Raw genomic sequence first — 288,358 nt, forward strand, 5'->3', positions numbered from 1 at the left:
GGTGGAGTGAGAAAAGGACTGAGTTGACGATCATTGGGTGTGACCCTTAGACCAGGCCAGCTTAATGATTTCTCTGAGCCTGCCGTTGCATTAAGTGGTTGTCAGGCTGGGTTTTGTGGGCTTTCTTCACCTTGAAGAGGGATGTGAACTGGCTAAGTTCTTCACTCTGCCCCCCAAAAGAACTCCATGGGAATATTGTTATTAATATATATATATATATATATATATATATATATATATATATATTTGCCTGGGGGGAATCCCAGTTTGCCTCTATTGTCCCCTAAGTGTTCTAGTTTGGATCTACATTATATAAACACCTTAATTAGTGATGACCTAGAACAGAGGGTCTGGAGGACAGATCTGCCCTCCATGCATTTCCTTGGTTGGCTTAGGGTTGTAAACAAATGTGAATGTTAGGAAGCACATGTATACTGTGTTTTTTTCATGGTTCTCATGATTCTTTAATCATGATTCCTATTACATGTATATTACATGACAGCCTTCATTGTCTTTGAAATATGCAGCCCTTGGACCATAAGGGTAAGCTGGGCTCCTCTTCTCTTAACCTTGTCTAATTGGCATACCTATCTCTCGAGCTGGCTGAATGCAAATGTGGAAAGTTTGTGGGTGACCCCCCAAATGGCAGGCATGACTGGAGTAGGTAGGAGTAGGGTAAGAGGATTGGAGCAGCATCTGACCCTTTTGTAAAGGATCAGAATCCTCCAGGGAATGATCATATTTCCTAATAGTCTTTCTCTGTCTATTCAAGACCCACCCCCAAATTTGGACAGTCTTGTTTAGTGAAGGGTTAAGCATATTCTTGAATTTCTGATGTGTCAGTAATACTTTCAGTTGCCAGTGACAGAACATCTGCAGAATGATCATATTTCCTAATAGTCTTTCTCTGTCTATTCAAGACCCACCCCCAAATTTGGACAGTCTTGTTTAGTGAAGGGTTAAGCATATTCTTGAATTTCTGATGTGTCAGTAATACTTTCAGTTGCCAGTGACAGAACATCTGCAGATCTGGTGGTTCCAGTGGTGAACATGTGGAATCATCTCGTGTAGGAAGAACCATCAAGGCTGACTGAGTGCAGCAGTGATGGCAGCATGCTGGGCTAGCCTCTCTGTGATGCTCTTGTTCTTTTTCTCATGGTCACAAGATGGCTGCAGTGGCACCAGTCCTTTGTCCTTAGACTGGCATCCCAAGTAAGAAGGAAGGGATAGAAGCAAAAGTTTTTTTCTCCGAAAGCTTTGTCTTCTTAGTCTTCATGGGAAGTCCTTCCCAGAAACACATATTCCAAACTTCCCAGGACCTATTGTTCAGAAGTGTGTTTCATGAACCTACTCACCCCCTACTCCTTATTGGAGGGGAAGCTGGGAAAAGAGAGAGATTACCATGACTGTTATGTCCCCAGGCCTGGCAGAGGCAGTGCCTTTCCTGAGAGGAGGGCCTATTCCCCACAACCTGAACAAAACCAGGTATGTGACCATAGGGAAAGAGGATAGAGATGGCAGTTTGGTGGGCCATGAACAATGGGACCCACATTTGTTCTGGGGAGAGAAATTTTCTTTAAATGTCTACCTTACCTTCACTAAGGTCCTATCACTAAAATCCATTTTGCATAAACCTGTTGGCTAGCACCCCAAAGAAATCACCATTTTGATAATTTTTATTAAATCCTCCTGACTTATAAATACATTTGCCAGGACACCTTTACAAAATATAGGTGATAAAGGAGATTCCCTTTCTCTCAGTGTGTTCCCCTGGGCTTTATAGAATAGGTAAGGCTTAACCAGGGTAAAAAGTTAGAGAAAGTTGGAATTTGATGAGGATGGACATAGGGACACGTATTGAAGCACTGAAGCTACTAGGATCCTGATTGGTAAGCAGAATGTGGGAGTTCTGGATTAGGGGTTGATGTGGGTGTCTGATAAGTCCCTTCTAGTTGAAGGACTAGAAAACAAACCAAAGTACATTAAGGAAAACAAAAAAGGGAGATATATGTTTGTGTGGTACATGACAACTTTTGTGTTTCCACAGGCACAATTTGAAGGATGCACTTAAAATCTGTTCTTCCCCTCGACTCCCTCTGTGAAGGCTCCATTCCAAGGTGCCTTGTTGTGTTCCCAGCAGCTTGAGCCTAGCATGTTCACAGCATCCAATCCAAGGGAATGGAGTCTGTGCTTCTCCCAGTCTCCAAGTTCTAGAATGGAGGCTCATGGGTCCTAATTGGCTTGACTTGAACCAGTCACTGTGGCCAAATGGTATGAAATGTGCTAACTAGCTTAGTCTAGGTCTGGGGTTGGCAAACGATGCCATTTTTGCAAATAGGGTGTTTTTGGACACAGCTGCACTTCTTTGTTTATGTGTAGTCTATGTCTGTTTTGAGCTATAATGGCAGATTTAAATAGTTACATCAGAGACTTTATGGCCTGCAAAGCCTAAAATATTTACTATCTGGCCTTTTATAGAAAAAGTTTGCCAAATGGCTTTGGTCTAAGTCATGTATTTTACCCTTGGAGAATAGAGTTGGAGTCAACTTCCCCGAGAGCACGCGGTCTGAAAGTGGTAAATGTTCCCCTAAAATGTCCTCTAAGTACACCAACTTGCCATAGGAGGGGGGTGAGGATACTGGGTATTTGTTTGACAAGTGTTAACTATGGTATGTATGTATTAGTGGTGGTGGTTTAGGAGTAGGGATCCTGTATATTGTCCTTGGCTAGGAGTTTGTTGGATTTTCTTATTTCTCAAGGAGCCGGCACAATTTAAGCTCACTGAGAAGATTTGCTTTCTGGATTGTGAGGAAGATTTTACTGTGCTGTCAGAAGGCTAACGGAATGTTATTTTGAATTTTAGGAACTGATTTTGCGGAAGTCTATTGGTGACCTAAAGGGAAAGAGGATAGGGCTAGCCTATCCTTGCATTCTGGTTGAAAAAAACCTTTTCCTACATCAAGGTCATGAAGACAAGTCAAGAAGTAAACACAGTTGGATGATAAACAGTAACTGATAGATTGTCTGAACTGCTTACTTGAGGACATTCCTGAGTAACCTGACATAGGGACAATATAAGCTCTGGTCCTCTTCAATATATATATTTTTATTTATATATATATTTTATTTTTATTTTAATTTTTAAAGTAATCTCTACACCCAACTTTGGGCTTGAACTCATGACCCCAAGATCAAGAGTTGCATACTCCACCATCTGAACCAGGCAGGCACCGCTGGCCTCTTCAGTATTTTAAGTATTTTGGATAAGAGAGAGAAAAAAAAGGCATACTTCTTAAACTCATTGGAAATAGTAAGTATATTAAATGGTGACAAGAAATTTTATAAATTTCCTGATCAGTGGAAATAATAGGTTGAAAAAGATAGGAGGAGATTTATCAGGAATAAATATCAAATTCCCTGTTTAGGTGAAAGCAAACAAACACAAATATAAAACACTTGTGCAATATACGCAGGATGGGAGAGACCCGATAATGCAGTCCATATGAAAAGCACCTGTACTCTTTGCTTGACCACAAATTCAACATGAATCAGCAGTATGAAAATTAAAAAATAATGGTGGGGAAAAGGTGGTCTTTCACAATATGGTGCTGGGTCAATTGGGTAGCCATATGGAAAAGAAAAGTATCTTGACCCCTAACTCACACCATACACAAAATCAGTTCCAGATGGATTACAGATTTAAATGTGAAAGGTAAAACAATAAAGCTTTTAGGGAAAAAGCATCTCAAGAGAGCACCTTCATGACCTTGATGTAGGAAAAGGTTTTTTTCAACCAGAATCCAAAAAGTGCTTGCCTTAAAGGAAAAAGAAATAGATGAAACTATTTTTAAAAAAATTAGGGACTTAACCAAAAAAAGATCATAAAAATGATGAAAAAGCCACCCACAGAGTGAGAAGAATTTTTCTCGCCCCCACTGCTTTTTCTCTCTCTCCTCTCTCATTTTTTGTCACCCAACAAAGGACTTCAGTCAGAAAAATAAAAAGAAGTTCTATGAATCATTAAGAAAAGATAAGAAAGTCCAAGAGAAAAATAGACAAAAGTCTTGGCCAGATAATTCATTAAAGAAAATATCCAAATGGCCACTAATTATAGAAAAGGTGCTCATCTTCATTAATCAAAAGGGAAATGCAAATTAAAACCATCATGTGTTACTATTACACCACACCCTCCAGTGTTGGTAAAATTAAAAGGCCTGACACTATCAAGTGTTGGTAGAATGTAGAGCAACCTTCCGGTTGGCGTGTAACTTGCTACAACTGCCTCGTAAAATGTTTCACAGTACTGACTAAAGCTAATCCAATGTGCACTCGATGACCCAGCAGTTTGATTCAAAGGAATATACCCAAAAGGAATGCACACATAGGTTCACCAAAAAACCTTCTTATATCAGGCAAAGGCTTTGGGACTTCTGTGAGTATATGAAGGGCCAATTGGTGGCAGTTGAGTAAGGAAATGAGATCTAGTTTTCTGTTCCTCACACTTTATTCTTTCTTTTCCTTTTCCTGTCTCTACCTTAGGCCTGCAAGGAATTATTTTGCCTCATTGAGGGTTTTTAGGGCCGAAAGAGTTTGCTGACACCTAGGAGTCCTCTAAGAGTGGCCAGTGACAACTCAGGGGTCCATCCATCTGAATGGATCTAAATCATTTGTAAAATAATAATAGAAAGAAGGTGGCAGAGCATAACAAATAGCATGGAGGACAAGGGGTGTTAGAGAGGAGAAGGGAGTTGGGGTAAATTGGAAGGGGAGGTGAACCACGAGAAACTATGGACTCTGAAAAACAATCTGAGGGGTTGGAAGTGGTGGGGGGGTGTGGGAGGTTGGGGTACCAGGTGGTGGGTATTATAGAGGGCATGGATTGCATGGAGCACTGGGTGTGGTGAAAAAATAATGAATACTGTTTTTCTGAAAATAAATAAATTGAAAAAAAAAAAAAAAAAAGAAGGTGGCGGAAGAGGGATACTAGGAAAAGAGTGTCCTGTACATAGAATTTTCTATGTACCCAGCTTCAGGAGTAGAGACTCCTCCTGGAGCCTTATATTCTGTGGCCTGTCAATTCTGGTCTATAGCACTTTGAGTTTCCTGTCTTTCGCCTCCTTTGGAAGGTATTTTAATGGAAAACTGGAAACAATTTTAACCTGGGAAGCAGGAGTTTGCTTCTCAAGAAATCTGTCCCCTCAGTGTTGGTGAATTAGCCCAGGAGAAGAAGACCACAGTTTGGGAGTAAAGATCACTGTGGGGGCCATGGGTTAACCTTAACAGTAATGGGATACCTGTAGCCCTAGTTAAGGGAATGAAACTGTAGCTAGCTTAACAAACAGCACATTACCATGCATATTTTGACTGGGGCATTGACAGAGAACAATGAGAAAGATGACCTCCCCATTAGGGCAGAGTGTGCTGGGCTAGTGCCGCTGAGTGTGGGATGATTGTCTCCCTGTGTGAAGCAATCCCTACGTAGGCTGAAGGAAATGAGAAGATGTCCAGAGTTAATGAATCCGCTGAATTTTACCAAATCGTGGAATGATAGCTTGGGCAGGGCACCCCACTGAGAGTGTTGAGGGCTCCCCACTGACCACAGATGATTTTAGACAGACAATCCATCTTTAAATAATAGGCTCAAACCAAGGACAAATGTGGTGATCAACTAATAGTTGGTTGTTTTGTCATGGTGCTCATCTCCTTTGAATTTTTGTTTTCATCTTTCTGATAAGTATTTATGGACTGTTAGTGATTTGACCCACATGAGGCTAGTCCATGTAAACAGATAATTAAAATAATCATGGACAAGCCTGATAATGGAGTTCTGAACAGAATTCCTTGAAAACACGTACCACTTCCATTTATTGCTTATTTGTACTTAGTTTCTTACGAATGTGTATACAAAAGGTAATCTTTTCATAAACCACGAAATCTGTTTTCTTTCATTTTATGCATCTGTTTCAGATAAAGTGGAAGGGTTTAGCCTGCTTAGTGAAAGTCACCTAAACATCCAACACCTGCTGGCATCTGGGGTAATGAGGCAGGGGAATACGAAAAGATTTTTGGCTAGAAGTATGCCAAAAATGTTATTTACTGTTATTTTTTAGAGAGAGAGAGAGTGAAAGGGGAGGGACAGAGGGAGGAGAGAGAGAATCTTAAGTAGGCTTCACACTCAGCTCAGAGCCTGACATGGGGATCCATCTCATGACCCTAAGATCATGACTTTGAGATCATGACCTGAGTCAAAATCAAGAGTTGGACGCTTACCCAACTGAGCCACCCAGGTGCCCCCAAAGAGTACAGTTTTATGTAGGTACAACTTCAATCCTGACAGTGACACAAATGACATTGGCCATCACGCTTGGTGGTGATAAGATGGACCATCACAACCGGTCATCAGAGATGACTTCTCCGGATTTCAGTGAAGGTAATGGGTTGTGGAAAAAGTCACACACTTGCTGGCTTTCTTAAGAGCTTCTTGGTTCATTTTGACTGTTGCTTGTGTCCCTTGTGATCTGGTGCTCTTTCTTTTTCTTTATTCCCCTAACCCAAATTGTTAGTAATGCATCGCCTGTAAAATGTAGTTCAGAAGCTAAGTGATGTCAAAGGATATTGATATCAACCATAATTCCAGGCAAATATTTTGGGGAATAATCTAAGTGGCAATATGCATTAAAAGTAATACATGAACACCTTCACTTTCTAAAAGATCTAAACAAGATCTAAACATTCAAACAAAATAGCAAATCCACATTCTGTGAAGCTAATATAGTATAGGTCATGTCTCCTACCTTGTTCTCCTTCATTAACATTGTTCTTGGCTATTTTTGCACATTTTCTCTTCCTCATGAACTTTAGAATTAGCTACAGTCCATAAAGTTTTGCAGTGATTTAGATAAAATTTATTTGAGTTTGTATATTAATTGGGGCAGAACTTAAATCTTCACAATATAAAATTGTCTTGTGCAATGAATGATGTATCCTTCTATTTATTTAGTTCTTTTATGTTCTTTGGTGCTACTTTACACTTTTATGTATACAGGTCTTATGTATTAACTTTTAGGGGTCTTAGGTTTCCTATAGTTATGGTTGAGGAAATGTTTTTTGCCTTAACTGTTTTCTAGCAAGTTAATATATTAAAAAAATTATTGTCTGTTGATACCATATCCATCTGCTCTGCAGAATATTTTTATTTGTCTAATAGCTTTTGGGCTTCACCCCTCTCCTGCTTTTTTAGAGTGGGATGTAGGGAGGGGCAGAGGCAGAGGGGGAGAGAGAGACTCTCAAGCAGGCCCCAAGCTCAGCCTAGAGCCCAATGCAGGGCTCGATCTCACAACACAGAGATCACAACCTGATCCAAAATCAAGAGTTGGACACTCAATTGCCCCGATCTAAGAGGTTTTGTCAGATTCCCCTAAATTTGTAAAATAGATAATATTACCATCTGAACATACTGAGAGTGTTTTTGCCCCCTCTCTTCCTCAATATTAATATTTCTATTTCTCCTCTTTATGCATGGATATGACTGTACACTGAGTTCAGTCTCAGAGTGGTGGTGGAAACTGATGTTCTAATTTTAATCTGACCTTTATGGAAACTTCATTAGATTTTTTTTTTGTGTGTGTGGTTTTCTGATGGTTACCCTTTATTAGATTAGGGTGCATTCTTCTGCTACTGGTTCATTCAGGACTTTTTTCTTTTTTCCTTTGTTTCTTTTCTTTTTCTTTCTTTTTTTTTTTTTAAGGTTTTATTTATTTATTTGACAGAGATCAGAAGTAGGCAGAGAGGCAGGGAGAGAGAGAAGGAGAGGGAAGCAGGCTGCCTGATGAGCTGAGAGCCTGATGTGGGACTCAATCCCAGGGCCCTGAGATCATGACCTGAGCCAAAGGCAGTGGCTTAACCCACTGAACCACCCAGGTACCCCCGTTTTTCTTTTTCTTTTTTTAAAAACAGCTTTATTGGGATCTAACTTGTATATCATACGCTATTGAAAACAATCAATTCAATGGCTTTTAGAGCTGTGTGACCACAATCAATTTCAGAACCTTTTCCACCACCCCAGGAAAAAATCTCATATCCTTTAGCTATTAATCTCCTATGTTGTTGGAAGGGGTACTGGTTGCTTGTCTTCAGGGTGTAGGGCTTCCTTGGCTCTTCTGAGGCTACTGCAATTTGGGTTTTTTTGTTTTTGTTTCTCTGTCCCTGATACCCTTATCACGGCTGCTTTCTGATCACCACAGGAGAGGAACAAAGAATAAGTTGCTCCAGATGTCACCATGACAGCAAGCACCCTAATTGTGCAGGTTCTCCTGCTTCTTGTGACCATTGGCTCTAGCTTCAGTCCTTCAGAACTGCTTTTCCCCCAAAGAAGGCTCCTTTTGCATATTTTCTGAGCTGTGATTTCCAACTTTGCTTGTTGTTTTTTTTTTTTTTTTTTTATATATATATGTTCTGAGTCTAACTGCTTTGTATATTTTAGGAATTCCTAAACGTTTCTGGTCCACAGATCCACTGGTGGCACCCTATCTTCTCCAACACTGTTAAAAGTGTCTTCTTTGTCCTCCTTCCTCATCTCCTTTTCCACTTACTACTCCTTTATCTTCTTCTCCACCTTCTCTGTTTCCACCTCCTCCTTCATCTCCTTCTCCTTAAGTAGGACTTGGGCTAGGGCTTGGATTATATTGGATGCTCTGCCACCATCTGATTACCAGTTGGTTGGCTTTCTGCAAGATTGAGTTTTTAATCACAGCCTTCTGGAAAATCTTCATATCAGTTGACTTTTCTGCATGGTTCAAAAGCAATTGCTTCTCTTTATGTATCTCTCCACCAACTTGACTTGATGTTTGAGTTGGTATTTGATGTTTGCTAAGGTGTATAATCGAGAACCATCTCTCGTGATTTCCATCTCTCATGAAAGGGTCTTTTTGTAAGGAGGACTCTAAACCACATGCAACATTGATGATGAACCCATACATGCCGAGAACAATTGTCAGCCCACTATTCCGGGCTTCTGTGTACAGCTACTTGAAGGATCCCAGTGATGAGAGGGATATTCTCAGAAGTATTTGGGAACTGATGCCAGAGGAGAAAAATCCTGCCTGACAGCCAAGTGGTATTTCCTGAGTCAAGACATCAATCCACATAATGTGGTGACGGGGCCAGATGCTGTGGAATTTCTTGATCTTAAGTTTATTAAATGCTCTTTCCACTTTGCGGAATAATTAAAGTGCTAGCTCTCAAGCACTTGCCAAGGAAGTACTACAGGGAGTTTAATGATTCCTTCCAACTTGTTTTCTAGTAATCCCACATGCTCTTAAATTATTCTCTCCCTTAACCATGATCGCTTTCTGGTCTGTTACCATTTGTTAAAAAGCAGACATGTCAGAATGAACTTCTGCTCTGACGAGTGAAGGGTTGCTGTTTCAGCACTGGGAAGACTCTCGTGTAAATGAGAGGATGAGCTTAAGCCTCACTGTCCCTGCATTCTCTCATTTTCTGGCTTTGTTTTTCCTTTAATATCTCAATACCCCTCCATTGTGCCCCTCTGGACAGACAGCAAAAGTTCAAGGGAACCAGTCTGGGGATTTCCTGAGGAAAGTAGCCATCTCACAAATCCATCCTGACTGGCTCTCTCACTTCTCACCTCCACCATGTGCTCCCCCACTGCACTCTTGTTATCTCACTGCTAGTCTTTGGCTGCTTTGCTCATTCCCAACTGGATGTTTCCACTCCCCTCATTCTTCAAGGCACAGCTGAAACCCTCGGCCACATTCAGTAAAACTCTGCCAGATGTTGTGTGCCCGGGACTGCTTGTTTTACCCACTCTCCATTCTTTCTTTTTCACTGGAAGAGCAAAATCAGAAGTTTTAACTGGATACATGGTTGGGAGTTCATCTCTTTTTTCCAGCCTTGTTTTCAAATTCATTCTGGCCAGGGGAATCTAAACAAAAGTGATGAAAGTAGTATATCTAGCTGCTTTTAAGTCTGTATCTTTGAAAGAAAAGTGATCTCTCTTCCTTCCTAATCCATTGGCTGGCATGTGGGTACATTGGCTGGTGCTGGAACAACCATCTTGGATAACAAGATGGAAGCCATCTGTGAAGGAAAGAAGAACAAAAGGACAGAAGGATCTGTTGCCTCCAAAATTCTGGATTCTCCAACCCTATCAGCCTTAGACTGCTTAAACTTGAATGGGATGAGAGAGAAACAAACCTCAGCTGGGTTTCAGCTACTGGTCTTCTGGTCTTTGTTGCAAAACATAAGCCATATACATTGGGATAATGAAAGGAAATAATAGAAGGAAATTTAAAGTTGTTTATAAGGTCTTTCCTAAGACAGAAAAGTAAGGAAATGTGGAACTCTAATAATCTTAAAAGCAAAGACTATCAGAGTTAAGTGTTGGGAATTCTGAGTTGCTTAGTTCTTTGTGATGAACCCCAAAAGGAAGGGTTTCTGATATCCTGCCATATGTTTGCTCTCATTAGGGTCACATACGAACTGTAGTAGAAGATTAATAAAACAGCTTTTTAGGTAAACATTGCAAAATTTAAACATTCAAGTTGCTACAATATAGGCATTATTAAAAGGAGAGTTTTTTGGAATTGCCTTAAGACCATATGTATAAGCCATACAATAAAATCCAGCTTACTAATTAAAAGTCACACTTCATTTTGACATATATTGGTATCACTCAACTTGCTTCCTTTCCTAAATCATCAGATTTAGCTCTGAATGACCCTTGGTCATTTCTGAGTATCAGATCTATTGTCCAAGGATACAGTTTTAAGTGTATTTGAATGATTGAGCCACAATTCTGAAAATAAAGTCCAGGAGAATTTCAGAAGTTGTACAACTGCAACCCCACTAAGTGAAGTACTGCTCTTCCCAAGACGAGACAAAAGAGGTCTTTGGGGGCCTTAACATGATCACAAACCTGGTAAGTTTTACTGTGCTTGCCAACAACAACTTATATTGACAGACCAGCTAGATTTCATTATAAATTCTACTTGGGTTACCATCCTGGTATCAGCGCTAAAACTCACAGTGATACAAAAGAGCTTAGTTCTGGTTGTGTTTGGAATGTAGGTTTCAGCAGGTGGTCAACGGGCAGAGACATTTCACACCAAACCTGAATAGGTCTGTAACTCTGCCTTAGAAAGCAGCTTGCCTATAAATATTTCACTCTGAGGCAGACAAAAGCTGGATGGATGTGAGGCCACTTCAGACAAAAAGCAGATAAATTCCTGCTTAACATGTACCTGATGCTTTATGATTTCTGCCCAGGTTCAGATTTCCTGGATCAAATGTTCCCAAGGCCCGTGAGGTCATGTGGTTTTGGAGACATAAGCTAAGCTTGGTGTACATTACAGAGAAGCCATCCCATCCGGGTGTGACCACGTTGAAGGTAAGTGTTAATCCCAATCTGATTTCATGTGTGCACAACAGCTGTTGGGAACATTAGGTCTGCCATCTGTGTCCAATGGAGCGATTTCCTACCACTCAGCCTCATATGGCCCCAAAGTTAATTTAGTGCATATTGGGAAATTCCTGAAACAACATGAGACTTAACACCATTTTCCATCAAATCCTTGGAGTTTTTGTTGATGTTTGGAGAGTCCACGGAGGTGTGAAACTGCAGGCCTGAGGAATGGAAGGGTTTACTCATAAAATCTGGAACTATTATTGGGGGTTCTTTCTCTAAGTTTAATTCATGTGTTTTTCCAGGAATAAACTCAGGGCCATCCTTGGAGTAAAACTGTTCTTGAACACGAACATCCAAATCTTGTGTCCCCCATTGATGCTTATTCTCCGTAACAACTTGAAAATGCAGAAGTACCGCTCAGAATGAAACTGTGCATTTCCATATGAAAATCTCAATGACTTAGATTTGTAGTCAATGGTTTTCGTCATAAAAAGTAAATCTAAAAAAATTCATGGAAATCTTGAATTAGATTTAGTGTCGTCTGACCTCTCCTGGGTCACAACCCATCTCCCCTACATTACTTTCTTTGTGTCCCTCCATTCTTCATCCCATTCCTTCAGCATGAAGAAAATATCTGCTTAAGTTGATTTCTATCCAAGTGAGTACAGGGGAGTTGGTCTAAGCTACAAACCACATTGGATCTGCAGATTTGCGTTTTAAGTGATGTTTGGTACCTAATCTGAATGGAGCTAAATGACTTGATTCTGTCTTTTAAGGAGCTGTCAAAATGCCTATTGTCTGAGGGTTTTTTTTTTTTTTTTTTGGTTTCATAGTGGACTTTACTGGGAAAAGTTAGTTTAAAAAACATTTAAATTCATAAAATTTAAATAAGACAGCAAAATTATACCTTTTAGCTATAGTAATCGCTATAGTAATCACAAATAAGGTAAAGTCTAAATTATTGCCTAAGCAAACACTATTTTTTGTCAGGTTTCTGTTGCAAAGCCCAAGGCAGGAAACACTGCAATTATTAGAAGTGAGCCCAATGATGACTTTGCATTTGAAGCTGAGGAAAGGGAAAAAAGCATGTTCTGATTAGGGCATCACAACATTCTCATCTGAAAAAAGCAACTGACCAAGATTAAACGGGCATCTCAGAAGAAGCACATGAACCCTGTGCAGGTCCTAAGCGAGTTCAAAGACATGGAGAGCATCTAGGGCCACCTTGCCAGCTGCCCCCACCCCTTGGGGCTTCTAAAGATCAGTCACTGCTCTTCACTCAAATATATCTGCTAAATAGAACACTGATATTAGATTCCACAGGGAAATAGGCAGATTTTAAACCTATCCAGGTAGTGAATTTGGCAAGGACATACTTGTGTTTAAATTGGTCAGAAATAATTTTGGAATTCAGGGCACATTTCTAGCTATATTTCTTATAAGTTTAAATAAAAATAATTCCATAACCAAAGAGAAACCCACATTAACTTGTTAGTGTCTGAGGTTTTTTTTGAGAATGATTAGGACAGAATAGGGCTGGTAACTCCCCACATGGCAGCTTCCCTTCCCAATCCATCCAGTTACCCGCAGTCATACCTGTTTGAAATAGAACCGCTATTTGAGATGTAACTTTTTATAGCCACAGCTTGTAATATCGTCCATGCAGGGAGCCTTGAGTCCATTTGCAGCCTTTTAAAGGCATGTAGTAGTCCAAATGATTATTTGCTCCCCTACTCCACACCAGTCAGGTCTCTGCCTCTGCCCGTCTGATAGCACTACATAATAGTAGATACCTATTAAAGGATTTGGGGTGATGGAGAACACCTGGCCCTCACTCAGCATCTTTCAGATTGTCCTCACTTCTCATTTCCACGAGGACCACTCTACCAGACCCTCAGCTTCTCATGGATATACACTCACTGAAGCCTCCCAATTGAATTTCTGACATCCTGATCGAATAGTTCTGAGTCAGGTTCACTTTGCTGGCATGTTCCCCAAAAGATATTCCCCAAAGGTATGGTTTCTATATGGATCAACTTGAATCTTTTCAAACAGAGGCAACAGCAGCAGGCCCAAGAGGTAAGGATCATGTCTTGCTCACTTCTGTGTTCTTGGAGTCCAGCATCGTGCCTGGTGCACACAGCCAGCAAGACTTCCACATGAACAGATACATATACTTCTCACTTTGACTGTTTCCTAAACTTTTACTTAATGCTTCGGCCCTCTTATAATTCAGTGATACCATCCCTGGTTTCATGGCCAATTTAACATGATGCTAAAAAGGATAAAAATCCAAGTGCTTAAAAAAATTAAAATGGATTTGTTTCTTCCTGACTTCAATATTCATCAGCAAAGGGCACTCACAGATAGAAAAACTCACCAGTAGGGGCTTCTAAAGTTGGCACATTGACACAGCCATTGGGATGGAAGGTGCTACTTGATTATTTTCCAAATCAGAAAGCTTTTCCCTACTTGACAACCATGATCAAGACCAGAGCAGGACCAGATACAGGAGATCAGAAGGAAGATATCTTTACTTCCTTTCCTAAGCACGTTGTATCTCTGGACACAGCATAGGGAGGGGAAGCAAGGGAAAGGAGCTGCCTCCCTTTTGTGCCCAGCCTATGCGTACAAAGTGGAAGATCAAATATCCCAATCCTTACTCTAATGAAACCGCCCTCTCGGGTCCTCAATTCTGCAACATTACTTGAAAGACAAAGCCTCTTGCTGCAAAGCATCTGTGAGAGTAAGACCTACATTCGTTTGCTCATTTATTCAACTTACATTTGCCAAATGACCACTATGGAACAGGCAGGGCACATCTTTAGAATCTTTAATTTGAGCCACAGATGCATGGCTTTTCCTGGAAGTTTGGCTGAAGATACATCCTGTTGATGTCTCATATAGCCATTGACATTTATTTAATAAACCCTGAGAGGCAGTACAGCTTAGCATTCAGTGCACAGACTCAGGGACAAGAGTCTGGCTCTAGCACTTTGTAAATATGTCACCTTGAGGGTGTCTGGTTGGCACAGTCTGTTAAGCATCTGCCTTTGGCTCCTGTTGTGATCTCAGGGTCCTGGAATTGAGCCCTGCGTCAGACTCACTGCTCAGCAGGGAGTCTGCTTCTCCCTCTGTGCTCTCCTTTCTCTCAAATAATAAAGAAATAATCTTTAAAAAAAGTTTTATAAATAGGTCACCTTGGGCAAGTTACATGGACTGACTTCAAGTCTCCTTAGCTACTCACTAGAATATTAGCAGTCACTCCATAGGGTTAGTGTGAAAGTGAGTTTTGTGTTGACAGGTAATGTGCATTGGAGTGTTGAAGACCATAAGGAGTCATCAACGTGGGCCACCGTTACAACAGAATTTAACCTTAAAACAGTCTTGGCATTATGAACTTGAATAATTTGCTTAAAGTCTCCAAGCTTCGATTTGCACATCTATACAATGAAGATAGTAACACCTGCCTACATACTTCACAGAAATGTTGTGGTTCAAATGAGACGATCTACATAGAAGTGTTTTCTCTATAGTAATGTCTTAGGAACCTCAACGTTACTTGTATTGCTTTAAACTCTTAAAAGATCACTATAGTGAAATATCTTTGGTTGCCCATGTTATACCTTCTGAGTGGAAACATAAAAAAGAAAAGCAGGCTCAAATGTTTGGCAGAGGAGAGAGAAATTCATAATTACTCAAATGGTGTCTAGGGGAGGAAGAAATTATCCAGGAAGAGACGGGTGATGATATTAGGAAGAGATGATACTGGACCACCAACACACAATAGATCTTCACGATGAGGGGTGAGGGCAGACATGTGATCCCAGCTAGGTCAATTGGATGTTCCTTCCATGGCATTTAATTCTTGAGTAGAGGAGTAAGAAGACTGAAAACAGTGGGCATTCCCTTCCACTAGGCAGCAACCTCCTAACTACCCTGTTCCCATGCATGTCATGCTTTCTGAACCCTGGCTTTTAGGGCTGTCTTCTTCTCCACATCCTGCCTGGTCTTCTGGCATCTTGTCAATTCTGGGAGCTCCTGTCCCTTTTGTACAAATTGCTTATAGCCTAAGATAGATTTAATTTCCTTTGCTTACAACGAAGGCATGCTAAAGAATGCCTGCCCTAACCTGTCTAATAAGGGAAGCCACTGAAATCATCTTTTTCTAGCCCCTTCCACGCACCATGCAACTCCTTTATCAGATCAGTGCTTTTGAAAGTCACCTATTCATTTGTTCACTGGGCAAATATTTACTGAATATCTGGGCATCCCAGTAGGTGCTGGGCATGTATCAATAAAATTGACACAATCCTGTGCCCTCATGAGTTTTATTTTCTTTTTTTGAAAGATTTTATTTATTTATTTGAAAAAGAGGGAGAGCATGAGCAAGGGGAGGGGCAGAAGCAGAGGGAGAACCCTCTGGGCGCAGAGAGCTCAATGTGGGGCTCAATCCCAGGACCTGAAATGATGACCTGAGCTGAGGCACCCAGGCACCCCTACCCTCATCAATTTTCATTCTAATGTGGGAAGAGAGACAATACATAAAGTAAAAGTATACACAAGATGCTTGATGATGAAATGTCTCTGGAAAACAATGAACCTGAGAAAGAAGATAGAAAGAGCCAAAGGTGGGGGCTGTTGCCATTTTAAATGGAGTTCTCAATGCAAGCTGGTGCAACCACTCTGGAAAACAGCATGGAAGTTCCTCAAAAAGTTGAAAATAGAGCTACCCTATGACCCAGCAATTTTACTACTACCTAAATACTTTAGGTATTTACCCTAAAGATACAAATGGAGTGATCTGAAGGCGCATGTGCACCCGAATGGTTATAGCAGCAATGTCCACAATAGCCAAACTATGGAAAGAACCTAGATGTCCATCAACAGATGAAGATGTGGTATGTGTGTGTGTGTGTGTGTGTTTACACACATAATGGAATACTATGCAACCATCAAAAGAAATGAAATCTTGTCATTTGTGAGGACGTGGATGGAACTAGAGGGTATTATGCTTAGTGAAATAAGTCAATAGGAGTAAGACAACTATCATATGATCTCCCTGATATGAGGAAGTGGAGATGCAATGTAGGGGGTTTGGGGGGTAGGAAAAGAATAAATGAAAGAAGGTGGGAGTGGGAGGGAGACAAACCATAAGAGACTCTTAATCTCACAAAACAAACTGAGGATTGCCAGGGGAAGGGGGGTTGGGAGAGGGGGGTGGGGTTATGGACATTGGGGAGGGTATGTGCTATGGTGAGTGCTGTGAAGTGTGTAAACCTGGCGATTCACAGACCTATACCCATGAGGCTAAAAATACATTATATGTTTATAAAAAAATGAAAAAAAAATGAAAAAAATAAATAAATGGAGTTCCCAGGGAAGGGTCACCAGTGGGGACATTTAAGGGGACAGAGTGGTGAGACCAAGAACCAGGTGGATACCAGTGGGAAGAATATTTCTGGCAGAGGGAAGAGAAAATGCAAAAGTGCCCCCGTAGGAAGTTGCCCCCAGGGTGGCAGGAATAAGAGAGCTGGTGTAGCTGGAAGGGAGTGAACAAAGGAGAAAAGAGTAACTGTTGGCACCCAGGAAGTCACGGGAGCTGGGGACAAACAAGGGCCAACGTTAGGACTTAGCACTTCTACTGCGAGAGAGTTAAGAAGACGTTGGTTAACCTATACGTTTGTTTCTCTTTGGTGCTCGGCATCTGCTGGCTTTTTCTTCACTGCTCTGCTCTCCCTCCCTCAGACCAGTCTCTCTGGTCAAACCGGAACACCCATTTTCATGCCTCGATCCACTCTCTATTCCAGCAGCAGCGTTTGCCAAGGGCCATTTCCGTTCCCTTCTTATCCTGAAGTTTTCCTCCATTTGGCCATACTGCAACGGTCTCGCCCTCTTCTGAATCTCTCCTGGACTGACATCCACACGCTCCAGCCAAGATGAAGCACATTCCCTCTTGGGTTTTATTGACTTTTTTACGTGTATGCCTGCCTTGTCTACCAAAAACTATAGATTGTAAACTTTGGGAACAAAAGCACCAGGACTTGCCCCTCTTGGAGCCCCTTGAGTACATGATGAAAAGCAGTTACTTGTTACTTGAAACAATCTCCAAGGCACTCAGCACGTCTGGGTTCTGTTTCAAAGGTTTACAATGGCCCCTTCTTTCCTGGGGGTCTTGGAAAGTTACAAACGAATGTGTAACTACATGGTTTGCTCAAGTCACAGAACAGAGTTACAGTGTAAGACCAATCATCACAGTCCATTAAGTTGGGGCTGTTCAGGGAAAGTGAAGCCCCAAGCCTTGGTCGAGCAGTCAAGGGACCGGAGGCCATGCAAGCCAGGGCCTTGCCCTAGCCCTGAGAACAAGCCTCGACTGTCCTCTCTGCCCCACCGTGGCATTGGAAGTTGCTGGCATAGAAATGCACTCCAGCTCTGCAGTGGAACGGCACACACAGCCCTGTGATCCCAGATCCTTTGGAAGGTTAACTAGCCTTCTATAAACATTAACACCCATGGGAATGGCGTGCTGTAATTGTGGAGGAATATACTCTGACCCCTATGTACTTGTCAGTTTACAGAACTCAGTCTATGGACTGGAGTGTAAATGTAATTTGCGTGGAAATGTTTATAGCAGTCACCGCTCTGCAAACAGACAGGCTGCTTGGGCTGGGGGCGCTGGGTTTGCATTTTAATGGGAATGCACCTGCAAAACCAGGGTGCAGAAACTTCCCTAGACGGTTGCCTAGTCTCGGGACCCCTCCAGATCCTTCGTTAACTGCCTTTGATTGCTGGCATGAACGCCAAAGGTGCAAAAAGACATGTGCTAGTTTGGGTAAGAAACAAAACAAAACAAAACACGACCATGTTGCCCATGTCTGACTTCGAGGGATTGTCTTGGAAGTGAAAGGCAGAATATATGCCTTTTTCTCAAACTCATCTTAGTAGTGCCAGAGCCAGGAGACCTGGGATTAGTTGTATCCATGCCATTGCTTCATTGTGATTATTGGGCATGTGACACTGAGTTTTTTTTTGATCGGAAACTTTGAAATCATGAAGTCAGGTATGGGCTGCATGATCTCCAATGTCCCTTTCCAGTTTCACATTGTGTGACTGTGTGTTTCTTTGAACCCAAGGGATGTACCTGTTTTAAAAATGGGAAAAAAAAAAAAGGAGATTGTGACCATAGTCTCTGGAGCAGAGAAAAAGCTTTAAGGCTAATCTACTCATTTTTCCTAATTGTAAATGGAAGACACCCATAACCTCGAGTCCCAAAGTCCCACAGCTGTTTATAGGGCTAAGTTTCAAGCCCTAGACCTCTGGCTCCCGATTCAGAGTCTTCCCATGATCCCCAGGGCTTCTTAAAAATGACTTTTCTCAAAGATTTAAATAGACACTTCACAAATTATATGAATGGCCAATAAGAGCATAGAAAGAGGGCCGTCTGGGTGGCTTAGTCAGTTGGACATCTGCCTTCAGCTCAGGTCCCGATCCTGGGTCCTGGGATCAAGCCCTGCATCGGCTCCCTGCTCAGAGGGGAGCCTGCTTCTTCCTCTCCCTCTGCCCCTCCCCTCTGCTTGTACGCTCTCTCTCTCTCTGTGTGTGTGTGTCAAATTAATAAACAAAATCTTAAAAAAAAAAAAAAAGATGCTCAACAGCATTGAGCACCAGGGAAACACAACATAAACCCACAGAGACACTAGCTGAAAGGAAATGGAAAGACTGACCATACCAACTGTTGACGATTGTATGGAGCAAATGAACACTCACATATCACTGGTGGGACGGCCAACTTTGCTAAACTATCAATTCTTATAAAGTTAAATGTAGACTTAGCATATAAGCGAACAATTCCATTAAATATTTACCCAGGGATTGTAAACATGCATCCACTAAAGCTTTTCCATAAATGTTCATAGCAGCTTTATTCCATAAGAGCTCCAAACTAGAAACGACACAGAGGGCCACTAGCAGGTAAATATTTGGGTATATATCCATATCCTGAAAAATGACTTAGGATTTAAAAAAAGAACCATCTAGGGCCACCTGGGTAGCTCAGTGGGTGAAAGCCTCTGCCTTCGGCTCAGGTCATGATCCCAGGGTCCTGGGATCGAGCCCCGCATTGGGTTCTCTGCTCATCGGGGAGCCTGCTTCCTCCTCTCTGCCTGCTTCTCTGCCTGCTTGTGATTTCTGTCTGTCAAATAAATAAATAAGTCTTAAAAAAAAAAAAAAAGAACCATGTACCATTATAAGCAAGAATACGGATGAATAAGAATGGGTCAAAGAAGTTAGACATACAAGACTGCACATGGTAGGATGTCATTTGTAGGAAGCTCTGGAAAAGGCAGACACAGTGAATGCTCAGGGATGGAGCTCAGGTAGGGATGGGTTGCAAAGGGATACGAGGAGCCCCTGAAGGTCATGGATGCGTTCTCTATCTTGATCATGGTGGTAGGAACACAGGCATACATTTGTCAAGACTCACAGCGCTGTATACTTAACATCGGCATATATTATTGTTTGCAAATTATACCTTAATAGAGGTGGTACAATAAAGTAGTAAGATGCCCCAAATGACGCGGGCAGTGTGCAATCACAAAGAACACAGGACTTCAAAGTTTCCAATCAGAAAGCGCCTCAGAGGTTGCAGCCCTAGGGCGGGGGAGGGGAGGCTGGGTTGCAGGGCCTCTGGAGCCTGCTCCCTTGGGTGGGGAGGCCTATCTCTTTGGACCCAGATCCAGCCAGACCTTTCCATGCCCATGGGAGCAGAGCTGGCCCCAAGCCAGGACAGATGTGGAAAAACCACATTGCCATTTTTATCTCTGATGGAAAGCCTTTGTTCAGCTTGGCTGAGATGTGTTTATAAATAATCTGTGTTCTGGTATGGTTTAGATTTGCAACCAGGAAGGGGACACGGCTCCTTCGAAAAGAAGCAGAATCTTCAGGGAACAGACATCCCCAGAGGAGGAGGCTGAGTGGAGGAAGAGAGCCGGCAGGTAAGCATGAAGCCGGGATTTGAGGCATGAGTGACGGGAAGAGAAAACGCCAACTGGAGATTTTGACACTGCAAATACAGCCTTGACCTTGAAGCTCCTGTGGTTTCCAACTATGGCAGAAAGAGGCCTGTTAATAAAATGTAACTGATAGGCACTGAGGATCCAAGGTTGTGACTCAATGTGCCAGATGCTTGGGGATGTGTGATGAATAAAAAAGACTTCTTTGAAGAAGTGGTTGGTCTGGTCCCAAGAAGAGTCGGTATGGAAATCATGATTCAGCCCACCCCAGCTCTTCTCCATGAAGCTGGATCCCTCTGAGGCTTCATAAAGTCAACCACTAGCCATGGACACCCAGCCCTACACCTGCTCACCAAGAATGACTTTGTACTTTGGTTAGCATCGTTTCAGGATTCCTTAAACTCATCCTCCCCCATGCTCTGGAGCCTCAGTCCTGCCTCAGCCTCCTGGCTTGGATGCCCCCTGCTCCCACTTCCTCCGGGCACTGGCCTGAACTTGCCCCAGCCTAAAGGGTCCCTTACTGGAGGAGCAGCCCACAACCTTGCCCTTCCCCTTGCCAGGAAGAGAACTGATGGATGCTAGGCGTGTACTCAATTCTTCTACTTACCACGTTAGAATTCTAGAATACGATGTATAGTGAACAGGATCTGTTTTCAGAGGTAGTCCCAGATCCATAAATAATCAGGGCACAGAAACATAACCAAGTGATGGAAACTGGCTCAAGCAAACCGAAGTCATTCCTGAAACTGACATAGGTACCATACCGGTCATATCTTTATGACAAATAGAAGGTACATGATGGGCAACAATGGGCTATGAATTTAGCCGTATTTCTAAAATACTCTCTTGATTGCCCTTCTCAAGAGGCTTCAGTAGCTCCCCATTGCCTGTGGGTACTAAAAGGAATCTCTTCTCAGTCCCAGAGCAGTGTACATCGGGACTGTGTGCAGCAAGACACAAGACTGCCTGAGCCTTCCACAGTTCACCCTGGACTGTATGTAATAGATGCCCCAGAGACGTCAAACTGTAGGAACTATCGGTCCCAAGGGAGACTTTTCAATTTTCAGTCATCAGCCAGAAAGGACTTTGCAGAATCCTCCTTTGTTTATATCTGCCCCATCCCACGCACATTTGGGGAGATCTGCTGAACCTGCTCCGGATTGTTTCCACAAGGCAGCTCTCCTTGCTTGGCAAGTTAATCAATTCAGACCCAATCCCAGCATTGTCCAACATGTGCCTTTCCTTTCAGGCTGATGATAGTTGATGCTTCAGAAGTGCCTAGAGGATTGTTGACTGGCTTTTAGTTTACAGAACATCATGGGAATATTGTTATTTTCCCGAGATTCCCTAACAGCTGTGCACCAATATTCATCACCGCTTCAATGAGTCAAGAACTCTCCTTGTTGTGTGTAAATGTCTTCTCCAACACGTGATGGGAGCTGCCCAGGTTTCTGGAAGTCTGGTCTACAAGTGCATGGACCACATTTTGGGGGTGTTTATGGTGAAACCATTGTTGGCACTGCTTGCTCCCCCCGCCACCCCATCATCAGCCTTTTTGCTGGCAAGGCAATTGCAGTAAAAATCCATTGTGGTGATAAAAGTCTATACCTTTACTCTAAATCTTGGTTTGGGCTTCACATTTCCTGGAACTATCTTGTTAGCAAAACATGCAATGTGTCCTGGGATGTCCCTGCATGTCACTGGGGGGCAGTCTCTATTCTCAGGAAAGGGAGACGCATGAGGACAGGTGTAACATTCATAAATTTCATTTGCAGTGGGACGTTGCTGGGGCATCCATTACACGGGGCTGGTCACACAGGTCCAGGGTGAACTGTGTAAGTCTTAGGGTCATGTTGCTCTCAGGATGCAGGTGGATTAGACTAGGAGGGCAGAATGAGGTACAGGTTGCTCTTTGAGAAACTGCAATATGGTTATTGCCGTTTATTTAGAAGATTATGCTTTATTTATGTTTTATTTAGAAGATTATGCTTCTAGAGAATGCAAATATGCAGAGAGTACTTCTAACATTCAGTGCTTTATATGTATTAATCAGTACTATCAATAATTCAATTATGTTAGAAGTCTGCCCCTGATTTAAGTAAAAGGTAAACCAGAAACCCAAAAAGCCACCTTGGAGTGATCTGACCCTTCCCTTGCAGCAGTTGTCATGTTGTTCTTCCTGTCTTCTTAGACAGGTCTGGGCTCCAAGAGGACCAGGCTCTGTCTTTCCATTTCTGTGTCTGCAGAGACCTTGACTTGATGGCTAGACCAAAGCAACTCCCCAGCCCGTTGTTGGGAGGAAGGGCCAACATGGTTCTTCTTGTTCCTTCTGGGCATTACACCAGCAAAGGGGAACATTTTGTTAAATCAAGTTTGTCCCTCTACCTAACCAGGTCAGACCCAGGCATCACACAAGGGTTAACCTGAAGATGCCAAAACAGAAATAATTTCCCACCTACATATATTTAGCTCCTTCTACTCTTTGTCTGCTAAAGGCATGGAAAACAGTTCAGAAGACTATGTACAGATTTATGCAAGAGTGTGTTCACTACAATGTTATTTATAGCACCAAAAAAATTTAGAAAGGATCTTAAAAAAAAAAAGGATCCAAAACCCAAAAATAATAAGTAAACTATAGACCATCCATATGGTAGACAAGAGTAAACGCTATGGTGTTGAAGAACTTCCAGGAATGATGAAATGCTAATATGTCAATAAATGGCGAAGACAAGCAATAAAAACATGTTTGCTAGAATTTCAGTTTTGGAGACACATGTACAAATAATAATAGTGACTGTTACCAGCAGTTGGCATTGTACACGACTTAGATTTTTTTCCCTATACTTCTTAGTGTTTTTAGTTTGCTTTCTGTTTTATGTGAAGTTATTAATGCTATACCAATTTCTTACTCTTTTGCTCCTTCTGTCTTATTGTAATTGTTGGTGGGGTTTTTCTGTTGCTGTTGACCTGTTTGCTTTATTTCCTTTCTCTTCCATGGTATAACCTTCTGGTCTTTTGCTTTAGAACTGCAAGGATGGTGTTCTAGTCGTGGTGTGATGTCTCATATAACTAGCACAATACTTTTTTCTCTGTATCAAATTTCAGATTCTTGAAAGTGTGAGTTAGACCTACTCACATTTATGTGGGTGACTTATATTTGTATTTTGTCTTTGTTTAGTTTGTGTTTGTTTGCTCTTTGCCTTCAGTTGAATTCATAAAGCCTTTCAGAGTTCCCTCTTTTTTTTTTTGGTATTGATTTTGAAATCATCTCTTTTATTCATATGCTTTTAGCTATCACCTTAGGTCTTCTACCACATATACTGAACTTAGGTTTTGTTAACAAATTCTAAAGGTAATATATCGGTCCTTCCCCTGAACACATTAAGAAATAAGCCAGTTGTTATTTTTTTTTCTGATTTCCACTCTCCTTTCTTTCAGGTGATTTTTAGCTACTATTTTACTCATGTTTCATTTCACAGCAAATAATTAATGGTAGTAATCACTTTTTTTTACTGTCCATAGTCATTTAAATTTTCCAACATGATCAGTAACATTTCAGCAAGGATCTTTATGTTCTAAAATCTCCATATTTGCAGACTTGAAAATATTATTATCTGGATATAATTATTCTAATTATTATTTCAGATTGCCATTTCTTTTGCTCTCATTCTTTTAAAAGTATCTTTGAATTATTAAATATGTTAAAGATGCAGAAAAGCACAACCAGTAACATAACTGAGTTTGAGTTAACGTTTTGCCATTTTTGCTTCTTATATTTTGGAAGTCTGTTTAAATACATCCAAAATCTCACTTCCCATTCTTCCTCTCCCTCTCCCTGCTTCCCTGCCCTGCCTATTCCTCCTGACAAAACCACTGTCTTGAAGTAGATGTGTATTATTCTCATGCACATTGTTATATATTTACTACATATGCCCTGTCTCTGTGAATAATGTAGAGTATTGTTTCGTGTCCTAATGTATCTAGCCTACATGCATTTTTTTCTACTCACGTGTCTTTGAAATTATCTCCATTGACCCACGCAGGTCTAGTGCATTTATTTTACTTGCTGCTATAAGAGTCTCACGATAGAATTTAACTGTTGATTTCCCTCACCCAAAGGCAGTTTGCCCGTTTGCACATTCACAAATCTGCACAATATGCCAATCAATTCTGTTATATATGTGACCTTGGATGCATAAATGAAGATTTCTCTAGGGTAGAAACTAGAGACAAATTTGTTGTGTTGTAGGGTGAGCATCTTTAGTTGGGCTAATTAATGTCAAAATTAATTGTTCCAAATCATACTTCTCCGTCCCTGCAATGCATAAAAAGTTGCCATTTTCCCACACTTGATGTTATCAGATTATTTAATTATTTCCAATCTGATGGGAAAGATATGCTATCTAATTACTGTTTTCAATTGAGTTTCCTGGTTACTAATGGGCCTGAGCATCTTCCCATATGTTAACCAACCCTTTGGGTCTTTTTTTATTACATTGTCTCTTACTAGCTTTCCCCCATTTTTCTCTTTGCTAGTTTAATTCTTATTAATTTTTTAAAGGAGTTTGTGATGCATTGTAAATACTGGAAACTTACTGAAGACGTCCCTTTTAATATTGTCTGCTCAATTCAGAATTTTTTTTTTTTTTTGGAATCCCTATTAAGTGGTTGTTGAAATACTGCTTTTCCTCGTGCAGGTTTCTTAAATTTCCTTCTGTCCATCCTTCCATCCTTCTGTCTTTCTGTCCTTCCATCATTCAGTTCCTTCCATCCTTCGTTTTCATGTCTTACCTCTTCGCAAGTATTGTGCGATATTATTTTAATTCTATCTTCCAATTTACTAATCTTCGCCAATTCTACTGTTTAGCCTACCGATTTATTTATTCACTATATTTTAAAGTATTTATCGATTACATATGTATCTATGTATATATGCAAATGCTATCTCAAGTGCTAAGGCTTAAACACTAGACAAGGCAGACAAAACGAATTCTGTCTTCACATACATTATATTCCATTAGGCAAAATTCTGAGCTTTATGTTATATTAGTTATCTTTTTATTGTTTGCGGGCTTGCAAGTTTGGGTTTTTCAGAAACTTTTTCAAATGATCTTTTTTAAATTATTGCTTATGAAATTCACTTATTTCTACTTCCTTCAACAATTTTAACAAGTTTAATTAATATTCTGTTTGGATTGTTTCTCGTTCCTTGGGTTTATTGTTTGGTTTCTCATCTGCTCACTCTCCTTAAGGACTGTTTTCTTGTGTGTCTTGTAATTTTTGTTCATGAGCTCAGATCTGAGACTAAGCCATAAACTGAAAGTAGCCTCCAAAGAAAGCATTTTCAAGTACTGGGAGGAGCTGGTGCTTCTAGTTCAGCTGAAGGACAGGGATTCAGGTGGTGGAGCAGGAAGTAAGCAGAGTGGGAGTGAAACGCCAGGGGAGGGGTAGGTTAAGCCCTGTGACTTAGCTGTTTACCCATAAATCTCTTGTAATAAATTATACTTCAACTCTAAATCACTGCTGACTTAGCAGAGACACAAATTAGCAAAGGAGGGCATGGCCCGAGCTATGCTTTCATACTCATGCACTAATAAGGGAGAAGCCTACATTTTGGAAGGTGCTGCTTGCAGTGGAATTGACCAGTAATAAAGGAACGATCACCTTCTACAGGAAGACATCCTTGCTCATTTCATTAGCTTACATTCTAGCTAATCGCTATTTTTTACTGTGGATAAAAATAAGGAAATCAGAGCTCCACCATTGAGATGCGATGTTCGGTTAGTGATGAACTTGAGTCTACAGCTCAACGGTTGGTCTTTCCCTCTAATGTTCCAAGGAAAGCATAGAACCTAGAGTTGGCCGTGGCCAGAGAAAAGACACACTCATTCAACCCATGTGCAAAATAATGTTTTCTAGATTCAGAACCTAAATACTGCAACTATGTACCCAGCTTTGTCTCTCCATGTTGCCCAAACTATTTAGGCAATTGACACTAGACCATTTTGACTCAATAAGTCCACTGATGTTGGTTTCATGAGTTAGGGTACTTTTAGTAGAAACAGAAGATGCCACACAAATTGGCCTAAATCCTAAGCAATTTATGGCCATGTAACTGGAAGTCTAACAATAGGGAGCAGAATCTAGGGTTGGTGAACCCAGCAGTTTGACATTGTCACCAAGGACATGGGTTCTCATGGTTCCTTTCTTTGGCCATGCAAAGGCCATCTTTGGCTTCTGTTAGGGTAGCTCCCCTCACAGTTGTAGGATCTAATCATAGAGGAAAAAAAAGAGCCTCTCTTCCAGGCAAGAAATAAAATTCCTTCCTTCCATGTGATTGTTATGTGCACACTCTGGACCGATACCTGCTGCTAGGGGAATGCCATACACTGATAGATTTCCTCCAGGTTCCTCAAACCATCTGATGAAATCATTTGGCTTTGATTAATCAATACTCCTCTCATTCCTGAAGCTGCAATTCTTTCCTGAAGTGCCATGGATGTTACAAAATAGAGGAGTGGAATCAAACACCATGTCTACCATACTGTTTAAAATTGTTTAGTCAAAGGTAGAGGAGGGAGAGAAGAAAGAAAAAGGCAGAGCAAGCTTGATTGAGTAACTTTCTGGCACCATGAATCATAGACTCAATGATGCAATAGAGAATATCCACCCTGATATTTAATTGATTAGGACATACCACCTTTTGTTTGATTCTTGGCTGAACACCAACAAGAATGAAGTACAAGAGTAGAATAATTTCAGCTAAGTTTTTCTTTCCCTCCTCCTACCCCTCCTCCTCAGCCTTCTCTTTCTCCCCCTTTCTTCTCTTCCTTCTTCTCCTTCTGTTTGGGACTTCTGCTTGGTTCTTCTTCTTCTTCTTTTTTTTAAAGATTTTTTATTTTAAATTTATTTGTCAGAGAGAGAAAGTGAGAGAGAGACAGAGAGCAAGCACAGGCAGGGGGAGGATCAGGCAGAGGGAGAACCAAGCTTCCTGCATGGCAAGGAGGTTGATGCGGGGCTCGAACCCAGAGCCCTGGGATCACCACCTAAGTGGAAAGCTGCTGCTTAACTGACTGAGCCACCCAGGTGCCCCTTCTTGCTTCCTTCTTAAAGAGAGCACTACTCCTTCCCTCGTCCCATTACTCCTAAGACAGCTTTTTGGTCACTCAAAGAGCCAAAAGTTAAAATAAGAAGAAAAAAATAAAAACAAACTTTCTCAGCCAGATCATGTGTTTGGAACGACATCAAAATGCTGTTTAGTCACTACCATGGGCCTCCTACTCTGCTATAAAGAATACATTCTTGCTAGACCCTAAGAGCTTAGGAAAGTGAGCAAGTTAAGTCCAAACACATACCAGAATAAATTAAATAACAGAGTTAAGGAATTTAAATAAATATGGCATGATTTTGCAGAAGCTGTAAATTATGTTTTAAGGAGGAAGTCTTTGGTGCTATGCTATTTGGGAAATGACCTTGAAAAGCAGACCCAGCTAAAGGAAAGCTTTTAAAGGCAGGACAAAGGATGAATTTGGTACTTAGCAAATGGGTCTTTTTTTAACCTGGAATGTTATACAGGGTGTGCTGCATAATTTAGTTTACAATGATGTTCGGATAAGAGTTATTTAAATTTCCCCTAGGAAATTTACTCTGGGAAATTCTGATGAAATATTTTGATAAGAGACAAAGACAGTGATCTGAAAAGATAGCTACTAGTGAAACTTCCAGAAAGATACATTCTCACATCATTTGAGTAAAAGAATAAAATAGTTTGGTTGTGGCTTCTGATTTTAAGATTTTGATTTTGGTGTATCTGCAGAGTCTTCTGCAGACTCTGGCAAGTTTGATATTCTCAGGAGACAAGTTTTCTCTTGGGCAGCGTTTGCAGTATGTTCGGGAAAGTGTCCATAAACACCTCTGAGGGTGATTTTGGTTGGTGTCTCTAGCACCTGAAGGGTGTGGTATGGCCCCTGCACTATGCCCAGTCCAGAGTCTCCTGCCAGGACACCTGCAAATGGTGGAGTTATTTGAAGGCACATTTAGGGAGCAAAAAGCCTGTAGCTGCTCGACCATGTGCCCAGCTAGTAAAGCCCTTGGGACGCTCAATGCCTCCCCTCCCCACACCCCCACCGCAATAGATAGATGTCTTGAGAACCCAAACTATAGGGTCAATCCCATCAGTTTATGGAGGAGCTGAGGACACAGAGAACCCAGCGGTAATAGCCTGCTCTCCATCACCAGGTCACACTCCTTTTTCTGTGTCCTAATCTAGGTTCAGACAAAAAGTTTCTCTTTCTATGAACAGCAGAAGGTTGAATGCAGTTTCCGATCTCCATTCTTGCATGAAGGTAGCTGGGGCTTTATGGAAGGCTCATATGACACAGTTGACTTGCTCCTTTTTTCATTGTTCCATTTTCCTTCTGATTTGGCTCTTTGTTTACTACATCCATAATTCACAAATACCTTCTTGTTACAAGAATTTTTGAACAGGGGCACCTGGGTGGCTCAGTTGGTTAAGCATCTGACTCTCGATTTGGGCTCAAATCACAATCTCAGGGTAGTCAGATTGAGTCCCACAGGGGGCTCTGGAGTCTGCTTGAGATTCCTTCTCTCCCTCTGCCCCTACTCCCTAAAAAGAAAAAAAAGAAAATGGAATTTTTAAATGAAGAGATTTCAAAACTTTCTCATTCCCACTCATTTTTAGTCTAGTGAGGAACGTTTATCACTTTTTCTATTTATTTGCATTCACATAAAAATATAGTTAGAAATACATTGTTTTGCCTCATTACTTTTATATAATTAGAATGATTATAAATTATTCTACATGCTGTTTCTCAGCAATCTTTCTGCATGCATGCAAAAATGTGGACCTACTTTATTTTTTGTGAGGCCAGTAAAATATTTAATAGTGTGTAAAATATTCACCTTCAGATAAATATATTTTCTCCATTTTTAAAATAATGAACAATATTGAGATAAAAATCTGCACACTTACCTCTCCATGCCTCTGATGTTTTCTTAGATTAATACTTATAATTAAGTTTCAGTTACTTCTTCCAACCCTCAAAAGGTGTGTATTATTTCGATGTCTACCAATGATATTAAAAAAATCACTAAAACATATAACCAACCTGAGATTTTATTAATGTACTTATATTTTAGCAAGATGATTAGTAAAATTTTTTTTAACAGTTTTATGTTCCTATTTTCATTTCTTAATTACATGTTTATTGGCTTTGTTCCCCCTTGGCTACTTTTTTGTTCTTATTCTTTGCCCATTTTTTCCATTGGGCATATTGTTTTCATTCTCTCTCTCTTTTCAGAGCTTCTTTATATAGATATTAATCTTTTATATGTTTTAAATGTCACAAGCATTTCCATGTATTTTGTATCTTTTAACTTTTGTATCTTGTGGTAGATGTTTTAAATTTTAATGGGAATAGACTTTTTGATCTTTTTTTCTACATGCTTTATTTTTAGAAAAATTTTTCTCTTTCAATATTATAAACATATTCTTTTATCCTTTCTCTTTATGTATGCTATGGAATAAGACTCTGTATTGATTTTTCTCTTAATCAGGATATGTTTGTCCCAACTCCATTACCAATCAGCCTGCCTATGTCTTGATTTGACTTCCAAATCAACTACAAACTAAATTTTTCTATTTGCATGGTTTGATTTCAGTTTGTTCCATTGATCTATTTGTCTAAACTTCCACTGAAATCACAGGGCTTAAATTGCTTTATGTCATGCTCAGGTATCTGGTGGGGCAGGTTCAATGGTGTTGGGAGCCACTGTATCAACTTTCAAGAGCCAATGATACACATCTTTTCTCAACTCGGTGATCAGTGACACCACGCCAATAGCATGAGGGCCATCAACAATCCTACAAATCAGGTAGCAGTACCAAATCTCCCCATCTACGTCCATGGTAGATTCCTCTATATATTCAGGTCTTACTTCATGTCTTTCACCAAAATTTATAATTGTTTTCATATAGATTATTCACATTTTTTCTTAAGTTAGTCCCAAGTACACAATAGTTTTGGGGTGTGTGTGTGTGTGTTTAGAGGGTCTTATAACTGTGATATTCTTATTTTTAAAAAATATTTTAATTATTTGAGAGAAGGCACAAGTGGAGGGAGAGGGGCAAATGGAGAAGGAGAATCAGACTCCCCACTGTGGGGCTTGATCCCAGAACCTTGAGATCATGACCTGAACTGAAGGCAGACACTTAACCAACTGGGCCACCCAGGCATCCCTGTCCATCATCTTTTTCTAATGGTATTTGCTAGTATATAGAAAAGCCACAAATATTTGTTTGTTGATTTTATATCGAGTGATTTTATTGATGTGTTAGCCAAGACAGACCAACTGCTGTCATAGACAACTCTAAAATCTCAGCGGTTTCTTAAAATAAAGTTTCGTTTTGCACTCTTGTCCAGATCACCACAAGTCGGTCTATGGGGGCAGGGGTGGGATCTCTGCTGCATGGAGTCATCCAGGGATCTAGGCCCCTCTCTCTTATATCCCTGTCATGCCCTAGTTCCTTGGAGTCCTCTACTGGCGCCTTTGCATCTGGCTACAGATGGACAAAGTGAGAGAGAAGGTGGAATGTTGAAAGGATAAGTTTATTGGCAAAGCTTAGAAGATGCTTATATGCCTTTCCTCCCACACCATTGCCTCAGACATAGACCCACTTAACAAATGTTTTCCAGCTTTGTGAACAGGGAAGGGACGTCTACCTGGTCCTTGCCACCATTGATCTCTCATAATCTGCTTTTTAGCTGTGTCTCTTTGATGTTTAAGTCGGCTTGTCTGGTAAGCATCCCTAATTACACATATTTAAAACCTAATTTCACTGTTAGTACCTACAGTAGAATGGGGAATTCTATTAAGGATAGTTATAGTCTATGGTTAATGTAGGTTTCTGACAAGTTCCCCTTTAAAGTTCTATTAAGTATGTTTGGCATCTTTTGAAATTACTGTATTGATTCTATTCCTCAATCTGTTCATATGCATTGTAAATAACATTTTTCTATTATAACACATTGTTGCATATCTGGAACAAACTCAAATTATTTATGATGTGTTATATTTTATTTTTTAAAAAAAATTTATTTATTTACTTTTGCATGTGTTCATGAAAGAGAGAGAGAGAGAAAGAGAGCGAGCAGGGGGAGAGGGAGGGGCAGAGGGAGAAGCAGACTCCCTGCTGAGCAAGGACCCCAGTGCAGGACTAGATCCTAGGATCCTGGGATCATGACCTGAGCTGAAGGCAGCCACTTAACCAAGTGAGCCACTCAGCTGCCCATGATGCATTATATTTTAAATACTTCACTGGATTTATTAGGTTTATTAGGATAATTTAATTATGTATTTTGTCTCTCTGTTTAAAAATGACATGCGCTCATTACTCTCTTGTTTTCCTATGATCTTTCTGGGATTTTTGTAAAGGTTAGGTTCACAACATTGAATGAGTTGGAAATCTTTTGAACTCTTCCTCCTGACTTTCTACAAAATTTATATAACTAGGAAATTTTCTATTTTTTGAATGTTTGTAAAGACTATTGGGTCTGGTCCCCATACTATACTTCTTCTTATTTTTTATTTTTTTAATTTTTTTAAAAAAGATTCTATTTATTTATTTCACAGAGAGAGAGAACACAAGTAGGCAGAGAGGCAGGCAGAGAGAGAGACAGAGGAGGAAGCAGGCTCCTTGCTGAGCAGAGAGCCTGATGTGGGGCTCGATCCCAGGACCCTGAGTTCATGACCTGAACCAAAGGCAGAGACTTAACCCACAGAGCCACCCAGTGCCCCACTACACTTCTTTTTAAATTTTACTTTTGGAAGTTACACGAATTTGACATTTTTTCATATGCAATTTGGTACAATCAAGGTACAGAACAATGTCGTCCCCAAATACTCTCTTGGGCTATCCCTTTGTAGTGATAGTTCCCTCCCTCTAAAAAACTGATTCCTTCACGTGAATGGAATCCCACAGGATGTGATCTTTAAGATTGGTTTCTTTGACTCAGCTTGATTCCTTTGAGAGTCATCTAAACTGTTGAGTTTATCAATAGTCTGTTCCTCTTTATTGATGAATAGTATTCTACAGGTGGACGTACTACGGTTTTTGCCTATTCATTGATTGAAGAACAATTTGGTTGTTTCCAGTAATTCTTTAGTAATTATGAACCGAGAGCCTAAGAACATCCATACAGGTTTTTATGTGAACCTAAGTTTTCATTTCTCTGGGTTTATAATAAATACCTAAGAGTAAAGCTGTTGGGTCATTGGAAATTATATGGTTAACCTCCCAAGAAGCTGCCAAACTACTTTTCTAGATTGGCTGTTCCATTTTGCATTGCCACTAGCAGTGTATGAGAATTCTACTTGTTCCCTGTCCTCACCAGCCCTTGGTGTTGTCAACGTTTTAGTTTTAGTGAATCAGGTAAGTATGAGGAGGCATCCGTTGTAGATTTAATTTGCATTTCTATGATGACTAATTGTGTTGAACATCTTTTCATCTGCTTAATTGCTTCTGTATATCCTTTCTGATGAAATATCTTTTGTCTATTTTTTAATTAAGCGGTTTGTTTTCTTATTAGTAAGTCTCAAGCGTTCCTTATGTGTTTTGGGTGTAAGTCCTTTGTTTATTCTGCACTTTGCCAATATTTCTCCCACTCTATAATTCGTCCTTTAATACTTTTAACAACACATGTTCCAGGACAAAAGTTGTAGCTTTTGATGATATTCAGTGTTTCATTTTTTCTTTTATGGATTATGTGTTCAGTGTCATATTGAAAGACTCTTTGCCCCCTCCAGGTCAGAAAGTTTTTTTCTCTCATACTTTCACTCTTCAAGTTTTATAGTTTGCATTTTACATTCAGAGCTATGATCCATTCAGAATTAATTTCTATGTAAGGTGAGGCTTAGATGGCTGTTCTTTGTTCCCCCATATATATCCAATTGTTCTAACATCAAGTGCTGAAAAAAAGACTATCGTTTCTCCATTGGATGGCCTTTTCATCATTGGCAAAAATGAACTGACAGCATTTGTGTGGGTCTATTTGTGAGATTTCTCTTCTGTCCCATTGATCTATGTGTCTGATTCTTTATCAATATGACTTAAATCTTAAAATCAAGTATTGTCACTCAGCCAACTTTGTTGTTCTTTTTCAAGTTTGTTTTGGCTATCTATTTCCTTTGTCTTCCCATATAAATTTTTATCATCAGCTTCTTTATACCTACAAATAATCCTGCTGAGATTTGGAGGGGGCTATCTTAAATCTCTTGATCAATTTGGGGAGAATGCATGCCATTACTTTGCTGAATCTTTCAATCCATGAACATGGTATGATTCTCCATATAGTTGGTTAGTTCTTTTGTCTTTTTCAGTATTCAATATATGGATCTTGCACATGTTTTGTTAAATTTACACCCAAGTCTTTGTCATTTTTGGAGAAGCTATTGTACATGTATTATTTTAAATTTCATTTTCCAATTGTTCAATGCTAGTCAACAGTAATTTGATTGATTTTTGTGTATTTACCTTCTATTCTTTAAAATCAATAAACTCATTAGTTTAAAGAGACTTTTTTTCTATTATAGATTCCTTGGATTTTCTACATCAATAATCATGTTGTCTGCAAATAAATACAACATAATTCTTTTTTCCCCCAATTTGTATGCATTTATTTCTTTTTCTTGCTTTGTTTTGTTGACCAGGGCTTTTAGTTGGCAGTTGAATAGTGAGTGGTGAACATGTACATCGTTGCCTTATCCCCAATTTTATGGGGAAACATTTACTCTTTCACTGCTAAGTATGATGTTAGCTGTAAGCTTTTGTAGATACCCTTTATCAGGTTGAGGAAGTTCTCTTCTATTTCTAGTTTGCTAAGAGATTTTATCATGAATGAAAAGTTACTTTATATTGTTGGGAAAGTGACTTTGAAGATGAGATCTGAAGAAGATGAGAGGCAGCCATACATTCACATGGGAGAACAGCATTCCAGGAAGATGGGAGATCATGTGTAAGGGCCCTCAGGAAAGTCTCAGGCTGGCATTTCAGCGAATAGCTAGGATTAAAAAAAAAAAAAAAATGGAGTGGAGTAAATAAAGACCTCAAAGTAGTAGAAGGTGAGGTCAAAGGATAGCCTAAAGCAAAATCAGATAAGCCTCTGGATAGTGCTGTAAAAACTTTGGCTAAAACCTTTGAGAAATAAAGAATGATTTGAAATGAGGATTGACATTATCTGACTTACTTTTCAAAAGGTTCATTTTGACTGCTACATGGAAAATAGAATACAGGAGACTAAGTGATGATCAGATAGGAAGTTACTGATTATTAATTACATAATCCATAATCTAGCTGACAGATAACCTGCAGTAGGGTAATAGTAGCGGAGGGGTGAGAAATTGTATGCTGGATAACTTTTAGAATTTTTTAGTCACCAGGAGACTGGAAGAAAGGAGGTGCTAATTACCAAGGAAAGAAACAATTTGGGCACTCACTATATTTTAGACACTGCTTTAAGAGCTTTACATGGACTAACTCATTTGGTTCTTGCTACGGTTCTAAGAAGTAGGTAATATAAATATCTGCCCTTTTCTCATAAAAACAAATGGGCAAAGAGAGGTTAAGTGACTTTTAGCCATATACAGCAAAAAAACAGAGCCAGCATGTGAACTTAAGCATTTGGACTCCAGAGTCTGTGTCCTTCACTATCAATCAGAACTATCATTTAAAATTTCTCCAAAGTCCATCTGTTTTCAGATATATCTCCTTCTTTATTATCAATAGTCTATTCTTCTTTTATCCTTGATTCAACTTCCTAAAGGTTTATCTGTTTTGTTGCTCTTTTCAAAGAACCAGACTTTGGTTTTATTGAGTAGCTGTTCTGCTTTTGTTTTCTTTTTTATTAATTTCTCCTTTTATCTTTATTAAATCCTTTCCTCCTCTTTCTTTGGCATTATTTTGTTGCTCTTTTTCTGTCAACAGTGTATGCTATGGAACAGTGATAAATGAGACATAAAAGGATTATGGAAAGTATGGGCACAATTTTAGTCTAGGTGAGAGGGTTACAAATTTAAGCTTCTCCAAGAATTTCTTAGAAAATGAAGTTCCTAAAATTTAAATGATGTACAATTTAAATGCATGGTATATTGAACTTGATATAAAATGACTGTTGAGAAGCTGATTGCTGAAAACGGGTAGTAAAAATATTTTAGAACAAGACTAAATTAGAATTTAGTAAAATCAGCTATAACAAACATCAATATGAATTCACCTTTTAGAAGAGGATTAATTTTTTTTTTCTCAATCATAAAGGAAATCTAGGAGGAGTGTCTATCCCCAGTCTTCATGTGGGATAATCATAGACACACAGAAGGACCTGGTGTTGAGCATTAATGCTGATACTCAGCATGTAGTAGCCAGGGTTCCCTAGGAAGTAATTGATTCCATACTTTAGCATGGAGAAAATCCGTGTAGGCCCAGATATCAAGGATATATGGTACAGACCTGAAATGACAAAGGGGCCAGCTTACACACTCCCTTTATCCCCACCCCTTATCCAAGATCACAGGGTGGACAATAATTGTGGTTAACTGATACAAATTAGGTCTGTGGGAACCATGACAGTTTAAGATGTTTAAGAGAACAGATTATATGAGGTGTGTGATGCATTATTTTCCAATAAAGTTTACAGAAAATAATGTGTTTCAAACAATAAAAATATAATTACTGCACTTAAAATGTGTTTCATAGCTCATGTAAAAATTTAATGCAATCTAGGTTTTACCACAGGATATAGTATAATGGTTACTGTGATGGTTAATTTTATCTGTTAACTTGAGTGGGCTCAAGTTGAGTAAGGGATACCCAGATAGGTGGTAGAGCATTATTTCTGGATATGCCTGTGAAGGTGTTTCTGGGGGAGAGATTAACATTGGAGTAAAGAAGATTAATCCCCACCACTGTGCTTGGGTGGCATCGTCCAATCCTGAAGATCCCAAAGAGAGGGAAAAAAGGGATGAGTTCCCTCTCCTGAGCTGGGATGTCCATTTTTTCCTTACCTTGGACATCAGACATTTGGACCCCAGGAAACAAAACAGCAGTCCTCTGGTTGTCAAGCCTTTAGACTCTGACTGAATTACATATACCACCAACTTTCTCGGTTCTCCAGTTTACAGACAGCATACTTCTCAGTTTCCATAACTGTATGAACTAAATTCTATGATAAATCTCCTCTTATGTATATCTCTATACATATCCTATTGGTCCCACGTCTCTGGAGAACCTTAACTCATCCAGTTACACCGTGGGTGAGACCTCCGGGCTGAAATATTTTCACCTTGGGACTTCTAAAACTGGAAGACTCGGAAAATTTCAAAGGTTGGAAAACATGGATCATCTCAAACATCCCCAAAATGGAAATAAGAAGACTTGAATGCCCAGGAAAGACAATTAAAATTCAAAGGTCTAAGAAGTGCCTTCTAATTTCTGGAAGTGATCATTTCAGAAAAATAGACAATGACTTTGGAAACAAGGAAATGTAAGTGACTGGAGAAGTCCCAGAAGAGTCATGATCATTACAAGCCCTCTTGGACGTAGCAGGCATCTCTTTCTACTTAAAAATGAGGTCCAGAGGTGCCTGGGTGGCCTAGTGGGTTAAGTCTCTGCCTTCAGCTTAGGCCATGATCTCAGGGTCCTGGGATCGAGCCCCACATCGGGCTCTCTGCTCAGCAGGGAGCCGCTTCCCCCTCTCTCTCTGCCTGCCTCTCTGCCTACTTGTGATCTCTGTCAAATGAATAAATAAAGTCCTTTTAAAAAAAGTGGTCCAGGTTAACACATGAAGCTCAAATTTTATAAAATAGTTCAGGATTGGGCATACCCCCACATCTTTAAGCCATAACCCATATCCATAACTTCAGCTTGTGATATAAGTCTGTTCTTTCCATTTAATTAAATGAATGGGAATAATTAAGTAGGAATGATTAGATGTCATCTGAGATTAAATTCAAGAACATCTTCCACATGCTGAATTTGATCACTCTCCTATGGACCCAGGTGTTTCTTCAAGCAGAAAGCAGGGTAGGTGACCCCTCTCAATCTGGGAAGGTTCTAGGAGGTGTACCACCTATCTTAAGGAAGGTAGAAACTCAAGCCCCAACTCCTCATTTTTCTCTCCCCAACTCCATGCAACATCACTGACATTCAAACACAGTACTTTCTTTCTGTTGACAGGTGCTGGCAATAAGACAAGCTGCTTCTTCCAAATGAGTCCTCAAATTATACCTCCATCTGTCTGTCTATGCACAATTTTGAAATATTCTAAAAATCCAAGCAAAAAGGCTAACATAACAGACACATGTATTTCCATTATTCCACCCCCTTTTTTATATTCAAGGAGAATTTATTCATTGATTCATTCATTGATTCATTCATTCATAGTTCTAGTTTTTATTTAAATTCTCATTAGTTAACATATATGGTAAAATTGATTTCAGGTATTGAATTTAGTGGTTCATCACTTGCATACAACACTGAGTGCTCATCGGAAGTGCCCTCTTCAATACCTATCACCCATTTAGCCCTTCCTCTGCACCTCTACCTCCATCCACCTGCAATTCATTCTCTATAGTTAAGAATCTCTTATGGGGTTGTTTCCCTCCCTCCCCCGCCCTCTTTCTTTCCCTTCCCCTATGTTCCTGTTGTTTCTTAAATTCCGCATGTGAGTGAAATCATGGTATTTATCTTTCTCTGATTTATTTTACTTAGCATAAAACCTGTATTTTCCAATTAGCCATTGTTGATATGTGGTAAAATTATTAAATTTTATATGTTACTTTTACCAGTGCCCATCTTATTGAATTATTTTTAGTTTCAATTAATGTTAGTGTATTCTCCTTGATTTTCTGAGCGTTTACAATCCACAAATAAGATTATATTTCTTATAACTATTTTTTGGTGTGTTTATTGCATTGACTGGTGCTTTAGAATTCTGTCAAATGATGTTACTATAACCCATATTTCACAAAAGAAAAAAGAATGTTCTGACTGGTGATTTATGATGGATTTTTTTTTTTTTTAAATAAGAAGTGGACTTTAAATTTAGTGATATTTCTTATGGGCACTTTCACAATCAATGAACATTTTGGATTGTTAGACTTACTACCAAGAAATTTTATAGGGTTTCTAACAAAAGAAATCCGTTGTATCTCTGAAGCAAATTTTACTTGTTCAAGAACCATCTTTTAACATTTTTGAAAATGAGTTGTCTCTATAAAATATGAAAACATTGCAACAAATCATTGTCCCCCTTTTTTTTTTGCAAGTATTTCTTGAGCTTCTAGATAATATGACCTATTTCCTGTCACCTCCATGTTTAAAAATTGGATGGTCACAATTTAAGATTGTAAGCAGGTGCTTCAACCTGGAGAGAGAAGGACAGAGGTGCCTGGGGAGGGACATGTCGGAGAGGTGTGTGTTTTGGGTCCCATTCTATTCTTAAGTTGGGTGGTGAGTACATGTGGGTTTACTTCACTTTTTTCCTTTTTTAAAAAATCTTTTATCTTTTTTCCTGGGTCTTTAAATCTATAAGAAACAAGTTTGTTTTTCCTATCACAGCTCTTCCATTTTTTGATGATCAGATGGCTCACATGGTCAGTGCAACACTCTCATATTCCACTGAAAATATAAAAATAATTAAAAAAAAAATTTTTATGGCATTAATCAGTGTCACAGAAGAAGTGGGGTTTGTACTGAACCCTTGAATTTCCCTCTTTATTTTGAGTCATCAAATGTCTTCTGAGGTGTGATGATTTTTCTGTGTGTTCATCTTTACTTGAGAAGGGATGCGAGTGGTGACATCTAGACTGTAGGCGTGCAGATTCTAATGTTCAGGTGGAAAAAGCAGAGTCTGCATGCTGTGAAATGTGGTCTCTAGTCATTGGTGAGGTGTTGGCAGAAAGCTTCTACCAGCTAAGGAAGAGGTACAACCAGGAACGTCGCAGTTGTGGTGAATGGTTCCTTTCATGTGTTTGTGGTGACGGATGAGGGTAAACTTTTCTCCAACTGGCATGTCCTCCTCAGTAGCCCCGTGGAGATGCAGCATTTTTGATTCAAAATCCATCCATTCCAAATGAGGGTGGGGGACCGATGAGCCAAGGATAGCCTTGCTGTGGGCCCCCATTAGTTCTCTCTTCACATCCTTCCCAAGATGGAGGTTTGCTTGCCATCCGAAGGTCCAGTCAGACCCTCACCTGCAGATAGGAAGCACACACCGGCAGGTTTTCGAATTTCTTGGGCTGCCAAGAAGTGAGGAGGGCAACACTCAGGGAGAGTTGTGCTGGTAGTGACAAATGCTTCCTTTCTGGGTGTAGTGTGGCTGCCTTGAGTTACTGAGTCACTCACGGCCCCTTCTTCTGACCAACACAGCCTACCCCTTCTTATAGATCCCTCTGGCATCATGTCTGTGTATTGTCTCCACCGAGTGCAGATTGAGAGGAGGCATCTTGGCTGGATCGCTATATCCATCCAGAGATGTTGTTTTTATTAATTAATTGATTTGAGAGAGAGTGTGTTCAAGCACAAACAGGGGGAGGAACAAGAGAGGGAGAAGCAGACTCCCCTCTGAACAGGGAGCCTGAAACAGGGCTTGATCCCAGGACCCTGAGATCATGACCTGAGCTGAAGGCAGACGCTTAACTGGCTGACCAGGCGCCACTGGTCCATAGTTGATTTTTCTTCTATTTTTCTTTTTTTAATGCATTATACATAACATAAACGGTACCACTTAAACCATTTTGAGTGTATAATTCAGTAGTGTTACTTATATTCACACAGTTGTGTGACCATCATTGCCATTCATCCCCAGAACACTGCAAACAACCCAAACCAAACCTTTGTGCCCATTTAACTCTCCATTTGCCCATACCCTGGTAAGGCTACCCCCTACCTACTTTCTATCTCTATGAATTTGACTAGTCTGAGTTACTTCCTTCTGTGTCTGGCTTATTTCACTCAAGATTCACCCATGTTATCACATGCATCACTATCACCTTCCTTTTAAAGGCTGATTTATAGCCAGTTGTATGTACAGACCACATTTTGTTTATCCGTTCGTCTATCAATGGACCTTAGTCTGTGGTCTTCTGAAGTGGATAAAATTTGTCTTCACCTTCATTGCTGCTGCACTGAGCTTGAAGACACGTGGGGGATCATTCTAGACTATTAATTCTCAAACTTGAATGTGTTTCTGCGTCCCCTGCAGGGCTTTGAAAAAAGTTGTTGGGCTCATCCCAGAGCTCTTGATTCACTTATGTCTGGGACAGAGTCTGGGGATTTGTCTTTGTAATGAGTTTCCAGTTGGTGTGGGCATCACTGGTCTAGGGACCACACTTTAAGAACCACTGTTGAAGGGATTCAGTTCATTGATTATCCAAGTGTTACTTACCATATCTTGTAGGGTGGCTACCGGCCCATTTATTCTTCTGGGGGATCTAACCATACGCAGCCTTTGTTTTCCTAAATGACCAGGTGCTGACCTAAAGGGGCATCCATCTGTACATTGGCTGCTGACCTTTGACTTGTATGACCTCACTCCAAAAGTGAGGCCGACCAATCCACCAGGGATTTGCATGAGGTGACATGGAGGGAAGCTGGATTGTTGGCCAGCAGAGACGGGGCTGGTGTGTTCATCATGGGCTTTGGTTGGGCAAAAGCCACTGATCAAGGAAACAGTGGACATTCACCAGGAAGGGGAGATCTGACTCTCCCACCTTTTGTTAAGATTTCCCCATCCTTGCTGCTTCCTCCCTGCCCCCTGAGCCCATCCCCACTGCCAGAAAGAATTGGCCCCTGGGCTTGAATTTCAGTGAAGCCATGAAGAGAAAATGCACCATGAAATTATATGGCTCCTGCAAAAGGGGTTGCCATCTGCTTTTTCTTTAGGCCTTTTTCCTCTACACAGTGTATTAAACCATTAAGGTCTGGTGCTGTCTCTCCTTCCTGGTAATGTTGTGCACATTAAGGGAAAAAAAAAAAAAAGGAAAGCCTTCATTTAAACAAAACAGAACACAGGATTTTAGGCGCTAGTAAATTCCCCAAGGCATTTGTGGAGTCCCTACCATTGTCTAAACATTAGTATTAATAATCTGCTAACTCAATTGTTTCTAATTTCCCCTGTCCCCAATTTTGGAATGGAGAGGCGCTGCCTTTTGCTACATATCCGTAAGTTTCTAGGGGTGTGTAAAGATTTCTATTCAATAATTTGTTTCATATAATATATGATTTTAAGGTAGCTTTTTCTCAAATTATCTTCCTCTCCCAGATTTCTGAGCTTAGGGAAACATGTGATTTGCTCTTTTCTTGGCTCTTTTCTTTTTTTGTCAAACAAACAAAAACCTCATCAATTAATAACAGGTGAGATAACAGGCAAAAAACAAGTTTTCAGACTCAAATCTCTTTGAAATCTAATAGATTTCATATTAGATTCTAAGGAAGCCCAGCAGTGAGTAAGTACAGAAGAAATCAAAAAACATAAAACAAACAAGCAAACAAAAAACAAAAAAGGGGAAACATTTTGGTTCTGTGTTTGAAGATGGATTTTTAAGATGGACTTTGGAAAGTACCATGTCATGTTTAAACAAAAGGAAGCTGCCATTACAGGCACATTTTCTTTCTTTCTTTCTTTCTTTCTTCCTTTTTAAAAATATTTTATTTATTTATTTGAAAGAGAGAGAGAGAGTGCAAAAGCAGGAACAGGGAGAAGTTTCAGTGGAAGAGGGAGAAACATGCTTCCCGTGGAGCAAGGAGCCCAACATGGGACTCAGTCCCAGGACCCTGAGATCATGACCTGAGCCAAAGTCAAACGCTCAACCAATGGAGCCACCCAGGTGCCCCTTATCCTGTTCTTTTTTATTTTTTCCAGACACTAGCATTGTCCCTGCATTCCCCACCCCTCGAGAAAGCAAGTCCCATTTTTTCCCCAAGGGAGGCTGGAATTTCTTGGATAAACCAAAATGTGAGACTGTCTAAGAGTGGACACCTGAAATTTATCAAATGATCAGCTTTTATTATTAACCTGGCAGGGGTCTCCCTGTGTGTTATGCACGATCATCACCTTATTCCCCTATTCTAAGAATCCTAGAAATTTGTGGCGATTTTTCTCTTGTTTCTAGAGGTTGGTCTGTTTTATGGGGGAGCATATGCTCTCACGCCTCAGCTTGCTTGCACTTCCTTCCAAGCACTGATTTTTGTTTTTTTCATTCTGCCAGCAATCTGTGGCTTGGGAGCAGGGTGTGGGTAACTCTGTGTCTCCACTTTGAGCAGTGGAGATGGATTTTATCAGTGTTAGGGTCCCAGTTCAAAACTGCTGTGCTCAGAGGAACAGAGAGGGCTGGAAGCTGGCTTGCTGCAGGCATCTTCTGCGGGGTTGTGGCTAGAGATGCAGCCAGCCCTCCGAACCCCTCTTTTCTCAACAGCCCACAGCATACCCGTTTTGTTTTTCTCTCCTTCCATGCTGAGTGTGTGCCTCAAAATCCAGCCCTAGGAAGACCCAGGTGCAGAAAGCATTCCCAGAAGAAGCTCCCAGACCAACACTTCTTTCCTCTCTTTTGGCTTCAAGGTCCTCCTTGGGGTTGTGGTTCTGAGCATCAGCTGGCTGCCCCAGAGGGTTTTTTTTTTCCTCCATAGAAGGCAAATTGGGGATTTGTAAGCCCTCTTGCAATCTGGTCTCCACTGCCCTATTTCTTGGAGAATTTCCTTAAAGTTTCAAACCGATGGATACCCTCTTCTGCCGTTCTGAGCTGATTCAGCTTTTCCTTTGGTCATTTCTGTGGGTGTTTGGAAAAGCTCCTGGCAGAGAGGCCCGGGAGGCTCTCCCAAATGGGATGCTTCCAATTTGAGAATGTTTCTCATCCTTCATGCTTAATCCACCCAAGACTTAACTTCTAGAAACAAACTTTTGAAAAATGATCATCCGCTTCTCTCTCCATCTATTTCACATTTGTTTCTTGAAATGGAAAGAAACACAATCCTGTTTACACTGTATTTCAAAGACGTGATTCCTTTTTGGATCTCCGACTTGATGTTCGCTTCCTGTCTGAGAGATGAGACCCCTTGTATTTCAGCTGTACTGACTGACAATGGCTGAGCTCAGGCTATGCCCAAAGCCTCTTAACTCTGATAACCAACTCCATCCCATCCCCTAGGCTCCCTCTGCGTCTTAAGATCTGGGTGCCACAGAAAACAGATTTTCCAGAATTCAATGCAATTTACACCTCATAGGAGAAACTGACTCAACAGATACTCCTTCATCTGAATACTTACTGCCCGCCTGCTGTGCCCTTGATACTATTCTAGGTCACAAGTTCTCAGATGTGGAATCTTTGGGTGTATTAGTGAGCGTTCTCCTGAGGTACAGATCCAACAAGATGTACAGATACACAGAGAGAGATTTTTTTTTTTTGAGATTTTATTTATTTATTTGAGAGTGAGAGCAAGCATGAGGGGAGGGACAAGCAGGTTCCCCACTGAGCAGGGAGCCGATGGGGCGCTCGATCCCAAGACCCTGAGGTCATGACCAAAGGCAGACATCTAACTGACTGAGCCAGCCAGGTGCCCCCAGAGAGATTTATTTTAAGGAACTGGCTCATGTGATGATGGGAGTCTAACATTTGGAGGGCAGGCTGGGGATCCAGGGAAGAGCTGACATCATAATTGTGAGCACCAAGACAGGCAGTCTGGAAGCAAAATTCCCTTCTTGAGGAAGAATGTTGGAGGATCTCAGTCCTTTCTCTTGAGGCTTCAATTGATTGGATGAGGTCCACACACAAGACTTCACTTTACTCAAAATCTATCAAAAATACCTTGATAGCATCATCTACACTGGTGTTTGACCAAACAAGGGGGCATCCTAGCCCCGGCCAAGTGACAATACAATTAACCATCACCCTGGGGAAGCTTCAAAAATCACTCATGCCTGGGTTCTGTCCTTAGACGTTCTGGTTTAATCAACCTGGAGTGTGGCCAGGGTATGTGGGGTTTTCAAAGCCTTCCAGGTGATTCTAAGGCAGTTGAATTGCTTTCCTAGGAGATAGCAACAAATAAAAAAGAAACATGTCTACATTTCTGAAGTTCACGTTTAGTGGTGAGAGATAGAGAATACACATAAACAAACATTTATCCTTGAGGGGGTGCTCTCTGGGGCGGAGGGAACAGAGCAGGTAAGGAGATGAATGAGGACAGATGATTTTCTGCATTAGGTGGTGAAGGAAGTCCCCTCTGAGACAGGCCTACAAGGGAACGGAGGGAGACAGGACCCTGGTACTCCTAGAGTGAGAGCATTTACTTGTGTTGTAGAAAGTATTAAGGAATCCATGTCTCTGCAATATGTGGGGTTCAAATAGGAAGGAAAACTTGCTATCTGAGGACATTCAAAAATCTCTTTTCTGCTGATACACACAGAGCACATTTTGAAGGAAACACAGCTGAGGGATGACACCAGGTTGCCAGGGGGAGGTGGGGAAGGGCGAGGAAGGGGAGAGGAAAGGCAGGGACACATTACTTCTTGGCACATTTTTGGATTTACAGAAAAATTGCAAGGATGTATAGAGCATTCCATACACACCATTTCCAGGTTCCCCTGTCTTAGTATTAGCATAGTACATTTGCCCCCAAGAATTAATGAATCAATCAAACAATAATTAATGGTATTATTAGCTAAACTCGATATTTTATTCAGATATCCTAGGTTTTTACCTGGTGTTCTTTTTTCCTGTTCCAGGATCCACATCACTTTACAATACATTACATTTCACCGTCTTGTCTCCCTGGGCTCAGGTTATATTTTTGTTGTATAAATATGCCTATTTGATACAAATTCATTATACGATTAACACACTGTGTGTAGGTCTCATGGCAGAATGTGGTCATAAAACCCCTAAAAAGATCCCTTCATTGCTTCCCTCCACGAAGACCTGAGGTTAGTGGAGGGTTCTTGGACAAGGTGGCCCTCAGCTCGATTGGCCTCCTTGAGACTGGGTTTTGTGAGTCGTGTCACAAGGTCAGAGCCTTAAATCGGAGTGTGGGATGCGGGTCGGAAGAAGGGTTCTCCGGTGTCCGTTCCCGATTCCACTTGACGCATGCACAGTGACTGGAGCGCAGTGACAGGGGATGAAGTGCACATCCCATGGGGATGTTCTCTGATGAATGGCAGAGGAGAACACGGCTGCGGATTCCCGTTAAAGGGAAAGACCTCCTGTTGTCACTGCCTGACCTGAGGGAGCAAGGCTTTTTTTCTGGTGTCATAGTGATGGCCAGTCTTAACAGCCTTAAAGACGCCAGGCTAAGGACCAAGATTTGAACCCAGGACTGTCAGGTTCATTTCCCTGTGTGACCTTAACCACTTACCAAGTGTCTCTGAGCCCGTTTTAGCCATTTCTCATAAGAACTTTTTTTTTCCCCCAGGATGTCATGAGGATTTAAGAAACAAAAACCAAAGAAACCCCCAAAACACCAAAAATTGTAAGTGCGTCCTCGTCTAAGGAGAAGGCTAAGGAGACTTTGGCTTTTTGTGGTCACAAGCTTGACTTTGATGTCTTCTGTCTCAGAAGTGGCAGAGAGGAGAACAGAGAAATTTCTCTAAGTGTTGGGGTGGGCTGTTTCCATATGCATTCAACATGTGTGAATTAAGCGCTTACTGTATGCCAGTCATAGATGCTATACAAAGTGAAGAAGATGCACTTCCTCCCTTCATAGAGCTCAGAGTAACAGGGATCCCTCAAGCTCTGATGATGTGTGGAGGGAGGATTTGAATCTGAACATCTTTGAAGATAGATGTTGCCACACCATTGCTATATTGATTTGAGGAGAATTTAGATTTGGTTTGCCCCGCATATTTTGTGCTAAGATGGGCATTGTTCTAAAAAGCCTGTCAAAATGGTTAACTGAAAAATCCTGTAACAATCTGAAGGGACAATAATTTTGGTTGGCATAAATGTTTACCAGATCCCTGAGAATTTAGTTTTTGTTGACTTGCTTCTCCTGGTATAAACCACTTCAGAATAAATAAGAATATTTTTAAAAATTAATTTCTTTCTTTCTTTTCAGTGTAACAGAATTCATTGTTTTTGCACCACACCCAGTGCTCCATGTAATACCCACCTCCATAATACCCTCCATAACACCCACCACCTGGCTCCCTCAACCTCCCACCCCCCGCCCCTTCAAACCCCTCAGATTGTTTTCAGAGTCCATAGTCTCTCGTGGTTCATCTCCCCTTTCAATTTTGCTCAACTCCCTTCTCCTCTCCAAAATCAAAATATTTTGAATGGCCACTTTGTCTTTGACTAACATCTCTTTGGTCTTCAGTAAGCAGAGATCATTTGGTTCCCTTTCTGCCAAACCAGGAAATCAAGAGGACTAGAATAAGAGCCTTGTTGTCAGGTGTCAGGGCCTTTGATTGACCCTGGGCAAATTACTTAGAGTCCCCAGGCTTGCATTTCTTCATTTTCAAAATGGGTATAACAGTTGCCTTCATCCCATATGTCAGCCATTGAGTAAGATAAATTAACTGATGCCTATAAATATCTTGACCTATTTCTTGGCACATAGTAGGTGCTCAAAAAATGAGTTCTCTTATGAGCTCCAGCTTCCTCTTTTGCTAAAATGGCAATACTGTCACATATTTTATAGGTGTTTGAGCAAGAAAATAGCATAAAATAGAGCTTCTGCTGGCTGAATCCTGGGCTCTGCCCAAGGGTGGCATTTGGAGAGGATGGTGGGTCTCCGAAGAAGGGGGCTGGACATATCGTCATATATCCAGTTGAAGGACATGCATTTACCTGCACCAAGGAATCTATAGGGTATTTGGGGTTGTGTCCAATGAATCCACAAAGAACACCAAGAGACAAAGAGGCTGTTTCATACACTTGCAGTGGCCAGAAGAAAGTAACAGCAGATTAACAGGTGCCAGTCAAGAAAGAGTCATTATCTTTTCTTCCACCTCTGCTTTGAGCTTGGAGAAGTAGACAGCCTGGTGGGACGAGGGAATTCGGGGAATGAAGAAAAGGCCTAGCACACCCCCTCCTTCTGTCCTTAAAGCCTGTAATGAGTTCCGTCAGGCTAGAGAATGGGGAGAAGATTTATCTTTAAATAGAGTTCAGAACTTTAGTCATTACAACAAACTGGAGATTTTTGTTACCAAAATGAGGACTCTTCTTTTACGATCCCAAATAATCTTTTCCGTATTCTAAAAGTGACCAGGCAAATCATGGGACCTTCCCATGTTTCCTCCATGGAATGAAGAGGAACTAGTCTCATAGCATGAGTTGAGTAGGGGGAGACTCTTTTTCGAAATTGATTGTGTGTTTCTGGAGACTAAAAGCCTGCTTGTTTAGCTTACCAAATGGAGGTTGAGGGACACAAGGGTGAAGTGGGCATGGGAAGAGACTTAAATTTAGAACCTCAACTTGTCCACCACTGACATTCAGGGTATGAAGTCATGTTCAGTATGTTTGCAGGGCGTGAGAGTGGGAGGCAGTAGACAGCAAGTTGTGGGATCCATAGCGAGTCCCAAGAGAATTCTCCATCAGGGAACAAGGCACCCACACAGGGGATGAGACTCCTGATAGGCAGCCCTGTTGCTGAAGGCAGTGGTGGTGCATTGTGGTCCTAAGGGTGTGCTAGAGTTGGCTCACACCTGCTCCAACAAGTCTATTGTGCACAATAGAGCCCAACCCTGTGTTCAGAGATATCAGATTGGTAGCTTGAAATGGGCCATGGTAGAAATTTACACTACAGAAACTGGCAAACACTACAAATCAGGGCTTTACTTTATTTTATTTTTTTAAAAATTTTGACAACTGGTTTACCAGCACACCATGGTTGAAAACTATCCCTAGGCAGGTACTTTGGTGGCATGTCCTCATCCCATGGAGACTAGGCACTGTGTATACGAAACGAGAGACATTAAATATTATGTGGGACAAGCATCTCTACTATGGGTTCCCTGTCTAGGTATAGGGTAGAAGCAGTCTCCTTGGTTTCTAGAGTCCTGTAACTCAGTCCTACCTGTGAGTATTGGAGTACTGGAGAATGATGGAAATGTCTGGTAGCAGGTCTAAAAGCCCCTTGCAGGGATGGGGGTGGTGGGCTGGGTAGACTGGTAGAGACCAGTCTTATGGGGACAGTTAGGATAGCAGGAACCACCCAAGGGTAGAGAGGAGATTGCAGCTATAGGAGACAGTGTAATATTAACTAGGCCTGGGCCATGGGGCCAGGGAACTTTGCCATAGGAAGCTCTCAGAAATTTTTGAGTTAGAGGAGTATTTGTAAAGGACTAGAATTCTCATCAGCAGGAATATCCCAGGACCAGGGACATGAGGTGTTAATATTAATGCCATCCCACTTATCTTTAGACCCATAACCCTTGGAAATAGAGGACAATAGGGATGACACAGGTAAAGCCTCCAGCCCAAGGTCTGACACACCATAAGGATGGGATAAAACCAAGTTTCCAATGTACCATTTGCTTTCCTTCATTCCATTAGCTCTAGATTCCATTATACCAACTTTTGAGGCTAACATTAAAAAGAAGGAAAAGAAACAATTTTCCTGTTTGACCCCACTGATAGGAATTTCACCTGTTAGTAGATATTTTGGGTGGGAGAAGGTTAGGTTTAGTGGTAGCTTTCAATGATCATCTCTTGTATCCCTACTTCCTTGCCATGGTGCTGGTCCATAGTGGGTATTCAAGAAATATTGTTGAATGTTATTGATAGAGGTTCTAGAGGAGAATCAAAAGCTAAAACCTACATGAAAGTTGAGTCCTAACTGGGGAATGGTAGAACCTCAGGGAAAGTCTCATGGGACTCCCCATCCAGTTCTGTATTCTGTTGCCTGAATCCCCCCAGCCCATCCCCAAGCATCCACCCTGCCTCTGCCTGGATACCTCTGGTAATAACTCCCCAAGCAGAACAGGGTCTATCCTACTGTTGGATAGCATTTCCATGTACTTCAACACCATATTAGAAGAGCTTATCCTCTTATCTTTTCATCCAAAGACAGAGACATAATTGGTCTGAATTCTGCTTGCTCCTTATGAAATATATTTAGGGAAACTGTGGTGATTTATTTCAGGAGAATCTGACATAGAGATTTGACTAAGTGTCCAATAAGCTGAACTATAATTATGAATTAATTAAGGATGCCCATTAATTTAAAAAATGTAAGTGCAGTTAAAATGGATTCTGGAGTTGATTTGGGTAGAATGGCAAGGAGTTTTATGTCTTAAGAAAATGCCCCAGGTCTTTTCCTGCATGCCTGCCGTGCCCTATGCAGACAGGCAAGGGCTGAGACCAGGCTGGTCCGAGAGCTTCCGATTCTACTGTGTAGACGGCCAGAGGAAGTCCAGCAGGTCAAGGGGTGGGTGACCATCTAGAGGAAGAGTGAACATTTCATCAGCTTTGGTGACTGAAGCAGCAGAGGGCAGCCATGAAGATTCCCAAGAAGGAGGGTGCCGAGATCCTTTTAGATTCGAGCCGAGGACTGGTAGCGTGGTGTCAGTACCATAAGTGGGTCATGATCCACAGGCTAGGAAGAAGAAGGCTGGACACATGGTTTGGGAGAGGCAGAAATGCAAGCACAGGTTCAGCAAATAAAGGCATAGATGGGATATGGGATGGGCAGTGGATCTCGGAGAATGAAGTAGAAGTCCAGTGATCAGGTGTGGGATGTAGAGGTTTGCTTAGGGGTCCAGAGAACATGCAGCTGAGACCCAGGGCAGCAGACAAGAAGTGCTTAAAGTCCTCCCTCCCAAAGCCTGTACAACCATACAGACCAAGGCATATTTTCCTAGCTTAGACATACAGCTGTTAATCAGGTGGCCCCTGATGTGAGGACAGGAGGGTCAGGAACTTGGGCAGCTGGGCAGCGATTTCCCCCTCTTCAGCCCTCACTTACCCCAACCTTCAGCCTGTATTCCTGAAGAGAAAAAACTCAGGATGGAGCATTTTCAGGTTTCAGGTTTGTTATGGTGGATGGGATAGTTTCAAGGGGGCTTAAGGGATCGCCTGAGCTCGCCTTTGTTATTTAAAGAAAGTAAGGAGGGATGCCTGGGTGGCTCAGTCATTATCGGCTCTGGTCAAGGTCCCAGGGTCCCAGGATTGTCTGCTTCTCCCTCGGCCTCTGCCTCTGCCTGCCGCCCCCCGCAGCTTGTGTTTCCTCTCTCTGCTGTCTCTCTCTGTCAAATAAATAAAATCTTAAAAGAAAAAAAGAAAAGAAGGAAGATAAACTTTTAAAATCGTATGTTTGTTTTCTCTTTCAAGAAATATTTATTTCAGAAATTTAGGAAAATGAAGAACTCCTAACAGAAAAAAAATCCTTTTTGATTTTGAAAAGCATACATATACATAACACACTGGACTTTTTATTTTGTACCCATTTTATGTATGTGTGTTCTCTTTATTCAATTACATTACTTAGTTACTAGTATAGCCATATAAAAATGGAATATATACTGGCTGCATAATATTCTAATGTAGGGAGGTACCCTAGATACTTAGTTATTCCCCTTCTTGAGAATTTAGATTTTTTTTTTTTTCCTGTGTACCAGTGTCATGTTACTGTGACTGGCTTCTTTGATTACTTTCTGGATTGGAATCACTAGGTCAAAGGGCGTATTTTATTTCTTTATCTTTTTAAAAGATTATTTATTTAGTTAGTTTAGAAGAATTTTTAAAAATTTATTTATTTTTTAAATTGCTTTAAAGATTTATTTATTTGACAGACAGAGATCACAAGTAGGCAGAGAGGCAGGTAGAGAGAGGGGAAGAGAAGCAGGCTCCCTGCTGAGCAGAGAGCCCGATGTGGGACTTGATCCCAGGACCCTGGGATCATGACCCAAGCCAACCGAAGGCAGAGGCTTTAATCCACTGAGCCACCCAGGCGCCCCTATTTATTTATTTGACAGAGAGAGAGACATAGGGAGAGGGGGGAACAGAAGCAGGAGGAGTGGGAGGGGCAGTAGCAGGCTTCCCACGGAGCAGGGAGTCAGATGCAGCACTCAATCCCAGGACCCTGGGATCGCGACCCAAGCCAAAGGCAGATGCTTAACGACTGAGTCTTCAGGTGGCCTGAAAAGGCATATTTTTAAAACTCTTGCTATGTATTGCCAAAGGATACCACTTAAAAAAAAAAAAAAAAGGTAGTCTACTTAGTAACTGAAACGTGCTGTATTATTATTTTGCATCTCTTTGTCATTAAGAAGGATGAATCCTTTCCTTATTCGCGGTTCCATCGATATTAGCAGAAAGAAAACAGACGAATATGTTTGGGTCCCGTGGTACCATAGATCCCTGCAGGATGTGAGCTTAGGGCCATCAGTTACAAGAAACAATGGTGCATACTTGGGCGTTACACCACCTCCTCCATACGGACCGAAGTGTCTGGAAGGACACTGCAGATAAGAGGCTGGTTTTCTAAGCCTGGTGCCCTCTCCCACTCTTCCTGGATGTTGGCAAAAGCCCGGCGATCCAGCTGGAGCCTGGCGGGACTCCGCATCCTCCCATCTTGCCCACTTCCCACTTCCTGCCCACCCCCACCCCAGATTTAGATCTTAATCTATTCAATCTTACAGATGCTGAGATTGCTCTCATTCCGCCCACACATCTGGTTAGATGAGTGTTTCCATGGCTGGCTTGCGCATTACCAGCATCTGTCAGCCCTATTTAGTCTTTAATTGCTGTTGGGGCATTCGCAGGAAAAGCCTGCCTTGGGATCTATATGCTCCTATGAAAACAGTGCAAACTTCTCACAGGCTGGAGTGCATTTGGAAAGAAGTGGTTAAGGTTGGTTTTTTTTTTTTGTTTTTTTTTTTTTAAATTTATTGCTGAGCTGTTGAGTCATCATAAAATAAGCATCCAGCTGACGGCTCTCTTTGGTCTCGTTCGGCCAGCTGTCCCCCTGGGTGGAGATGAAGCATTTGAAAAAAAAAAAAATCAGGGAAAAAAATGGTAGTGGGGAGTCCACCAAGTCCCCTGAGGCCTTTGATTTGTTTTATGAGGCAAACACCTGTCCTGTTTCATATTGGCTGCCCTGGGACTGTTGCACAAAAGCAGCATTTGTAACACCTCCAGGTGCAAAGGCATCGAAGGGATCTGAATACAGCACCAGAGCAGGAACAGCTATAAGTCACCAAAGATTGGCTTTGATGCCCAGCGGCTGTTAAAACAGGGATTCTCCCCAGAGACTGGTGTGGACACTGGTCTTGTTTAACTTTTCTTCTTCCCCCCAAATTAATAATCCAGACAAACAGGCACCATGAAATCTTTAAACTGGCCAATGGCATAAAGTTCTCCAGAAAGCACCATGCCATGCTGCTGGGATATGGCGCAGGAAGACCTCGAGAGGCTATGCTAATGGGCAGGAACGTGGTAGATGAGTTTTAGTGAGACACAGTATTTGGTCATGAACTTAAGTGAAAGGAATCCACTGCGGGCAGACAGAATGAGCTCTGGGGTATTGGTCGTAGCCTGAGAAAGAGGTCTGGCAGTGTGGCGCCAGAGTTTTAGAGAGAATCTGCTATGCACTGCCAGGACCTTTCTTAAAGGGTTGCGCAACACCAATAAAAGTCTCGGTGGCAAGATGGAGAAACTTATTCTACCCTTTTCCTAAGGTCTGTAATGTTAGGAGCAGTTTTCTTTGCCCGCTTTCCACAATAAGTGAATTATCAGGAGCTCTGGTGATCTTAATACTTCTTCCCTTGAATCAATGAAAAGCAAGATTACATATACACTTCTGATCATTTCTGGAGGCCAATGGATGCAAACTTCCTCAACCCACAAGAGTGTAAGAAAGGGCTTCTGCTGGGGCGGTTCTCTTCCTAAGACTGGCTGGTTGCTGTGCTAGGCAGAGCCTCTAGGCTAGAGGGGCTTCTGGTCCTACCTCTTTCCTGCCCCTGTGCCTCTAGGGGAGACAGTGGAGCAGGACACCGGACCACAGTCAGGTGATATCATAGTAGATCTTTGTTGGTGGCCTTCCCAGATACATTGCTTCTCCTCTCTTTCCTATTGGGACCTCAGATTTTAAAGCCATATGACTCCAGGTAAGTTTGATCTCCCCCTCCACTCTTGGGTGGATCCAATTAGTCCATATTTTTTTTTTAAGATTTTATTTATTTATTTGTCAGAGAGAGAGAGAGAGAGCCAGCGAGCACAGGCAGAGTGGTAGGCAGAGTCAGAGGGAGAGACAGGCTCCCTGCGGAGCAAGGAGCCCGATGTGGGACTTGATCCCAGCACGCTGGGATCATGACCTGAGCTGAACGCAGCTGCTTAACCAACTGAGCCACCCAGGCACCCAATTAGTCCATATTAATTTTCCTTCAATCCTGTATTTTCTACACTGATGCTTCAAAATCAGCATTGCATTCTAGGGCTTTCTGCATCAAGGACAAATTCCTTTTTCCAGTAAGTTTCTCTAATTTTATTTTCCAGTGCTCCCAAATAGATACCTCTGTCTATCTATCTCCGTTTTTCTCTCCCTCTTGATTTTCCTTCTTATATATATAGTACTTAAAACAATCTCGGGGCATCTTATGTTTAACCAGACTTTAACCACATCCTTCTCTCCCGTGAATTCCTATCACTCTCGAAATCTTTGCCATCCAATTCCTAATTACTGCAATGTTAATTGCTTCACACCCATAAACTCTGCCTATGAGGGTTGTATGGACCATTTATTATCTGTGTTTTATAAACTTTCTAACCAGCACAGTGCAGTGCACATAGCAGCAACGTGAATGCACGTTGTGAGTGCACAAAGCAGAGGCATGAATGTTGAATGACTGCATTTTTCAGAATTAAACGTTTAGGCCATTTAACTTAGTGTTGGGTAAAAATGACATACCAGGAAGCCAACAGATGAGGGCTCTTCTCCAAACTGATGTTCTGAACTTTTGACTTCTGCATAATTTCCTAGCAAAGTGTCATCCAGCAAGACCATTTATTCAACATCCATTTATTTATTCAACATTTATTTTATTTATTTATTTAATAAATTTATTCAACATCCATTCTCATTCTAACACACTCTCCATGTTCAGGCAAATTTCTGGTTCAGGCCAGATGTGAGAAGGAAACACTAGATACAAATGTAGCTTAGAGACACCTGGGTGGCTCGGTTGGTTGAATATCCAGCTGTTGCTTTCAGCTCAGGTCATGATCTCAGGGTTGGAGACTGAGCCCTGTGTCAGGCTCCACACCCACCGTGGAGTCTGCTTGGGATTCTCTCTCTCCCTCTTCCTCTGCCCCTCCCCCTGCTTGCTCGCTCTGCATTCTCAAAAAAAAAAAAAAATCTTCAAATGTAGCTTAGGAACCATTGGCCAATTTGTTGTCTTCAGGCTCCAGGTTCTTGTGTGGTGAAGAGAGCTGAACTCAAGCCTTTTTGCACTTTGGCTTCTGTTTCATTGCAGACCCAGTGCAACTCCTCAGTTGAGAGGCAACTTCCTTTGTGTCTCACAAGGCATCTTGGACACTGAACAGACTTACAAACCATCTAACGAGCTAAGTGAAAATGGACTCAGAAACCCTAAACCCATGTTTTTCTTAAAATAAACACGCATAAAATATTGAGACGTACAAGTTCTCAGGGGCAAACCACAGTTGGATTTTAGCAGATCCGAAAACACTTGAAAGATCGTTGAAGATTTTTCACCAACCCCAAAACATTTGCAAAATGGTTCAATGTTTTTGTGGCCTCCTGGTTCTTCAGGACCCCCACGTATACACCTGCCTTTTTGCAGTCAAATCTCCAACCATTTAATGCAAGTAAACCCATTGAGGATACATTGAGATGGACATTGGATATCACAGGTGGTTGCTGGGGGCCACTCGTCATTCATCCTAAGTGTCCTTATTTACCCTTTCCCACCTTCAGGAATGATTCCCAGCAGATATTTTTCCGTTTTACACTTCAAGCTCTCAAAAGAAAGAAATGCTAATACATTCCTCAAAAGCCTACCCTAGGGTTGCCTGGATGGCTCAGTTGGTTAAGTGTCTGTCTTCAGTTCAGGTCATGATCCTGAGGTCCTGGGGTTGAGCCCTGTATTGGGCTCCCTGCTCAGCAGGGAGTCTGCCTCTCCCTCTGCCTCTGCCCCACCCCACTGCTCCTGCTCTCTCTCTCTCTCTTAAATACCTACCCTACCATTCTGCAAACCTTAATTAAGCTGCCAGGAGATTTTCTTCTATCTTAAACTCTTTCAAAATCCCATTTACTCTTATTTTTCATCACGTATCTTTGAATATTTGGAAAAAGTGACATTCAGATGAGCCTTCTTTTTTGGGGGGTCAAGTCATCATAATCATTTTTCTCCCAATTCAGATTTTCCAACACTTTTTTTTTTTTTAAATTCCCTCTGTTTTGCTTTCCCCTAGATATTTCCTACAGGACAGAAAGTGAGCAAAGCCCTTAGACACAGACCCCTAGTTTCCTCTAAGCTTCAGCTGCAGGGAGATTTTGGAGTGATAATTATCCAGGTAACACTTTGAGCTCTGCAGCTTGGAAGAAATCCCAAATTTATTTAGTTTTCACTGCTTGGTACCACGTGGTACTTGGTAGAACTTGGTTTTGTAATGGAACCATCTGATGGTAGGTTGGATTTTGATTTAACTGGAAGGCTCCCGACGATCCAGGAAAACAAGAAAACTGAAAATCTTGTGTTTTATTTGATACTTTTTAAATAATTCCCAGCTCTTCCATAAAAAACAAACAAACAAACAAACAAACAACAACAACAATAACAAAACCATGGGGAAGGTGGCAGAATAAGGAAATAGAGCCCTTAAATCAAAGGAAAGTTGAGGGAGTTCCTTTGTGCTAACCTCCATGCATAAAAGAGAAGAAAATTCCCTTTACTTGGAAAACTCTTAATTTTAGGTGCTGAAAACCAGCTATTTCCTGTAACATACACTGGTCGGTACTTTTTTTTCTCTTTTTTTTTGAAAAAAGAAACAACTCTTATTCTTTCAACTACAAAAGTAACGTATTTTCTTTCTGGGAGGAAAATTTTAAAAATAAAATGAAAACAAAAAGAAGAAAATTGGAAACTGTCCAAATTTCACCTCATGGAGAAACGTAATTAATAAATTGTTTCATAACTAATATTTCTTTTTTTCTCTATTCTCTCATATTCTATTTTTCTTCTTTGCAAAAACTAAAAACTGAAATCATGCTGAACATGCTGCTTTGTAATTTACTTTTTTCAAGATAGAAATTTATTTTCTAAACAAAATTTTATTTTTGCTCAGTTATAAGGTTATATTGTAATCCCTATTATATCTATGTATTTTATTTATTATTATATATTTATATATTATATGAGTCCAATTATATATTACATTATATTATATAACATTATATACTATTACTTCATTATATATTATAATCCATATTATATATATATATTTGCTACCATAAAATATATATACATATATTTGCTACTATAAGCAATGCATCATCATATAACAAACATCCTTGGATCTAAATCTTCTTGCCTAGCCATTGTTTCTCCTTATGGTGCATTTCTGGAAGAGAAATCACTGGGTCAGAGGAAATACAAAATTGGAGGGCTTTTGGTATGGATTTTTTAGCGGCCCTCCAGAAAATCTAAGCCATTTTGCACATCTAGAGCAAGGCAGAAATGTTTTCTTGGGGGTGCCTGGGTGGCTCGGTTCGTTAAACATCTGCCTTAGGCTCAGCTCCTGATCAAAAGGTCCTGGGATGGAGCCCTGCATCGGGCTCCCTACTCAGCAGGAAGTCTGTTTCTGCCTCTGCCCCTTCTCCTGCTCATGCTCTTTCTCTCTCTCCCCAAATAAATAAAATCTTTTTTTAAAAAAAAGAAATGTTTTCTCGTACCAATTCTGATATTCTACTTGAATTCTAACTGATAGGTACAAGGTAATAGCTCATTGCTTTTAATTGTTTATTAACGAGCTTGAATATATTCATATAGAAATGCTGCCATTTACACCCATGTTCTTTGCCTATTCCTCAATAGTAAGATATGTTTTAAAAATTTAATTTGTTAGATGCTCAGCATCACTTATCAGGGAAATGCAAGTCCAAACTATAATGAGATATCACCTCACAGCTGTCAGAATGGCTAAACAAAAAGTGTTGGCAAGGATGTGGGGGAAAAAGGAACACTTTGCACTGTTGCTGGGTATGCAAACTGGTGCAGCCACTGTAGAAAACAGTATGGCGAAAATAGAGCTACCCTATGATTCAGGAATTGTATTACTTGATATCTACCTCCAAAATATGAAACACAAATTCAAAGGGATACATGTGTCCTGATGTTTATAGCAGTATTATTTATAATAGCCAAATTATGGAAGCAGCCCAAGTGTCCATGGATAGATGAATGGATAAGGAAGATGGGGTGTGCATATAATGGAATATTACTCAGCTGTAAAAAAGAATGAAATCTTGTCATTTACAATGCCATGGATGGAGCTAGACAGGATTATGCTAAGCAAAATAAGTCAGTCAGAGAAAGACAAAGACCGCATGATTTCATCATGTGGAATTTAAGAAACAAAAGAGGGGAGGTAGGTAGGGTTGTGGGAGAAAGAGGTAATACAGATTAAAAAGTCCACTTAGCATGATGAAAAAAGAAAATGAAAAAAGTTTAATTTGTTAATTATTAATTCAATTTTATATAGTAATTAGCAACTCTTTTCTCTCACATATTTCAGTTTTGATTCACTTATTTCTGTACAATAACATTCCTAAACTAGAGACAATACTGTTAATTGAATTATAATACTATTAACTATACTACCGATATGTTTTCTTGGCCTGATCTTTATTTAGAGAAGTTTTTTGACAGTGTTGTCAATTTCTTCTCCAGCTTTTTTACTTGGTTAGTGAATTTTAATACTTTGCATTTTTATAGACAACCATTTATTTAATTCAGGCTTCAAAATAATGAGCATCAGATTTCGACAGCTATTTCGTAAAAACGTTTTCATCTTCTTTGGGCCTGGGGTATACACTTTTCTTAATTCTGGTAGTGAGATTTGTTTCCTTGATTTTCGCAGAGCGTTTGCCCATTTTATTAGTCTCTTGAAGAAATTTGCTCCTGAATTTTAAAGAATCAACTCTGGGATTTAAAAAAATATATTTTTTTCTTATTCTTATTTATTGTTTGATGCTTATTTTCTTCCAACTCCTTTATTTAGTCTTTTGTTCTTTCTGTTGGTTCCAAAACTGGCCTCTGTACCGAGAGAGCAGGGAGAGATGGAAGAGGCAAGGTTATCCTCGATGTTTAATGTCACCTTTATGTTTAATAGGCAAGGGGACTTCTATATGAGGCTTGTCTTTGGTGGCCTCAAGATGAATAGATCACACTTGCCCACCTGAATCTTAAAAAGTTCGTACAGAGACCTTAACGGGGTTCAGTCATGTAAGCCACCCAGGTCTCAACAAGACATTGCTCTCTCAAGGCTACATCCTTGCAAAGAGCTCCAGCAAAGGAATAGTGGACAAAACATACATTCCAAGGACAGGTTTGGACGTGAGGAGCCTCTGATAACCTGGGGGCCCAGCTTGCAGGTCAACCAGTGGTCATGTCCTCTTGATGACCTCCAATACCCTCCAATCCCTTTTGGGATTGCCTTCAGGGCCACAGCCTAGTGCTTGGACCTACCTCATGTCTTAAGTGCTCACCGCTTCATTCCCTTTTGTGTTTTGCTTGTTTGTTTTTTCTCTAAGGTCACCTTCTCAATGAGATCTTCCCGATGATTTTATCTAAAATGTCAAAATATCCTCCAATCTTTGCTTCTTCCTTCCTGGCTTTATTCTTACATTAGCACTTACTTCTATTGAATATAATATATTTAATATATATAATATATAGTAATATATATATATTATATTTATCTATCTTGTTTATGTCTCCCCTACTAGACTATAAAATTTTAATTTATCTTGTTCACTGCTTTTCTTCCAGCTTTTAGAATGCCTTGCTTAGTAAGTGCCTAGTAAAAATTTGTCTACTGAGTTAGTGAGTGAATCAATCAACAAAGAACAACACAGCCTGGGACACCTCCAATCAGAAAGTTTCGAGTAGTAAGCCTCAAAGATTTCAACTCCATTTATGAGGATTTCCTTCCTAAGTTCCTCCTTCTCGTTGGTTCACTATACACTTTGCCTAGTATATGTAATGTCTTTAGAGTCTTGAAGTTATTTTCATGGCTGGTGGGCAATGGTAATGTCTTTGAGGACCTGAGGTCTTGAAGCCTGAGTCTCCTCCTGCCATAGCCACCCTTCCACGAGGGTCCCAGGACACAGATATCCAAGAGACAAGGTCATACTCTTGATTCAAACAACAACTGGATTCCAGGTGGCAGTGAGGTTTCCTGGAGAGTTCTTCTGGATTATGAGTAAACTCCTTTGACCCAAGAAAGAGGCCTGCTTTTTTTTTTTCCTCCACACTTTCTGTATGTTCATCCTCTATTCAAAAGGAGAAAACCCCTTTCTTGAAGGCACACCAGCCAGTAAGAAGTTTTGCCTTGAATGTCTAGGACTGAGCTGGTTTCCTGAAGATAGATCTGACTAGAGTCTTCTGTCCTAAGCCTTTTGGACACCTCTCGCCACACAGATGAGATAGCCAAGATACCATGCCACATGGGCTCCAAACTTTAGCTACTCTTCTCTGCACTCTAGACCTCTCTTCCTACCACTAGACTTCTGTGTCCACAAACAGGACTGGTGAGTAAAGGTGAATGGGTCCAAGGGGAACTGTGGGCCTGCTCCCATTGTCCAAATGGTCAAAGAGAAGAGTCCGTTTTGGGATATTTGTAGATGGGATATTTGGGATCTGGGAGGACATGGTACTACCCCTGAGAGGCAGTCTATTGCATTATTGACAGCTGTCCTCCTCTGAAGATGACTGAAAGGGGCTTCCATGCAGAGTTCTGAATTTATTTTCTGATGACCTCCTTGTATAAAACATAACCAATATACTTTCCAAGGGAAAGCTTTTTTTTTTTTTTTTTTTGTATCATTCTGCTTCAAAAATAATTAATGCCCAGGACTGGACCAAGTACTCTATATATGTCCAGAATAGAGCAGAATCACCAGTCTTTTTTGATAAGATATTATCCATCAGGATATGTGACAATCTTAGAGCATTTGTCCTTCAAGGGGTTATACATGGTCACTATCTCCAGATATTTGTAAACCATTATATTAATTTGTTCAAAGTCTTTTCAGAAGGAGAAAGGAGATCAATGGGTGAGAGGTACTGGGGGGCAGATTTTGGCTTTATTTATTTATATATATTTTTAAAGATTTTATTTATTTATTTGACACAGAGAGAGAGAGAGAGAGAGAGCGAGAGAGGGAACACAAGCAGGAGAGTGGGAGAGGGAGAAGCAGGCTCCCCGATGAGCGAGGATCCTGATGTAGGACTTGATCCCAGGACTGGGATCATGACCTGAGCTGAAAGCAGTCACTTAACTGACTGAGACACACAGGTGCCCCAGATTTTGGCTTTAGATGAATAAATGCTTCTTAAAATGTTGGGCTATAGAGGGGTGCCTGGATGGCTCAGTTAGCTGAGCATTAGACTCTTAATTTCGGCTCAGGTCATGATCTCAGGGTCAAAAGGTCAAACCCTGCATGGGGCTCCGTGCTGGGCATGGAGCCTTCTTCGGATTCTATCTCTCCCTCTGCCTCTCCCTTCCTACCACTTGCATACACTCACTCTCTCTTAAAAAAAAAATGAGCTCAGACAATAGAGTTACAATGGAAAACATAGTCTCTGCCACCTGTTTTGTCCATTCTCATGGGGAGATGTTCCTGTACAAGATAAGTTTAGATGTTCTTGATATTGTTTTGATACTCTTTATATTTTATATTCTTCCTCCCTGTCTGTATTTAGAAATAAAGCAGCCCCAGGCTTCTAGGAGAAGCAAAGGACAGAGGAGTATAGTGGTGGGAGTGGCTCTGTAGCCATAGCCTCAGCAGACTGGGGTGTGACAAAGGAACTCCAATCTGCTCACCCCTACTCTAACGGTGCCCACTGTGCACAGCAGACACCTGACAGATGAGGCAAGACTACGATACTTCCTTGCTACTCCACTTGTACAATTCCTGGTACAGGCTGTCATGGTGTGTTGGAACCTGCAGCCAGAAACTGGATTCTCATGCCCGAGTATATTAGCCCCTTCCTGGGGCTCTTGCAACAAAGTGCCATCAACCAGATGGCTTAAAACAACTGAAATTTATTTTCTCACTGTTTGGGAAGCCAGAAGTCCAAAATCAAGGTGCCAGCAGGCATGTGCTCCCTCTGAGACTTTATGAGTAGAGTCTTCCCTTGCCATCTCTTGGCTTTGGTGGTGGCCATCCATCTTTGGCATCTCTTGGCTTCTAGCTGCGTCAGACCAATATCGTTCCCTGTTGTCCCATGGTGCTCTTTCTGTGGTTCTACATCCTCTCTCATGTCAAAGAACTGCAACCATCTTCTCATATATGAGTTTCTTGTACTGGACCGTGAGCATCCAGATGTCAGGGTCCATTTCATGTCAATTTCTCCTTCCCCCAGGAGCGCATGGTTCTTACTACATGGAGGGAGAACTTGGAATAATACTGAGGGAAAATGAATTAATTGTATGACTTCTCTTTACAGCCTATCTCATGAACACCCCTAGATATTCTTTTGTCAATTCTTCCTCTGAAAACACAGCAGATGCTAAATATATTCCATGAAAAGCAGACCCCCTCCAAGATGTTCTTCTCAGCACCCCTTTGTTCTCAATATATTGTTTCCCTGAGGGATACCACTGCCTTCCACCACTGCTGTGTGGATTGACTCATCGATCTCTCTTTTTTTTTTTTTGTCAGAGAGAGAGGGAGAGAGAGCGAGCACAGGCAGACAGAGAGGCAGGCAGAGGCAGAGGGAGAAGCAGGCTCCCTGCTGAGCAAGGAGCCCGATGTGGGACTCGATCCCAGGACGCTGAGATCATGACCTGAGCCAAAGGCAGCTGCTTAACCAACTGAGCCACCCAGGCGTCCCTCGTTCTCCAGTTTTTGATGCAACCCTTCTCTCGGGCTCCAGAAAGGATGACATTTCCAATTGTCTGCTGGAGCAAATATGTGGCTTACTCAAACTCTACAACCGAGACTTGAAACCTCCACCTTCCCTGAAATGCTGGCTCTTGCTTTCTGATTTCCTAGGCACTAATTAGAATCAATACCAATCAGTCAGTAATTCTAGAGACCTGGGCATCAGAGCCATCACCAGCTTGTGTGGCTTTGATGCTGTAGTAGCATTTGCCATCTGTTGCTTTCCCTGAATTTTCTGCCATAGCTTCATGCAGGATTTTGCTGTCCCTCCACCTTGTGGTGGCATCTTGACAGACCAACCTTCCCTCCCATTGCTTATACTGGAATGGAATTCAACCTTCCCTTTCATACACTTACCACCTCCTCCTCCTCCTCCTCCTTCTTCTTCTTCTTTTTTTTTTTTAAGATTTTATTTATTTATTTGTCAGAGACAGAGGGAGAGAGAGCGAGCGCAGGCAGGCAAAGAGGCAGGCAGAGGCAGAGGGAGAAGCAGGCTCCCTGCCGAGCAAGGAGCCCGATGTGGGACTCGATCCCAGGACCCCGGGATCATGACCTGAGCTGAAGGCAGCTGCTCAATCAACTGAGCCACCCAGGAGAGAGAGAACAATTTGAGAGAGCAAGAACAAGCGGGGGAGGGGAGGGTCAGAGAGGGAGATGGAGAAGCTGACTCCCTGCTGAGCACGGATCCTGACACAGGGCTTGATCCAGGACTCTTGCATCATGACCTGAGCCAAAGGCAGCCACCCAACTGACAGGGCCACCCAGGTGCCCCCATATACCTATCTTCTTGAGAGAAAGATCTGATAGAATGAATCTTTTGCTCAAAAGCTCCCAAAATTTGCATTCAGGTTCTCTTTTGGGGGAGGAGGGGGGATGGTAATGGACATTGGCTGTAAGCCTGGAAATTGGAGTGACACTTTAATTTGTTCAGCTTGATTTGCTGGGTTTGGTGGACCCGGCTCAGTTTGGCTGGGGTTGCCCTGCTCCCAGCATACTCCCCAGGCTCTGGGCCCCTGAGTATTTTTAGGAGGTGCCAGAGCATTGCCAGCAACACCTCCGCGAGGTCATCCTTTTGACCTCATGATTATTGTGTAAGCCCGTTAAGGGCAAAGATCAAATCTTTTGTTTAGCTACACTTCTCAGCTGCACTTAATACAAAACTGGGCAACAGGAGCCTCTGAGGAAACCCTTCTGAAAGAGGGGGTGTGAGAGAGAGAAATAAACAGTGGAGGCCCTTTGGCCCAAGCGGCAGGGCCAGGCAGGGGCTGCAATGAGATTTGCCGCAGGAGAGCCTGGCCCGTGATTGATGGACGCCGTTTGCATCTGGGCTTGCAACCAGAAGGGCCTCTCCTCACCTTGAGGAATGTGGAACCCAGGGCTCACGTTGCTCGGTAGAGCCAGAGGGTTTCCCTGGACAGCCCAACATCATGTTTTACTTAGTGCCTAGTGAAGCTCTTCCTCCCTAGGGGACGCGCCCTGAAGCTGGATGGGCGGTGCCAACGGGAGACCCCTTGATGTTCACGCTCTGACTCTCCGGTCCCCGTAGCATCCGATTACCAGTGTGGACCAGGCCCCGCTGGGGCTCCCACCTCCCTCTTTCCTGCTCGTGATTTTCATATGTTTTGGGTCTATTTTCAAGCTCCTCTTTCCTCTCCCCACCCCTCCAGTCTCTGCTCAGCCGAACCATAAAAATGGAGATCCTTTCATCTCCTCGCCAGCAACAATCCTCCCTGTTCCCTTGATCATTTGGCTAACTCGTCTCTGAACTCAGTCCAAACTGTCTGTCTACCCGGGATTCCTCGTCTCCTCAGCCGAGCTCAGCCTCCCAGGTGTGGCGGGTGATTAGCGCAGAGGAAGGAGTTAGTGCACTGTGATTAACGCTGTACTAACAGTGATGTGAGGAAGAGCGGTTGCTGACAACGCACCTGGCCGCAGCAAGTGGGAGGCAGACGCGGCTGGGGCCCAGGAAGCTGCCCTTCTTCCTCCTTATCCAAACCCTGGTGGTTCTGTCCCTCATTATGACAGTGATAGGCGTGTATTGCGGGAGGTTTGAAAAATTCCGAAAAAGAGACCTCCCATGTAAATTACTCTCACCCTGCAAAGGTAAGTCACCACCGTTACTATTTTGGTGGGTTTTGTCCAGATATATTCGATATTGGCACGCTCAGATTCACCCCTCTGATTGCATCGGTCCTAGATGTGCCTCAAGCTGTGTGTCAAATTTTGGAATCCTCGTGTCCCCTTGATACGCTGTCACCGGGAATTTTCTGCATCATGAGATATTCCTCTATACCGTCTTTTTAATAGTTGTCTAGAAATATATATTCAATGACGTGTTTGGCCATTTCCTTATGGTTGGGTCTGTGAGTTGTTGCTGGGCTGGGACATTATGAAAATACTATAAGGAAGAAGCATGGGACAGCAAGTCAAGGTGACCAAAAGAAATAGCCTGTCATCCGGACAAGAGCCAATGGGAGACTCACTTCTCACAGACCCTGTTCCCACTCCTGGGGGGGAAAAATGCAGATGGTGAAGCCCTGAGCCAGTCAGATGGGGGAAGGGGAACAGCTCTTTGAGTGAGAAGGGGGTTTGGAACAATCACTCATGTCTGTAGGCCCTAACGCCTCAGCCACACAAACACGGATGAACTAGAGATAGAGGTGTGGGAGGGGATGACCCAGAATTAGCCATTTTGCCCACCCAGTTCTGGGAAAACAGTAAATATAGAGACTCATTCACATCTCAGAGCTTCAGTGGGCGTTACTACCTCAGAAAACCCAATCTCAGCAGATCCCATTCTCTGGGTATACCAGCGTGGTGAGAAAATTGTCTTTGTGGGTACAAATTGTTCTTTGGAGTGAGAGAATGTGGCAGGTCAAACTCTCTCAATATAAAAAATTTAACTGTTTCTGTTTTTTTTTTCTTCTCTTTTCATAGCTCGGTTAAAAAGGAGTCAGTCCTTTCTAGGGAACTAGAATGGGAATTAACTTTAAAGGGACGTGAGGGACCTTATTGGGGGATGAGAATGTCTTACAACTGATTCATGGTGATGGTCGCCCCTCTCAGTAAAGTTATTAAGAATCATGGAATTGTATATTTGCAATGGGTGACTTTGGTGATATGCAAAATACATTTCCAAGAAAGCTATTTAAGAACTAAAACTAAAAAAACCACTTCCTTATAAAAATAAAGTCTAGTGTGAAACAGAGGAAATAGGCTTTTGAAAGGGTTGAATATGGAGGACTTGTGGAAGCAAAGTGACAGGATACACAGTGGATATGGTTCCATGTGGCCCCAGGAGTCTGCACCATGACCCACCGAACATAGCAGAAGTTCCCTTAGCCATACTCCCACCTTGAGCTCTCGCTATGGACAACTGGCTTGCTATCTGCCAACTTTGTTTAGTAGTCATTTTATCATCAGGTACAAAGAATAGCTGTCTAGAATTAGAAGAGGCTTTGACCTTCGCTGGCTGCGTGACTTTGGGAAAGTCATTTTACTTTCCTGGGACTTAGATGCCACTGCAGACAATGATGGGAAAACAGGTGGCTTCCAAAGACCTCTGTTGTTTTAACGTTCCTCTGAAGTCATGATTCATGCTTTATAAGTGGTTATAAGCCAATTCTACAGACAACTTTCTGGTTTGTCTTTTGCCGGAGGCAAATCAATCATACTTTACTGATGAGAACCCTAAGAAACTCATAGGTATATTCTGAGGCTAAATGAAATAATAGGCCTGAAAGATATTTGACGAAGAAAAAAACGCCTCAAGGACATCATCCTGCCCTCCTCCTCAAATAATTGATCTTGGGTAGTATTCCAACAATGCCTCCTAATCTTGGAGAAGTGGCTGTCATTTGCTGGACTTGGCTGGGCTGAGTCGCCAATCTTTTTTTTTTAAAGTCGATTTTTAAAAAGATTCTATTTGTGTGAGGGGGAGGAGAGCACAAGCAGGGGGAGCGGCAGGCAGAGCATGATGTGGGACTTGATCCCAGGATGCTGGGATCATGACCTGAGCTGAAGGCTGGCACATAACAGAGTGAACTAATCAGGCACCTGATTTGCCAATCTATTGATTTGACCTGATCTTTAAAAAAATTTCTTTTTTTATACGGGTATACTGGCACTAATAATATCCTCATTGCAAAACAGGAGGAAATAACAACAAAACAGTTCTGATGATTGTAGATGGGTATCTAAAAAAGGCAAGAAATTCTATAGAGAGGTAACGGGTGGTGAAGACTAGTGCTCTTGTGATGGTCAGTTTTCGCTCTTCCGTCAGCCTGTGAAACAAGACCAGCAGGTTTTAGGTTCTGGTTCTGGCGACACAACAGACCCCAGACACTTTCATGTGCTGTTCTTCATGAGACCCTTCCAGAGTGGACACGGGCTACCCAGGCATGTGGTTCTTATAGTCGATTCACACACCGGCAATGCAGCCATCCTGGGGAGGGAGCACCTATGCATCTATAAAGGCTGGACCTGGGTCTCATAGCTCAAAATCAAATATAAAGGAGCACCCATTGGAGCTCAGTAGATATATGGGATTATATTAGATTTTAACGTTGCTCTGAAGTATCAATTTGACCTTCACACTTATGCTCTGTCAAGTAGACAGCATCCAAATGGACACTTTGCTCTGTGCCACCTAGACAGAGCCCAAGAAGTCCTCTTATCTTTTTTTTTTTTTTTTTAACTCAGTGAGTGTTCAGCTCATACTTGAACAATAAACTCAACACCTTGGGACGCCTGGGTGGCTCAGTTGGTTAAGCAACTGCTTTCAGCTCAGGTCATGATCCTGGAGTCCTGGGATCGAGACCTGCATAGGGATCCCTGCCCGGCAGGGAGTCTGTTTCTCCCTCTGACCCTCCCACTTCTCATGCTCTCATTCTCTCTCTCTAAAATAAATAAATAATATCTTTAAGAAATAAATAAAAAAAAACAAACTCAACATCTTGCTTGTGACAGCCTTTCTGGCTGCTTTCGTGGCTGGGCACAGAAAACATGGGAAAGGTTAAGCTCACCTTTCGGAACTTTAGTTCTAGGTGAGGTGGATGCCTTTGGAGGACAAATGAATCTTCAAGGCAATAATAAAGTAAATATATCTTCTCTCTCCCCACTCTTCTTCCATTTCCCCAGGGGCTTGAATGGACATGTTTTCCAGATTCGAAATGATGACATGCTAAAGTCCGTTGTTTCAACCCATTGGTTCACTCAGTCACTTGTTCCTTTATTCCCGTGCTCACTGACGTATCCATCCATCCATCCATTTCTTTCCTTATTTTCTGTCACTCAGTTTTACAAACACCACTTGACTTCCCTGTACCTGTCCCAATCTGTATTTGGTGCTCACGATGCAAAGATGAGTGAGACATGGTCACGTCTTCCAAGATACTCACTAAGGGGAGATGGAAGTAGAAACAGAATTGCAACCTTGCAACAAGGGGTAAGACATCACCCCTGAGGCTGGGAATGAGTGCAGCGGGGCATGGAGTGACTGATCCTGCTCAGACAACATCACAGGTGTCCATATAGGCAAAAACTTTATTTTTTTTTGATGATTGAATAAAGTGATAGTTTTGGCGTGGTTACACATATAGCTTATCTTCATCATAGATAAAAGCGTTTGAGTTTAGAAGGAATGTGTCCATCTGAAGACTTCTAATCACACACACACACACACACACAAACACATGCACACGAGTTTATAAAAGGAGTTGATTTTGATTTTCCAAGGCTTCTCCCAAGGTCTTCTACCTCTCCTCTTTTGAAATTTGGAAGTTTGTCCAGATGATGTGGTCACCTGGCATGGGGGCCTGAGGGCTAATGGGCTTTCCTAGAAGTATCTGGATACAGGAGCTTGGGACCAAACATGAATCTCACCAGTAATATTGGGGTCCTGTCCTTCCCTCAGCCTGGCTTGCCATTATGAAAACAGTAATCTCACGATTCTGGTGGAAAAGAAAAGATCCAAGTTCTACTTCTTTGAGACTTCCTCGTTTGTCGGTCACTCAGGAGAAATCTTCCTATGAGCTCAGCAAAGGCATCCAGCTATGAGAGTTTCCTTTTCTTCAAGAGACCACTGGCATTTCCTTAGCAAACCATGATGGATTTGTTCCTTGGTGTCGTTAGAATTCCATTTATCCGGCTCAGTCAATTCATAAACATTCTCTGGGCATCTAACTTGTGCTGGTTCTGTGCTGAGCCATAGGGCACACACTGGCAACTCCTGGGCGATGCAGAAAAGAGGGATGCTTCTCCCATGCCTGCATCTAGGATTTCTTTCCTGGATCCCGCCCTTCCCCTGCCTTTCCAACTCCAACATTTTCAGCATTACTCTCGCCATGATAGGGGCTCACCAGACCCTTCTTCATTGATTGAGTCTCTGCTCTAATTGGATCAATCACTAATCACTCTGCCTTCAGCAGGCTCCCTGCAGGGGCCCTAAATAATGTAGGCACTTTAGGTGGCTCTAAAAGCAGCTTAGAAGGATGAAATCGGGCACCCAACTGTGCGGCTGCAGCAGGTCTTGAACATTACAAAATATTTATGCTTTCAACCCTGCTTCTTGCCTGTCCCCACACACAGTCCAGGAACAGAGAAAATCAGAGGTAATGTGCAGGTCTGCCTTGTCCTCTGGTGCTTGGGTATAAGCTTAAGGACCCCCGTGGAGTGCAGGATTTGATTCCTTCCATTACTCTTTTCCTGAATCACTGAATGCTAGAACTGCAGGCAACCTTAGTTCTCCTAGATGAGACCCCTGAAGAAAGAAGGTAGGATGGGAGATGAAATAGGTCCCAGGAAGGTATCAAGAGGGCAAGGTTTACTGATTGACAGGTGCACACGTGTGCCCATGGAGGTCTCTATCTCAGCTCTGTGTGAGAACAAGTAGCTTGGGACCACTGTCCTCGTCTGCATCCGAAAGGCTGCTGAAGCCTGTTGGGGCCCAGCTGTAGAGTTGTTCCTAGGGATGCATTAAGACCCTTGGTAGGTTTAAGCACTAAAATTATCCTGGAGACACCCCCTCCCTGCTATTTCACACCCCTACCCATTCAAAATGCAAAGTGTTTTAAACTGTAAAATAGTTGCAAAAAATTCTGACACTGTTTCAGTTAAAAAAAAAAAAAAAGATTTTATTTATTTATTTATTCACTGAAGAGAGGGAGTGAAAGCAATGGGAACGAGAGGGACAAGTAAACTCTTTGCTGAGCTCACAGCCTGATGCAGGATTTGATCTCATGACCCTGAGATCATGACCTGAGTCGAAATCAAGAGTCAGATGCTTAACAGACTGAGCCACCTGGGTGCTACTGTGTTATGGTTTCTTTTGATGAGGAGTCTTTGCAGCATATTGTTAAGCATTAAACTATTTCTATTCTATTATTATTGTTATTATTTATGATCTCTCTCTTTGCTAGGTCTCTAAGCATACACTTGGGCTGCCTGAGGAATATGCTAGAAGCGAATTGTTGTCCCTGCCCCAGGAAGGCCAAGCCCATCCTAAACTAAGCAACAAGGCCCCAGGGTCAAGCCTTCTGCTCCTGGGACAAAATCCTGCTCCCCTGGCTGAGCAGAAGTGATGGGCTCTGAGGGATTGACTCAAGGGAACCCAAAGCACGCAAGACCCAGAAAAACAGCAGAATGCAAATGTAATCATTTACAGCAGCAGACCATTGTCACATAACCGGAAACTTCAAAGTATGTGTGATTGGCACATTATCTCCCTGTTGGAAATTCCAAATACAATCAGACCAAGTTATAATCAGAAGGCTTCTTGCCCAACGTGGAGCCAAAACTAGGGAAGTGGATGAATCAGATGATTAAAAGCATCTATCTGATTTCCCTGGGCTGGCATGGGCCGTGTCAGTGTATGGTCCAGCTCTCTCCCTTCACCCTGTTTTGAAGAATGACCAACTACATGCTGATTGGAAGTTGTTTAGATAATGTAAGTATATTCAAACAAATTAAGAGTAGCTGGAAGCTAGTCTGTGTAACCCAGTTGATTTTATATCTGGGATTCAATTGATCATGTGTTAATCTTAAAATGTGATCCTTATAGGCAACTCCTTTCCCCTAACTTTCTTCTTCTTATTATTATTATTTATTTATTATTTTTTTTTTTTTAGAGGGGAGGGAGAGTGTTGTGAAGGGCAAGGTGATTAAGAAGAGGGAATAATGACTTATTGTAGTTTGTATTTGGCCTTATTTCCAGGTAAGAAAACAGACATAATTATAATCATATAGTTTGAGACAAAGCTGGGAAAATAACCAAAATAATCCTTGATTCATTCAGTCGACACATGTTAATTGAGCACCTGTTATGTTATAGGTGTTGTTCTAGGCTTGGAGGAATAGGACAGCCAGGTTCCTGCCTTCATGGACCTAGTGCAGAAGACAGACAAGATAGAAATAGACAAATCAGTTATAATTTCAGATTGAGGCAGAATTAAATCCAGATGATAGGAAGTTGAGAATGTCAAGGTGTGTGACTTCAAGGACTTTCTCTTTGAAAGGGTACTGTTTGAGGAATGAGGAGGAACTAATCACTCAAACAGCCACCTCGAGCATTCCAAGGAAAGTGGAACCAGCTGGTGCAACAGCATTGGGTTTGAAATAACAGACAGAGACGAAGAGGAGGGGTCTAGATTCGAAAAGCCACAGGAAGTCCCTCAATGGTTCTAAGTGGATACGTGATATCTTCAATCTGTGATTGAAAGAGACCATTCTCACTGTTATGGATTGAAGGGAGTGGAAAGTACAAGCTGGTTCAGATCCTGATTTCTTACCTGTGCCTTTTTCTCTATATTGTCTTATATGTACACCTGATCAGATTCAGCCTTAATCTAGCATGTGTTAATACTTGCTCTGAATTGCTTATACTTATTGGGGAAAAAATGGACTGAATTAAGATGGTTTAGTTAAGCCTGTTTGAGATTGAGTTTTCAATTGTAGGAGGCAAGGACTACTGGATGAAGATTTCTATCAACTCCCTGAAGTTTTATATATATGTGTGTGTAGATATATGATCTGTCTTCAAACATCATGACTGATAACATTATTCTTCTATATCCAGTCTAGGAGTTATGGGCTAAAAGATTTTAAGCCAAGCTTAGAGCAGAGTGAGTGCCCTGAACAACCATTGGCCAGAAGATCTCTATTTTAGAAAGTGTCAGAATAAGAAACCAAAGACTGCACTTGACTATCCAGGTAGGTTCCTGCCGGTGTCCATAGACCTTGGATGGAGATTATGACCATCCATCGATATCTACTGCTCAGAAGAGTCCATTTTTCATGGCCCTCCAATCTGGCCCTAAACCTACATGGAGAAGGTTCATGATTCATTCCCCTCTTTGGGAATATCAAACATTCAGAGTGATTTTTTATTAAGAAATTTTCCCCAGAGGCTTAATGTCCAGTGCTTTTTGGTTGTTTGATTTCCTGTCCAGTTGAGCCAAGATTGACACAGAAGATTTCCCAACAGTTGGACATTAATGTTCCATCCATTGTAATGGTCTCCATTGCTTAGGAGTGTCCCATAGTGTTTTCTGCCTTAAACCTCTGAAAGACCAATTCCTTGTACAAAGTAGAAGAAGAATGGCCTTTGAACTAGGTTGTAGTTCATGGGAACATTGTTATAAACACATTCCTTTGAGGGTTGGCGGGAAGATCAGGGGGACGAGAGCTACAGTAATCTAATCTGGCCATTGGGGAAGAATAAATTACTGCTCTTGTAGTACATATGACCTTCACCCCAGTTATATTTTTGAAATAATTATACAAGAGTCTGTCAGTGGTGTCTACGGGAGAGTTAAAACAGAATTTACGAATTGAGTGGTCTCTTCACCCTTGGACATAGCTCAATGTCTTGAGATAAATTTGAGGTTCAAATCATTAAGAGTCTGAAATTCCTCCAAAGCAGCCAGTTCATTCAGAGAAGTCATTAAATGATGTCTAAAATCAGATGAAATAACCAGCTAGCTGTCCTGCTAACTGGATGTTTGTAGAATTGATACATATTTTGATATGACATAGCTAGCCTGAACTGAATACTTAAATTTGTCGATGTATCATTTCAGTTGAATGTAGATCCTATGGCTCATACCAATTTGTACTGGACATAGATGAGCACAACTGAAATTGTTTTGGTCCGCTGTGGACCCAGTCATACAATGACATTTGTTGGCAGCTTTTGACTGAGAAATACTAATGTCAAGAAAGAAAGCCAACTTCCTTTGTTGGCTTTTTAAAATTAAAATTGGTTTTCATTAGTGTTCTTATCGTTTTTGAGATCGTTTCCTCAAAAATGTGTAACTACAGAATCATCTGTACACAGGCTACAAGAAACGTACTTTAAATATAACCCATGTGATCAATAATCATAAATAAGCATGAGTGACTACATTAACACCAGAAAAAGTAGACTTCAAGACAAGGAGTGTTTTTTTTTTTTTTTTAAATTTATTTCTTTATTGGATAGACGGAGACCACAAGTGGGTAGAGAGGCAGGGAGAGAGAGTGGGGAAGCAGGCTCCCGACTGAGCAGAGAGCACGATGCGGAGCTTGATCCCAGGACCCTGGGATCATCACCTAAGCCAAAGGCAGAGGTTTTAACCCATGGAGCCTCCCAGGGGTTCCAAGACAAGGAGTGTTATCAGATATGATTTCATAATGATAAAAACAAAATCTGACAGAATTATAGTGAGAAATATACAATGCATAATTATAGTTGGTGGTTTTAACAATTCCTTTTCAATAACTGATAAGATCAAGTATATGGTACCATAAGGAAGAATATAGAAGATTTTAACAACAATATCATTCAATTTAACCTAACTGACATTTATAGAACTACACCCATCCATAGTAGAATACACATTTTTTTCTGGTTCTGGTGGACATGAAACATTCACCAAGATAGATCATATGTTGGACCATAACACAAATCTTAATAACTATCAAAGTATTGGGTCATTTGGAATTAAATTAGAAATTAAAAGCAAAAAGATAGCTGGAAAATCCCCAGGTATTTAGAAAATAAGCCATATCCTCTACTCCTGAATAATCCTTGGGTAAAAAGAGAAATCATAAGGGAAATATTTCCAACTAAATGATAAAAGAAAACACGATGTGTTGAAGTTGAGGGATGCAGCAAAAACAGAGTTTGCATGGAGAATTAACAGCTGGAATTAACAGCTGGAATGCTTATTAGGAAAGAAGACTGGTTTAAAATCAATCACCTAAGCTTCTAGCTTAGGACACTAGGAATAACAAAAGAGCAAATTAAGCCCTGAATACGTAAAACCAAGGAAATAATAAAGATAAGATCAGAAACTAATGAAATACAAAATGAACAAACAATAGGGAAGGATCAGTAACACCCAAGGTTTGCTCTTCTAAAGATCAATAAAATTGAAAAAAACCTCTCGTTTAGAAACAGACTCATTGATACTCTTCTAGTCAGACTGATTGATAAAGGATGAAGGAAAATACCAATGACTTGTATCACATAAAGAGGGACATCAGTAGTAAAGATTCCACAGATATTTAAAAGATAGGAAGGAAATACCATGAGAACATTTGCATCATTAAATTTAACTATGTAGATGACTCATAACAGTTGCTGGACGGACACAAATTGCCCAAAGAGACACAAGAAGAAACAGATGATGGGAGTGGTTAAAATACACGAAATTAAATTTAATTCCTGATGAAGTGTTCCCTCAAAAAAAAAAAAAAAGCTTTGTGCAAGGTGGGTTCCCTAGTAAAGTGTATGAAACAATCAAGGAAGAAATGAAACCAGTTCTATACAAACTGTTGGAAAATGCGAGGCCAGCATAACCTTGATTCCAAAAGCAGAAAAGGACATCGGAAGAAAGCAGACCAGTTTCTCTTGTGAGCACAGACTCCAGTGTCCTTAACGAAACATTAGCAAACTGAGTTCAAAAATACATAAAAATGCTAATACATCACGAGACAGTGAGGTTTTTTTCCCCTCAAGAATGGATGAGTGGTTTAACATTCAGAAATCAATCAGTGTATTTCTCTAGAATAACAGGAAAAGGGAAAACATTTCATGATCAGCTCAATCTGTGCGGAAAAAGGATTGACTAAAAGGAAAGACTGATTCAGAACCTCAACTCGCAGCTAAGAACAGGAAAAACAGCCTGATAATGCAAAACTATGAAAAATCAACAGCTAACATCATGACAAAAGATGAAAGAAACTCAACTTTTTGCTCTTAGGTTTGGAACACAAGAAGTAACCTCCAGGTTAGATTTTGAACCTGTTATCCCTGCGCTTCTTTATTTGTTTGTGTGTTTATTGTTTATTTTTTTAACCACCTGTGTTAAATTTTTCTTAGTTTTGAGCTTTATACCCCATATAGATTTCTGGGATCTGCTGCTTTTCATTCAGCACCATCCTCTGAGACGCGTGTGTTGGTGATTGTAGCTCTGTTCGCTCGTTTTTCTCTGGGTGGTTTATTCTACCCTGTGAACGTATCACGATATCTGTGGCAGCTTCTAAGTGTTTAATTTGTTTCTGTGTCCTGTTGTTTTTGTTATTGTTTGTTTGTTTAGGTCATAATGTCGTTGTCCTTTATGGAATATCTTGGCATAGAGGGGCATTTTAAACAAGGTTTAGAAATAGAATATTGTAGGGGAACCTTGGTGGCTCAGTTGGTTAAGCATCTGTCTTTGGCTCAGGTCATGATCCCAGGGTCCTGGGATTGAGCCCCACATCGGGATCTCTGCTCAGTGGAGAGCCTGCTTCTCTCTCTCCCTCTGCCTGCCACTCCTCCTGCTTGCGTTCTCTCTCTCTATCAAATAAATAAAATCTTAAAAAAAAAAAAAGAAATAGCACACTGTACAAGGTTATCAACATGGAGCTTCTAAGGGTTGCTCATCCTTCTTCTCCTTGACAACCTTCTTTGGTCTTAGGAAGTGTAGAATGCATATCAGCACTCTCTCCCAACTTCCTGTCAGTCTAAATGGTTTCTGCTAATAATTTATCCATCAGGTTTAAGCTCTTCATGTCACCCATTCTGACACTTTGGGACCTTTGTGTGGCTGCTCAGGTGGCCTAGGATGACAGAAACATTTCTGCAACATCTCCATCTCTTCTTATGGGAAGGGGGTACCGGAAACATCCTGTCCTACTCAAGGTGTGAGAACAGAACCCTCCAGTTTCTGATGTGAGCGAAATCTTAGGCATAATGTTGTTTCTTCTTAACAGGGGAGGAAATTGAGTCCTGGAGAGAGAAAATATTAAAGTCATGATGGTTATTAGAGATGGAACAAAGAGATCAGCGTCTTTGGGGTGATTGTCTCTTGATACCCAGTTAGCACACAAATAAGATACACTCCATTGAAAAGAGAGGAACCTGCCCAGATCATGAATGCATTCAGAGTTACCTGTATTCTACTCCCTCACTGTTATGGAGCAAAGGGTGGACCTGGCATGGGGGGGGGGAGAGAGCCCAAAGAGTCGGTTTTGAACATACCTTTAGAAAGTCCCATTATCCAGGAATGGCTGCTGGAAGAAGTGGTCCATGAGTGTCCCTCAGGGGTGGCTCACAATAAAATTGCTGGTTCTTGGGGTGCCTGGGTGGCTCAGTCAGTTGAGTGCCTGCCTTCAGCTCAGGTCACGAGGTCTAGGTCTAGGGATCAAGACCTGCATTATGCTCCCAGCTCATCAGTGAGTCTGCTTCTCCCTCTGACGCACCCTCTCCCTCTACCTCTCCCCCTGCTTGTGTTTTCTCTGTCTCTCTCACCCTCTCTCTCTCAAATGAATAAAGAAAATCTTAAAAAAAAAAAAAGTTGCGGGCTCCTTTGGAGGTCAGGTTGGAGTGGAAGCTTAGGGAGGGGTCAGCATCAACAGAGGAGAGATGAGGATATTCAGAGGTACAATAAATGTGCATGTATATCTCTGGGGATGAACATTCTTGTGTCAAGGGAGAGAAATGGCTCCTTCACGCTTGCATTTGGAGCAGGTTGTGATTATCACAAAACTAGATCTTTCCCAAATTCTTTTGTTTTCTTCATTCTTAAATCTCTTTTTCCTTGTCATTTCTTCTTACATCTGCTTTCCTTCATTCCTGTTGCCTCTGACCCATTCCAAGCCTCCACCACTTCCATGCTGGATTTTTTTTTTTTTTTTTTTTTAAGATTTTATTTGTTTACTTACTTGAGAGATAGAGAGTTGGGGAAGGAGCAGAGGTCAGGGGACAGGCAGATTCCATGCCAAGGACAGAGTCTGATGTGGGGCTTACGCTTAGGACACCAAGATTGTGACCGGAGCTGAAACCAAGAGTCGATCATTTAACCAACAGAGCCACCAGGCTCCCACCACCCCCACCCCCCAGGCATTTTTTAATGCCTGGTTTATCAAGCTTGGCCAGACTTCTTAGTAATATAATTTTTATGGGATATGATACCTTAGTTCTTGGTTAGAAGTTTCTGAGGATGGGATCTTGAGGGATAGAATGATGGCAGATTTTCATGCCTTCCTCATCGTATCTGACCCCTTTGGGATAGTATTTTTCTCACTTCCTGTGGTGATGTCTTGGAGCATTGACGATCCTTTGTCAAGGTGTCCATTAAGGAGTGTGGGGGTGCTTTGCTTTTGTAATTACAATAATACCATCCAGCAGACATTTAGCTTTTTGTTTGTTTGTTTGTTTTGTTTTGTTTTTTAGAGTTTTTTTTTTTTTTTAAGATTCATGTATTTGACAGAGAGAGACACAGTGAGAGAGGGAACACAAGCAGTGGGAGTGGGAGAGGGAGAAGCAGGCTTCCCACTGAGCAGGGAGCCCAATGTTGGGCTCGATCCCAGGACCCTGGGATCATGGCCTGAGCTGAAAGCAGACGCTTAACGACTGAGCCACCCAGGTTCCCCTTGTTTTGTTTTTTAATTTTTATTTATTTTTTAAAATTTCTTTTCAGTGTGACAGAATTCATTGTTTATGCACCACACCCAGTGCTCTATGCAATGCATGCTTTCCATAATACCCACCACCTGGCTCCCCCAACCTCCCACCCCCTGCCCCTTCAAAACCCCCAGGATCTATAAAGAACTTCTCAAACTCAATACACACAAAACAGACAATCATATCAGAAAATGGGCAGAAGATATGGACAGACACTTCTCCAATCAAGACATACAAATGGCTATCAGACACATGAAAAAATGTTCATCATCACTAGCCATCAGGGAGATTCAAATTAAAACCATATTGAGGGGGGAGGAGTCAAGATGGCGGAGAAGTAGCAGGCTGAGACTACCTCAGCTAGCAGGAGATCAGCTAGAGAGCTTATCTAAAGATTGCAAACACCTGCAAATCCATCGGCAGATCGAAGAGAAGAAGAACAGCAATTCTAGAAACAGAAAAACAACCACTTTCTGAAAGGTAGGACTGGCGGAGAAGTGAATCCAAAGCGACGGGAAGATAGACCCCGGGGGGGAGGGGCCGGCTCCCGGCAAGCGGCGGAGCAACGGAGCACAGAATCAGGACTTTTAAAAGTCTGTTCCGCTGAGGGACATCGCTCCGGAGGCTAAACCGGGGCGAAGCCCACACGGGGTCGGCGTGACCTCAGGTCCCGCGGGGTCACAGAAGGATCGGGGGTGTCTGAGTGTCGCAAAGCTTGTGGATATTGGAACGGGAAAGCCGGCTGCAGAGACAGAGCCGACAGTAAGCTCGCAGCTCGGAGTTGCCTTGAACCGGTCGCAAGCTTGGTGAGCTCGGAGCGCGGCCGGAGGTTAGGCAGACGCGAGTTACCAGGAGCAGTTCGCTGAGGGCGCACAGGGGAGCGGGGCCCCAGGCTCTCGGCTCCTCCGGGCCGGAGACCAGGAGGCCGCCATTTGTATTCCCGTCCTCCGGAACTCTACGGAAAGTGCTCAGGGAACAAAAGCTCCTGAAAGCAAAGCCGAGCAGATCACTCAGCCCGGCCCCTGGTAAGGGCGGTGTAATTCCGCCTGGGGCAAAGACACTTGAGAATCACTACACCAGGCCCCTCCCCCAGAAGATCAACAAGAAATCCAGGCAAGACCAAGTTCACCTACCAAGGAGTGCAGTTTCAATACCAAGGAGAGAGCAGCAGAATTCCAGAGAAGGAGAAAACAAACCACGGAACTCATGGCTTTCTGCCGGTGATTTTTTAGTCTTGCAGTTAAGTTATTTTTTTTTTCTTTTTCATTTTTTTTCTCTTCTTCTGCTAAAATTTTTTATAATTTTACCCTTTTCTTTTTTAACGTTTTTTAACTAGATTATCTAATATATATATATTTTGCTTTTTTATACTTTTCTTTATTCATTTTCTTTTTTTTTAATTCTTTTTTTTTCTTTCTTTCTTTTTGAACCTCTTTTTATCCCCAAATCAGAAGAGATCCTAATCTCTTCAATCTTTTTTTTTCTTAACACTTTTTAAAATTCTTGATTGAATTTTTAATTCAATCTCTTTTTTTTAATTCCTTTTTTCTTTTTTTCTTTCTTTCTTTTTGAACCTCTTTTTATCCCCAAATCAGAAGAGATCCCAAACAGAAGAGATTGGGAGATCCCAATCAGAAGAGATTGGGAGATCCCAATCAAAGGAGATCCCAATCAGAGGAGATCCCTCACCCAATCGTGAGGGGGGAGAAATCCCCCCGCATGATTTGGGATCTCTTCTGATTTGGTTAAAGCATATTTTCCTGGGATTGTTGCCACCCTTTTAGTATTTTACTTGCTCCCTCATATACTCTTAGCTAGACAAAATGACAAGGCGGAAAAATTCAAAACAAAAAAAAGAACAAGAGGCAGTACCGAAGGCTAGGGACCTAATCAATACAGACATTGGTAATATGTCAGATCTAGAGTTCAAAATGACAATTCTCAAGGTTATAGCCGGGCTTGAAAAAGGCATGGAAGATATTAGAGAAACCCTCTCCAGAGATATAAAAGCCCTTTCTGGAGAAATAAAAGAACTAAAATCTAACCAAGTTGAAATCAAAAAGGCTATTAATGAAGTTCAATCAAAAATGGAGGCTCTCACTGCTAGGATAAATGAGGCAGAAGAAAGAATTAGCAATATAGAAGACCAAATGACAGAGAATAAAGAAGCTGAGCAAAAGAGGGACAAACAGCTACTGGACCATGAGGGGAGAATTCGAGAGATAAGTGACACCATAAGACGAAACAACATTAGAATAATTGGGATTCCAGAAGAAGAAGAAAGAGAGAGGGGAGCAGAAGGTATACTGGAGAGAATTATTGGGGAGAATTTCCCCAATATGGCAAAGGGAACGAGCATCAAAATTCAGGAGGTTCAGAGAACGCCCCTCAAAATCAATAAGAATAGGCCCACACCCCGTCACCTAATAGTAAAACTTACAAGCCTTAGTGACAAAGAGAAAATCTTGAAAGCAGCCCGGGAAAAGAAGTCTGTATCATACAATGGTAAAAGTATTAGATTGGCAGCTGACTTATCCACAGAGACCTGGCAGGCCAGAAAGAGCTGGCATGACATTTTCAGAGCACTAAACGAGAAAAACATGCAGCCAAGAATACTATATCCAGCTAGGCTATCATTGAAAATAGAAGGAGAGATTAAAAGCTTCCAGGACAAACAAAAACTGAAAGAATTTGCAAACACCAAACCAGCTCTACAGGAAATACTGAAAGGGGTCCTCTAAGCAAAGAGAGAGCCTACAAGTGGTAGATCAGAAAGGAACAGAGACAATATACAGTAACAGTCACCTTACAGGCAATACAATGGCACTAAAATCATATCTCTCAATAGTTACCCTGAATGTTAATGGGCTAAAAGCCCCAATCAAAAGACACAGGGTATCAGAATGGATAAAAAAACAAAACCCATCTATATGTTGCCTCCAAGAAACTCATTTTAAACCCGAAGACACCTCCAGACTTAAAGTGAGGGGGTGGAAAAGAATTTACCATGCTAATGGACATCAGAAAAAAGCAGGAGTGGCAATCCTTATATCAGATCAATTAGATTTTAAGCCAAAGACTATAATAAGAGATGAGGAAGGACACTATATCATACTCAAAGGGTCTGTCCAACAAGAAGATCTAACAATTTTAAATATCTATGCCCCCAACGTGGGCGCAGCCAACTATATAAACCAATTAATAACAAAATCAAAGAAACACATCAACAATAATACAATAATAGTAGGGGACTTTAACACTCCCCTCACTGAAATGGACAGATCATCCAAGCAAAAGATCAACAGGGAAATAAAGGCCTTAAATGATACACTGGACGAGATGGACATCACAGATATATTCAGAACATTTCATCCCAAAGCAACAGAATACACATTCTTCTGCACATGGAACATTCTCCAGAATAGATCACATCCTCGGTCCTAAATCAGGACTCAACCGGTATCAAAAGATTGGGATCATTCCCTGCATATCTTCAGACCACAATGCTCTGAAGCTAGAACTCAACCACAAGAGGAAGTTTGGAAAGAACACAAATACATGGAGACTAAACAGCATCCTTCTAAAGAATGAATGGGTCAACCGGGAAATTAAAGAAGAATTGAAAAAAATCATGGAAACAAATGATAATGAAAATACAACGGTTCAAAATCTGTGGGACACAACAAAGGCAGTCCTGAGAGGAAAATATATAGCGGTACAAGCTTTTCTCAAGAAACAAGAAAGGTCTCAGGTACACAACCTAACCCTACACCTAAAGGAGCTGGAGAAAGAACAAGAAAGAAACCCTAAGCCCAGCAGGAGAAGAGAAATCATAAAGATCAGAGCAGAAATCAATGAAATAGAAACCAAAAAAACAATAGAACAAATCAACCAAACTAGGAGCTGGTTCTTTGAAAGAATTAATAAAATTAATAAAATTGATAAACCCTTGGCCAGACTTATCAAAAAGAAAAGAGAAAGGACCCAAATAAATAAAATCATGAATGAAAGAGGAGAGATCACAACTAACACCAAAGAAATACAAACTATTATAAGAACATACTATGAGCAACTCTACGCCAACAAATTTGACAATCTGGAAGAAATGGATGCATTCCTAGAAACATATAAACTACCAAAATTGAACCAGGAAGAAATAGAAAGCCTGAACAGACCCATAACCAGTAAGGAGATTGAAACAGTCATTAAAAATCTCCAAACAAACAAAAGCCCAGGGCCAGATGGCTTCCCGGGGGAATTCTACCAAACATTTAAAGAAGAACTAATTCCTATTCTCCTGAAACTGTTCCAAAAAATAGAAATGGAAGGAAAACTCCCAAACTCATTTTATGAGGCCAGCATCACCTTGATCCCAAAACCAGACAAGGATCCCATCAAAAAAGAGAGCTATAGACCAATATCCTTGATGAACACAGATGCGAAAATTCTCACCAAAATACTAGCCAATAGGATTCAACAGTACATTAAAAGGATTATTCACCACGACCAAGTGGGATTTATCCCAGGGCTGCAAGGTTGGTTCAACATCCGCAAATCAGTCAATGTGATACAACACATCAATAAAAGAAAGAACAAGAACCATATGATACTCTCAATAGATGCTGAAAAAGCATTTGACAAAGTACAGCATCCCTTCCTGATCAAAACCCTTCAAAGTGTAGGGATAGAGGGCACATACCTCAATATCATCAAAGCCATCTTTGATGATATCAAATATCATTCTCAATGGAGAAAAACTGAAAGCTTTTCCACTAAGGTCAGGAACACGGCAGGGATGTCCATTATCACCACTGCTATTCAACATAGTACTAGAAGTCCTAGCCTCAGCAATCAGACAACAAAAGGAAATTAAAGGCATCCAAATCGGCAAAGAAGAAGTCAAATTATCACTCTTCGCAGATGATATGATACTCTATGTGGAAAACCCAAAAGACTCCACTCCAAAACTGCTAGAACTTATACAGGAATTCAGTAAAGTGTCAGGATATAAGATCAATGCACAGAAATCAGTTGCACTCCTCTACACCAACAACAAGACAGAAGAAAGAGAAATTAAGGAGTCAATCCCATTTACAATTGCACCCCAAACCATAAGATACCTAGGAATAAACCTAACCAAAGAGGCTAAGAATCTATACTCAGAAAACTATAAAGTACTCATGAAAGAAATTGAGGAAGACACAAAGAAATGGAAAAATGTTCCATGCTCCTGGAGTGGAAGAATAAATATTGTGAAAATGTCTATGTTACCTAGAGCAATCTACACATTTAATGCAATTCCTATCAAAGTACCATCCATCTTTTTCAAAGAAATGGAGCAAATAATTTTAAAATTTATATGGAACCAGAAAAGACCTCGAATAGCCAAAGGGATATTGAAAAACAAAGCCAAAGTTGGTGGCATCACAATTCCGGACTTCAAGCTTTATTACAAAGCTGTCATCATCAAGACAGCATGGTACTGGCACAAAAACAGACACATAGACCAATGGAACAGAATAGAGAGCCCAGAAATAGACCCTCAACTCTATGGTCAACTAATCTTCGACAAAGCAGGAAAGAATGTCCAATGGAAAAAAGACAGCCTCTTCAATAAATGGTGTTGGGAAAATTGGACAGCCACGTGAAGAAAAATGAAATTGGACCATTTCCTAACACCACACACAAAAATAGACTCAAAATGGATTAAGGACCTCAATGTGAGAAAGGAATCCATCAAAATCCTTGAGGAGAACACAGGCAGCAACCTCTTCGACCTCAGCCGCAGCAACATCTTCCTAGGAACATCGCCAAAGGCAAGGGGAGCAAGGGCAAAAATGAACTTTTGGGATTTCATCAAAATCAAAAGCTTTTGCACAGCAAAGGAAACAGTTAACAAAACCAAAAGACAACTGACAGAATGGGAGAAGATATTTGCAAACGACATATCAGATAAAGGACTAGTGTCCAAAATCTATAAAGAACTTAACAAACTCAACACCCAAAGAACAAATAATCCAATCAAGAAATGGGCAGAGGACATGAACAGACGTTTCTGCCAAGAAGACATCCAGATGGCCAACAGACACATGAAAAAGTGCTCCATATCACTCGGCATCAGGGAAATACAAATCAAAACCACAATGAGATATCACCTCACACCAGTCAGAATGGCTAAAATCAACAAGTCAGGAAATGACAGATGCTGGCGAGGATGCGGAGAAAGGGGAACCCTCCTACACTGTTGGTGGGAATGCAAGCTGGTGCAACCACTCTGGAAAACAGCATGGAGGTTCCTCAAAATGTTGAAAATAGAACTGCCCTATGACCCAGCAATTGCACTACTGGGAATTTACCCTAAAGATACAAACGCAGTGATCCAAAGGGGCACGTGCACCCGAATGTTTATAGCAGCAATGTCCACAATAGCCAAACTATGGAAAGAACCTAGATGTCCATCAACAGATGAATGGATCCAGAAGATGTGGTATATATACACAATGGAATACTATGCAGCCATCAAAAGAAACGAAATCTTGCCATTTGCGACAACATGGATGGAACTAGAGCGTATCATGCTTAGCGAAATAAGTCAAGCGGAGAAAGACAACTATCATATGATCTCCCTGATATGAGGGAGTGGTGATGCAACATGGGGGCTTAAGTGGGTAGGAGAAGAATCCATGAAACAAGATGGGATAGGGAGGGAGACAAACCATAAGTGACTCTTAATCTCACGAAACAAACTGTGGGTTGCTGGGGGGAGGGGGTTGGGAGAAGGGGGGTAGGGTTATGGACATTGGGGAGGGTATGTGCTTTTGGGTAAATTGGAAGGGGAGATGAACCATGAGAGACTATGGACTCTGAAAAACAATCTGAGGGGTTTGAAGTGGCAGGTGGGTGGGAGGTTGGGGTACCAGGTGGTGGGTATTATAGAGGGCACAGCTTGCATGGAGCACTGGGTGTGGTGAAAAAATAATGAATACTGTTTTTCTGAAAATAAATAAATTGGAAAAAAAAAAAAACCATATTGAGATACCACCTTATACCAGTTAGAATGGCCAAAATTATCAAGACAGGAAACAACATGTGTTGTTGTGGAGAAAGGGAAACCCTCTTACACTGTTGGTGGGAATGCAAGTTGGTGCACCCACTTTGGACTCTGAAAGACATTTAGTTTTTGACTCTACACAAGAGAGACTGTGTACTCCCAACATACTCCGTTCACGAAAATAATTTCACACCCTGAAGTGTTGTCTTTTCCATATTCATGATCTTCTAAAAGCCTCACGGGGATAAATAATTGCCAATCCCAGTAGCTATACTTGTAAAAAGCATGTTGGATTGGAAATGTATTTATTAACATCATAAACTGCTAACGGAAGAGGGAAAGTAGGTCTAAAGATGAAGAAGCCAAAGTCTTATGCTTGCAACCGCCTCAAGAAATGTTCTCCATTTCCTGTAGGAAATTCAAACCTGGCTGTTATATAATCTCCCTCCCCTCCCATAGAATAAGGACGAGGGAGAATGTCACAGGAGAAGACCTATAGTTTGAAGAAAAGAAGACACCTTCCTGAAACATTTACAAATGTCAAGGAAACTTGAGTTGTTTTGAGGTAGAGACATGACTGGATTAATATTATTGAGAAATTAGGGAAATCACTCCTTTATTTGCTTTGGAACAGTGGAAGTAAATACCAAAAATTTCTACCTTCCCATGTCTTGTTGACCTCTCATTTGCTGTTCTAACTTTTCCCTTCATTCTTGATACTTCCCTAGACTTTGGTTTTGACAATTTAATAAACAGTGCAGAGTAATGAGAAGCCATGAGGCCACACAATTATTTGTTGGTTGCCTGCCCAGTGTCGACTGTCCCTTTCCTCTGACAACATTACTGTATTTGCTATAAGGGACTTCAAACTTCCTTGACTTTCTGCCAGGTTTTTTGTTTTGTTTTGTTTTGTTTTGTTTTTTAAGATCTAATTGATATGTAACATTGTGTTGGTCTAAAGTGTAATTCACGTTGGATTTTGAGAATTTTCTTAACTTTCTTGCTTTGTCCTCCTCCTCATCCATAGAAACTGCCCATTGCTGCAAATCCACTCCATCTGCTCTTGCAAATCCTCCCATGGCTCATCATTCTCACAGAAGGGATGGAAATGCCTCTGCATCTTGGGCAATTATATATGTGAACATATAACCAGTGCTATTACCTCCAATTTACAGCCAAGAAAACTATAAATGGTAGAGGGGGCCTTTTAGTGACCTTTATTAACTATATCCCACACTGCTCATCTTTTGGCATAGGTGTCTAGTTCCCCTGCTGTGACCTAACCATCTTCCATATCTGCTAGATTCTTCCCCAGAGCCCAGAAGGTGCCACCCAGTGTTATGAAGATCACTTCCCTATGTCTGCTCCTTGATTTTCCTCTTGCCTGTCTTCCTTCTTTTTTTCCTTCCTTCCTTCATACCTTTCTTCCTTCCTCTTTCTTTCTCTTTCTTTCTTTCTTTCTTTCTTTCTTTGTCTCTCTGTCTCTTTCTTTCCTTCCTTCCTTCTTTATTTGAGAGAGAGAGAGAGCACCAGCAAGGGGATGGGCAGAGGGAGAAGCAGACTCTCTGCTGAGTAGGGAGCTCAACATGGGGCTCGATCCTAGGGCTCAGGGATCATGACCCGAGTAGAAGGCAGACACTTAATCGACCGAGCTACCCAGGCACCCCTCCATGACACTCTTCAATGACACAGTACTCATAAGAGATGCTGCTGAATCCCTTTTACATATGAGATGAAGTGCAAGTAAAGAAATACGGGATTTCAGGTTCCAGATAATTCCAAAAAGAATGTAACAAGGTCCAGTTCATGATTTGTCTTTCGGAAATTTCCCTTTGATAGTGCTGTGGAGGATGGATTAGAGTGAGAACAAATTGCCAGAAGAACAACACCTATTACTGCCCTGTCAGTTCTCAACAGATTTTATATATATTGTATCTAATATAATATATTTTATATATATCATATATATGTGCATATATATTTCACATATATATATACACCTTCAGACTTTATAAATTTAATTTTTTAAAAAAAGATTTTATTTATTTACTTGACAGAGAAAGATCACAAGTAGGCAGAGAGGCAGGCAGAGAGAGTGGGGGAAGCAAGCTCCCTGCTGAACAGAGAGCCCGATGCGGGGCTCAATCCCAGGACTCTGAGATCATGACCTGAGCTGAAGGCAGAGGCTTAACCCACTGAGCCACCCAGGCGCCCCAAATTTAATTTTTCTTACAGTTTTTATTTTTGTTGTTGTTCCACAAAGATGCTTTTGCTAGTGACTTTTTATCTCTTACAGCACATAACAGGCACTTTTATTAGCAGGTATGGGTAAAATAATGCCACAGTAACAACTAAACCCTTAAATCTTGGATTCACAGACAATCGTTTATCTCCAGCCCACCCAACATCCAGTGCTGGTCTGGTTCCTCTCAAGAATTCCAGCTACTTCTAGTTCAAGGCGCTGCCCTCACGTTGTGTGTCTCCATGCTCACTGCCATGCTCTGGGGCCAAAAAGAGTGCCCACCAGCTTTCTCATCCCTCAGCTCAGAAGTGAACAATGTCACTTGTGTTCATGCTTCATTGTCTGAGGCTAACCATACAGTCCCACTGAACCCTAAGAGAGCTGGTAACGGCACCTTGTAGGGAAGGAAAGTCTGTGTGAGTGAACTCCACCAGTCTGTACCTTGGCTCCCAATACGTGTCTGTTGAATGAACAAAATTTGACCCCTAGAAATGCAAGAGACCCTTGGTCCACATAAAGGATAAGTCCTGCAAATTTGGTATTCACGGCTATCCTGGTAAAATGCAACTTCCCTCTTAATGCCTCTGTATTGTCTTTTGCTCTCATTTCTCCCCCACATCGATTGATCACCAGCAGCAGTGGTTCCAAATCTATAAGATTCACGTCATATTCTATGGCTCAAGAAGAGATAACATATTTTTCTTTTAATTTCTCAGAAGTCATGAAAGACTTTTTGACCAGAACCAGAGCTTGTGGAACAGAACCCAGCAGAGCCCCAATGAGAGGTAGGTACTGGGGCCCTGGGCCAGGCTGCTTCTGGATCGTTCGTCTAGCTCATCTGTCTTTTCTCCTGTGTGACTCAAATTTTTGGCTTGGAAAAAGTACAAATTGCTACATGGCAGGCACTTTCAAGGTTACTCTTAAATAATCAAAACCACACAGATTAAATCCTTGAATGCTCTACTGTAGAGCTATAATTTGGAAGAGGGTTTTCTTTTTTTTTTTTTTTTTGGTTATGTACTTTTCTTTTTCTTTTTCTTTTTTTTTTTTGCATTTAGTATGGCAAATACAGCTTTTTTGCCCTTTGTGGGTTGTGTCAAAGCAGTGAGACATGGAAAGATACATAACCAGCTCCGTACTTCTGGTGGTTTATGTGCTCCTTTATTACTCCTGAAATAACCAAAGAATTAATCAACAAAAGATGCTTTCAAAGGACCAAAGATACCACTATAATCTTGTCCTGCATGCCCAGGGACAGTTTCCAGGGCTGCATCTGTCATGGAAAACTTCAGTGGAATAAGTGAGCTCTGTTGACAGCCATAGGACAAACAGAATTCCCATTGCCCACCCTTCTGCACTGGGTGATTGCGGGAAGGAGATCCATTGGCCTGGGTGGACCATACGAGTGTAGGGCTGTCCCCCTGAGCTAGGGACTGGCAAGGCCTGGAACACAATAATGCACATCAAATTAGTAGGCTATCATTCATGGCATCTTCATTTGGTATCCAATTTCCCTCCGCAAAGCCATTAGCTTTAATGTTGCATACTTGATTGGCTTTAAAAATACAAAACAAGGCCATAGTGTTGTTCTCTTTGGTTTTCCTGCTGTTGTGCATTTGACACTTCTTATTTGGATCAGAAAATGCCTTCCACAAAACAACAGCTGAAGGTTCAGAAGCGGTTGATGACGCTCCATGGAAAACATTCAAAGTGAGTCTGTTTAGGGCAATTTAGAAAGACAGAAAGGTAGGAGATCAGCAGAAATCATTTTTTCCCTATTACTGAGGTCATTTGCATGGAAACTCCAGTAAGTACTAATTGGTTTAACTTGGCACTTCTAATACGTGTTTTCTGTCTTGTCTTCATCTTCAAAGAGTTCGTGAACAATGGGGCTGATTCTTCCACAAAGCTCCTGCTAAGTTTTTCAAACTGTGAGCATTATAGTCCCAAGGCCCTTTTTCTCTGCACGTAGTTGGTGGCTTGGGGCTGACAGCCTGGCTCCTGTCATCTGAGCCCAGCACCCAGGACACTGCATCCTAGGCTGGGGGTGGTGGCGGGGAGTGTGTCACCCAGGGCGCTAGCTGGGGAGTTACACTCCCCTCTGAAGAATTAGGAAAAGAAAAAAAAATCTTGCACATGAGGAACTCCAAAGCTACCCAAGGAAGCATGGTCAGCTTGGAAACTGTGTGGAGTTCCTCCTGGGCCCCAAACATCAGACCCTTTCCTACTTCTCCAGCAGGATTTTTGGGGAAACATCCCAGTCCCTGAGCTTCTTCTCTGTGATACTCAAAGTCTGCCAAACGTGGTGAGTCAGGGTCTTATGCTTAAAGATTGTATTTATTTATTTATCTATCAGAGAGACAAAGAGAGAGCACAGGCAGGGGGAGCAGTAGTAAGAGGGAGAAGCAGGCTCCCCGCTGAGCAAGGAGCTTGATGTTGGACTCAATTCCAGGACCCCGGGATCAGGTCTTTTGCTTTAAAATGCAGGTAAAAGACAACTACCTTAGTATGTACGTTCAGGGGAGTATCATTCGGCCTTAAAAGGAGAAAAATTGGGATGGCTGAGTGGCTCAGTCAGTTAAGCTGCTGCCTTCGGCTCAGGTCATGATCCCAGGGTTCTGGGATCGAGTCCTGCCTCAGGTTCCTTGCTTGGCAGGGAGAGAGCTTCTCTCTCCACCTCTGCCTGCTTGTGCACGCTCACTCTCTCTCACTCTCTCTCTCTCTGACAAATAAATTAAAAAAAAAAAGAAAGGAGGAATATTCTAGAACCTGCTACAATGTAGGTGAATCACGAGGACACTGAACTGAGTGAAATAAGCCAGTCACAAAAGGCCAAGCACTGTATGAATCCACTTATAGAAGACACCAAGAGTTGTCACATTCGTGGAGATGGAGGATAGAATAGTGATTATGGGGGGCAGAGGGAGGGCAGAATGGGGAGGCCATGTTGAATGGGGACAGGGTTTCGGTTTTGCAAATGGGAACTCTATAGGTGGATGACGGTGATGTTTGGGTGACAGCGTGAGTGTGCTCGAGGCCACTGAGCTGCACACTTAGAGATGGGTGAGATGGTCAACTTTCTGTTGCATGTATTTTACTACACTTAAAAAACAAGCTTCTGTCTTAGCAGCTAGCTAGGGTTGACTGGGTTAGACAGAAGGTCAAAGCCAGGTGATAAGAGGGGAGGAGAGCAGTAGTTAATTGTCTCACCTTTGTATTTCAAAGACCCCACTAGACAGGTCATGAAGACAGCCTTATGGTCTGAGTGGCGAGATTTGCTGGGGACTTCCGGGAGGGAGCTGGGCCGTGATGGGGAAAGACTAGGGTTGGAAGTTGTCAGGAGCTACAGCAGAGTGTTCTGGAAGCTGGTTAGTCTTCTGGGAATCCTGGGCCTGGGCCGCCCAGAGAGCGGCGTGCACACTCTTGGTCCTCATTGCTGCCCATGATCCATGAGACTCTGCTTTGTGCAGAGAGGGGTGCCTCGAAGGGACATCTCGGTCCTTCCAGGTTCACTCCCAACACGGCCGGAGCAGTTCCATTCTCCACCTTCCCTGGTCTTCCTTCCAGCGTCTTTCCTGGGTGTGTCTTCACTGTCATTCAAATCTCATGCACCGTTCCTTTTTCCTACCATCCTCCTCATTCCATCCATCACTAACACCACATTTTATTTGTCAGTGCTGTCACAGTGTCTCTGCCCTGTGTATCTTCTCTGTCATTTCAAGGAACCTGAGGTGGGCAGGTAGGGGAGACTGGCCCACGTGCTCACTATGCACTCTCAACAGGGACCCTGTTTAATCTTTCCAAAGAGCTCAAGTTTATTCATCTCCAGGATAATGTTCTATTATGGAATGAAGTTTTTTGAGGCGAAGATAGAACTGATAGCGGGGTGATTGTATGGGAGGTCTTTGTGGTGAGTCCTGGAGCCAGGGCTGGGTCCCTTTTCTACATGCTTCATGTCTGTGTCCCCTGCAGGGGCTCCCCAGAGCGTCTCCTAACCTGTCAGGATTCTCGAAGACTCCACGCCAAGTCTCTCTTCCTCCAGCTTCACACTCCCCTCTGTGGTGGATTTCAGCCATGAGTGTCTCCCAAATTTACGTAACAACCACCAAACACCTCTTCTGAGCTCCCGGCCCACAAATGCAGTATTTATTTATTTTTTTTAAAGATTTTATTTATCCATTTGACAGAGAGAGATCACAAGCAGGCAGAGAGGCAGGCAGAGAGAGAGGAAGAAGCAGGCTCCCTGCTGAGCAGAGAGCCCGATGCGGGGCCCGATCCCAGGACCCTGGGATCATGACCTGAGCCGAAGGCAGCGGCTCAACCCACTGAGCCACCCAGGCGCCCCCAAATGCAGTATTTAACATTAAACTTGCTAACTGTTCTCCATAAGCGTGCTTCTCTTTTAGTGAAAAGCATCCCACATACCCCCAACAGCTAATTATTCTCCAAGTCCTGATGATTCCACACATCACCTTCTGAACATAACCTGACTTTGCTCCCTTCTGTGTTTTCTCAGACTGAGCCCATCATTCCTTCTGGCCAAGGTCACTGGCATAGCTCCCCACCTGGCTGGCCCACTTCTGATGCATTCTCCACGGTGATGGCCAGATTCCCAGTTCTCAGACAATTCCTCTGTCATATCGAAGATACTTACATAAAAAAGATGTGTTTTTGTACATAATAAGGCACATTAAAAAAAAAAAAAACCCAAAAAACAAACAGTAAGCCCCTCCTTCTTTCCACACTTCCAAAGTCACTGATCTCATTGCTTGTGTACCTTTCTGCACCTTTGTTTGCACACCCACTCAAACATTTTCACATCTTTTTCTGGTTTTAACAAACATGAGATCACGCTGTAAATGATATTTTGCAAGTTGCCTTCTTCTGATGTCACCGATATTTCTAAAATAGAAATCACTTCTCTGTTCTCGCACCAGGGATTGTCTCCCCCCACCCACGCTTTGCCTTCGGTTATCCCAAAGGCCAAGCTCCCTTGAACCTCCTTGTTCTTGCCCATTTCTCCAGCTTAGTCTTCTGTCTCTCCGTACCGCACACCTGCTCTGGCAACATTAACCGACTGACTTTATGTTTTTTGAATGCCCCTCTGTCCTGCTTCTGCTTACATGGCTGCTGTTGCGCAGATGTCCTTCCCGGTATTTTATTTGTCTGGCTCTGTCCCACTTATCTCTGGGGGCTCGGCAGAGACGCCACTTCCTCCCCGCTCAAAGCTAATTTGGCTGTCTTTCCTGCTCAAAAGAGCCTCGCCCCGTCACACAGTTTATTACACTGGATTCTAGTTGTTCAAATGGCTGTTTCCCACTAGGATACGAGCTCTGTGAAGGGGCTTAGATAATGTCCTTTTGGGGGTTACGGATTGCTTAGAACTTGGTAAAAGTCACAATAGACACTGACAAATACTTTCTGAATAAACAGATGGATTAATAAGTAATAAATGAATAGACCATTGGTCATCAAGGCCAGATGTCTGGGAGTTACTCTTGATTCTTTTCTGCTTTCCTCCCTCCCCTTTACTATCTAAACCATCAGTGAGTCTGGCCAGCTCTGCTTCCACAATACAGCCCAATAAAGTCATTTCTCACAATCTCTATGGCTCCCGCTTTGGTCCAAGGCATCTCATCCTTAAACGCATCTGATCTTCTGTGTCCACGTTTCTCTTATCGCGTGTTATTCATTGCATAACAGCCAAAGGGATTTTTCAAAATGGTGAGTCAGGTATTAGTTCCTATCTCAAATCCTTCAGTGTCCTCGCACTGCCCATGGGACAAAGCCCAAACCCTCCACCATAACCTGCCAGGCCTTCTGAGAAGGCCCCAGCCTGCACCCATGAATGCATGGAATTTGGACAGCAGGAGAAAACAAGAAAGCCACACAAGCTAAGGACAGACATTTTGAACTCCATGACTGTCTCCACATTTCCTAAGCTGCATGAACTTGAGAACGTTTCTTAAATTCTTGAATCTTACACCAACGTGGCTGTGAGCACACGGCTTGCCCTCCTCACCTTATGGATTTCTGCGGGGCGTCGGTTGACTCATCGTTGTGAAAATGCCCTTCTCGACAGAGCAACACGTATTTTTTTCAGTCCCAGAATCGGTAAATAACCTGAGTTACCACAACCACAGTCCCTTGGATATCCCATCAGCAGAACTTTCTGACCGGTAACTGCTGGTCCACCCGAGGAACTGGGGAAGGTTCCCCAGTAGGTAGACCAGCTGACCCATCGAAAGGCTATGCAAGAGAGGAGGGAATACAAAGACAGTGCTAATTTATCAACAGTAAGTACAATGTCCACTGAGGAAGGATATGACCGCCTGGCAGTTCCTTCTCAGGAAGGCGCCATGTTGAAACACTGAACTCCCCAAGGGCCTCAGAGAGAGGCAGTGTGAGCGCCCTGTGTCTGACTTCGGATGGCAGTGCCTGCACTGGAGGCCGAGCTGTATGAATGCCGCTAGTCCAGGGCCCCGGCTCTGAACTAATGAAATACCCAGGCCACTCTCATTATTTATTCATCAGTTTGTTAGCGGCGGCAGACTGGCTGAAACGGGTTATCCTCTTTTCTATTTATATTTTGCAAACCACCAGCCATTCTTAACCAGTGATCCCAGCAAACATTTGTGGCTGGTTGGGTCTTAGGTTCCTTCTAGAAAATAAGTACATTGAGATGTTGCAGAAAATGGAAAAGAAAAAAAAAAAAACCCAACTCTGTTGGATGCAGGAGGTTGTTCACATAAAATAATAAACAGATGCCTGACTTCATCCTAACTTCCAAGCAACCTTTTAAAGTCCTAATTTAGAAACTCTTGGAGGGGCTCTGTTCTTGCCTTCCTTGTGTCCTTCATAGCATTGTGAACATGTGAGATGTTTAATAGCATTGAAATGAATGAGTCAAAATACACTTTCTGGATTCTGATACTTACTTTTCTGGTTCGGGAATCACTGGATGTAGATAAAGATGGTCTTTGCTTGGAGGTGGCATCCTGAGTATCTAATTAGTTTCTATTAGACTTATATTTTCTTTAACATGGAATTTTCATTGAGGGAACAGCATATTTGTGAATATTTTCTCAGACCTTTTAAGTTTTTAATTTTCATAGCTTTGTAATTTTCATAGCTTTTAATATGCCTTGGAAAAGTTTGAGAAAGAGCTTTCAGAACTTTTATGCTTTACTGCTCATCTACTATCTACCAAGATATCTATCTGAATTAAATATATATAAATAATATATAAATATTATATATATATTCTTTTCTGATTGCAAAACTAATGCACATTTAGTGTATATGATTTGGGAAATATTTAATGCTATGCTCTTTAAATTTTTATTTTTTAATTTAAAACATCGAATAATAATATTTTGTTTGAGACGTATCTTTACTTAACATTCTGCTCCACTTTCATTTCATGTTGGCCAAGAGGCCATCTCATATTGCTTTGGGTATATGTATCATAGCTACTTAATGATGTCTCAAATTCTGTGCATTTAGATCATTTAATTTGTGCTGTTATTTTAAATCCATCCATTAAATGTCTCTGGACATGCATTTTACTACCAATTTCTCACTATTTCCCTGAATTTCTTTTAATTTTTTTTATTTCTTAAAGATTTTATTTATTTATTTGACAGACAGAGATCACAAATAGGCAGAGAGGCAGGCAGGGGGCGGGGGGAAGCAGGCTCCCTGCCGAGCAGAGAGCCTGATGCAGGGCTCCGTCCAGGGACCCTGAGATCATGACCTGAGCTGAAGGTAGAGGCTTAACCCACCGAGCTAACAGAGTGAGAGTATAAAAAAAATCTTAAAGCTCTTTTCACACATTTGTAAATTTTTCTTTGAGATTTTTTTCCTATGGGATTATGCTTAGGAAAGTCTAGCATAATTAATAATTATAAAATACTTACCTACCTTTTTTCCTAGTTATTTTATGATGTACTTTACCATTTGTCTTTTTTTAATGTATGGCATCAATATAGAGCTTGATTTCTCCCTCCGATTATTCATTTTTCCTAGAAAGGAAAACTTCATCAGAGAATAAATGATTTCATGTGTCTGGATCTATTTGTTGGCTTCTATTTTGTTCAATGTACAGTTGCTTACTGTTTTGGTACCACAAGGTTTTAATTATGACAGTGTTAGTACTTCAGTGAATCAAGCTGTTTATTGATCCCCTGGCCTCTGCCCTGCCCTGAGCTGGGGATTGGTACATCATGATAAACCTCACAAAACTTAGAGCTGAGTAGGGGGGATACAGGCATTAAGGAAGGAAACAAAGCAATACTGTGTCATTACAAATAGCGATAATCGTAATAAATCCAAAGCATAGGATTCTTGGTTAAGAATATCACTGAAAAACTTTAAACAGAGGAGCTCTGTGATCAGATTTTTTTTCTTTTTTCTTTTTCTTTTCTCCTTCTCTTTCTTCTTCTTTTTCCTCCTCCTCCACTACCACAGCTACTACTACTACTACGACTACTGCTGCTACTTCTCTTTCTCCTCCTCTTCCTCCACCAACTCCTTCTTTTTGTTGTTGTTGTTTGCTTATTTAAGATCACAATGACTGCTGAATAAAGAGGGGATGGGAGATGGTCCAGAGTGGCAGAAGACCCGTCTACAGAGGGATGATAATAATATGATATAAGGTGGATGTTAATAGGGAGGGAAATCAGTTGCTACATTCATGAACTCTTTAGATGGTAGAGCCCAAGAAGACCTGGTGACGGATTAAATACAGAAAATAGGAGAAGAGAGCTATCAAGAAGGATTCTGGTATATTTAGTCAGAGGGACAAGGATATTGTGATGTTCTGTATAGAGAAAAAGTGGGAGAGGAGATGAAACAAGATTGGGGGTAAGATGGAAGCAAGAGCTCTGTTTTAGGCAGGAGTAAACCCGGATGGCTGTGAAATATTCTCAAGGTAGTGATGCCAGTCAGGCTCAGAAGAGAACTGTGGATGGGGAGACATGGGCATGTGGGTGAAGCCAAGCAGAGCGAAAGGATGAGATCATAGGGAGAAGGTAAGCCAACACAGAACCAAGCCCTAAGTGAATAACACCAGCCTGTAGAGATCAGAATGAGGAACCTCCTCCAAGAATGGAAAAACGGAACAAAGAAATGGGAAGAAGCCAGAAGAGCACGGTTGTCACCGGACCAAGGGGTGGGAGGTTTCGTGGAGGATGGTACCCAGGTGGAATGTTGCTGAGACCTTGGTGAGATGAAGATGAAAGTGAATCCTCTGGACTGGGCACCTATGTCCCTGCAAATGCAGGTGACAGCAATTTTGGTGACATGTTGGGAGGTGAGAAACAAACTGGGGTAAAAGTCAAATCTGAATTCGAGAGGGAACAGAATTGTCTCCTCTTTAGGAGAATTTTGACCATCTCTGAGGGATGTACCCTGTGAGGGATTTTTTGGGTGGTTGTTGTGGTTCAAAAGACATTACAGATGTTTCTCAGCTGATAGCAATAATCCAGGAGTGAAAGGGAGGGAGTGAGAGAGGCTACACCTTTCTAAAGAAGGAATCCTGAGCTTTGTATCTTTTTACTGAAAAGATTGTCCCATTTAATGCTTTTTGTCTTCAGTTCTACTTTGTGTGATCATAGCATTTGCTTTGGGTCATCGGGTTTATTTCAGTTTGCATTTGCCAGATTTATCTGTACTTGATCTTTATCTTTAATCCTTTCTACGGGACTTTGTTTACTTATAATTCTGCGCTCTGTATACAACTGCATTGCATTTTTTTTTTTTTTGGACAAATAAAGGTTGGCCCATATCTATTTATTATATCAAGCCATGTTTGATTTTATTCTCTTTTCTTTTTTCCTTACTTCTCCTGTGGTTTTTAAATTTTACTAAATTGTTTGTTATGTAACATCCTGTTTCTATTTCTACTAAAGCATATTTTATGTTTAAAACTTAAACTTATTTTTCTCTGTCAATCTTAAACTTATATTTCTCTACTGATTTCTCTTAAACTTATGTTTTTTTTTATCAAGAATGGCAATATTTATTGTTTCCTGTGAAAAATGGACTGTGTGGATGCTTTCACTTCACCTTATCTTGTACACAATTTTTTTCCCGACTTTCATCATTATATTTTGTGGTTTTCAATGAGAAAATTATTATTAAATCCTTGCATATTCTTATGTAAGCCTTGTGCCTTCATTTGTAAAATTGTTCTGATCTATGTTTTCCTGGTTTCAGTATACCCCTACCAGTGCTATAAACCATGTTCACATTCTCATTATGATTTATGTCTTGGTGGGGTTTCTTTTCTTTTCTTTCTTTCTTTTTTTTTTTAAGATTTATTTTTCTTTCTTTCTTTCTTTCTTTTTTTTTTTTTGAGAGGCAAAGAGAGAGAGAGCATGAGTCGGGGGAGACGCAGATGAAGAGAGTGAGGAAGCATACTCTCCACTGAGCATGGAGCCGTTGACCCCCTGACCTTGAGATCATGACCTGAGCAGAAACCAAGAGCTGGACGCCCAACTGTCTGAGCCACCCAGGCCCCCCAAGTCTTGGTAGGTTTCTTAAGCATGGTACATAAACGATATTTTTTCTGTATCTTTCAATATTTTATATTAACTTCTAACTAATTGCCTTTACCATCTCCAGATGATTAATTCTTGGACCACAAGTTTTCTGCCATATACATATGAGAATGTTAACTTCATTTTTCTTCTAATGTTTAACATTATAGGGAAGAAATTTTAGATCATACATTAGAAAAAGTTATTTTCTGGAGAACATCTTTTTTTTTTTTTTAAAGGAAGGCTTATAGCCCTTTATCTTTCAAACATGGTAATTTCATAAGACATTTTTGCTTTCTTTGTTTTTTAATTAATTTTTCCTGGCACTTGATGACACTTTTGCACCTGAGGACTTTGATCTATCCCTGGCTCTGGAAAGTTACCTTTCATTTCATCTGTTCCAGTATCTGGTTCAGAAATAACAAATTATTTTATACATTGAATATTCTCTCTAGGGTTTGTTTTTTTGTTTTGTTTTGTTTTTGTCACTGATTTCTTTGTTTTGTCTCATTTCCCAGTACATTTTGAGAAAGTTCTTGAGTTTTTTCAATAATCAATTGAAAAATCAATAATTCCTTTTGTGCCAGTGTTAATTCTATACTTCTTAATACCTAATATGCATTTTAATTTTTCTATCATATTTAAATTTTCCTTCTTTTCTTATCTTGCCTATTTCTCCTTTATTTTTTCTTTGAAGTCTATTGTGATCTCATTTTTTGTGTGTGTTTGTGCTAGTATTCATGTTCAGTTATTATTACTCTAAAAATTGACTTAGAACACAAACCAGGTGATCTCTCAAACGTACTTATTTCCTGCAGTAAATCATTTTTAAAGTTCACCATTCCTTGTAATGTTGACCAGTCTGAACTCCTTCTCCTATATAACTCAATCTCTTTAGAGGCCTCATATTTAACTGACTCATCCTTGAATGAAGACACGTTTATCTAGGACTGGTGTTTTCTGTAAACAGGACAGACAGAATTTTCTTGATTCCTCTTCCTTTCCACCTAATTTTTGGAGTTCTCTTAAATCATAAGAGGAGGGCCAGCAAATATCTGTAGTTGTTCCCTCGCCAAAAAAGAATGGGTAAAACCCCGAGATTTCCAAAGCCATTTTTTTTTTTTTTGTTATTTCTTGGTGTTTCTACTCTTTCATAGTCTGTCTGTCACACCGAGAAGCAGAGAACATCAGTGCTATCTGTCTTTCCTCAACCCTATTCCATTATTGGGTACCATCATTTCAGAGTAAAGGTAGAAGGACACTATTGGGGTGGAGGATGGGGTGATTGGAGCAGGATTTAAATAGCCTGAAATGCCACAGATAATAGCCCTCCTGTGGAGCGGGACAAGTTTTCCATTTTTTGTTGGTATAGACCTTCTGTCACTGAGCTGGGCAGAAGTAGATCATGGGAGAAGAGTGAAGCACGTTCTTACTGCTGTATGCATTCACTCTTGACTGGGAAACAGCCCTGCAAAAGTGACAGGTTGGGACTTTGTCTGTGCCCCTTGTGACTTGGTTGTGGAAATTCTTCCAAGTTTCCACAATAACTTGATTTTCAGTTAAGTTTCTTATGTTGCCTTTTTTTTTGGTTCTTTCTTCCTTTCCTCCTTCCTCCCCCTTCCTTCTTTCCTACTTTCCTTCCTTTCTTCTTTCCTTCTTCTTTCTTTCAATTTCATTTTCATGATTATTTTGGTCAGAAAAATAGAAGACTCTCAGTCTCTCAGTTGTGAATTTCCATCCTGTTTTCAACTTAAACTGAAAGTCCCCAATCCCCATTCCACACTAATATTATTAAGAGCTGAGAGTTAGAGTTGTTAGTATAGGGGTTTGGCAAAATTTTTTCTTTCTAATACAAGGAGGGAATATGAAGATGAATTTCTGACTTCCTTCCCTCCTTTTCTGTATTGGATGTTCTTTAAAAAAATAATTAATAGGTTTTTTTTTTTAAGTATGGTTTTAGAATTACAGAAAAGTTGTGCATATAGTATAAAGAGTTCCATGTACTCATCCCAACCTTGCTCTCCTAACACTTCATTTCTAGACCTAACACCTCATTTGTTCCCTGGGCCTCTGCACTGGATACAACCTTTCTTTTCAATACCTTTCAGTGTGGTCCCTGCAACTCCACATGGTAGTGTCTTAGCCTGGGCTCTCCCGGAAGTGGACCACTGCATGAAGATTGGAATGCAGGTGGATACTGGAGAGGTGATCCTAATAATTCACAAGTTGGGAGTGGAGATATGAGACAGGACAGATATCCCAACAGATATCCCAGATTCTTCACTCAGAGGTGATGTAGCTCTGTGAGTAAATTCTATATAGAATTCTTTGCACCCAGAAGTGCAAAGCGGGATAGACCCCAAGTTGCCCATGGCAGTGACATGCCCATGAACACCACCTGTCCCATCTCCCACCCATGATTAATATTCTAGATATCATCTGATCAGCACAAATTATCCTACACACTCCCTGCCTTTTTTTTTTTAAGGTGTTATTTATTTATTTGACAGAGATCACAAGTAGGCAGAGAGGCAGACAGAGAGAGAGGGGGAAGCAGGCTCCCTGCTGAGCAGAGAGTCTGATGCAGGGCTTGATCTCAGGACCCTGAGATCATGACCTGAGCCGAAGGCAGAGACTTAACCCACTGAGCCACCCAGGCTCCCCATCACTCCCTGCCTTTTTAATACAATTAAGGATACTTAAGTTTGTTTGTTAAGCAGCTGAGTTGTATCCCTGAATCCTTTGATATGTGCTCCTGATTGAAACCCATGGACTTCCTCACTGATAGCCAACTCTGTTACATCATATGTGAGCATTTATATGTTCTTTGGTGAGTTGGGGTTATCTATATGCAGTACCCTATGAGTATTGCTTTTCTGTCTATTTGGTTGGTGTGGATATGGGACTCCAACATGCTGAGGTCAATTTTCTGCAGGAGTTACCCTGCTTCTAAACTACTTCTTCCTCTCCCTCTGGCATGAGGCGGGCCTTCCCTGTTCTCATGTCTGTTCTTGCCCACTGACCCCTTTGTCAGCTCTCGGGCCTCTGTCCTGCCCTGGGTCAAATAGTTAACAGTACATGTTGTCCCTGATACTGTCTTGCGTGTTAAAAAACGAAGTCACACAGCTGTCACGGATGAACCCTAGGAAAGCCATGCATCTGTCTTGCCTTCTAGTTCAAAAACTCAGGGCACTGCATTTTTTTCTATTCATGAGTATGACTAAATCTAGATTTTCCATGGAAAGTAATTAAATTAGTATGTTTGCAAATTTGCCAATTTACTTACACCGTATTAGGAGGCGCATGGGAATTTTAACTTCTTTATTTTTTACAGTGTATCTGATCTCCCCCCCCCCCGCCCCAAATCTTCTCAGCAGGCTGGGAAGGAGAGGAGAAATTAAACTGACATTGGCCCGTGTTTGGTATCATAGCAGCTTCCTCCTCAAGCAGCCATTCAGAGGACTCTATATTGTCTGGGAAAGTGCATGGTCTTTCATGTTCCTCACCTTCTTTCTGATTCTCTTTTTTGTGTGAGCAGAGGTGTGTGGAGCTGTGCCCTGGGCTGTGGGCAGTATAGTTTTCCCTCTCTTGGGATTAGAGACATTTTGCCTGCTGCTGCCTCCAGAAGGGAAGGTCTGGGCCACTGGCTTCTGGTTGCCCTGTACAGAGCAGCCTTTTCATCTCTATCCTGGATCTCTGGTGGTCCGCCAGCCTTTCCACCATCTCCTCTTTCCCTCAATGGGGCACCAAATCTTCTGATTCTCCAAGAAGCCATGAGATATCAGCCTATGTTCCTCCAGCAAGGTTGGCCTCCTACTCCTTATGCTGAACATACAGATGGCAGTGATTTTCATAGTAGCATCTCCAGACAATATCCATGGTCTCCCAACACTCCTGGATTTGCCCATACCTGTCTAGATGTCTCTCTTGTTTCTCTTTTTCAGGGTTCTGTTGCAAGAAGGGGAAAATATGAGCACACACATCTGTCTCTCGTCCCCTTTGTAGATGAGACAATTAGTGTGCACCAAATATTTCTTTTCACGCTCTTGCAGTTAGTTTGGACCATATGGCTCTTTGGGGCCAATTACTACCACCAGGTGGAAATGGCTAATACCAGGAATGTCTCCACCATCCCTGTCTTCTCATGCAATGACAATTCACCAGCAGCCACAGAATTAAGGATGGCAGGACTCCAAGTTGGAGGCAGGATGCCTGTCCTGTATCCAACTTTAAAAGAACAAGAAACAAACGTTTGCTGTGATAAGCCCCTGCGACGTGGGAGTTTGTGACTGCTACATAGATGATCGCCTTGCATTATGCATTCTTTCCTTGACTACCGAAGCTGGGAGGGGTAGATTTCCCACTTCATTCTTCTTGTTAAGGAAGGACATTTCTGGGCACCTTGGTGGTTCAGTCAGTGATGCTTCTGACTTCAGCTCAGGTCATGATCCCTGGGTCCTGGGATTGGCCCTGCATCAGGCTCCCTGCTCAGCGAGGAGTCGGCTTATTCTTCTCCCTCTGCCTCCCTCTTACTCATGCTTGCTTTCTCTCATGCTTGCTTTATTGCTTTCAAATAAATAAATAAATAATTTAAAAAAAAAAAAAAAAGAAAGAAAGAAAGGACATTTCCTACTCTGCATCTTCCTTTCTGGGTGAGTTTTGGAGGGGTGAATGCATTAAGCTTCATTACTGAGCCTTCCAAGATGTAAGACTGAGCCTTACTGGGGCAGCTCAGTTGAATTTTGAACCAGGGTTTATCCCCATCACACGTGTTTCCCTGCACACTTATGTATGTCTCATCACATATGCTTTAACGTGGCTTGCTGAACACACACATGGGAGCTCTTCCAATTGTAAATGTTGGATGTTTCTTAGTGTCAACAAAATCATCAAAGAATCGAAAGATGGTCACATCAAATGCAAAACATGCAGGAGATGTGTCACAAGTTGAATCGCATTCTCCCCAAAGACCCTCCGGTCCTAAATTCCAACATCCGTGGACGTCACCTTATTTGGAAATAGAGTCTTTGCAAATGCTCAGATGAATTGAAAGGAGGTCACTGGAGTGGGCTGTAACCCAGTGTGACTGATGTCCTTTCTTAAAGGGGAACTTTGGAGACAGAGACAGACATGCAGAGGAGGAGGACATGAAGATGGGGAGAATGCAACCTGCAAGCCAAGGAACAGTTGAGGGTACCAGGAGCTGAGAAAGAGGCATGTGACCAATTCTCCCCGACAAGTCTTGAGAAGAAACGAGCCAAACTGACAGCTTAATCTAGTACTTTCAGCCTCCAGGACCATGAGACAACAAATCTCTATTGTTTATACCACTCACCTTGTGGTGTTTGATTACATCAACCCTAGGAAACTGAAACAAGATGGTAACACACTGATTTCAGGGTGATGGTTACTCCAGAGAGAGATGGAAAAAAGCAGTCGGTGGATGGGAGGGAGGGACTGACGCTCTATCTACAGTGCTTCCTCTCTTTAGGGACAAGAGAGATCTGTACAAAATGGGAAAATATTCAATGTGCTAGATCTGGGTGATGGGTGGTGTGTACATGGAGTGTCATACCATTTCATGTATTTTTCCCCAAACCCATGGTAATTGGGATAGCAATTGCCAGGCTGTAGTTTTCTGTCTTGCACAGGGAGCTCAGTCTGGCCGCTTCATTAACCACAAATTGCATGGCCACTGCCTTTTACACATTTGCATCTTCTAGACATTCTGCATATGGGCTAATTCATAATTTCACATTCATAACACCCATGCTCATTCATAATTTAACACTTAAAAAATTTGATTACACCTTTCAGCGGGAACATCAACAACAGAAGCAGCAGTAGAAAGAAGCAGGAGCGTAAGGCCACGCAGGGGGATTGCCTCGCAGGACGCAGTAGCCAGTATACGTCTATCTTTGTTTAGCTTCCCATGGAGGTGACAGAGTGACTGGAAGCTTTGCAGAGCCCAGGGGTTCCTGGTGCAGTGGCCCAGGTTGCCTGGAAGGATGGGCCATTGTCCCAGGCTTGACGAAGAATAGGGACTCAGTCAGACCACCATCGATGGCATCCCTTTTTCATTCAGAACCCAGAATCATGTAATAACCATTGCATTTTAAAAAATTTATGAGAGAGAGAGAGCATGAGGGGTGGGTAGGGGCAGAGGGAAAGGGAGAATCAGACTCTCTGCTGAGTGTGGAGCCTACCATGGGACTCGATTCCAGAACCCTGAGATCATGAGCCAAAGGCAGATGCTTCACCAACTGAGCCACCCAGGTGCCCTAAATTAAGTTTTTAACTTTAATTCCAGTATAGTTACTAAGTAATGCGTAGAATTGTGGGGTCACTCTATTGTACACCTGAAACTAACATAACACTGATTTTTTTTTCCTTTTTTTTTTAAGGAAACTAAGTTTAGAGAGCTTGCGCATCCTCCTTTGGTCACACAGATAGCAAGTAAGAGAGCCAGGGCTGAACCGTAGGTTAGGGACAGAGCCCCACGATAACAATACATTACTAGGAAAGAATTTTGAAAGAATCAACAACTGATAAAGTCGTTTCCCCGGCCATGGATGTGGATTTCAGAGATGACTTAATTTGTCATTTTGGAGATGGTTTACATTTCTTTCTTCCCTCTTTTTCTTTTGGTTTACATTTATTTCTGATTAGCAATGGATCACAAAACTTTATGGCGAAACAGTCGACCCTTTGACTCTCCCGTCACATGGTTAATACCGTGTCACAGCATACATGTAGTGGGAACCCTCCAGGCATGCCTTTTCCTTATGGTGGCCAAGAAGAGATTCACCCCTCTGTTGTCTGCACTTTGTATCTCTTGAGCAATGCATCCGAGTCCAGACTTAGGAACTGCACACATTCAGAATCCTGGGCTTGCTTTTTTCAACTTTGAATAAGTCCTAGTGGGACGCTCAACTCCTTCCTCCCGGTGAGTGTGATTCTGGCCCACCTTGACCAACTTCCGCAGATAACCACAGTCTTTAACAAATGTCCAGATGTTCAAATAAAAAAGAAGAAAACCCCAGTACAGCAGGCAGGGTCCAAGGCCATATAAACAGTGGTGACTGTGCAGCTGAGCTGTGTCCTCACTGCCTTGGGTGTGAACAGGGGACAAATACAGATAACAGATCGTCTCAGGAGGGAGATGAACATGGTCATTTGTGTGTTTTGGTTTTCCCCTTCTCTTCCCATTAACCAAACACTCAAGACCTCTTTGACACTGCTGTGTTCTGTGCACATTGATGCTGGCCTGGTGGGAGGTGTGTGTATGGGGGTTGGGGGAGGGTGGCCTGAGCTCTCCAAACTCCAACGTCAGACGTCACCTTCCCAGAGCATAGCTTGTAAAATTTCCCAAAGGGATGTGGTTCAGGGTGCCCTTTGGTTCTAGGCATGAGCTCAGTGTCTTGCAGGAGCTGTAAATTATGTTGTGCTGCAGAGAGATCATAGGAGTTTTGAATGGTAGGCTCATAAAGTCATGATTTATAATTAAATTAGACCTCAGGAAAATGTCCCGAGTTATATCTATTTGGCTTTCTCCCGCTTTTTTGAAGGTCCCACAAACAGACGGAATGGAAATTTCACTTAAGAAATTGTTGTCATAAAATTTTATGGGGCCATCTCAGTGGTTAGGGGACTGTTAAACATCCCTGCAGGGGGAAAAATAAACACAATTAGACACAGACTAGCTGCTCTGTTTGGAGGGTGAAAACCAAAGTCACAGTGGAAATGCCACGTCCACAGAAGCATAGCATTCAGCCTTGGCTGGATTTTCTGATGCGAGATTATCGTAAAAATTCTGTCAGGTTTTAACTTTCTATTTTGTTTTATGTTGCTCCTCTTTTTCCTTACTTCCTTATTTTTTTTTAAGCAGCCTTTATTTTTTAGAGCATTTAAGATACATGGCTGTATTACGCACAAAGTACAGAGATTTCTCATAGACCCTTGCCCCCTCCCCAAAGTCTCCCCTACTACCGATATCCCCCAGCAAGTGATGTGTTTGTTACTAATGATGAGCCTACATGGACACATCGTAATTATCTAGAGTTCATCATTTGCATTAGGGTTCACTCTTGGTGGTGTACATTCCCTGGATTTTGACAACTAAATGACAGGCATCCTCCATTATAGTGTCATACAGGATCTTTTTATCCATCCCTCCTTCCCCACACTTCCCCATTGAACCTTGGCAACCACCGATCTTTTTACTGTCTCCATAGTTCTTTTTCCCAGAATGTCATTCCCATTGGAATCCTACGGTAGGTAGCCCTTCCCAGTTGGCTCCTTTCACTTAGGGATCTGCATATGCAGTTCCTCCATGTCTTTCCATGGCTTGATGGCTCATTTCTATTTTGTGCTGAGTAATAATAGTCCATTGTGTGGATGAACCACAGTTTCTCTACTCATCCACCTATTGAACATCTTGGTTGCTTCTAAGTTCTGCCAATTGTGAAGGTTTTTTGTGGACATAAAATTATGACTGCTTTGGGTAGATACCAGAGGGATTGCTGGATCACTATGGAAAAGTATGTTTAGTTTTGTAAGAAATTTTCAAAGTGTCTTCAAAGGGGCGGCAACATTTTGCATTCCCACCAGCGTGGAATGAGCATTCCTGTTGCTTCATATCCTTACCAGCATTTGGTATTGTCCATGTTGTGGATTTTGGGCCATTCTAGTAAATGTGCAGTGGCGTCTCATTGTGGTTTTTGTTTTTTGTTTTTTTTTTTTTTCAATTTATTTATTTTCAGAAAAACATTATTCATTATTTTTTCACCACACCCAGTGCTCCATGCAAGCTGTGCCCTCTATAATACCCACCACCTGGTACCCCAACCTCCCACCCCCCCGCCACTTCAAACCCCTCAGATTGTTTTTCAGAGTCCATAGTCTCTCATGGTTCACCTCCCCTTGCAATTTACCCAAAAGCACATACCCTCCCCAATGTCCATAACCCTACCCCCTTCTCCCAACCCCCCTCCCCCCAGCAACCCACAGTTTGTTTCGTGAGATTAAGAGTCACTTATGGTTTGTCTCCCTCCCTATCCCATCTTGTTTCATGGATTCTTCTCCTACCCACTTAAGCCCCCATGTTGCATCACCACTCCCTCATATCAGGGAGATCATATGATAGTTGTCTTTCTCCGCTTGACTTATTTCGCTAAGCATGATACGCTCTAGTTCCATCCATGTTGTTGCAAATGGCAAGATTCGTTTCTTTTGATGGCTGCATAGTATTCCATTGTGTATATATACCACATCTTCTTGATCCATTCATCTGTTAATGGACATCTAGGTTCTTTCCATAGTTTGGCTATTGTGGACATTGCTGCTATAAACATTCGGGTGCACGTGCCCCTTTGGATCACTGCGTTTGTATCTTTAGGGTAAATTCCCAGTAGTGCAATTGCTGGGTCATAGGGCAGTTCTATTTTCAACATTTTGAGGAACCTCCATGCTGTTTTCCAGAGTGGTTGCACCAGCTTGCATTCCCACCAACAGTGTAGGAGGGTTCCCCTTTCTCTGCATCCTCGCCAGCATCTGTCATTTCCTGACTTGTTGATTTTAGCCATTCTGACTGGTGTGAGGTGATATCTCATTGTGGTTTTGATTTGTATTTCCCTGATGCCGAGTGATATGGAGCACTTTTTCATGTGTCTGTTGGCCATCTGGATGTCTTCTTTGCAGAAACGTCTGTTCATGTCCTCTGCCCATTTCTTGATTGGATTATTTGTTCTTTGGGTGTTGAGTTTGTCCAACGGAAAAAAAGACAGCCTCTTTAATAAATGATGTTGGGAAAATTGGACAGCCACGTGAAGAAAAATGAAATTGGACCATTTCCTTACACCACACACAAAAATAGACTCAAAATGGATTAAGGACCTCAATGTGAGAAAGGAATCCATCAAAATCCTTGAGGAGAACACAGGCAGCAACCTCTTCGACCTCAGCCGCAGCAACATCTTCCTAGGAACATCGCCAAAGGCAAGGGAAGCAAAGGCAAAAATGAACTTTTGGGATTTCATCAAGATCAAAAGCTTTTGCACAGCAAAGGAAACAGTTAACAAAATCAAAAGACAACTGACAGAATGGGAGAAGATATTTGCAAACGACATATCAGATAAAGGACTAGTGTCCAAAATCTATAAAGAACTTAACAAACTCATTGTGGTTTTAATTTGCATTTCTCTGAAAATTAAATATGATGTTGAGCAGCTTGAGCATATGTGGAACATAGGACATATGATGCTGGACATCTTTGCAAACACTATTTGCCATCTCTGTATCTTTGGGGGAGGTGTCTGTTAGGGTCTGCGACCCATTTTTCAAATTGGGCTATTGTTTTCTTGGGTTTTAGGAGTTCTTTGTATATTTTGATTAATAGTCCTGTATCACATGGGCCTTTCGCAAGTATTTCCTCTCAGTGTGTGGCTTGTCATTTCATTCTGTTGACAGTGGTTTTCACAGAGCAGAGATTTTAAAAATTTAATCACTTTCAGGTTATCAAGTCTTTCTTTCACAGATACTGCTTTCGCTGTTGAATCTAAACAGTCACCACGAACTCAAGTTCATCCAGATTTTCTGTTGTATTTTAGGAGATTTACAGCTTTGCCTTTTACATTTAGGTCTATGTTCCATTTTGAGCTAATTTTTGTGAAAAAGTAGGAAGATTTATGTCTAGATTCTTTTAGTTGCTGTTTTTTGTTTGCTTGTGGCTTACAATTGTTCCAGCACCATGTGTTTAAAAAAAAAAAACAACACAAAAAAACCCTCTCTTTTCTCCATTGTATTGCCTTTGCTTCTTTGTCAAAGATCAATTGGCTATATATATATATATTTTAAATTTTATTTATTTATTTGTCAGGGAGAGAGAGGGAGAGAGAGCAAGCACAGGCAGACAGAGTGGCAGGCAGAATCAGAGGGAGAAGCAGGCTCCCTGCGGAGCAAGGAGCCCGATGTGGGACTCGATCCCAGGACACTGGGATCATGACCTGAGCCGAAGGCAGCTGCCCAACCAACTGAACCACCCAGGCTATATTTATTTGAGTCAATTATCTGGGCTCCTTATTCCGTTCCATTAGGCTATTTGGCTATTCATTCACATATAACACTCTATCTTGTTTACTGTAGCATTGTATTAAGTCTTGAAGGCAAGTAATATCAGTTCTTCATCTGTGTTCTTCTTCTTTAATAATGTGTTGACTATACAAGGTTTTTTGCCCCTTTATGCAAACTTTAAAATCAGTTTGTTGATATCCACAAAACTGCTGGAAGTTTGGGATGACATTGAACCTATAGATCAAGTTAGGAGGAACTGACATCTTGATTACATTGATTCTTCTTATCTATGAACATGGAATATCTCTCTGTTCATTTAGTTCTTCTGTGACTCCTTTCATCAGTGTTTTGCATAGGAGAGTGTTGATTTTTATACATTAATCTGTGTCCTGCAACTTTGCTATAATCACTTCTTAGTTTCAGGAATTTTATTTGTTGATTCTTCTTGATTTTCTACATAGATAATCATGCCACATGAAGAGACATTATTTCTCCCTTCCCAATCTGTGTACACTTTATTTCCTTTTCTTGTCTTATTGCATTAACTAGAATTTCAGTATGAAGTTAAAAAGTAGTGATGAGATGGAATATCCTTGTCTTGTTCCTGATCTTAGTGGGAAAGCTTCAAGCTTCTTAACATTAAGTCATTAAGTATGGTGTTATTTAGAGAGTTTTTGTAGATATTGTTTATTGAGTTGAAGATGTTCCTATATATATTCTTAGTGTACTGAGAGGTTTTTTTAAATTTTTATTTATTATTTCTTAATCATAAATGACTGTCAAATGTTTTTTCTGTCATTTATTGACATAATCAGGTAACTTATTTTTTAGCCTGTCAATATGATGGATTACATTAAATTTAGTCTGAATGTTGAACCAGTTTTGTTTTGAATACCTGGGATGACTTTCACTTGGTTTTACACATTGTTGGATTTGATTTGCTATTATTTTGTTGAGGATTTTGGCATTTATATTCATGAGAGATATTTGTCCATTCTCTTTTCTTGCAATGTTTTTGCCTGGTTTTGATATTAGGGCAAAGCTGGTTTCATTGAATAAGTTAAGAAGCATTCCTTCTGCCTCTTTTCTAGAAAGAGTTATAAAGAATTAATGTAATTTCTTCCTTAATATCCTTTTTAAAAAAAATCTGTTTTTTTTCTTCTTCATTTGAAGGTTTTTTAAAAAATTTTGTTTATAGTAAAATACATATAACATAAAACAAACCATCTTTGTTTTTATTATTAACATATGATATATTATTTGTTCTAAGGTTACAGGTCTGTGACTCACCATTCTTACACAATTCACAGTGCTCACCATAGCACATACCCTCCCCAGTGTCCATCACCCAGCCACCCCATCCCTTCTATCTCCTTTATTCCACCAACTCTCAGTTTGTTTCCTGAGATTAAGAGTCTCTTATGGTTTGTCTCCCTCTCTGGTTTCATCCCATTTCATTTTTTTCTCTTTCCCCCATGATCCTCTGCCTTGTTTCTCAAGTTCCACATACCAGCGAGATCATATGATCATTGTCTTTCTCTGACTTATTTCACTTAGCATAATGCCCTGTATTTCCATCCACATCTTTGCAAATGGCAAAATTTTGTGTTTTTTGATGGCTGCATAGTATTCCATTGTATATATATACCACATCTTTTTTAATCCATTCATCTGTCAATGGACATCTAAGCTCTTTTCCATAGTTTGGCTATTGTGGACATTGCTGCTGTAAACATTAGGGTGCACATGCCCCTTTGGATCACTACATTGTATCTTTAGGGTAAATATCCAATAGTGCAATTGCTGGGTCATAGGGTAGCTCTATTTTCAGCTTTTTGAGGAACTTCCATACTGTTCTCCAGAGTGGCTGCACTAGCTTGCATTCCCACCAACAGTGTAGGAGGGTTCCCCTTTCTCCACATACTCACTAACACCTGTCATTTCCTGGCTTATTAATTTTAGCCATTCTGACTAGTGTCAGGTGGTATCTCATTGCGTTGTTTTTTTTTTTTTTAAAGATTTTATTTATTTATTTGACAGAGATCACAAGTAGGCAGAGAGGCAGGCAGAGAAAGGCGGGGGAAGCAGACTCCCTACCAAGCAGAGAGCCCGATGCAGGGCTCCATCCCAGGACCCTGAGATCAAGACTTGAGCTGAAGGCAGAGGCTTTAACCCACTGAGCTACCCAGGCACCCCTTATTGTGGTTTTGATTTGTATTTCCCTGATGCCGAATGATGTTGAACACTTTTTCATGTGTCTGCTGGCCATTTGGAAATCTTCTTTGAATAAATGTCTGTTCATGAATAAAACATATCATTTTAACCATTTAAAACCAAATAAACTGGTTATTTAACCAGGTGTACAGTTCAGTAGTGTTAAGTTTAGTCACATTGTTGTGCAACCAATCCCCAGAATGCTTTTCTTCTTGAAAAATTGAAACTCTGTGTTTATTAGACAGTTCCCCATTTCTCTCTCCCCTAGTCCCTGGTGACCCCATTTCTACTTTCTATCTCTCTCAATTTGGCTACTGCAGATACCTTACATAAGTGGAGTCACATAGCCTTAGTCCTTTTATGATTGGCTTATTTCATATGTCATTCAGCATATTGTCCTTAAGATTATCCATGTTGTAGTAGGTGTCAGAATTTCCTTCCTTTTTAAGGCTGAATAATATTCCATTGTATGGATATACCACATTGTGTTTGTCTTTCTATCTGTGAGCGGATATTTGGGTTCTTTCTCTTTGTGCTAATAGGTACTTCCTTAAGCCTTGGGAGTTTGGGATAGGGCTGCAATACATAGTTGCATTGATTGTTTTGTGCATGAGTTTGTCCTCATTTGCAGTGATCCTGGGTTTGAATGAACTGAGAAAGCTCGATTTCCCTTATTTTTGTGGTGTCTTGCTAGATGCTTTATGTACATTACATCATTTAATCATAACAATTAGTTACTCTAGCTGTTATTATTATTCCTATTATATGGAGGGAAACCTGAGACTTATTAATATTCTGACTTGCTCAAAGTCTGACAGCCAGGCAGGAGTGGAGCTGGGATTCAGTTCTACGACATATGATTTCTGTACATTTTAATCTGAGTTACTACCTTAGAATACCCTGTCTCATCTGAAAGGGAACTCAGATCAAATCCTCCTTCATGATTTCAGCAATAACAAAATGTACACACAATTTAATATAGTTGTTTTGGGGGTGATTAATTATATATCTATTTGGCTTTTATCTTTGTATCTTATTTACCTTCTTATTCTGACTAGGGTTACCATTCCATTCACCATCTTTCTTTTCTTTTGTAGGAACACTTAACAAGAAACCAATTTTCTTTCTTTCTTTTTTTTTTTTTTCCAATTTATTTATTTTCAGAAAAACAGTATTCATTATTTTTTCACCACACCCAGTGCTCCATGTAAGCTGTGCCCTCTATAATACCCACCACCTGGTACCCCAACCTCCCACCCCCCCGCCACTTCAAACCCCTCAGACTGTTTTTCAGAGTCCATAGTCTCTCATGGTTCATCTCCCCTTCCAATTTACCCAAAAGCACATACCCTCCCCAATGTCCATAACCCTACCCCCTTCTCCCAACCCCCCTCCCCCCAGCAACCCACAGTTTGTTTCGTGAGATTAAGAGTCACTTATGGTTTGTCTCCCTCCCTATCCCATCTTGTTTCATGGATTCTTCTCCTACCCACTTAAGCCCCCATGTTGCATCACCACTCCCTCATATCAGGGAGATCATATGATAGTTGTCTTTCTCCGCTTGACTTATTTCGCTAAGCATGATACGCTCTAGTTCCATCCATGTTGTCGCAAATGGCAAGATTTCGTTTCTTTTGATGGCTGCATAGTATTCCATTGTGTATATATACCACTTCTTCTTGATCCATTCATCTGTTGATGGACATCTAGGTTCTTTCCATAGTTTGGCTATTGTGGACATTGCTGCTATAAACATTCGGGTGCACGTGCCCCTTTGGATCACTACGTTTGTATCTTTAGGGTAAATTCCCAGTAGTGTAATTGCTGGGTCATAGGGCAGTTCTATTTTCAACATTTTGAGGAATCTCCATGATGTTTTCCAGAGTGGTTGCACCAGCTTGCATTCCCACCAACAGTGTAGGAGGGTTCCCCTTTCTCTGCATCCTCGCCAGCATCTGTCATTTCCTGACTTGTTGATTTTAGCCATTCTGACTGGTGTGAGGTGATATCTCATTGTGGTTTTGATTTGTATTTCCCTGATGCCGAGTGATATGGAGCACTTTTTCATGTGTCTGTTGGCCATCTGGATGTCTTCTTGGCAGAAACGTCTGTTCATGTCCTCTGCCCATTTCTTGATTGGATTATTTGTTCTTTGGGTGTTGAGTTTGTTAAGTTCTTTATAGATTTTGGACACTAGTCCTTTATCTGATATGTCGTTTGCAAATATCTTCTCCCATTCTGTCAGTTGTCTTTTGGTTTTGTTAACTGTTTCCTTTGCTGTGCAAAAGCTTTTGATTTTGATGAAATCCCAAAAGTTCATTTTTGCCTTTGCTTCCCTTGCCTTTGGCGATGTTCCTAGGAAGATGTTGCTGCGGCTGAGGTCGAAGAGGTTGCTGCCTGTGTTCTCCTCAAGGATTTTGATGGATTCCTTTCTCACATTGAGGTCCTTAATCCATTTTGAATCTATTTTTGTGTGTGGTGTAAGGAAATGGTCCAATTTCATTTTTCTTCACGTGGCTGTCCAATTTTCCCAACACCATTTATTGAAGAGGCTGTCTTTTTTCCATTGGACATTCTTTCCTGCTTTGTTGAAGATTAGTTGACCATAGAGTTGAGGGTCTATTTCTGGGCTCTCTATTCTGTTCCATTGGTCTATGTGTCTGTTTTTGTGCCAGTACCATGCTGTCTTGATGATGACAGCTTTGTAATAAAGCTTGAAGTCCGGAATTGTGATGCCACCAACTTTGGCTTTGTTTTTCAATATCCCTTTGGCTATTCGAGGTCTTTTCTGGTTCCATATAAATTTTAAAATTATTTGTTCCATTTCTTTGAAAAAGATGGATGGTACTTTGATAGGAATTGCATTAAATGTGTAGATTGCTTTAGGTAGCATAGACATTTTCACAATATTTATTCTTCCAATCCAGGAGCATGGAACATTTTTCCATTTCTTTGTGTCTTCCTCAATTTCTTTCATGAGTACTTTATAGTTTTCTGAGTATAGATTCTTAGCCTCTTTGGTTAGGTTTATTCCTAGGTATCTTATGGTTTGGGGTGCAATTGTAAATGGGATTGACTCCTTAATTTCTCTTTCTTCTGTCTTGTTGTTGGTGTAGAGGAGTGCAACTGATTTCTGTGCATTGATCTTATATCCTGACACTTTACTGAATTCCTGTATAAGTTCTAGCAGTTTTGGAGTGGAGTCTTTTGGGTTTTCCACATAGAGTATCATATCATCTGCGAAGAGTGATAATTTGACTTCTTCTTTGCCGATTTGGATGCCTTTAATTTCCTTTTGTTGTCTGATTGCTGAGGCTAGGACTTCTAGTACTATGTTGAATAGCAGTGGTGATAATGGACATCCCTGCCGTGTTCCTGACCTTAGTGGAAAAGCTTTCAGTTTTTCTCCATTGAGAATGATATTTGATATCATCAAAGATGGCTTTGATGATATTGAGGTATGTGCCCTCTATCCCTACACTTTGAAGGGTTTTGATCAGGAAGGGATGCTGTACTTTGTCAAATGCTTTTTCAGCATCTATTGAGAGTATCATATGGTTCTTGTTCTTTCTTTTATTGATGTGTTGTATCACATTGACTGATTTGCGGATGTTGAACCAACCTTGCAGCCCTGGGATAAATCCCACTTGGTCGTGGTGAATAATCCTTTTAATGTACTGTTGAATCCTATTGGCTAGTATTTTGGTGAGAATTTTCGCATCTGTGTTCATCAAGGATATTGGTCTATAGCTCTCTTTTTTGATGGGATCCTTGTCTGGTTTTGGGATCAAGGTGATGCTGGCCTCATAAAATGAGTTTGGGAGTTTTCCTTCCATTTCTATTTTTTGGAACAGTTTCAGGAGAATAGGAATTAGTTCTTCTTTAAATGTTTGGTAGAATTCCCCCGGGAAGCCATCTGGCCCTGGGCTTTTGTTTGTTTGGAGATTTTTAATGACTGTTTCAATCTCCTTACTGGTTATGGGTCTGTTCAGGCTTTCTATTTCTTCCTGGTTCAATTTTGGTAGTTTATATGTTTCTAGGAATGCATCCATTTCTTCCAGATTGTCAAATTTGTTGGCGTAGAGTTGCTCATAGTATGTTCTTATAATAGTTTGTATTTCTTTGGTGTTAGTTGTGATCTCTCCTCTTTCATTCATGATTTTATTTATTTGGGTCCTTTCTCTTTTCTTTTTGATAAGTCTGGCCAAGGGTTTATCAATTTTATTAATTTTATTAATTCTTTCAAAGAACCAGCTCCTAGTTTGGTTGATTTGTTCTATTGTTTTTTTGGTTTCTATTTCATTGATTTCTGCTCTGATCTTTATGATTTCTCTTCTCCTGCTGGGCTTAGGGTTTCTTTCTTGTTCTTTCTCCAGCTCCTTTAGGTGTAGGGTTAGGTTGTGTACCTGAGACCTTTCTTGTTTCTTGAGAAAAGCTTGTACCGCTATATATTTTCCTCTCAGGACTGCCTTTGTTGTGTCCCACAGATTTTGAACCGTTGTATTTTCATTATCATTTGTTTCCATGATTTTTTTCAATTCTTCTTTAATTTCCCGGTTGACCCATTCATTCTTTAGAAGGATGCTGTTTAGTCTCCATGTATTTGTGTTCTTTCCAAACTTCCTCTTGTGGTTGAGTTCTAGCTTCAGAGCATTGTGGTCTGAAGATATGCAGGGAATGATCCCAATCTTTTGATACCGGTTGAGTCCTGATTTAGGACCGAGGATGTGATCTATTCTGGAGAATGTTCCATGTGCAGAAGAATGTGTATTCTGTTGCTTTGGGATGAAATGTTCTGAATATATCTGTGATGTCCATCTCGTCCAGTGTATCATTTAAGGCCTTTATTTCCCTGTTGATCTTTTGCTTGGATGATCTGTCCATTTCAGTGAGGGGAGTGTTAAAGTCCCCTACTATTATTGTATTATTGTTGATGTGTTTCTTTGATTTTGTTATTAATTGGTTTATATAGTTGGCTGCGCCCACGTTGGGGGCATAGATATTTAAAATTGTTAGATCTTCTTGTTGGACAGACCCTTTGAGTATGATATAGTGTCCTTCCTCATCTCTTATTATAGTCTTTGGCTTAAAATCTAATTGATCTGATATAAGGATTGCCACTCCTGCTTTTTTCTGATGTCCATTAGCATGGTAAATTCTTTTCCACCCCCTCACTTTAAGTCTGGAGGTGTCTTCGGGTTTAAAATGAGTTTCTTGGAGGCAACATATAGATGGGTTTTGTTTTTTTATCCATTCTGATACCCTGTGTCTTTTGATTGGGGCTTTTAGCCCATTAACATTCAGGGTAACTATTGAGAGATATGATTTTAGTGCCATTGTATTGCCTGTAAGGTGACTGTTACTGTATATTGTCTCTGTTCCTTTCTGATCTACCACTTGTAGGCTCTCTCTTTGCTTAGAGGACCCCTTTCAGTATTTCCTGTAGAGCTGGTTTGGTGTTTGCAAATTCTTTCAGTTTTTGTTTGTCCTGGAAGCTTTTAATCTCTCCTTCTATTTTCAATGATAGCCTAGCTGGATATAGTATTCTTGGCTGCATGTTTTTCTCGTTTAGTGCTCTGAAAATGTCATGCCAGCTCTTTCTGGCCTGCCAGGTCTCTGTGGATAAGTCAGCTGCCAATCGAATACTTTTACCATTGTATGTTACAGACTTCTTTTCCCGGGCTGCTTTCAGGATTTGCTCTTTGTCACTAAGGCTTGTAAATTTTACTATTAGGTGACGGGGTGTGGGCCTATTCTTATTGATTTTGAGGGGCGTTCTCTGAACCTCCTGAATTTTGATACTCGTTCCCTTTGCCATATTGGGGAAATTCTCCCCAATAATTCTCTCCAGTATACCTTCTGCTCCCCTCTCTCTTTCTTCTTCTTCTGGAATCCCAATTATTCTAATGTTGTTTCGTCTTATGGTGTCACTTATCTCTCGAATTCTCCCCTCATGGTCCAGTAGCTGTTTGTCCCTCTTTTGCTCAGCTTCTTTATTCTCTGTCATTTGGTCTTCTATATTGCTAATTCTTTCTTCTGCCTCATTTATCCTAGCAGTGAGAGCCTCCATTTTTGATTGAACTTCATTAATAGCTTTTTGGATTTCAACTTGGTTAGATTTTAGTTCTTTTATTTCTCCAGAAAGGGCTTTTATATCTCTGGAGAGGGTTTCTCTAATATCTTCCATGCCTTTTTCAAGCCCGGCTATAACCTTGAGAATTGTCATTTTGAACTCTAGATCTGACATATTACCAATGTCTGTATTGATTAGGTCCCTAGCCTTCGGTACTGCCTCTTGTTCTTTTTTTTGTTGTGAATTTTTCCGCCTTGTCATTTTGTCCAGCTAAGAGTATATGAAGGAGCAAGTAAAATACTAAAAGGGTGGCAACAATCCCAGGAAAATATGCTTTAACCAAATCAGAAGAGATCCCAAATCGTGAGGGGGGATTTCTCCCCCCTCACGATTGGGTGAGGGATCTCCTCTGACTGGGATCTCCTTTGATTGGGATCTCCCAATCTCTTCTGATTGGGATCTCTTCTGATTTGGGGATAAAAAGAGGTTCAAAAAGAAAGAAAGAAAAAAAAGAAAAAAAGAATTAAAAAAAAGAGATTGAATTAAAAATTCAATCAAGAATTTAAAAAAGAATTAAGAAAAAAAAGATTGAAGAGATTAGGATCTCTTCTGATTTGGGGATAAAAAAAGGTTCAAAAAGAAAGAAAGAAAAAAAGAGAAAAAAAGAATTAAAAAAAAAGAAAATGAATAAACAAAAGTATAAAAAAGAAAAATATATATATTAGATAATCTAGTTAAAAAACGTTAAAAGAGAAAAGGGTAAAAGTTATAAAAAATTTTAGCAGAAGAAGAGAAAAAAAATGAAAAAGAAAAAAATTAAATTAACTGCAAGACTGAAAAATCACAGGCAGAAAGCCATGAGTTCCGTGGTTTGTTTTCTCCTCCTCTGGAATTCTGCTGCTCTCTCCTTGGTATTGAAACTGCACTCCTTGGTAGGTGAACTTGGTCTTGCCTGGATTTCTTGTTGATCTTCTGGGGGAGGGGCCTGGTGTAGTGATTCTCAAGTGTCTTTGCCCCAGGTGGAATTACACCGCCCTTACCAGGGGCCGGGCTGAGTGATCTGCTCGGCTTTGCTTTCAGGAGCTTTTGTTCCCTGAGCGCTTTCCGTAGAGTTCCGGAGTACGGGAATACAAATGGCGGCCTCCTGGTCTCCGGCCCGGAGGAGCCGAGAGCCCGGGGCCCCGCTCCCCTGTGCGCCCTCAGCAAACAGCTCCCAGTAACTCGCGTCTGCCCAACCTCCGGCCGCGCTCTGAGCTCACCGAGCTTGCGACCGGTTCAAGGCAACTCCAAGCTGCGAGCTTACTGTCGGCTCTGTCTCTGCAGCCGGCTTTCCCATTCCAATATCCGCAAGCTCTGCGACACTCGGACACCCCCAATCCTTCTGTGACCCCGCAGGACCTGAGGTCACGCCGACCCTGTGTGGGCTTCGCCCCGGTTTAGCCTCCGGAGCGATGTCCCTCAGCGGAACAGACTTTTAAAAGTCCTGATTTTGTGCTCCGTTGCTCCGCCTCTTGCCGGGAGCCGGCCCCTCCCCCCGGGGTCTATCTTCCCGTCGCTTTGGATTCACTTCTCCGCCAGTCCTACCTTTCAGAAAGTGGTTGTTTTTCTGTTTCTAGAATTGCTGTTCTTCTTCTCCTCGATCTGCCGATGGATTTGCAGGTGTTTCCAATCTTTAGATAAGCTCTCTAGCTGATCTCCTGCTAGCTGAGGTAGTCTCAGCCTGCTACTTCTCCGCCATCTTGACTCCTCTCTTTTTTTTTTTTTTTTAAGATTTTATTTATTTGACACAGAGAGAGAGACATAGTGAGAGGGGGACACAAGCAAGGGGAGTGGGAAAGGGAGAAGCAGGCTTCCAGCTGAGCAGGGAGCCCAATGCTGGCTTGATCCCTGGGATCACAACCTGAGCCAAAGTTGGAGGCTTAATGGTTGAGCCACCCAGGTGCCCCAAGAAACTAATTTTCTTAACAAGTCTTTAGGTGTACATTATTGTTGGCTATAATATAGGAAAATAGATCTCTAGTTTATGAATCTTGCCTCATTGAAACTTTATGCCTGTTGATTAGTGATTCCCCATTTTCCCCATACCCCCAGCCCCTGGCAATTATCATTCCACTTCAGATTTTATGAATTTGACTATCTTCAACACCTCTTATAAGTGGAATGAACTGAAGTGGCAGTTTATTTGTTGTTCTGGGACTGGCTTATTTCACTTAGCATAATGCCCTCAAGATTCATCCATGTCACATATGCAAATTTCCTTCTTTTTTAGGGCTGAATAAGATTCCATTGTATGTATATACCTTTCACTATCCATTCATTTGTTGATGGATATTTAAATTTTTTCCACACTTGGCTATTGTGAATACTGCTACAATGGGCATAAGAGTGTTAATATCTCTTGGAGATTCTGATTTCTTTTGGATAAATATCCAGAAGAGGGATTGCTGGATCACAGGGTAGTTCTATTCTTTAATTTTTTGAGGAACCTCCATATTGTTTTCCATAGTGGCTGTGCCACTTTGCTGTCTCACCAACAGTGTGCAAAGTTTCCAGTTTCTTTTCATCTTTGGGTTTTTAGAGGATTTTTTTTGTGTGTGGTTGTTATTGATTTAGAGGGGTTTCTTATCTATTTGGGAAGTTAGCTCTTTATCAAATTTATGGTTTGAAAATATTTTCTCCCATTCCTTAGGTTTCCTTTTCACTCTCTTTTGTTATTGTTGTGCAGAAGCTTTTTAGCTTAATGTAGTCCTACTTTTTTATTTTTGTTTTTGTTTCCTGTGTTTTTAGGGTTACCATCTTTCTATTTCCTACCATCATTAAGAAAAAATTTCAAAGCTAAGTGTACATAGTTAGGATACTTTCTGCTGTTAACAAAAAACTCTGACTCAAACTGCTTAAGCAGTATAGATATTTAGTTTTTAACATAACAGTAAGTCCAGAGGGGGAGTGGACACTGAGATTAATTGATGTTAGGATTGGTTAATACTAAACTTGCAATATTCTGAGATGCCCAGGAGCTGGTATTCTTGGTGTTGGCTTCCTCTCCAAGCTGGGAACAAGATGGCTGAGGAAGTTCTAGGCATCATACACACACACACAATGCCTTATGAAGAGAGGTCTTATCTTATATCTCCTCAGGAGTGGGGAAGCTCTCCCCAGGCACATCGTAGCCAACTCTTCTTCTTCTTCTTTTTTTTTTTTTTTTCATTGCCCAGAATTGGGTCACATGCCAACTCTGAAAGAGTCAAGGTTAGCCAATCATATTGACGTTAGAGAGTCATGCTCAGTGATAACCATTTGAATACACAGTGCATATGCACATATTTTGTAAACTGCAATATGTTATACAGATAACTATAATTACTAAGTAGGATAGATAGCACAGCTGCTGCTTCTCTTATAATAAAAAATTCATTTTACTAGAATTAAAATAATTTTAGAGAGGTAGCCATGAGATAGGAACCTCATAGTTAATGATGCATAATATCAGGAGGATGGGGGTGAGTGGGAAGGGACAGGGAAAAGCATGCTGGAAAAGGGTCCTACACAAATAAGGCCAGACAATTGAGAAGAAACAGGAAGCAGTCCTGGAGAAGGGACTGAGTTGTGTGGCATGATGTGGCAAGAGGAGAGTTTGGAAGAGTCGATGTGAGTAGACCATTGAGGGCCATGAAAGACAGGTTCAAAGAATTGACCTCTGCAATGAATTTATACAACAACAACAACAACAACAACAAAAAGGATGTGTATGGAGACTTAAGGAAAGCTATGTCAGCAAATAAGACATGGTAGTCTATTCTACTGCATGATAAAATCCAACTATCCAAACCCTACTCTCCATCTAACTAGTCACTGTGCTGCATCCTCTCCCCCTAAGTCTCCAAGTTCTCATGGGTGAGAGTGGTCAAGGATTAGAAGGCAGGACTTCATGTTCTTCCCTACACCTTTCTTTCTGCTCTTCTTTTTTATCCTCTTGGAGTTGCCCTTTGGCTGATCTTTACTCTGGGGTGCTCTTGGATTCTGTAGCTCTCAGTACACAAGAGACAGGCAATGCCTGTTGAACAGAAGTCTTGGATTTATCTCTCTCTTTTTTTAAGGTTAACATTCTTTCATTTTCAATCACTCTCTTCTTTGCCTAACCTTAAGAAGGCACCTGGGAAATTTATTCATCCAGCTAAGTGTTTTCAGGAACAAAGATGTTTCTGTTCCCTGTGCTCAGCACCTCAGCTGTTTGAGAAAAAGTCTCTGAAATATTAGCCCAGTTGGAGCAAAGGTCCTTAAAGTTGGATTCAGGGGTCCTAGGGGACCCACAGATGGGCTTCAAGGGCCACATGAACTCTCTGACATCATATGGATTTGGTATGGCAAGTGCATTTTTCTCAGAACTTGGCCAAATATATGCATATGTTATATTTTAAAATACATGTATTAAAATTCTCTAGGTAGTAGTAACCTACAAAAAAAGATTAAGGATCCCTGTAAGACTCAATCTGATAAAAGGCTCAGTGGTCCGTATTTATAGCCTTTCTATTCGAGCCACTTAGACTAACTCAGTAGTGAGTAGGAAAAAGAAGGCAAGGATTCAAAACTGGAGCATTGAATGCTCTGCTCACCAGGTTTGTAAATTTCCTTCCATCCCATCTCCTGCAAAGACCTAGTGCCTATCCTTCTCTGTGCCCTGCGGGACCGTGAGCCCTAGCAATCTTACCTAGGCTTGCTTGAAATGAGGCATCTGTCCTGGTCTTGTCTGCAGGAAGACAAGAGGAAAGCAATGTCAATGAACTTCTTCTCTGCCCACTCCCTGCTTTGTGTTCAGGTTCTGGAAGTGATTGATAGAGTCTCTTCACAACTACAGCTCCTCTGGGATGGCTCTTTCTCCATGGCTCCAGTTCTCCCAGTCTTGGGTACCCTCTACCACTCTCCTGTTGCTTCTTCAGCCCTGGGGTGGGACTGACCTCCACTGTTGCTTCCTCAACCTCCTTTACTGGTTTCCTTCACCCTATTGACACCTCTCATTAAACACTCTATCTGAACCATTTGAGGCAAATGTTTCCCACCAGGACCTTGAATGATTCCCTCACTAATTACCAACTCACAGACTGTGACATTCTGTGACGAGATGGGTCACTGAATATGAACCCCATGTTCCTGAATCCCTAAATCAGCATTAAATGACATAAATACAAAGATTTAAAATCCCCAGACAATGACTGAGGTCTTGCCATCCTGCAATTGTCACGTTGCTCAGAGCCCTCTACTCTGGTGAGAGGCCTCATTCCCGCATGGTAGAGGCAGACACATGCCAGCAGAAAGAAGGCAGTTCGATTTCAGCATGTTTATAAAAATTAGTGATAGAGACATGGTCTTGGAAGCTGGGGTTTCCTGCGGCAAGAGCTGGGCTTTTTAAGAGAGAACTTCTTGAGCCAAAAAGACTCAGGATCTGGCAGACTTGAAGGATAGAGTTACTGCCATAAACCACAGTGCACAGTGATGTAAAATAACTTTTCCAAACCCCAAGCTGATCCAGGGTAGCAGTGGGCAGTAAGGGAGAGGTGGAAGAAGACATGATTGGCAGTGATGCTAGTCAGTTCCTGAAAAAGAACTACATACAAACCTCTGCCGAATCAAGCCCCAGAGGAGAACCAAGAGTCCATGGAGAATTTTAGAGAGCTTGCCTCTTACATTTCAGGTCAAGTCCATGGGAGCCAGAAGCCTACTAGGGTTCCCCTTCTCTGAGCTTATGAAACAGACATGATGATGTGGCATGGCATCTTTAGGAATAGTGGACCCAATGTAAATTCCCTCCTCTGAGTCCTCCATGACCTCACCATGGTGCAAGATGGGAACATCAGAGTTCCCTGCACTTCTGGGAGAGACATGAAGGAGGAGGTGGCAGGTCAGGAGATGGGACAGGATGAGGTTGGGATGAAGTAATACAGAATGGACCTGGAACCAGAGAGAGAGGTATAGACAGTCTCCTGTGGGTCTAGCAGGGGCCACTTGCAAAACTCAGAACAGGGAAGCCACAACAGCATGAAATTCTAGATAGGCTGAGACATCCCCTCTCACCAAAACCTGACACCAGATCACCACCAGGGATGGTAGAGGAAAATTGCAGCTGGACCAGGTGTGTATCCAAAAGAGACTACATATAATTTAGAACTGGCTTCATTTATCTTGAACGGGAAAGTTCCCATTTTCTACCATCATCAGAATGGGCTTTGGTAGCTTTGTGAAATTCAATTATAGAGAAATTAAGAGAGTTCTTTTATTTATTTATTTTTTCTGCCTAAGCTTGTCACTGTGACACTTGTAACTTCTCAACGCTATCCTCAATCTCTATGTGTGAAATTGGCACAGTGAATGCTCCTCCTTACTTTTTCTCAGGGTCAGGTGGATCCTGGGGCCTCTAAACAGGTGAGTCAAGAAGGAAAACCCAGGGGCGCCTGGGTGGCTCAGTGGGTTAAGCCGCTGTCTTCGGCTCAGGTCATGATCTCAGGGTCCTGGGATCGAGTCCCACGTCGGGCTCTCTGCTCAACAGGGAGCCTGCTTCCTCCTCTCTCTCTCTGCCTGCCTCTCTGCCTACTTGTTCTCTCTCTCTGTCAAATAAATAAATAAATAATCTTTAAAAAAAAAAAAAAAAAAAGAAGGAAAACCCAGGATAGAAACACTTCATGCACACATGCGTGAATCCGCATGAAGCCTTTGGTTTCAAGTTAAAGTATTGGTTTACAAATGGGTATATTTTGCATCAACTTTGTTCACCTTCACTTGATGCAAATCATCAACATTTGATTGATGATTTAAAGACACAGATTTAGGGCACCAGGATGGCTCAGTAGGTTAAGTGGCTGCCTTCTGCTCGGGTCATGACCCCAAGGTCCTGGGATTGAGTCCCACATCTGGGCTCTGTTTCTCTCTCTCTGCCTCTCCCTCCTGCTCCTCTCTCTCTTGTTATCTCTCTCTCTCTCTCAAATAAATAAATAAAATCTTTAAAAAAAAATAAAGGCATGAATTTAAAAGGACTGACAAACAAGGTTGCTTTCTTCATTCATATTTTTGGCTACTTTAAATGAAATAGCATATTAAGAAACTGGGGGTAATAGTGGCCTTTTACTACTTTATGTTGTCAGATTATCCTTAAACTATTTTGTGTACTTCTCAGGCCACAATGCAAGGGGGGTGTGGCCCAGGGGACATCTTTCAGGGGAGGGCAAGATGACAGCTAGTGAAGGTTGCCCAGGGCTACCAAACATGCCATCTGAGGAGATGTTGAGAAAACCATGGTACATAAGGAATAATCTGAAGAAAGGAAGATTCAGAAGGACCCTAGGGGCAGTTTTCAAGTTTCTGAAAGTCAACTGGTACTGGAAGACAGATTAGACTTTTATATTCCCAAATTATAAAAGTGAAACCCAAATTCAGTTTCTGGTGAATTGCATTCCATAGGAGATGAGCGCGAGTGGAACCTTGTCCTAGGACACTGTTGAGGGGCGTCGAGACTTGGTTGGGGGTCCTGTGGATCCTTTCATCCCTGCCATTCCGTGATTTGATGAAATTTCCATGCTGAGTAAACTTAAACAGAACCATGACCACTTTTTCCCCCTCCTTTTACATTTTTTTCCTGGACCGTTAACAAAGATTTAATGACCTACTAATGCTTGAGGCGCTCTTGAAAAACCACTGTCGGATTAGCGCTTGGCTTTCTAAAAATGAATCTTTTTTTGGTTTGTTGCCTTTTCTCCCACGTAAGGTGCACGGCTGTGTCTCTCTCCCCACCCCTGTTTTGAGAACTGGGACTGAAACATAACCAGGTGAGGGTTATGTGCTTTGCCCTTAGAATTGAGCCTTCTCCTCCAGCTCCCCCAGAAGCTCTGCTTTCCTCCAAAGGCTCACGGCTCCATCATTGTTATAGGCAATGCCTGGGACAAGCTGTAAGGAGCTATGGCCTCCAAGATTTCCCTTCCTGTCTATTTGGTTGTTGAGAGAGGCCTCAATCATAACAACCAGGAGGGATAAATTTAGAGGGAGCCTGTGGTTCTAATTTGCTACAACAAATTATTCCTAAATCCAGTTCTCCATGTGGCAACATTTCAGTGGTTCCCAAATGGAAGAAAAAAAAAACAAGTGGAATTCTTATCTGGGTTCGTATAGTGATATGTGACACATGACTTCCAGTGTTTTTAAATTCCACAAAGACAGAAGTCAAGCCTGGACTGTCTTCCCTCTCCTTCCCAAGCGTCTCGATCCCATTTATCCTTAAACGCTCCTGAGGAGCTTTCTCCCCAACCCCAGTCAGAAGAAATCTCCTCTTTTGCAGATTTTCCACAGCATATTGTGTACATACCTGCCTCATAAATTTCATCGCAAGTTGCTTTTTCTACCATTGTCTCCTCCACAAGATTGGTTAGCTCTCAACGGTACGTTCGTCTTTATATTTGTCCCGGGGTACTTGGTGTGACGCCTGTGAGTTGGCAGGTGGCAGGTTATTTGTGGAGCGAACAGATGAACAAATTCATTATACCTTGTTTTCTCATCATAGTCTTCTCCTTGTCAGAGAAAATATGCCAACTGTGGAGAGCAGCCACCTCCTAGAGCAGAAGGAAACTCTAAAGAGAATAAATGAGTTAGATACTTTGATACTTCCTAATCATTGTCATGGAAGTGAATCTGGGCGTGATGAATTTCATTGTTCGTCTTCATTCTAGAAAGTTTTATTTGCCCCACTCCAAGATGTCTCCTTCAAATCAAAACTGAAGGTTTGAAAAGGTCCCAAACAGATTCTCTGGATTTATATACTAGGAACTCCTTGAGAGCCCAAACCGTCTTGTTTATTTTTTCCCCTGCATGCACTTGGCCTCATCCCAGGCAACTGCGGTGCTTTGATAAATATTTAATAAATTTCTGAAGAAACACAAGAAGGTAAGGATTCACTTTAATGTATGTCATCCATGTTCATCCTCTCTGCATCATTCCAATTTTAGTAGATGTGCCACTGAAGGGGGCACTCTATTTAATGTATGTTTGACTCCATCTGATGCCGAAATGTCCGCAACCCAGAATTTTACTTCTTACTCATTAGTATAGCTTCAATCTAGAGGATCAAAGACACAAAACTAAAAAGTGGGCAAACATTTCGGTTCCTAGTAGGTTAGAATTATGACAGTGGCAGTAATGAAAAAATAAATGTACTGATAGAATTGTGGTTGGTTCTGTGGCCTTAGAGAGACCTAGCTGAGTAGAATTGTTCTAGTGAATAATGGATGTGGGGTGATGGCCATCTACTGTTTAATGGTTTTCAAACTAATGTTTAAAGGGAAATGAGTGGTTTATGCCAGAATCCAAATCATAGACTTCTCAGCCAATAGTAAAAATGAGTGTTGATCTTGGATTAGTGATGGGAGTACATTAACAAGAAGGCTGAAAGATTATATTATCTTTGTGGGTTGAACAAATAGATTTACACAGCAAATCTCTTTTGTGGAATAATAAGAGTAGTATTATATATGGATAGTGAGGAAGACACTCTATTTGGAGTCTAGAGACCGGGATCATTTTCTTGGTCCTGTAATGAACTAGCTCCCTCCTCTGGAAACCTCCAGTTTTGTTCAGTTGTAGTGCTTAGAACTTTATTACAGTTAACTGCATAAATATTTTTATTCCATTATCTTTTCAAGGTCAGAGGCTCTCTTGTTTATCTTTGAATCCCTGGTGATTAGCAGAGTGTCTGGCAGTGGGAGTGCCCAATGCATATTCAGGGAGAGTTGAAATGAAGGGATCCGATAAGATCATTAATTTCTGCTTCTGAGGGTCTGAGATTCTCAAGATCAGACAAATTCAACACACATGCAATTTAAACCATGTTCAAAGATTTTTCAGAGGGGAACCACAGAGAGCTGTTGGTTCAATTTTTTTTTTCCCCCTCCCGGGTGAAGAGTGTAGTAATTCAGTCTGTAAGCTTTAGAGATAAAAATAAAAACCATCAGACAGAAATGCCTATAGGTTTCTGGTATGAAAAACATAACCTCAACCCAATAGTATTCAGCTCATCTCTTTTCTCTCATTATCATAGGCTCTGGTGCCTCTTCCTTTAGGTTGCATATGCCTTCCTGACTATTTCAGTTCTCTCATATAACAAGATTCTCCTTCTCAACTTGGGGTACTTCAGTGTTTCTGGTTTTGTTTTATTTTTTTAAAAGATTTTATTTATTTATTTGAGAGAGAGAGAGAGAAAGAACAAGAAGGAGGGACTGAGGGGGAAGCAGGCTCCCCCCTGAGTAGGGAGCCTGATGCTGGGCTGGATCCCAAGACCCTGGGATCTGGACCTGAGCTAAGGGCAGACACTCAACTGACTGAGCCACCCATTTGCCCCTTTTGTTTTGTTTTAAACATCCTTCATATGTCTTCCACTTAAAAACAAAATAAAACAAAACAAAAAACAGATGGCTTTTGGATCCCACATCTTTATCCATCTCAGCCATACCTCTTTTTTTTTTTTTTTTTTTTTTTTAAGAGAGAAAGAGCATACATGCAGCTGTATTGGGGGTTGCGGGTGGTGGGGGGGGAGGGAGAGAGAGAATCTCAAGCAGGCTCCATACTCAGCACAGAGCCCTATGCAGGGATTGAACTCATGACCTGAGTCGATATCAAGAGTCGGATGCTTAATCAACTGAGCCATCCAGGCAATCCTCAGCCAGACTTCTTGAAAGAGTTGTCTGACTTCCTCTCCATCCACCATCTCCATCCTCTACAGTCTGCCATTTGCCCTCCATCATATCAGTTAGGGTAGCATTTGCTAAACCGATGATTGACTTGTTGCTGAAACAACAGAATTTTGATTGCTCTTTTACAGTCTTCTTTTCAGGCTCACTGTTCTCAAAAATATCCTCAAAATTGGGAATTCCTTAAAACTCAATGCTAAGTCCAATTAACGTCTCATTTCATACTCTCACTATACTATATTCCAAACCCGTGTTTTTAATTGTTTCATAAAAACTAACTCTTGAACTCACACTTCCCAGCCCAGATCGCTTATCCCTAATGCCCTTTTGGTTGTCTCAAAGGTATCAAGCCAATCAGATGCCAAAACAACTCTCTCTCCCTGCCACTGAAAATGGTGATCCTTTTTCAATATTTTCTGGTTTGGGAAGGGTTCTGACCATACATCCAGTTATAAAATTCATACCCACTTACTGGGTAGGACTCACATTGAAGTCCTTCACTGAATCCTATTGATTTTTATTCCTACCATACACAATCTGCTATGTCTCTTCACTTCTACTGTCAACACTCTAGTCCAAGCTATTATTTTCAGTTTCCTGGACTACTTATTATCTTCAAAGTGGTCAACCCCATCTTCCCTTGCCTTCTTCCAACCCCGTCTCCAAAGTGTGAGCAGATGGATCTTATCAAAACCACCATCTGCTTAAATTCTTCTTCCTACTTACGAACACATCAATGGCTTCCCGCTGCTCTTAAAATGAAGAATAAAATGCCTAACAACCTCTCATAACTGTACATGGTCCAGCCCCTACTTGGCTGTCTGAGGCATCACCCACCATTTGTTGTCCTCATTCTTTATATGCTTAGCCCTTGACTTTGTTTTGTCCAGTATATCTGTTCTTCTGTCTCTAATCACAGCTCTTTATGATGATGCACTGCCAATTGTTTGGAAACTGGCTGTCTGTGAAAACAAACCAGTGCTCTCCTCCCCAAATATAAGAACAAAAACAAGATCCCTGATCTTGTAGCATTTGCTCATGTCTGCAGTGTAAATATTCCCAACGTGATATCAACTGGTTTGCAAAATACCTGAAAAATCAGTTATCTGTTCTTTGGAGCCACTACGAGCTGGGTTCTATACACATGACTGGAGCTCTTTTCTCGATTTGGATTCCTTACTCTTGTTGCTGTAAAAATGTCTTCTTAATTTGGAGAGCTCAACTCAATCATTACTTCCTCAGGGAAGCTTTTCTTGATTTCCCTGACGAGGTTCAGTCCTCCTACCAGATGTTCTCCAAGCTCATGCAATACCTCTTTATGGCACTTATCACATTGTACATTTACATTTATTTGATTAATGTCTCATTCCATGAGTAGACTTCTAAGCTTCACGAGTAGGAAGTACAGGTCTGCTTTTGATCAACATTGAATCCCCAGGGCTCAGCACAGTATATGGCATAGAATAAACACACAGTAGAATATCTGTCAAATGAATGGTCATAGAGATCTTCTTGGTTTACAGATGTCCATTTCTGCATGCATCTGGAACAGAAAATTTTGAAACAGGATCACTGAAGTATTCACAGTGTGCTCAGATATGGCGTCTATCAGATCTACATCTAAAATTGATTGGTTCTTCTCAAGAACCCACATACATTTGGTGGAAGGGAAAAACCAGAACTGGGTTGAATCCAGTTCCTTGAGTCTGATAAATTATCTTGAGTTCATTGCTCGTTCTTCAGATAAATTATAGTTCCTCTGATTTCTGTTCCCGCCCCTCCTCCTCCCATAAGTAGAAAACCTGGGTTCAAAGGGGAAAAGGGCATGGATGATGGAACCTCTTGACAGTAGAGAGGAACACGGGCATCAAGCTGCCCTTTGGAAGTTCACTTCTACTCATCCCTGCACCCCACAACTCTATCAGCTTCCCATGGACCCCATAGAGGGTGACATAAAATATAAAACTTCCGTGGCTCCCAGAACTCTCCTTCAGCCCTTCCAAGACTCTTCCCACCTCAAACTGGAATGACCTTAGCCTCCATTGAACACATTTTGAACTTTCTCAAAGTTTTTCCCATGACATTCTTTCACTTTTAGTGTTTCTTCCTAATTTTTTCCCCCCTAAATCTTATTCCAAGCTCACTTCCTCTCAAAGTTTTCCTTCTGTAGTCCAGCCCAAGGGGACCAGACTCACAGAGATGTGGCCAGCTTTGGTATTAAGTCAACACGGATATCCATGTAGACGAATTCTCAGATGTGTGTCTAGCTGGGTGACCTTGGGCAGATGACACCTCTTCAGTTGGGATTGTGCGTGAATAGAAGAGTAAGGTGGGAAACCAGATGCTTGTGTAGCCTCTAAGAGTCTTCTTAAAACTCTGCATTTAAGATATATTTTATAGGTTGTAACCAGTAGATCATGCATTTTAAGGCACTCAAATATTGCATAACATATCAAAATAGATTTCACATAAACATCTAAATTTCTCGATTCTTTAAAAATACATTTGGTGGAAAAAAAAATACATTTGGTGGGACACCTGAGTGGCTCAATTGTTAAGTGTCTGCCTTTGGCTCAGGTCATGATCCCAGGGTCCTGGGATCAAGCCCTTGCGCTGGGGGTTTCCTGTTCGGCGAGCCTGCTTCTCCCTCTCCCTCTGACTGCTGCTCCCCTTACTGTGTTCTCTCTCTCTCTGTCAAATAAATAAATAAAATCTTAAAAAAAAAAAACCCACACACATTTGGCAATATTGTGATGGTGTCTCCATATAGCAACAGTAGGTTGGAGTGAACAACTAGCCCATTTGATGAGAACAGTGCTTTCCATTGTCCCATATCTCTACTGCACTTCTTTTAAGCTGCTTGGCACCTGTAGACACTGAGTTTCTGGCTTTGGCTTTAGGTACTTCTTTACACCATTTTTTATACCAAGTTATGATTCTTGTATTGTTGGTTAATGATTTATGAATCAATTGTTTGTTTCCCCACGTACCCTATAACTGCCTTGAGGCCAAGGCTTGTATCTCATAATAATGGTAGTTAACACTTTTGGGCTTTTGCTATATGCCAGGCACTAATAAGCACTTCACATGTATTAACTCATTTGATGGCATTTCTTTAATCCCTACATCAGGTAGGAGAGCGTAGCTGCTGCCAGATGTACTTGTGGATTATTTCATAAACTATTTGGCAAGGAGTCAGATTGGAGTCAGGCTCCAAATAACTGCATAACCTTGAGAAAATTCCTAAACTTCCCACCCACCCTAACATTAAGGCCTATCTATCATCTGTCTATCTATTAACTATCTATCTATCATTTATCTATATTTATCTACCAGTATCCTTTCTTTGACATATGATTCATGTCAAATAAAGTGCGTAGTTCAGTGAGTTTTGAAAAACATTTGAGAAACATATGCATTTATGTGGTCACCACCTTAATCAAGGTATAGAACATTCTCATCACTCCTAGAAGTTCCCTCGTGTCCCTTTTCAAGCAATACTCATCTCTCCCTTGATTTATACCACTATTGATTAGTTTTACTTCTCCTAGAACTTTATGTAAATTGAATTCTACAACATGAATTTTATATCTTATATTTATATATATATTTTTTGGGTGGGTTCTTTACTGAAAATGTTTTTGAGACTTATACACATTGTAACACATACAAGTAGTTACATTCTTTCTTCTCCTCTTTTTTAAATCACTGAGTAGTATTTCCGTCCATGAATATATAAAAATGTGTTCATCTGTTAGTGAATATGTGGGTTATTTCTGGTTTGGGAGTGCTATAAATAATTCTATGAATAGTCTTATAGAAGATCCCTTTTTTGTGGTTATATAATTTTCCCCTTATTTTTCTCATCTACTGAATGGGCCCCGAAATAATACCTACTTCTTACCATCTTCTGAGGATTAAATGTAAACATGCATTGAATCCCAACACAAGCCTCAGCATATAGCAGATTCTTACAATTAATGTTTTCTATTATCGTTGTACAAAGGGCATCTGAAACATAACTTTGCTAGTTTCCTAGAGAGAGTTAAGAGTTAACTCTTTCATTTTCCACAAGCAAAAACTAAAACACATCATTTCAGACCATTCTTTACTTGAGATCATTTGAACTGCACAGATACTTACATTTGAATTATCTGGATAATGTCTGCAGCTCAAATTCAAAGGTATTGAATTTTAAGTTAAACTCAAGTCACGCAAACACATGCAAAGTTGAAGGGCATGCAAAACCAGTAATTGAGAGAACTTGTTTATAAGAAGAACCAAAGCAGCTTCATACAAGAAGCTCAGATAATTTTCTGGACTTAAAATGAATCTTATGGGATAATGTTTTGATAAGTTGAGTAGAAGTGAATTAAGGCCATGTGGGAGTACATTTTCCGTAAAAGAGACTTGAATGTTTGAATCTAATGGAAAAAAGATGCCTGTGGCAAATGCATTTAAAACTCTAACTCATGACTTGTAACAGTTGCATAAACATCAAGGCCAATACTGCTCAATTTCTTCCCAATGACTAGAGAATGCTCTCTCTCACCTGCCCCTTCACTCATGCACAAGATGAAAACATACTTTCCGCGTTGGCAGCAAAACTCAGTGTGACATATTTCACTCTGTCCGTGACTTTTCAATCATTTGTCTCTGTCTTTGTATCTACTCAATACTCTCAATATTTAGTGGTCTAATGTGTCCTACGTGTCCTTTATTCTAGAAGGCTCTCAGAGGTGGGCAGTCTAATAGGTATTGAGGACCACCACTTCTTTAACCACCTTTGGGATGACCCTGTTGAAAAGAATTACAGAAACTTACAGAAACGAAAGTTTCTGAACTGAATGTAAGTTCAGTCTTGTATGTATCCATTACCTTGTTCTTGATAATGGAAATTACTGGAAATATCTGTTCTGTGTATACATGGCTGAGTGGGTTAAATGGGGTCTAATAAAAGTGAAAAGGGTTTTTTTAATTAATGAAAAAAAAATTTGTTCCATACCTAGTACAGATATGGTACTATTTAAGATAGTTCCTTATCCTCTTAGAACTTATCATTCAAATGGAAACTAAATCACATGTACATAAAAACCATCTAGCTTAAGACATACTGGGTAAAGTTAAGGCCAAGATATTTCCTATTTTCTTCATTCCCATCACCATAAAAAGCATCCATAATATCACCTTTCAGATAAGTTCATATTAATGTTTTTGTAGGTTTCCTCAAATTCCTGTTTTCCTGTGGGATTTTCACATATTTGTGATCAATCCTACCATGTCTGTTTTCACTGAATATTAATAATACTTTCTGATGCAGTTCAACACCTTTTAAAAAATGCAATTTTAATAGCTATACTATTTAATTGTGTGTGTGCATTAAATTCTTTTTCTATTTCATCATTTTTGGGCATTTAGGTTTGTTTCCCATATTTGATCATTATAAGTAACCATCTTCACAAATAAAGCATTTTTCTGTGTTTTCTATTAGAGCCTTAATCTTTCAGATATCTTGCCTTAAAATGTTTGCACCAATTTGCACTTCTGTAACCAGTGCAGTGCAGTGTAACCACACTATTAGAGGTAACAGCTCTTAGAGTAGGAAATCTTGACTAATCTGTTAAGTGGATATGATTTTGCATTGGTCTTAGTTTCTACTTCTCTGATTAATAATGAACATGAAGAGCTTTCATGTTTCTTGGCTATCTCACATATTACATTAATAGTTAGAAGGTCACTGCTTGGTTCAACGAATGTGTATTAAAGTCCTAGTGTGATAGCCAAAATGTGGAGGCCACCCACATGGTCATCAGCAGATGAGTATCAGCAGATCAGCTGATAAATAAATAAATCAGCTGATAAATAGATCAATATTTATCTGCTGATAAATAGATCAACTGATCTACTTATCAGCAGATAAATATAAGGTGGTATATCCACACAGCAAAATATTATTCCATCCAAAAAAGGAATGAATTCGTAATATGCACTACAACATGGGTGGATCTTGTAAATATCATGCTGCTTGGAAGAAGCCAGTCAGATACAAAGGTCACATGTTATGATTCCATTTACATGGAACACACAGAATGGGCAAATCCATAGAAACAGAAAGTAAGCTAGTTGTTTCCATGGGCTCGGGGAAGAGGGCACTGGGGAGTCTCTGTTAATGGGTATGGGTTTTATGGTGTGGCGATGTTCTGAAATTGGATAGTGGTGATGGGTGCATAACTTTGTGAATATAGCAAAAACCACAGAATGACACACTTGAAGACCAGGAATTTTATAATATGCAAATTATATGTCAATGTCTAAAAATTATCATGTTCCAGGCATTAGGAAAGTTTTTGGGATACCGAATAGATAAGATGGAGCCTATGGTTCATTGGAGGAAGATACCTGACCATCTAAGGTACAGAATTGCGCATGTAACTAGGTCTTGCACTATTTTAAAGGTCAAATAACCTCTCCAGACTAGCATGTGGAAGAACAGTTGGAGGCAGGGATAGCCTCTGTGGGTTTTCCATGGATTCTGTGACTTGGGTTCTAACTCTGCCTCCTTTGGGAATGAGGACTTTTGGGCTTGTTTCCCTTGTTTCAGTGATCTTCACTGCATAGTGGGCTCTGTTCTACATTTAGGAGATCTTAATTTCTGTGCCCCCCTTTATTATTTACAGTATGATATCAAACTAGGGAGCATCTCTCTGAGAGTATCTTGTTATCTCCACACCTTACTCAGGGATGGATAGTAGTTGTTTTATCAATATTTTTAAAAATGTTTCTCAAAAAATAAATAATTTGGAGCACCTGGCTGGCTCAGCCGATAGAACGTGAAACACTTGATTTCAGGATGGTAAGTTTGGGCTCCATATTGGGTGTAGAGATTACTTAAAATAATAAAATCTTTTAAAAAATAATAAAAGGAAATAAATAAATAAATAAATAAAATGAAAGCAAAAGATAAATATACAATTCATCCACCACTTAATGTGAAATAACTTTGGCCAAGTCATTATTTATTTTTTTAAATTTTACGTCATTTCATACAGCTCTATGGTCTGTGAATTCTGCCTCAATGTTAATTATGTTGAATGTGTCCCATGACCTGTAAAATGGGAAGGATTGGGTCAAGTTGGATTTCCCAAGTTGCTCAGAAACACGGCTGGGTTAGAAGATGGTGGGGTTGAGGCTCCATCCTGGCTTCAGTCCTCTATTCCTGTCTACTCTCCCTACTCTTCAAGAAGTTGTACAAGCCAGTCAGACCCTCTGGGATTCAGCTATTCATCTGAAAAATATATAATTCTCTTGCACTATGTCACAGAGTTCCTTATAAGGACTAAACAAAAAATAAATGTGCTATCATTTTGCAGAGCAGAATGCATTGCATAAGCTGGGTGGTCACTGATGACATCAACACCATCATTGTTGTCATCATCATCATCATTATCACCACCGTGGTCAATTTATCATTCTCATAAATAGTTTTTCAGATGCAAATTTCTTTCAGTCATTCAAGCAGGATGGCAGACAATGAGATGGGGGTAGAAAATTATTTTCTCTTCTTTCTCAAACTAATACCAGTTAAGGCAATATTGGTCACCTCCTTGGGTTATGATTACCGAGAAATACTGCTTTGAACTCATTTGCTTAAATTATACAGTAAAATATGTAGGAGAACAGAGTGGTTTTTATTTCTGGGTGGATTGATCATGTGTTGGGCTGATTTATCTGAATGTACCACAGCTAGGCTAGGCTGTAACCTCTAGGCAGTGCACATCTCATTATTCTGTAGTGCCCATGAAGGTTTTCTGGAAAATGAGGCTGAATTATGGCTGGTCCTGGCAAGCAGTGTCATTTTCATTTGCTGTCAGTGAGTGCTGGAGAGTGAAGAGTCACAAGGGCACTATATTTTCTGTCATAAGAGATTGCCCTGTGATAAATGATCACTCTACAGCGATTGGAGACCAAACTCATCAGTCACTGGAGGGTGGTATTGACAAGCACCCATCACTCGGGCAGCATCAAGGCAGGGAGAAGACTAAAAGAACCCGTACTTTACAGCTCTTTTTAAGAGCAAACCATTACCTTGTGATGGAAGAAGAGGAGGCAACAGTATCTGCCACCACCTTTGAACCTTTGTTGGGAGACCTGACATCAAAGAGGATTTCCTAGACTGTTTGTGGAGAATGCAGCCCATGATGCTATACGGAGTTGATTGAATACATGAGGAACAGAACCGAGAACATTTGGGCACTTTGCCCGACTGGAGGAGATGGTTTATTGCGGAAGGTGGGGCTTCTGGGCTGCACTTTTAGAGTCCAGATAGAAACTTCCTTTTCACTTGCTTCCTCAAAACCAGTAGAAGATGCTCTCTAGAGATTGTCTTAAAGGACGATAGCCCAGTGGCAAGTGGCTCTATGGGAGTTGGAGTTGCCGTTTCTTTTCTACTGAAAGTGCAGGTCACTAGTGCTTTAGGCTTTTTTGACCCACAACATTACCATCCTTCCTCTAAGTTGGTGTTTGAAATACTTCCATTCCAGAGTCATTTCTTCATGAACAGTATTTCTCTATTTCTCGTTGAAAACGCAAATGCTAATGATTTAATGAAAATGAGAACTTTTTTTTTCCTCAGGAGAAAGGAGAGAATCTGAGGTCTCAAAAGCAATGAACAACACTGAAAATAATTGAATAAAATAAATGCTAAAGGTTTTTTTTTTTTTTTAAAGCAATGAACATAAAGGAAGAAGGAGGGATGGTGTGAAAAAGGGAAGGGAGGAGTGGAGTTACCCAAACAAACTTTGCTTTCTTTCCATGCCTTCTAGATGAGCCTGCCCAGATTCCTTCCACTGGAAGAAGATAGATGGACAGGTGTGACCTTCTTGGGGCAAGAGGATAATTGGAGGTAGGTCTGAGCAGCTCCCACTTTCCCAGCCACACCCTGGAAAGGACAGCAGGCGGGTATAGGCTGGCCTCACCCTCTCTGGAGGTTGCCTTCCAAATCCACCCTGAGAAGGTGGAAAGAAATGGGCACCAAGGATCAAAGGGAACCTCCCTGGTTTGTTTCACCTAAGGTAATGGAGCTGTTCCCACAACCTTCACAGAGCTGCTCTGAGCTCTTAATTCCTTAACCAGCATGAATAATGGTCCATTTGACCCTCCTTCAAGGATTAGAGCTGAGCAGGTAGATGAAAGGTTGTGCCCATTTCAGAGTGGATACTGGAATCAGGAGACTTGTTTTTCCAGCCTTTGTTTTATTAGATTACAAAATGTATATTCATTTTAGACAAATTGGAAACTAGGAAAACATGTAGGTTAACTAGCCAGCACCTTGAGATAGATATGATTGATATTTTGATGATTCACCTTAAGGACTTTTTCTCTGTATGGGTACACATATATTTTTTCAAAAATAGAACATTTAAGGGTCCCTGGGTGGCTCAGTCGGTTAAGTATCTGCATTTGGCTCAGGTCATGATCCTGGAGTCCTGGGTTTGAGTCCCACATCAGGCTCCCTGCACAACGGTGTGCCTGCTTCTCCCTCTCCCGCTACCCCTCCCCCTGCTTGTGCTCTCTCTCTCTGTCTCTCAAATAAATAAATAAAATCTTAAAACAACAACAACAACCTTCCTAGGTGTGATGATGGAATTATGTATTTTTCCTTTAATTTAATTCTATCAGTGTGTACTTTATGTAGTGGCAAGCTTGGTCATTAGGTACATACCCCATAATGAGTCTTATGTCTTCCAGTTGAAATTATCTTTTCATCATTTTGGAATATTTCTCTCAATCACCAGTAATACTCCTTGTTTGGAAAGCATCTGTTTGATTTAAAATAGCCAATCCAGTCTTCTTATGTTTACTGTTTGTATAGTATATCAATTTCCACTCACTTATTTTCAACCTAACCATGTCTTCCATGTCTCTTATGGACACTATTTCACTGGGACTTGCTGTTTTAGCTATTCTGACAAACTAAGACCCGAACTGGAACTGATTTACATCTACCATTTTCTTATTTCTTTTTGGTTCATTTTCTCAGCTTTATTGTCCCTTGGTTCCTCCTTTATGACTTCTTTTGGGTTATTTGAATTCATTTTTAATATTCTATTTTAATTTATGTACCAGCTGTTGGACTATCCTCTTTTGCATTCTAGTTTCCATAGTTATTTGTACGATTACCCTATACGTCCTTAACTTTGCCCAGTTTATTTGCAAAGAGCATGGTCCCGCTTCTCCAACTGATATAAGACCAAGGCATTGAGAGGTGAAGGGACATACACAAAGCTATTAACAATGACTCAGAGACAGACTCTCTTACAGGGCACTTTCCTAGATCCACTAAAAGGAGAAGATCAGAGCTAATAGGTTGGGTGCCAGGAGGCTGGGCTGGCAGGTAAGCTCCAATCTGAAATTCAGAGAAAGCTTGTCTTTCATTGTCCACTTTCCCAGAGATTGTGGTCAGAGGGACTGATGCCTAACAGTAACTATTTGGTTAACACAGCTCATTTTTAGTTCTTACAGGACTGAGTGTTATATCTGATGAAAATGTATGTTCTCTCCTTTGCAAATGTCAGTGCCTGTCATTTCTCAGTTTCGTAGATAGAGCATTTATTGTTGGAAGTGGAAGCTAATAAAATCCTCCAGGCAAGTTTGGGCGTTTATTATGGGAATCGTATTTAAATCCACCTTCTTGGGACACATTTTCCTCTGTAGGTTGTATTCTCCTGAATGAGGGGGATACAATTTAAACATAAGGACTTATGGAGGGATCTTAGTGACAAGAGGTCAAGCCTGCCATTTCAATTAGCACTTAGCTAATTCCAACCCTAGGTTCCTTCTCAGGGGAAAAAAAAAAAAAAGCAACTTTTACTCAAAAAGTCTGTAGACTTGAAACCTTTGAGTTGGTCGCATCCCTGTGGACAGCAGAGAGTCTGCATTTTCGAGGGGCTTGGCTCTGTAGGAGGGTCCAAGTACTCCCTGTGGCTGTTGGAATGATACCCAGTTTGTGGGCTGTCCTTCAGTGTGTTATTACTACTCAGGAAGTTTCATAGAAAGCCACGTCTGTGGTATATATAGTTTCCCTAGGATTCTTTTCCTTTGGGCTGTGGTTAATACCTTTGAAGCCATGAAATGTGAATAAATAAATAAATAAAGAGCATGCACTTTTTAATGCTTTTTTTTGCTTAGTCCAGAATGGACTATATGAATTTCAATCAGGCTCAGGAATAGTTTTGCAATATTGAACTTGCTTTAATAATTGATTGAACATTAAGTGAATTCTAAGCATCCCCGTTAGTGCTGGTGACTTTGATCTTCAGAGTGGACTACGGAGCATGAGGTAGCATGGATATCTAGCACTAATGGCCTATGTGACAGTCAAGCTTCTCTGGGCTTTCGTGTCCTTGTCTGTGAAATAAAGGGACTGGAGATAATCACTTGGAGGTTCCAGTTCTGTGTCTAGCCAAGATGCTGGACTCAAACAACTGCAGGATTCCCACGCCAAGAGTGATCTTGAAGAGAACAAGGAGGAAAATATAAAGAACAGGAGGAAGCTGTAATAAATTCTGGGATGATGAGGTGTGTGTGTGTGTGTGTGTGTGTGTGTGTGTGTGTGTGTAGGAAGTTGGCTGGGAAAGAATAAAACAGGAAATAATTACTGAATATCTTCTGCTGTTCATTGCCATTGTCTTGGGACAAATGTCTACCTCCCTCTCACCTGATGTGTCTTGATCTCTGGCTCAAGAGTCCTCAGGAGTCAAATTAGGTCAACACCGAAGTCCAGGACTTGTGAAAGCCTGAGGAGAACAGAGGGATGATAGAATTACCACAGTAATTCAGCCCCAAGCAGGAAAAGTGTCAGGGAACTCCTCCTAGCTATATGCTCCCAACAGAAAAAAAAAAAAAAAGGAACAAAGAAACAGAAGAGGACTAAGAAGAAGTATTGGGTGTGAAAACTGAAATAATGGAAATAAGGCAAGTAATAGATTTAACAAAGAGCAGCGAAGGGTCACTGGACCAGTTAGTGAATTAGAAGACACACTCAGGATATTTCCCAGATGGAAGAAGAACAATAGCAAGAAGTATAAAATAAGGAGAAAACCCAAGATACATGGAAGGAGGAGGTACAGTACTAAAACCCAGGTAATAGAAGTCCCAGAAGTGGAGAAATTTAAAAAAATAATAATAATGAGAGGAGAAAAAGTGATACAGATACATTTTCCTTGGATTAAAAAGAAAAGAAACCTATGAGGAGTTATAAGGAAAACCCCACATCTAGATACCCTATGGGCTACCTCTAAAATATCAATTAAAAAATATCTAAAATCTTGGGGTGCCTGGGTGTCTCAGTTGTTGAGCATCTCCCTTCTGCTCAGGTCATGATCCTAGGGTCCTGGGATCAACCCCCGCTTTGGGCTCCCTGATCAGCAGGAAGCCTGCTTCTCTCTCTCTCACTCCCCCAACTGTGTTCCCTCTCTCTATCAAATAAATAAATACAATCTTTAAAAAATGTATCTAGGGGCACCTGGGTGGCTCAGTGGGTTAAAGCCTCTGCCTTCGGCTCAGGTCATGATCCCAGAGTCCTGGGATCGAGTCCCACATTGGGTTCTCTACTCAGCGGGGAGTCTGCTTCCTCCTCTCTCTGCCTGACTCTCTGCCTACTTGTGATGTGTGTCTGTCAAATAAATAAATAAAATCTTTAAAAAAATGTATCTAAAATCTTACAGAAAGAGCCGACTGGGTGGCACAGTTGGCTGAGTGTCTAACTCTTGGTTTCAGCTCAGGTCATGATCTCAGGGTCCTGGGATTGAGCTCCGTATCAGGCTCTGTGCTCAGTGGGGAGTCTGCTTGAGATTCTCTGTGCCTCTGCTTCTACCCCACTTCTCTACAGTGAGTAAATAAATCTTTAAAAAATAAAATAAAATCTTACAGAAAGAGTTGATTATCTTTAAGGAATACAATCGACATCACACTTTTCAGGAGTTTCACTCAATACAAGACAACACAAAAGAGCATTTAGAAAAAGTGATAGAAAGACAACAAAGAACATCTGATGTTATAGCCACCCAAACTGTCACTCAACCATGAGGGCATGATATAAAATATTCTCAGGCAAAGAAAGACTCAGAGATTTTGTTGAACAAAGATCCACATTAAAGACTCTTTTGAAAGAATTTTTTCCCAGAAGTGGGAATGGGCAGCAAGATGCATTGCAAGAAACACAAGAAAGCCACCAAATACCTTGGTAAGCCCTTCTTTCTTTCTTTCTTTCTTTTTTTTTTTTAAGAAAACTAATAACAAGAAGAAAAAATAATCATTATCAATAACAACTCAGAGATAAAAGTTTAGATATCTTCAAGATATCAGGAGATTCAGGAGAGGGACCAAAGACTATGAGAAGGTGCTGAATCCCCTGGACTATTATTGTTATTTTTAAAGATTTTATTTATTTATTTGTCAGAGAGAAAGAGAGAGAGCGCACAAGCAGGAGAAGTGGCAGGCAGAGGCAGAGAGAGAAGCAGGCTCTCCACTGAGCAAGGAGCCTGATGTGGGACTTGATCCCAGGACCCTGGGATCATGACCCGTGCCAAAGGCAGTGGATTAACCAACTGAGCCACCAAGGCATTCCCCCCCTCTTTGGATTATTAAGTTAGTTAATAAATATAGGTACCATTGGCTTTCAAGTAAAAGCAATTACAAAATAACAGAGGAAAATGGGACAAACTGAAAGAAGAAATTAAGTTGGTGGAAATAGTTCCAAATAGAATAGTAGTTACTAATTTAACAAGTAAACTAATCAGTTAAAAAAAATACCCAAAGATTTAGAGATTGGAAAATTAAAAACAGAAGCAATACTCAGAGTCAGGCTGCTTACAGAAGATACATCTAAGCAGAAGGACACATGGAGGCTATAAATAAAATCATGGAAAAAGATATTTAAAATAAAAACAGAGAGTATCCCACAAGTCATTACTTGTTGGGTTACTGCATAACCCTGATGCAAAAGCCAGGCCAAAAACATTACAAGAAATGAAATGAAAGTTACAGGATATATATGTACACACACTCACATTCCCAGAACAAACACACTAAATGAGAAAACATTAGGAACATTTAAAAAAAAGACTTTATTTATTTATTTGAGAGAGAAAGAGAGAGAGAGCATGAGCAGGGGGATGGGCAGAGGGAGAGGTAGAAGTTGACTTGCCCTGAGAGCCTTACACAAGGCTTGATCCCAGTACTCTGGGATCATGACCTGAGCCACCCAGGTGCCCCTATAAGCATCTTTTAAAATCAGGAATATAACTCTGATGCACATGACTAACATTGTATTGGGGATTCTAGACACCTGTGATATAAAATAATGAGGCATGAAAATATAAGAGAAGGGGAAAACTCCTCATTGGTAGAAGTATGTTCTACTACATAGAAAACTCAAAAGAATTTATAACTTATTAAAAAAGTGGGGTAATTGGGGCGCCTGGGTGGCTCAGTGTGTTAAGCCTCTGCCTTCAGCTCAGGTCATGATATCAGGGTCCTGGGATTGAGTCCCGCATCAGGCTGTCTGCTAGGCAGGGAGCCTGCTTCCTCCAATCTCTCTCGCTCGCTCGCTCTCTCTGCCTGTCTGCCTCTCTGCCTACTTGTGATCTCTCTCTGTCAAATAAATAAAATCTTTAAGAAAAATGGGGTAGTTTATCAATTTGGTTATATATAAGTTATATGCAACAGTCAAATTTCAAAACATGAGCAACAAACAATTAGAAACATTATTAAAAAGAAGTCAAATTTACATAGGCTCAGAGGACACTCAGCAGCTAGGAATAAAGCTAACAACAGATTTGCAAGATATCTACAGGAAAAAACATCAAGATTTTATCTTATTTTATTATCAAAATTATTAAGAGCTATTAGAAGACTTAAATAAAGTAATACACTATGTTTATTGATAGAAATATATTATTAATATTGTAGACGGGCAAGTGTTCCCCAAAGTACTATACAAGATAATCTTGTGGATTCATTGTATTTTTCAAAGAAAATATGAATAGGGTTCTCTAGACTGATGTGCATCATTTTGGCAGAATAACTCCAAAATCTATACTGAAGTGTAAAAGGCCAAGAATTATCGGGATATTTTTTAAAAATGTCTTTTCAGTGTTCCAGAATTCATTGTTAATGCACCACTCCCAGTGCTACGTGCAATACATGCCCTCCATGATACCCACCACCAGGTTCACCCAACCCCCACCAAAACCTCAGTTTGTTTCTCAGAGTCCACAGTCTCTCATGGTTCAACTCCCCCTCCAATTTCCCCCAACTCTCTTTTCCTCTGCATTTCCCCATGTCCTCCGTGTTAGTCCTTATGCTCCACAAGTAAGTGAAACCATATGATAACTGACTCTCTCTGCTTGACTTATTTCACTTAGAATAATCTCTTCCAGTCCCGTCCATGTTGATACAGAAGTTGGGTATTCATCCTTTCTGATAGAGGCATAATACTCCATAGTTTATATGGACCACATCTTCTTTATCTACTTGTCTGTTGAAGGACATCTTGGTTCTTTCCACAGCTTGGCGATTGTGGACATTGGTGCTATGAACATTGGGGTACAGATGGCCCTTCTTTTCACTACATCTATATCTCTGGGGTAGATACCCAATACTGCAATTGCAGGATATTTTTGAAAAAGACAAGTGAAAGAGAGACTTGCCCTAGAATGCAATAGGACTTCTTAGAAAGTTATAGTTGTTAGGGCAGTGTAGCATCAGCCCTGGAATCAGTAGAAGAGAAAACCAAGAAACAGGCCTGCATGTACATGATATGTAAGGTGGTATGTCAAATCAATAGGGAAAGAAGATACTTGTAAATAGAGCTGGAAAAACATGGTTATTCATATGGGGGAAAAAAAATCCCTACCTCACACTGTATACAGAATTCAACATAAAATTTGTTAAGAGTTCAAATATAAAAATAAAATTTTAGAATACTTAGTAGAAATTATTAACATCATTTAGACATTGGGATAAGAATAATTTTCTTAAAACCAAAAAAAATTTACTATAGGAAAAAAAACTGGCAAATTTGCTTAACAAAAAAATTTAAAAAATGTGTTCATTAAGATATACTTTTAAATTGTAAAATAACTTACAGGCTAGGAGAAGACATTTGCAAAACACAGAAAGAAAGCATTAGTATCAAGAATAAATAAGTTCTGTAAGTAAGTAATAACACAGCAAGTAGAAAAATGGGCAAAAGTCATAAATGAGCAATCATCTTAGCCAAAATTCATAAGGCTGACAGTATCTAATGTTGGAGAAGATATAGATCCATAGGTCCAATGGTGTGGATAACTTTAAGACCTTTGTTCTCAAGGTTAAACATACATATACCCTATAACTCACCAAGATGTATACTCAAGAGAGAGGAGCATACAAGAAAAATGTAGAATGTTCTTAGCAGCACTGTTTGCTATACAAAAAAAACCAGAAACAGCTCAAATTCCCATTAAGGGAAAGTGACTGCTCTACTGTTACAATGGAATAGTATGTAGCCACCCAAATCTGTAACCATAGTAATAGCAACCACCTGGATACATCTTAGCAATTAACTATGAAGTGAAAACAGTGAGTCCATGAAGATTGTACATAGCTCCATATTCTTTTTTTTTTTTAAAGATTTTTATTTATTTATTTGACAGACAGAGATCACAAGTAGGCAGAGAGGCAGGCAGAGATAGAGGAGGAAGCAGGCTCCCTGCGGAGCAGAGAGCCCGACGTGGGGCTCGATCCCAGGACTCTGGGATCATGACGGGAGCCGAAGGCAGAGGCTTTAACCCACTGAGCCACCCAGGTGCCCCAGCTCCATATTCTTTTTGTAAAGCCAAACGTGATATGTATTCAAAACATTCATAACATCCTTAGAGAGACATGTAGTTACTGTAAATGTACATAAAAGGGAAAACAGTAGTGAGATGAATACAGGATTTGGGAAGAGGATTATCTCAGGTCGGGGGAAGCAATGAGTAGGAGGGGAAAATGTCATGGCTGTATATAGGTTACTGCCCAAATCCTACTTTTTGTTTGGGGTGCTGAGATCATGAATACTTAATACAGTATCATAAGGAAGGGAGGAAGATGGGAGGGAGGGAAGTAAGAGGGAGGGAGGGAGGAAGGATGGAAAGAAATAAGGAGGGGAAAAAAAGAAGAAAAGAGAAGACAAAAGAAGGACAAAAGGAGACTAGCTCGTTAAATACTGCTCTGTGTCTTGGCATCTCAAGTGGAAACTCTCACAGCACACCCTCAAAAATCTCCCTGCAGAATGTCACTCGTTAACTGGTTTCCCAGACTTGTGGGCTCTGCTTAAATCTGTCCTGATTAGGGATATTAAAGAAAACCTTGATGTCTCTGGGGGTATGCACGTGAGTGACCCAACTGCCAACAACAATGGCACATCATTGAAATATATTTAGGAAACACACATGTGAACAGATGTCTTGTGTGTGGAAAAGGCAAACACTCCATGATTCGCAACCTTACCCTCCTTTATCTTGCTCTTTCCTTTTCCCTCCTTCCTTTCCTTCATTCTCTTTCTCCTAAACCTCCATACAATGCTCACACGGGGAAGGGGCAATGGCCTGGACTTCCCTTAGGGAGAAGAAAAGTATGAAATCTGCTCCTTGTGGAGTCAGAATACATCTTGTTTGGGCAATTTGTATTTTATGGCACACATGTAAATTACCATGTGGAATTTAATAACCCAATCGAGCGCATTCAATGGGGCCAAACTGGCATTTACTTCCCGATTTCTGAAGGAGGTTTCTGGCCTTAAGGATGGGGGAAATTTTCACAGATGGCAGCATTTTGATTTAAAATATTTTTCTGCTGAAAGATCAGCTCCAGACTTGCCCGACTCCTAGAACTGAGGGGGAAGAGAGGAGCGGAAGGTGGTAATTTGCAAAGAAAGGAAGGAAAAACAATAATATTTATTTGATTACATTTTCCTGTGTTCTAGTGGGGGGTAAATTACAGGCCTAATGACTTCAGTGTTGAGCTTTTGCCTTGAACAAAGCTTGCTGAGACACTGAGGGCTTTGGAGCTAAAGGGAACACACAGAGGAAATACTGCCTATTGGCTCCAAACACACTTTTTCTCGTCTCCTTACATTGACTACAAATGAGCAATAACAGAAGAAGGGAAAACATTTTGGATTATTAATAATGAAAATATTCACACGATGCATTAGCTCTGCAAAGGCCTTTCATTATCGGTCATTTTTAATCCTTAAGACAGCTCTGTGCAAAGGGACTCTCAGCCCCATTTTATAAGTGAAGAACTGGGATTTTTCATGATTGCATATGATTTACTGGTGTTTTAGACTTGGGGTTTGTACAAGTGTCTCTTATTATTTTCCAAAGACTGAATTCCCTAGCATTGGCCACCTTCCTTAAAGTTCCGGATGCCTCTTTAAAAAGGCTCTCTGGGCCCAGAAATGAGGAAGCAGGATGAACCCCAATGTCGAGCTGCACTGGAATGACCCCTGGCTGAGAGGGCTGACCAGGTCCCCAGCGCCTGGTGTGCCCCACCAACCTCCCTCTGCCCTGTCCAAATGGCTCACCTGTGCAGTGCCCCACCTACTGAGGGGGTTTGAGCACTGTAAGAGCAGAGATGTCAAAAACTGGTCAACTTGGGTTTGATCATCTCCCAGCACAGTATTGTCAGGGGGTGTTAATCACCATGTCAAGTTTCCATTCCTTGCCTTTCATTTAGGAAAAGTTACATGCATGGACCGTCAATCTGTGAGGGTAAAATGCAGCGGTGCTCTCATGGACTGGCTCTGTGTGATACTGCTCTGGTCCCAGCCCTTGGAGACACATGACTTTATCCTGATGAACGGCTTTTTTTTTTTTTTAAGAGAATAAAGGTGAGAGAAACAAAAAAACACACTCATCCAGAGCCTCTTGATTGGAAGAGTATGGCTTGGAATTTCCTCCAAGGCAGAAGGGAAGCCTTGTCAATTTCTGCAAAGGCCAAGTCTTGTCCCCTGTTGATGTTTCTGGAAGGTAACATTAGCAATGGTAGGAAGAACACGGGATTAAAAAATAAAAAAACCCTTGTGATTTCAAAATCCTCACTGGGACACTTAATGTCTGTGTGATTCAGAGCCATTCACTGGGCCTCTCTGAGTCATAAATAACACCTGTCCACCCCACTGAAGGAAGTGAAAAGAGACCAGACAGGTAAAGAAGATTTTTTTTTTCATTTTTTAAAAATTTTTTCAATTTATTTATTTTCAGAAAAACAGTATTCATTATTTTTTCACCACACCCAGTGCTCCATGCAATCCGTGCCCTCTATAATTCCCACCACCTTGTACCCCAACCTCCCACCCCCTCGCCACTTCCAATCCCTCAGATTGTTTTTCAGAGTCCATAGTCTCTCGTGGTTCACCTCCCCATCCAATTTACCCCAACTCCCTTCTCCTCTCTAACACCCCTTGTCCTCCATGCTATTTGTTATGCTCCGCAAATAAGTGAAACCATATGATAATTGTCTCTCTCTGCTTGACTTATTTCACTCAACATAATCTCTTCCAGTCCCGTCCATGTTGCTACAAAAGTTGGGTATTTGTCCTTTCTGACGGAGGCATAATACTCCATAGTGTATAAGGACCACATCTTCCTTATCCATTCGTCCATTGAAGGGCATCTTGGTTCTTTCCATAATTTGGCGACCGTGGCCATTGCTGCTATAAACATTGGTGTACAGATGGCCCTTCTTTTCACGACATCTGTAAAAGAAGATTTTTTAATTATAAAGTAGCCTCAGACATAAAGCGGTATTATCTCTCCTACTGCAATGACTGATAGTCCGCTCTGCAACATATGTTTCTCTGTAAAATTCCTTAAGGAGACTCATACTTAAAAATCATTCTGAAATAGACCCCAGAACCTTCTTTGTTAGGAGAAGTTCCCAGCTCCAGCGCCCCTGACTGCCTGGGCTCTGTGTTCAGACATATCAGAGGGATCTTTATCACTGGGGGATTTGGGGGAATTTCTAATTTGTGGGACTAGATGAGAATAAGATGATACACTTTCTCCATCTCAGCAGGAGAGAAGCGCTTTCCAAACACAGCTAACAACCTTCAGATAAATCTGTCCTGGTGACCAGGTATTTGTAAAAGGTTAATTGAAGATGCATCCCACATTATCATGGATTCTCAACCTGGACATGATTGCACTTGGCTCAATCCACCAAGTTTTCATCCCCCTTCTGCCTGCACTCATCTGATGATAAAATGCCATCTCTCTATTACTGGCATTCGACCTTTAAATGGCAAAGAGCCGCTTTGTCATCAGATAGAGTCGTGAAGAGCTGTAAAGGAGGAGATGGAGTGAGAATACTAACACGGCTAAAGCTGGTGCATTATGAAGCCCCGTCCACTCCAACGCGGGCTTCTGATAGACAGCAGGCTAACGCGGGGCTTCCCGGCTTCCCCTCCCCAGCCCTGTAGGGCAACTCTGTGTCATTACTGAGAGCCAGCTGTGTGTCCATCCATTCACAGACTTTCTGCTTTCAAATTTAGATGGAAAACTCCCTTTCTCTCGTGATTCCATCTACTTCTCCTGTTCAAAGTTAAGTGATAATAATTGATACTTGATTGCCAGTTGTATCGTTGTGCGTGGTTCTGTCTGCCTGATGTGTCTGGTCATGGACACTGAAAATCCTCTGGCTCTTGAACACGCTCTGTAGGACCCTATCAAGCAGTCTCCATTGGTCACTCGAGAGTTACAGTGCATCTCTGTCATCAAATTGCTGGGCAATTCTGCCAAGCCACTTAACCTTTCTGTGCCTCTGCCTCCAGAGCTATAAAGTAGAATGAGTTTAATAGCATTGCCTCACCTTCTAATGGGAGTGTTTTCAGGAATAACTAATGCTAAACCTTGTAAAACATATGGAAAACTAAGACACAGGACTAGAAACCTTGATCTCAACTTGACTTTTTTTCTCCAGGGTGTAGAGAGGAGAGAGAAGGGAAGGCAGCATTTCTGTGTTAGTCTCCAAACAACCAAATCCTTTGGGAGTTTTGCACACCAGAAATCAACACATAATATCTCTGTCAGGAAAGGCAATGGTGTAGTGCATAAAGAAGAATGTGTCAGTTGATCTGGGAATTCTAGGCTTCCTAATGCAAGCTGGGTTCCCTGATATCTCAGGATTCAGATTTGATGCCTGTCCCTCCCTGCTGGTCAGTTCATCTTCTTGTTCCTGGCCATCATCAGTGCTTTTCTGCCACCCTTCACACTAATCCTCACACAACAGGGAGTTGTCACCAAAGCAAGATGGCGAACCCACTGTTAAGATGCGTGTACTAAGTGCACGCAAGTTACATAGGCATTTAGGAGAAGTAGAATGATAAGAAATGGAACCTATTCTCAGGCATCTGAGATGAGACTACCATGCATGGAATAATTCAGACATAAGATGAAACCCCACATAAATCAAGGCTAACATTTATGGTACAGACTGCCCATCTGTAGGGTTTTGGAGAAAACTCCCACAAGAGTTATCAACACATCTTGCAAGCCTTTTAAAAAAATGGGATTGGGACAGGAGGGAGGCTATTACAAGAAGGGCAGGATGGGGATGCTTGGGTGGCTCAGTCGGTTGGGCGTCTGCCTTCGGCTCAGGTCATAATCCCAGGTCCTGGGATCGAGTCCCACATTGGTTTCCCTGCTCAGCGGGGAGCTTGCTTCTCCCTCTGCCAGCTATGCCTGCTGCTCCCCCTGCTTGTGCCCTCTCTCTGACAAGTAAATAAATAAAATTAAAAAAAAAAAAAAGGGCAGGTTGATCCTAAGTACAGAGAATAGTAGGTGGGGGGCACGGAGGAGGCTGGACATAGAGTAGAGAAGGTACATGCTTGAGATAGTGATGTCTGGTTGGCTAGAATCAGGGTCACGGGGGAGGTTGAAAGCAATGTTCACTGCTTAATTTTACATAAAATACTTAGTCTAAGGGAAGTGTCCCTTCTTTTTCTATGGACTAAAATTTGTGGACTTTGCAACAGCCATTTACCACTCACAAGACTCCCCCCTGCCAACATCCTAATATGATTTGGTGCTCTGAAATTCTGAAATTAATGGAAGTGGAATTTTTGGGTAAGTGGGCTCTTAAAACCATCCCTAGGAGGTCTGCTTCATAGCATCATCATTATGAGCAAACTGATGCACTTGTTCATACCATTGTTAAAATGGTATGAATATATAAAAGAATAAGAGTGAGGATGGGAGAACCCCAAATTCTACAGTCATGCCAGGTCAACTTAACATTTAGATACAACAGACAAATGCCCATTCATGGTGTGATTTCAGGGCCTTTGGAAAATGCCCAAAGTGTCAAAAAATAAAACATCCCCCCCCAACCTTTAGCCCTGCTGTGGCTGAAATTCTACCAACAACACTTAATCCCTTTAGTTTAAGGAGCTGATCCCTGTTAAAATGTCTATATCCATGGAAGCAGTAATAATTTAAGCTGCTCCCTCAAGCTACTATCCAATTTTTTGTTTTGTTTTGTTTTGTTTTCACTGTGACTTCTTCACTGAGTGGTCTACACCCAATTTCCTTACCACCCACTTTCTCCTTAATCTCATAAAATCTAGCTTCTATCTCTATATCTCAGTGATGGCCATTCTCCCCAAGGGCACCAAAGACCTCCTAATCACCAACTCTTTCTTATCACATTGAACCCTATACTGTACCCTCTTCCCTAAAAATCTCCTCTCTCATTATCCAAGCTACAATGTGCTGGAACTCTCCTCTAGATGCCCTGGTGTTTTTTTTCCCATGTAACCCTCAAATCCTCCAGAACAGCTAATATTTGCCAATTACTTTACAGGTGGCTAAATGTCTTCATCCATAGCATGTCTGATTTTCAAAACTTTATGAGGTATGTATATTGTTACCATCTCAAGTTTAAGAAAATGAAAGCTCAGAGAGCTGCTAATCAGTAAAGTTGAGAAGTTAACCCAGGCTTCCTGCCTTCAAGCCTCTGTTCTATCTTCATGGCCATCTTTCTGTCATCTTCTCTTCCCTCTCTTCATTCCCTTACCCCAACTCCTGTTGCCTCCATAGCTTCAACTTGTTCACTCATTCAACATGAATTAAACTGTATTCCATGATCTTAAATATCAGGACATACAATATGGACGACACAGCTGTAACTGCAACCCAAAGGTATAAGACAGCAGGATGAAGGAGGGATGAATTCTGGGTTGAAATCCTGGTTTTTCCACTTAGTGTTCTTGTTGGGACCATAACTTTGGGAAAGTTATTTAATCTTTGTGATTCTTTCTTACCTTACTTGTAAAATGGAAAAAATAAGAGTAGTCTTATTTTCCAGTTTTGTGAGGCTTAAGGAGATGATTCAGGCAGAACATTGAACATGTTATTTGAAACACCAAGATATCTCAAATATAAATGTGAGACGCTGCTATTAGCTCTATTAGGGAGATTTGAACAGAGGGTCTCAGAGAATTCCTGTTACATTCTTTCTTTTTCCATCCAAATGAGTGCCTTTTTGGACTTTTCCATCTTTCTGTCCATGGTATTGATATTCATTCCCCTCAGCACCTGGATTTGAAATCTGGCTCCTTCTCTTCTTTTTATCCAATCACTTACCAGGCTTGGTTTATTTTTCCTTCACTGTGTTCTTCCCACTTGGATCACTGATGCGTCCTCCCATGGTCTCTTGAGTGTTTGACCTCCCTCTACTCCAATTCAACCGTCCTATGTCAGTGACATTGATTTTTCAAAACTATAGCTTTACTATTTTTTCCTGGGCTGAAAAACACCCAAACATCCACTGGTGGTCCATTGCCTGTTGGGGAAAGCACAAATTCTTCCATATGGAATTCAAAGTCATCCTGGACCTGACGCCCACATCCTTCTTCCCATCTCTTCTGCTCCCTTTGTACTTAAGTCTTATTTTCTGCTCAAAGCTTCTGTTCCAACCAGAAGTTCTATTCATAACCCCAGACTTTTGATTTATATTTCTACCCTCCCCACTGCTATGTCCTTATCTGCTTCCAGGGAATCTTCTGAAATATACTCTCTTTGCTTCCCTTTCTTTCTACGTTAACTTGGCCCTAGGCTCTGCCTTCATCTCCTCCTCAAAATTCTCTTGCTCCATAGTCATCTCAACTGTATCTCAGTCTGATAGTAACAACAGCTACTATTCATTGACCGTCTGCTGTATCTTTTACCCGCACTGTATGTCACCAAATACTTAACCAATACCCTGCAAAATGGTTACCACACACATTTTACAGATGAAGAGATGAAGGCTTTAACACTAAGGAATTTGACCAAGACTTCAAGGTCTTGGCAGATGTGAAAATTAGACCAACTCTGAACATGAACCTAATCCATAACACCATTTCTTCCCAACACTTACTTCCATTTTTAAATGAGCATCTGCTACATTGCATACATATTTTAAAATGTTTTAATGAGAAAAAATATTTTAACGAGAATATTCCTTCTCTTAAATTAGTCTCTAAGTTCCTAGAGACCATTTTCCCATGACTGGATATTGTGTTTTTCTGTAGCAGTGGGTGACTGATTCTAGAGATTTCACGGAAAATCAAAAGGGTTGGTATACCTAGTTCTAAGTGTACATTCTGAATAAATTCTCCACATCCCAAGACATCTGGAAAAGAAAGGGTTATCTAAAAAGAGAAGGAAAATATGGATTTTGATGTAAGAGGCTGCCTGTGAGTACATGTGTACATTAGTATTTAATGCTTTTGGGGGGCATAGTAAATATTAGAGCAGCTAACACCTCACATGTTTTGTGTCATAGTATATGTGACCCCTTGTGACATTCTGGATCCACATACCTCTTAGTATTTCTAACCTCTGGAATCAATATTTTGGCCCACTAGGTTGTTTTAGTTTGTTTCTTTGTTTTTGATCACAACACATCCTCCCTGTTAGTAGAGGGCATGGCCATGTTTTCATAATGTGATTATATGTGTTTATATAGGATATAAACGAGATTGGTGTGTCTGTTTATACATGTTTGTATATTACAGGCAGCACTAATTCAACCTCTATTGAACTCCTGATATACAATTATGAGAGAAAGGCGGATGTGGGACCTTAGAATTATTATCACAGATGACTCTTCTTCTTTCTTTTAAGATTTCTTCTTCTTCTTCTTCTTTTTTTTTTTTTTTTTGTAAGAGAAGGAGAGACAGACAGCACAAGCAGGGTGAGCAGCAGGCAGAGGGAGAAACAGGAACTGCTTCTCAACTTCCTGTCGAGCAAGGAACTCCCAGTGAGCAAGGGACTCCCTGTTGAGCAAGGAATCCGACATGGAAATTGATCCCAGGACCCTGGGATCATGACCTGAGCAGAAGGCAGATACTTAATGGACTGAGCCACTCGGGTGCCCCTACAGATGGCTCTTCTCTCCCTCTTGATAGACGTGATAGACGTGAAGGGCGTCATCTTGATAAAGACGTATTTCTACGCCAGTCATAAAGAGTTGAGAAGATTTGAGTACATGTAGGAAGCTTTCCTTTGATCTTTCCCTGGTCTCTGTAGGCGTTGGAGCTCTGTCAATCCTCACACCTCTCATGGCCTTTCTGGGTCCCTCAGGCTCCTTTCAGTGAAAACCACCTACTGTTGTCTCTCTGGATGTCTCTTCCTCTCTGATTCCTCATGAGATTTTATCCCCTGTGTCTTTGTAGAACTCAACTCTTCTCTTTCATGCAACTTGGCAGAAGCCCCAAAAAGCTGAAGATTATGGTCTTTCTCTGTATCTGTGTGTGGATCTTTGTAATTATATTTTTGATCAGAAAGGAGTAATTTTCTTTACACCTAAGCCCTGAAGCTCCCCTCTAAAATTTACAACTTGCTTCTGACTCAGCCTGCTTTAAGATACTAACTTACTAAATTCCAAGCCTACAAGAACATAACTTCCTTTAAAGCATATTTAGTTGGAATATCCAGGTACTAAAAAAATGAATATGAAGTGGGTACACCACCACCATTCCCCCACAGTTTTATTCCATTAGTAATAAATTCCATTTATTCCATTATTCCATGAATTCTATATATTCTTAGCATCCCTAGATCACAAGTCTATCAAGAGAGACGTGCATTGAATTTCTTTTAGTTTCCGGGGTCAAAATTAAATTTTGAATGCAAAGCCAAGCAGACAGTGATGATTCAGCAGTCACTGGGTACCTTCTCTCTGAGCTCTTGTACCAGGCACCATGGGGAATAGAAATGGGAATAGCATACAGCCCTTATGGGGTGCCTGGGTGGTTCAGTCATTAAGCATCTGCCTTCAGATCAGTTCATGATCCCAGGACCCTGTGATTGAGCCCCGCTTTGGGCTCAATGCTCAGCAGGAAGCCTGCTTCTCCTTCTCCCTCTCCCCCTGCCTGTGTTCCTTCCCTCTCTTTGTCAAATAAATAAATAAAATCTTTAAAAAAAAATACAGCCCTTATTTTCAACATGCTTGTCATCTGTTGAGAAAGCAAAGTATGTACCCAAATCATTGAGCTACAAAGCAGAATTTTAAGGAAATCAATAAGAGAGAAGATTCCCAGGGACTCAGGGAAAGAAGAGTTTAGGCTGTGCTTTAAACCATCAAGCTGATGTCAGGAAGCAGAAATGATGAGTAGACATGAGTAGCCACAGCCAGAGTGTGAACAAAGTTGACCAAGACTGAAAAATCCCAGCCTTGATCTAAAGTAGTTTTAAAAAATATATTCGACTGAGGCAAGGCTAGATGCAAATCTAGTGGTGAAAGATCAGCCTGAACACTTCAGGTTTGGGAGTCATGTGGAACTGGGGCTTAAATGATGTAAAAGGACCTTGAACTTTATTCTTTGCCAATAAGAAGACACTGAAATTTTCAGAAATAACTTGATATCAGTTCTTGAGCAATAAAAGAATTTAATATCACCTTTGATGTAGCCTCTTGTAAAAATATGAATATTTCCCTCCCCTTGGGGATATAGAAGGCCTTTTTAAGCTTACAAAGAAAGAACAAAAACATTAAGGGCAAGAGATTAATAGCACAGTGATGGAAGAGAGAATGAAACCAGGCATCCTTGGTGGATATTAATGTTCCATTTCATGGTGCAGGATGCCAACAGCCTCTAGCATCCTAACAATGGATACTCAGAGCCTGGTGTTGGATTGGGTGTTAGGCAACAAATTCCAGGAGCGTTTTTTTCTCTAAAAGGCTTTGCCATCCATGGGGGGGACTATGTGGCCTCTCCCAAAAATCCGAGCGTAATCTTTACAGGCTTTTTGTCGGCATAACAGCAGACTGTTACCGTACAAACAGTCATTAACCACAGGCTGTGGGCAAAGCTAATCCTGAGTGCACTGCAACCCATTGGAACCAGGAAATCTGAGCTGCTGCTAATAGGCTTCCAGCAGCTGAGTCCTTAGCGGGTTTTGGCCCAGCTTCCCATCCCTGATAATAGGGCTCACTTCTTGCCTGTGCCCTGTTGTTTAGTTCTGTTAGGGGATTTTTCACCGGTTGAAAGAAAAATCAGAGATCAACATTTTTTTTCCCCTCTGAAAATTCAATCTTAGAGTTGGACAGGGATCTCAATGATTTTTAATGTTCAACTAGAATTTGTACCTGGGTGCTGAGGCCCAGTATAGGTGGGGGGTGACTGGTGCAAAACAACACAGGCTTTTTCTGTCCATCTCCCCATTTATGAACACTACTCTTAGTTTCAAGCTCAGTAGGTCTGGGAAGCCGTGGTGTCTCCCTATGCTACTTAATTCATACCCTCCCTTATTACAGCTTGGCTCTTGGACATCTGAACTTACAGCCTATTTCATGTGGTTCTGACACTTCTCCACGATATCCTTCAAACTATAGCCCTTCATGGATTGCTTGACAAAATGAGTATCAAGGGAAAGAAAAAAACTGGCAGACCTGAAGGATTGGAATAGTTGGAAGTTTATGGGAATGTGTTTGGAGGGCAGCACAGCCCACTTAGGCTAACGGACGTCAAGGACCAACTGTGGAATGTCTGTCATTTCAAGGTCATAAGGAAAACAATTCTGGACATCTGATTTCAACACTCATTCGCTCATTGACTAAATAAGATGTAAAGGCTCCTACCACGTGTGAGGTGTTGAGCTGGCTGCTGAGATAGGTCATCTTTTATTTTGTCTAAGAAGGTCAAATTTCTATGACACAGAACCTGGCTCATGGGTCCATATCGTAGTTGCAAGCTGCCTCCAACCAAGACTCATATGGGACAGAATTTTATAAATGTGGAAAGGGAGGTCAGGTGTTCAGTGGCCAAAGGGATGCAGATGGGGAAATTTATCATAAATGTGCCCACTTGACTTTAGAGCTTGACAGTGGCAGAGAGATCCTGGGACTTGGAAGATGAGAAAATGGCAGGTCAAAGGAGAGCAAGTTGACACATTGCAAAGAACACTTCTGTCCTCACCAAGTTAACAAAAAAAGAGAGGGCCTGGCATATCCAGATTGTATGTTATGATCAGGTAAAATGATTGCAACAGGATTATTCCCTCATACTGAGAAAAATGCACCATATGAAACATGTTAGAACCTATGGAATAGGTCCAATACAGCACTTTTAAATGGAATTTTACTTCAAATAATGGATCTTGGCATGGAGATGCTGCGAGTGATTATCATTGCTCTGTGGGTGTGGAGGGGTGTTGTAGGTGTATTGGTGGTAGAGCAGGAGTGGATATAGATACTGGAAAATTATGGATAACTTGATGAAATCTTTCTGATTCTTTTCATCATAATGAGATGGGGTTATTTGAAACTCTAAGACACAACCTTGGACTAGTGTCTCTCTGGTCAAAAAGTTCCCTTTGTTACTTGTTAAATTTCCCTTTATCAAGTCCAGTGGAATGCTACATGACATTCAGATATTAACTCTATACCTTTAATTCTTCACCAAAGGGGAGATCATTTAACAGGAAGAAAAGATTGGGCTTTAGAAATGGTTTGGTTGTCTCAGTGATGGGGCAAGGGGAACAAGGGATTTCTCCTATAACTACATGGCTGATTTTTTGTGGAGGCAATTGGGAAATTATTTCAGTAACTGCAAGATGTTCTGACTCATTTTATTTTCTTCCTTGGGGCAAAAATATGTTTATAAACAATCACATGTTTTAACTTAGTTGGGGGGCACTGAAAGTTCTCTCCCTCTCTCTTTCTCTTGATAGGATGAAAACATGATTCTTAAACAAAGAGAAATTTCAAACAGGAAAATTATAGGTATGACAAATTCTCTTCTTTGCTTTAGCTATGAAGCCCAGGGGCACCTGGGTGGCTCAGTCAGCTAAGTGCCTGACTCTTGGTTTTGGTTTCGGTCATGCTCTCAGGGTTGTGAGATCGAGCCCACATTGGGCTCTGTGCTCAATGGGGAATCTGCTTGAGATTCTCCCTTTCTCCCTCTCCTTTGCCACCTCCCCCACTTGTGCTCTCTCTGTCTAAGATAAGTGAAGAAAATCTTAAATAAATACAAAGCTCATTTTCTATAAAGGGACTTATTAGTCTATCTTGCTTATTAACTGTATAAAATATTCATGTCTATTAATCCATTTGTTTTCTATAAGAAGGAAAGATTATTACATAGTGATGTTAAAGATTCTTTTTTTTTTTTTTTTAAAGAGGGGGCAGGGGTCTAGGACCAGAGGGAGCAGAGGGAGAGGGAGAGAGAGAATCTCAAGCAGGCTCCCTATTCAGGAAGGAGCCTGACACTGGGCTTGATCTAATGACCCTGAGACCATTACACCAGCTGAAATCAAGAGTCAGATATTCAACTGACTGAGCCACCCAGATGCCTCAGAATTGTTGGACTCTTCATAAAATATTTCATGTTGTTCTGATCCATGTGGATTAGAACCAATAAAAAGGACACTTCTTCTTTGTCTGGACACAAGAGTATTGGGAAATAAGACAGACATTTAAACATCAAATCTCTGATTCCAGTCCTCAGGAAAAGCTTTCATTTTTGGGAAATATGGTAGACTGACTAACAGTCCTGAAACTCTCATTACCAAACAAGTTCTAGAGAAAATGTTTATTGAAAATATTTTAGAGGCACTTGGGTGGCTCAGTGTTTTAAGCCTCTGCCTTTGGCTCAGGTCATGATCCCAGGGTCCTGCTCAGCAGGGAGCCTGCTTTCCCCTCTCTCTCTGCCTGCCTCTCTACCTACTTGTGTTCTCTCTCTCTGTCAGATAAATAAATAAAATCTTTAAAAAATTTTTTAAATTCAAAGATGAAATTCTAAGAATACAAAATATATGTGCACATGAATCCAGGTGCTAAGAGAGTCCTGGAGCTGCCCATCCCTGGGACACTTATTGATCTGAGGAGCCTAGAACTTTGGCATCAGTGGCTACCTGCCAAGTGGGTCAGGAGACAAAGCCGTTGGCCTTATTGGGATGAGGAGGCAGATCAGAGAACCCAGCATATATCATGGACACCAGATGATGTCCAACCTCAAGAAAAGGATGAATTGGACAATTCCAGAAATCTCTTGGGCTTGGCTCTACATGGAGGGGGAACAGGAAAATTCTCTAAAGATACATAGATATGACTTACCTTATATGGGTTTGTACACTTTTTTTAAGCAAAGTTTTAAGATTTTATTTATTTATTTGACAGAGAGAAACAGTGAGAGAGACAGTGGGAGAGGGAAAACAGGCAGGGGGAGTGGGAGAAGCAGGTTTCCTGCCAAGCAAGGAGCCCAGTGTGGGGTTCAACCCCAGGACCCTGAGATCATGACCTGAGCTGAAGGCAGATGCTAAACAACTGACCCACCCAAGCGCCCAGGGTTAGTACACTTAATTCAGGGTGTTTGCATGGCCTTATAACCCGGAAGTTGAAAAGTTTACCTAAAAGTGAACCAAGTTTGGTTCAGCTCAAGGAACCTGGCAGGATCTAATGTTGTTCCTTCATGACAAATGATCTCAGTTCAGACCTCCAAGAATTTCCACTGAAAGAGTTTGAGCAAACATGTGCTCACAATAAAAAATAACAAAACACATAAGATCACTAGCATCTTGATTGAGAGTCAGCAGAACAAGGAGCAGATTAGGACTTTCAGATTGGAGTTATAGGATATACAGATCAGATATATAGGATATACAGAATATATGTATATTCAATCTGTTTTAAAAATACAAGAAAGAAGGGGTGCCTGGGTGGCTCAGTGGGTTAAAACCTCTGCCTTAAGCTCAGGTCATGATCCCAGGGTCCTGGGATCGAGCCCTGCATCAGGCTCTCTGCTCAGCGGGGAGCCTGCTTCCTCCTCTCTCTCTGCCTCCTTGTGATTTCTCAAAATACATAAAAGACACAGCTATATATTTATTTATTTATTTATTTTAAACAAATTAAATTTTTTTTCAGTGTTCCAATATTCATTGTTTATGCACCACACCCAGTGCTCCATGCAATATGTGCCCTCCTTAATACCCACCACCAGGCTCCCAATTCCCCATCCTCCTCCCCTCCAAAACCCTCAGTTTGTTTCTCAGAGTACATGGTCTATCATGGTTTGTCTCCCCCTCCTATTTCCCCCAACTCACTTCTCCTGTCCTTCTCCCAGTGTCCTCCATGTTATTCCTTATGCTCCACAAGTAAGTGAAACCATATGATAATTGACTCTCTTTGCTTGAGTCAACAAAACAAAGAGGCAACCCATGGAATGGGAGAAGATAGTTGCAAATGGCACTAAAGACAAAGGGCTGATATCCAAGATCTATAAAGAACTCCTCAAACTCAACACACACAAAACAGATAATCATGTCAAAAAATGGGCAGAAGATGTGAACAGACACTTCTCCAATGAAGACATACAAATGGCTAGCAGACACATGAAAAAAGTGTTCATCATCACTAGCCATCAGGGAGATTCAAATCAAAACCACATTGAGATGGGACGCCTGGGTGGCTCAGTTGGTTGGACGACTGCCTTCGGCTCAGGGCGTGATCCTGGAGTCCCGGGATCGAGTCCCACATCAGGCTCCCAGCTCCATGGGGAGTCTGCTTCGCTCTCTGACCTTCTCCTCGCTCATGCTCTCTCTCACTGTCTCTCTCTCTCAAATAAATAAATAAATAAAATCTTTAAAAAAAAAAAAAAACCACATTGAGACACAGATATATATTTAAAATTAAAACACAGTTAAAGGAGAAGTTTGGATTACGATGAAGAGTGAGTTTATAAAATGGAAGGTAGACTTTAAGGTATTAAATAGAATGCTTCACAGAGGGGGAAAATTAGAATAAAAAGAAACAGAGATGTAGAGAAATGGAAGGAAGAGCAAAAACGGTCAAATATACATTTAATCACAATTTTAAGAGTTTAATAGAAATAATAGCAGAAAGATAACATTTGGAGTTTGACAGCTGATAATTTTCCAGAATTGATGAAAAAGAGGACCCCTTAGATTCAAAAAGCCTGATGAACTTCATGCAAGAAAAAAATAAAAGAAAGTCACATTTAGACGTGTCCTAATAAAATAGTAGGGCACTAAGTACAGAGCAAAACACTGCTTAGATGAAAAAGTGAGTCAACTAATATCTAACTTTTCAGTAGCAACAAAGACATCCAGAAGGAACATAAAAAAATATAATAGCTTTGGGGCACCGGGGTGGCTCAATTCTTAATTGTCTTCCTTTGGCTCAAGTTGTGATCCCAGGGTCCTGGGACTGATCCCCCAGTCCTGGGATTCATCCTCATGTTGGGCTACCTGCTTGGCAGAAAGCCTGTTTCTCCCTTTCCCACTCCCCCTGCTTGTGTTCTCTCTCTTCCTGTTTCTCTTTGTCAAATAAATAAATAAAATCTTTTTTTTTAAAAGAAGTATAATGACTTCAAAATGATGAAACAAAATAATTGTCAATGTAGAATTACATTTCCAGCTGAGCTACCTTTCAAAACCAAAGACTTTTCTGTTAAGCAAAATCTGAGAGAGTTGATCAATACAAGACTTGAGACACAAGAATTTCTAATGTGTGTGTTTCAGGAAGAAGGAATGTTAAGAATTCAAGGAAGAACAAGTAAAGAAAATGGTACTCGGGGAAAAAAAGGCAAATGTCTATTGATAGTATAAATAATAATACTAATATCTGAAGAAGTACAAAGCTAAAATATTGGACAATAATATCATATAAACCAGAGTGGACATTTAGAGTTAAAATAGTCTAAGCATCTTGTGTTTTTCAGGATGGAAGTAAAGATTAGCTTAAAACAATGCTAAGAATGCATGTTAATATTTCAAAGATAATCACTAAATTATATGAACATGACAAATACATTTCAAACCATTAAAGAGAGAAAGGGGTGATAAGGAGGAAAATACCTCAATTATTTCAAATGAACAAGAGGAAGAAGGACAATGAAATAGAAGATACTCAGTATAGGCTGCCCACAAAAGCAGACTCTGAAGTGAGGGTTGTGTACAGGTAACTTACTTTGGGAACCCATGTAGGAGCAGGAGTGGAAAGGGTGAAGCAGTCCAGTCCAAGAATGAATTATTTAGATGATAGTCATTAAAACTCCATCAGAGACTGTGGGAAGCCATGAAGCAGATACCTCACAACTGTCTACCTGAAGAATGGAAGAGGGGAGTATTTATTTGCTGATTTTGATCCATCACCTATTTGCTGATTTCGATCCATCACCCATCAGAGTGTGTTAACGACTTCCCATTTCCAGGTTTGTGTATGTGCCAGAATAGAGAATATATTCTTGGACATTTCTCACATGGGAGCAACAGAGATGCCCCAAGGGGAAAACAGGAAAGACACATGGGACAGTTGAGATGAGTTGCCACCAGCTTATACCTGTGTGGAGCTTGTTGCCACAATGACAAGTGGAATAAAATGGTGGACTAATCTGACATAAGATTAGGCACAGGATATGTCTGGCCAAAGCACAGATAGGAAGCAAATATAAGATGGTAGAAATGATTGCAGATTTGTTGGAGTCTACAACAAATGTAAACAGACTCAAATCTTTCATTAAAAGACAGAGACCACCCATCTAGATATAAATGTTAGTTATGTGGTATTTAGAAGAGATTCTCTGGACTTAAGGACCAAGAGGTGGCTGGTCAAAAGATGCAACCTCCTTCTCCCTGTATCATTGACCTCCATCCTTCCCATTTGTGGATTGTTACTTCCCCCTGCAGATCCTACAGTGCTTAGTTGCTGGAAGCCTTGGACCACTGTCTTCAGAGAAAGAGTTGTAAAAGAAATTAGAAATTAGAAATCTTCTTTACAAATGAAGAGACTGAGACATGGGAAAGTAAAGGGACATGTTCAGAGTCACAGAACTCATAGAGATAGATCTTGGACTAGAAATCAAATGTATTAATTTAAAGTTCATTTACTCTTCCTCTGTACCAAGGGGGTTGGTAAACAGTCTGATGTAAAGGGTCAAAATATTTCAGTTCTTGCCTCCTTGTGGTCTCTGTTGCAACAACTTGAATCTGCCAAAGTCACATAAGAGTGGCCACAGCCAGTATGTACATGAATGGCTGTATCTGTATTTCAATACAAGTACACTTATAAAGAATTGGATTCGGCCCATGGACAATAGTTTGCCTACCCCTGCACTACACCTGGCTACTTTCTCAGCTATTCTAGAAATAATATCAAGCAAACTCATCGCTTGACATTACACATTAGGTAATGTCTCCCTACATTACACATTAGGGAGAAACTCAGCTCACATCTTCAGTGATGCTCAGGCTTCATCTCAGCAAGTGAGAAGTAGTTGCCTCCCACCACAAATGAAGTAAAAGAGAAAAGAAAAAAACAAAAAGGTTGCAGACAGCTCTTATCAAGATGGCCATCTGAGCCACATGTTACTTCTGCTTTCTCCTAAATTCCCTAGCAGGGCATGGTCCCAGTGATCTCTGGATGTAGGGAGTCATGCTGGGTAGAGAAGGGCTATTGCCTCAGTTCACATTACCCAGTTGGTGATAAATTTCCTGGAACCACTTCCCTTTCTCCTTGGTTAAGTCCCTCCTCCCATTAAGGCTATTTTCCTCCCCTTCTAGACAAACACAAAAGAGACCACCCAAATCTACAGCAATATAAATTTCCCCCTCTTTCCCATTTGTCCAAGATTATGGAAATTTCCCTCTCTTTTCTCATACATACATTTCCTAATATTTTTACAAGGGTCATAGATTTCTTTTTCAAGAGAGGAAGAGAATTCAGGGCTGCCACAAGAATTACTGTGTTATCCTTCTTCTATGAGCTTCTCTCCCTCTGGACATGACAAAGGATGGTTTATGCTTATTAAAATACAGAACTTGGCACCCTCAAAGTTAAAAAAGGACAGAATTTAATTTGTCCTTTGTAGTTCCTCTTTTCTATCCCTTTTGGTAACATTTCATTAACTCCGTGCTTTTCTCAAAAGTCACAGCGTATTATTCTTTGTTTTTGAAAAAACAAAACAAAACAAAGCAAAATCCAAAGCTAACAGGACTTGTACAAAGAACAATAGGAAATGAAGAGCCAAGGCTCCCAGTGATGATGATGATTATTATGAATCTTTGTGAGAAAATGTCATTGGGACTCTGCCATGGAATTGAATTCCTCTTCCCAATTTTATTGGCACTTATTGGGTCTGACAGTTTGATGAGAGAATTGTGGATTATTTAGAAGCTCTTCCATCACTGGTCGATCCAGTTTGATAAAAAGCATTTATTGAGTGCTAGTTACAACCTCAGTTACTGTGAGGAGGAAGGAGAAAAATGAAATTGTTACATTCCCTCCAGGAGGGGAGGGAAGGAGAAATTCATGAAAGACATTCATCTTTTTATTCGGTTAACCAAGATTTAGTCCTCACTTCCTTTTTACACAGCCAAAGAGAGAAAGGTACAAATTATTGTGATACAGCATTATTTAAATGGAGCTTCTGGGGAGGGGGGGCATTGGTAAAAGTAGGTGGCGCTAATTAGGAAATTTCTTCCTATGGGATTAAATTGTGCTAGGTAGTAAAGAGAGGGAGAATGGGAGACTTGTAAAAGTCACCTTTATGGTTGTGATATCAAACCCGAAAGTCAGAAGAGGTACAGTGATTTCCTTCTTTGAATGCCCCATTTTGTTTTCAAAACATATTTATAGTTTCCAGCTTCAATTTATTTTATTTTATTTTTTAAAAGATTTTATTTATTTATTTGACAGAGATCACAAGTGGGCAGAGAGTGAGAGGGAGAGAAGCAGGTTTCCTGCTGAGCAGAGAGCCGGATGGGGGCTCAATCCCAGGACCCTGAGAATGACCTGAGCTGAAGGCAGAGGCTTTAACCCACTGAGCCACCCAGGTGCCCCTCCAGCTTCAATTTAAAAAGTGCTCCCCTACCTACCCACTGCCTTTGAGTGTGGGCTGGACTTCGACGAGACTCACATTGGGTGACAACCTAACCATTAAGTTAGGATGGCAAGTATTGCCTTCACAAAATGATCAGTTATGGGGCACCTGGCTGGCTTTGTTGGTTAAGGAGCTGAATTTTGGCTCAGGTCATGATCTCAGAGTTGTGGGATTGAGCCCCAGGTCAGGCTCTGCTCAGTGCAGAGCCTACTTCTCCCTCTCACTCTCCTCATCCCCCTCCTTCAAATAAATACATAAAATATTTTTAAAAAAATGATCAGAGTTACCATCACCCGTGATAAAATGTACGTTAAGTGTGCCCTGAGAGGATGTGATAAGACACATCTGTGGTATTCTTTCACCAAGCCCTTAACCCCTGTCTCATCATGAGAAAAACATCACACCCAAACTGAGAGACATTCTACAAAATGCCTAACGAGTACACCTCAAAAGTGTAAAGGTCATGAAAAACAAAGAAGGACAGAAAAACTATGGTAAACCAGGGGAGACTAGTTAACCTGACACCTGAAATGCAATGACATCTTTTGGATTGGAACCTGGGACAGAAGAAGGACAGGAGAGGAAACACTCATGAAATCTGAAGAAAGCCTGGAGGTTTGTTAATAGTGATGCACAAATAGCAATGTACCAATGATGTAACAATTCTTAGCGGTGTCATGCTAATAGTGAGGGAAACTGGATGACAGTAACTGTTTGCACAATGTTTACAAATTTTCTGAAAGTCTATAGTTATTCCAGAACCAAAAATTTAAAACAGTATGGTTTCTGAATCAAGGTAGGAAAAAGGGTTTGTCAACCAAACGTTATCTTCATCATGGTATTGTTGTGATCAGTTAGTACCTGTATTCACTTCAAAATTCGAACAGTGTCACGTGCAGTAAATGCTGAAGATGAACTTTGTTACTTTGAGGGTGTCTGTCGGTGTGGATTTAAGATTTATTTGGATCTGAACAGTTTGCCATGGTACACTCCAGTTGAAGTGTTGCACTTCATAAGAAAAGGCAGGAAAAGATGATGAATTGGTTAAAAAAAAAAAAAAGAAAAAAGGCAGCCACTGTTTCAACCTTTTCTGGCTTCCCACTGAAATTCACATGGATACCACACAGTGCACACGCACACACACACACACACAGGATGAAAACTGCCCCGCGAAAAATCAGCACTTAAGGACAGCTTATCTCCATACCCCTGGATGCTGGGACTTGAGCAAACACAGACAGAGGTCCCATCAGGCCGTGCTAATGTGTTCTCCTTGGAACAAAAGCTTCTGGGAAAAAATTAAGCATGTACTCTCTTCCTTTTCCACTCCAACTCTGGACTCAGAGATCCAAGGAATAAACCATCTGGAAAATGGAGAAATTCTCCTTTTACCCCATGAATGCTGATTTCTAAGAAAACCCCCAACCCTCCATTCTTATCCATATAGCAGCTACCAGAAAATGAGAGAAAAAGAGGGTGGGTATAGGAAGTGAGTGTGGAAAACCACAATCTTGGAAGAATGTGTTCTACTTTCTTTCACACCCGACATGGAATATACCAAGAAATACTCTTGGCTCTTCCCTCCACACACGTCCAGAACCTGACCACTTTTCACCACCTCCATTACCAGCACTGTGGCCCTGGCCAGTCTCATCTCTCAAGAGAACTACTACATGAATTTTCTCAACACTCTCCCTGCTTTTACCCTTGTACCCTCTGAAGTTGATTTTCAACCTCAGAATCTAGAACAATTCTGCTTAAATGCATGTTGGATGGTGTCAGTTTTCTGCAGCACTAAGCACACCCATTTCAACAACCCACAAGCCTCCAAGTATCTGACCATCTATTGTCTTTCTGATCTCAATACCTATGACTCTCCCTCCATCTTGCTCTCTCTCCTCTAGCACACATTTAAACATACCAGGTATATTCCCACTTTAAGGCCATTTCCTCCTATCCAGAACCTTCTTTCCTTAATTAGATGATTAAATCTCTCTTCTTCAAGTCTGTGGCTATTAAAATATTCAATCCCATTAATATTAATATTTCAACTTATACCTGTATACCTTGAGTCTCTAGCCCCCTTACACTGCTTTCACTGTTTTATTTCTATATTTTTTCTGCCTTCTACTTATTTATTATGTTTATTATTTACAATCAAAAGTAATAAAACCCACCAAAATATAATTCCATGAGGAGAAGGATTTTTGTTCGTTTTGTTTATTGAAAAATGTCTAGCACAGAGCAGGTACTCAAATGTCTTTGGATAAGCAGATAAATAATGATTCACTCAAGAAAAGAGTTTAGTTGGGCCAGAAATGAGAAGAACCTCACAGAAAGGCATGTTGGGCAAAGTAGTTTACCTAATAGATAAGCTTGATATTACAGAACCAGAGAATGTGGTAGTTGATCCCTCCTTGGTAAAAGGGAGCAGCTCTAGTTAAAGTCTGCTAAGTGCAGGGAATTGAATGTGGAACTACCTGTATTAATGTATCCCCTGCTGTAAAATATAAATGAATTTGGCCATCAAATAAGAATCAAGGGCAGCCAAAGCACTCTGTTTACAGTCTGTTGACAGTTAATCAGTCTAAAAAGTTCTTGTTTCAGTCAAGGGTGAGATTAAAAAAAACAGCTTAACAAACGTAAAAGACAAGCCACATTTGTCATAAGTATGCTATGACATATATTACATAAAGAGGACAGATATCCTTACTATATAAAGAGTCCACAAGCAAAAAACAACATTAATACTGGAAAACAGAATGGGTGTAAATTGGTAAATCACATAGAGAGAAAAAAGTTCATGGTCTCTAGTATCCAAAGAAATATATATCAAAAGCATACTTCCTGTTTTCTGTAATTAGATTTTAAAAGTTGTCAAATATGTATTATAAAACTGTCTATCAGAACAATTGTACCAGTATACAACACCTTTAGATTTAGTAATCCCATGTATAGGCATTTATTCCAAGGGAATAATCTTGGAGGTATTAAATAATGGAATAAATATTAATATTTATTGGAGCTTTGTTCATAACATCAAAACATTGGAAACAATTCATACATCCATATTTAACCAGTTAACACAATGGATTGCCCAATGAAAACTTGGCATGTAATCTACGATCATTGCTTTTATTTGAACCCTATCTCCATCCCTCCCAAACTGTGTGACTTTGAATATGCTAATTATTCTAAGTGTTTTATAGGAAGGGGCTAAGAAAGAGTATATTATAGAAGAGATGAAAAGTTCAATGTGACTGCATTTTCTTAGTAGATGTGTGGGTGAATGTATGTGTGAAAAGTCAGGTGGGGCTCAGGCCTTACGGGGTGCTTGTTAGTCATGGGGAGCAGGAGAAGGATTCTGGCAAGGGAATCACTTGATCATACATATGAGTTTATAATGATCATTTAAGTAGAACTGAGGAGGATTGACAAAAGGAGAGGTGATGTTACAGACTTCCCGAGTTGGGAAGGTCTCAACAATCTGGCCATTGAATATGAGGATGATGGTAAGTTTTGTGCATTCTTAACTGAATTCCACCTTCTCCCCCTTTTGCATCAAAGCCAATAAGCAATCAGAATCAGGGCTTGTATGTGGATGCAAAGAACATTCAGAGATATTGTTGAAATGGTCTAACAATACTGGATTAGTTGTACAAAAACCTATTTCCCCCACCTTCTCTGGTTGGGCTCATCAATGTAGCTTGGGTTTAGTTTCATATTAAATCAGGTGACAACTTACATAAATGTAGAGACTAGGCCTAGGCAAACACATGCTGGCTACTTGAATGTTTTTGCTTTTCTTTACCTGAAATACTTAGCAAACAAGCATTCATCTTTAATACTTGGCTCTTTCTGCCCAGTGATCAGGGATCCTACACCAAACCAACCCATGGTCAGCAAGAAATTCTGAACACTTACTGTCAATCTGACCTACTTGGAGATGCCAATGCATTGTTAGCAAACCACAGCTAGAGCTTCAAGTTTGAGAGAAAACTCGTGAGCATGTGTATGCTTGTGTGTATGTGTGTGTCTTGGGTGGGTGGGGACACAAGGGAGGAGGAAGGAAGGAGTTAGCAATTTTAAAAAGAAAGAGCACCAGAAGAAAAGCTCTAAGACCCACTTCAGAAGTCAACAGAACCACTTCCAGCAGCTCTATATCCCACTGTAGTTGTCACACACAGAGAACAATATTCAGTAGTCTTTTTGATCAGTTGCTGAGGCTTCAAAATGCGCCTTTGAAACATGAGGCACCATCTGGAGAAAATGACTTCCAGTCCACCCAAAGGCCCCACAGGCTGCCTGAGCACGACTCGAGTCGGATGTCCTAACTTGCCATGTCGCTGCATTACTTGCTTCTCTAGGGCGATCCTCCATGAAGCTGTTGGCCTAGGATGCCCCAGAGCACTAAGCCTATTTCAGCAGACTTTGTTGCACAGAGGAAAATATGGGTTGTGTGTTTCTGCTCTGGGGTTTCTGGATTTAATTAAGGGAATGAGGGGAGTCACGTACAAATTAAATTACTCCTTAGCAAAACTCCGGTTTCCCTGACTCTTCTCTCTTCCCTCCCTTCCTACCACTCAACTCCTGCATAATTTTGGGCTGCTTGCGAAGTGTGTAAATTAGGATTAGGTGGGCTGTTGGTGACAGAGATAACTAAATATTAGAGTGGTGTAAACAACTTAGATTTACTTATCCCTTATGTAAATGACATAGGCAGTCCACTGAAGGAGTTCCACAGAGTCAAGAGGGACTCATGTCATTTTCAACTCACGAGTTCTAGAACAGGACCTTGTTTTCATGATCAAAGATGAAGGCCTGGACCCCAACCATCATATCTGAGCTCTAGGTATCAAGGTGGAAGAAGAAACAAAGATGAAAAGGGGCAGAGGTCATATTCAGCAACCTCTTAAAGACATTGCTTAGAAGTAACCTCATGCGTGTAATCATTGGCCAGAACTTAAACATGCTTGCAAACTTAAATATAAGGAAGACTGGAAGATGAAGACTCAACCCAAAATCTGAGATATTCTTTCAGAGGAAGAAAGGGAGACTAGAAATGTACGTTCTCTGCCATGGTTAACCTTTTGGGCTTGCCCACCAGAATTATTTATGTGACTGAAATAATCACAGAAACATACATTAGGCACAGAACTCATTGATGCCCCTCCCCCCAGGGAGTAAATGCAAAATTTCAACTATTTTCTACCTCTTAGCTCAAAATTCAGAATCTATTGTACTCTACGTCTGTCTCCAGGTGCTGCTTCTTGTACTCTTGCAACTCGTATATTTAAAGATAAGTTAGCTCTCAGCACACCAGGATGGAGAAGGAGCCAGGTAATGGCAAAGAAATGTCCCACTCTGAAACCGGAGGAATGGGGTGTTACAGCAGTCTCTGGGTATGGCAAGATCAACCCCTTTGGGTAGAAACCATGTCTATTCCTGATCCGGAAGCAGAGAGCAGTGTTTGGTTGGAGAACTTTCTGGTGCTGGGCTCAAGCAGGAACATCTTCATCTGGTTTGATTCACAGTCTCTGTCCCCAGGGTGGTTCCAGTACATGGTCATCCAAGGGCACATCTGAAGAGCCAATTGCATTAGAAGGTATGATCTGCTTGGGGGTCATCCAGCATTCCAGATCACTTTTTCCCAATACAAGTTCAGGAGCCCAGGGATTGTTAGCGAGTTAACAGTCTCAACTTCTGCAGGCCCAAGTCAGGATTTTTTGCAATGTCATTATCTTAAAAACATGGTAGGCCTTTGGTGTACTTGTGTTTAGTCCATTTCAGGTGTGAGTGACCACAGCCCAAGGTCTTGTTCCGAATTAGTGGCTGAGCTTGAAGTTTCTGTGTACTTGTCTATGGGTTCTGGATGATCAGGGTGCAGCTCAGGATGCTGCTTTAAAGGGTCTGAAATGGTGGGCTTAGGAGAGAAGGAGCATTTTGTTTCCCTTGTTGCCATCAGGCACACTGTCTCCATAAGGTGGAACAGCAACCTTGCCTTCTGCTAAAACTGCAATCTCACAGCCATCCTGTGTGAGTACTGCTGTCCAAGCTACAGAAGTAGCAGACTTTTCTGCCTTTCAAGACTCCAAAAAACACTACAGCGTGGGCTGTTGTGACATAGAGAACTGGACTTGCCAGATATTAAGACTTACTCTAATGCCAGCACAGGGACAGACAAACAGATTGATGGAGCCAAAGAGAGGGTATAAAATAAACCTCAACCTTTATAAGACTGTTATATGACTGAGAAGATGTTAGAATTAAGTGGGGAATGGGGCTCCATGCTAAGAGAACTGCATTCGCTCTTCTCTGTGTTGGCAGACTGGGTTCAGCGCTCTCCATTAGAACTTCGCGGAAAGTGGCAAGAAGTAGCCAGCCAAGGCCACTGTTCTGAAAACTGCAGACCATTTGCTCTATTCTGTCTGATAGCAGGCAACAGTTTGCTGCTGCTTTACGCGGATTACAAAATGTCCACCTCCAATAACTGACTCCTTGTCTGTTTCATCACTTCCTCAACTTTACCTAATGCTATCATTCAAGTGTTGTTCTTACAACTTAGCACCTCCAGATGCTAAATTCTGCATATGTCACAGTTGCTCTAGGCTTGGCTTAGGCACGTGGACATTTATTTCTTAAGTAAGCAAAGTCATGAAGGCAGGCAGGTCAAAGGCATGTTAGGTAGCTCCACAGGAACATTAGGGAACTAGACGTCTTCCAGCTTAGGGATCCACTGTCTTTCATCCTCAAAGCTTAAGATGAAGGCTACAGCTCTGACATTGTGTTTCATTTCCAGGTAAGGAGGTGGAAAAAGGAAGAAGGAAGAAAACCAAGGTCTCAAGCCAGCTGTCTTTGAAGGAGGCTTCCTGGTTGCTGCCGTTTAACAAGTCAAATCACATCTCATTGGCCAGAATTTCATCCCATGGGACTAAGCAGCAAAGAAGTCTGGGAATTTGTCTTTATTCTAGCTGGCTAAAGTTCCAGCAACAATCAAAGTTTCTATTTTTATTCTATTTCTAATTATTATCCCTATGGTAAAAGGAGCAAATGGGGGATGCCTAGGTGGTTCAGTCAGTTAAGCATCCAACTCTTGATCTCAGCTCAGGTCTTTATCACAGGGTCATGAGTTCAAGTTGGGTGTTGGGCTCCACATCCAGCATGGAGCCTATGTTTTTAAAAAAGGAACAAATAAATGTTGCCACTAGCAGCATTTGCTGCAGTAATTTCACTTGCATTTAAACGAGGTGTTTTGGACAATTTCATACAGAAATGGATGGGAATATAAATTGGTACAATGTCTGTGGAGGACAATTCAGCAATATTTATTTAAATTTAAAGTGAGTACATTCTTTGACCAAGCAATCCCACTTGGAGGAATTTATCCCACAGAAACATTTACACAAAGCAGAACTAAATAAATGGCACAATATAGCATATCTTCACATACTGATGTGAAAAGCCAATATGGCCATATGTCAATTCTCAGATTAACCTATAAATATAATAGAAAAATCAATTCCAACAGAACTTATTTCTAAAATGAGATGAACTCTTCAAAATTTTGTGAAAATGTAATGGACCAAGAAGAGACAATACAATTTGGGGGAAAGGAAAGACATAGAGAACTAGACTTGCCAGATATTAAGACTTATTATAATGCCAGCACAGGGACAGACAAACAGATTAATGGGGCCAAAGAGAGTGTATAAAATAAACTGCAACCTTTATGAGGCTGTTATATAATTGAGAAGATGCTAGAATTAACTGGGAGAACAGATGGACTAGTCAATAAATATTCTGTAGATATATATACTTGACACAGTATGAACAAAAATAAACTCAGTGGGGTGTCTGGGTGGCTCAGGGGTTGGGCCTCTGCCTTCAGCTCGGGTCATGATCCCAGGGTCCTGTGATTGAGCCCCACAATGGGCTCCCTGCACGGTGGGAAGCTTGCTTCTCCCTCTCCCACTCCCCCTGCTTGTGTTCCCTCTCTTGCTGTGTCTCTCTCTGTCAAATAAATCAATAAAATCTTAAAAAAAATAAATGCAAGTTGTATCAAAACTCTCCATGTGAAAATGTAAAACAATTTGAAAACAATATAGGAGAATATTTTTTATGACACTGGGGTAAGAAAGAGGTTCTTCTTCTGATTATTAAAATCCATTGGTCACTTATCTTGAGCATTCTTGTAGTTTAGTTTGTGACAAGTTTGGGTATTTTATTTTATTTTATTTTTTTAAAGGTTTTATTTATTTCTCAACACCCAAAGAACAAATAATCCAATCAAGAAATGGGCAGAGGACATGAACAGACGTTTCTGCAAAGAAGACATCCAGATGGCCAACAGACACATGAAAAAGTGCTCCATATCACTCGGCATCAGGGAAATACAAATCAAAACCACAATGAGATATCACCTCACACCAGTCAGAATGGCTAAAATCAACAAGTCAGGAAATGACAGATGCTGGCGAGGATGCGGAGAAAGGGGAACCCTCCTACACTGTTGGTGGGAATGCAAGCTGGTGCAACCACTCTGGAAAACAGCATGGAGGTTCCTCAAAATGTTGAAAATAGAACTGCCCTATGACCCAGCAATTGCACTACTGGGAATTTACCCTAAAGATACAAACGTAGTGATCCAAAGGGGCAGGTGCACCCGAATGTTTATAGCAGCAATGTCCACAATAGCCAAACTATGGAAAGAACCTAGATGTCCATCAACAGATGAATGGATCAAGAAGGTGTGGTATATATACACAATGGAATACTATGCAGCCATCAAAAGAAACGAAATCTTGCCATTTGCGACAACATGGATGGAACTAGAGCGTATCATGCTTAGCGAAATAAGTCAAGCGGAGAAAGACAACTATCATATGATCTCCCTGATATGAGGAAGTGGTGATGCAACATGGGGGCTTAAGTGGGTAGGAGAAGAATCCATGAAACAAGATGGGATAGGGAGGGAGACAAACCATAAGTGACTCTTAATCTCACGAAACAAACTGTGGGTTGCTGGGGGGAGGGGGGTTGGGAGAAGGGGGGTAGGGTTATGGACATTGGGGAGGGTATGTGCTTTTGGGTAAATTGGAAGGGGAGATGAACCAAGAGAGACTATGGACTCTGAAAAACAATCTGAGGGGTTTGCAGTGGCGGGGGTGTGGGAGGTTGGGGTACCAGGTGGTGGGTATTATAGAGGGCACAGCTTGCATGGAGCACTGGGTGTGGTGAAAAAATAATGAATACTGTTTTTCTGAAAATAAATAAATTGAAAAAAAAAGATTTTATTTATTTATTTGACAGACAGAGACCACAAGTAGGCAAAGAGGCAGGCAGAGAGAGGAAGGGAAGCAGGACCCCCGCTGAGCAGAGAGTCCGATGCGAGGCTCGATCCCAGGAACCTGGGATCATGACCTGAGCCAAAGGCAGAGGCTTTAACCGACTAAGCCACCCAGGCACTCCAAGTTTGGATATTTTTTAAAAATGTGAACTATGGTCATTTTTAAGCACATACAAAATTAGAAAGAATTGCACAGTGAACTCCACTTACCCATCAACTAATCCCTACCTTTAAAAAACTCTTATAATAGGGAATCCATAGGTACTTTCTAAAGACGATTACTCAAGAAACAGAGATCTAAGAATATTATTTGCAGTTTAACTGAAATGACAAAATTTGGTGATCCCTGAGCTGTAGGACTGGAGGTGGGACTATTAACTGACATTAATAAGGATATTATTAATGTTAATCTTATGCTCTTCAGTCTTAATTGAATCATTATAACCAAGTCTAACTATTCAGTGTAAGAAAATATATATGTATTTACTAATAGAACCCAGAGGGAAAAGCACCAGAAACATCACTTCCTCAAAAGACCAGGGAAAGGCAAGAAGGTAGAGAAAGTCAATGGAAGGGAGACCCAGAATTATGGGTACAGGAGAGAACGGTTTTGTTTTGTGACTCACATGAGTCACTTAATCACCATGTTGCATTCCTTCATCTGTAAAATAAAAATAATGACAGCAACTTTGCAGAGTGACTATAAACATGAATAAATTCACAAGGAGCCTCATCATGAATAACACATAATAGCTCATCAATAAATATTGGCTCTTCCTTTCATTGAAGAATTATGTCCCATGATCCCCAGAGTTCTGTCCTTTCCATATACCCCTTCTTTGCCAGTGGGATTCTGTTTCCCAAGCCCTGGCCACTCAGTAAGCAGGAAGCACGAATGGAGGATGTGTCCCATGCTAACTTGTGAATACTTTCCCCTAATTAACTCCTTGTGGTGTGTCCACTTCTCCTCCACTCCAATCCTCCCAGATGCTCCTGGCTTGCCCTTTGGGCAAAACAAAACCTGCTATTTTTACCTGCCTGATATTTCAGTCATCTGGGCATCTAGGTGGCTCAGTTGGTTAAGAGTCTGCCTTTTTTTGATCTCCAGGTCCTGGGATCAAGCCCTGAGTCAGGTTCCCTGTTGGGTTGGGAGTCTACTTCTCACCCTGTCTGTCACCCCTGCTCATGCTCTCATTCACTCTCTTACTCTCTGTCTTAAATAATAAAATTGTTTAAAAAAAAAATGCAGTCGGGAGCCTGGGTGGCTCAGTGGGTTGAGCCGCTGCCTTCGGCTCAGGTCATGATCTCAGGGTCCTGGGATCGAGTCCCGCATCGGGCTCTCTGCTCGGCGGGGAGCCTGCTTCCTCCTCTCTCTCTCTGCCTGCCTCTCTCTGCCTATTTGTGACCTCTCTCTATCAAATAAATAAAATCTTAAAAAAAAAAAAATTGCAGTCATCAAGGAAACACACACAAGGACACATTGCCTTCTTTATGCCTTTTTGTCAGTGTTTTAACATTCAAGCATTTCATATGAAATTTTTATATTTTATTAGTCCCTTTCTTGATCACTTGCTTCTACATTGTTCACAAATAGGATTTTTTTTTTTTTTTTTTTTTTTTTGGTCCCTAGCTGGTTCCTCACCTCCTGTCTTTCATGTTGGTCCTCATGGCCCCTCCCCCTCTTTTTTTTTTTTTTTTCCTGTGTTTACCTGATAACCCCACACCTGGCAGTTACCAAGAGAATCGACATCTTAAAACAGAGGAGCTGGGCTGCAGACACCTGAGAAGGGAACAGTGTGTACCTGAGAAGGGAACAGTGTGTACCTGAGGGGCTCCCTCTATCCATTCTCATCCCCCCGTATCAGAGTAGATCAAGACAGATCTGGGTGCTTTCACACCCTGTCTTCCTTGCTCTTTCTTATCCTCAAGGGCAACTGAAGACTGGCTTTACCAGCCTATAAATCAGCAGCAGCCATAAAACAGGTCTGTCCTCAGCAACGACTTTCCCCTTGTGGGATACTTTACAACCATGGAACATGCCCAACATATTAATGACACAGATTCATTACTCTAAATGCACATTCTGACAGACACATTGCAGAGTTGTTGGAAGACGTATGCATGGACCAGAGTCTGGTATGGCAAACACCGGCTGTTTCTAACTAACTTTGAGGACGAGACAGATTACAGATCTGCCCCCACCCTCAGACAGTTAATGAATGAGTTTCAGGGAAACAACCTCCTACCGTCCCACTATCCCAAGAGAGCTTGGGGAATAAGGAAGATTTGAAATGACAGAGACAGGCAGGACATCCCAGGGGAAGACACCTGAATCATTTTCACACAAGGAACATGGGCCAACCCATCCGAACCCTGTGCTCCTTCCTTATTTTATGCATTTTCTGCTTTCTATTGTTAACACAGCTTAGTAACAAAAAAAGAGGATTTTAAAATTAAGGAATGGGCCATTCATAATCTCATTTTTTTTTAAGCATGTTTCTCTTCTCAGTTCCAGTTGATTTATGGAAATAAGTTCACATCATTATGATCAGGTCACAGATTACATTTTGTTCTCTGCACATTACAATGGCCTAAAATCTTTAGGTCTCCTATTTAAAACTGTAACCATAAATGCTCAGAGGAAAGCAATCATGCATTTCTTGGAACAAGAGCCAGCACAGAGCAGGAAAGGGCATCCCCTCCAAAATGCAACCAATGGCTCCCTGTTGCTGACATGCTCTTTAATGGTTGACTTACTGGAAACATCATAATGTATAAATATCCTTTCGCAACTCCTTGGGACTCAATGTGTTGATCTTGCTACCCAGACAATAAAAAAGTTCTCCTGCATCTCACCTCAGGTCTCAGTTGGAATCAGTATGTAGGTCTGCTTGTATGGGTGTGTGGATGTGATAATTCACCGGAGGAGAGAGTAAGTGTTCATGAATGGAGAATCAAGCAGGATTAGCTTTGCACAAATATCACCAGAAACACTCTAGACCATAGCACTGCACTGAAAGATGTACATGAGACCAAAATGAACATTACTTTTCTATGCAAAGAAACAAACTCCTGAAATGGGGCTGTCCATGGGAGTTTCTGGCACTGTGAACCTCGAAGTCATCTGTCCTGCACACAATGAGTTGATCTCACCTTTTATTAAAGTGTTTATTCTCTAGAACCCTCTTATTCACATACAAAAGATCCCCCAAAACTAGGGCTGAAAGGTCTGTTCAGTGCATCAAGCCTGTTACACACTGATTTGTCTATTGACAGGGCTGAATATAGTGATTGTCTTAGTCAGGATACATGATTTCCACAGAAACAAATAATCCCAAATCTTAAACACTTATAACAAACAAACAAAAAAAAAAAAAACCCAAACCCTAAAGAAATTATTCTCTCTCAGTCTACATGTCCGTGATGAGTTGGCTGGTGACTCTTTGCCATGACCCACACTGGGTCCCATGGTGCCAGAGCAACCACCAGGGGAATACTGAAAGCAGCCAAAGAGGCAGAGGAAGAAAGAGGATGCTGTCACCACACTTTCATTGGCTCCTCACACTTCCACAATGAGTTGACCTGTATCACATCTCCTCGTATGTCACTTCTCAGACCAAGTGCCACAGCCATACCCAAGGGCATGCCATCTTACCAGGTGTCTGGGGGAAGGAGAGAATCCAGTATTTTCAATAGTCCTAGTGACTTCCACAGGGACCTTCCAACTTCAAGACCACCTAAGAAAGAAATCTTGGGAAAATAAAGTGTGGATTAAATATCCTAGAGAAAATGGCAGGGCAGGGTGCCTGGGTGGCTCAGTGGGTTAAAGCCTCTGCTTTTGGTTCAGGTCATGATTCCAGGGTCCTGGGATTGAGCCCTGCATCGGGCTCTCTGCTCAGCGGGGAGCCTGCTTCCTCCTCTCTCTCTCTGCCTGGCTCTCTGCCTACTTGTGATCTTGTGTCTGTCAAATAAGTAAATAAAATCTATTAGAAAAAAAAAGAAAGAAAGAAAATGGTGGGGCAAATTAGCATTGAGCAGATTGCTCAAATTAGCTCATCCTCTGCACTCCATTGTATTGCTTCCATCATTACCCATGCTCTCCTGGATGGTTACTTGATGGGACTCACCTGGTCTTCCAGTTGCTGGGTCCTCCTAGTCACAGCCCATGAGGTGAGAGGGATTCCTGGAAGCAGCTGTTCCAGGCGTGGCTGCACCCACAGACTTGCCCCATAGCTACCTCTGAGCACAGTGTTGGCCAAAATCTGAGACTAGACAACCGGAAGTGGGGGGTTACCTTCAGCTCACGAGACACAAAGCTTATAAAGGGAATCCTTTATCCTTTTAAATAAGCTAAAAATTAGAAAACTGTGTACCTTCTGATCAGTTAATTAACTTGTTACTTCTTGTGGCTAGAGCTAGTTGTAGGCTTTAATCTCTGCCTTAAGGAGGCTCTGGAATAATCAGGGAATTAAGTCATGTGTACATGCAGGTAAGTGATGACTAAGCATTTGCTCCATACATTCTTGAGTTAGGACTTCAGAGTTCAACTCTCAACCCAGCTGGTTTTTGGCTGACTTCCACTCTACCATTCTTCACTCTACTATTCTTACCCCTCACCAAACACACAGATTTCCCTTGTTATTTTTTTAAAATAAAACAGCATTTTTGCATAAACACTGAATCGACCTCGAATTAACTGGCCGTGTCAGTCTGTAGAGGGCAAGCCTGGCCCACAGGACCCTCTTGGTCTGTGGTTAACGGTGGTCAGCATTGGAAAGGGCTGGGATCTCACCATCTGTAACGGGTGGGGACACATACACCAAGGGCCTTTTTTTTTTTTTTTTTTTTTTCACGGAATTGTCTGAATCACCCAGTTGGTTTGGCCTTCTCTCTGCCAGCCTTTGTATGGAAAAGGGGTCTGGTAGAAATCTCACAGAGCACTTGTGCAGTCTATGAGCTCAATCACATTGTTGATAAAAGGATAAATGATGAAAGCAGTTCAACAAAGTTTAACTAAGCAACTGACTCATCAGAAGGGTAACTCCAAGCTCCTGATCCCATTGGTTTTATGTATAGCCATAGTTTTGCTCTTCACGGTCAAAGTTAAGTCCAAGGGGAAGATGATAAAAGGACTAATTTGCTCCAAATTATTCAGAAAACTGGTTTTACTCTCTCCTGGGTCTTAGCTGAAAAGTTGGTGTCAAACGTCTTCCAGTAAGACCCAAAGAATTCCATCCACATTTGTGGAATTGGCTTTGTGACCCAACTAGATATGATACAAGTCATGCAAAACCTGGGCAGACAAAATGAACAGAGTGTATGGGATTAGTTTAAGAGAATTATTTCCTGCACAGAATATCATTATCCACAATTTTCAGGCCTTTGCAAATAGCACTTATGGTCATTTTGAGCCCATTAAAATGCTTTTTAGGCATGATGTTGAACTAAAAAGTAGTCATTGCTGCAAATCCCGGTGATGAGCTGATTGCATTACTACACAAATTACAGGCTTTGCAAAACTATTTGCTGGGAATCCTTCTAACATTGGTTGTTGAATAGAACTTCAGGAGCTTTAATTTAATTATGATTAAAGTAAATTCCTAAGTGAAACAAGGGTGTGAGAGTGGAGAATTTGTTGTTTTTGTTTGAGCAAGAAAAAAGAGCTCTGAAGACTTTATTGATCTAGCAAATGCAGGAGAATAAATACAGAATTCAATGACATGACATTTGTAATTAGAGAACCGTAAAGGGGTCAACATTGCGGCTCACTTATTTCTTTCTCTCCGTTAGGATTACTGAAGAAGGAAAGGGAAGACCAAAAATTACTCTTATTTAATGAAGAGGCCAGAATTGGATATAAATTGAAATTTTATTAAGAGCAATTAATTTCATCCTTCTAAAAAGCCAATTGAGTCCAAGTGTATGAAATCATTTAGAAGCACAGATTCTCGGACAATTGGGGAAAATGTTCCATTTGGTATCATTTGGACACATCAAATTGTGCTATTTATCACCATTTTGCAACTCAAGAATGCTGATTTAGGAATGGAAAAAAATTAATATACAACATGAACTGGGCACCATAGCACTCAGGGCTGGAATTTGAAACTCACTGATATTTTCCCAAACTAGTTATCTCTCACTTGTCCAAGGAGATGTCAGTCCCTTCCCATACTGGAATGTGTTTTTTTAAAAAAAATCAACCACCTCAGCCGCTACTTGTTTTTGTCTTCCAGAAAGCATACTAAATATTTCTGATTCATTGAAAGAAGTGAGGATATGACACATATCCTCCCTACACTTCCTGGAGTCACATCATTGAGGTGACATCTGGGGCCTAAAGAAGCACGGGTGTCTGTCATCATTTAGTTGAAACTCTGTCATCCCCCCGGCCCAGCACCTTCTGGAACAACCCAGACCCAACCCAGATTCTCAGTGACGGCTCCCAGTGGAGAAATAAGATGGGCATATGTGGGAAAATCCAGGAGCAAATCTCAGTATCCATTTCCCATTTGCTCATCATGCTTCATGTTATGGGGGTCATAGCAAAAATTGCAATGCTTGTCTTGGTTGATTTTGCATCTGGGCTTCAAGACCACTCTATGCTTTGGCTTGTTGTCTCTATGCCTCAGACTTCTCATATTCCAGACACAAACTTCCTTACTATTTTTTTTTCTTTTTTGAAGATTTCAGTTATTTATTTCAGAGAGAGAACACAAGCAGAGGGGAGGAGCAGAGGGAGAGGGAAAAGCGGATTCCCCACTGAGCAGGGAGCCTGACATGAGACTTGATCCCAGGACCCCGGGATCACAACCTGAGCCAGAGGCAGATGCTTAACCGACTAAGCCACCCAGGCACCCTGAACCTTTTTATCTATGATTTAGCAGGATGTTCATACACTTTTACAACCTGGGCATGTGGTTGACTTCATCCTTCTACCACATTTATTCATCCTTCTCAGTGCATACCTCTAACAATCAGGTGATCTTGCAGAAGAAGAATGCCACTTTTTCCTGGATGCCGAGTTCATCACCTTAGGTACTTTCAAAGGCCCATGGCTCTCCCAATTTATTTAAAAACAAAAGTTCCTTTTAGCCTTACCGCCAAGCCCTGTTTGCTATTGGAGAAACGTGTTGAGCTGAGACTCGCCTTTGAAGGAAAGGTCACCAACACAACAACAGCACAGGACAAAACCACTGGGTATGACATTTCCACACGAATGTCAGTTTATTGTTGGACTTCCTAGTCTTTCCCACTGTTTCTCTGCGTTCCTTGTTTGTGCACCACTACCATATTGTTTTAGAGGATTTATAGTTTATTTATTGAGGATAAGACCCCCCTCACTGTTTTCTTATTCCTTGCTTTCCTGACCACTGTTGCATGCTGCTTTACCATAAGAACTTTAGTATCAACTTAACTGGTTTCATAAAAAGCTTGTCAGTATTCTCTACCCCAACATTTTCAGTCCAATGTCTTTCTCCACTGTCAAACATTAGGTTTGCATCCGTTTCCTCCGGCTGTTGTAACAACACACCACAAACTGGAGGTGTGTGTTCTTAAAACCACAGAAACCTATTCACTCACATTCACTCTGGAGCTTATAAGTCTGCAGGTAAAGGTGTCAGCAAGGCTGTATTCCCTCTTAGGACTCTAGAGAGACAACGAATCATTCCTTCTTCCTTCTAGATTCTGGTAGTCGTTGGCAATTATTGGCATCTCTCCAGTCTGTGCCTCCCTGGTCACATGGGGTTCTCCCCGTAGGGATGGCTGTCTGAATCTTTACATGGCCTTCTTATAGGAACACTAGTTGCTGGGTTTAGGGACCATCCTAACACAGTATGACTTCTTCTTCCCTAAATATATCTGAAAAGGGCACAGTTCTGGGACACCTAGGTAACTCTGTTGGCTAAGTGTCTGATTCTTCATTTTGGCTCAGGTCATGATCTCAGGGTCCTGAGATTGAGCCCCATGTAGGGCTCCCATGCTCAATACAGAGTCTGCTTGTCCCTCTCTCTGCTCCTCCTCCTGTGCACACGTGCTCTCTCTCTCTCTCTCTCTCTCTGTCTTATTCTCATAAATAATCTTTTTTTAAAAAAGGCCATATTTCTAAATCAGGTCACATTCTGAGGTTCTCAGTGAATACCAATTTGGGGGCGTTCAAAGCTATTTTTATAAATAAAATGTGTGCTGAGACCCAGTTAGAGCCACGTTAACACAAATGATAGCTATAAACTTGGGAATGGTTTCCCCTTGATTTTGCGGCCTGTAGCCACATTGCTTATGCTGATTGCTTTCACAGCAAATGACATGCTCTCTCAACTTCTCTTCCTCTCCACCATGCTCTCTAACCTCCCTGCCTTCTACTAATAGCTGTCCAGCTATTAGTTCTTGCTGCGATCTGTTCTTTTGAGTCACCTAAAGCCTCCTTCTACTCGGTTGAAAGTGTGTTAAAGTACAATGTCTGGTGCTTACTTTGTACCATTTGCACATTAAAAAATTTTTTTTGCCCTGAAAGACCATTGGTGTCTATCATTTTTCTGTCATTGCTCATCCAAACAATGTGTGATTCTTTGCCTTAAGTATAGTTTCCAGACCTCTTGGACCACCTTACTTTTTAGCATCCACACAGAAGTTACAAACTGGTGACCCATTTGGGTAAATGAGAGCAGTACAACTTTAAAAAAGAACACTGACTTGGTTGCTCTTAGATGCGACATATGTGCTCTAGTTTACCCAGCCCTTCCCCTTCCTGTTGATTTGGACCTTTATATATTCCACTTCTCACATGTATATGCCCACTGTTGGAGACGTTTGAGTTTGTAGTCCTCCATTTAGAGGGTTGAGCTATGAATTATGCCCCTCTTTACCTACGGGCTGTCTGTGGGTCACCAGGAGTCAAATATTTTCTTCCTCGTGCCTTTAGAATTCTTAGGGATGCCTGTTAGAATTATTTGCCTTTTTGGAAGAGGGTGTTATTTTTCCTCATTGATTTATACAAGTTTGTCTTCTATATTAAGGCTATTAAGTTGCTTGTGTGATACAATTTCACCCCTTGCTCAACATTTGCCATTCAGTTACTTCTATACTGCAAAAGTTATGAGCTCCATTTAATTGTCAGTTTTTCTTTTCTTTCTTTCTTTTTTTTTAAAGATTTTATCAATTTATTTGACAGAGAGAGATCACAACAGGCAGAGAGGCAGGTAGAGAGGGAGACGCAGTCTCCCCCCTGAGCAGAGAGCCCGATGTGGGGCTTGATCCCAGGACCCTGAGATCATGACCCGAACCGAAGACAGAATCTTAACCCACTGAGCCACCCAGGCACCCCAATTTTCAGTTTTTCTGTATGGTTGTTTCTTTTAGTGCCATGGTAATAAAGATTTTTAAAAATTGCCTAATTGAAGTTGAGACTGAAAATGCATACATTTATATGTTAATTTTAAGAAATTTATAAGAACTCAATATATTCAAACCAGTCAATGTATTTTTATTTTTGGTACTCTTGTAAATGGAGTACTCACCTATGTTATATATTTTTTTAAATATCTTTTGTTATACCAAAAGCAGATATATGCATTTTAGAAAATTATACTATGTGAAGAACAAAAAATAAAAAAAATATAAAAACATACTCACTATTCACAGAATGCTATTTTTTTTAAAGATTTTATCCACTCATTTATTTGACAGACAGAGATCACAAGTAGGCAGAGAGGCAGGCAGAGAGAGAGGGGGAAGCAGGCTTGCTGTCAAGCAGACAGCCTGATGCGGGGCTCAATCCCAGGACCCTGAGATCATGACCTGAGCTGAAGGCAGAGGCTTAACCCACTGAGCCATCCAGGTGCCCCCACAGAATGCTATTTTTAACACTGTAGTAGGTACATTTTCATATTATTTTTAAGTTTTTATACCAATTCATGTTGTATATACTGTTTTGTACCTTTTTGGTTAATATTCTTCATCTTGCTATTTTGATAATTTTCTATTTTACCTAATAGCTAAAACAATATTCACATTCCTCTAATTGTCTTCAATGTCTTTCAGGTTTTATTTTTTTCAAAATCCTATCTAATCCAAGACTACATGGTGCATTTGCTTGTGATGTTCCTTAAGCCTCTTTCCTATAGCCCTGGTTTAGTTTAAGAAATCAGGCCAATCATACTCCAGAATGTTCCTAGTTTTGCAATTGTTTTCTTATTCATTGTATCATTTAGCTTGTTCCTCTATCCCATGTATATCTAGCAAACCAGAGTTAGATCTAAAGTTTGATGAGTTCAAATCAAATATTTTGATATGTAATGTGATCTGTTGAATCATCTCAGATATGTATTATCTGTTTGTTCCAATTTGTGATGTTAAGGTGCCAAGATGGGACAAGATGCTAAGATCAACTATTGGTTTGCAGCAAAAAGAGTTTGATCCAGTTATTATAGAATTGCATTCCCCCCATTGTGACTATGCTGTGTTGTGCACTATTTGAAGATCCAACTAATGCAATTGTCTTACACTGATTCATAATCAGTTCCTGAATCAACGATTCCATTAGGGTTTAAAAAATTATTTTTTCTAATATTATTAGAAATATATATTCCTTCCCATTAGTGAAGACCCAGCAAAGCAAGGAGTTGGTGTAATAATTGCCTCAAATAGTTACCAATGAATTTTCTGTATTTTTAGTATTTTTATGATTCATGAATTTTCACTGATTCATTGTATTTGAATTCATTCTAATGTCATTTTTAGCTACTATTGTTTATTTCTAAAGACTTTTTTTTAAAAGATTTTATTTATTTATTTGACAGACAGAGATCACAAGTAGGCCGATAGGCCCGATGCAGGGCTTGATCCCAGGAAGCCAGGATCATGACCAGAGCTGAAGGCAGAGGCCTCAACCCACTGAGCCACCCAGGCACTCCTAAAGACTTTATTTTTAAGAGCAGTTTTTGGCTTATAAAAAAACTGAGAGGAAGGTGCAGAAATTCTCATATACCCCTAGCCCCCATGCATAGCCTCTCTCATAATAAACATCACTCAAGAGAATGGTGCATTTTAAAGCAAGGATGAACCTACATTGACAAATAATCACATGAAGTCCACAGTTTACCTTGAGGTTCACTCTTGGTATTGTATATTCTGTGGGTTTAGACAAATGCATAATAATATACCCATCATTATATATTGCACAGAGTATTTTCATTGCCCTAAAAATCCACTATGCTCTGCCCGTTCATCTATCCTGCACCCTCTCTCCCACCCTGCAGCTGTTGATCTTTGTCTTGTCTCCATTGTTTTGCCTTCTCTAGAATGCAATATAGTTGTAATCATACCGTATGCGCCCTTTTCAGATTGGCTCCTTTCACTTAGTCATGTGCATTTAAATTTCCTTCATGTCTTTTCCTGGCCTGATAGCTCATTTCTTTTTAGTGACATTCCATTGTCTGGATGCACCACAGTTTATTTATCCATTCATCCACAGAGGGACATATTGGTTGTTTCCAAGTTTGGGCAATTATCAATAAAGTGACTATAAACATCCATGTGCAAATTTTGGTGTGGACATAAGTTTTCAATTCCTTTGGGCAGATAGCCAGGAACATAATTACTGGATTGTATGATAAGAGTGTGTTCATTTTGTCAGGAACCACCAAACTGTCTTCCAAAGTGGCTGTAGTATTTTACATTCCCACTGGCAGGGTATGAGGGTCCCTCACCAGCATTTGATGCTGTCAGTGTCCTGGGTTTTTGGCTGTTTTAATAGGTATATAGTCATATCTCATGATTGTTTTAATTTGCATCTCTCTGATAACATATGATGTGAAACATCTTTCCATATGCTTATCTGCTATCTGTGTATCTTTTTTGGTGAGATGTCTGTTAAAGTCTTTGGCCCATTTTCAAAAATCAAGTTTTGTACTTATTGTTGAGTTTATTCTTATTACTAATATTTATTTATACATTTTCATACACATATATACAAAGTACTAGGTGTTGGGAATACAGGTAATTCTCTCCTTGGGAACAAGATAGTCTCCAAAGGATCTTTCTTAAGCCCATCTGCTTGTAAGTTCAAAGCATAATTATAAATATAAGCATATTGTCAACAATTAATAGAAAGCAGAGTTGATGAGCTTTTGTTTTTTAGATTCTGCTATGGAAGTTTATATGCTCGAAGATTCTTGAAAGAGATGCTGTCTACAGAAATAAATAAAACATGTTTTAATAAAATCACAGACTATGGGCAAAAAGTGAGTGAATAAAATGACATTACAACATTATAACCCTTTGGGAAAGAGGGTCTGAGAGATGAGGATTATTCTCATTTCTTCTTAACCTTTCATTATGGAAAATTTCAAGTATATGAAAAGAGAGATAGAAAACTAAAGTGAGCTCAATGTACCTGTAACCTAACTTCAAAGATTTTCAATACATGAATCAACCTTGTTTCGTCTAGAGTTCTATTCACTTCTCCCTGGCCACTGGATAATCTGAAGCAAATTTCAGACATCAATGACATCAATCACTTAAAAATCATGAATATTTCAGTACCTATCTCTAAAGATAAGGACTTTTAAAAACGTAATTATAATACACTATCATCCTGGAAAGTGAATAATAAATATTTAATATATCAAGTATCTCATAGTGTTCATAGTTTTCCCATTGTCTTACACATTTTTTAAAGTTAAGTCTGTCTGAGTCGTGGTCTAAATAAGGTCCAAACATGCCATTTGGTTGATATGTGTCCTCAGATTCAAAGATTCTTCTTACAAGTTATTCTTTCTTCTTACACAGTTATGTTAAAGGGGCCAGGATCCTTGTCCTACAGAATGTCCCATGGTGTCATTTAACATGTGCCTTGTGTGTTCTGGCAATTAGCAGTTAAAGCCAAAAAGATGAATTTAACCTAAATCCAAATTCAAGTTGGAGTTTTGATTTTTGTTTTTTAGCAAGAACACCTCATAAGTAGTAGTGTATACTTCCATGAAGAGACACATAAGGTCTGGCAGTCACTCTTTGGTGAAATTATCAGCTTTAAGGATCATAACTGAGATCCATTAATTCATTAGTGTTTGGAAAATGGTAACACTCAAATTTTATCTTTCTTTCTTCATTCATCAGCTGGAATATTTCTAAAAAAGATTATTGCTCCTTCATTACTTACTTACTTGCTCAGTGCTATAAATCATACAGCAAAGACAAGATAAATGCTTGATTATTTTCTTTTATTTACAAATTTTGAAAATAATGGGCATTATTCACACAATATTCCAAAGGTGATCAATTCTTTTAGTATGAGTTCCTGAGTTTCAATATATCTGACATACTTTAATCCATGATGATGATGATGATGATGAGGATGATGAGGATGATAAAATTGTCCTAGAATTGGCCAGGGGGACTCTCTTCAAATTGGATCTTGAATTCTTTCAACATGACCCCAGTAAATTTTGTTAGCTTCCTTACTCTCCTACACCATGAGGTATGTCATCTTGTGCATTTCCTTCCAGACCTGAAACCAGCCATTTTTCCCAAGAAACTCTGGTTCCTTCTGGTGGGAAATATTATTCAGAAATCATAATAGGGGCTCTAAGGGCCAATTAGCCATAATATATTTTTAATTGTTTAATGTTGGTTTGGATGAAAGACTGATGTTCATTTATTTTGAAAGCAGCCACCCCACAGAATGTTATTAGTTCACAAAGTTTTCATTGGATTCTCTTGGAATGTCCAGGCAAATAATATAATCTACACATAAAAGTTAATTTTTGTTTCTCCTTTAAAATATTTGTTCCAGGGGTCCCTGGATGGCTCAGTTGGTTAAGCATCTGACTTTTGATTTGCGATCAGGTCATAACTTCAGGGTTGTGGGATCGAGCCCCACTTCAGGCTCTGTGCTCAGCAGGGTGTCTTGCTTGACATTCTCTCTCCCTTTCCCTTTGCTCCTCCCACCACCCACGTGCTCTCTCTCTCAAAAATACATAAATCGTCTAAAAAATTAAGTATTTCTTCCACTTTTTAATTTTTCATATCCTAGTATATAAAATCTACTCTCATAACAATGATAAAATGATAAATACCAGTATTGAAAGTGGTTACTCTATTCATTTCTAGTATTAGTGGAAATATAGCTCTCCATTACCATTAAGGATGATATCTGCATTATTTTGAAGTAAGTATCTTTTTACATTTAGTTCACCAAACTTCAAAAAAATAAAGTTGCATATACCAAAGCCATTTTCAACCCTTCACAATATTTAAAGGGTTTCCCTTCTGACCTGTGATAAAATGGACAATTTAAATACATTTTCTTTTTTTTAATTTTTAATTTTTTTTTTATTTTAAGATTTTATTTATTTATATGAGAGAGAGAGACAGTGAGAGACAGCATGAGCAAGGAGAAGGTCAGAGGGAGAAGCAGACTCCCTGTGGAGCTGGGAACCTGATGCGGGACTCGATTCCGGGACTCTGGGATCATGACCTGAGCCAAAGGCAGTCGTCCAAACAACTGAGCCACCCAGGCGTCCCAATACGTTTTTTAATATTGAGCAACCATTACACTCCTGTGGTGAATTTACTTGGCCATGACATATTATTCTTTGAAGAGAGTGCTGGTTTCGATTTGTTTATATTTTATTTAGACTTTTTGTAATGATATGCATATTTATAGAGGGTCTGTTCTTTTCCTTTTAGCTTCTTATTTTTTTTTTTTAAGATTTTATTTATTTGTCAAAGAGAGAGGGAGAACAAGCAGGGGGGGTGGCAGGCAGAGGGAGAAGCAGGCTCCCCACTGAGCTAGGAGCCCCATGCAGAACTCAATCCCAGGAGTCTAGTATCAGGACCTGAGCCAAAGGCAGACATTAACTGACTGAGCCACCCAGGTGTCCCCATTTTAGCTTCTTTGTCAGTCTGTGCACCAAGGAGAAGCCCACCCCATGAAATGAATTGGCAAATATTTTATCTTTTTCTCTAAGTTTGGACTGTTTACATGGTATAGGAATTGTCTCTTCGAAGACTCCCAAAACTCACCCATCACCATCAGAGCTTGGTGTCCTTGTAGTTGCTGATTATCTGGAAGCTTTCCTAAATTCTTTCACGAAACAGAATTCCTAGGAATCTTAGTGATAAATTCTAGTTTCAAAATATTTTTCATCATTGATGTAATTCAGTTTTATTATTTTCACTGCTGGGCTCTATGCTGTATTTGTTGATTTTTGCTTGTGTAATCTCTACATTTTAGAATGTATTGAAGTTTTACTTGTAGCCTCCTGTAGTAATTATTTTTATAAGTGTCTGATGGATTTTTGGAAAAGATTGTATTGTCTTAAGCATAAAGTTTGATATATAAACATGTTTGGTAAAATCACCCTATTAATTATATTATCAAGTCACCTATGTCATTATGCATTTTTACTCTAATGGTCTAATATAATGATTTAATGATCATTGCTGTGGTTTTGACCCTACATAGGTATTCATACACCTAATAATTTTTATTTATATGTTTCAATTCTAGGCCACTTGGACTGTATAGGCTCATAAACATGTTTGTTTCATTGTGGATTATTTCTTCCCATTTAAAAAATTTAGTTTTGTTGTATATTCTATTGTTCCTGATGTTAGTTTTGCCAACCTAGTTTTCTGCCCTTTTTTTCTCCTTCCTTTCCTCTTCATTCCTTCCTTCCTTTCCCTCACTCTTTTTTAAAGTTTATAATATAAACTTTATTTAAATATACATTTTGGCTAAGAACAAGTGTAAATATACATTATATATGTATTATATATTTAAATATATATAAACATATAAATAAACTTTATTTTAAAGTTTATATATAAAGTTTATAGTTCATAATATAAAGGCAATCTTTCTCATTTTCTGTTCTTCTAACTTCTTATTCCCTTATATCTTTTGATTGTTCATCTAATAATCTTTGATTTCAATATGGATGTTTATGGTGTTATAAATCATAATTTTCTTCTATTATTTTGTTTTATGATTTCAGGTTTGTTTGTTCCCTTTTACTATATTGCTCAATTTCTTTTCTTTTCTTTTCTTTTTTTTTAAGATTTTATTTATTTATTTGACAGAGAAAGAGAGAGATCACAAGTAGGCAGAGAGGCAGGCAGAGAGACAGGGGGAAGCAGGCTCCCTGCTGAGCAGAGAGCCCGATGTGGAACTCTATTCCAGGACCCTGAGACCATGACCTGAGCCGAAGGCAGAAGTTTAACCCACTGAGCCATCCAGGTGACCTCAATTTCTTTTTTACATATGTTTTCCCCTCTAGTATAGTGTTGTCCACAGAAACTTCAGCAGATCAGTAGTTTGAGGAGATGCTACAGGAAGATTTGTAGAAAAAATTAGGTAACACATTCCACATTCTATCTTAAACAAGATAGGAGAGAATCTGGGGATTGTTTTGGAGAAAACTACAATGAATATCAAAAAAGTAGAGCTCAGAATCTCCACATTTATGCAATAGGTTGAACTATGTTAAATCAGCATTCACAAACTTATTTGAACTCCGAAAACATTTTTCATAATATGTCTAATGACGTCTTATGGGATTATAGTTTCTGAAATACCACTTTGGGGAAATGCAATCCTAGTGATTTGAAATTCATGCTTCCTACTTTATTACACCATTTTCACCTTTGAGTACTCCAACAGCACAAACTGAACCTATTTTTCTGACCCTACTGTTCTGTGTGTCCTCTCATCTCGTTTCAACTGATTCTTTGGATTTACAGCTCCTCATGACTTGGTATCATAGTGTAATTCCGTCACCATTAGAGTTTGCCAGCTGAGACATTTTATCAGCAAATAATTACATAGAGCTATTACAAGAGAAAGCCCTAGTGACAAACGTAGCTTGGCCCCAGGTAGATGTTCCAACTGCTTTGGGTAAGAAAGGAATGTCTAATGGATGATAAGAGAGAAACAAAAGATCGGAAGCCCACATGAAAATGGACAGGAGTTTACCACTTAAGACACATAGATTGACTTTGAAATGAACAACATTGTCACATTCAGCTGGCAGTTTTATTTCAAGAAGTTCAAAGAACTTCAAAGGCTCCATGACAAAAGCATTTGTGGGAGCCAAAAAAAAAACATATTCGGCTTTGAAATAGCCATCAGTGTTTTGATGGCACACTAGTTCTCAAAGAAAGGCAATAGATGGTCTATGAGAAGAAGCTGGCCGAGAAGTCAGGGAAACTGGATTCTGTGACAACTGGGCATCCACTCAGCGTGTCCTTGGCTGAGTCATTTCTCTTCTCTCACCCTGAGGTACTGCTGCTGGAGAAGAGAGCTGAGAAGTAGCTAAAGTAGCTCAGTGATTCTTAAAATGTCAGAAATTCTGCAGTTCTGTGAATATGAGTTTTAGCATGTTGCTATTACAAAGGTCACAATGAACGTGTTATGAATGTTACAGTGTTGCACAAATGTTATAGTGTTACACAAATGTTCCAGTGTCACAATGAACACCTTCCCACACGCCTACAGGTGCATGTTTGAACCTTTCTTTGGTGGGGGGGGTATTGTTTGCAACCCATCAGAGGGCTGTGAAATAAATTTAGCCAGTCACTACCAACATTTTTTTTAAAGATTTATTTATTTATTTAAGAGAGAAAGAGAGACAGAGAGAGAGAGAGAGAGAGAGAAAGAGCAAGTGTCAGTGAAGGGAGGGGCTGAGGACTACCAGAAAGAGAGAATCCCAAACTGACTCTGCACTGAGTGTGGAGCCCGGCCCAGGACCCTGAGATCATTACCTGAGCAGAAATCAAGAGTTGGACACTTACTGAGTGAGCCAACCAGGCTCCCCTATCAACATTTTTTTTTTTTTTTTTAAGAAAGATGATAGAGGGGCACCTGGGTGGCTCAGTCAGTTAAGCAGCTGCCTTTGGCTCAAGTCATGATCGCAGGATCCTGGGATCGAAGCCCTGGATTGGGCTCCGGGCTCTGCAGAGAGCCTGCTTCTCCTTCTCCCTCTGCCTGCCCCTCTGCCTACTTGAGTTCTTTTTCTCTCTCTCTGTGTGTCAAATAAACATATGAATAAATAATCTTTTTAAAAAGAGAGAGAGAGATAATAGAGTAGTATAAAAAATGTGAGTGAATCACAAGTAGTTAATGGTAATGAACATTTTATAAAATTATGTTTTATTTTATTTATAAACTTATATGTACTGGGTTGTCCTGTAAAAGGCACGTTCCACAGTCAATTGCTTAAAAGCAGTTTGAAATACGCTCCCTTAACAGCAATTGTCTAGAGGTGGATTTGATGAGTGGAGTTTGTAGGGAATTACATTGTCTTCAGCTGCATTTAAGAGTCTGAATATTAATTAACACATTTTTTTTTTAGATGTGCTAATTTTTCCCAAGCTAAAGGGTGTAAAACAGTGTGGCATTTCCACTTTCCTTTTCCTGGATGCTGGTGAAGTTGAGCAATCTTTTAGGGATCTATTGGTCATTTAAATCTCCCAGTCATTGATTTATCTGCTCAAACCCTTCATCTACTTTTGCATTGTTTAGCCTTTTCTTATTGACTTATAGGAGTTGCAAAATATTTTCTGGATACTTCGTGAGTTATATCCATTGCTAATATTTTTCTTAGTTTATGGCATTAGGAAATGCAAAGCCGTATAGGACTTCACAGTTCAAAGACTTTAAAATGTAATATGGTCAAACTTAGTCATCTTTCTCTATTGATTTCTCTCTTGTTTAAAAAAGTCTTCCCAGGGGTGCCTGGGTGGCTCAGTGGGTTAAGCCGCTGCCTTTGGCTCAGGTCATGATCTCAGGGTCCTGGGATCGAGTCCCGCATCGGGCTCTCTGCTCGGCAGGGAGCCTGCTTCCTCCTCTCTCTCTCTGCCTGCCTCTCTGCCTACTTGTAATCTCTCTCTTTCAAATAAATAAATAAAATCTTTAAAAAAAAAAAGTCTTCCCATCTCCAAGTTCATAAAAACATATTTCTATATATTCTTCTAAACGTTTTAAAGTATACTTTTCAGATGTATGCCTTTATTCCATTTGAAGAGTGTTTTTGTGCATTGTGTGAGGCAGTGATCTTCTTGTTTTCAATATGAATAGCCACGTTTTTCAATGCCATCTATTGAGTAACTCCCTTTTTTAAAGAGATTTATTTAATTTAGAGAGACAGCAGTGGAAGGTGCAGAGGGAGAGGGAAAGTGAGAGTGAGAATCAAGGTGAACTCTTTGCTCAGTGTGGTGTTTAATGAGGGATTTTTCTCACAACCCTGAGGTCTGAGTTCCTCACTTAAAAATCAGGAGTCACTTAACCAACTGAGTCACCCAGGTGCCCCAAGAGTAATTCCTTCTTAACTCTATTGCAATGTGACCTTTCTCATACACCAAGCTCCCAGATATATGTAGCTCTGTTTCTGTTATAAAAATGACTGATGCTTACAAAGCTGATCTTATTTGCTGTTAGACACTCCCTGATAACTCCTGGAAATAGTTTTGAGGAAATTATTTTGCAAAGGACTGTAAACTTGTATTAATATCTGAAGGGATTCAATTACCAAGAAACAGGAGATGCAGGTTACATGCATTAAATAAACATTAAAATACATTGGTGTCTTTCAGGAGAAGGCATTCTGTTACGAACTAAAGATATAATATAAAGATATAATAAGATGGTTATCCTTGAATGATGAGATCTTGGAGGAAGTTATGGTCTGGTATTGTAGTTAGAAACCTTATCAGACTGAGCACTCTTTTTTTTTTTTAAATTCTGTAATTGACCATATTACTATCCTGAACTCTATTTTATTTATACACATAATATATCCCATTGACTCATACGTCAAAAAAATCAACACAGTACCTTTTTATAATATAAGTAAAAAAGAAATTTGTTGCATAAGAGAATTATACATGTTTCAGTACACAAGTGCTCCAGGAGGTCCCACTACAATAAACTCATCAAATGTCCACCCTGTATATAGGGTCACCTGGAATGTGACAGGTACACTTACAGACCTTTGTTACTTTGTTACATTTTGTTGACTCACATACCACGAGAAAATGACCACTGACACAGTGAACAATTAACTAGGTTTTAAGCCAAACAACATAGTTATTCTCAATTCCCATAGGAGTTGCACCCCTAGAAAATTCAGTATCTGTGAATGTGTAGAACTTTACTTTGTATACAATGCAAAGTTAAAGCCCAGGTTCAGAAGAGTGTAAGTGTGTTTTCATCTACACGAATGTCCAGCTGGACACTGTAAAGTCAAGAGGGGTGAGGAACAATTTTTCTTTTTTGTGGGCCTGTCCCTTGCATCATAAGAATGTCCAACTTCTATGGTCTTCCCTCATTAAATGTCTACTGTCACCCCCAAATCAGTGTAGCAACTACAAAAAAACACCTTCTCCTCCCAACAAAGTCTCAAAATGACCCCCATGGGATAGTGCCAGCCTTATTGAACCACACCATCCTAGAAGTCAAGAGAAATATCAAAAGTGCTGGAATAAATACATTTGCGGGGTGCGTTGGGGTACAGAGCCACCATGATGGGAGGAAGAGTGGTCAGCCATGGTAGTCCTGACAGACAGCAGGGACGGACAGGAATCGTAAGTAAATGTTACCCAGATGGCCGAGTCTGAGGAAGAGGTTGAAATCGTCTCATTTCTCTCTAAAGAGAGCATCTCTTCTTTGCCATTAGAAGATGATTATGCTATAAGTCACATACAATGAAGAAAATTATGCCTACAAAAACGTCACCAAAGCCAGACTCAACACCTCCCGACCCATCCATCCCAAGATCCAAAACATACTTTGTCTTAACTAGGTTACAGAGGCAGACAGAGAAGGTAGATCATTTTTCTTAAGTTTGAGAAAGCAGGGTCTCCCCCACCGCCCCCCGTAAAACTCATACACAAAGAGGTCCCTGAATTTCCTTCATCAGAGACCCTTGCTTAGCTCCATGGCCTGCGGAATGGGCAGATTGGCCTTACCCATATCTCTTGTGAGTCTGTTTTGTTAACATGTCTCTCCTTTGAACTGGTATCTGCCAGAGGACAGAGAAAAATGGGGAGACCTTTACTCTTTTACTCTTTGCATGACTCTTTAAAGGTCATTTCTCCCTGGGAAAAATGTATTCAAACATCAGTAGCCAGGGATTGAGGGGAAATAGAAGATCAGCAAATTATCATGCAGAATATTCTCAGAATAGATTTATTAGTGCAACTGGGAAACTCGCCTTGGGAATAGCCTGGATTGAACAATGTGTGCCTCTTCCTCTAGAGAGCTAACAGTGAAACCAGCCCTAATCTCAACGATTCCAAGTGAGACAGGTTTTACAAGAAGTTTTATCACTAAACCAGGCACTTCTTGTGGGAATCTAATTGCCCCAATGTAATGTCTGTTTATAATTCCATTCCCAGTCCTTAAAAAAAAAAAAAAAAAAAAAAATTCCGCCATTGCTGGCTTGGATGTGAATTCTGGATTTCATTCAACCTGGGCTCATGAGTAGGTATAGCATGTCCTCAGCGCTGGCCCTGTGTTTGATATAAGGAATGTCTGCTAGCTAGAAGAAGACTAAATGAATGAAAGAAAGAGACATCACAGAAGCAGGTACAATTTGTTAATTTAGTCTGCTGTTGTCCCAATACACTACATTATCTGGACCCCAAAATACGAGTGTTGGAATCCATAAGGAAGATTCAGATAAATGCCCTCAAGCTAGGAGGAATTTGGAAGGGAGCCTACAATATTCCTGGTGGCATCTGCTTTTCTCTTTTCAACTGATCATGTCTCTCAACACTCAATATTTCCTTCCAGGTTTTTCTCCAACGTGCCCAGGCCTGGAAGAGAGAAACAAAGTACTGAGACAAATAAATACCATTTAGTCTTCTTACCTAATTGAAAAGACTCTTGTAATGATAGAATCGACTAATGTAGCTCGAAGTATTTCTTAAACTGCTAAACACAGCTATTTACCGAGTATCTGATATGTGCCCGTGACCAGGCTACAGAATATGAATTTGGAGAGTACTCATCGTCTGTTCTAAAAGAAGCTGACAATCTAGTGAAAATACTGACATATAGAAATTCATTTTAGAGAATTCCTTAAGAGATTTCTGTAAGGGAGTATAGTCCACACAGTTCCAGGATCTACATGTATAAAACACATAGAGAGAGGGTGCTGTGTCTCAAGACCTTATGGGACAAAGGATCTGAGGATAATGAGTGGTAGAAATTAATGATGGAAAGAACTGTACATGGTCTTACTATATAATGCTACACAATGAAATCTGAAGGACATTTTGTGGGTTCTCAGATCAAGTTCTGTTCTACCCACAAAGGGATTGGTGGTATCAGGATGGCTAAGCCAATGGCCTGAGCTAATCTAGTTTGGTCCTATCCTCCCTGTTTTTTTCCTTCTTATCTGGAATGCCCATTTCTTGCTAGAAAGCCCTTATTAAAAAAGCATTAACCTTTGCTAATAGAACTATTAAGCATACAGAATCTTTATTTTAGTCAATTACTTTCAGGGTCTTTATTTCCTTTCAATACCTTCAACAAATGTCAGCTACGGTTTTTCAACTCTCTCTAATTAGAAATGTTGCCTATGTGTATCTGTGACTTCTTTTTTTTTTTTTCTGTTTGTTTTTTAATTTCCAAAGTTCAAATATGCCTGTTTGCTTATAAGCGAGTAAACATGTATTACACATACACGTACACATTTTTTTTATGGTAGAATCTTTTTTAAAAAATTAATTAATTTATTTTCAGCATAACAGTATTCATTATTTTTTCACCACACCCAGTGCTCCATGCAATCCGTGCCCTCTATAATTCCCACCACCTGGTACCCCAACCTCCCACCCACCTGCCAATTCAAACCCCTCAGATTGTTTTTCAGAGTCCATAGTCTCTCATGATTCACCTCCCCTTCCAATTTCCCCCAACTCCCTTCTCCTCTCTAACTCCCCATGTCCTCCATGCTATTTGTTATGCTCCACAAATAAGTGAAACCATATGATAATTGACTCTCTCTGCTTCACTTATTTCACTCAGCATAATCTCTTCGAGTCCCGTTCATGTTGCTACAAAAGTTGGGTATTCATCCTTTCTGATGGAGGCATAATACTCCATTTTCTTACACCATACATAAACATAAACTCAAAATGGATAAAAGACCTCAACGTGAGACAGGAATCCATCAGAATCCTAGAGGAGAACATAGGCAATAATCTCTTCTATATCAGCCACAGCAACTTCTTTCAAGATATGTCTCCAAAGGCAAAGGAAACAAAAGCGAAAATAAACTTCTGGGACTTCATCAAAATCAAAAGCTTCTGCACAGCAAAGGAAACAGTCAAAAAAAACAAAGAGGCAACCCACGGAATGGGAGAAGATATTTGCAAATGACAGTACAGACAAAAGGTTGATATCCAGGGCGCCTGGGTGGCTCAGTGGGTTAAGCCGCTTGCCTTCGGCTCAGGTCATGATCTCAGGGTCCTGGGATCGAGTGCCACATCAGGCTCTCTGCTCAGCGGGGAGCCTGCTTCCCCCTCTCTCTCTCTGCCTGCCTCTCCGTCTACTTGTGATTTTTCTCTGTCAAATAAATAAAATCTTTAAAAAAAAAAAAAAAAGGTTGATATCCAGGATCTATAATGAACTCCTCAAACTCAACACACACAAAACAGGCAATCATATCAAAAAATGTATCTGTGACTTCTGTTGGTAATTACGTTCTGATAAATATATCTTTTAAAAAAGATTTATTAACTTATTTAAGAAAAGAGAGAATGAGAGAGAGAGAGAAAGAGCATGAGCAGGGGGAGGGGCAAAAGGAACGAATTTCAAGCAGACTCCCTGCTGAGCCTGGAACCTTACTCAGGACCCTGAGATCATGGCCCCTACTTTTTTAATACTTCCTTTGCCAATGGCAGGGAAGCTTAATTTATTTTCAAGTGGAGAGAGTGTTAGCTCAAGGTGCTGTTTTCCATTTCAAGAGAAGGAAAAGACCATACAGATGTTGAGAACGCCCCCTTCTTCTTACCCTCAACACCTTTGGGGGAATAACCATTCCTCCTCCCTCTCCCCCATAATCTGGACTTATTATCACTGCAACTCCATTGACCAGTCCAACGTTACCTCCTAGTAGAGGCAGACACTGAAAGCAGTGTTTGGCTTTGGAGCTGGAAGGTTCTTTAGACTTGGGGTCAACCCAGCTGTTTCAGGAGTGGCCGTCCTATACAATCAGATTAATGAGCAGTGGACTCAGTCTGCAGACAAAGAAGGTGTCAGTGGGTTCTGAGTCCATGAGAAAAATCACTGTGTCCTCAGAGCACTTGCTGGGGACCAGGGATGGTGGCCTTGGCTGCACAAGACTTGGATTTCAGATCCACCTTCTCAGCGGCACTGACTGGTCCTTGTAGCCTCCCCCTTGTCTGCCAATGACTTCCAGTATCCGCAGCTGGTAAAACTGTGGTCTTCTCCCTCCCTACCTGAGGAGAGAAGTCACTTCTCTCCCAGCTGGTCTGTTCCACATCCCCTGACGATTATTTGGCTCACTTTTACTCCAGCTCAAATCTCGGCTACATCTGTATCCCTCCGTGGGGCTAGGAGGACCGTCTGCTCAGCTTCCATACCGCACAGAAGCTAAGAGAGTCTCCCAGATGCTAGATTGTCTGTTGTCAGTTTGGCACACAACACCGCTCCCTTCTAAAATACATTCTTTCTACAGATGGATAAGTCAGAAACTGCATTTCTGAAATCTCCTTTCTCATAATGGTCCAGGGGAGAGTCTGCTAACGAGACACACTCACAGGACATTTGGAAGGTGGACAGGAGAGGGAGGCGTTACTCTCCAGAGATGGTGGCAGTCAGACACATGGGCAGACCTGAGATACACAGTGTCCTCCCCACACACTCTTGAGAAGCCCCACAGTAATGTTTTGGGCTCTGGTCAGTGGGAGTGTCTTCCCTTTCCTTCATACTTTCAGCTCTTCCAAGAATTGCATAAGACCCTAAGTTCCTATATAAAATCCCCTCACACCCAAAACACATACAGTGACTGTTTACTTGACCTAATCCTGACTAGTGGATATTTGCAGTCTTTTTCTGGAGACCAGATGGGAAAATGTGTAAACACTCATTTGCTTTTGGTTTTCTCCCCTATTCTATGTATACCCACAGCCCCTTGGAATTTTTTTTTAAAGATTTCATTTATTTATTTGTCAGACAGAGAGGGAGAGCACAAGCAGGGGGAATGCAGAGCGAGAAGCAGGCTCTCCGTGGAGCAGGGAGCCTGATACAGGACTCGATCCCAGGACCTGAGCTAAACGTAGACTCTTGACTGGCTGAGCTACCCAGGTGCCCCACCATCTTGGGATTTTTCCGGCCATGTTATTATATTATATATAGTATTATACACTATTAATAGAATGGGACTATTCTCCCATTGTCCTTCCCTCTTCCCTCGCTCTTGGGCAGGAGAGGATGAGCTGTTAATTACTACACATCATACTTCATAACCATAACATATTACCTTGGTGAGTGTCAGAAGACATTTAAATAGCTAACAGACTAACCAGTAGATTTTACCCTAAATCACTGGGAATGTGAGGGGAGAGGCAGGAACAGAAGGAAAGTAAAATTCTCAACTATCATGAGAGAGACAAACATCTAAAACCGAGAGGTCAAGAAGGAACAATATGGACCTGAGATTCAGAAATGTCAAGTTACCCACCGAAATCAACTAAAAGAGTTTGCCGTGATTAGCCCTGGGGATGAAGACTCAGAGACACAGAGGGACTGGGACAGAGAACAGGTATGTTTCATTATAAGCCCTTGGGTAAAATATTTTTTTATTAAGAATATTAATATATAAGAATACTAAGAAAATATTTTTTCTTAAGTCATATAAATGTATTAATTCCACTAAAACAGTTTTTGGAAATGAAAAGCAGCAGACAGATGACAGTGGTAGGGACAAGAAGACATGGCCATTCTGTAAGAGAAATGTGATTCCAGCCCTCCATGCCCCCCGCCCCCACTGCCACCCTTACCTCCTTCTGTGTCCAAATGCATGTTACACCAGCAGCAGATCTCAGGGAATCAACTGAGCTGGTGAGATAGCACCAGTGTCTCCAAACAGGAGACCCTGAAATTGCAACATGAACAAACCAAACAGCCCTCTTGCTCCCCGCAAGCTAGAGAACTTGCAAGCTTGATTGCCAATCCCAGGAAAGAAAGCTTTTTTAGTCTTCTTGTCTCCCATTGCTCACAGCACACACACAGACGTCATGAGGGTGGGGAGTGAGCACATTCTGGACAGCCAAGACTTGGTAGCAACATGGGGCGCCTGGGTGGCTCAGTGGGTTAAGCCACTGCCTTTGGCTCGGGTCATGATCTCAGGGTCCTGGGATCGAGCCCCGCATCGGGCCCCGCATCGGGCTCTCTGCTCAGCAGGGAGCCTGCTTCCCTCTCTCTCTCTGCCTCTCCATCTACTTGTGATTTCTCTCTGTCAAATAAATACATAAAATCTTAAAAAAAAAAAAAAAAAGACTTGGTAGCAACAGGTAGGACGTGGGAAGGCAAGGGTCCCCTTTGGGTGCATCATAATTGAGTAATATAAATAACTACTTGGTAGACTGAGAAAAGAAAGATGGCCATTGTACTAGTGTTCTTGGGCTGTCCTAACAAAGTATCCACATGCTGGATAGCTTAAACCACAGGAGTGTATTGTCTTGGAGTTCTGGAGGCTAGAAGTCCAAGATCAAGGTGTCAGTGAGGTGGGTTTCTTCTGAGACTTCTCTCCTTGGCTTATAGATGACCCCCTCTTCCCTGTGTCTTCACATAGCCTTCTCTCTGTGCATGTCTGTGTCTAATCTCCTCTATTTAGAATGCCAGTCATGCTGGATGACCTCATCCTAACTCAATTACTTCTTTAAAGACCCCATCTCCAAATACAGTCAAATCCTATAGTCCTAGGGGTTGGGATGTGGGTCGGGACACCCTTCAGCCCATGATGTCCCATCTGACATGACGTGACACTTTTTGGCCTTCAGCTTCCAGATCTGCTGTAAACATCCTGACACATCTGTCATTTTAGTCCTTGTCTGTGTTCCTCAGCCCTGAGTCTTTCAACCCACACCACCCACCAATCCATTACTAGGATTTCTCTCCTTCCTTCCTTCCTTCCTTCCTTCCTTCCTTCCTTCCTTCCTTCCTTTTGCACATAAAGGTCTTCAAAGATGCAGTATTACATCTGTACATTGCATGGTATTTTCTGATTGTGCACTTTTAGAAACCTTGCCCTCAAATGAAGCCCATGGTAGAGAAATAATGAAATAATCATTACATTCTGTTGTGTATCCTACATTCCCTAATTAAAAATCAAAATATGTATAATTTATAAAAATTAAACCAGTAAAGAACCTTAAACACTTTTATTTTCAGAGTTGGTGTTTGCAATAATAGGATTGTTCATCACTGATGCAGGTGGTAGTTGGAATCAGGGGTATAGATGCGGACACCACAAGGTGTCTGCAGTTCAGATGGAAATAGAGACCATAGTCTCTAACTGCACTGATGTTGGAAGTTTAGACAGCTGGCTTCCTATTCAATCTGTCCTTCACAGAAAAAGATTACAGTAAACCTCCTTTTTTTTTTTTCCTTTAAGATTTTATTTACTTCAGAGAGAGAGAAAGTGTGCATGAGCAACAGGAGAAGCAGAGAGAGAAGGAGAGAGAATCTGAAGCAGACTCCATGCTGAGTGTGGAGCCTGATGTGGGACTTGATCTCATGACCTTGAGATCAGGATCTGAGCCCAAAACAGGAGTTGAACGCTTAATCGACTAAGCCACCCAGGCACCCCTACAGTAAACTTCCTTAAGTAATATGTTGCACAAGCTTCAAGACATGTTTTGTACACTTAAAGCTTTAAGGATATTTGGTTTATCTAAATTGAAGATATTTTGTCCCATGTGTTTTTCATCCATTGGAAGCAAATTTCTAACGTCAAATATAATAACATTTTCTAAAAACGTGACCATCCTTTTTATTCTATATTGTTTCCCAAAGTGTAAGGCAGCTTCTTTCATATTTGGGTATGGTACGTTATACCAAGTATTAAAGCCACCTCATGATAGAATGAGGTCTCAGGCAAAGGTCAAATTCCATAGGGGTAGTCACCAAAGAATGGTTTCTCCAACCAGAATTGCTATGTCCTTCTCTCTGCCTCACTGTCAGGTAGCATCCAGGCAAAACCAAAGGTGTTCTACAATCTACCTTGCTTCTAACACCCTGTGAAATGTTGACAAAAGCAATGCATAATTACGAGCCTGGAATTTGTACCTATTTAAATTATCATCGAGGTGACAAAAAGCACTTTTTTTTTTTAACAACAACAAAAAAATGTGTGAAACCAGCTTGAAGCAAGGTGAGAAAGTAATTCTTCCATTCTGGACCCCAATGCCAAATGGATACAGAAAAGCAGAGAGATCAACTATCAGAAAGGTACCTTGGTGTCTTAAACGCAAGATCTGAGCAAGAGCCAAGTGTTTCCAGGCTTTGCAAAGATTGGTTATCATTTATTTTTTTGTGTTTTATTGATGTCGGCTTGTCAAGCTTTTGACAGGTAGAGAGAGCAAGTGCCTTTTAAAGGACCCAGTGTCTCGGATGTATACAAAGTGAAGGACCAATGGAATGAGTTTTGGCTTAATATTATCTGACATTTATTTTAATTCTTGCCTGATATTTTGGAATACAGGCTGTTGAGGGTCTTTTCTGCATCTGTTTTCTGGTGAGTCAGTCTTTTGCTTCCTCCCCTGGACGAGGTCACATCTTATCTCAGAAGCCTCCTTCAGAAAGTTAAATTGTGAAGTTCTTTGGTTTTAAAGAACAAAAATAGATCCAACTTTTTTTTTTTTTTTTTAAGGGTGGTTTATATTGGAGTGTCTGGGTGGCTCAGTCAGTTAAGGGTCAGACTCTTGATTTTAGCTCAGGTCATGATCTCAGGGTCATGAGATCGAACCTTGTGTTGGGCTCCAGGCTCAGTGGGGTGTCTGCTTGGGATTCTCTCTCTCCCTCTCCCTCAAATAAATCAATAAATCCTAAAATAATAATAATTATTATAATAATTATAAGGAAATGGAAACTTTACCCCTCCCCATCCCCTGAATGTGAAAATGTTGACCCAAACACAGTAGCCTGAAAAATGGGTCTCGAAATCAAAGTAGAAAGATGCCCATCCCTACTTCCCTACCTGCCCCAGACCACCAACATAAAGCTTGTATGTCATTGTAGATCTCTTCAAAGAGACCTCAAAAGTAGTCAGTTACTCGAAAGTTAGACGCAAGTATGATTTCACTGAAGTCCATGACTATGGTGGATTGTAATTCCCTCCCTAGCTTGTCACAGAGACCAGAGGAGGACCTGGCTTGTCATCTGGATAACTCAATGAACACATCTTTGTGGAAATACCAAGTTTAAAAAACACCAGAAATGACAAGTGGGAAAAGATCAAGAAGATCTGACGGACTCCAAAATTGTTCCTGAAAGGCTTTTCCAAAGAGATAGCACAACATTGTAACTTAATCACTATCTATATACCTGGACCTGGACCACTTGGCAGGTTGCCTGCGAATAAGCTAGAGCAAGCTGGGAGAAGGAAAAAGATAAGAGTAACAGCTAGCCTACAGAACGGCTCCATCCCAGTGGTAATTAAAAACTGTACATTTCGGTGTCAAATTTCTGGACAGCGATTTTGCAATGAAGAACAAATGCTGTAAATGTGAACATCCTCCTGCAGAACTGCAGATTTGGAAACTGATTCTAAGAAACAGAGAAACGAGTAAACATTTAGCTGAAAGAATTTACACTGCAACATTTTTTTTTAAGATTTTATTTATTTATTTGACACAGAAAGGGAGCACAAGCAGGGGGAGTGTCAGGAAGAGGGAGCAGCAGGCTCCCCCTGAGCAGAAAGCCTGATGCAGGGCTCAATCCCAGGACTCTGAGCTGAAGTCAGACCCTTAACCGACTGAGCCACCTAGGTGTCCAAAACGGCAGCATTCTTTATAAAAGTAAAAATATTTTTAAAACGTTTAGCGGAAGCATAGTGGACTCAATAGATTAGTTTCAGAGCTACAACATGGCAATTCAACAATTATATACATTATAACATGTTCACCACAAGAAGCATATTTACTGTCTGTCACTATGTGAAACAAAAAGGCAATTTACTGAATGGGAGAAGGTAATTGCAAAGGATATATCCCGTAATGGGTCAGTATCCAAATTCATGAAAGAACTCAACACCAAAAAATAATCTGACTTACAAATGGGCAGAGGACCCACGAATATTTTTCCAAAGAAGACATCCAGATGACCAACAGGTACATGAAAAGATGCTTAACATCCCTCCTGATCAGGGAAACGCAAAGCAAAACCACAACGAGATACCACCTCACACCAGTCAGAATGGCTAAAATTAACACACAGAAAACAACAGTTGTTATCCCAAGGATTAGGATAAAGGGGATCCCTCATGCCCAGCTGGTGGCAGGGTACAATGGCACACTCTGCAAAAGAGTTTACAGTTTCCTCAAAAAGAATAAAAAATTGCTAACCATCCAAATGAACCTGAACAGAGTGTTCAATAAGCCCATTTAATGAAACTCAATCTAGCCATTAAAAATGATGCCGGAGAAATATTTTCTTCACCTTAACAGATGTCCATGATGTATTGTAAGTGAAAAAAATGGGTTCTAAAATAATATGTTTAATGTGATTTCCATCACTGTCCAAAATATATGTGCAATTATGTAGGCAGAGGAGGGGGGGAAAAAAAAAAAAAAGCCTAGCAGGGGAAAAAAAAAATATCCGGCAGGATAAACACTAGTCTTCACAGTTGTTTGTCTCTGGGTGGTGGGTTATGGAGAATTTATTCTGTGTTTTTTTTTCTTTTTTTTAATTGGTATCTTTTTATTCTATCATTAACAGGTTAAGTAAGACAAAAAGGAATACAGTGAAACTTCTCTGAAGTAATCCTTTGCAATGCAAATGACCATACCCCGTCTTTCTCAAAATGGAGCACATTTCTTCCCTACAGGGTGGCCCTCCATCATTGGCAGATGAAGAATCAGCAATTTCTACTATTTCCAGTAAAGGTGTCCCCACAGTCTTTTACTCAAGGAGAGTTACAGTTTCTTAAAGTGGATTTTGTGTTTCTGAGGTGGAAAACCAACAAACAAAAATCTTCCCCCAAATCACTTGGCTTCTTTCCATTGATTCAGTGACTGGGGGACACAATTTGGGGCTTTCCTATTTTTCTCTTTTCAGGCAAGCGCTTGAGCCTCTGCTAATGTGTGTGTGGGTTGAGGGCATGATTCATGGCTTGCAGGGTTTGAGGGGGGAGGGTGCAGCCCCCACATGAGCACAGACCCTCACTGGGATTGCATGGAGAACAGTTATCACTGCCTGTCCCTTTCCCGAGTGTATTTCTTCTGAATACTCCCTGGCCCTGGAAAGATTACATTGGAAAAAATTCTTTATAGGTCAGTACTTCTATTTTTTTGACAGGTGAACTTCTCCTGACCTCTGTGGAATTCTGCTTCTGGAAGCCGGGCTAACTTAGCTGCATTCTGCAAAAATAAATAAATAAATAAATAAATAGAATTGTTTCATTAACTTAGCTGGAAGAGGTTTCACCCTAATTCCTGACGTGCTAATGATGGCTGGTTCTTGAGGGTGTTAATTTTGAAACTCCACTGTGGGAAATGTGTTCCTTTCCCCAGAGACTCAGTATTATTAGCCTTGTGTTTCCTTTTTTTTTTTTTTTCTTTGCTGAATACTGATAGAGGTTTATGTTTGGAGTTGGGCCTAAATAAATACATGCAGAATATATACATTTAAAAAGAGGGGCGCCTGGGTGGCTCAGTGGGTTAAAGCCTCTGCCTTGGGCTCGGGTGATGGTTTCAGGATCTTGGGATCCAGCCCTGCCATTGGGCTCTCTGCTCAGCAGGTAGCCTGCTTCCCTCTCTCTCTGCCTGCCTCTCTGCCTACTTGTGATCTCTCTCTGTCAAGTAAATAAATAAAATCTTTAAAAAAAAAAAAAAAGAAAGAAATACATGTTTGATATTTACCCCATGCTTTATCACCAAGCATTGTTGCACAAAAAAGAGTGTTGGATCTTAAGAACAGCGAACCTGCTTTCCTCTGAGAATGGCAACAGAATGTGTAGCTCTTATCATATGCTTAAAGGCCTCTTTATTTTTTGGAGAATTTCTCCAAAAAGATCTTCATTACTAATGCTTCCTTTTTATTTTTTTGCATTCTTTATTTGTTTTAATTCAAGGAGAGAAAGAAGATATGTAAATACTGGCCCTTGTTTTCTTTCATTCCCTGGGCCATATCGTGGATGCTTTGAGCTGCCCTCAGTGGGAATCACTGCTCAGATCACACCTCTACTTGCTAAGCATCCCCTTTTCCAAAAGCAGTCAGTTGCTTAATGTTCTTTTTTTTTTTAAGATTTATTTATTTATTATTTGACAGACAGAAATCACAAGGAGACAGAGAGGCAGGCAGAGAGAGAGGAGAAAGCAGGCTCTCCGCCGAGCAGAGAGCCCGATGCGGGACCCGATCCCAGGACCCTGGGATCAGGGCCCGAGCCGAAGGCAGAGGCTTTAACCCACTGAGCCACCCAGGCGCCCCTAAAACTGCTTCTAAAATCAGGAGGAGGCTTGTGCTAACAGTTGGGGCGAGATTGTGGGAGGAGGACGGTTCTGGTTCTCCGAGGATTGACAGTAGACCAGTCTGGAGTCTTCCCCACCATTTAAAAGCTTAACTCTTCACCTGCACCTGCATGCATTTTGGGTAGAATATAGGTCCCAGGAACTGCTGGGTATTGGGTATCACCACTGGCCATGACCCAGTCTAGTTCAATCCCATTCAATCACAAATGGAAATTTACTACATGCCGGCATTGTCTGGGGGCTGGAGGTGGGGATAGAGGCAGTGGGAGGCATCCCCGATGGAAAGAAGGAGACTCCAGATGGGTCAGATCTGACAGGTCACATCCCAATCTTCCTGCCAATGGTTGGATCTTGCCTACATTGTAATCTCACCAAGCCTGGGTTCCTCATCTGGAATATGGAGGTAATCATAATGTGGTCTTGAGAGATTGCTGGGACAATTGACATGGGTTTAAGCAAAAGGTTTAGTGTTCCATGGTTGGCCCAGAAAGAGTAGCTGTGACTACTACTCTTCTGTCCACTTGTAAGATAACTGAAACATAGTCCCTGTCCTTAAGGGAGCTGAGAGTTAACTAGGACACACAGCAGGCAATATGGCCCTAGAATGTCTACAGCTGGGTTCGTGGATTAGTCTGCAAATGCGTGGGTCCTGGTAGTCTCCTCAACCCGAACTGTACTGTGGTGAGGCAATTACCTCTATTTCCCATCACAGAACCCCAGGAATGAGGGGGAGAAGGGAGAAGGCCTGGGATGGGATAAATTACACATGACATGCCCCAAATTTGTCTCATTAGCCTGCAATTTGGTTGCTGGAAAAACTCACCTGTAAAACATGAGACTTTCTTCCTCCTAATTCATGAGCAAACCTCAAAATGGCAGGGGATCAATTTGGAGCTTAGCAAGAATGTAGCCACTTCCTCAAATCCTTTGTGTTTGTATGCTACAGAGGCGTATGTCTTCCTGCTGTGCAAACAACCTGTTGAAAATTGAAATTTTACTGAAAGCTTTCTCCTACATGACATACAGAGCAACACTTGATTTTTTTTATTGCTTTGTCCATATATTGGATAGAAATAATTGGCAATTAATTCACAGTGATTGTCTTGGGTAAACACATATTTCCGGCTATTGCACAAAGCAAAGATAAATAATTTTTTAACATTTTGTCATATCTACCATTTTGAGTCTAAATACTTATATATATGTACACAAAATATATGTATATTATATATATATTTTTTAAATATGCATACAAAGTTGAACCTATCTATGCTTAGATTGGAAAGCCTTCAACCAATCTTGGTTCTACCTACAACTTTAAGGCCATTTACTCAGAAGAATTATTCTTAATAATCATTCTTATTAAAGCCTCCTCATTAGTAGCTGGAAGGAACCCAATCAATCCCTTTCCCTTGTTCTTGTGAGAGGGAAATTCTTGAATACTGGGAGACATTGAGTCTGCTATGTTATTTATCTGCTTTCTGACTCTGTCTCTGTCCTTCTGGCCTGTGGAAATATATAAGTATTCCATTTTATTCTAATCTTTTTGAGAAATAATATTGGTTGTTCTATAAGCTATACTGGATTCAAAAAGGAAGAAAGGGAGGGAGGGAAGAAGGAAGGAAGGAGGAAGAGTAGGAAGAGAAGGAAGGAATGAAGGAACGAAGGAAGGAAGGGAAGGAAGGACTTATCCTCATCCTGAAGGTGTTTAAAATCTAGCCGGAGAGTGGTCAGGGTGCCCAGGTAGATCAGTCGGTTAAGCATCGGACTCCTGATTTTGGCTTAGGTCATGATCTCAAGGTCATGAGATCAAGCTCTGCATCAGGCTTTGCACTGAGCTTGGAACCTGCTTAAGATTCTCTCTCTCCCTCTCCCTTTGCCCCGCACCCCCACCCCACTGCTTCTCTCTCTCTCTAAAAAAAAAAGAAGAAGAAGAAGATGGTAAAATCTAGCTGGAGAGACAAAAGTCACAGATGTAGTAGAGTCATTAAGAGCCTGAGTTCAGGGTTCAGGACAGAAATGTTAACTTTGCCTTCTACCAACACTGGGCAATTTACGAAACTGTCTACCTCGGTTTTTCATCTCTAAAGTGGGAGTAAACATATTTATCTTATAAGGCAATAATATAAGAGGTTTAAATAAAATTGTGAACTCAAAGCATTTAACATAGTATCTGACACTAATACGAGCAATCACATTGAGGTCATTACCGCTAATGGTAAGGAGAAGGGACAAATATGGATGAGCAAAGCAAGTGACAGTAGTGCTTTGATGGTCCTGGGCATTGGAAGTGTGGTTTTCAGGTAGTCATGGCAACAGTGTGGCACATGTCTGGGGAAGCTAGAACTGAAGGAGATCTTCCTTACTCCGAAGCCACCTGAGTGATTGGGACAACTATGACATTGCACGAAAAGATGAATTGACTGAGCCAACGGCCCTAATGTAGGGGACTGACACTGGATGTATGTGTCAGTATGGGCTCATGATTCTTTATTAGGCGTCAGAGTGTCCCAAAAGTCTTAGTGCAATTTCATGCTTTAAAAACTTCAGAAATTTAGGGGTGCCCATGTGGCTCAGTCGGTTAAGCACCTGCCTTTGCCCCAGGTCATGATCCCAGGCTCCTGGGATCAAGTCCATCATTGGGCTCCTTGTTCAGGGGGAAGCCTGCTTCTCCCTCTGCCTGCTGGTTCCCCTGTTTGTATGTTCTCTCTCCGAAAATAAGTAAATAAAATCTTTTTTTAAAAACCCTTCAGAAATGCAAATGCTGCATATTTTCTTTTTTTTTAAGGTTTTATTTATTTATTTGACAGAGAGAGAGGGATCACAAGTAGGCAGAGAGGCAGGCAGATGGGAAAGGGGAAGCAGGCCCCCTGCTGAGCAGAGAGCCCAATGTGGGACTCGATCCCAGGACCCTGGGATCATGACCTGAGCTGAAGGCAGAGGCTTAAGCCCCTGAGCCACCCAGGTGCCCCATTGTTGCATACTTTCAAAAAACATCATTTAAAAGTTGAATCCTTTATATGTCTTGTATGCTTATTTAACTTTGAGAAATTAGTCCTTAATTTTAATGTTTTATATCAATTAATGTGTGCCATCTTAAATCCGAGGGACTATGAAAAATGTGTTAATGAAGTTAATCAAGTTCTCAAAACCAATTAAGTGTAAATAATGTAAATAATAAAACTGTCAACTTGAATTTTTGCTAGTTTGTAGTATTAGTGCATTTCAAGTTACTAAAGTGTAAAATTGCACCAAGATGATCGGGGCATGACCAATGCCCCAGTGGATCTTTTACTAACATAATGAAAATATAGTGAATGTTTATCCTGCTAGCCCTTCCTACAGCTCATGAATTAATGACCTTCAACATTGCATTCATCTCAAATATGTTACTTAATAAGAATATACACAGAATTATATTTTTCATATGTTTTGTCACTGTACTATGTCTATAAGAAGTTAACATTTGGGGAATCTGAATGAAGGACAAGGTTTAGAGGAATGAGCTGTTGACACATGGAAATAGATCCTGTGACACTTAGATTGATTTTCAGGCAAACTGTTCACCACAAACACACAGTTCCCCTGTGATGGAAAGTCAGGAAGAGTTTGAAGTATCAGGTGTACATATCTAGAGGACCCAGAAATCTGTTTGAAGAATCCCACAAACCAAAGCAGGGACAACTTGAATATTTGGGTTACTGTCACATATCCGATAAGGAGTTAATATCCAAAATATATAAGTCATTCATCCAAATCAATGACAACAGCAACAACAAAAAGTAAGAAATGGGCAAAAGACGGAACTGACTTTTTCCAAAGAGTATATGCATATGGCCAATGGAATATAGAAAGGTACTCAGCATCACTCATCATAAGAGAAATGAAAATTACAACCACACTGAGGTATTGCCTCACCCCCGCATGGATGACTATCATCAAAAATACAGTTGATAAATTTTGATGAAGACGGGAAGTTTGTGTGCTGTTGGTGGGAATGTAAAATGGCGTCTCTACTCTGGAAAACAGTATGGAAGTTCTCAAAAAATTAAAACTAGAATTGCCATATGATCTCACAATCCCACTTCTGGATCTATATCCAAAGGAAGCAAAACTATTATCCTAGAGAAGTATCTATACTCCCATGATGATTGAAGCATTATTCACTATAGTCATTGTGTGGAAACAACATAAGTGTCCATTGATGGATGAAAGGACGGAGAAAATGTGACATGTGGGGTACCTGCATGGGTGTATGCCTTCAGGTCCCATCATGATCTCAGTGTCCTGGGATCAAGCCCTGCACTGGACTTCTGTTCAGTGGGGAGTCTGCTTCTCCATCCCCCTTGCCCTCTGAGGGCTCTCTCTCTCTCTCTCTCTCTCTCTCTCAAATATATAAATAAAATCTTGGAAAAAAAGAAAATGTGATATGTATATGTATGTGTATTATGTATAAACAATAAAATACTATTCAGCCATGAGAAAAAAGGAAATTCTGTCATTTGCAACAACATGGATGAAACTGGAGGGCATTATGCTAAGTGAAACAAGGCAGAAGGAGAAAGATAAATATGGTGTGGCATCATTACATATTGAATCTAAAAAAAATTAAAAAGTCAAATTCATTGAGGCCGAGAGTGGAAAAGTGGTCACCAGGGAAAGGGTTGGGAGGTGAGGGGAAGGAGTGGGGAATAGGGATTGACTGGTAAAAAATACAAACTTTCAGTTATAAGATGAATAAGATATGGGGCACCTGGGTGGCTTAGTTGGTTGGCCATCTGCCTTTGGATCAGGTCATGATCAGGGCGTTGGGTGGTTGAGCCCCACGTGGGGCTCCCTCCTCTGTGGGGAGTCTGTTTCTCCCTCTCCCTCTGCCTGCTGTTCCCTCTGCTTGTGCTTTCTCTCTCTCTATCTCTCTCTCTCAAATAAATAAATAAACTCTTAAAATCAATCTATCTATCTTAAAGAAAAAAAAATTAAGATTGGAGGACCTAATGTATAACATGGTGACTAGCATAGACTAAATTAGCTAAGAAAACCAACACCAAGGGGCGCCTGGGTGGCTCAGTGGGTTAAGCCGCTGCCTTCGGCTCGAGTCATGATCTCAGAGTCCTGGGATCGAGCCCCGCATCGGGCTCTCTGCTCAGCGGGGAGCCTGCTAACTCCTCTCTCTCTGCCTGTTTGTGATCTCTCTCTGTCAAATAAATAAATAAAATCTTTAAAACAAAAACAAAAACAACAAAAAAACAACACCAAAAGCAAGACAGGGTAAATATGAGAGCTGTTGGATGCGTTAATTAACTCGATGGGGGAATGCTTTCACAACATATATGTATATCAAACATCAGGTACACTTCAAATATCCTACGATTTTGCCTACAATTATACTTGAATAAAGCTGCAAAAAATATTGGATTGAGATCCACATACAGATATAAATAAATAAATAAATAAATAAATAAATGCAGGGGAAGGCTACATAGGAACAGGGATGGCTGTAAAAAAAATCACTCTCTGGCAACCGTTGTCATTAATGGATGACTCACAGAATCTGTTCTGATTTTGACAGCTGTCTCACCCAGTCTCCTCATGCTTTCTGATCCTATTTAGGATCATTATATTTATATTAGGATCATTATATTTATTTGCTGTGTTTCGTGGTCTCCTTCGATCTGGAATAGTGGCTTTGTCTTTCACTACCGTGTCTTTGACTGACTTAAAGAGCACAAGATCTTCGATCTGTAGGCGGAAAAACCTCATCTTGAGTTTGAATTTCACCTTGAAATTTCCTCATTGCTCTGACTCTGGTCACCTGTTCTTGGCAGGAACACCACAGAAGGGATCCTGGACCTTCTCATTGCCTTACACAAGGAGGAACATCATGTCCACTCAGGCTGTGTTATGAACTGAATGTTCTCTTAAAATTCCTAGGTTGAAGTCCTAAACCCCAGTGTGATGTTCTTATGGGGTGGAGCTTTGGCAGGTAATTAGGTCTTGATGAGGTCCTGAAGGTGGGTTCTTCATGACAGGATCAGTGCCCTTAGAAGAGGCCAGAGAGAGACCGGAAGTCTTCTCTTTTTCTCTGGCATGTGAGGATGCAGCCAGAGACCAGATGCCTGCCCACAAACCAGGGAGATCCCTCTCATGAGACACCAAATCTGCCAGCACTTTGACCTTGCACATCCAGGTTTCAGAGCTATGAGACATAAATTGTTGTGTAAGCTCCCCTCTCCCCCGACCTATGATATTTTGTTATAGGAACCCACACTAAGAAGTGCTGTCATCAGTAATCTTGGCTATGATCACCCTATCATGTTGGTGTTTTATAGGTTTATCCACCTCACGTTCACTTTTTTCCCATATTTGCCTCATACATTGTGGGGAGGCTTTTCTCTACTCACCTTCTTGGCTAGCTCTAAAGTCGACGCCATGTTTATTACCCTGAGGTGGAGTGTGACACCCCGAGCCTCCAGCGGCCAACTTGAAGTTAAGACATGGTAGGTCTTGGGGACCACGGCTTGAGGGATCTTTCCATTGAACTTGCACATGGCTGAGAGTCTTTCTTTTCCACGGTGTTTCTGCGTAGAAAATTACCTTGTGTTGAATTTGATGGATGCCTGCCCATGAATTACTTTGAAGTCATCTGTTGGAGGAGGACGTGTTGAAATGGAGCCCCAACTCTGAGGAAGATTTGTTTCGCTTCACTCCCAGGACTCTTCCTTTTTAACACATTGGTTCCATAGTCTCAGGCCACTGTCACTCATGGCTTCCCAGGGACTGGCTCTTGTCATGAGATTGTTTTGCTTATCCTAATTCCTGACCTTTCAAGTTGGGTTGAAGTTGTTTTCTTTCTCATCGGGGCAACAACCCTCAGCTGTTTGAGGAGAGCTCACTAGAAAATGTTTGTTTTTCATTAGCTGGTTTCTCTCTATTACAGCCAACAGAAAAACAGAAGAGCAAAGAAGAAAGGGGGTCCCTGTTCAATTAGCCTAATTGGACTTCCCACTTCAAGACTCTGTCCAGCTCTGGCAAATTTGCCACAGCTGACCCTTAAAGAACCATGTTATTTGTCAATGCCTCATTGGTTCCTTTACTCAGTGCTTGGGAAGTTCTTAGGATGTGCTAGATGGTCTCCCATGGTGTGTTTTTAAAATTCTTAGAGCAACACTGGGAGATATGGGTTATTAACCCAATTGAAAGACCAGGAAATTGAAATTTAAAGCAGCTTGGTAACATGGCCAGGATTCTCCTTGTGGGAAATGGTGGATCGAGCTTTGAATCTGTGGACCCCCAAGTTGTGTTCTATTCTCAACGTCCATTTTAAGGAGGTGGAGTGGGCTTTGTTTGGAGGTGACTTGGGCCTGCATGGCATAGGCACGGTAATATTTCATATGCCCCAGCCTGGCAAACCAGGTTTTTGGCCTGGGTGTAGAGGCTAAACCAGGAGCTAAGCAGGCATTTCTTACCTCATTCTCCCACATTCCCTGTGAAGACACTCCCCCTGGAGGACTGTGTAGGGCAGAGGAGAGATGAGAATAGCACTAAACTAAAACCCAGCTGTAAATGTTACCCCCACCACGTCATGTCAGCAAAGTCCCCGTCTATATAGAGCTTCTGACCATCGGAGTACTCGAGAGACACGAGACAAGGATGCCATGTCCTACAGCCTGGGAAGAAGATTAGAGATCGTTTAGTTTATTTCCCTTTTTTTGGCAGAGAAAAATAATCTGAGTCTGGACAGGGATGATGTCCAAATTCCAAAGCCAACTAGTGTCATGGTGGCCCTGGGTCCAGGTCTCCTGGCCTCAGGATTGAACACTGAGTCATTAGAAGTAAAACTAAATGTCTATAGGGACATTTAGTTGAGAGAATGCTCTAGGAGCATTCTCTCACATTGTTCCCAGATCCCCAACTCTTTCACTCTCAAAGTCAGTAACAGATATTCAAGGGGCTCAGAAGTCTCAGTGAAAAGGGTAAAAACCTTAACAATTAGTACCTAAAATCAACCTATTGGCAGTGTTGGCACGAATATTTGCCTACTGCAAAGACAACATTATGGAGGTATATTTCACATATCATAAAAATCACCCACTTCAAATGTACAATTCAATGACTTATTGCATAGCCATCTCCATAAGCCAATTTTAGAATATTATTATCACCCCAATAAGATCCCTCATGCCCATGCATAGTAACCAATATTTATTGAAAGTACATTATAGGCTTTTATTGGTGGAGACTCTCTTCATGATACTCTGAGAGTACCCACTCATTCCCCCTGCACCATTTTACCAATAAAGAAACTGAGCCATGGAGGTCAGGCAACTATCCAAGGTCACTGGGTACTGAACAATCTTGGACAAGTTATCTGTCCAGTGTTTGACCTCAGCTTGACTGCAAAGCCTGTGGTCTTTGCCACAAGCCTATTCTGGTTCTGTGTCATGAAGGACACCAAGCAGCTGCTTCCCTATAGGAAGGGTATAGCTCTAGTTCTCTTTCTTATCCAATATTTTTATATCTTGAAAGATAACAGCAATTCTCTTTAAGTCGTCAGCTGGTACAGAGAGCTGGTTGACAGTGTCAGACTGCATCTTCAGAGATGCAATTCTTTTCTTTTTTTAATATTGTTTTTTGAGGGAGAGCACACAAGTAGGGGCCATGCAGCGGGAGAGAGAGAATCTCAAGCAGACTCCATGTACAGCATGGAACCCCATGCGGGTTTTGATCTCACAACCATCAGGTCATGATCTGAGTTGAAATCAAGAGTCTGAAGCTTAACCAATGGAACCACCCAGGTACCCCCTTTAATGATGAATGCTGGAAGCTCTCGCTCATTGTCGTATACCACAAGGAGTCAGTGTATTTTACAATACAAAGAGTGTGTATTGTGGGGAAGGAGGTAGGATGCCTGCCCAACTCAGTACCTAAAGTTGACTCCATATGAATGCCTTCTGGGGGTGAGCCTTGGGCTGGAAGATGCTTGTTAAGATGCCCTGGGAAGAAGATGGGACCCACATGCAATCCAGGTCAATCCACTTGTCTGGATAGATCTCTCTTTACCTAAGTCTCTGTGGAGAGTTCAGCTAAGCTACTCCATAGCATTACTGCTTTCACATCCATTTTGTGTGCCCATGTGACCCACAGAGATCTTGAATGACCACTAGCCCCTTGTGCAAGCATGTGCCCTATGTAACAGCCCATTGAGTCACATGTAAATATAAGTTCTGGAAGACTCCCCCAATAACCCTGGTGATCAGCAGTCTCCCCCGTCTCCCAGAGCCATCCTCTTGTGCACCCCTTAGATAAGAGCCCCATGGAGCTTACCAAAACCCTGATCTTTTTGGCACAGAGCTTGACCTGGAGCTTGATCTCACAACCTTGAGATCGAGACCTGAGCCAAATTAAGAGTCGGAGGTTTAACCAACTGAGGCACCCAGGTACCCCAACAAAATGAAATTTAAATGTTGATGGTTGAACTGAGGAAAAATGGCAAGGAAACAAAATTCAAGTACGGAATGAAAATCCAGGGGCACCTGGGTGACTCAGTGGGTTGAGCCTCTGCCTTCGGCTCAGGTCATGATCCCAGGGTCCTAGGATCGAGCCCCACATCGGGCTCTCTGCTCAGCAGAGGGAGCCTACTTCCCTCTCTCTCTCTCTGCCTGCCTCTCTGCCTACTTGCAATCTCTGTCTGTCAAATAAATAAATAAAATCTTTTAAAAAAAGAAAGAAAGAAAATCTACACGGGATGATGTGATGAGACAGAGTGATGTTAAAATAGAGTCAATTACTATAATGAACTTGATGAAAAGTATGGAGACCATGCCTTGAAGACAGAGAAGAGAGGCCAGAATTTAAGAACCAAACATGTTTCTGAGGCATACTCTAAAAGATACAGTCACTGAAAAAGTAAATGCACATAACCACACATGTGTGCTATATTTTATTTTTAATTTTCTACAAAACTCTGTAGTTTGAACAATTTTACTGTATTATATTGGAGGAAGTTATGAAAGCACCTAGAAATACCAGAGCAAAATTTCTCCTTATAAAAGCAAAGAAAAATTCTGTAAATACTCAGTAAAAATTAGACAAGTCCAACACAATGAAGTAGCAATCTGGGGAGTTTTAGATTTCTTCACTGTCAGACCAAATAGCAAAAACAAAACCAAAACAAACAAACAGAAAAGGGATTTAAAAAAAAAAACCAGCTTAAGAGAAAAGAATTATGAACAAACACTGTGTACTTGACCACTTTTTCTTTCATATGTGAAAGAAACAGAAAGTTTGCCAGATAGCCAAGAGCTTAAAAAATATACTCCCAGGGAATCTATGTGGAAAAATATGACTTGAAAATTCATTCCATGTGAAATGTGGGACAAAATTAAGACCTCAAGATCAGGAAATTCTGTACATAAAAGACCTGGTGGCGAGCGTTAAAAACATTAAGACAGTTAAATGTGGAATTAATTCAAAATATTTGCTAAAATAATCATTTTAGGGCCAATATTTACTTAGTGCTTATGGTGTGCCAGGCACCGGGCTAAGTGTTTTATGAGTATGTTTATTTGTGAAACTTAACACAGATGTCAAAAATTACTCGTCAAATAAAAGATGTTTGGTATAAAAATAATAAGGTAATAATGACAATCTGGGTCTAAATCTTCAGATGATATTACTAAAATAATCAGGGGTGCACAGAGTAATAGAGGTGTTCTGTGCATCATGTTACATGGGAAAGGAGTAGGACGAAAAAGAGACTGTTGAATTTTTATTTACTTTGATAATTAAAGGGATAAAGTATATAGGGATATGTATACATATGTACCTACGTATATCTACATACATAGAGGTTTTTTGTAGAGTACATACAAAGTAAAAAAAAAGAAAAGAAAAGAAAATTATAAAGGAAATGACACACTGGAAACAGTTTCTTTGACAAAAGTGGCAGGGACAAAATTACTATGCATTTTGTTACAAACTAATAAGAGAAAAATAAACAAATAAACATGTGGAAATAGATCAAGGATCTGAGCAGGCAACCGAGAATTATCATGAATAAGAATATTAACTCCACAAGTAGTTTTTTGAAAAGGGCAAATTAGAACAGGAACGACATAGGATGGTGAACCCATTGAATTGGCAAAAACTCAAAAGAATGATAATCCCTGGTGTTAGCTAGGATTGAGGGAGAGGGGTCCTTTAATATACTGCCAGTAGAAGTGTAAATTGGTAGATTGGTACTCCTCTGGAGGGGAATTTGGCAGCGTTCATCAAAAGCTTTCTAAATTCCAATCCCTTATGACTCCAGCATTTTACTTCCAAAAGACATACACAGTGAAACCACAAAGATTTAACTCCGTCATGGGGAGAGCTGTCCTCATGCAGGGCCTTCTTCCTTTGAAATGAAGGCGGATACTCCAGCCAGAATTTTCAGAGGACAGTAGCAGAAGATTAAACCAGGGACTTCTGAAGTGTTCCATCCCCTGCTGGAACGGAGCATAAGGACTGTAGGCACCCCCGGGAGAGCCTCTCATGTCTGCGAAGCCTGGTCCCTGGGTTGCCGGCATCTGTCTCTAGTTTCTTTCCTACTTCTTCCACCGAAGCTTTCCTAAAGCTTTGTTTAAACATTCCAGGTCATCTCCTTAGTACTCTGGACAACCCAGGGAAGGGTGGGGAACTGAGGAATCAGGATGAAGGATAGTGGGGTGCTTGGCAGCCTAGATGGGCCACACCCAAATTCACAGCAAACCGTCCCGAGACGCAGGTGAGTGTGTTGCCTGCTGCTGGCCCCTGAGACTCTGGTATGTTCCTGAAGATCTGGCTGTTTCTAGACCTACAAGTTGCCTGGGGCTGCCTTTGCTGCAGGGAATCCCCCTGCTCCCTCCTACTCAAAGTCCCCTGAGAGGGTGCAGGTGTCCCAGGTAACCAGAGAGCATCATCCACCTGTTGCCGTGGAATGGGAAGTTGGTGTCTGGATTGTTTCTGGCTCTCTTGGTTTGTGGCTCACCACAATACTCATGGTGTGTGGGGGGGGGGGGTGGCTCTCCAAACCTGGGAAGGTGGTTTAGATGCTGGGATACCCCCCAAACCCAAATACCATTATACCGAGAATATTAATAAAAATAAGCCTTGGTGGGGCGCCTGGGTGGCTCAGTGGGTTAAAGCCTCTGCCTTCAGCTCAGGTCATGGTCTCAGGGTCCTGGGATCGAGCCCTGCATCGGGCTCTCTGCTCAGCAGGGAGCCTGCTTCCCCTTCTCTCTCTGCCTGCCTCTCTGCCTACTTGTGATCTGTCAAATAAATAAATAAAATCTTTAAAAAAAAATTAAGCCTTAGGATTCAAGGCTGCTTCTCTCATGGCCCATTAATGCCTGCCTAATGCCCTCCCCAAGGCCCTTCCATCCCTCACTTTGAGAAGCAAGCCCTTCTTGCTGGATTCCCCAAATCAGATCATGATCCCAGGGTCTGGGATTGAACCCCCTTGTCAGATTCTCTGCTCAGCAGGGAGCCTGATTCTCCCTCTCCTTCTGCCTGCTTCTCCCCCTGCTTGTGAGCACTCTCTAGTAAATAAATAAAACCTTTTTTCAATTTTTTAAAAAAGATCTTATCTATTGATTTGAGAGAGACAAAGCATGAGGTGGGGGGAGGGTCAGAGGGAGAAGCAGACTCCCTACAGAGCAGGGAGCCCGACGCCGGACTCAATCCTGAAGATTCCAGGAGCATGACCTGAGCCGAAGGCAGTTGCTTAACCGACTGAGCCAACCAGGAGCCCCAAAATCTTTTTTTTAATAAAAGAAGAATTTTATGTACTCAGAGGCCAAGGGACCTAAGAAGTATGTCTATACTTGCTTTACATTTAGGACAACAGTTCAAGTTGAGGCTCTCTTTTATCTTTGTTGCATGATCCTGCAAAGGGGTGATCACGCAAGGTGATCTCACATACCCATGGAGTTTACAATTTATGAATTGCTCTCACATGTATGGTTCTACAAAAACCTAATGGCCCTTGTGTTGGACTGTGTGTGAGGTTTACAGGAAGGAGATGTTGGTGGCAGGAATATAATTATGGATATGATGAGGTACATACAATTGAGCCAATCCCAGGGCACCTGGGTGGCTTGGTTGGCTAAACATCTGACTTCAGCTCAGGTCATGATCTTAGGATCCTAGGTTCGAGCCCGGCATGGGGCTCTGCACCCAGCAGGGAGTTTGCTTGTCCCTCTCCCTTTTCCTCTCCACCTGCCCCCCTACTTCCTGCTCCTACACTCTCTCTTTTTCACAAATAAATAAATAAATAAAATTGAGCTAGTCAGTCAATACCAGGGGCCGTTGTTTTTGAAACCTACAATGTGCTAGCCTTGGTGTTCTGTACTGACCGGGGTTTGGGGTGAAGAAGCTACGGGGAATGATCCCCAGCAACTGGCAGGGGTGGGAGTAATTACCTAAGAAATGGCCGTAATTTAGCATAATAAGCAGGACAGCAGAGATTGGAGTAAAAGCACCAGACATCAGGTATGAAACAAAGGGCACGTGGATCTGGCCAGAGTTTGGTAAATTGCCTCGCAGTGCACAAGGACATAATGATGACTGATAATGAGGGCATTTCCATAATAAGAACTGAAGTCTGTCACATATCATCTATGAGGAAATTTTCAGTAACTGAATGTTCTCATCTGCCTGTGTTTCCCTAGGGCTCTGCTGCGCATTATAATCCATTATCCTTTCTTTTCCTGAGTTAGTGCTTACGGAGTCCGTGAGCATTCCCAGAGACTGTACCCCGATAAATAGCATTCCCGGGGTGTATGACAGATATTGAAGGGGCTTGGGGTGACTTACTCTAGAACTTTCCATGATACGGTGTCCAGGGAATGGGGCGCCGAGTAAACTAATCCAGGGAAGAAACACTAAGTGTACAGGTACTAGCCTCTAAGGGAGGGCAGGTCAGGTGGTCACACTTCTCTTTCGTGAGGACAAAGGGCCTCCGGGGACCCTGTGCCAAAAGTTTATATTCCAGCCCAGCCATGAGAGGACCATGCACTCTGACATGGGACTTTACAAGAAGTGACTATAACCAGAGGGTTTGCTGGGGGTTTGTAACAATGAGACCAAGATTGCTGGCTCAGCCCCAGGAGGGTCTGCAAAGTTCCCAGGGCCATGGGGGGTGGGGGGCAGGCCATTTACTGGGTGCTTGAAATCACACATCAGCGGTGTCAGGCCTCCACCAGCCCTATTACATAATCTGCTTAAACTAGCTACGTCTGAACTGTCCCTGGAGGACACAGTTCAGAGTGGTTTGATTTCTAGATCAGCCAGCATCAGGCTGAGATCTTAACATTGCCTGAGCTGTTCCCGGCAGAACAAAGGGACCTGGGAGCGGCAGCTGGGTTCCCTTCAATCCTGCTCTCCTACCTGGGGACCTGGCACATCCTTGTTTCCCAGCCAAGCCAGGAAGACGCCTTTGCCCAGATGGCAACACTAGGGATCTCTGCCACTTGTGATACAATGTTTGCATTCTGGTACCTTTAAATTTCCTCACTTTCATATTTTCAAAGAAATACATACGCTATGGAAAATAATGTGGATCCAGCAATCCCACTTCTGGGTGTATCTCTGAAGGCAATGACCTCAGGACCTCAAAGACATATTTGCACCCTCTGTGTCCAGTGTGACATCATTGACAATAGCCACGTGAACCACGGCTGAAGGCATGTAACCCACGTAAGCGTTTGTCAGCAGATGAAATGGATAAAGAAAATGTGAGACAGACAGAAGCGCCTGGGTGGCTCAATGGGTTAAACATCTGCCTTTGGTGCAGGTCATTATCTCAGGGTCCTGGGATTGAGACCACATCAGGCTCTCTGCTCAGCAGGGAGCATGCTTCTCCCTCTGCCTCTGTCCCTCTGCTCTCTCTCTCTGTCTCTCTCAAATAAATAAATAAATAAATAAAATCTTTAAAAAATGTGAGATGGACAGATCCCATATAAACCACCATGTATAAGTCTCTATACAGAGGTCTATATATTTCTCTAAGTGTAACCCTTACCAAGTAACTGTGAAGTCAAAGCTGTTTCTATACTTTAACTGAAAAAGTTAATTCCTATTTGATTCTCAAGAGTGTCCAGCAGAATTTTCCAGAAGCTAATAACACCTGATGATGTCATCGCTCTGGTAGTTAGGGAATGTGCCTCCATGTAGTCTTGCCTTTCAAAACATTCTTGGTTTTTATTTCTGAAAGGATAAACATCAACCCACAGAGTCCCATAAACAAAAGTATTCTGGGGTCTTTGATCACATCACGGTGATCACCTCAAGGATGCAAAGGTTCCTGAAGCCAGAAAATTTGACAAACTTTGGCTTGGAGCACAGTCCCGTCTGAATTTTGCTTAGGTGAGGCAGCCCTTATCAGGGAACGAAAGGGAAATGGCCCTACTGCTCAATTTTCTGATTTATTTGTGTAATATGTGTTTTACTGAGTTTCTATCTTGGGCCAGATGCAGTGCTAGGCCCTAAGGATGTAGAAGTAACCAAGACCGATGGGACATGGTCTTCAAGTCGCCTGAAGTCTTGTGGTGCAGACAGATATTAAAGGAGGGCGTCAAGGTGCTGATGTTTAAGGATTCTCACCGAAAGGTGGGCACTGGTCAAGGAAGCTGGAGACAAGATCCACAGCCAGGAGGGTGCATGACAGTCCTGAAGACTCCAAAGAAGGTTCTGGTGGCTGCACAGGGGAAGTGTGAGGTGCCTGAGGCAAGGCTGGAGAAGACATATTGTCCACCTCATCAAGTCCGGTGAAGGTCGCTTGTCTTGAAGCTAAGGCCATGGCCAAGGGCTAGAGGATAGTTGGGTTTTTTTTTTTTCCTTTTAAAACTTATGATAAAATACACATAACATAAAATTGAACATTTGAAACATTTTCAAGCAGAGTTCAGTGACATCCAAGTACATTCGTGTTATGGTGCAAGCACCACCACCAGCCATCTCCAGAACTTTCTAATCTCTACCTATCAAGTACTCCTCTCTGCCTTTATTCTCCTCTGGCTCCAACCTCAACCCATATTCCGTTTTCTATGAATTTGGCCATGCTCCGTCCCTCGTATAAATGGAATAGCATGTGACGATGATGTAGGTCTGACAGTATTTGTCTTTTTGTTTCTGGCATATGTCCCTTAGCATAATTCAGTGGAGGGTCTTCAAGCCCAAAGAGATATTAGCAAAATGTCTCAGTGAGAGTTGGATGCTTCAATCTCAAACCTCTGTCCCCTCCTGAGCTGTCTTTGATGCCAATCCCCTCTGTAATTTTGGCAGCCAGTTTCATACTTGCTTGCTCCCTCTAAAGATTAGGCACCGGCTATCCTCAGGGACCCTTTCCCTTTTTGGCAATCATGGGTGATGGCATCAGACTCTTGAAAAGGAAACACTAGGTGTGGGGTCAGAGGTCATTTTGAGATTTGGCCTTCTAGAAACTAGAAAATGGACTGAAATAAGCAACCATAAATAAAACTAAGATGAAGTTACCAGGACCTGACCACGAGGGCCATATGATGTCAACCTGCCACCAGGATGTAGAATACTGGGTTCTTCCTTCTCTCCACCCCCTCTAAGCCAAGCACCAAGACTGTGTGGACTTCATAGCAGGGACAGAAGGAAGAACTGGTGAAATGCATCACTGCCTTCATCTTTCTTTGACATCTTTGATGTTTTCCCCAGGGCACCTGTTTTAATAAGGACTTACTTCTGTTTAATCACCAGGGCTTGACTCAGATTGGTTTTGAAAACTTTTGGCCTCACAGCTAGGGAGGGAGAGAAGAGGTCAGATAGTAAGAAGGGAATCTCATCTCTCAGAAAACTTTTATTTATTTATTTTTAAACAAGCTTGGGCATGCAACAGCATCACCTAGAACACATTCCCCGCCCCCTTTCATGGGCAAACAACTTGATTATTCTCTGAAGAAGACATACAAATGGCCAATAAACACATTAGAGAAGAGGCTCGACCTTCTTAGCCATCAATATAATGCAAATCAAAACAACAACGACATACCAGTTCACATCCACAGAACACTTTGCAGATTATTGCATCTGGACCCCAGAACTTCTGAACCACTAGCTCTAAGGTGGGGGCCCTAGAATTTGCATTTCCAACAAAGGATCCATGCTGCAGGGTATGGATTGAAAACTACTCCTTTAAAGACAAACAGGAAGTAGGAGAGAAGGCTCATGATTTTTAAAATAGAGACTGCTCTAGAATGTATATGCCTTGCCTGGAATGTTCTTCTCACATGGCTTAGCCAAGGTAAGGAGTAGGGACTCCAAACCTATCGTGAGATTTCTTTTCTGGTTTTCTGGCTTAGGGGGTAGAGATCACCCGTCCTTTCACAAATGGTATGCATAAATGTCACCTTATCCTTTCTTCTGCTTTCTGGAGGAAAGGAGTCACAGTTTCCTCTGGATCTTTTGGATGGCACAAGGGAATTCTTCATCCTTGCTAGCTGCAGGGAGGTCTGTGAAGATATGATTATGGCATCTGCTGATGCTTAGTCCACTGGAATTTGAAGACACCAAATCTCTTGGCCCCAGGATCATTCATTATTGAGAAGCAGAGACGTTGTCCCCTCAGCCAGCCAGATTTTCACCTCACACTTCACAGATAGGGCAGTTGAGAGGAAAAAAGCATTCATCCTTAATTGCAAATGATTTGAATTATTGGGTCAATGAACTATAGTTTCCTCTGAGGAATAGTATGGACATTCAATCTCTGGGCAGGATACAGGATATAGGCAGGATAGGATATAATCACTTTGTCCTATAATAGCTGACCTGTCTCTGTGCTATCATAGTGCGCTGGTAAGAGAATTTGTTTTCCTGAGGAACTGCAGATGAAGCCAACTCACTCAGCACGGAGAATGCTATGTGAGACCAAGCCCCCCAAACGTGCTTCTCTCTTGCACATTCAGACACCTTGCCAAACACAGACCAGTGTTCTTCAGGCTTCTCTGAGTCAGGTTGAATAAGTGACCTGACAACACTGAAGTAATACCATTATCCCCCATCAAGACACCTGCCCTTGCCATAAGTGCTGAGTAGCACTTAGGACACATGGACCAGATACTGTTACATGCATTGTATTATAGAGTTTACTAGAATTTATTTTTCATTTCTACATATATGCTGTAATGATCTCCAGTTTCCAGATGAGGAAACCCACTCAGCAACAATAAACAATATCCAGGAAAAGCAGCACCAGACCCTTGTTAAAAGTGGTAAAACAGATTTTACTCAGACAATTGCAGTAGCATATGGGAAACTCAGTATCAACTGAACTCAACTCTAAGACCGAGGTTTTTAAAGGGAAACAGGGAACAAAAAAGGGGCTTGGGGGGATGTGAAAAAAGGGGAACAAGAACAGGACTGGGGCTAAAGGGAAATGGGAAGTTACAGAAGGGCAAGCAGAGAATGACTGGAAGTGGTCGAGTGAGGTGGGTTGGGACAATATGCATTCTGTGGCTTGGAAGTGTTGCCAGCCCTTCCTTCCTTCCTTCCTTCTTTCCTTCCTTCCTTCCTTCCTTCCTTCCTTTCTCTCTTTATTTATTTATTTCTTTCTTCCTTTCCTTCTTTCTTTCTTTCTTTTTCTTTTCCTGGTCTTGATACATTCTTTCCTTTAAAAATTTTAATTGCAGTGTAGTTAACATACAGTGTTATATCAGTTTCTAGTGTATAATATAGTGACTCAACACTTCCATATATCACTGGTGCTCATCAAGATAAGGTTCCCCCTTTCCCCCCATCGACTATTTTCCCCATCCTCCCACTCACCTCCCCACTCAAACACCAGTTTGTTCTCTATAGTTAAGAGTCTGTTTTTTAATTTGTCTCTTTTTCCTTGTTTGTTTTGTTTCTTAAATCAAGATATGAGTGAAATCGTATGGCATTTGTCTTTCTCTGACTTACTTACTGTGCTTAGCGTTATGCTTCCTAGCTCTATCCGTTTTGTTGCAGATGGCAAGATTTCATTCTATGACTAAATAATGCTCCATTATATATAAATTTTTAATTTTTATATATTTTACATATATAATAGAAATATATTTCTATTTTTATTTTTTTAAGGAACCTCCATACTGCTTTCCACAGTGGTTGCACCACCTTGCATTCCCACTAACAGGGCATGAGGGTTCCTTCTTCTCCACATCCTTCCAACACTTGCTGTTTCTTGTGTTGTTGATTTCAGCCATTCTAACAGGTGTGAGGGGGGATCTCATTGTGGTTTTGACTTTCATTTCCCTGATGGTGAGTGACGTTGAGCATCTTTTCATGTGTCTGTTGACCATCAGGATGTCTTCTGCCCATTTTTCTACTGGATTATATGTGGTTTTTGGTGTGGAGTTGTGTAGGTTCTTTATATATTTTGGATACTAAACCTTTATCTGATATGTTATTCTTAAATATCTTCTCCATTCAATAGGTTGTCTTTTAGATTTGTTGATCATTTCCTTCACTGTGCAGAAGCTTTTTATTTTGATGTAGTCCCAGTAGTTTATTTTTGCTTTCATTTACCTTACCTCAGGAGACTTATCTAGAAAGATGTTGTTACAGTCAATGTCAGAGAAATTACTGCTTATGCTTTCTTCCAGGAATTTTGTGGTTTTAGGACTCACATTTAGGTCCTTAATCCATTTTGAGTTTATTTTTGTGTATGGTGTAAGAAAGTGGTCCAGTTTCATTCTTTTGCATGCAGCTGTCTTGTTTCTGCAACACCATTTGTTGAGGAGACTGTCTTTTCCCCATTGCATGTTCTTCTTTTGTCAAAGATCAACTGACCATAGCACCATGGGCTTATTTCTGGGTTTTCTATTCTGTCCCTTTGATCTATGTGTCTGTTTTTGTGCCAGTACCATACTATTTTGATGACTACAGCTTTGTAATGTAATGTGAAATCTGGAATTGTGTTACCTCTAGCTCTGTTTTCCTTTCTCAAGATTGTTTTGGCTCTTCAGAATCTTTTGTGATTCTACACAAGTTTTAGGATTATTTGTTCTAGTTCTATGAAAATGCTGTTGGCATTTTGACAGGGATTATGTTAATCTGTAGATTGATTTGGGTAGTATGGAAGCATTGCTTTTTCTTGAGCAAAGACTCAGCACAAGGGATGGGGTCACCTCTAGAGGCACAGATGACTACAGAGAGAAGCCAGACTATAGTGTGGGCAAGGTGGTTAACACAGTGATGGGGCAAGTCGTTGGTGCTGCATGGGAGGGCACAGTGGTCAGTAAATTGCCTAAGGAAGGCCATGTGGCTAGTAGGTAGCTGATTGAGGGATTTAAGCTCAAGCACTATGAAAGAGTTCAGAAACATGTCATATACTCTGAGGACATGTTTCAAGCATCAGCCCTTTCTTCTCACAGACTTTATACTCTTGTCTTCCTTACCTGTCTTCATACCTGTCACGATCAGCTCAACCTGTTGCTTCTATACTCAGGGTCAGAAATCCTATAAAATGAGTTCCCACTTTCTCCTTTTCTGCATTCCCAGCCCCACAAAGAACAGAAATGCCCTTGGCCCCAGGGAGTCCTTCTTCTCCTCACCTATAACCTTATCCAGACCATCTTCATCTCCTAAGTGTTCAAGTCTAAGTGGGGAGAAGGTCTGAACAGTATATTTGAGGGGTCTAATGGCAACAGGATATTCTTACCTGGCAATGTTTTATCAACCTTAGAAAAAGGTCCCATCTGTGAGTACCTAACATGAAATTAGGCCAAGGTTCCTGGGTAAAGGAGAAAACAGAAAAATGGGAGAATCCATGCAATTAAAACCAGGCCATTTATCTCATAAGCAGTACATTTCATAACAATGTATAAAAAGCTGTTTTTAATTAAATACACACACGCACACACATACGCACACAAATAGCTTCATCAGGGATCACCCAGCAAGTTCTCGTATCATCACAAGGAATAGAGGGCCAATTTGGTGCTTTCTGGGTCCTGTCTTTTACAAAGGTTGACATGTAACTCTAAAGGGCCTGAATATTTTCCAATATCTTCTCAAAGTGTCAAGTGGTAAGTATATTGCTGACCTCTGGAGTTGAACTCCATATCTGAAGCCCAGGGAGAACTAGGAGCATCAGATGTTAGAACACTTTGGAGCCACCTCTGAGGAGGTAGAATTAGGTCAGTGCCTGGTCTCCGAGTCCCATTCTGGGAAGAAAGAAAGCTAGAAGGAGTGAATGGAGACATGGGATTTGATTTTCTTACTTTTTTAGTCTTGTGAAGTTGGCATCATTGCCCTCCCTTCAAGGTTAAGAAAGATGAAGCTCAAAATACGTCCCATTGCTCAGCCACAGCAAGGAATTTCTGATCTTCATATGGTTTCTGGTCATCATTCCTGGACTCACTTGAAATGTCTCTTCCCTGGAGGACTTTTCTGAGTAGTGGAAGGAGTCCCTGCCCACCTCTTTGTTTATCAGGTCATTCTCTATGACTGCTCCATGGATGATAACTGAATGAATTGGAGTGAAGACAGAAATGGGAATTAGGTCTGTGAAGCCAGAAGTCACATCTCCGAGACTTCTTGCTAGAAGCCTACTGCTTTCCCCAGGTATTGCATTTGAGGTTATATGAGGAAGAAGGCTTTAGACTATCAACACAGCACCCTTTAGACAGAAACACTGCTGTCAGCCCATTAAAAATCAGTGCATCTTGTCCAAGGATTGGGAACCAGGCATAGTGTTTTTATATCTTCAGCAGAGACCCAGAAAAAAAAAATCCCATCATGCTACAGGAGATGGAGTTTGAGGTCACATTCTTGGTATGTTGCAGAAGAGGTCCCACCTGGAGCTCCAGTCTGCTCCCTCACTGGCCTTGTTCAGAAAACTTAGCTCAGTCTCACAGGCTGATTTGCAGAAGGAGAGAGAGAACTCTCTTTTCCCTCACCAGATTCTATTCCAGGCTCTTCCCCCAGGAACTGGTAAAACCCACAGCTGGTAGTCATTTCTCTTGCCCCAGGACTCCCCTGACCATTTGCCCCCTTCCCCCACCACTGGTTTCCCGGGTTGCATTATAATTGTTCATCTGCCTGCCTCATCGACACTGCTGACCTTCTCATCAACAATGAAAGGATCCTTATCGTTTGCGCACATGTCACAAAACTAAAACAGAGCATTTGGGTGCTGAATGAAAGAGAGCATGAATGAATGAATTCAAATGGGACCAGATAAAAGATGAACTTTTTAAGAGAATGGGGGAGGGATGGGGTTGAGGATTTACTCTGTGTCAAGCAGTTGTTTCAAGATTATCCTGGTGAAGCATTCCAAAAACATGTCTGGCATACAGTTGGTGCTCAATAAATGTTTAAAAAGCAAAGGATAAAATTGATGTATATTCTACTACATCTCTGGTTGAAGTGCTTCCATCTCAATGACCATTAGTAAAGTGATTTCCCCTTTGGGGAGTGGTTGGAGATTTTATTTCAAACCCTAGATTTACTTGTACTGGGTAGGTTTGGGGGGTTTTATTTATTGATTTTTTTTCAAGATTTTATTTATTTATTTGACAGATAGAGATCATAAGTAGGCAGAGAGAGAGGAGGAAGCAGGCTCCCTGCTGAGCAGAGAGCCTGATGCAGGGCTCGATCTCAGGACCCTGGGATCATGACCCGAGCTGAAGGCAGTGGCTTTAACCCACTGAGCCACCCAGACACCACTTGATTTTTTTTTTTTTAAGATTTTACTTATTTATTTGAGACACAGAGAGAGAGAGTATCAGCAGGGAGGGAGGAAGAGAGGAAGAGGGAAAAGCAGACTCCCTGTGGATCAGAGAGCCCAACATGAGGCTCAGTCCCAGGACCTTGAGATCATGACCTGAGCTGAAGTCTCCCAGGTACCTGGTCTTTGGGGTTTTAGTCCCTGGACTGAGGGAGATTACACAACTTCCTTTCCCTAATGTCTGTCTTTGAGGCCGAAAGGGGTCACCTGCCATGCCTTGGTCTTAGTGTGAGGAACCACTAGGAGAAATAGTTTCAGTGGCAGACTAGAAAACCAGGCTGTCACTGAGCCCAGCAAATGTTTCTTTTTATTTTATGAATCCTAAAACATTCCTTCTCAAAGTGTGGTTCCTGGACCAGATGCATCAACACCAGTAGGGAACTTATTAAAAACGCAAATGCTTGGGCTGCACCCCAGATGCACTGAATCAGAAACTCTGGAGACAGACCCGGGCCTCACAAGAAGGGTTGAAAACTACTGTCCTCGAATAGGGACATTATGTCACTTGAGCAACTGTGTCAATGCATCTCTTGTAAGCTACCTTGCCGTCCATTTCTGCCCATTGGCCTAGTTTCTTAATTACAACATTTATTTGTAAGTACTTTGCCACTTGTGATGCCTTTTCTTTTTTTATATATTTTATATATATATATATATATATATATATATATATATATATATATTTAAAGATTTTCTTTATTTATATGAGAGAGAGAGACTGAGAGAGAGAGCATGAAAGGGAAGAAAGTCAGAGGGAGAAGCAGACTCCCCGTGGAGCTGGGAGGGGACTCGATCCTGGCACTCCGGGATGGTGACCTGAGCTGAAGGCAGTCACTTAACCAACGGGGCCACGCAGGGCCCCCTTGTGATGCCTTTTCATGTATGTTTTGTGTTTGATATTTACAAGCACCTGTTGAGATCATTAAGGTGGGTGCCATGATCCCTACTTTACTGATAAAAAACCGAGATTCTTGTCCAATAATGCATGTTTGGAAATGATTGAGACCAGACCTATGGGACCAGAACCTGGATGTTCTGACTTTTTCTCCGGAGCTCTCTATTCATTTGATCTTATGGTCCCATTCACTCTTTGTACAGTCTTGTTCTCCAATCTCTTCTCTACTTACTTGGCTTACACTGAGGTGTTCTGTTTTTATTGTTGTTGTTGTTGTTTGCCAAAGCTGCTTCTGCTAAAGCTGGCTGCCCATTGCCATAGAACCTGGTTTGGGTTCCCTAATTGTAGAGCTCTTCATTTTACTTCCAGCCCACATGCTTTGGGGGACCATAGCCACTGGCTCTGAAGACACAGGGCATTTCTCAAATCCCAACATCCATGCAGGTCACCCAGAGATCTGGTTGAAATGCAGGTTCTGATGCAGGAGAAAGGGGTGGCCAGGGGCTGAGATTGTGCATTTTTAGAAGTGTCTGGGAGCTTTTTCTGGTCTCAGCAAGGACAGCAGGACATTTGGGGGCTTTTGCTGGCACTGTCTTTCCCCCCTCAAGACACTACAAGTATCTTAACAGCAGGAACAAGGGCTGCCTGCCTTTATATCCCGGAATAGAGGGATTCACTTATGGGAAGGAAGCAAGCAAGGACAGACAGGAGAGAAGGAAGCATCTTTCCCATTGGCATCCATGTTTTCGAGCAGACGCAGGAGAAGATGAGTCGCTTCCTTCCAGCATCTTGACCCTCACATCGGCCTCCCTATGCTCCCAAAACCAAATCAAACCAAACCAAACCTAGAAACTTCTTCAAAGTCCAAACAGAAACTGGCGAGGTTTGTGGCTGCGTAAGATGTGGCTTCTACCGCGCATGTTGTTTCTCGAAGTAGAAATGAAAAATGCGCTGACATCTTTCATGATGGAGAAACTGTCAAGGGGGCGCCTGGGTGGCTCAGTGGGTTAAGCTGCTGCCTTCGGCTCGGGTCATGATCTCAGGGTCCTGGGATCGAGTCCCACATCGGGCTCTCTGCTCGGCAGGGAGCCTGCTTCCTCCTCTCTCTCTCTGCCTGCCTCTCTGCCTACTTGTAATCTTTCTCTGTCAAATAAATAAATAAAATCTTTAAAAAAAAAAAAAAAAAAAGAAAGAAAGAAAGAAAAGAGAAACGGTCAGGTTTGGGGTCCTCTCTATCTCAACGGAGCCCTTCCGGAAGCTGCACCAATGCCAAGGATTCTGATTGAGGAGCTCTGGTGTCTGCCTAACATTAACATTTAGGAGATAATCCCCTTAACACCATAAATACTAAATCTAAGTACTTTGGCAGATAAAACTGCCTACGATCTTATAAAATAGCGTGGCCATCTGGCAAAAAATACTGACGCCGTCATCAGGAAATGGGGAGGCGGACAGTAACGCACCAGTAATTCTTACTATCCTCCCCGTGTGAAGCGAAGTGTGCGGCTTGACAGCCCAGGAACTGGGCCGCCAGGCCCCTATCACACTGTTTGGAAATCCTCAAACACCCATGAAGAGGGGTTCTTTCTGTGTGCTGGAGAGAAACAGCTGTTGGGAGTCCCATGGCAGCCGTTGGAGAGGGTGCAGGTGGGTGGAGACGGAGTGGCTGCAAGGATGTGCATTCTTCCAACCTTCTCCACATCAATGGATTTGACTTCCCCAGCTCCTGCCCTCACTCACTGGGAATTCCATGTTCCTGCTTGGCCACTTTGGTGACCACACGTGTCCCCCATCTGTAAGGGATCGCCGCTGAAGCAATGGCTGGGTGACGGACGTATCTGCTGGGTGCTCTCCTTTCTTGCTTTCTGATCCTAACAACTCATCTCCTCCCTGGCCATTCTACAGAAAGCACACGGCCAAAGGTGCCTTGCTTCCAGGCACGCTGTGCCTTTGTACACATGATTCCAGCCACCTGAATGCCCTTACTGCCCTTACTGCCCTTTCCCCATCTGGAAAGCTCTTATTTGCCCCCTCAAAACTCAAGCAGCATTGGGGAGCCCCTGACCCCCACTCCCAATCCTTCCTTCATACTTGGGTGAGTACCACGTGCCTCACAACATGCTTTATATTTTGCTTTGTCTCATCTCATCTTCTCCTCTTTTATTTCTTGGCCAGTAGATACTTCACAAATTTCAAATGCTCAGTGAGTCACAATGAATATCTGTCTATAATTTTACCCAGTGGAAGACGAGGCCATTTTTCTCCAGGGGAAAGCGGAATGTACAACTTAATTCCTTCTCAGTGTTAGCCTTGGCATGTCTCATGTCCCATGTGTGGGGGCAACAGGGAAGGGTTCCAAAGTCCTGGTTACAGGGGCAGATTTCCATCTAGACCAAAGCCTGCAAAATATGCCTCCCATGTGTCACCTGGGTACTTCATTCTTTATGGTGACCAAAGCCACAGGCCATTTGCAAAGTTATTCAGGAATCCCACCCACAGATTTCCCTGAGGGAGAGTTAGCCAGTGAACGACGCTTTGAAACCAGATCAGAGCTTCCAACCAAGCAGAACTGTCTGGGGATATATTGCCCCAGATCCCAAGACAAGGAAAGACCTAAGTCTTGAATTTTGGGGCATGATCCACAACGTGCTGGCAGGGAAGGAGCGTGTAAGGCCAAGAAGGAAGAAGAGGCAGTTGCAAAGTGAGCTGAGAAGTGGGCTCCTAGTGGAGGCAACCAGGGCTTAGATCCCCTGCAGACGTCTGAGACAGTGTGGACACACCTGAGGCTCGTCCTATGCCAAAGGCAAGTGCAGGACCCCCGGTCATCCCTCAGGTCACCCACTCACCAGTTGGTAGAAATTTGTTTGTTTCCCTCTTTGGACTATTAGAAATAAAGCTATTTTGAACACTCATGGGTTGGTGTACACATATGTTTTCATTCCCCCACCCCCCAAAGGAGATGCCTAGGAAAGAAATTGCTGGGGAAATGATAAGTGTATGTTTGCCTTTACAAGAATTTGACTATAGCTGTTTTCCAAAGCTGGTTACATTCCTCCACCAGCAATGTCTGAGGGTCCAAATGCTACTAAAACAAAGCAAGCCTGTGGTTTGCCTTTTTATTGGCTTGAGTGTCTTTTGAAGAGCAGAGGTTTTCAGCTACATAGCCCAACTGATCAGTGTATTTTCTTATATGATTTGCATTTTTTTGTGTGGCAAAATTTTTCTAATGTTTTTTTCCTAAAGTTTCAGCTTTGCTGATCCATTTTGAGTTCATTTGAAGTGTGGTTGAAAAAGGGTTGATTTTTTATCTATCTACTATCTATCAATTTATTTATTTTTTTATTTATTGGCATATGAATATCTAACTTTCTAGTACTGTTTACTGAAAAGATGATCTTTCCCCTAATGAATCACTTTGGTAATTTTACTTAAAACCAGTTGGATGCCCATATTTGGGTCTATTTCTGGACCCGATTCTGTTTCACTGATATATATTTCTAGCTTTGTACCCATAATACCATCTTGGTTACTGTAGCTCTTAGGGCAAATATTGAAATCTGGTAGGTGCAATTTTGTTATTTGTCAAAATTCTTTAGGCTATTCTAGGTTTCTGTGTTTTAACAAAATTAAAATCAGCATGCCAACAACAACAAAAAAATGCATGCTACAATTTTGATTGGGATCATGTGGAGTCTTTATATAAATTTAGAGATTATTTCCATCTTCATAATTGAATTGAATCTTGCAATCCATGTCTTCTTTATTTTCTTTCCTCAATGTTGTATAAATTTTTAATGTAGAAGTTGTGCACACACTTTGTTAAACTTACCCCAAACTCTTTCACCTTTTTATACTATTGTAAGTGATAGTTTTTTTAATTTCAATTTCAGATTTAACCAATATATTTTTAAAGAGATTCTTCTTTGATTATTTCTGTATTATAATTTTACATATGTATATTTTATGTGTGTATAAAATTATAATATCTGTTGTTTTGTTTACTACTTATTAATTATCTTATTCCAGGAGGGCTCTAAGGATGCTTACAAGAATATGTTGAATTTTTAAAAATACTCCAAAAAACAAAAACTTAGAAGAGGGAAAGAAAGGGAAGGAAAACAAAAAGGGACATCTAGTAGCATATGGAATGACACTAATGCACTTATGTGTTGTACAATTTTTGTACACTTGCTTTCTTGATGCCAGTGTAAAAAGTGAAATCTGATTATTGCACACTTTAGAGTCCCATTAAGTGGCAGATAAGCGAACCACTCCAGAAAAGCACAGCTATCTCTCATGCTTTTTTCCAGCAGGTCCTCAGTGATAGGCTAGAACATAATCTAACACAACCAGTGAGGTCCTCAACAGTGTCTCCATGGAAGTTATGCTGAGTTTTGATGTACTGTTTCTTAGGTCACTTAAAATATAAAACAGCCGGGCTAAAAATACTGTCTCCCAGGTATTAACCTTTGACTGTTGCCTCACCTGAGTGTCCCAGCTGGGATCACGTGCTGAGCTGGCTCTAGATCCCTGACCCTCAGAAACTGCCTGAGATGATCAATGTTTCCTATCTTCACCTGCTAAGTTTGGTCAATTTCTTACCCTGCAACATTAGATAGCCATGCAGATTTGGGTCCCAAACTACTATTTAATTTGTTGCTTAGGTCATGCCAGGCACTTTACTAAGTACTATGCAAGTGTTTACATCATGAACTTTAACCACATCAGTATTACCTAATTTCACCATCACGTACCACTATGTGAAAGGAATCGTTATTGTACCATTGATCACTGAGGAAAGGAAGACTAGAAGCACTTATGCCAGGTCAGGCTTGGGATGTTTGATTCTGAACTTTGGGTTTTAATCATCACTCTGCATCTCCTTACATCTCTCTTAACTAGATCCAGCCTATGGGTCCCTTATGCATGCGTTCTCAGTCGGGACCCTATCGCCCCCAAGAGGGTGAAAACGATCTCAGGGAGTGTGAAAAAATCTTACGTGTGGTTTTCCAAACCTCAAACTTACCTGATAAAATTGTATTCCTTATTATGTAAGGTCATGAGCTGAGGATCCTGGAATCGAGCCCTGCTTCTGGCTCCTTGCTCAGTGAGGAGTCTGTTTCTCCCTCTGCTCCTCCTTTGATGCTCATGCTCTCTCTCTCTCCAATAAATAAATAAATTTTTAAAATAAAGAGCAATAATTAAAAAAAAAAAAAAAAGATTGAGAAACACTGCTTTACGACAAAGACTATTTCCAACCACTTCTCAATGACCCGTAGTCTTGAAAAAATTTCCTGGTGCATAGCACATTCTTCATAAACATCGTTTGATTGATAGATTCTCAGACAGGAGGTTGAAACCGTCACTTTGAAAAAAATACCTACAGAAAATAAATAAATGACACATGCTGAAGTGATTTTCTGGGCTCCTTAGTAAACCAAGTCCTCTGCAAAGACCTAAAGCACAGACACCCCCATGAACCAAGCTCTTAGGAATCAGAGTTCAGAGCCCGTCCACATGAATAACACCTGTCACTAACTGTGATGGAAAAATATTAGTTTACATTCTTTAGTTCCCTGGTGACTGACCTTATTATGCCTGAGCAGCATGTCTTACTACACTTGCTAATCTGTGGATTTCTAAAAGTAGATAATTAGTCCAGACAGCTAGAGATCAAAATGAAATGAGCTTAAGGTTTTCAGGAATTACAGCAGGTGTCTGCAAGAGCTACCCTTCAGATCTGGCCCCCTCTAGCCAGGGCCCTGGGCGAGGGCACACCTCCTCAGTCTGACCAGATCCCTGGTACGTTCACAACCATTTTTGCCTGAATGGAGGTTCATCACCCTGGCCACCTTCCAGTCTGCAAAGTAAGAAGGTGGTGGTTGGTTCTCAGGAGCCCTTTTGATCAGTCCCTCCTAGGCATATGGATAAGTTCAAGGTTATAGAAATCCTAGAAGGATGCTAACAGAGGCTCAGCAAGGCTGACGGAACTGCCCGAGGCCACCCAGCTGGTCAGTGGCAGAGCTGGGATGGGATTCCCAGGGTCTGACACTCCACCCAGGGCTTTCCCCATTATCCCACATTTTCTCCGAAGGAGGGCTGGCTCTGGGCAGCTCCTCTCTTGGGGCAATGAGCGTGAAAAAGCCTAGTTATTCTGTAAAGTTCATGGCTTCTCTCTCCAACTTCCCCCTTCCCCTCCCCACCCAACTTCTGTCTGGTTTGAGTTTATTGTCAAAACACGCCCAGCCAAATTACTTGTCTGCAGACATTTTTGCTGGCCTTAGTGTATCCACAAGAGAGCTGCTAATGATTACCCTTCCTGCCCATACTTAGCTCATCCTCAGAAAGGAACTGCTCATTATCATTCCCTGACTGCAGCCCGGCCGTCTGGAAACAGTCAGTCAGGATTCCGGCGGCGGAGTGAAGTCCTGGCATCTTCCGTTGGGTCAGATCTCCCTCCACCAGAAGCAACTCGCAGCTCTGGGGAGACCGTGCGCCTGTGGTCGCTCAGGCCAGGCTCCTTGGAGATTGTGTAGGGGTGAGTAGATAGGGGCACTTCCTCAAGCCCCCTCCAAGGCCAGCAGCATGGCTTTCAGGGCCCTGTTCAAAATAAAAATTGGGGGAGGCCCTTTGTCCAAAAAGCAGGAAAGAAGGAATCCTTTCTCCTTTCTCCTGGGGTCTTTCTTGACTTGCCGTCACGTTATTCGCTATTTAATGGCACGCTCAGTAAAGAAAATTAAAATTTTACGTTACTGGCATACATTTTACCATTCATTTTGATACACTGCGATGTCAGCCTAAATGCAAATTTAAAGCATTTAGCTCCCATGCAGAAGCCCCGGAAGTGCACATGTTGTGTTTTGGATGTGCATGAAAATTTTGTTCTTATGGAACAGCGGGAATGCAGCACGGTAGTCATCTGGCCATTTATATTTCACCTCTTGATATCTGCACATTCTCCTCTCTCTCTCCACCTCTGACTTCCTGATGAGGAAAGAAGGGTGGAAGGAAAAGAGAGAAGTTTTTCTCTCTTCCGGTGTCAACATCAGCATAAATGATTGCCTACCCCAAAGAAGTAACACGAATGCTAAAGGATATAACAGGTAGTCATGCACGTTCCTTGTTCCTTGCAATGCCGTTGCCTTCTTTCTGGCTCAGATGGAATACACAGCCTCTCTGAGCATCAATGTCCTTGATCAAACCGCCATATAAACATCGAGCTCCTGCTGAGTCTTTGCTGGACCCCAGGCATGCTGGGTCTACCAGAATTCTGTGCTCCTGGAACATCCATGGTGCTATATGCAGATGAGGCCACATATTGCTTGCTTCTCTTCTACTTGTGTGCATGCTGCATTGTTCCATTGACCTTCACCGACAAAACAGAAATTTGAAGATAAAATTATTGGGAATTTTAAGATGACAGCAACAGAACAGTAAGTCAAGTATGGGGTCCTCCTGAGCAAAGACCTTTGTGTGACATCACAGGTCACAGGTCTATGACACTGTTCCTGGCCCCCACTCTAACCCGTTAGACCCAGACATCACTCTGCTATCAAGGAATAGAGGAAGAATTCTAGAAATGGGGAGAATCAGGAAGCAACATGTGGGATCATAACCAATTACACGTATTTAAGTTCTAAGGTTCTCAATTCTGACTCTCCATTATAATAACCTGAGGATTAAAAGAAAAATTCAAAGCTAAGACTCAAATTAATTGGTCAGAGTGGGGACTGTCCTGGTGGTGCTAATGTGGAGCCACACTCTGCTGAGTCTCACCTTCAAGCTCCATACCCATGTGCCTACCCAAAATGTCTATGTTATCTTTCTTGGACTTTTGGATTCTTTGTTTGTTGATCCCCCTATTAAATAGTTTTAACACTAATTTTTTTCCTCTTTTCCTTGCTAGATTCTAATGTCTTTTCATCATGCTTAAAATGTAGTATAAACAGCATAAATACTTCTTCTGGATGACTTTTTCATGGTCTGATTCTTTTCAGTTCATTTCAAATGCTAGATGAGTTTTCTCCTCCTTGTTAGGGACAGCTACTCCTAGCAGTTGACCTGGAGCTACTGCATGATTCTAGTTGGTGCTGGATTTATGGTTCAGGATTCAGATACACTCCTGAAAAATCCACTTTTAAGTCTCAAGGAGCTTGAGAGTGCCACTATTTTATTTTATTTGACAGAGAGAGAGTGAGAGAGGGAATACAAGCAGGGGGAGTGGGAGGTGGAGAAGAGGCTTCCCACTGAGCAGGGAACCTGATGAGGGTCTCAATCCAAGACCCTGGGATCATGACCTGAGCCAAAGGCAGAGGCTTAAGGATTGAGCCACCCAGGCATCCCTCTTTACAGTCTTAAAAAAATGTATAAACAATGATATTTAAAATTCTGATGTAGAGTTGGCACTAGTTAAGATTTGCTGACTGATATACCATAAGTACATTCCAGCTGAAAATCAACCCTATGTATAAACATAGGATTTTTTTACGAAAAGCGTACAACATGGTACGTACTGTTTGGTAAACTGATTTTTATTTTCAGTTAAATGTATTTCTAATTTAAAAGTTGGAATTCCAGGGGTGCCTGGGTGGCTTAGTCAGTTGAATATTGGGCTCTTGGTTTCAGTTCAGGTCATGATCTCAGGGTCATGTGGTCCAGTGCCATATCAGGCTCCATGCTCAGCAGGATTTTCTTAGGATTTTCTCACTCCCTCTCCTTCTGTCACTTCCCCCACTCATGTGTACATGTACATACATGCACACACTCTCTCTGTCTCAAATAAATAAATAAAGTCTTTTTAAAAAATAGATAAAATTTGGAATTCCATAGATCTTTTCTTCCTTTCCCTCTAGGCTCTTGTTCTTGACAATCCCATCTACTTCCACAGCTTTGATCAGCACCCATATGTTCACTGCTAGGTTCTACCGATGGCCTGGGCTTCCTCTCTGAAGCTGATTGTTGAACATCTCCACACGGCTGTCTCTCTAGACACTTTAGCCTCAAGATGGCCAAAATTGAGCTCATGATATTGTTCTTCCAACTCAGAGAATGGGACCACCATCCATTCAGAATCTCCAGTCCACTCCTGACTCCTTCCTCAACCTCAGTGCTCTTATCTAATCCAGGCAAATATCAAGTTTAGTTGACTCAACTTCCTAAATATCCCCTGAAGGCAAGCTATCATTTATGTTTTGTCCACTGTTATCTTTCTAGACCAAGCCACCACCTTCTATCACCTGGACAACTACAATTTACTCTTACCTGAAGCCCTCCTAGCTTTATTACCATTGAAGTCAGTGTACAAAGAGTAGTACAGTATTTTGAGGAAAAAAAAGTAACTGGCTCTATTTTACTTTCAGTGATTCATTTTTGCTTCCTGGAACTTACATTAGAAATACTACATATTGAGGCTGAGGCTTGCTGTCCCAATAAAGAACCAAACTTTGAAAACAAAAAGTCAAAGGCATTACTCTTTACTTTTAAAATTGGCTCATAAAACTATAAAATGGTATAATAATTTCTTTTAATCCCACAAAATTTAGTTTCTAAACCAGGGCTCTTCTGCTTAGAAATGTATCTTGGATCCTCTGAGGCTGAGAGCCCAAGGGAGTTTGAGCATAAAGCTAACATTATAGACTTAAGATTAAGAAGATTATATCATCATGCGAGAGCATCTCAAAAGAACATGGCATTCAGAGGGTCTAGAAGGGTGAAGGAGAGAGATAGAAAGGGGAGATAAATGATAGAAACTCCAGATAATTTGGGGAAGCTCTCACTATAGAAAATTCATCACTTCTTAGGATGTATTTCCAGGAAGATCTCAAGGTACAGATAGAAGTTTTGTATTCAGCAAGATCCTGGAGAGAAAATTAATAAGGGAGAGAAATCATATAATCATCTCAATAGAGACAGAATAAGCATATGATGAAATTCATCATTTATTTGAGATTAAAAAACAAAACAACCTAGCATACTAGAAACAGAAAAGAACATCTTTAATAAGAAAGAACATCTTTAATAAGATAAAGGGTATGTACAATAAACCCACAGTAAGAGTCATACTCAGTAACAAAATGATGAAAAATTTCTCTTTGAGTTTGAGAACAAAACAAGGATACTTACAATTATCACTTGTATATAACAGCACATTGGATACCCTATTGTCTTGCAGAAAGTCTAGAGAAAGAAATAAAACATATAGATTAGAAAAGGAAGAAAAACTCGCTTTTCAGAGACAATTTTATAACTAGAAAATCCAAAATAATCTGGAGATAAATTATTAAAAATTAGTAATATGGCTGGATATAAAAAAGTAAATTGGGGGCGCCTGGGTGGCTCAGTGGATTATGTTTCTGCCTTCGGCTCAGGTCATGATCCCAGGGTTCTGGGATCCAGCCCTACATTGGGCTCTCTGCTCAGCAGGGAGCCTGCTTCTCCCTCTCTGCCTGCCTCTCTGCCTACTTGTGATTTCTCTCTCTGTCAAATAAATAAAATAAAATCTTAAAAAAAAAAAGTAAATTGTATTTCTTTATACCAACAACAAAAATTGTGTAATAATCTTTTAAAAATACACCATTTCTAGACCCTCTCCACTGATGGAGTCAAGCCCCTGGTACGATGCTTCTAGTGGGATGTCTTTGCTCTAATACCCTGGTGCTTCAGAAAGTATCCTTCCCATCCCTGTTCTGTAACAGTAACCCTATTTCCTCAGAATAATTAGGGTCAATCATCACTCCCCCTTTGCCTGTTGATCTACTGGCATTTAAAAAAGCCCCAAATTATCAGGCAGTGGCCATAGTTATACGTTCAGAGTGTTGCTTCCATGGGCTTCTTGAGTCATGCCTCCCTTGGGAACCAGGATCTCCAACCCAGTGGATCCAGAGGATCCAGGGATAAGAAGTAGGAATTCCCAAAGTGGGTCAGTAAGAGAATGGATAAGAGGAGTCTCTCTTACTCCTACACTTTGGTTCGTGGCCCTATGTATTACACTGCAGATCTGATTCAATATATGCAGTGCTCCTGGTAATTCAGCATGCCTCAGAATCATCTAGAATGCTTTTTAAAGCATGAATTCCTGGGTGAATATGATACAGAAGGTTTGAGGCCTGATCTGGAATTTTGCATTTATAACAAGCTCCCAGGTACTGTTAACACTGTAAGTCCAAGACCCACAGTTTGAGGCTTAGAGAAGTATATTCTACTCCTTAAAGAACAGGGCTGTCCACTCCACAGAATGTTGGAGCATCAAGCTGGGGGTCCAGCTGTGCCCCATACATGGCTTCCCCCCAGTTCCATCAGGCCTGGTGACCTGGTATAGGATTCCACAGCTAGGTGCCCACCTCACTCCCTTTTGCTGGGAAGTGGATCCCTTGGTCTGAAGCCATGTTGGGTGAGTTCCCAGAAAAATTAATTAGGCACTCAGTGGGCCTTTAGATGGTGGTCCTGGACAGGTACTGCGGGCAAGGTGACCTTCTGAGGTCCTGAGAAAAATTTCTGAGACACAAAGACGCAGACATGGGGCAGCTGGGAGTGGTTCACAAGATACTGAGGATGAGATGGGGGGATAGGGAGGGCACTGACAGCTTGAGCCACATATATTCAGAATGAGACTCTCTCACCGTCTCTGCTGTGGCCACGTGGCCCAGACTACCATCATCTCTAGCTTGGAGGATCACTGCAAAAGCCTAGCTTCCAGCCTCCCCACCCTCAAACCGTTTCCCTCAGCACCATAATGGGAGTGATGCAGTATTATAAAATATAAGTCAGAATATGTGACTCCTCTGCTCAAAGTCCTCCAGTGGGAAAAGCCATGTTTGGTGATGACCTACAAGACCTTTCATGTTCTCTCTAACCTCCCTTGCCCTATGATGATTACCGCACCCCGCCCCCCCCACCGCCCACCTGTTAGCCTACTCCATCCTTACTCCAGCCACTCTGGGGCATCTTCCTGTTTATTAAACCTATCTCCTGCCCCCTGCCTGATGGCCTCCACAGTGGTTATTTGCTCTGCATAAAACCCCTATGCCCCCATCCTTCCCATACCTCCATCAAGTCTTTGCTCAAATGTCATCTTCTCAATGAGGTCGACTCTCTTATTTAAAACTGCAATAAGCCAACTCTTCTGCCCCACTATGGCTACCTCCTCATGCCCTTAACCTTGCTCTATTTCCCCACAGCACTTTTAACATGCCGTGTCATTTGTATATTCATTGTGTGTCCTGTTTATTATCTGTTTCCCCCCATCAGAAGGTAAGCTTCATGGAGGCGGGACTTCTCCTCAGGCGGGATTTCTCCTCAATGCCCCGCATGCCTGATAAACAATTCATCATTCATAATTCATTAACGTGTCAGTAAATAATTGGAAAGCTGCTGCCGTCAGCAAACTTCGCAGGGAGGAAGGTGGGGCGGGCTCGTCGGAGCATGCGCCGCTCTGTCTTGATTAAACATGCCTTTGGGAAATCTGGCTGCTCGGCGGCCAAGGGTAATTGATATGTCCCACTTCACAGGCTGAGGGTGCAACTTCACATCGTATTTCTTATGCGTTCAGATTATGACTCCCAGGGTTTAGCCCACAAATTGAAAGAAGCGCCTCTTCTCTCCCTCCCATGGTAAGTCCAAAAAACAGAGAACAACAAAGGAGCCTGGGCTGCTGACAGTTATCTCGTCAGTAATGGGTGGCAGGTGTCCCAAAGGGTCCTGCCTTCAGCCAATGTTTAGATGTCACTCTGGGGCTTAGAAAGGAGGCTAGTCTCACTATGGATGACGTTTGCAAAACTGATCCAGACTTCCAATACTAGAGGTTTTCATAATATTTGTACAAATGCAAGCAAGTACAAAAAACTGCACATACTTCCCCAAAGATATCCTCATTACTCCAGGGAAGCCTAGGGCAGAAGGTATATTTCTCCATGAACCCAGAACTAGGTGTTCCATGATAATATGGATCCCTACTATTAAGCCAGGGTCACTAGACAAGAGTACCTTGACTCGTCATTTCCCCTAAGGGCCAATGTGCTCATTTTCTGACAACTGGCCTCAATTGGACAACCTCATCCCGTCAGATATATTGTAATAACTTTGAACTACCCATCACAGGAGACAAGAGCTTGCTCTCTTCCTTTCAAGAAGGTCTTGCTACTTGAAGAGGGGTGGTTCCATCTCCCCCAAGCGGATGCAGTGTCTATTTCCAGTCCAATCGAATTATCCAGTAACTCATAAACTGGGTATTCTGGGGACCTTGTGAGAATGAAAGGAAATTATCCAAAGGGTTTTAATATCTCTTCACCCTTAGAAAGAAGAGATCTTATTCTCATGAGAAGGATGATCTCCAAGAAGGCATTAGCAGCCTCTTCAGGTCTGGATTCATTATCCTAAGCCTATGACAGGAGAGTAAATGCACATTAGGTTGTCAGCACCTAGAATATAAATTCCCCTGTGTTGTATGTTCCAGTGGCTTCTTAAATAACAGAGGCATTTCCGTTCAATTCTTTTTTAAAAAATAAATAAGAACTCTCTTAGTCCCTAACAACTGTTTAAAAAAAAAAAAAAGAAAAGAAAAAAGAAAGAAAAGAAAGGTATCACATACCCCCAAAGCACTATTTTCTATTCCCTACTTGCTGTAGCTGCCAAATGGAAGACCACCCCCACCCAAAGCCATTTTGCTCAATCATCAGGCTTGAAACAGGAAACGGGGGAACATTCCAGGGCAGCAATCCCTAAATCCCTTGAGAGCATCTCAAAGTGTGCCATGCCAACCTTTGGTGGGCTCTGATGAGCTCTTTGCATGCAATGTCCAGGCACTTTGAAGCACCCAAACTGAAATGATACTATCCCAGTAGCCTGCTTTCATGAGTCTTACAATGTCGACACTTCTAGTCACTACTTCCATGGTTAACCTCAGCCTTGGAACAAACAGGGACCATATCCTTATTTAGGAATCCAAAATATTTTTTTTTCTCCAAGATCCAGTTAAAAAAAAAAAAAAAGATGATCGTTATCCTTCTCGGATTTAAAAAAAAAAAATCCTCAAGGTTTTCTCTTGTCTTTATCTCTACTCCATCTTTAAGGGGAAGAGAAAGAAAGGGAAAGAGTGAGTCATAGGGCATGGGGGTGGGGGGGAAGGGGGCTCCATAGGTCCCAAAAGACTATTTACCCACTTTAATTAAAAGTGAGGAATGGGGGGCATCTGGGTGGCTCAGTAGGTTAAAGCCTCTGCCTTCGGCTCAGGTCATGATCCTGGGGCCCTGGGATTGAGCCCTGCATTGGGCTCTCTGCTCAGCGGGGAGCCTGCTTCCCTTCCTCTCTCTCTCTCTCTCTCTGCCTGCCTTTCTGCCTACTTGTGATCTCTGTCAAATAAATAAATAAAATCTTAAAAAAAAAAAAAAAAGAAAGAAAGTGAGAAGTGAAAGGAAGACCCTTTTCCCCAAAAGGTCATTGCTCTCTCCTTCATCCTACCCCAAGCCCTGTACTGGCATCCTCTCCTTCTGAAATAAGGTGACATCCATGCCTGTAGCTGGTTGAATAGGTTACACTTTCACAAGGTGTATTCAGAGTTCTCTCTTCTCTTTTGAGAAGGAAGGAAGTAAATTCCCCCTGTGGCTTATACCTCACGGTCATCAGATCTGGAATGATGCCAAGTGGATGCACTTCAGGAATGGACAGCTGCCCTTGTAGCCATAATGTAGGCAGCTGTACATCCCTAGAGTCAAGATTTTGGGTAATGCTTAACATGAGTAGAGCTGTATAGAGTCACAAAGCTGTTCATCAAAATGCATGGGATTCCAGTTCAGGTCCCAGCTTATGCCATCTCTTGGCTGTGGACTCTTCTGGCTACTTATCCTCACAGTCTTCGAAATAGAACTATTCCCAGGGCTTTTTGGAGTTTTAAGTGGGATGATGAATATACAATGGCTCTATAAATTCCAAAGCAATCTATTATCAATGAATTCTCAACAGATTTTTATAAAACAGAATGCATGTGATGATACTTATAAAATGTGAATCCCAGGGATGCCTGGGTGGCTCAGTCAGGTAAGCGTCTCCTTTTAGCTCAGGTTGTGGTCCCAGGGTCCTGGGATCAAGCCCTGCACTGGGCTTCTGGCTCAGCGGAAAGTCTGCTTCTCTCTCTCCCTCTGGTGGGCCCCCTGCTTGTGCTCTCTCACTCTCTGTGTCAAATAAAATCTTAAAAAAAAAATCTGAATTTTATGGAATTCCTATATGGAAAAGACTGAGCTATTTTGTAGATTAATTCAATCTTAGCCCAAAAATATCAATGCCATGTTCCATCACCAGACAGTTTGATATAATTGATCTGAGATACAATCTAGAACTTTCCACAACACCTTGGCTGTTCTGAGGGGCAGCGGGGACTGAGAATCATTGGCTTATGGATGGACTTAGAAGTCCAGCCATAGAAGATAGACTTCTGGCTCCTCAAAGTGAAGACCAGCAGCGTAGTCCTCACGTGGAGATTCAGAACCTCAGACCTCCCCTGAGACCAGCTCCATCGGAATCCCATTTTGTTGTTGTTGTTAAAGATTTTATTTGTTTATTTGAGAGAGAGAAAGAGAGCGAGAGAGAAAGAAGAGTGTGAGTAGGGGAGGAGCCGAGGGAGAGGGACAAGCAGATTCTGCACTGAACGTGGAGTCCCACACAGGATCTGATCCCATGACCCTGAGATCATGACCAGCGCTGAAATCAAAAGTCAGACACTCAACAAACGGGCCCACCCAGGTGCCCCCGAATCTGCATCTTAACACAATCCCCAGGTGATCCGTGTGCCCATGAAAGGATAAGAAGCTCAGGACAGAGTCACAGCTAGATTACAGAACCTGAATTTTAACCCAGAGCCGGCTGATTGCAAAGCCATGTTCCTCCATGCTGGCCTCCCCTTCCACAACTGTGAGTGCATTGGAAAGTACTCGTCAGTAATGATAACCTCCTCATCTGACCCTCACAGCAGCCGTGGAGGGCAAATAAAGATGTTAATCTCCATTTAACAGATAAGACAATGGAAGCCTAGTATGTGTCTCTGTCCAAGATCCTGACAGGGAGAGTACAACATCAGGATTTGAACTAGGGATTCCTGACAAACCATCTGTCATTCAGTGATATATTTTCTTAGGCATGTTTTTGTAACTTTGAAAGATCCTCCCACCCCGCCTTAACCCTGGCTGACATACAATACCCTCTTCTACTCTCTCCAGATTTTTACCACATTGTTCCATCCCATGCTGAGTTGCAGAAGGGGCTGTGCTGGGACAGATTCAACTATGAAATGTTCTCTGCCACAAATCACAGCTGCTCACGGGGACTCCCATTGCCAGCCCTCCTCCCCAAGAGTTCCCTAAAACAACATTCCATCTGTGGGACACTGCCAGGACAGTGCCAATCAAGAGCAGAAAGAAATGCCCAGAAATGTTGGACATGCGACCGAAAAGCAATCTGAAAGCAGGTGTTCCCAAACATACCCCAGGAGTCTGCGTTGAGGCATATCAACCAACCCAGGGAAAAACAAATGGGATAAAAGTTCATTTGTTGAAACCTGGTCATAAATCCCATGGGACAATGCCACATTGTCAGGCTGCCCCCTCAGAACATATCCCCACAGATAACACTGGTATGTGTGTGGCTTGGAGAAGTCCCAGCAGTAACAGGGAAGACAGCAGTGGATTGCCAGAGCATTTGGCAAGCTTCGTCTTGCAAAGTCCGTCCTAACTAGGTGATTCATAAAGCTCTATGGCTTCGGTTTTTCTCCCTATCCTCAGGATCACGTAGCTTTAGTGCAAGCCTGGTAGCATCTTTTGGGGTCTGATTTGAGGGGCCAAGAGAGTAACAACATAATTAAAGCCAGAATCCCTATGAGAACATGCATATTCATGGACATTATTGTCATAAAATATTAGGCTTAGAAAAGACCTCAGCGATTACCCAGTTTGAATATCTCTAAGCACAGATAAGCAACCAGACCCAAGGCTGGTTCTCAATGATCCTTACCTCCTGCCATCCATGCCCCCTATAGACCCAGAGACAGATCTGCATGACTGATAGGGTCCCTCAGAGACGGTGCTGTGTAATTCCAAGGTCAGTCACAAAACACACCCTAGCTTTGTCTTGTTCTCCTGGATCACTCACTTGCCAGAAAACTAGGCACCTTGTCACAAAGACATGTGGGCAACGCTGTGGATGTTCACAGGGACAAGACTGAGGCCACCCAACACAGCCAGCACCAACAAATCGCCAACTATGTGAGCAAACCACCTGGGAAGATTTTCCCACCTCCATCAAGCCTTCAGATGAGAACAGATCAACACCCTGAGCCCGACTGCTCAGTTAAGGCATCCTGAGATCCTAACCCACAGAAACAGTGAGATTGTATATAAATGTTGTTACTTTAAGGCACTAGGTCTTGGAGCAATTTGTCACATAGTCATAAGTAATTAATGTAATACCCAAAGGGGTTATGTGACAGATCCAAAATGTCAAAGCTAAAGGCTTAGCTTTCTGATTAAAGCCCATCCTTGGTTTTGTGGCCAGTGAGAATTTATGTTGCTTCAATCAGTCCCAATCAGTTTAATTTCTGGCTCAACACACTCCAGGGCACTGGCTGTCTACTTATATTCCAACTATCTCACTCCCAAGGACACACACTTTATATGCCACCTGGCACATTCTGCCCCCAGAGTTTCACAAGGGTGAATCCTATCCATTGTTTAGCACTCAGCTCAAAAGTTTTCTAGAGAGGTTTTCCATGGTTTCCAGTTCTGAGTTCTGAGGCAGCTCCTTCTCCCGTCATCACCCACGGCTGCCCTGTGGCGCTCCGTAACATCGCTCAGTTGATTTTCCTCACAGTGCTTGTCACCTTCTGAACTTATTTATTTCTGGGTTGACTTGGTTCTTATATTTAGCCCCTAGAATATGAATCTTATAAAAGTACCTTGGCTTGGTTTGGTTTCTTCAGTGTCACCAGAGATAAACATGGGCTTGCTATGTAAAGTACACAACAGTATTTGTAAAGAAAGGAGTGGAAGAAAGAAGGAAGAAAAGAAGTACGGAAGGCTTAAAAGGAATGATCTGTGTCTTTGAGATCTTTTACCCAAAACAGTACTTTGGCTTCCAATTAGCACATACTCAATGAGAACCTACTTTGCCCAGACAAGTCTTGTGCAAGCTATGGGCCGTGAAAAGTCTCCTCATGCCTTGACCCTCAAAGGGATGGTGACCTTGAACTAATTTATTAGAATCCCTTCCCACAACTTGGAAGTCAATTCTGTTAAGTAACCAAACTTCAACCAAGCAAATTTTAAAGATCTAATTGGCTTCATTAATCAATTCATGAATCAGGCATCATCCCATCTATTAAGTAGAGGGAAGCTCCACAGGGCTACAAAAAAGGCAAGATTTTTAAAGGGAGAGAGAGTGGAAAAGGTAATTAATTATAAGCATAGAATGCATTGTTTTAGGCAAGCTTGCCCTCCTCTGGGGAATGGAAGGGACTTCTCAGTGAATTTCCTAGGGCTGACCAGGAAATGCCATGCTGACTGGTTAAAGGTCACATATCTGGGGGGTTGGAACTGTGGTCAGGTTAGGTATTATGTCTTAGTTTACTGACTTAGTGTCTTAACTAAAGTGATGCCATCTTGGGCCTGTGGCTTTCTTTTTAACAATGTCAAGGAAGGAAAGAAGTCCAGAGAGGGAAGGGAGCGGGAGCCCTTGGAGGGGTGCCCTCTGAGGCACCAAGGAAACCAGATTACCATGAGGTTAAAAAAAAAAAAAAGGAAGAAGAAAAGAAATCCAGAGCAAAATTTCCGTGGAATGGAATCTGACCTATAGCGCTCACGGGGTTCTGGGCTAGTTAGCACTGCCCCTCTGTCTGTTCCATAATACTTTCCAATTGTACAGAGAGTGAAAAGAGTTGGTTCACTTGGACTTGATCCCCATTCCAGGCAGGCTGTGCTCACAGGTCCCCTCCGAGAACCAGTTCTAAGAACTGCAGGGTCTACACCCCCAAAGGAGGAGGCCACTGTAAAGAGATATCCAAAGAATGAAGTAATGAAATGAATTTAAAGAAAGGAAACTTTGCGCCAAAGATGAAAGGCCTTCTTAACTGTGAAAATCTATTAGAATATGTAATACTCTCTCAAGAATGGAAGCCCCATTCCTTACATTATTTAACACAAGTGAGGACAAAGAACTGGAGAGTATACATTGATCCCACTTCAGCCCCTGAGAGGATAGGAAAAATGACCTAATGGTGATTTCCTATCCCTCATTTGCATGACAATTTGAATCTGAAAACATTAGAAAATAATGAACCTGACCCTCCCCAGTAGCAGGAGGGCAAGTGGGCTGTTGCCTTTGGCATCTCTCTGCAGCTTTCTGGGCAATTCACATGCCCCACGCGGGAAGCTAGTGGACTGTGGCTCCAAAGTGGCCTGGCCAGGATGTTCCGAGAAGGATCCCCAGGTTCCTGGCCCAGTGCTGGAGCCTGGACAAGACAAGAGCAACCTTGAGCCTCAGTTTAGACTCACTGTGTATGAGACACCAAGTCTTCCCAGACAGAAGAAGGCGTCGAGAAAAAATGCTTCACCCTGTGTGTTCGAAAAGGCACAGCTCAAGTTCTGTTATTGTCCCTGGAGTGGAGCAGAAGTCACACCTAATACCCAAGATGCAAACTGCCCTGGATATAGGAGGGTTTTGCATCGCTCCAGACTCAAGGGATCTCAGACCAAGAAGAAATCTCAGCTTTTACCTAATGCCACTTGCTCTGGTTTTAAAGGGAGCCGTGTGCCCAGAAAAGAGGCATTAAATCCTGAGAAATTCTGGGAACAGCATCAAAGGTGGGGGCAGGGAGAGGGATTGGGAGAACCGTATTCACCTGAGGCTGGAACGGTGATCAAGGAGTTTAGTGAAAGACGGAGGCCCCATAAAGCGTCTGGAAGGGGGGAAGACACAAAAAGAACTGGAAACACTGGCAGAACCTGAACAATGTCAGACTGCCGTTGTAAACTTCCCTAATTTGTATGCAGGCTGCATTGCACTTTTTCTTTCAGGAGAGTAGAATGTATGCACTTTGAAGGTTTAGCTGCTCTGGAGGATGAGAGCAGAGCTGGCAGGAGAGAAGAATCACTTGGGGATATCGGGGACCATGCATTTTCCAGGCTGGACCTTTCAGACAAACCGAGGCCACCTTCCTTCCATTTTGGATTCCCAAATGGGCTATCTCTGTCACCAAAGGGGAAAGCGACGGGCCATGAAAGCTCAGGACTCATAAGACTCTTAAAAGTCCCCTTTTTGCGGGTCTCAGGTCCTCTGATTAAGTCAAATAAATCACATATAAATGTCTCTGGCTGCTGGAATGACTCAATCAGACCTGGACAACTCCAACCCAACTCCCCTGTTTCTGTTTTCACCAAGAAACGGACAGATCAGGGCATTCTCTCACAGGCTCCACGACCAGACTGGGCCAAGAATTCCCTCCCAGGCTCCTGAGCTGCCGCCCAAGCTCCTTCCAAGGCTGCACATTTTGAAGGGTCCCGCCTTATGCAGGAAGACCTTCCTTCAGCAGCAAGGGGGAGGGGTGTGAGCGAGGACTCTCCCCCTCCCCCGCCTGGGGGGGATTAAGTCCGCTATTGTCCCTGCCCTGATGGCCCCAGCATTTGCATACATCAAGTCCTTGGGGCTGGGAATCGAGGCGCGGGCTGCACCTGCCGCCCCGGGTTCCAAGGGTTGACCCCCAGTTGGACCTTCCAGGTAATTCCATTTGGGTCATCACAGATGCGGGGAATCCAGGCTTGGGAGTGCGGGACACGGGCAAACACACACGTCCTCCGATGGCTGAAAGTGGTCAGAGGTCTGGGAAAAGCACAGGCTTTGAATCCTTGGCGCTCTTTTAAACAGGCCTTTATGTGGAGAGCCTTCCAACCCCCTAAGCCTCATTGAACTTGAAAAGCTACAAGCTTCCTTTCTTTCCGGAGACCCTCTGGCCTCTGCGCTTATCTCTTTCATCGAAGCCATTGTTAGGGGCTGCATTAGTGGGAACCCGGATCCCTCGGAGGGGGCGCGGTATCATATCACAGATGTACAAATGGTGGAACAAAGGGTCTGAACAGGACCAAGGGGAGTCGGGGGAGCCCAGGGTCACGTCTGAGAGCATTCAGGCCTGGCCCTTGCTTCATTGCCTAAGTCACATTTTCCAGTTTACAAATCACTTACAAACACAGAGTGTGCTTTCTTGGTCAGAACAACTCCTATTTCCATTTGACAGGGAGGTGGTGAAACTGAGACTTGCCCACGGGGACCGAAGGGACGGTGCCGTCAGGGATGCGGCCGGAACTGAACCCCAGAATTCAGACTCTGCGCCCTGCTCTCTCCCAGGGCGCTGCGCCCACGCGTGCACGTACATCACCGGGAGGGATGCGGGGGCCAGGTTTCCATCAGGCTCTTGGCTTGAGCAGGACTCAGCTTCAGGGCTCCAGATACCTCTCACGTATATTTTGGGGGATACTTTTACATTATCAGTAAGTCTCAGAATATTATTCTGGCAAATCAAAGAAATGGATTGGAGCACCTGAAGATAGCCTTAGCTGGCTCGGAGCGCGCGCCTGGGTGGGGGTGGGGGGTTGCCCCAGATAAGCCTCACCCTACGATACATTAGCAAATGAATGGTTTTATTCAAGTGTGCCCAGATGAAGTGCGATGGCGTTGGCCTAAGTCACAGGGGGAAGCTTCCCCAGCTGGTCCCCTGCCTATTTCCCCTGCGGCTTTTTTCCGTTCACCGGCCCGGGGCATCCACAGTTGTTAACATTTGTTCTCCAAGATCAGGAAGGGTCAGAACACCAATCCCTGGCAGTTGCTGGCTAATTGACCTCATTTTAATGTCACCGGGCTTTTAGACCCCCGTATCTCTCACGTTTATTTGCACTTTTAACCACCCCACCCCCCGCCAACTCCCCGCCGCCCCGCCCTTCCCGGAGGTGTAATTTACAAAACGCAAACTGACCCTTTTAAAATGGGATGCTTCTGCGAGTTTTAACAATTCCTACCATTTTGTAACCACCACCGCAGTCAAGATCCAGAGCTAAAATTCCCCATTGCCCCTTTGTAGTCAACCCCACCCGTACCCACAAGGTCCCATGGTTTGGACTTGTCTAGAATACCTTAAATAAGGAGTCATTCAGTATGTAATTTTGGAGGTTGGGCTTCTTTTGTTCAGCGTAACGCTTTGGAGATTTATCCAGCCCTTGCGTGGATCCGAAAGGCATTGCTTTTTATTGGCGAATAGTTCTCTATTGCATGGAAGCCCTACGTTGCTTTATCCACTCATCATTGGGAAGACCTCTGAGTTGTTTCCAGTTTGGATAAATTCTGAGAAAACACATTAGAAACATTTGCATACAGATTTCTGTGTGAACGGACTGTTTTTATTTCTCTGGGAAATGCCTAGGAATGCAACTGCTCATGTTATGGTTAAGTGTATTTTTTAACCTTATAGCAATAGCCAAGTTGTTTCCAGAGTGTCTGGATCTCTGGCACTTTCCTGCAGCAACAGATGACCGCTCCAGGTGCTCTGGGATCTGGCCGTGTCTTTTAATATTAATTCTCTGCCTTTCTAATAGGTGTGTAGTAGTACCTCATTATGGTTTTGATTTACATCTCCGTAATGACTAGTGATGTTGCCTTTAAATTTTTTTTACTTTTTAACTATTTTAAGACAGCAGTTTGAGGTTCATGTCAAAATTGATGGAAAGTACAGAGATTTCCCATAGATGCCCTACCCCCACACATCACAGCAACCTCTTTTCCCGTCACCATCCCCCAGCAGACTGGTGCATTTTTAACATTGATGGACCTTCATTGAGAGATAAGCTCCTAAAGTCTACAGTTCATACTGGTATTCGCTGTTGGCATTATATATTCTATTATGGGTTTGGGCAGATATATAAGGACATGTGTTCACCATTAAGTGTCTTGCAGACATTTTCACTGCCCTAAAAACCCTCTCGTTTGCCCATTCATGCCTCCCTCCCTGCTAATCCCTGGCAAGCACTGAGCTGCCTAGTTCTGCCTTTTCCAGAATGTCATATAGTCAGAGTCGTACAGTATCTATCCTTTTCTTACACTTAGTAGGATGCATTTGAGGTTTCCCCATGTCTTCTCATGACTCGATAGCTCATTTTGTTGTAATGCTGAGTAATATTCCATGGTTTGGATTGTACCATGGTTTATCCAATCACCCGCTGAAGAACATTTTGGTTGCTTCCAAGTTTTTCTTACCCTTTTATTATGGATTTCAAACATGGAGAAAAAATACACAGAAGACTACAATGAACTCAATGTATCCATCGTCTAATTTCGAAAATTACCAACACAAGCCCAAACTTGTTTATGTCTACCCCTATTCACTTATCTCTGGACTCTGGATAGTTTGTAGCAAATTCCAGACATCATCTATAAATCATTTATAAATATTTCTAGTTCTAAAGATAGGATTTTAAAAAACATAGTCCCAATACCACTATCACCCTAAAAAGTATACAATAAATCCTTAATGCAGCAAATTACCTTAGAATGTTTATATTTTTTCAATTGTGTTATACCATTTTTTTAAAGATAATTTTGTTTGAGTCTTGGTTCAAATAAGGTCCAAACATCCCATTTGGTTGATATGTCTTCCCAAGTTTGAAGATGCCCCTTCCAAATCTTATTTCGTGTTGCAAATTTGTGTTGAAGGGATCAGGTGATTTGTCCTATAGAATTTCCCATAGCATCCTTTAACTTTGTATTTTCTGTAAATGGGCAGTTACATTCAGAGGGGTGAATCTAACCCAAATGTAAATTAATTCATTAGTGTCTACAAAATGGTGATACTCGAACCTTATCATTCTTCATTCATCGCTGGAATATTCCTAAAAAGATCATTCATCCTTCATTAGTTACTTAATTATCCAGTGCTACAAATCGTATTAAAAAAAAAAGGCAAGATAAATGCTTGGTTCTTCTCCTTCATTCACGGATATTGAAAATAATGTGGAATTCATAGAATATTCCAAAGGTGACCAATTTCTTTAGTACCATGAGCTTATGACTTTATGTCTATTAGACACTGCAATCCATTATTCATATTATTGTTTTCTGATGCTGAAATTGTCCCATCCTTGGCCAATGGGAGTTCCTTCAAATTGGTTCTTGAATCCTTTCAACATGACCCGAGTACATTTTTCTAACTTCTTTCTTTTCTGGCACCACAAGATGTCCCAATCTTGGGCATTTTATGTTGGTGCCATATTTTTTTGATTACTATAGCCTTGTAATATAGTTTGAAATAAAGACACATGAAGTCTCCAGTTTTGTTCTCCTTTCTCAAGATTGCTTTGGCTATCCAGGGTCTTTTGTGGTTCCATATAAATGTTATCTTGCTGTTGAGTTTTACAGTTCTTTGCATATTTTGGATAACAATCCTTTATTAAATATAACTTTTGGCAAATATTTTCAGCCAGATTGGCTTGTCTTTTTTATATTCTTGACAGTTTCTTTTGCAGAGCAGAAAGTTTTAATTTTAAACCTTATCAGTTCTCTCTCTTGCAGGTTGTGCATTGATGTTGTATTTAAAAAGTCATCCCCAGACCAAGGTCATCTAGATTTTCCACCATGTATTTTCTAAGGGGTTTATAGTTTTGCATGTCATTTAGGTCTGTGATCCATTTTGAGTTAATGTGGTGCTGCATTTTCAACTTTTAACTTTCATGCGCGGATTGACTCTTGTCTAGTTCAAGTTTAGTACTCAATAATGGACTTCAGAAATATTCACATGTTTGTTGAGCTGGATTGTTTTTCAGCCCCTAGAGGGTCGCCCCAGTTAGGCCACCACCATCTCTCTAATTGCATCATTCAGGATAGTGGGGTCGTTCTTGATATTTCCCTCCCCAGCAATCTAATTCATTACCGAGTTCTGTAGATTTTGCCTCTAGATTCCCTCTGAGTCTGTAGGCTAAACAAATGTTGGGAGGGTTGGATCTGGTAGCCTGAGCTGAATCACAAGCCTGAGCTCAAGATCAAAGATCTTCTCAAGTCCTCCTGGTCCTGCACCCTAAGCCACCTCCCCACAGCCTTCCTTACTGGTGGAGGGAAGAAGTGAGAAGAAATCCAAGCAAGGGGGAAATCTGTGAAGGAAGAAAGTCCTTCCTCCTCAGTTAAGACCTGCATGCTTATGTCTACCATCCATCCTTGTCTTTTCATCTAGTTTTATTTATGGTTCCTTTTTCTCAGTAAATTACCACACACTTGCTCAATCCAGAAACTTAGGAGTCAGTCTATCTTCTTTTTTTTAATTTCCAAAGCCCTATTAAAAAAAAAAAAAATTCTAGAGGTGCCTAGGAGGCTCAATTGGTGAAGAGTCCAACTCTTCATTTTGGCTCAGGTCTTGATGTCAGGTTGTGAGTTCAAGCCCCGAGTCAGGCTCCATGCTGGATGTCGAGACTACTTAAAAGATAAACAAATAAAAATAAAAACTAAAAAATTCTAAATTTACCCCAAAAAGTTGAAAGAATGAGACGATGTCCTCTTATTTTTGGCTGAACCAAAGGAAGTTGTAGACATAGTGCCCTTTCACACTTAAATACCTCAGCATGAATATCCTAAAAAGAGACATCCTTCTCCTTTCTGTAATATGATTATTCTACTTAAGAAAGTCGAGGCAAATCCTCTAATGTTACTTAACACCAATCCATATGCAAATTTCCCTAATGTCTTTTTTTTTTTTCAGTGTTCCAGGACATTCATGCATTCGCTTGTTAAATCTGTTTAGTGTCTTTTACCCTGACTGTCCTCTGCCCTTTTATTTTCTTACTTTGCCCTTTATGAAGAGAATAGGCCAATTGTCTTATAGAATGCTCCAAACCTTGGATTTGTCAGGCTGTTGATTGTGGTATCATTTAACTTTTTCTTCTATCCACTTATTTCCTGCAAACTGAGAGTTACATCTAAAGGGATGTTCAGGTTCAAGCTAAGCATTTTTGTAAGAATTCTTTGAAACATAAACGATACTCACTATTTCCTAACATATCACATCAGAGGGCATTTAAGGCAATATATCCCTACCATTAGTGATGCTAAATTTGATCACTTGGTTAAGATGCCTTTTCCCTTTTTACAATTAACATGTAAATTCCGGGGTGAGTTTTGGCCCCGTATGAGCAACCTGTTTCCCATCAGCCTAGATAGTTTTATCATCTATTCTTTATACTGACTTGAATTAGTTATCTTACTGGGGTTTCCAAAAAGAGATTTTAAATTCTATTATTTCTTCCCAATTTATTAGCTGGTATTTTTTTGTTAAGCTGGTATTTTTATATAAAGATGAGGTTTCCATCATTAATAAATAAACTATAGCTCATCCGAAAAATGCAGGGTAAATGTTTAATTTTTTCTTTAGTTATCAGTTATTAGAGTAAGGAGTTGGTATGTAATTACTTTTAGTGGTGGCAACTGAATTTCCCTATCCGTCCTTTCTTCCTTCCTCCCTCTCTCTGTACCAGTATGGACTGTTTGTTTGTTTGTTTTTTGTTTTAATTCAATATATTTCAATCAAGTACAGTCAATATTCTGTTTGATGATTATCTTGAACTGAATTTGATCAATGAGAGCCCCTCAAGCTGACTTCTCTGTTAAACATACCATCATTACTTCTGGGCACATTCTTATTTTCTGAGGCAATAAGATACAAGATAACAAAGATACTCACTTTGTACTTTCCCTACTCCAGACCTCAGACTAGCAATTTCACTGACAGGCCTTATTTTCCTCTCATACAGAATGATATTTAGAAAGCAAATTCTTAGTGTTTGATGTGCTCATTGTTACTAGAGTATCATTGCCTCTAGGTTGAGTGGACTGACACAAAGTATGTTTGTGTATCACTGAGTTCATGGTGATATTTCCACTTCAAATTTAACAATACAATTCTTTTTCTTTGTTTTTAATTTTCTCTGAAAAACCTTGGTTCCTACTAACATGGAGATACATGTTTGCTTTATTGCAACTGTACATAAACATACTTAAAATTATAATGCTGTCAAAAGTATTAGGTGTTATTTAAAATTGTTTTTTTGGCTATTATTTCATGTTCTCAATTTTTTTTTTAAAGATTTTATTTTTATTCATTTGACAGATGGAGATCACAAGTAGGCAGAGAAGCAGAGAGAGGAAGAAGCAGGCTCCTTGCTCCCTGCTGCTTCTCCCTGCTGAGAACCCCATGTGGGGCTCCATCCCAGGACCCTGGGATCATGACCTGAGCTGAAGGCAGAGGCTTTAACCCACTGGGTCACCCAGGTGCCCCTGTTCTCACTTTTCTTACACAAAAATTAGTATGTGTTAGGCTGCACCTTGCTTTGATATTCTGAAAATTGCTCTTTATCTGTACGTATAGTATCTTACCCATTGTTTCTCATGGCTGTTCCCAGTGATAAACGTAGTGTATTCAACCAACATGCTATTGATGGGAATGTGGGCTGTTTCCAATGTGATGCTATAGAGATAATCCCATGTGATATGTTTTTAAATTTGTTAGAATTTTCCATTTCCCTCATTGTTGCTTTGATGCAGGATTTTCCTGGTTACTTTTACTTGCTTTGTTAAAAACAGACTTTACCATCATTTTCTCTAGCATTTTGGAAGGAGGAGTGAGGGGATTGAATGTATCTGGAAATGTATTGGTACTTTTATTGGTATTTTATTTGTATTGGTATTTTATTTTAAATATAGATATTAGCTTGAGGAGAATCAACATATTCACAATGTGGAGTCACCTTAACTAAGGACATAAGAAATCTATTTGTCCACGTCTACTCTTGTGTCTTTTGGGGAAGTCTTAAAACTTTCGTCATATAATTTAACAAATATCTTGTTAAGGTGACCTGTAAGAATCTTACCATTTTTTTACTATTATTTTTAAAGATTTTATTTTATTTATTTTTTTAAAGATTTTTTATTTATTTATTTGACAGACAGAGATCACAAGTAGGCAGAGAAGCAGGCAGAGGGAAAGGAGGAAGCAGGCTCCCTGCTGAGCAGAGAGCCCGATGCAGGGCTCGATCCCAGAACCCTGGGATCATGACCTGAGCTGAAGGCAGAGGCTTTAACCCACTGAGCCACCCAGGCGCCCCTAAAGATTTTATTTTTAAGTAACTCCTATACCCAAAGTGGGGCTCAAACTTACACACCCAAGATCAAGAGTCATATGTTCCACTGACCAAGCCAGCCAGATGCCCCAGGAAGCTTATCTTCTGGGGGCTGTTTCAACCATGGATTTCCTTGCTGGCATCCAAACTTGCCTGTATTTAAATCAATTCTCCACTCCAACTAGTGTGTCTTGGAAAGTCTATAATGTTAGTCTGTCTGAAACTCCGTGATGGTGTCTTAATGTAGGGATCTCATCTCATTATTCATTCTCCCTTGCTTTCTCTAGACCTATTGAACCAGAACCATCTTCAATGCATGGTTGCCCTTTGTTTTGCCCATGACACTGTCTGTCATTTGCCACCTCCTTTCCACTACATCTTTCTAATCACTTATTCACTAGATAATTTCCCTTCATCCTTCCAAGTTTGTCATTTCCTTTGGGAAACATTAATTGACCCTTCCAAGATGGGATCAGATATCGAAGTGTCCCACAAAGAACATAGTGTGATGTTTATAATTGCCTGGTTACTCATCTATGTCCTCACTGGACTGTCAGTTCCTTGAGGACAAGGAGATACCTTCCTTAGAGTTATATCACCAGGACCATTGCAGTATCCAGCTTTCAACCTATGTCTGCGGAATGAATGCAGTCTCTGTGCTTGGAGCCACCATTCCCCTAACCTGAGCATGTAAATGCATGTGGGTGGACCTCCTCAGGAGCTGGGGACCTGAATTTGGGCCAAAGAATGCTAGAAGCAGGAATAAAGAGTAGAATTTTCCAAAAGCCAGTCCTATGGGGTCTCTGAATGCTCATAGTTATGCCCCCTTTTATTTCCCTGGTTATCTTTGCTCCCTACCCCTGAAATCCACTATGGCAGCTATATACATACACATACACACACTGAAAAGAAGGTGGGTTTTGCAGTTACCCCTGGTTTGGTGCTCTGTCGTGTTCTGTCCTCCCGAGTTTTAATATATTAGCACATACGCTCTTCCCCTGTTACCCATATAGAAGAGGATGAGCCTCCTTGTGACAGAGAATTCATGCCTATTTGAGGATTATGTGCTATTTCTCTATTCCAGTTCTATTAAAATTTCACTGAAGTGTGTGGCTAGGGTTTAAGGCAAAAATAAGGAGGAAAAAAAAAAGGGAATCCGTGTTTAGCATAGAGATGGCATGTGAAGGGTCCTTAAGCCTTAGCTCATCCAGAGCTCTACCAACAAACTGGCCAAATGCAAAGCCTGAACATCCCATTCACTGCTGTCTTACAGAAAAGGAAACCAAAATGCAGACAGTCCGGTTCTTGTCCTAATGATGCTGGAAGACTGTGGTCACTGGTTCTCAGTCCTCAGCATTCTTCAGAACATCCCGGAGGGCTTGTTAAAATGCATATTTCTGGACCCCACCCCACAGGCTTCTGATTCAGGTGGTCTGGGGTGGGCTTGGAGAATTTGCATTTCTGGCAAGTTTCAAGGTTATGCTGATGTTATGGGTTGGGTGAACACTCTCTGAAAAGCTCCATTCTGGAGAAAGCCTAGAGTGGAAGCACCAGCTAAGACCAGGGAAGGTAAATTAATTGTCTGTTATCAAGAAAGAGCCTGAAAGACTTCCTACTGTAGAAAGATGAGAAGCATTTCCTGTCTCCTTGTCCAGTATCCTGATGACACTCCAGGTTGTCTGGCAAGGACCCTTTCCCAAGGATTCATGGCATTGTCAAAGCCAAGTTAATTTAAATTTAAATGAGGAAATAAGCTTATACTTTCTATTATTTTAAGAGTGACGAAAGAAGGTGAGAAATGAAGCCAGGCTTCAAAAGCCAGAGAAGCAACAGTGAATTGTTAAAGCCCCCAAAGTTCTGAGGAAAACATGTCAAGGCATTGGTGGCTTTAATTATGGGGAAATTTGCCTTCCTGATGATTTGGTTACATTTGGCTATGAAGGTTATAAAAATGAATAAGACCTGACCCCACCTCTCGAGGGGCATACAGTCCAGCTGGAAGGCTGAAAAAAGAATGAAGCAGAAGGAAATATGCCAAATACTCAGGGGGTGCACGGTCAGAGCACAGGGGAAGGCAAGGTTGTCTCCAGTCCAGGGACACACAGAAGAAAGAACTTGACTCCCATGTTCCTCCTCTTTGTTTAGGCATTTTATATGTACGATCACATTTAATTTCACCCTCCAAACACCCTCCTGGGGTCAATTATCCGTGAATCTTACCAGGGTCAGAGCTCTCTGTAGCAAGAGGGGCCCTTTGAGGTGCAAAAGTAATTAAAAGAAAGCAATGAACCACCTCGCTGGCTGCACTTGAACTTTTATTATTCTTGGGAAGCTTCGGGCTCACACAAAAATAGGCCATATTATACCTTAAACCTGCCTCAAAGTTTTGCGTATTTGACTATGACTTACAAGAGCTCAAGGCAGAAGGGAAAACCTGGCAGAGCTTTTACACAGTGTCTCCCCTATCTTCAAGCCCATCATGGCACCAGAGGCAAACCTCACCCTTTATTTTTGGGACTTGCATTCTCCCCAGGGGCTCTTGGACTGTTCCCATGCTCTACCTACAAACATGAGGATCTAAGGCTATACTAGACACCTCTTTCCCACATTTGCCGTCAGAAACTCATTAGAAAAACACCTCGGATAATACTGAGTCTACAGGCAATCAGCAGAAAGGGGGCGGCGGGCACATGGTAGCTCAAGGGACAGAAGTCATCAGGGGTGCGACCTGAAGCAACAGACGGGCAAATCTAGGCTAGAGGCATTTGCCTTCCTTATTCTTGGCATGATCAGGCGTTCCAACCCCTTAATCTTGAGTGAGGAGCTGAGGACACAGCCCCCATTCTCATGTGAACGCACCCCAGCGGTATCCACTTCACAGATGAGGAAGACGAGGCTCCCTTTTCCCCCGTCCCACAACTGGACTGTCACTGCAGCCCTCTGCTTCTCAAGGAAATGGAGGTCCCCCTCCGTGGACAGCTCAGAAGGTTTCTATTGCCTTGCTCATTAATTCCCGCTTGCTTTGCCAACAACCTTCAGAGAGCACTCTTACGGTGCCCTGCAGCTCTTCAAGATGAATAATGAAGTGATTATGGCTGCCTGAGGCCTGCGACGTCCCTGGGAATAGGACGCAGACGGTGAGACTTCTATTGCTTATTTGTATCTGTGTACCGACGCGCGCGCACGGACGCGCGCGCACCCACGACTCACTGGGTGGACTCTTCACCCATCTTCCTGAGCCCTGTCCTGAGTCCTGCATCAGGGCTGTGGGCCCAGCCACGTGGTCCATGTCCCTTCACCTTGTCTAAGTCCTTGACTCCTCCCAGGACAACTTACTCAAAGCCTCCTTTGTCTGCCCCTTGCAGCCCTGCCTGCCCCAATGCTTCCTCTTGCTCGCGGAAGGCCCTCCCGGATACATGCTTTCTCCTCCTTCAGCTGCTGCTTTGAAGCATCACCTCCTCGGGGGAGCCCTCCTCTTCTAAGAACAGGGATGATGTGTGTGCCCTGGACTTCACCCCCGTCAGGGCTTGTCCAAACTGGAAGCTCCCCTCTTCATTCTTTCCAAGTACCTTTAACTTTGCCTCACCGGACTAGCCTCTCGACTTCATAAACTTCTGTCACTAGTTAGACAAATGAGGTGTCTCCCGTATCCCTTTCAGCAGGAACTCAGGATTTGTCAAAATCGAACCATTAAAATAAGGTCATTTGAGGGGGAAAAAAAAAATCTCAGGTGTTGAAGCAAACCATTTCCAGCCACAGAGTGCAAAACTTCTCAGGTATAAATGATGCCAGATTTGGTTCAGACTCGCGAACATTTTTTATTCTGTAGGATTTAAAAAAAAAAAAAAAAAAAAAGCCTTTTTTTTTTTTTTTTTGCCAGAGTTTGAGGGCGTTGGGGCCAAGGGGAGAAGGAGGAGAAAGCACAGGAAATGTAAAGGCTCATGGAATTTGAAATGTATAGGGAAGACAAGTAACTTCCCTGAATCAAAGCAGAAGGTGGTGGCTGGAAGTTAAATTAAATGGACCACCTGCAGAAAATGGGGACCAGAGGAAAAACACCCCGTTGGCACAAATAGAAACCACACATTTCTAAAAGCTTCCGTCAGTGGCTCGTTAAACCCGCAGTGCCGCTACTTCCAGGTTTGGATGTTTTGGCAGCGGTGGAAGGAGGAATGCCAAGGCACATGCACCCAGGCTGAATGCTCCCTTTGCAATTCCTGGCAGACACCTTCACTCCTACGCAAAAGATCTGGGGAGTGTTAAGGAAGAAAAGCACTTGGGTCAAAGCAAAGGAAACCAGGGGTGCTTCCAGAGCTAAGCGGCACGCACACGCTGGTTTATTTTCCGAGAGCCAAGAGCCATTTCCACACCAAGGAAAATATCTCTGAGATGAAAGAGAAAGGAGACCCCTGCACGGGGCACCTCCATCCACTTCCAAAAATTATTTCTGCTTCATAGTTTATTATATGGTGCCTGTGTTGTATTTATGACTTGGGATCAACATCAGCCTTGTGTGTTGAGGGAGACAGCTGACCCTGGGAAAGTTTAAGTCATTTTCCAATATATTGTAATTAAAAATAGGAATGCCTGGGATTGATTGATTGATTGATTGATGTTAAATAAGTTTAATTTTATCTATTTATTTTAGAAAGAGAAAGCAAGTGAGGGAGAAACTTTAGTAGACTCCCTGCTGAGCAAAAACCCCCCACATGGGGCTTGATCTCAAGACCCTGACATGGTGACCTGAGCGGGAACCAAGACTGGGTCACCCAGAGGCCCCGACATCTGCTGTTTATTAGACACTCCCTAAATAGCAGGTGCTATGCTGAGAAGGTAATCTACATAATCTCATTGATTAGTCACAAAGTCGACTGTGTTGGTCCTACCATCAGAGTCTTGTATTCTCTTCCTTCAGCTTCCTGATGTCGTTTGACAACTGCCTTACCTCTCGGGTGATTTCCCCTCATGCTCAGAATAAAATCCAAAATCCTCCAGGCAGGACCCAAGGCTTACCATCATCGGTGTGTGCTGTTAAGTTCTTTCCTGTGTTAGGGTCCTTGTACTGGCTCTTCCCACTGTCCCTAAACTCTCCCTCACCCAAACATCACACTAATCCCTGAACGATTTCAGGGATTTCACTCATCTTTGGTGTCTTGGAGGAAATACCGCATCTCTCTTGTAAGCTCTCCAAATACCCTGTGCTTTCCCTTGGGAGTGGAGCACTCATATGATTCTTTTTCTATTTGCTTAGTTTTATCTGTCCTATCTGCTCCTTTGAGGCCGGGGATGGGAGTGTTTTATGCATCATTGTATGCTCATTACTCAGCGACACCTGGCACACAGCGGTATTTAACAACTATTAGCGAACAAAAACAACATTTTGAGAGACCTTCTAAAAAACACACAAGCACTGGCATTTTTGGGATATATAAGTATGTGTGTCTAATGTATTAGAAAATATATCGAAAAGCTTAACTTTTCAAATCTCCAATTTTATACTGTATTGCGTTTTGACTTTTAGGATTGACTTATAGACAAAGCATGGGAGGTCATGGGTGGAGGTCATGGGAGAGAAGGTTAGTGTGAATGACCATGACACAGTAAGGATAGCGATGGCACTGATGAAGGTTAGGTAATGGAATTTGGCACACAGAAGATGGTGGAACTACCCTAACCTCACTAAGTGGGGTGTCAATACACACCGTCCAAGGCTGACTTACTAAGAAACCGAAGTTTAAGTGGATCATTTAAAATTACATGAAGCCAGTAACAGAACCAAATGCAAACATATACACATGGCAAGTATTTGAGATTGAGAGTGGAATCATAAGTGATTACATACTCATCTTTCTTATGAAAGAGTCTATGGGTGTCATCTAAAATGGCTAAATAAAAAAGTAGAGTTCTCATCCTTTTATCTATAGCTATGCAGTCACCGTAAAAAGAACTAAACCCTGAAGAAATAAATAAAATTTGTCCTGGAAGAGGGGATCCTTGGCTTTGATCACAGGCTCTTCTGTACTGTTTAAGTGTTGATGTCTTGATCTGGGTTCTCCCAGGAGTAAATCTTAAGCCAGGTCTTGGAGGCAAGTTTTCTAAGGGGGGTGGGTGTGGGTTAAGAGGAGGGGAAGGATTGATACAGAAAGGAAAGAGAACCAATAAAGATGAAGTTACTAAACCAGCTACTGCAGTGGACACCTAAACCTATTTCCAAGGGAGAACTGAAAGACAGAAGACCCCAAACACCTCATACTTACCTTACCCAAGAAGCAAGGGAGCTGGTGGTGGAGGGATGTATTTATATACTGATCCCCAACCGGTTGAGGGCTCCTCTCAGGGTTTTGCTAATTTCCCAGAACTTCTAGCCCACTGTATGGGAAGCGCAGAGCAGCCTGCTGCAGTTCTAGAAAGGTACAGAAGTGCAGACCCTGGGATTCAGTGGCCACAGGCACCAAGGAAAGGGAGGAGGGCCCAAGGACATGGGAAGGTCACTGACAGCATCTCTACAGTTGCCATGTGTGCCTATCACTTTGATATAAAAATAAACATGAAGTGGCAAAATGTGTTTTAGATTTTCTTACATATCCACAAAAAGGAGTGAGTGTTTATCAGGCACCGATGATGCACCAGAAACTGTGCTAAACAGATCTGTTTGTATTTTCTCATTTAATTCTTGCTATAACCCTGTGGTGTCTCTGGCTATCGCTTTCAGATAAGATAAAGGAAGCTCACAGAGTCTCTGTAAATATTAAAGGGAACTTCAGCTTCTAAGGTAAGTCCTTGTATATAAATATAGGCAAATATTGAACAGGAGTGAGGCCAACACTTGCTTTAAGTGTTCTAACACAGAAAATCCTAAGACTGATTTAAAAAAAAAAAAAAAAGAAAAGAAAAGGGAGAGTAAGGATTTTAGGAGAGTCGAGAGATGATGATTTTGCTTTTGGAGGTGCTGGAAAAAGATTCATCAGCAATGCACTGCCAGAAACTGTGACCCCAGTCGATGATTGGTAAAAGTGTCTTGTCTGCAGCACAGAGGTCCCTCTGCCTGGAAGGCTTATCCCATACTTCTGTTTTCTTTCTAGTTCATTCCGTCATGCTATTTAGATTTATGTTAAAAACTTGCACCCTTGGAATAGACCTTCTCTAACCATGCCTCTAGACAAGGGGAAAAGCCCATCTGAGGAACGCCAAGGAACAAATCCACTGTCGTCCTTCTTGCTGGTACCTGTCTTGTCTCTGTTTTCCCTTGGAAACAGAATCCCTATCTTCCTAGTCAGAAGGTAGCAGGCATGGAGCTCCCACTGATGTAGCCCAGACAGATCGGCGGCCTACAACAGAAATTAGAGTGTGTATCTTCAGGGTGCAGTAGACTGCTTGTAAGAATGATCTCAACCTTCTACCTCTCTGTGTCAGCCTTTGAGATTTGACTTTGAAGGTCCTTCCCTCAAAACATTGAGTCCATTCCCTTATTCCTTGAATCTGAGTTCTCCTGACTTGCTTTGACCACTGGACTTTGATGAAAGAGATAGTCTTTTGTTTCTTTCTTTTTTTAAGCTAAGCTCCACACCCAGCCTGGAACTCAACATGGTACCGGAACTCACAACCTTGAGATCAAGACTGGGGCCAAGACTCAACTGACTGAACCCCCTGGGCACCCCAAGTGTTCTGTTTTCAAGCCCAAGCCTCAAGAGTCCTCATACACTCCCCTGTGTCCTCTGGGAAAACTGCCTGCTACTTTGAGAGCTAGCCTTGACAAACTGCTGGAAGATGAGAGGGTGTGGGGAGAGAGATGTGCTCTTTCCTTGGAGGCCATAGCAGGCAAGCTCCATCCCTGCTCACAGAGCATCTGGCTGTGGTTGCATGAGTGGCCCCAGCCAAGACTAGAAGAATGGTCCTTCTGAGCTCAGCTTGAATGCTGGCCCTCACAGTCATGTGCTAAATAAATACGCACTGCTTTAAACCCTGGGTGTCGGGGAAGTTTGTTACTCAGTGTCTGAATACTAGATTCCCAGTAGGGCTCACTGGCGCCATTCTCCAAGAGCATTTGTTAAAACAAATGTATGGTTTTTCTTCATTTCTTGTAGATTTTCTATCTTGACATGACTTTACCGTATTTACTTTCGGCAAACAAATATAAACATACTGTGTGCTTCACGGTGTGTGTAACTTGTTTTTGTGGGTGTTTGGAAGTTACATCATATTTTTAATGGGTTCAATGTGTTCCCCCACCGGGACATGAAGACATTGCTTTGGAGTGTTAAACAGCTTAGGTTCAAACCCTCCCTCCCTGGACACTTACATTGAGGTTATTACTGAACTTATGGAAATAGATGGATTTCTGGAGATGATAAGTAAGAAGAGCTAAAGATAAGGAAATGAGCCTTGAGGAATGCCCTCAGCTTAGTATGTAGAGAGAGTGGAAAAGGAATGACCCAAAGCAAGAGATTGCTTTCAGATACTCACTTCTTTTATCCGTTACTTTGACTTCGCCTGGTGGCTGGGCTGGACTGGAACTGCCTGTTGATTTCATGAGTCACTGTATTTTCTAGGGGTCTCAAGCATCTAGAATGATGACTCCTATATTTGAACTGAGAGATCAATACAGAATGAAAGCATCTTTGCCTGTGTTATCTATAAGACGTCTGCGTCTACTCTCATCCGTGTATGGAAAAGCATTCAAAATCCATACTTTTCTCTTGGTATTCACTTCAAGTCACCCCCCCCCACCCCAACTACTGCAGGATTCACTTCTAGGGCTTGAGAGAGAGGTTGCCTCTGAACCAAGCCAAAATGCCTGGATGAAAAATGAAGTAATTTAGTCAATCATTCACATGCTAGGTCTCCATGCCAAACATCTGGACATTTGGAAGCAGTTGGATAATTAACCATTGTTCACTTTTCATCTAGAAATGTTGGCAGATGTAGTTCCAACCAAAGACATGGAGGGGCCATGCAGATCAATTTGCCATTTGAGTTTTGTGGAGTCCGACCTCAAAAGGTCTGTGACCACGTGAAATCTCTCCTAGAATGCTAAAGTTGAAAAGGAACTCATGTGAAATCTAGTGTGTAACTCCTTTTTTTTTTTTTTTTAAATAGCTAAGAACACTGAAGTCCAGAGAAAAGATGTGTCTCGACTAAGCGCATACAGCTACCTGAGGAATTATCCAGATTTAGACAAGAGACATTATACCTACAACATTTTCTGCTTTATTTAGAGGCAAGAGAACAAGGTGCAATTTGCGCTCAAATGGGACAAGAATAAAACTTATCACTAACTTGAATAGATAAGTTTATTTGCACAACACTTTGTAGCTTGTCCTGTGCTGTAACAAATGCTTCATTTTGGACCTTGACAATAGCTATGGCAAACGGCAGCTAACTGTATCCTTAATTACGGATGGAATTAGGCGATGGTGTCACAGCTTGCAAATGACAAAGTTGGCACTGGATACCAGCTCTTTTCCCTGCATTTATTCTTTCAAACATTTATTGAGTGCCAACTGCATGCCAGATGCTACACTAGGAGCACATTTGTACCACGTGTCTTAATTCCAGGAATAGGTGCAGCTCCTCTGTGTCAGCCAGCTTTAACTAAATCATGCTGCCATAACCAACAACTTCAAATCACTATGGCCTAAAATACCAAGATTTCATTTTGACCTATGCTACCTATCCTGGCTCAGCTCCCCATCATCCACAGCCTCGCTCTGGGATTCAGGCTAATGAAGTCACCAAGAGCAATGTGTCCTGGGCACGGTGTTTCCTCCACAGCCACATAAGTGGTCTTAAGAGACCTGGGTTCTGGGGGAAAGAGGAAGCGAGAAAAATAAGGAAATGGCAGCGGCAGCCCAGAGATAGAAAGGGAAGCCATTGTGAGAGATCTGCAAAGATGATTTCATTAGTTACAACTGCAGGAAAAGAAAAGGGACTGGTTTGCATTTCAAACAAGGGAAAAAGGAACCATTGTTTTGTGTGAGCTGGGCTGGCTGGGTATTGGATTCTGAATTCTTTGTTATATCCTCTGGCAAGAATTCAGCTGGTCTCTTACTTCTTCCTGTCAAACCCTGAAATGGACTACAGCCTTTGAACTAAAATGCTGTACACCCAACCCAAGACTCAGACAGCTCTGAAAACGTTCACTGCTCAGCAGCCGATTTTAAATCGTTCTTGCCCTTGGCCATTTTAAATCATCTCCCCACCATCACCCTGGAACACATTAGACAACTTTATTGCCACATTCCTTGCCAATTTAATTTTTGTAAATCATATTCCTCATGTAACTGAGAGATTTTTTTTTTTTTTTCACATGAGCTGTTGAATCAAACCGTTGAGTTCAGGGCTTGCTGGGATCACGACACCCCATTCTTAACAGGGGACAGGTGTGGTTGTTAACTGACTTCCCTGGTCTGTTTTGGTGCATTTGGATACTGCTCGTAATTATCATGACCATCGAGGGAACCTGACATGGGTGATTCTGTGGAATCTAAAATATTACACGCCCAATGTCAGCCCGAATGAGATTGGAGCCTATATTACAACACTAATACGGTACTGAGATCATCGGAATGGATTTATTTTTTAACTCCCCAATTCAGAGTTTCTTTTGTGAATTTTCTTTTCATGTCCTTGTTTACTTTATTGCAGGCAGAGGTATGTTTTTATACTGATTTATAAGAGCTCTCCTGAATGAGTCAATGAACAACTTGACTGAATGGAGAATTCTTATTTTATTTTATTTTATTTGTTTATTCCAGAGAGAGAGCAAGAGAACGGGAGGGAGAGGAGAGAGAATCTGAAGCAGACTCCATGCTGAGCGTGGAGCCTGAGGTAGGGCTCGATCTCACCACCATGAGATCATGACCTGAGCCGAAACCAAGAGTTAGCTGCTTAACGGACAGAGCCACCCAGGCACCCAACTGAGTAGAGAATTCTTGAAGCATATTGATATTCTTCAAAACTCTGTCGACCTTGTTTCCCAGAACCTTGGTACATAATGCTATAAATATATTTTTTGATGATATGTTTACTTCCGGAAGTGGATCTCAACCTGGGCTAATTTTGCTGGTGGGAGATGTTCTTGGCTCTCACGTTTTTGCCAGTAGGAGGCGCTATTGGCACCGAGTGGGCTGAGACCAAGGATGCTGCTCTATAGCCTACAACGCACACAGGACAGGTCCCACCGCCAAGAACTATTTGCTCCCAAACCTAAATACAGGTGAGGCTGAGAAACCCTGATCTAAATGATTAAATAATGCATTCTTAAAATTAAATAAGTTCACCAAGATATATCTTGGTTTCACCCGTGTGTGTGTGTGTAATTGTCACATGTTAAGAAAATTTTCTGCTAATTGCTTTTATGGGGTTTTTTGATGATCCTCTGCATTCTACTTAGGATCCTCTATACAATTTTAAAAAGAGAGAGAGAAAGAGAGATTTATTTATTTGAGAGAAAAAGAGAGAGCTGGGAGAGGGGGGAACGCAGAGGGAGAGAAAGACTCAAGCTGACTCTGTGCTGAGCATGAAGCCTGACCCTGGGTTTGATTCCACAACACTTAGATCACTACCTGAGCTCAAACCAAGAGTCCACGCTTAACCAACTGTGCCACCCAGGTGCCCCCGCACGACTTCATTTTTAATTTTGTCCTAATTTATGCTTTTCACTCTTTCTTCAGGTTTCACTGTGGCTTTGTCTCAGCACTATGGGTTCTCTGTTTCCCTCCATTGACTGCTTCGTCCTCCCATTTCTCTTTCCTTATTTCATAAAGCCCATCCACTTCCATTACATTGAAAAGTAAAGCATTTACCCTTCTTAACCATTCTTACAGTTTCTGAAATAAGCCTTCTTTGGAAGCATACTCTTCATCTTTTTTTTTTTTTTTCCTGTTTATGTTCACTTCCTTGTATTTTGTTGGCAGATTTTGCACTATTGCAACATTGTGTTTTCTTTTCGTTTTGGCTTAGCCATTTTGGAGTGGATTCTAATCTATCTTGTTCCTAGTCTTGTTATTTATCACAAAATGAATTTACTTTGGGTTTCCTCCTTGTTTGTGTGGGCTCCCTTTGAATATCCTGCATGGAGAACAGAGAGGGAGGGCTGGTGTAAGTGTAGATGATTGGTCAGAATTCCAGTAGCCTGGGACGCCTGGGTGGCTCAGTTGGTTAGACGACTGCCTTCGGCTCAGGGCGTGATCCTGGAGTCCCGGGATCGAGTCCCACATCGGGCTCCCAGCTCCATGGGGAGTCTGCTTCGCTCTCTGACCTTCTCCTCGCTCATGCTCTCTCTCACTGTCTCTCTCTCTCAAATAAATAAATAAAATCTTAAAAAAAAAAAAAAAAAAGAATTCCAGTAGCCTGGAGGTGAGAAGAGGTCATAGAAGATGAGGAGCTTTGTCAGTAAACATTATTTTCTTCTACCTTTTATGTACCCAAGCTGTGAGATACCATTGCTGCCAAGTTGAGGTAATATCCTTTCCCTTTGAGAGGATGTCCCTGTGGTCTCATATTGATCATCTACTTTAAAATTATATGAGTTTTGTGCCTGAAGATGAATGGACACCCAACTAGCAATGTATTATTTAGAAAATAGTCACATACTTGTCTTTTGTTTCTGAGGCTGCTGGTCTACAGAAATGGTTGCAAGTGCTTTGGGATCTCTCTCTGTCTAAACGTCTACTCTTCCTATTCCAAATGTTAAGTCGTCCAGTGAAAATTAAGCTCTATACTGCTTTTAAGAAGACCTTGATGTGCAGTCTCTATGGAAAGCAGTGGGGTAGTTTCCCAAAAAATTCAAAATATAATCACCCTATGATCCAGTAATTCTACTTCTAGGCATATCCCCCCAAAGAACTGAACTCATGGACATGGACAGATATTTGTACCCCCAAGATGATAGTAGCATTAGTCAAAACATCAAAGAGGCAGAATCATCCCTAGACAGATTAATGGGTAAATTAAATGTAGCATAGACATGCAATGGAATATTTTTTAGCTTTAAAAATAAAAAGGAAGGAAATTCTGACACATGCTGCTACATGGATAAACCTTGAGGAAATTGTGCTAAGTGAGTCACAAAAGGACAGATGCTATATGATTCCATTCATAGGAGGAAACTAGGGTAGTCAAATTCATGGACATAGAAAATAGAATGATGTTTTCCAGGGTCCAGGGGAGGGAGAAATGGAAAATTGTTGTGTAAGGGGTACAGAGTTTTAGTTTGGGAAGATAAAGATGTTCTAGAGATAGATGGGATGTTTACACAACAATGTGCATGTACTTAATGCCCCTGAACTGCATTCTTCAAAGTAGTTAAAAAGATAAATTTTATGTCATGTATACTTTACTATAATGAAAACATAAAAAAAAAATTCCTAAATACCACCCCCCACCAAGAAAACACATGGAGTGGGAGTCCAATTCCTTAGTATGTATGAGGTTATAAGAGACTATACATTTAACCTAATAACTAAACAAGCTAAATGAGCTACAAGTCATAGGGTTTTTATTTGTTGTTTTTTCCTGGAACAACCAAAGAGAAAATTAAGTGAACTAAACTTCAGAAAACAACAATTTCTATAGAAAAAGAGATGACTGCTCTCATGTTTGGCAGAACAGTAGTAGGAGAAAAATGCTCCATAGAAGAGAGTAAGTAAGAAGACTCTCACTAGAAATTTGAAAAACTTAACAGGTATATGTAGGCTGGTATGACAAATTAGAAGGCTGAGAAGAGCCCTAGTCATAGAATATATTTGTCTCCCCACACCAAACATCTTCCACATGCTGGATCATGAAACAAGTCTCATATTATCTAATCACAATGGTATTAAATTAGAAATTTATATAATAAAATTACTTTAAAGATCCAAAAAATTTGCATATTAAACAACACACTTTTAAATAACTGAAGAGTCCAAAAAGAAATTATAATACAAAAAAAAGAAATTATAATACACATTAGAAAATATTTCAAACTGAATGATAATTAAAATACAGCATCAAATCTGTGAGAGGAAGCTAAGCAGTTCCTTAGAAGAGAATGTTATAGGGGCGCCTGGGTGGCTCAGTGGGTTAAGCCGCTGCCTTCGGCTTAGGTCATGATCTCAGAGTCCTGGGATCGAGTCCCACATCGGGCTCTCTGCTCAGCAGGGAGCCTGCTTCCCTCTCTCTCTGCCTGCCTCTCCATCTACTTGTGATTTCTCTGTCAAATAAATAAATAAAATCTTTAAAAAAAAAAAAAGAAGAGAATGTTATAGTTTTAAATACTTACAAAAGAAGTTATAAAATTAATTATCTAATTTTCTATTTCAAGGGATCTAAAAAGAGCAAATTAACCCAAAAGCAGAAAGAAGGAAGTGATAGAAGAAAATAAGCACAGAAAACAATGAAACTGAAACCAAACAACATAGAAAATAAAGTGAAAGTTGACCTCTAAAAAATAAAAATAATAAACCTTTAGCTACACTGATAGAGAATAAAAGAGAAATACAAATTACCAGGATCAAGAAGGAATGAGGAGATACTATTACAGGTCCTATAGACATTAAAGGATAATGAGATAACATAAACTTGATTATGCCATAACTAAACAATGTGATGAATTTGACAAATTCCCTGATAAAGAAAATACATGAAGTGTTCACACAAAGAAACAGAGAATCTAAATAGCTCCATATCTCTGCAGGCTTACATAGATTCAATAACGAATTGTATCAAATTTTTAATGGAAGAAATTAATACCAATTGTATCCAAACTCTTGGAAAATAGAGAATGACGGGAGCTTCAAAATTAATTATATTAGGGTATCATTAACCTTACATCAAAACCTGTTCCAAAAAGAGCAATTATAGACCATATAGTATAGTATTCATAAACACAGGTTAAATATGACCTAACAAAATTTTAGAAAACACGTGACCAATATATAAAAATGATAACGCATTATGTACAGAGGGTATTAATCCTTTATCATCCTATAGACAAAAAATAATTTGGGATGTAACATAGCTTTTTTTTTTTTTTTCAGATTTTATTTACTTATTTCAGAGAGTGAGCCCAAATATGAGGGGCTGGGGAGAAGTTGGCTCCCCACTGAGCACAGAGCCCAATGTAGTGCTCAGTCCCAGGACCCTGGGATCATGACCTGGCCAAAAGCTGACGCTTAACAAGCTGGGCCACCCGGGCACCTGTGGCATGTATCATAGCTTTAAATGTAACAGTCAGAAATAGAAAATTTCTAGAAAAAAAATTAAGAAAATATTTTAGTTGATTTGATGTAGGCAAAAATTTCTTGGACAAAACACAGAAAACACTAGCCAAAAAGGAATAAAATGATAAATTTAACTTTATCATAATTTAAAACTTCTACTCATCAAAAGGTAACATTAAGAAAATAAATAGATGGGGCATAGTCTGGGAAAATATTTGCTTTACATATGTCTGATGAAAGGACTCTAACCCAACCTATACAAAGATATCCTACAATAGATAGTAAAAATATGAATATCCCAGTTAAAAAATTGAAAAAACAAAGTTTAAAAAAAGTTAAAAAAATTTGAAGGCCATTAAAAAAGGAAACTATGGGAACAGTTAACATTACTTGTTGTCAAGGAACTGTATATTAATTAGAGTATGCATTTCATAACCACTAAAGTGACTATAAAGACTGATTATAGAAATATTGGTAAAACATGGAATAATTGGAATTTCTGTACATTGTTACTGGGAGTACAAAGAACAAGAGGGCTAAATCTCAAAGGTATTATTTTGAGCCAAAGAAACCAGACACACAATGATCACATACCTATGACACCTAAGAGTAGGAAAAGCTAACCTATGGTGTTATATTGAAGAACATTTATCAGGTATGAAAATGCTGAAATTTTCTTTATATTGATTTAAAAACTCATAAAAGATGAGATCTGTACATTTCACTATATGTTATTGTAACTAAGTCTGAGGGGCTCTTGGGTGGCTCAGCTGGTTGAGTTTCTGACCCTTGATTTCGGCTCTGGTTGTGATCTCAGGGCCATGAGGTTGAGCCCTGTGTTGGGCTCTGTGTTCAGAGTGGAGCCTGCTTAAGATTCTCTCCTCATTTCCCTTTGCCCCTCCCACTTAAGAGCATGTGTTCTCTCTCTCTATCTGAAAAATAAAATAAAATCAATAAAATAAATTTTCTGAACAAGGTGAGAAATGACAGCTTTTTAAAAGTAAAAAAAAAAAAAAGTAAAGTAAAAAACTTCTTTTTTTTTTGTTTTTCTTCTTCATACCGCTATAGACCCACTCAAGCTCCAGGCCTTCTCCTTTCAAAAGAAAGTAGTAGAATGGCTTTCCAGAAAGCTTCCCTCTTGCTTCTTACAACATTGCATTGTTCTCTTGGGAATCAGGGGAGAGGGATTTTCTCAGATTCTTTTATCTTTCTTAGCTTTGGTTCAAATTTTATTGTATTTGGCAGAACTTCCTCACGGCATGTGGTTACAACCTTGCCTTGCTTCTTCCCCATAATTTTGCTTCTTTTAAAAATCCTTTCAGTCAAGAAAAGTATCTTCACTTAAATTATTTGCTGGAATTTGTATCCCTGTTATTTTGTCAACCATTTAGGGCAACTGAGTGGAGTGCCTAGCCCTTGCTCATTTTGGGGCCAGCAGTCTTAGTTTCTTGCTCTGATGAGAAACTTTCTCTTATTCCTGTCCCCATACGGTCAACTTCATTGCTAAAGGATTTCTTTACCATACCTATAAACACCAGTGGCCATTTTATTGGACACCTACAATGGTCATAAAATATTTGTTTGGAGAAGCATTTGACAAATGTAGTAAATAGCAGAGGGTTAAAAGAAAAGTAGTGCAGATAATTAAGGGACTCTGAATATTGATTTATGAAGAAAACTGAAGATATTAATATAAACCACATTTCTTTCCTGACCACCCAGTGAACAAGAGAATGGATGAGACAGTAACCCCTGATAGAATGAACAACCAGAGGAGAAAGACATTTGTGGGGAGTATCAAAAAAATTCCAAATTTTCAGAAGGAATTTAATAAAGGAACATGTGGGCTGAATATGAAGATAAAGTTGCAGCTAGTGGAAGGCTTGGGGCAGGGTACCCTGCTCTTAAAGATGTGGGGTGACCACCGCATACCTAAAATTCTAGGATCAAATAAAGCTCAAGGATGCTTATGGCAGAGCCCCCCCACAGATACCAATCTGTGTGAGGTATCCTCTCAAACTTTTCTCATCATCCTTTTTATTCATAATGGCTATTAATAAAGGAAAAATAAAGAGAAAAAAAGGAGGAAAAAAAGTTCATGCATGACAACCATGTCAGCCCTTTGTTTCTGTGTTTTAAAGAAATCAGTCTAGGGAAATATAAATCCATCTGTATTCTAGTATAATAAAGACAAAACTAGAGTGGGGAAAATGGACAGACGCTAGTCAGAGGGTACAAACTTCTAGTTATAAGATGAATCAGTTCTGGGGATCTACTAATTACAGTTAACAGCTGTATTATACACTTGAAAGGCGCTCAGTGTGTAGATCTTAGAAGTTCTCACCATAATAAAGAAATAGTAATTATGTGACATGATAGGAGGTATTAGCTAAGGCTTTGGTGGTAATCATTATGCAGTACAAAAGTGTATCAAATCAGGGACTCCTGGGTGGCTCAGTTGGTTAAGCTTCTGACCCTTGATTTTGGCTCAGGTCCTGATTTCAGGGTTCTGGGATCAAGACCTGTGTTGGGTTCCACACCCAGTGGGGAGTCTGCTTCAGACTCTTTCTCCCTCTACCCTCCTCCCACTCACACATGCGTTCTCTCTCTCAAATAAATAAATAAATATTAAAAACAAAGAAAGTGTACAAAATCAGCATGTACACCGTAAATTTACATATCAAGTTGTACATCAGTTCTATCTCAATAAAGCTGGAGAGAAAGAAGGTCTAAGCTAGTGATTGCCTCGTGTCTATAATATGATCTGTTATATTGGTGAACAGAGATCTAGTCCCAGTGTTTCTTGCATTCAACAGGATAAGGTTGAAAAAACATTTCATTGGAAAACAGAACGCTGCTGTTACCAAACAAGGCTGGCCAGCTCTTTCCTCACCCCATGGGAGAAGGTACATGTGAACACATCATGGCATCTCCCAAAACCATGTCAGGGTGGGCTGGACAAGTTAGCACCTGTGTCAGAGTTGTGCTCTGGCTTTTGTTGACTGCATTTCCTCTGCCCACTCTTTGTCCCCTAGATCATGAGCTTCCTGAAGGCCAGGTTTGAGTCTTTCCTTTATCCCCAGAGGCATGAAATCAGCAAGGCCAGTTGTCTCTCTAGAATAGATCTGATATGGACACACACTTTTCTACCTCTATGGCCACCATCTTGGCCCGGCCACCGTCAGCTTCTCTCTGGATGGAATGTTAAGTAGCCTGACTAGTGACCAGTGGCACAGTGCAAGATGTTCTGGCAAGGTAACTGGTTTAACCTACTAACTGTTCTCTCCATATCATGCTTTTCCTCCCATCTAAATTGCCTTCCTCTGACCCCTCTTTTCTTCATGTCGCCTTGCTGAACCCTCTCCCAGCTAGGTAAACTTGACAGAACATCTCATGGGGTTGGTTGTCATTTAATGAGTATCTAGTACATGCTAGATATTGTGCTAATTTCTGGGCATTTAACTATGAATAAGATAAGGTCCAGCCTTCTAGGAGCATACATTAATACTAATATATACCAGTGGTTCCCAAACTTGGCTAAGCCACAGTTACCCTGACATTAAAAAATAAACAAACAAACAGACAGACAGGCAGACAACAAAAACAAAAAAACCGAGATGATAGGTGACCAGTTGTTAGTCTTAAGCTTGTTTGTGCCCTGATCTATTTCCCATCTTTCCTCTGTCCTGTTCTGTAACCTATTTTTAGCCTCTGTTGTTGGCTGGGAAAGGGGAAGATGGGAAGTTAGAGGGAAGGAGGAAAAGAGAAGCCAGAGTATCCCTGCCCATCTCCAGTTTGGGTGTTGCCTTCCGCCGTGACCAAGATGGTGGTGTGGCTTCAGGTCCCTTTATTGTAAATATTTGAGTGGTTTCCATTATTCCAGTTGGACACTGACCACTGTAGTTATTGGTACAGAAGGGACCCCAAAAAATCAAACTCTTAGGATAAAGTCCTGGGATTGGGGTGCTCATGCCTTTGATCTAGGTGACCACCTTGCAGGATGGTGAGGGGTATCAAGGTGCCATAGCATATTGTAGAGTCACAATTGTTTAAATTTCTCATCTGTTCTTGCTTGGGGTGAAGTGTCTTACTCATCATCATGATATTCATTCCTCCACAGCCCAAATGCTTCTGACCAAGGTACACATTTCACAGAGAAAAAAGTGCAGAAAAGGATTCTTACCATGTTCTCCATCACCAGCAAGCAGCTGGCCTGATAGGACGTTACAATCTCTGCCCGAGTATTCAGTATGCCAACTATCAGGGTGTTGCCTCTCAGCTCCAAATTCAATTTGGGGTGGCGGCTCTTCCTTACATATTCTAGTCCATCTGGTTTGGAGTTCCCGTCACTTTGTACTAGCCAGTCTCTCGTTTGTCCAATTCTCTGTCATAGCTAATGATTCTTTATGTTCAACTTCCCTTGTTCCAATTAATGAATAGTTTTTGTTTGTTTGTTTGTTTGTTTGTTTCTCTTGACTGGATCCTGACTGAGGTCCTCTGTTACAATTTCAGCTGCCCGACAGACTGTGGCATCATACTTCCGGAAGCGATTGCCAATATATGGTGTCATTTTCCCAGTCGCTGAAATAAGTCCAGGAACCCAGAGGTGGAAGTCATGATTGAATCTGATCACCCATTCACAGAGATTTTGCTTTGAATTCCTAAAAACTTTGGCTCTTATGGTTCGGTTCTTACTTCGTAGTGGAGAACTGTGCTTAGGGGACACAGCAAAGGCCCCATCAAATTAGCAGTGGGTTGATGGGTTCCTCGTCACACTGAACTGCCAGAGAGACAAGGAATGTATTTGGCAATTTTCATGCATTTCCTCATTAGGAGGAAAGTCTCCAGCTGTTGCTAACTTCTGGATACCCCAGCTCTCCAATCCAATTTGGTCAATAAATGTTCTTTATTGAAATATCAAGAATAGCATTTGGGGTTTTTTTTGTTTTGTTTTGTTTTTTGACTAAACACTGCCCAATAGACAGGCTTAATTAAACTGCACGTCCCCCTGCTACCAGTCCCTCTCTCCTTCCCCTCCCCTGCTGTATTTTCTCCAAGGCACTTACCGGTGTATAACATACTTAGTTATCCCCTCACCTGGGTCACTTATTTGTGTATGCTTCACAAAGGGAGAGTTTGGGTCCATTTTGCTTTTTACTGATGTTTAGCTGATGCCTAGAACTACACCTGGCATATTGTAAGCACTCAGTAATAACTGTTAAATGAATGATTCCAGACAGGTATACATCCTGAAAAGGACAATGGTGTGTAGCGACTTGGTGCATGGTGGTGAATTCTCCAAATCAGCCCATAACTTCAATGCAATTCACATTAAATTTCCAATGCAGTCTTTTGCTGAAATTAAGAGGCTGAAGCTTAGGTACCTAGGGACAAATGAAGTGACACAATCAGCGAGGCATGGGAAGATGGGAAAGAGAAGGCTCACCCTTCCACTGAGTAAGAGTTCTTATAAACCATATTAATAAAGTCTGATGGTCATCTAGGAATAGATGAAACAGGGGGATAGAGAAGAGATCTACTCTCAGATCTACTCCAGTAATAAGTCCTTCACACCTGCAAAGGTGAGAGAAGGCAGAGAGGTACATGATAAATTGGTAAGAGGATGATCTACTGTGAAGCAATTAGCAGCACACAAACATTCACTATTCATAAGCAAGAAAATGATATTAGTTCTCCACTTTACACCAGTCACAAAATTAAATACCAGCTGAATAATTGAACAAAACATGAAAATCTTAATTATAGGACTTCTAGAAGGAAATGTTAGGAAAATACCATCACGTCTTAGGCCAGAGCAGGATTCCTCCAAGGAGACAAAATAACACAAGTCATGAAAGGAAACATTTTTTTTATAAATCTGATTCAATTGAAATTAAAGTATTTCCATATGGTAACAGGCAAAATGTTGTATGATGGGGACAAATGTATATTTTTCATAGATTGGTCAAATATATTTCAACCTATGCAACTGACGATGAAATAGAGTCCAGAAAATATTTTTTAAAAATTCCATCAATTAGTGAAAAATACAAGTAATCCCCAAAATAAAATGCACATTAAACAGAAAAGGAAGGCTGAATGGTCAATAAACGTAGAAAAAAATACAAATGTCACCTTTAACCAGGAGAATGAAAGCTAAAACAAACAGAAATGATTCACTATTTCAGTCCCAAAGAATGACAAAATTTTAAAAAGTTTGATTCAGATCCTTTGTCCATTTTTTTTTTAAGATTTTATTCATTTATTTGACAGACAGAGATCACAAGCAGGCAGAGAGGCAGGCAGAGAGAGAGGGGGAGGAAGCAGGCTCCCTGCGGAGCAGAGAGCCCGATGCGGGGCTCGATCCCAGGACTCTGGGATCATGACCCGAGCTGAAGGCAGAGGCTTTAACCCACTGAGCCACCCAGGCGCCCCTCCTTTGTCCATTTTTAACTGGGTTATTTATTGATTTGCTATTTAATTGTTTGAGTTCTTTATATGTTTTGGATATTATCAGATGTATGATTTGCAAATACTTTTTCCCATTCCATAGATTGTCTTTTTACTTTGTCAATCATTTACTTTGCTGTGCAGAGGCTTTTCAGTTTCATATAATCCCACTTACGTATTTTTTATTTTGTTGTTTGTGCTTTAGGTGTCATATTGAAAAACAAAAACAAAAATACAAACCCCAAAACTTATTACCAGAATCCATATCAAGGAGTTTTGTTCCTATTTCTTCGAGGAGTTTCATGGTTTTAGATCTTACATTTAAGTCTTTAATCCATTTCAAGTTAATTTCTGTGAGTGGTTTAATTCTTTTACATATGAATATGCAACTGTCCCAACAACTTTTATTGAAGAGACAGCCTTTTCTCCATTGAGTATTTGTGGTTTCCTTGTTCTATATTACTTGCTTTGTATGCTTGGGTTCATTTCTGGGCTCTTCGTTCTGTTTTATTGGTCTATTTGTCTGTGTTAATGCCAGTGTCATGCTGTTTTGATCACTATAACCTTATAGTAGAGCTCACAATCAGGAAATGTGACACCTCCTCCTTTGTTCTATAGACATTTCTCCAAAGAAGATCCACAAAAGACCAACAGGTACATAAAAACATGCTCCACATCACTTGTCCTTAGGGAAATACAAATTTAACCCAATGACATATCACCTCACACCTGTTAAAATGGACATCACTAAAAAAACAAGAGAAAACAAATGCTGGCATAGATATGGAGAAAAGAGAACTCTTCACACTGTTGGTGGGATTGTAAATTGGCAGAGCTACTTAGGGAAAACAGCAGGAGAATCCTCAAAAAATTAAAAATAGAACTACCATAAGATCCAGCAATTCCGCTTGCAGGAATATACCCAAAGAGAACAAAAACACTAACTGAAAAAGGTATCTGCACTCCCCTATTCATGCTGGTGTTATTTACAAGAGCCAGAACATGGAAACAATGTTAAATGTTCGTAGAAAGATGAATGGAGAAAGAAATGGAATATGATTCAACCATAACATCAACAAGGAAATCCTACTGCTTATGTCCACGTGGATGGACCTTGAAGGCATTATGTTAAGTAAAGTAAGTCAGACAGAGAAAGACAGCAACTACATGATCTCGCAATAAACAACCTACAGAAAAAGACATCAGGTTTGTGGTTGACAGAGGTGGGGGTAGGGGGATCTGGTACAGATCCTGGGGGTCAGAAGGTACAAACTTCAAGTTTATAAGAAAAGTAGGAGCTGTGAATGGAATGTACACCACGAGGATTACAGCTAACACTTCAATATGATATACAGGAAAGGTGTCCAGAGACTAAATCCTAAGTGTTCTTATCACAAGGAGAATTTTTCCTTTATTCTTCCCTTCCTTCTTTTCTTTTTTAGTGTATCTATGTGAGAAGATGGATGTTAACAGAACCTACTATGGTAACATTTCACAATATATGTACAGTATGCCTTGAACTTATACAGTGACGTATGGCAATTATCATTCAATGAAGCTGGAAACGTTTGAAATAAAACAATAAAATAAAACAAAAAGATGGAAATTCCAAGTTGCCAACACAAACATCTTGCTGACGGAACTACTTCATAAAGTCATAAAAATGCATTGAAGACCAGGTTGGCTGTGCTTGTTAAGAATGAAGCTGTAGGATCCCTAGGACTCAGGAATTTTACTACCTAAGAAACTGCAGAGCAGATGCATTGGAGATATATAAAAGAATATTCATGGCAGTGTTCTCTGTTAAAGCAAAAAAAAAAAAAAAAAAAAAAAGAAAAGAAAGAAAAGAAAAAGAAGAAAAGAAAAAAAAATCTCAATTTACATCAACAGCAAAATTGATAAATTGTGTTCTATCCACACAATACTTTAAAGCTGTTGAAATGAATGAAAAAGGTTTTCATATAGCAGCCTGATTCAGTCCTATAAACACAGTGTGAGATGAAGAAAGCGATTTGTGGGAGGATAGATGACATCTTCATGGATATTTAAGATTCACACTCAACGATAGTAACCATTACTTATGGAGGCTTATAGTTACAGTAACATGAACAGGAAGGAGAGTCATGGTGTGCTCGGCCAGGAAGGGACAGGTGGAACGGGAGACGAGTACACAGAGGCTCCAACTGTATTTGTAACAGCGTATTTCTTAAAATGATAACATAAAACAAGTGTGACAAAATGTTGGCACTTGCTAACTTTGGCTATTGGGTACATGTGTGTTTGTTCTTTTTTTTTTTTCGTATTGCATAACCAAAAAGATATCTGCCAAAAACTGGTATCATTATTTTCCATTTTCCCCAAAGCATGTCAATTTAATACTCGTAGCTTTGTAAAATTTAATATGCCTTCCAGAGGCTCTGTTTTTTTCTATGCCTCATCTCTTCTGCTCTGTTCTCATTAGGATGAGATATTAACGGGGTTGCCAAGTGAGTCAGTCAAGTCGGTAAAACCAAATGTTAATACGACTCTGGAAAAATTTGCAAGGATGCTGTGTTAGCAAACACCTGCCACAAAAGAAGTGCTTATTGCTAAGTGCTTTGGTCCTTATGTAAATTAATAGCTATTCTATGAAACAGAGTTTAAAGAATAGAAGCGTCCTCTTTTACACTATTTAAAATCTTATTGGATTATGCTTTATCCAACTATAGTACTCTCTCTTACTCCCTTTCTCTCAAACATAAAACCAGGATGGTTCTTCCTTCACTTGGGTTATGAAGGGTAAGTTCTCTCGCTTTCTCTCCCATCAATTCCACAGCTCTGTCACTGGGCCCCATGACATTCATTCATTCTGGTTTGAATCAGAAGGGTTTGGTCTGCTCTTCGGGATAGCTGATGCTCTGCTCCCTTTTCTTCAGGCATTTACTAAATCTTGTATTTAATCCTAGTCAGTATACAGGCATGATACAGAAAACGCCATGATATTGCTACCTTCCAAGACTCAAAGTAGAAAGATACTCTCCAAAGTAGATTTACCTTCTAGATGTTATGTGTTTAAAAAAGCGGGGGCGGGGGGGCGGGGAGGAGAGTATGAACGTGCACCTGTGAGCAGAAGGGAGGGGCAGAGGGAGAGGGAGAGAGAGAGAGCCTCAAGCAGATTCCATATCATGGAGCCCATCCTGGCTGGGCTGGATCTCACAGCCCTGAGATCGTGATCTGGGCTAAAATCAGCAGTGGGACACTTAACTGACTGAGCCACCCAGGCACCCCTAGATTTTGTTTCCAATGACAACTTTCAATCAGATTTTAAAAGGTTATTTACTCATGATGTTTTCCTCCTCTTTTCTGAAAAAAAAAAAAAAAAATGATTCCATCAAATAGGAAAGAGTTTTCATTTGGTTTAATCACAGGAATCCTACAACAATCTTAAGGTTCTTAAAACAAAACAAAACAAACAAACAAACAAAAAACAAGCAAGGGACACCTGAGTGTCTCAGTGGGTTAAAGCCTCTGCCTTCGGCTCAGGCCATGATCTCAGGGTCCTGGGATCAAGTCCCGCATTCGGCTCTCTGCTCGGCAGGGAGTCAGCTTCCTCCTCTCTCTGTGCCTGCCTCTCTGTCTACTTGTGATCTCTGTCTGTCAAATAAATAAATAAAATCTTTAAAAAAACAAAAACAAAAACAAGCAAACTACATCTTAAAGAGATTTTCCCAATTTTCATGCCTAGGATTGAAAATATCTTTTCCACTTAGAACACAGTAATGCTTATTACAGAAATTTGGAAAACACAAAACAGAAGGAAAAAAAATTCTCTAAAAAGAACCATTTACTGTTAATACTTTTGGTGCATCTTCTTCCACTGTAATATATATTTTGTATGTTTTCTTCAAAGATAACTTAGATAATCAATATATATCTCAATTATACCAGTCATTTTTAAAATGATATACCTCTTTATAAAAGTAATATAAGCTAGATGTCAAAATATGAAAAAAGAAACGTACAAAGAAAAAAATGATCCCTCATATGCCTACTGAACAGATAATCACCTAACTAAAACTTCTGGTATGTTGATGTATAGATTTGTTTTTCTTTTTCCCAAGTGTGAATGTGTGTTTGTGCATGTTTGTGTATTTTCCTGCTAGTTGAGATCATGTTTCATACACTAATTGCTATGCATAGATCACAGGAACAGTTACAGTTCCTAGACAGAAGACATGTAAAGAACACTTTAATAACAGATAATATCTGCCTCTGGGAGGTTTATGACTCATTCTTAATTTTTAAAAATCTTAATGTCTCATCATTCAGTATGGGTTCCTCTGATTAACTGCTTTTAATTAAAAATTAATACCGAATTTAGGGGGAAAAAACCAGAATGCAAAAGGTATACAAATGAAAGTAAGTTTCTCATATTTGAATTTTCTCAATCCTTTCCCCAGCAATAAATAGGTGGCCAACTTAGCTGCCCAGAAATATTCTTTGCATAGAGCAGAACACGTATATATTATCACTCATATGCTCTATGGATACATGTGGTGGTTTCTAATAATATTCACATTATTAAACCCACTTTTTATAGATTGGATTATTTTGCATATGTTGTGCTACACCTCGATTTTTTGTTGTCTAAACATTTGGAGGTTTTTGTCTGGTTTTTGTTTTACTCTCTCACTTCATAAATATCATCCCCTTCTGTTGCACGACTGTAGGGAGATAAAACATTAATTTCTTCAGTCCCCTAACAATGGACACATAGGTTGTCTCCTGTATTTTGCATTGGCAAGTGAAGTGGCAATGAACATCCTAGTGTAAGTCTTTCTGAAAGCATAAGAAGACAAAATGGTGAGATACAGAATTTCTGGGTCAGTGAGTGTGTCCGTTTAAAATTTGTGTATATTGCCACATTGTTGTCCAAACTGATTTCAATCTTTTGGTTACAGTGTATCAGTCACAGGAGAGAGTGGCTACTTCTATATATTAGCTCATACAATGAGCATTGGGAAGCTTTATGTATAATTGCTGATACCTTAGATGCAAAACTTTCCCATTTCTAAAACTGAATTTTAAAATTATTTTTAATTAATAATTATCTTCTTATCTATCAGCTATCAGTTATTATTTTCCTATGAATTTCCTGTTTCTTCTCTTCCTATTTTTTTTCCTATTGGATAGCTAACAACTTTGTTTTGTAAGAATTCTTTATATGTTTCTTTAGATGTTAAGGAAATGAGAGCTTTCTTTGTAATATTTGTCACAAAAATTCTTTGTAGGAGTTCATTGCCTTACGACTTTGTGATAATTTTTTTTCATTAATAAACATTACTTGTTATATATGAGCTTAAGTAATTTTTTTTAAAGCTTATGGACTTCATTTGGCTTTAAAAGTCCCCTTCATGAGATGCATGGATGGCTCAGTTTGTTAAGTGACAGACTCTTGATTTTGGTTCAGTCTATGGAATCGAGTCCTGTGTCAGGCTCCATGCTCTGTGGGGAGTCTGTCCCTCTGCCCTTTCCCTTGCTCGTGCCCTCCTTCTCTCTCTAATAAATAAATAAAATCTTTTTTTTTTTAAAGGCCTCTTCATTACATCAAGATTATTTTAAAATGTCTCATTTTTTCTTCTCCTTCTGAAGTATTTTTTAAAAATCCTCTTTAATTTTTAATGCCTTTGGAATTTATTTTGGTTTAAGGAATGAAGTAATGATCCATATTTCTTTTCTTTTTCTTTCTTTTTTTTTTTCAAATAGCCTATTTTTCAACCATTATTAGAAACTATTCATCTTTTAGCTCCTGGTATAAAACAATTTTAATGATTGTATTCGTTCCCTATTGTTACTGTAATAAATTATCACAAATTTCATGACTTAAAGCAACAGATTTATTCTCTAGTAGTTGTGGAGGTCAGGAGTCTGAAATGGGTGATCAGGACTGCATCCCATCCGAAGGTCCTAGGGAAGAGTGAGCTTACGTTGTTCGGCTTCTAGAGGAAGCCCACATGGCTTGACTCAGGCTTTGGAGCCTCTCCATCTCAGTGTCTGTCATCAACCCTCCTGGCTTGTAGTTACCTTCCCATAAGAAAACTTCAATACCTGCCCTGTCTTAGGGATGGCCGCATCTATTAGAAAATGCAAACTTTTTACCGGTCTGCTTCAGATCTCTTTAAAAAATAAATAGGGGTGGCTGGGTGGCTCAGTGGGTTAAGCCTCTACCTTCAGCTCAGGTCATGATCCCAGGGTCCTGGGATCGAGCCCCATATCGGGCTCTCTGCTCAGCGAGGAGCCTGCTTCCCCTGCCTCTCTGCCTACTTGTGATCTCTCTCTCTGTCAAATAAGTTAATAAAAAATTTTTTAATAAATAAATAAAACATTAAAGATAAACATGAAACCCTCGAGCCTTTTCATCTCACTCCATTCTTCAGTATTCATTACCACTGTTCTCAAGCTGATGTACATCATTCCCATGCATGTCTCTTTCCATTTCTTGCATGTATCCAAATCTAGATACACTTTACTGCTTTATGGTTTTAAGTTTTAAGTTTGGTTTTAAGTTTTATGTAGAATATGTATTGTTGCCTTCAATGTGTTATTCACAATGCATTTTCTGTTTCACACTCTTTTTAGGTCAAATTTAGTTGCTGTGAAATACTCCATTATAAGAAAAAAAGGTTTATTTATGTCTCTACTGAGGTTCGCTTCCTCCTCCTCTTCCTCTTTCTTCTCTTCCTCCCCCTCCCCCTCCTCCTTCTCCATGCTCTTGGTAAGATAAAATGCCCTTATGAACATTCTTACACGTGTTTCTCCTTTGCCTATGTTAGGGATTCTACAGAACAGCTACCTACAAGTGCAATTGTTGGGTTCTAGGACATGTACACTCAAAATATTTTTTATCTATCATCTATTTCCAGCATCAGTATATGAAGTGGTACATTCTGGATTTTGTTTTTGTTGGCTCTTTTTACCATTTTTTGTCTTTATTTCATTAATTTATGCTCCCTTTGTTATTTTTTTTATCTTATGTTTTGGAGTTCATTTTGGTTTTTTGTTTGTTTGTTTGTTTTATTCTACTTAAGGGATTCAAGTTGTATGTTTGGTCATCAATTTTATATTTAGTTTCTAAGCTTTGAAAGCTGTTAATTTCCCTCCAAATTATCATCTTAGTGGTTTTTCTCAGTTTACTTAGGCAGTGTTGTCCCCATTCTTCAGGTCTCCATATTCTCAAATTGTGATTTTTCTCCAGATTTCTTCTCTGACTCCTCAGTTAGTTACATGTGTTCTTTTAAGATGCCAAAACATTGAAGACTGCTTGTCTTTTTATTACTCACTTCAATTTTTGTTACAGTCAGAAACCACATTTCTTTAGTATTTTTACCTTATGCAGTTAAATCACCTTTCAAAGTGATGGAAAACTAAGAAAACATGTCTCCCATATTTACCTTTATTTTTACTATTACCAACACTCTTCCTTTCCTTTCATAGACCATCTATTTGACCCCCTTTGTCACAAAACTTTTTTTTTAAATTGTAACCTGTTCTTGTACTATAAAAAATGTGCTGTAAACCTGTAAAAAACCGGTAAAACTTTTTAAAAAAATTGTAACCTGTTCTTGTACTATAATAAACGTGCTTAGCTTTTGGTTGTTTGAAAACAAAGTCCTGTTTTATGCTCATTCTTTGAATATTATCTCTGTTGACATGTATGGTATTTGGAATTACCTTTTTTTTCCCCTTTCAGTAGCTTCAAGATGCTGCTGTTGTCACCTCGTTTAAAGTATTCCAGAGGCAAGTCTGCAGCAATTTTTTTTTAAGATTTTATTTATTTATTTAGTTATTTAGAGAGAGCACACACGAGCAGGGGGAGGTGCAGAGGGAGAGAGAGAGAATCTTTGGCAGACTCCCCATATAGGGCTCAATCTCAGGACTCTGAGATCATGACCTAAGCAGAAATCAAGAGTCTGTCTTAACGAGCTGAGTCACCCAAATGCCCCTATTTTGAGGCACTTTCTCTCTTCACTCCTCTGTACCTCATTCTCATTCTGCCCTGCTCCAGCTTACCTACAAAAGGTTTCATCTTTGATTTTCAGTGGTTTGACTCCAATGTGCCTAGCTGTGGTTTTTTGTGTGTTTATTCTTCTTGGTATTTCTTGAGTTGTTTTTGTTTTTGTTCTGTTTTAAGACCGATAGCTGTTGTCTTTTTTTAATTAAAAAAATTCTTACTTCTTATCTCTTCAAATATTTTAGTCCATTGTCTCTCTGTCCCAATCACATGTACCCATATTTGTTGGGGGGGTTGATTTTTAATTTTCCCTTGTATGTACATGGAGATGGTTCTTTGTGGGCCATTATATGAGCATTAGAAAGAATCAGAGAGTAGGATGTTATATATCAATTGCTTAGTTTTTGCTGTTTTCTCAGGAATAGTTTTCTTAACTAATATAGGCAGCCTCCAAGATGGCTCCCAACTCTACCTATCTTTTAGCATTCATGCTCCTGGGTGGTAACTTCTTGTACCGAATGAAACTGATAAATGTAACCAGTAGGATCCTGCAGAAAAAACTGTGTGAGTTCTGAGACAAAAATATTCTGCATGTATTGTCTTGCTGTCTTGAATTGCTCATTCGGGGGGAATCCAGGTCACATGAAGTCAGCAAGCAGCACATGGCAATGATATGATGCTTCCTACCAACATCCATATGAAGAGGTCATCTAGGAAGAGACCTCCAGCCCCAGTCAAGCCTTCAGCTGACTGCCTCTGGCTGTCAACTTGAGGGCAACTTTGGGAGTAGTTCTAAACTGAAACCACTCAGCTAGGCTGGTCCTGGGTTCCTGCCCCCACGGTTCCTGTGTGAGAAAACAGACGTTTATCATTGTCTTAATCCACTAAGTTCTTGGGCTGTTTTTCAGCAATGGGTAACTACCACAGATTTCATTTTATTTCAAGGGGATGGAAGCCCCTCACTAACAGAATCTCTCTCTAGCTTCTGTGAAGTCCGATGTCT

General features: G+C 41.1%; 1 pseudogene; it reads right to left on the reverse strand.

Moving 5' to 3' along the window:
• Nucleotides 1-125,600: 125,600 nt before the first annotated feature.
• Nucleotides 125,601-125,694, reverse strand: LOC122908096 (annotated as a pseudogene).
• Nucleotides 125,695-288,358: the final 162,664 nt, after the last annotated feature.

The sequence above is a fragment of the Neovison vison genome, chromosome 5, assembly GCF_020171115.1.
Source record: "Neovison vison isolate M4711 chromosome 5, ASM_NN_V1, whole genome shotgun sequence".
NCBI classification, from domain to species: Eukaryota; Metazoa; Chordata; class Mammalia; order Carnivora; family Mustelidae; genus Neogale; species Neogale vison.